Source organism: Semicossyphus pulcher, unplaced genomic scaffold (genome assembly GCF_022749685.1).
Source record: "Semicossyphus pulcher isolate SPU_LCO1_2020_fin unplaced genomic scaffold, fSemPul1.0.p SCAF_12, whole genome shotgun sequence".
Classification (NCBI taxonomy): domain Eukaryota; kingdom Metazoa; phylum Chordata; class Actinopteri; order Labriformes; family Labridae; genus Semicossyphus; species Semicossyphus pulcher.
The window spans coordinates 8,104,989-8,374,716 of record NW_027211626.1 but is presented as its reverse complement, the minus strand read 5'-3'; the positions used below and the strand labels follow the sequence as shown (position 1 = coordinate 8,374,716).

Here is a 269,728-nt window from a genome sequence, read left to right as displayed (position 1 = left end):
GGCGCGAGGCCGCGGATGATATTCAGGACAACATCACAAAGTCGAGTGTGATATTGCTTTTATACAAGTTATACAAGCGACAAATAGAAGTAAAAACATGACTTTTTCATCCACTAAATCAACTAGTTCCACGACTTAACTGGCACTGGACTGTTGTTGCCAAGCAACCCAAACATTCTCCTGCGCTCTGTGTCTACAGGTTACCACAGACCAGCTGTTTTTATTATCATGTTCATGTATCTGTTTGTTTTGATTTATCATCAACCAGTCAAATAAGAGTCTGCTGTGTCATTCAGCTTGATCAATGTAGACATACACGGCCAGCTGTAATGTAAATTAACAGCAGTCAGAACACCTGAGGCAGCGTGATACAGAGTCAAAAGTCCCACTGCTGTTATAATCTATATCAGCACTCATGGAATGCCTCTTATCCAATCAGATTACGAGGTTGGAACTGACTGTTGAGTAAAATACAATAAATTTAGACGACAAAATCTGATGCATTAGTCAATCGTATTTCTTTAGTGTGATAAGAATACTTCATAGTATATATAGAGAGTATATATAGTACTACTTCATAGTATATCACAGAGTTTATTAGTATCTAATAATGATGTGCCATCACTGATGATCTCCACACTGAGCAGAGATTTACATCAAATAACTGCCGGATTATGTTATAGTTTGAATCCAAATATCTGGCAGGAGACGGCACTTTGCTTCTTTTTCTCTGCTTCCTCTCTCTCACGATCAAACATATTCAGGTACTTAGAGTTCACTGAGGATTATGTCTAGTCAACCAGTGAGGTTTCGTTTGGCCTTTGTGAGTGGATTACTCAGCAGCACGAGTGCAGGAGAAAGAGACTGGAACAGAGTCAGGACTGTTTCAGAAGGAGAGAAGAAGATATGAATCTGCATTCCACTGAGCAATGTGGGAGAGAAAATAGTAATAACACGAGGATTGATTAGGAAGGTTTTCACAATAATTCTGATATATTTGCTCTGGAAGACGCATCTGCCTCTTCTCCTGGTCACACAGAGTTCCAGCCAACCTGTATAAGGTCAGGCCAATCACAACAGTGATTTAGTCTGAATTTAGACAGGTCTAATCTGTGTATGTGTGTTGAATTGGGTGTTGGGGCTGGCTAACTCACCTGTTGCTATCTCAGTGTGAATGGTTGCAGCATCTAGAGCACTGACTGTATAAAAAGATGGACGACATGACAGCTCCCTAAAAGTGAAGCCAAACCCTCTCTATTGCCCCCTGCTGACTGGCTGCAGTATAGGTCATAAAGCCCGCCTCCTCCATGTTAACAGATGGGACATGAGTCAAACTATAAAATCAAAATACACGCCAAATACATTTTTCGCAAACATGGTTTCTGTCATTATAGCTAGTTCTTATCGTGCTGATTTATGTCCAAGAGTTAATTTTTCTGACAAGTTTATTTTTAATTAGTTTATTTGATGCTGTAAAAAGGATGATTGACAGCTCTGTTGACAAATACGGCTCCTGCAGCCGATCTGTTCCGTAACTAAAACAATCTCTACAGTCATTGAAGTTTACATTCCTGTAAACGTCTGCTTTAGACCAACACTAAGAAGCTGCTCTTTGCTGCGTGGGATCCATGCTGTTTTTTTTTCGGTAAGTATCTCTACTGGGCGGCTCTGGCTCCAAATTATGTCACCAGCGCAAGATGGCAGTGCCCGTCACGGGGGCTATTTTGGCTTTAGTTTTGTACAATGAGAGTACACAGAGACATATCCATCTTTATATACCGTCATTGATCGAGAGGCATTTTGGTCTGTGCACGTTGATAACACCCTTGGGCTATTGAAATTGCAAAACTAGTCTGGCAATGCTTAGCAGGTGCTAGCCGGAGTTAAGGAAGCTACATGCTAACATTTGCAAGTTATGTTGGGAAGGTAAATATTCTGGCAGCTTTTTGGTCAGAAATAACTTAGCTATTCCCGTCTCAAATGCTAAATCATTATCTCTATGACATACCACTTCCTGTTTCCTGATTTGAGGACACTGGGTAAAATGACATGGAGGCTAATGAAGCTATTAAATAAAAATAAAAAATGTTGTGAATAATATTAATATAAAATATCAAATTAAATCCAATGTAATGGGGTGCGTCTCATTTGTCCAAGTGAGTATTACCAACTGGCATTGATTTGAGGACACTGGGTCACATGACATGGAAACTATTGAAAAATAACATACATTTTTCTATAAATAGATGATGAATAGATAGATGATGAAATGAGTCGACACAGGAGAGTTTTAAGTTGAGATTAACTACTGAACTAAGTTCATCTTACTTAACTGATTAGTTCAAAATACCAACACCAAATCAATACCAGAATCTCTGAATCGCCCTCTTTAGCAGAATCAGACTGTGTTATCCAACAGCTGGAGATCGACCTCAGGCCCGGCGGAGCACAAAACAAAGCAAAGGAAACATCAGTCTGCAGCGTCAGATCGACCACACGTTCCTCCATCAGTGATCTGTGAATGTCACATCTGAAGCCGGTTACGTAACCCCGACCCTGTAAGACTAAACACACACACACACACACACACACACACACATGCAAGCCCGTGGTGAGCAGCCTCAGGGCAATCAATGGTATTGCTGGAAACAGCTGCTCTTCCAATCAGTTCATCGTACTTGATAAATCAAACCATTTGTACTCAGTGTGATGAAGCTGATGGACATTTGACAGAATATTGTGTATGCATGAAATCAAATACACTCCTAATACATCACACATGAGTAAAAAACATATTTGCTTTAAAGAAACTATTTTGACAGGATTAGTGTTTCAGTGTAATCTGGATTAAAGTGGAGCTGTGCGTCACTGCTCTTTAGAAATCGCTCTTTTAATTCATTAAACCGGTCACTTTGACCAGTATACACTGGACAGTGTTGTGAACACTATACACACATATCACACTCACACACACACACACACACAGACAGGACACCTTGTGATGAACAGTGAACAATATGACACAATCACCACTTCTGCTGCTCCAGTGTTTCAACACACATTTTAACACGTTTGTCTTGAACACCAACTGAGTCTTTTCATTTACATGTTTGTCACCCTGAAATATATAATCAGTCATCTCCAGAGGATGTGCCTTTTATGTGATTCACTGAAACTATAGTTGAAATATTTGTGTTCATGCAGGGATGGTAAGAAACTCTCTTTCTTTTTTCAACTACCAGCCTCCCCAGTCAGCATTAGCTGCAGCTGCATTGTGCTTTGATTAAATGAATGGATTTCACACATGGGGATGATGCTTCTAATCCATTCAGCTTCAGGGATTATCCAATCAATCAACTTTCTTTATTTTATCAAATGCAGTTTACATACAGCACCAACAAAAGGATGTATACGTAACTCTATATTGCTTTTCATTTCCATCTGAGTTGGATTGTTGAGTATGCATACAGGACACTTACGTAAAGCAAGATATTGTTTGTCCATCGTCTCCAACAAATCCTCCAACCCATAAAACCATCTGTTGCCGACCCCCACCACATTAGTTTAGCATCTGAGCATTTGCTAATAAGCATTAAACATACAGAACAACTGCGGCTGACAGGAAGGCCATTCGTTTTGAAGTTTTTGGTCATTGATTAAACTACTGGACAAATTGAAGTTGACCTGGTGATGGAGCTAGATGAAAAGTAAAGGCATCAGTGAAGTTATTGTAAATTTGTGTGCATCAAATTCATGGCAAGCAATAAAATCAATACTTGACTATAATCGCTTCACTCTAAAAATCTCACGGCCTGTGTCCACTAACGGCGTTTTTTGCGCTGACAGCGTCTTTTTAAAAAAAATACAAAACCAGCGCAGTTCAGCGTCCTCAGCGCTGTTAGTTGAAAATAGTTCAACTTGGAGCACCGCCGTGCTCGTCAATGTCACTTCTCTCTCACCGACCAATCAAAATCAAGAAGGGGCGATATCAACTATCAACAACAATGGCAGCAGAAGCAGAAGTGCCCGCAGATAACTTTCATAACCTAGCAACAGTAAGTGCTGGTGAGAAGCGCTCTGAAATTGAGGTTGTCTGCGCTGCCAGTGCAAAAAATACCGTTAGTGAACACAGGCCCGTACCTGTCCTAAATGCAAACTGTTCAGAAACTCTGAAAACAAAAACATTTTCCTATTCATGTCAACTTTTCTATCCTCTCCTTCCTTCTTCACTTCCTTAATTGTTCACTGAACAGGAAATCAGAGGGCCTCACTTTTATTTTGCTTCAACTCATTTTCTTTCATTTTTTCCTGCTTAAAATCCTTTCATTTTTTTCCTTTTCTTTCCTTTTGTCTTTCCTTCTTTCTCTCTCTCTCTCTTTCTGTCTCTTTCTTTCTTACTTCCTTTCTCTCTCTCTCTTTTCTTCCTTCTGTCTGTCCTTCTTTCTTTCTTTCTCTTTCTTTCTTTCTCTTTCTTTCCTTCCTTCTGTCTTTCCTGCTTTCTTTCTTTCCTTCCTCTTGTCTTTCCTTCTTTCTTTCTTTCCTTCCTCCTGTCTTTCCTTCTTTCTTTCTTTCCTTCTATCTCTCTCTCTCTCTCTCTGTCTTTCTTTCTTTCCTTCCTTCTGTCTTTCCTTCTTTATCTCTCTCTGTCTTTCTTTCCTTCCTCCTGTCTTTCCTTCTTTCTTTCTTTCCTTCTATCTCTCTCTCTCTCTGTGTCTTTCTTTCTTTCCTTCTGTCTTTCCTTCTTTATCTCTCTCTCTCTCTCTGTCTTTCTTTCTTTCCTTCTGTCTTTCCTTCTTTATCTCTCTCTCTCTGTCTTTCTTTCTTTCCTTCTTTATCTCTCTCTCTCTGTCTTTCTTTCTTTCCTTCTGTCTTTCCTTCTTTCTCTCTCTCTCTCTGTCTGTCTTTCTTAATTTCCTTCCGTCTTTCCTTTTTATCTCTCTCTCTCTGCCTATCGCCGCCTGGGGGCACTCTATAAAAGGGAGGCAGAGGCTGTTCTGCTCCCTCTTGCTCTTCGGTAGGCGGACCCACTCTGTTCCGTTTGCCTCACTTCCTGGTGGTCACCGACCCAGGTAGGTTAACAGCAGCGTTTCTTTGCTCTCATGTAACGTGTCCGTTAGCATGCTCCATTGTTTGTATTTTGTGATGTTGCAGCTCTCAGCGTTAGAAGCAAGAAGCACGCCTCTCCCTCATTCGCACAGTGAAGCACCTGGTCGGTATGTATGCCGAAGGGCGTTTGATTTATTTATACACTTAATGATCGAGCTCTCAATAAAAATTGCCTTTTTGTATGCCAGGCAGCGTGAAATTATTGTGGCCGATCAGTGGGAGAGCTGGGATCCACTGCTGTTTTTTTTCACTGCCTGCTCTACGTTTGCCTCCCGTAACACGTCTTGCAGGAGCCCTGTTCGGTTGCTCAGTTGGCGTTCTGTGGGGGCGATTCCGCATTGCTCCTGCTGCAGCTGGTTGTCATCCTCACAAGTGGGACCACTGCCTGCCGCTGCCTGCCTCTGCCTGCCTCTGCCTGCCTCTGCCAGCCTCTGCCTGCCTCTGCCTGCTGCTGCCTGCCTCTGCAGCTTTGTGTTGGGACTGGACTATTTTACCCCTAGTTATTTAAGTTGTTTATTTTGGTTCAGTTATCTAGTGTTATTTGTGAGCTTTATATGTTGTCTTTATATTGTTGATTACTGCCAATTATTTCATTTTGGTTATGTGCGATTTAGTTATTTAGTTATTGTGCGTTTTCAGTTCCATTAACAGTGTTTTCTTCTTTCCTCTCTTTTTCAGTGGCTGAGAGCCTGGTGGTGGCGCTGGTGATCTGGGTGGTGGTTCCCTCCCTTTTTGTGTGCAGTGTGCCCCATTTGAGTTATTCCATAAGAGTGTGTGTGTGTGTAGGTTCTTCACGTGTGTCTGGGGTGTTTTCCATTTGATTTTCCTCACTGGGATCCCTCTCCTCAACCCCATTGCACCTGGCGAGCCTCAACCACATCCCCTTTATCCTCCCCATTTTATGAATGATTGTTTTCTTCTTCGTTTCTAATTTTTAACAAACAGAAATAATTTTACTAATATAATAATAAAATAATTGTTTTATTGTGAAAGTCTCAAGCTCCTCTGTATATAGATTGAACCAGTGTGTAATTTATCTGTCTGTTTCTGTGAAACTTTCCTGGGTGTAATTCCCTGGGTGGCGTTGCCTCTAGATTAGTGACCAACCCTTGTGCCGCCACAAACTTGGCGTTGCTGGCAGGAATATACAGAGTTGAGCCGAGACGTGTGCTTCAATATTATAGTTGTTGTTGTTATTATCTCCTGTCCGTAATTGTGTGTTCTTACTGTGGCCCTGGCAATTCAGTGTGTTCATTTTATTTAATTTTCTTTTCTTTTCAGAGGCTAAACTTCAGTGGGTTTCTTGTGGTCCTGCTTGTAAGTACAATAGTGTCTAGTCCACTTCGCCGCCCTATTTTACTTGTGTCTCCAATTTGTTAGCTCAGGTGTAGCAATTGAGGAAGAGATGCAGGAGTTGAGGGATTTGGTTTTACAGTTAAGGGCAGATACTGAGAGGCTGCGGCAGGAACAGGCTGCGGCCGTGCCTGGTCCTAGTGCTGCCCCCTCTACTTCTGCTGTGCCTCCTTCAGCTTCTTCCACTGCTAGTGCCCCTTTAGTGGAGAGACTTGTGTTTGTGCCTAGAGACAGAAAGTGTACTTTTTTCCGGGGAAAGTCAGGCATAAGATTAAGTGAATGGCTAGAGGAAATACAGGCCTGTATGAGGGCGCGTCATTTGGCTGCACCCGATCAGGCATTTTTCTTGTTCGATCACCTTGAGGGAGAGGCTCGTGAAGAGATAAAATATCGCTCTGACGCTGAGAAGGAAGACCCCGCTAAAATGACCGCTTTACTACAAGAGCTTTATGGTTGTACTAACTCCTTGTAGCTTTGCTAGAGGCTTTCTTCTCGCGATGTCAGCAAGAAGGGGAGACCTTGCAGGAGTTTTCCCTTTCATTGAGGAGCCTGATGGCAGCAGTAGAAGGGGCTGCGCCAGGCGACATGCACAATGCCGAGGTTCTGCTGCGTGACCAGTTCATGGAGCATGTTATTGACGGTGCACTTCGACGTGAGTTGAAACTGTTTGCGGACAGCCCGCTGCTGACTTACTGGATGTCAGGAGTGAGGCGATCAGGTGGGAGCGTGAGGGTTTGCTGGGGGGCTTGAGGGGCAGGAGTCACTCTGTCCCTTTGGTTCTCGGCTTGCAGTATGGAGTTAGAGGTGATCCTCTGGTGGTGGCAGATCTACCTCCAGCGTCAGAGTTGAGTGAGATGAGGGAGATGCTCAAACTCCAACAAGAGCAGCTGAACCAGCTCACTCAGAGCCACCTTCAGCTGCAGAGTGCTCCTCAGCACAGTCGCCCTTCTCATCGTGGTCCCATTATCTGTAGACGATGTCAGCAGCCCGGTCATTTTGCCAGGGAGTGTGAGGGAGTGCGGGCTGCTTCCTGTGCTCAGCCTTCTCTTCCTGCCCGGTCCGGCAGGCAGCCCCGAGGGAGTCAGCTGCCGGAAAACTAGCACCTGCCAAGTTGCAGAGCCACGGTTCGGGGGGTGCAGACACTGGCTCAGGGGTGGCTGACTTGGGAGAGGCTTCCAGGCTAGTGGCAGCTTGCCCGCATTTGGATGTGGATATGGGAGGAGTTAAGGTCCCCTGTTTAATTGACACGGGGTCTATGGTGTCTACAGTCACGGCATTTCGAGCCGTCGGGGCCAGAAAAGCTCCAGTCCTGCCATTGGATGCAGCTCAGAGCAGCCAATGTACTGGCCATCCATTACATCGGGTATCTGGAGCTTGAAATTGAACTTTGTGGTAAGGTGATGGCCAAGTGTGGTGTTTTGGTGGTCAAGGATCCCCCTAATGGTGTCTCTTCCCAAGTCCCTGGTGTCCTAGGGATGAATGTTATTCGAAGGTGTTACCAGGAGCTCTTTGGACAGCACGGGTTAGCTCTGTTTGAATTGCCCTCGGTGTCCAAGGCCCCAGAGTTTGTTGTTCAGGCCCTGCAGAAGTGCCAGCCGGTTCCCGGGCAGACCCCTCAAGTTTCTGGTAAAGTGAAGGTGTGTGGCGGTAAGGCTTGCCGTATCTTTGGTGGGGTAATTAAAATTGTCCCTGTCACCAACTCAGAGCAGTATTCTGGCAGCACGGTGTTGTTTGAGCCTGTGAGCTCAGGTCTTCCTGCAGGATTGCTGGCCTCTCCTGCACTGGTTCGGGTTGAAAGGGGCACCGCCAACATTCCTATTGTGAATGTGGGCTCGTCTGACGTGTTGCTCTATCCCCGCACAGTGGTGGGTACTTTGCATGATGTAAATGTTGTCAGCCTCCCTGCTGGTGTCACTGAGGTATCCTCTGGGGTGGCCACAGTGGCATCACAGTCTGTTGTTGGGTCTGTTCCAGATCAGATTGGCTCCGTGGATCTGTCTCACTTGCCTGCTGCAGAACAGGAGAAGGTGAGGTCTCTCTTAAATAGGTACACCCCTGTCTTTTCTGCCCACGATGGCAACTTGGGGTGCACAAACCTGATCACCCACGACATCCCACTTCAGGATGACGTCCCGGTCAGGCAACGCTATAGGCGTATCCCACCGTCTGACTACGAGATTGTCAAGGAGCACATTAACCAACTCCTGGACGCGCAGGTGATCCGGGAAAGTAGTAGTCCTTATGCTTCCCCCATTGTGCTTGTTAAAAAGAAGGATGGCAGTCTGCGCATGTGCGTAGATTACAGGCACCTCAACAACAAGACGAGGAAAGATGCCTTTCTCCTTCCTCGCATAGAGGAGTCCCTCGATGCCCTGACAGCTGCCCGCTGGTTTTCCACTATGGACCTGACCAGTGGGTACAACCAGGTCTCAGTGACAGAGGTGGACCGGCACAAAATGGTATTTTGTACCTCGTTTGGTCTTTTTGAATGGAACCGCATGCCCTTTGGACTCTGCAAAGCTCCGAGCACCTTCCAGAGATTGATGCAGCGGATTTTTGGCAATCAACAGTGCCAATCTCTGCTGTTGTATCTCGATGACATTGTGATTTTCTCCGCTACAGTTGAGCAACATCTGGAGAGGTTGCAGGTAGTGCTTGGGAGGCTGCAGAGTGAGGGCCTGAAGGCCAAGCTGGCCAAGTGTTCCTTCTTTCAGAGAGAAGTGAGTTATCTTGACCATGTGATCTCGGATCAGGGTGTCTCCACAGATCCCAACAAGATAGAGGTAGTAGCCAGCTGGAAGCTCCCCACTACCATCTCAGAACTGCGGTCATTCCTTGGCTTTGTCAGTTACTACCGTCGGTTCGTGGAGGGTTTTGCCAAGCTGGCTGCCCCCCTACATAAACTGGTAGCTGAGCTAGGAGGAACCAGGTCAAAAAGGTCAGGGCGTGCCATCGCTGAGGGCTGGACCAAAGAGTGTCACGGGAACTTTGAGACACTTAAGACAAAGCTCACCACTGCACCTGTACTGGCTTATGCTGACTTCTCCCTTCCGTTCATTCTGGAGGTTGATGCAAGCCATGGTGGCCTGGGTGCAGTTCTGTCACAGAAGCAGGGTGGAAAGGTGAGGCCAATAGCCTATGCCAGCAGAGGCCTGAGGCCCACTGAGCGAAACATGGCCAACTATAGCTCCATGAAGTTGGAGTTTTTGGCGCTCTAGTGTGCCATGACTGAAAAATTCAGGGAGTATCTGCTGGGGCACAGGTGTGTTGTCTTCACCGACAATAATCCACTTAGCCACCTGTCATCTGCCAAGCTGGGTACAGGTACATCGTACGCTGTTAAGAGTGGTGGCTGGTGCCGGCCCCTCAGGTAACATCTCTGCTTCTGTCTCATCCCCTCCTGACCAATCTCAGTCGGAGGATGAGCTTTCTTGTGACGGGGATTTGTTGGTTTGGAGACAGGAGGCTCCTGCTGTGATGAACACGCAGCCGGCAGCTGTTGCCCAAAGAACCTCCTTGTTGCGGCTCCCAATTTCTGACCCAGTCCCTGTTGTGCCGGGTCCCTTAGTGGTTCCTGCTATTATGCCGGAGTCACCGCCGGCCCGTTTGGTTGTTGTACCAGCAAATAACTTTGAAGCCAGTGAGGTTGGTAGACGACAGACAGCAAGGTCAACTGCTGGGCAGCATTCTAAAGTCCATCACCTCCCCAGGTCTGCAGGAGCATTGGCACCTGTGGCCCAAAACTCTCCTGGTCCGGTTTCAAACGCAGTTTCTGCCATTATTAGACCATGGAACTAGGTTTGGCAAACTGTTATGAATGGTCCATCGTCGGCTCATTTGTCTGCTCGCAGGGTGTGCTACGTCAACCCTGCTGTCGCCTGCTGCAGCTGGTTGTCATCCTCACAAGTCCATTTGATTTTCCTCACTGGGATCCCTCTCCTCGACCCTATAGCACCTGGTGAGCCTCAGTCACATCCCCTTAATCCTCCCCATTTTATGAATGATTGTTTTCTTCTTCGTTTCTAATTTTGAACCAACAGAAATAATTTTACTTATATAATAATAAAATAATTTTATTGTGAAACAAGTCTCAAGCTCCTCTGTATATAGATTGAACCAGTGTGTAATTTATCTGTCTGTTTCTGTGATACTACCCTGGGTGAAATTCCCAGGGTGGCATTGCCTCTAGATTAGCGACCAACCCTTGTGCCGCCACACTAAGATAACATAAGGTAAATGTAATTGTGTCAGGGCTACGCTTTGCCCCCGGGTTTCTCTGTCCAGCCTGTCTGTCCACCTGTAGTAAAACCCCATCGCGAGCCATGGAGCACCGTTGGGCAGCCCAGCTTGCCTCGAAACGACGTCCCAACCACGACGAGCGGAAGCAGATGTCTCGACCTGCCTTGGCTCTGCTCAGGCAGTGGGACAGGCTAGTTGAGAGGGATGGGGTTCTCTATCGCCAGGTCTTTCGCCCTGATGGTGCTGAGACAGTGTTGCAAGTGCTTTTGCCTGCTGCCCTGAAGGAGCAAGTGTTGACAGAGGTTCACCAAAGGCATGGCCACCAAGGTGTTGAGAGAACCTTGGAGCTGCTTAGGCAGCGGTGTTATTGGCCAGGCATCTCTTCGGAGGTGGCGCATTGGTGCCAGACTTGTGAGAGGTGCCAAGTGGCCAAGGACCACCAACCAGTGGCTCGTAGCTACATGGGACACTTGTTGGCTTCTCGGCCTAATGAGATCTTGGCCATTGATTACACAGTGTTGGAACCCACCCCTAATGAGTTGGAGAATGTTCTTGTAATGACTGATGTCTTTAGCAAGTACATTGGCTTTTGCTACCCGTGACCAAAGAGCATCCACTGTTGCTCAGGTCCTGGTCACAGAGTGGTTTTCAAAGTTTGGTGTTCCAGCTCGCATCCATTCGGATCAGGGCCGAAATTTTGAAAGCTCTTTGATTCAGCAGCTTTGTGGCCTCTATGGCATTGAGAAGTCTCGCACCACTCCTTACCACCCGGCTGGTAATGGTCAGTGTGAACGCTTCAATCGAACTCTCCACAATCTGCTGCATACTCTGCCTGTTTCTCGGAAGCGGGACTGGAGCTCCTTCCTGCCACAAGTACTCTATGCGTACAACACCACTCCCCATCAGGCAACTGGCGAGTCTCCATTTTTCCTGATGTTTGGGCAAGAACCAAGGCTCCCCGTTGACTTTCTGCTGGGTAGAGTTCAGGATCCGGTTGGTGGTGGTGTCCATGAGTGGATTCAGGAGCACCAGACCCGGTTGCACATGGCTTTTGAGGGTGCCCAAGAGAGGCTGAGAGTTGCAGCAGAGCGCCGTAAACGGAATCATGACCAGCATGTCCGGGGTGTTCCATTCATTGAGGGCCAGTTGGTGTTGCTGTGAGATTTTCGTGCCATAAGATGCAGGATCTTTGGGGTTCGGCGGTGTACACAGCGGTAAAAGCTCAGAAAGAAGGAGGCTCTGTGTATACTGTGGCACCTGCAGATGACCTCACCCGGGTCAAACAGGTACATCGTACGCTGTTAAGAGCGGTGGATGGTGCCGGCCCCTCAGGTAACATCTCTGCTTCTGTCTCATCCCCTCCTGACCAATCACAGTCGGAGGATGAGCTTTCTTGTGACGGGGATTTGTTGGTTTGGAGACAGGAGGCTCCTGCTGTGACGAACACGCAGCCGGCAGCTGTTGCCCAAGGAACCTCCTTTTTGCAAACAAGTCTCAAGCTCCTCTCTATATAGATTGAACCAGTGTGTAATGTATCTGTCTGTTTCTGTGACACTTGCACTTCCTTGTCCTGCTAAATACAGCAGTGCTCTGTTCTTTTTTAGCTGCAGCAAAAATTCCTGTTTCTGCTGAGCTGCAGAAAAAGGCCCCTGTTCCTGCTAGACTGCATGAAAAGTCTCCTGTTCCTGCTAGACTGCATGAAAAGTCTCCCGTTCCTGCTGAGCTGCTTGAAAAGTCTCCTGTCACTTGTTACAGCAGCTCGAGAGTGAAAAGCACAAAGAGTAAAAGTAAGGGGGAAAATGTTAGGAATGATTATAATAATAAATCACCTTACTCAAATAAATATTGACCTATGAATGGGATAATTGCAAAGAAAATACTACAGAAAAAGTCATACAGGTCTGCCTGTGTTATCGCTTTTACTCTGTGCACTCAAGCTGCAGTGGCTCGGGATTTTGTAGGGCTGTTAGAAATAAACACTTTGGCAGCAGCACAAGATTACACACTGATCTTGAATCTCCTCGGCTACTTTCAAATCAGATCAGAGCACAATCACTCTGAGAAAAATTGTCAATGTCCCTATAAGACAGCCAGTCTGGTTACGAGGACAGTGCTGCTCAGACGACACTGAACTCAAAACAACTTGACTGTGACGCGTATCCATTGACTGTGTTTGCTCGCCTGTCCCTGTGTCGCTGTCAGCATGTGTGTGTGCGAGAGAGAGCACAGAAGTCTCTCGATTGAACCAGAAGCCAACAACTCAGAGTTCCGGCCTTCATGACTTATGCTTAAGCTTTCCAGTCACAGTATGTTCACCGAGGGAAATAAATGTGATTATCAAAGCTGTTCTCTCGCTAATGTGACGTAACGCTTCATCTAAAAATAAAACGGGAAAAATTTTGAGCCCCTTTTTTGGTTAGATTCCTAACATTTATAGCCCGGGTTTAAGCCGTCTACGTCAACAAAGCCGCAGACTGGGAGGAAACAACGGGGCTGGATTTCTCTGAATCGTTTCAAAGACGTTGAGAGTGAGCAGTGTTCTGGCGGTTTAGAGCTAAAGTCATTGCGTTCAACTCAGGGCCACTTTGGTAATATCCATCCTTACATGTTTTACAGCAGAACACTTGATTTACCACCCGACAGTATACAAAGCAAATTAAGTTTTTCTTCTTTCATTGGCGAGTGTTTTTTTGGTTTTAGTGTCCAACAAGTGTGTGCTTGGTCTCATGCATCTTTTACATTAAAAGCCCTAATGTAAAGGGAGATGGGACAAAGTTTGGTGGTTTTTTTGTGGATATTTGTTTGCTATAAATTGGTGCTCAGTGTTGGCTAATAAGCATTTGAGCGCTGTGACAGAATCAACTGAACCTTTGTGTTTGTATATTCTTTTATTTGCTTGTCGTACTAGGTTGTGCAATGCTTTCTAGACCCGGGTCTTCATCCGTTACTTTTCTCTTGTGGCTATCTGAGAGTTGTTCCCTGTGCAAGGGCGTAGAAAGAGGGACACGTCCCTAACAATATACAGAAATTAAATGTCCCTAGCAACAAGGAGGAGTCGTGCATACGAGACTCTGTATGTCACTGTCAATAACGACTCCAGTCTACAGTTCAGCGGAACATGTCTCATGCTCAGATGACTACATTTTGCACCGCCCGCGCTGTCAACATGCACGCTCTCTCTCTCCCTGAGGGAGTGCAGTTCGTTTACATAATATACGTACTAATATTAATTAATATCACTTCCCGAATGTCTTTGTTTACAGAGGGACATTTGAAATGAGAACACCAATCATCAAAGCGTTACGTTTATCCATTATAATTAATGGATAGAATAAAGGATAAAACCTGCTACAAACACAAGTTACTGAGGTGGAGACGGAGAGATTGGAGTTCATATACTAAAGTCATTTCTTCTTTTCAGTTTCAAGCAATGATGAAACAATAATAATGTGTTTGTGATGATTCCTTCATCAGGCAGCGAGAGAGCAGATGAAGCAGAGAAACAATTCTGTCCTCACTCTCTGTCAAATTATACTCCAAGACAACTAGGAGATATAATGACAGGAATCATCATATTTTAAATCTTGCTAGAAAAAAATGTAACCGAAATAAAGTGAAAAAGTTGTTGTCCCCACCAGTGTTACAGTGAAAACGCCCTCGCAGCTGTATTTGTGTGCCTTTCAGGGTAAGGAACCCAGAGGAGGTCCTTAAACATCTGAACAGTTCCCAGATGATTATAAAGACAAATTAATATTTATGTTACAAAAAATGTGTCCAAATAATCCTTTTAAATTTCCTTTAAAAATTCCAAATATCAAAATAAAATGTGGAATAAAAATCTCATCAGTTGAGTGCCTCACTCTTCTTGTCATAAGGGGTCATGAGAACTTCATTAAACGCGTCGACAAGGCAAAGGGGTTAAAACCATGAGTCTTGCATATAAGTGACTAGCTGTGAAATTCTTTCCATTCTGTGAGAAAGAAAAACTGGTTTAACTGTTTGTTTATCATGAACATAAAATAAATCTTTGTCCCACCTCCTCTCAGCCTGTGAGTGATCCCTGATGACTGGAACATCAGGTGTACGATCTGAGCACATAAACAAATCCTCTCCGCTACTGACTGCGTAAACTGTGTTTCACTGGATCATTGTTAGAAATGTTATAAAGTTGGAAATCAGAAAAGCAGTTCTCTGACTGTTATTGTGTGGAGATGTGCAGGGATACGAGGACATCTACTGGCTGAACAAGGACAGGTGATCCGTCCAATGAGAAAACAAGAGGGCAAATACTTTGGACTGTTCATGAAAGTAACCAAAGACTCAAACATCCACACACAAATGTCTGATTAACAAAGAAAACAAAGATTTCAATCACAATTCAGCTAACTTTTCCATATTCATAAAATCAATCGCCATCAAAAGGTTGTTTCTTTTTGTTTTTGCAACAACTTGACAAAGTTTTATTCCATTTTCAGACATGTATAAATAATATTTTGAGGGAATTTGGTAGTGTCCTCTCTACAGTTTTCAGTCTTTCTTTCATTCAGTCCTCCTCCACTAGATGTCAATACTGCTCTGTTAGAGTATTCAACCTGTACTACAGGAGCTGCAAACAAGCCTTTGTCTTTATAGGACAAGTCTGATTTACTCTGAAAAATAGGAAGACAATGAAACAAAACAGACAAAAAGATTTCACTTATTCTTATTTCTAATTATAATTTTAATTTAAAGTCTAAATCCATTTACATTTAAATTTAAATCCATTGTAAAGCGGTGTCAATATGTTTAAACAACAATAAAAACCCACGAGATGACCCAAAGATGACCGGTAGATGGCAGCGTTTAGCTTCATGTAAACCCGCAGCTCACTCGCCTGATGCCGGTTTAAAGCCGGACAAATACGATCTCGTGAAGTTTTCTGTTAATATGTCAGTTGTACATCTTAAGATGTAACTGCATCGGAATGTATGCAGTACGTCTCGTGTTTTTTAGATTGTTTGAAAAGCTACATTTGTTCAAAAGAGCAAGATAAAAAATATTGTGTGAAAAAGAACATATTTTAAAAGAAATGTAAAACGAAATCCGTAGAATGTATAAATGTGTATATCCCAGTTTTCTCATGTTTTAATCGCGATGGTGGAGATTTTAGAGATAGCCAGTTGTAAGAGATTTTCCTTTGATGAGAAGTGGGAGCGCAAAGATCAGCCTCTGGGCTCTGCTCGTTTGGACTTCAGCGGTGTGACCTAGGGGACTTGAACCTCCATTCACCCCGGCTCCCTGCTGCGCGACAAGACACACACATCGTGCTCTTAAACACAAAGCAGGGAGATGTTGTTATGATGAAAACGTTGGAAGAATTAAGATGTTTAATTTCTATTTTATCACGTCGACATCCTTTCTTTTGTGGAGCTGTCCACTGGAGTGTGGTGCTGAAACAGTTTTCTTTTAAGTAAAGCAGAAATGTGTGTATATCTGTATTTATAGCAGTGCTGAGCTCAAGTTTAATAACTGGAGAGGTTTTGTGTTGTGGCCAAGTCAGGTCAAAAGTCAAACGTACTTGGTAGATGTATAGAAACATAACCTACTTATAAACTTATAAAGGTGAAACTGCAGATAAGTGTAAATTAAAATTGAGGAGGTTAAATATAACACACTGAAGCAAGCATCCTCTGCTCTGTCTCGAAGCATCTGGCTGGACAGCAGTGCGCACTCGGTGGTTTTTGTATTTAATTAGCATAAAACATCTTCTGGAGAGCAGAAGGACCGTGCGTCACAGCAATCGGTGAAGATGGGAGGGGGGAGAGGGGGGACACCTAGGGGAGTCAACAAACTGCAGTGTGTATTCCTTCCACGGCCGACAAAAAGCAGTCCGGCTGATGTGAAATGATGACTTAGCTGAGTGCGTTACAGGTGACTGGAGACAGCTGGGAGAGTCTGGGAGCAGAAGGGGCGCAGCACACGGTCCTAAAACAGCGAATCCGCCGCGCTGTGAGCTGGAGGTGAACCCCCAAACCCGTGAGAGCTGCCCGGGACCAGCGCGTCACCTGAATGACGGGATATGAGACAATGAAGCAACCAGGGATGACAGGGATAAAACGAGTCCAAGTCACGGGAGTGGAAAAGCGCGTGCGATGACGGACGGCACAAGGGACAGAGAAGAGGTAAAGCAGAGGAAAGTTATCTAGCTCATTAGTAGAGCTCCCGGTGTTGGATAAGAAATCATAGTAAAAGAGAGAACAGATGTGCCAAGCGTGCGTAATTCTATAAACCAATCAACCAGGGGGAAGCCGATTTATTTTCCAAAAGACAAGACTTGAGCCAGAGAGGGAGAAAATCATGGAGCCGGAGGGAACCACAGAGGGACAAGCCGCTAATTTGGCACAATCTGCCGCCTCCAAACTGTCCCAGATGGGTGAAAGAACTAAACAACTGGGCAATGTAATCCAAGACCCAGAGCGACAGAAACGGATTATTCTAGTAATAGTATGTGTTGCACTTTTGTTAGATAACATGCTTTACATGGTTATTGTGCCAATCATACCCGATTACCTTGAAGGGCTACAGAAAGCAGCGGATAATGCCCAAGCTGCCCTACCGCACACCAACTCCACCAACAGCACCATCCACAAAGTTGCCAAGGGGAACTTCGACCTACAGATCGGTGTTCTTTTTGCCTCAAAGGCCATCCTGCAGCTCCTGGTGAACCCGCTCAGCGGCACGTTTATAGACAGGGTCGGGTATGACATCCCGCTCTTCATCGGCCTCAATGTCATGTTTCTCTCCACCCTTATTTTTGCCTTCGCTGAAAACTACGCGACTCTGTTCTTGGCGCGCAGCATGCAGGGCCTCGGCTCGGCTTTCGCGGACACCTCAGGGATCGCTCTGATCGCAGACAGGTACACGGTGGACACGGAGAGGAGCAAAGCGCTGGGTATTGCTTTGGCATTCATCTCTTTTGGAAGCCTTGTGGCGCCCCCCTTTGGAGGGGTCCTCTACGAGTTTGCAGGGAAGCGCGTGCCCTTCCTGATCCTGGCCTGTATCTGCCTCTTGGATGGTATATTTTGCCTGACTGTACTGAAGCCCTTCTCTAACAGAGAGAGAGAAAACATGCCAGTGGGCACCCCCATGTATAAACTCATGATTGATCCTTATATTGCCGTAGTGGCTGGTGCTCTGATCATCTGTAACATCCCTCTCGCCTTCCTCGAGCCCACTATCGCCAACTGGATGGAGGACACCATGCATTCCAGCCAGTGGCAGATTGGCATGACATGGTTCCCTGCCTTCTTCCCTCATGTCTTAGGTGTATATCTGACTGTCAAATTAGCAGAAAAGTACCCGCATCTGCAGTGGTTTTATGGGGCTATAGGTATGGTGTTCATAGGCGCCAGCTCGTGCACAGTGCCAGCCTGTAAAAACTTTGGACAGCTCATGATCCCGCTGTGCGGAATCTGTTTTGGCATCGCCTTCGTGGATACGGCGCTCCTGCCCACGCTGGGCTTCCTGGTGGATGTGCGCCATGTCTCCGTGTATGGCAGCGTGTACGCCATCGCAGACATTTCTTACTGTGTGGCCTATGCCCTGGGGCCCATAGCAGCCGGACAGATAGTGCACGACCTGGGCTTTGTTCAGCTCAACTTAGGCATGGGCCTCGCCAATGTACTTTACGCACCGGCGCTGCTCCTGCTGAAAAACGTGTCACAGATGAAACCTTCTTTCTCCGAGCGTAACATGCTCCTGGAGGATGGCCCAACGGGACTTTACGATACAATAAAGATGGAGCAACGAGAGAAAAAGAAAAAGGGGTTGTGCACAACGATCGACGAGAATGGCATTGAAACGTTTCCGCAGCGGTCGTACTCAGAGGAGGAATCCTCAGGAGGAGAGTATGCGTAAAAGACCTTTAACTGAGTGTAAAACTATCAAAGTGCCAATGTAGAGTTGTGTGCATTCTGTCAGATCCAATCAGTTGCTTAACACGATTAGGATTGTGTAACAGGCTCAATTATTCACTGCTTCTGGTGACAATCCCTGCGGGTGTTGTCAAATCAAGTAGCTTCAAGCTTCCGCAGTAGAAAGGCGCGCGCTGGCGTTTGTTCATCTTAAAGTGAGAGTATTGTGATTGAAGTTTTGTTGAGATAAATGTCGACTCATTAACAGTAATTAGCACTGTATCAGAAACTGACTCATATCGTATTCAGGGATTATGTGTAAATGTATTTTAACTAAAGAACAGCTGTAACGTTCGCGTCTCTCAGTGTAATCTGTGTTCACTTTGCCAGAGTTGTGCTGCTAAACTCAATATGCAATACTGTGTGTCCCGCGGCCGTTTTAGAGAGAAGCAACAGATGGACATGAAGTGAAATCTGCATCTTGTTGTCTGTTTATTTTGTTTATTTGGATAATGTACTTCTGGAATGCATAGCCTCATATTATAATCGAAGACTGTACTGTACATAGATGTATATTCATGTACATAATTAAATCAATATTATGTGAATGACACTGTTTATGGACGTTATTTATTTGGGTTATTCATTGAAATATTTATATTTTTAATTTCCTCTGCAGGGAGCAGAATCCACTCTGACAAAATGATCACATTTAAAAGCGAACGTTTCAACACATTTCTGATCTTGAACATGCCTTCATTTAGGGAACAGATTATTAAACCTTTTAAAGCAAACACTGAGAAAGTTTTTTGTTTTGTTACATAAAACAGTCGAAATAAATATTTAAGTCTATTTTAGAAAAGGTAACTTCCCCAAATTAAATAGGCTACTTTCTGTTTTATCATGGAGGATCCTGAGGTGAAACTGTGCGTAAAATCAACACTTTTTCAATCGACTGCGCTTGTGTAAAACGCAAATCTTTGCATACAATATTAAACACACACCGCTAACTAAACCAGTCACATGCAGCGAGGTGGAAGCAATGTATGCGCACAAATTGCGCACAAAAAGTGCTGAAAATTCAAGGAGCCAAAGCAGGATACCCATGCAAAAAACATCCTGATTGTTCTTCGGAACAGCGTGTGAGCATCCGAGCTGTTCGCTGCGCTGTCTAAATAAGGTGGGCTGAAGATGTGAAGTGCCAAATAAACTTCTCGGCGAATAGAAAGACTTCTGGGAGGAGCTTGGCTTCCAGGAGGGTGAGGTACCCTCTCAGCATCTCTCCTTAGCCAGCGAGGGAGTTGCGCTCGTGCCATGCAGGGGGATTTAAAGACAATGATGAAGGAGCAAAGTTGTGAAATTTGAAAGAATTTCTGCCGGAAATGGATTCAAGGCTGGAAGGATAAACTCCTGATTTGAGCTCCGGGACGAGTGGGATTGTTTGCATTTCTTTCCGGTAAATTAAACTGTTTATCATATTTGATATATTTATATTTAATTAATTTGTTAGTATTATATATGACAGCATGCTGTACTTATAACAAATGCGCAGGTTTGCGAAGTTTAAAAAGGATGCTGCATCTCTAAGTGCACATTCCTGTATTTCTTGTCACTTTTTATTCATTTAGTAGCATTTCACATTTGTCTTAAATATGTCTGCGACGTTTAAGACAACCGTTTTTAGCCTCTATTTGTGACTTTTATTATCAAGTAGTTTCACATTTCGGAGCCTGATACTGTTATTATTGTATTTGTAGACAGAGTCTTTCCCTCTGCGCCGCAAACATGCCTGTTCTGAACCAAGACCCGTCCAAAGATTTGGGAGCTGCAGAGGTAAATATATTGGACCTCGCTTATATCCATATTGATTGATATTTCACTGGTGTGTGTATGAGACATTATGTTTTATTGCTGATTAAGGGTGTCAAAGATCACTTTTGAGAAGAAGATTAAAACGATAGAGACATAAACATGACTCTTCACAAAGTCAGGTTGGATTTTAAACATTTAAATGAAATATTCTCCATTATTATTCTAAAACAACTGAAGTGAATAATTTGCAAATATGGCATGTAGCTCTTATCAGTTAATAAGTACAACTGAAACAGAGTTTTTTGTTACTGGTTTGATGCAGGTGTCAGAGCAGGTGCTGAAGTAAATGTTGTAAAAAATTAAGGCTGGAAAGAGTTTTAACTTTTTTTTTTTGTTTGTTTGTTTATGTCTCCTTTGCTGCTCAGGGTCTCCCCAAACTGCCGCTCCCCACCCTTAAAGACACACTGGACACGTACCTGAGGTGTATGCAGCACCTGCTCACAGAGGAGCAGTTCAACAAGACCCAAAACATAGTGCAGCAGTTTGGAGCCCCTGGAGGAGTGGGGGAGCTACTGCAGAGCAAACTCGCAGAGAGGAGGGAGAGCAAGGCAAACTGGGTACAAAGATGTAAACACACCTTTAACAGAACTGGGAAACGTGTCTGTATAGAATTATCAATCAATTTTAAACTTATAGCCACTTGTGCTTTATTAGTGCTGATCTTTTGTTTACTATTGGATGACATTGAGGCTTTAATATTTCCCACTTCAGGTGTATGAATACTGGCTGAATGACATGTACCTGAACAACAGGCTGTCTCTGCCCGTCAACTCCAGCCCTGTGATGGTCTTTCCACAGCAGAACTTCAGGGCTCCCATCGACTCTTTGAGGTAACGAGCCTCTGCACAAGCGAGACAACCTGTGTGATCTTTTTTTAGGCATTTCCCTTGTCGGCAAAATACTGTAAAAGAAAATCATTGCATCGCAAGAACGTCAAATTCAGCACTTGACAGCCATTTGTTCAAATATTACGTCATGAACACTTGAGAAATGATAGTGACCTGTATAAATTACTCAGAGGCCCGCTTTGATTGATTATAATAAATTGAACACTTCCTGGCTTCACGTTGACAGATAGGGTCATTACACCATTACACCTTGAGGGCTAAGAGGCCGGGCCATGATACTAGTGGCAAGGTTAATTCACAAGGAAGGCCGCGCTTTGGTTAACATGGTATTGATTTGGGAGTGGATCCTTAACCAGGTGATTTACAGGTGGCATTTATACTGGTAATTGTAACACAGCGACTCAAGGATGCAGAGAATTATAACCTAAAGTACAGAGTGAGAAGAAGTACAGTATGCAACTATACTAAGTAAAGATTTTCTCTTCTAGGTTTGCTGCACACTTAATTTCTGGAGTGTTGGAGTACAAGACTCTTCTTGATGCGTGAGTTAAAGTCTAATAAGAGCACAAATGTTTAGAGTCAGTCACAATAGAATCATCTTCACCTATATGTTTCATGTATGAATAAAAGTGTGTGTCTGTGTGTAGACGTGCTCTGCCGGTGGACTACGCCCGGGGCCAGCTGGCTGGGACCCCTCTTTGCATGGAGCAGTACTATCGTCTCTTCACTTCATACCGACTACCGGGGCCTGAGAGGGACACACTGGTGGCCCAGGAGAGCAGCGTGATGCCGGAACCTGAACACATCATTGTGGCTTGTAAAAACCAGGTCAGACACAGTGATGAAAAACAAATCCCAAGTTATCACAGGCAGGTTTGACAACTGAAGTTCATATTGCCAGTGTTTTCTGGGGCTTTCAACGGTATCACACTGCCATCATCTGCGAATGGAGTTTGCTTCAGAGCTGTAACGATTAATCAGTTACTCGATTAATACCATTTTCTTGATAATCGATGGATTGTTTTGGGAATTTTTCAAACAAAAAAGTCAAACATTTGCTGGTTTCAGCTTCTTAAATTTACGGATTAGCTGCTTTTGTCTTTTTGTAAATGAAAAGTTTTTGGTTTTGATCTGTTGGTTGGACAGAAGAAGCTCTAAAGATGACACTTTGGGCTCTGAGAAATTGAAATGAGCTTTTTTAAGACCTTTTGGCATTTTATAGATTAAAAGATGAATGGATTAATTGATAAATCATTAAAAAAGGATCAGGAAATTAATCGATTACTTACTATAGTTGTTTTCTGTAGCCCTGGTTTGCTTCGTGTCAGAGATCAGCTCAATTTCAGGACCTCTTATCTTTGTTGGTTTCTATGTTAAATTAAGCACGAAAATTAATTTCAAACATTGACAAAACTATCACAACTCAAAGTCCACTTAATAGTGTTTTTCAGGGGGGATTTCAACCATATGACACTCTGTCTACATCAGAAGGTAACAAATGAGCTTTCATGCAAAACCAATGTGCCAAACCAGAGCAGATAAGAAGTGCTAAAAACACCATGGATAAGGAGACAGAATAGGTCACCTCATGATAGACAGAGAACTATTATTTCTGTGACAGTTTCACTTAATTAAAGTGACAACTAGACTTCTCATTATGTCTCTGTTACAGCAGAACATATGGATCATCACTCACTTGAGTCTGCTGGTACAGAAAACAGGCTCTGTGGGCACTACGCTAACTCATCTACCAATGAGTGATTATCAGACACAGCCTTCTCTCTGTAACATTAAATATCCTTTACATGTGTGACATTGCACATCATCCAGCGACCTTGGGCACAGCCACTGCAATGCCACAGAAACAGCATAAAAAACTAAATATGTAAAACAATTAGGATGCTCACCAACTACCACCACCTAGCCTTTCAATTAGACCAGTAATGGACCAGTAATGGACCAGTGTGGTTACTCAAAATAGAACTCAAGAAGAACCTGATCTTACTAGTGAGACGCTATGGGAATAGCAGGTTTCACGAGCATACAAAAATAACATTTATTACACGGCTCTGTTAAACACTTGATTGTTATTTGTTAATTTCAGCATTCCGAGGTCTGCTATTTCTCGATAGCAGACCGTTGCTATGAAGAACAGACCGTTGCTAGGGACGCAGCTCTACTCACACCATCCAGAGGACTAATTGTAATCATATCAATCTTCCGAAAGAAGTCCGGTAAATTTGACGTAGATCTCAGAGCAACCAATTTAGACACTATGTAGCTTTGAGGTGGCCTGTCCGGGTTTGTTCCCATCCATTGTAGATTGAAAAATATAAACATGGTTCCCTCAAAAACCTTACTGTTTTATCTTCAGTAATTTAAAAAGAAAAATATTTTATTTTATTTCATTTATTTTAAATAATTATTTTAATTTTACAGTCATCTAAGTTAGATGGATTTGGACGCAGGAGCAGCCAGAAAATGATTTAAAAGACAGCTGATCTAGAGAATATATTTGGAAACTATGTGTTAAAACATCCTCCAGTTTACAGGGCAACATCCTGGTTCAACCTTGCTGCTGAAGTTTAGCACACACACTTGGATTTTTTAAATAATTTACTATTTTCTAACATGTCTGATTTTTGATCATTCATGTTTCTTGCCCTGTTTGGCTCTGCAAAGATTTGACAAGGCACAAACATTTCTACAACTGTAACCTGAGTGAGTCATCATAGCTGAAAGAAATGACGTTTGAAGGTACTCAAATGGAGATAAGAGTTGTATCTAAATGGAATTATATTTAAAATCTTAAAGGTGCAGCTAAGATTAAAGTAAGACCTTATGGAAGAGGGAAGTGAAGTGTCCAATTTGAATCTCTGTGCAGTTCTTTGTGCTCGACGTTGTCATCAACTTCCGCCGACTGAATGAAAGAGACCTGCTGACTCAGCTGGAGAAGATCGTCAAGATGGCTGACAGTGAAGAAGAGCGCCTCCCACCCATTGGCCTCCTCACATCAGATGGACGCACAGAGTGGGCCGAGTCTCGTAGCGTGCTCATGAGAGGTACGGTTTAGACTTACCAATAAAAAATGTTTTTTCTGAGTCTATTAGTCCCACCAAATCGACTCTTTTATGTATCATGCTACAGAGTCTACCAACAGGGACTCTCTGGACATGATCGAGCGTTGTATGTGTCTGCTCTGTCTGGATGAGGCCACGGGACCGGAGCTCAGTGACACCACGCGAGCTATGTTGATGCTGCACGGCGGAGGAGTGGCCAAGAACGGGGGCAACCGCTGGTATGACAAGCCCATGCAGGTGAGTGATGCAGGTTCTTGGCTCGTGTGCCCTTCTTAGGAAACTGGTTGGACCATTGCTATTGAGAACAGTAGACACTAGGATAAAGGATGGAAGGAATGAAGATGATGCCAGTGGATGTAATTAGCCAATCCCAAGCCAGACTTACCGTTCACATTTAAAGAAATTCGGATGCTAATTGGACGTTCCCACTTGACTACAAGCCTGACGTCATTAGCATGAACTTTGATGGAGATGTTTTGATAAAGAATGTATTACACGATTAATATTCACTACCAAGAGTGTTAGAGGCTTCTTTAAAATTTTTATTCACTGCAGGGTTTAACACGGGGATGAAATGTATATGAAGGAACGTGTAGTAGAAACATGCAGCAGAATGCACAATGATAATCTAGCGTTGCAGTTTGGTTCCACTGATGAAAATCCCTCTGAAAAAATCACGACTGTGTCAGTTTGTCGTAGGAGCTGACGGCTGCTGCGGAGTCGTGTGTGAACACTCCCCGTTTGAAGGAATAGTCCTCGTGCAGTGCACAGAGTATCTACTCAAATACATGTAAGACATAAAATGCACAGTGTGTGTGTGATATTTGTCGGCATATGCTTTGAAAGTCCACATAAGAGACTAACTTAAGAAATCCACCAGATGATATTGTATTCCCATGATGCATCAGGATTGGCAGCCCATCAAAGCTGGTCAGGGCTGCGAGCGTGAGTGATCTGCATGCACCGCGCAGACTCCGGTGGAAATGCACGCCAGAGATTCACAAACTCCTCACCTCTTCTGCTGACAAACTGCAGAGGTTTGGCTTTACTCTTGTGTCTTAAAATCAAACAAATAAATAAATGCAGATCTTTTAAATGTGTCCAGTAAATGTACCGGTGAGAGAGAATGTGTTTTTAAGCCCCTAAACTGTGGAACTCACTGTCTCTCTGTATTTTTAAAAAAGAAATCTGTTTAATCTGGCTTTTAATTTGGAGTGTCATAGCCTGAGTCCAAGTTTTCTTTTTTCTTTTTCTTTATATTTTCTTTTTGTTTTATTTTTTCTTATTATTTTTAGAATCTTATTTATTGTCCATTTTATTTCTTATTCTACATCTGTTTGCTCCTATTTGAAGCACTTGGGCACTGTGAGCACTTTGCATGTTTGTACCTGCTATATAAATAAAGTTGAGTTTAGTTCAATGCTTTCAGCTCATAGCAGGATTTATTCTTATCTTTTGCAGGCAGGTGAAAAATCTTGACATGAATGTCCACAAATTCTACGATTACGGGAAAGAGTTCATCAAGAAGCAGAAAATGAGTCCAGACGCCTACATCCAGGTGGCCCTTCAGCTGGCCTACTATCGGTGAGGAAAAGATGAAAATGACAGGATTCCCATCCTGCACACGATGCCGGGCTTCAAGATAAAGGGCCTTCTCTTTGTGTGTTACTCTAGATGTCACGGCAGAACAGTGTCGACCTATGAGAGTGCTTCTATACGACGTTTCCGGGAGGGGAGGGTAGACAACATCCGCTCAGCCACACCAGAAGCCCTGGCCTTTGTGAAAGCAATGACTGATGGGAAACCGACTGCAAGCGTAAGACGTTTTCGTCCCTGCAATTTAAGTGAATTCTGCAGCAGAGTTGAAACTGAGATTGAAAGATGTCACTTCAGTCTGTACTTCCAACATGAAAATCTATGCTGACTGTAAATAACAGGATATAATAGTCTTGTATTGATTCGCTGATTGTTCATTTCTCTAGGACTCAGAAAAGATGGAGATGTTACGAGGTGCCATTTCTGCCCAGACAAAGTACACTATTCTGGTAACTACTCTATAACCTCATCTTTGTTTCTACAACAATGTTTACTTCGTGTATCCAAGAAAAAACAACAACATATGTATTCTTTCTCCTGTTCAGGCTATTACAGGGATGGCAATAGACAATCACTTAATGGGACTGCGTGAAATTGCACAGGAGCTGAAGATGGAGAGGCCGGAAATATTCGAAGACGAAGCCTATCTCATCAGTAACCAGTTCATCCTCTCTACAAGTCAGGTACAGTCATGTAATATTAAAACATTTTGTATGACTCTAGATTTGATAATATAAATGGCAAGTTAAGTTATATTTACTCTGCAAAAGAAGTACTGCTTAGCCTGTTAAAAACAAAGGTATGATATCCAGTGTGGCTCTGCGAGGAGCTTTCTGAAGTCTGAAAAAATGACATAAAAATGTCATCAGGACTTTCTCAGATTTTGCATGGGACTTTTTTGCGTTAAAAATTTAACAGAAAAGCCAAGGCGCTTCTAATAAAAATAGGGCCAACTTATAATTATTATCATTATTAGTTTGGTTCATAAAACATTAGAAAACAATAAAAGGGGGTGCTGTCTTAGCTCAGTTGGTAGAGCAGCCGCCCCATGTACAGAGGCTACAGTCCTCAACGCACTGATTGGAGGCTCGACTCCTGGTCTGTCAGACGTGTGATGCATGTTATCCCTCTACTCTCTCCTCCACATACTCTAGTCTATCTTCAGCTATCCTGTCTAATAAAGGGATAAAAGCCAAAGATATATTTATTTCATATTTTTCAAAAATGTTTCTGTTATATTTTCTTTCAATCAACCAATTTTGAATCTTTGCTCTAAATAAAAGATTGAATTGCATCATGGGAAATTGGGCTGTATAGGGCTGTAATGGGGCTTCCCTACATTAAGACACAGGTGAGAGATAGAGGCTTATTAAAGCAAAACCACAATTTAGTACAGTTATAAAATATTCACTCTTTCTTTAGGTTCCTACTACTGTTGAGATGTTCTGCTGCTACGGACCTGTCGTTCCAAACGGATACGGAGCGTGCTACAACCCTCAGTCAGACCACATCCTCTTCTGTGTGTCCAGTTTCCGTGAGAGCTCACTGACGAGTTCAGCCGCGTTTGTCAAGATTCTGGTGCAGGGACTCCTGGACATGAGGGATCTGTGCAATAAATGTAACTCCGGCTCCGGCTCGACCGTGCAAAGACAGGGTCAGACGCTGGAGACACACACACAAACAGAGAAAAACTGGCAAATCAAAGCGCCACAAAGACCGACTGACCTGACCAGGAATCAGCAAACGCTGCCACAGGTTCTGCTGAGGACACCCGAGCAGACAAAAGTGGAGGCTCAGACCCAGACTTCATCACAAGGAGAGGCACAAGCTTTGAAGAACGGAAGTAAATCATAGGAAACTGTCAATGTCAGTTTTATTTTGTTATTGGTGCGTGTTTGTGCTGCAATGAAGTGTTTCCTTGTGAGTCATTCATAAAATATACACAATAACTGTGAAACAAAATGGTACATAGAGCTGTTTTGTTGTTTACTGTACTGTAAAATGTATTGAGTGCTGATGATAATCTACATATTCTTAGAGAATATTAGAGGTGTGTCGTTATTTAAGAGGACATTTACCACTGTTGGTCAGAAAAAAAATCTAATATATTGTAGTATTTCAAGTGTTTCAAAATGGCTACTGAATTTAGGTAAAATACTTTTTTGATTTGCACTAAATTGAGACTTATCAGCCAAAGAAAAGAGTACCTTTTTTGTTTGCTGACTATCAGTTATTCAATCAACTAAAGTAAAAAAAAAAAAAAAGAGCAGATAATGAAATGAAAACAGAGATGCAAACACTCAAGATTCATTCTGCCTCATATATGTCTGCATCATTTTGTCTAGAAGCCTGTCAGTCACTTTGACAGAGCAGAAATAGTCTGTGATAAATAGTGATGATAAATGGCTGATTGTCTCACAATGTCAAATCGCATGCTGCTATCTATTGGTTTTCTGGAGATTATAGATCACTGTTAAACTAGAACCTTCTATGCAATCTCCATTTGTGTCGTCTTAAAATGTTGTGTCTATTGTTACAACTATACATAAACATAGAGTATTTTTTTTATAAAATCTTTAGACATTTAGTTGAAAGTGTATTGTAATGTATTTACTGTGCTTGTGTACATAAGAGACAAAAAGCAACTAACTGAGATTTAAAGTGACGCTGTTGAGTTTATCAAAGAATGTAAAGTCTGATCAGAGCTGTGTTATTGTACATTTATGAGCAGAATATATTAATTTCTTTATTTTTGTATATCATCTAATGTTACAGGGTGTAAATGTAAATATAAATAGTAAGTTTGTGAAACTTACAGACCAGAGGTGATCACTGTGTTTATGACTGTCCAACTATTGTATTTATGAAGATTTAAATACAATCAAATGTAATTAAATCAAATATATAGATATATTAATACTTGTTTGAGTTTGAAAGAATGCGCTGTGATTGTGTTTTATAAAAAAAAAAAAGTCAATTTACACACATGTAGCACAATATAGGTGCTGAAGCAACTGCAACTGATCTGTATTAATGGACAAGTACCATCATGGAATTAATCACATGTTCATTTAATCAAGAATATATAACACTAATAATTCTCTTAGTTAAATTTCTCTCTTTGTAACTTCTTTTAGTTTTATTTATTTATGTATTTTGACAAGGAAAATTCACATTGATCATTGCTGTAAGTGCCAGCCAAAATTCATTAATTTCAACCCTAATAATTATGAGAAATTATTGGATTATTTATTAAAATTACTATCATTTAGACAAAGTAAGCAATATTATAGTACCTATAAGCCTATATGGTACTTGGTAAAATTAATTTTTAATTTTTTATGAGACATTGAGCACTAATTAGCCTACATAAGTAGCCTACAATGAGGATCTTGTGGTTCCTAAAGTAAGAATTAATATGTCACAGACTAATATTTGACGAATCTACAATGAAATACAATAATTTTGAACTATAATTATGGATAATATAGCCTTAACAACGTCTTAATTTAAAAAACAATAAAGTGTTTTGTTGTTTACATACGAAGCGAACGTGTTTCCTGGATACATGCTAGAAAGCGGCCGTTAGCAACAGATGCATTGTGAGTGTCCGTTACCAAGGAGACCAATTCAAACAATGCCGAAATTCGCGCGTGTGACACTTAGTTACGGACCTTATGAATCCAACGGAGTCGTTGAACACCGGACCTTCCGTCTGCAGGGCCTTCAGGGTGCGTTTCTTTCCCGCATATTGTCTGCTGTCTTGACTGTTTAAGATGAGCTCGAACATTGTGTGTCCAATATGTCCGCAGCCGCCCTGAGAGCACGCGGGCACCAGTGCGTCTTGGAAGAAACGCATGACTGGAACATGGTGGAGCTCGTGGTTAACGGGGACGTCGTCTTTAGCTGTGATATAAAGCAGCTGGAGTTTGGTGAGTTTGGTTAGCTTTGACGGAAAGCGGAGGCTAAATGTTAGGCTACTTTATTGTGATGTCACAGAATGATGTAAGCAGAATTATAGGCTAGTCAGGAAACTGTTGTGCTTTTCTGTGAAGGTGGAGATGGAAAACTGGACCCTGTTTGCACAGAAGCTGTTACTGCTGTGGACAATGCTTACTGAGGATAACTACCCACAAGTTAGCTTACAAATAAAACGTATAAAACACCCATATGCATTATGCATTTTTTTCTTATTCAACAACCCACCAAGACTACTATTTTTTGTATCTAAATCTACTTATGTTTAAATTTGAAATGCTGCATTAATTCACAGGTGCTGTTGGTCATGTTGTACATTTATACGCACATTCGCTGTATGCCAGTTAATTTAGTGTTGGGATTAAAAAAAACTAAGGTAGTGTATAATCAGCTAATCTTGTAGGTCAGTGTTTATACTGTATTTTTTACAGTGGAATATAGAAAAAGGCCCTTATTCCTAATTTATATTTTACAACCAAAAACCTAATTGGCACACAAAAAACGTAGTTGTAATTCCAACATATGGTAACATAGGTTACATAGGTTAACAGGTTGGTTTTGGTCTCTGGAGATGTAATTAGTAAGCCAGTTAGTAAGACAGCTGTGTGCGCTTGAAAGGGGACAGACATGATACACAGAGGGTGACAGGTAAGGGGCTAACAGTCAGTAGTGCGCTCTCTACAGGTTAAACAGACTATGAGTATGTCACTCGTGTATTTGTATTTACTTGTGTAAGTAAATAAAAACAGTAGTATAACAAGAGTTACAAACATAGCAAACTGAATCTTATGTCAACCACATAGCACTATCTGCCGGTATGTCAAATTAGCTAATGTTGGCTGCAATAAGCTAGCTGTCATTCCGGACCCACTAAATGCTTATGAATTCATGTTTTCATTTGTAGAATAAAGAATGTGCCCCATATTAAAAACAATTCACAAATTCTTAATTCACGTTTTGTTTTACACACTCCATCCTCATCTGCAACCACAATCATGACAAATTCACGTTATAAACTTCAATATATTTTATTGCATATTTTATTATTGCCCATGTAAGCAAAGCCCAATCAAGTTTTGCATAGCCTATGTGTCATTAACCACACTAATATGTGAAAATATTTTTTTCCTTAAAAAACTAACACACACACAAAGCTTTTTAAAATCATTAAATATGTAAAACTACATTTGTACATGGCTTATAGGTAAATCTCCTTGCAGGTTGTGGAAAAGGTAAGCTACAGTTGAGCTAGAAAAAGGTGCATAAATTATTAGACTGTTTCTAAGCACTGTGGTAACTAATATCAATTCTGTTAAATACCAGGGGATTTTAATGTGACAACCAGGCATCAATATTGCTCTCAAAGCATCCAAGGCTTTTCTGTGTTTACGTGTGTGCATCCCTCAGTCTCCGAAGAGGAAGCTGAGCCTTATGTCCTAAGTAAAAAACATGGCTGCAAGCCTCTGTGCCAGCTGGCTCATGTCTCCTGGTGAAGCGAGGTGTGACAATAAATACAGACTCCATCACTAACAGCTAAGGTAGCCAAAGCAAAAACAGACACTAAACCTACTGAAGTGTTAAATTTCAGAACAGTCTTCATACCTGTGATATGTGTTTCACATTCATTTAAGTACACCAGTGGGTGTTCTGTGTGCGTCTCGTAGCTTCGGCTATTCATCTACAAATAGCAATATAAATACAAATCAATAATATTAATACAAACCACTATTGAGAGTGGTAGCAATAGAGGTATCTACAGTACTATAGCTATTTATATAACAGTGATAGTCACAAAGGGGTACAAAGAGTGGACTTCTCTCATCAACTATGTGACAGTTATGTGAATGAGAAGTTATATTTCATGTTTGTATGAAATCTTACTTTATACTGAAATAAAGGTGTTGGAGGTGTAGCACCGTTCAGAGACTAAAAATCTATTTGTCCAGTTGTCTTTAAACAAGACTATCAGGTGTATACATACACTGCACTTACTCTGTAAACGGCTGTCTAAAAGGGCCTGTGCAGTAAAGTGTGAACGAAATACAAAACAGAGTACAAGGTGTGTGGGGTTTTTCTTCTGAAAATCCGGAGTATAATTCAAAAGTTAAAGAAGGTTGTTTTGGGATATCTAAATAAAATGAACTTAATGTCGCTTTACATAGTTAAACGTAGGGAAACAACAATAAAAGTACACCAATTTGTTGTTTTCCCTTTTGTGTGTCACAGTTGAGAACAAGTTCTTTTTGCATTCAGGGAATTTACGGCACAGAAGCGAGACTAGTGTGCACGTTTCTTTTTGCCATCTCTCGGCTTGTCATGCTACGTTAAGCATCTCACATCACATTTGCAGCAAACTATGTTACGTCAGGATTAAACATACTATATTTGATTTGTCTCCAAGTCACGGCATAAGAATGATCACTAAGTCTAGTGACCATCTCATCATTGGAAAAATAAAAGTTTGCAGTGTAACCTGATATAAGTCAGTGAGCAGTGCAAACTTTCTTTCATCCTTTTCCCCTTTCATTTATGAGATAAAAATGGTTCAAAATTATGTTTACTCAATATTAGGCTATGCTAAAGATTGTCACAAGGCTACAAGAGTTTTAAAATGTGCCACCTCAAGACTTAATAAAAACACCCCTGTGGTTGAAGACGAAAATGCACCTCTAGCTTGGTTCCAGTTCTCAATTACAAGTCCTTCCCCTGGAAGGCGCTCAGGTTGAAAGCTGTGTCCATGAACCTTTTCAGCTCATTGAGGTGTGTGGACTTGTTCCCTGTGGCAGGAGCAGCAGCAGGGTCCCGTCCTACATACCTGGAAAAACACAAAGGTACAGGAGTTAAAAACGTTTATCAACTCTCTATTGTTCGAGGTTACCTCTGTCATAAAAAAAGTCAGGTGACAAGTGAACAGAAAACCTCACCAGACGGGTTTCTTGTTGGCCACCACTGTGAGGAAACGTGGCCGGACGTAATCATAGTAGCCCATGTTCTTGTGCTCCTCCTGACACCAGATCAGCTCAGCGTTGGCATACTTCTCTGCCTCCACTCTGACCAGGTCAAACGGGAATGGAGAGATCTGAAGGGGAAGTCAAAGAGAGATGACAGAACTGACTCCTCTCATTTCAAAATACACAATGTACGGCATGATCAGACAAAGGAGAGGGATCAAACACCTGTTCAAGTCTGATGATGGCGATATCGCTCTCCAATTTTTGCTGTCTTCTCTCTTTAGCCAGTTCATAGTAGACTTTGCCAGTGCAGAAAATCACCCTCTTCACTCGGGCTGGACTTTGACTCGCTGGACCCTCGTCAGGAATCAGCCTCTTGAATTTCGTGCCTGCAGACGTTGAATATGATTTGTTACCATTTACTGTCCATCAACATTAATGATGACTACTTTTGTCGCATTTTACAGAGATTTAGAAAACGTCCACCTTTGGCGAGGTCATCAAAACTGGACCTTGCATCTGGGTGCCTCAGCAGGGACTTTGGAGTGAAAATGATGAGCTGTGGGAAAAGAAAGACAAAAGTTTCTGTCAGTGACAAACAACAGATTGATTCTATCATCCGTGTCTTCACTGTGCGCTTTGAAAAACTCCAGAGATAAAAGTTTTATATCTTTTCACGCTAATTTGTTGCCACCATATAGCACGCAACATCAGCATTGGGAAAACAAAACATTTCTTTAACAATCAAATAAATAAAACCCTTCCTGCTCAGCCAACCAAGTCCAGACTTTCAGAGTTTTTCACAAAAAACAAACAATATTATCCCCTATTGGCCCCCTCACTAATTTGCTCAGGAAGTAATTTTCTCATGCTTGGCGAAGCATTGCATTTATGTGCGACAGGGGATCAGTTAAGACATTCACTGTGGCTGAAAACTAGGAGACAGAAAAAAAGAGCTGTGCATATACAAAGAAGGAGAAATGCTTTACATCCTAAAAAAGTTTTCTAACTTTGTAGTTCTACGAAGTTAGAAAAGAACTAACAGAATCACATCTGTACTGAAAATGAATTGGAAAAAATGACTTTAAATAATATATATGACCCGCAGGTAAATACAGGGGAAAAAAATATGTTTCAAATCAGTAGGGTATAACAGATCTAAGACTCTGGGAGTTCACCATATTTACACACAGTGGAAAACACACTTACGTTGGGGGGCTTAAATCCTGTTTTAATGTTGTTGTGCTGTTCCAGGTTGAAGGTTGTATAAATTGAGGGTATCACAAAATCTTTTATTATTTCTCCGCGACTAAATTGATCAACAACTGTATAAACAATATGTAGTACAAATCCAGAGGGACATAATTAATTTAAATAACATATTTGATAACTCCTTAATACCAACAGACAATGTTAGCATTCAGCCACTTCCCCACTAATATTACTGTTAGCTAGGAAGTGGCCGAATGCTAAAACTAACTTGTTCTATCTGACAGCAAAGGCATAACTGACAGATGACAGTTATCAAATAGGTTGTTTTATCTTAAAATAACTGGATTTTCATTATTCATTGTGTGTTCAGCTGTGGATCAATCTGGAAGTGTTGAAATGATAATGATTTGTTAGATTTTCTACATTTAGCTAACAAACCTGGAACACATGGTATGACATTAAAATAGCATTTAATCTTCCCACTCTGAGCATGGTATTAGAGGAAAATGGCTGCCGTGTGAGTTTTTTTTACTATGCTTTTAATTGATATGATACATTACTTCAAGCTAATCCACTCAAAATTAAAAATGCAAAATCATGACATGTTGCACACAAACTGGAGTAAAGGAAGCCACTTAAACAGAGTGAACAAGATGCAACACATTACCGGTTTTCTGAAGGGCAGCAGAATCTGCCGTCTGAGCACGTGACAGTAGTTTGCAGGCGTGGAGCAGTTGACCACAATCCAGTTACAGTCGTACAGCTGCTGGACTTCAAAATCTCCATTGAACTCCTACATTAAACAATAAAAAACAAGGTATCATACAGGTTATTGACTGTCAACGAAGATTCATTTTTTTGCAGAAAAAAAGTACAGTTTTTCTGTTGGTTGCGGCCATGTTTTTTTTTCACGACTGGGCAGGAGATGTAGTCAATCAGCGCAACAGTGCACTGTATCTCTCCCCTACGCACACACCAACACGGAACAGAATGTTAATCCTTACTATGCTCCCACTAATAGTTTGATCAATATCCCATTTGAAGATGAATCTGGTAAGCTTTTGCTGATACAGCGGGCTGTGGTTCCCTCCTTAAACGTTCTCTTGTACCACCTCACCCTTGGGACCTGAGTTACTGCTGAATACCAACGCTTAGGGGGCCATAATGAAGAGACTTTTCAGCTTTAGAGAAATTGGCAATCATCACTCACGCCATCACTTAAGTGGTCATGACATCAGCATAGCTAATGAAAGCGAAAGCTATTGGATGTTAAGTGTAGTGCACTTTCTTTGACACATATCCTCAGGTAATGGTGCTCCTCAAATTGGTACCCATTTGAGCCATCATGTAAATTGTAAATGTGAACTTACAGGGAAGTGATCCGGGTCATCTTTGCTCATTTGCAGGAAGCGTTCAGGTCGAGCTGATGAGTGTTCTGGTCCCTGAGAACAGATGCAAAAAAAGGAAGAAACACAGTGTCAAACTTGAAGACGAACCTCACTGAAACATGTTCCACAAATATCCTAATTCATCCGTTTAAACGACACAACTTCTCAGTTTTTAAAGTAGTATAGCCTGGTTTATTTATACTTCTCACCATTCCCTCCATCCCATGTGGCAGCAGGAGGACGATGCCATTGTGGCGCACCCACTTGGCCTGGCCTGGGCTGATGAACTGGTCAATGATACACTGGGCTGTGTTGTTAAAGTCTCCAAACTGGGCCTCCCACAGGATCAGAGCATTCGGACTGGCCATGGCAAAGCCCAGCTCGAAACCTGAAGTCAAAGTCTTCATTACACTGGGCCACAAAATTACCTATTATATCACGTTGTTCAGCTGGAGGGGGCCTCAATCTCACCTAACACTCCATACTCTGATAAGGAGCTGTTGCAGACGGTGTAAGGAGCCTGGTTGTCCCACAGGTGGTTCATGGGAACGCAGATACGTTTATCTACCTCTTGGTCATGTAGAACGTGATGACGGTGACTGCAAAATATACGAGAGACAGAGACAGAGAAAGCTGAAACACTAGAGGCAAGTCAGCATCCTTAATCGAAATGCTAATTTCAAGCAGTTATGATGTATACCACGTTGACCATTTCATTTTAGTGCTTTAGCATGCTAACATTAACACATAAGTCATTATGATTAATTCTCTGTGGATCGTGGCAATCCATCGAGCAAATCAACATAATGACATCTGTCACTTACAGAGCATGTGCATCACATTTAGCTGAAATTAATGGACGAAGTGGAACATAAACAAATCATCCAAACAAACAAGCACACAAATTCAGGAGGCTGTGGCACACGCTGTATGAAAAAATGTTCTCAGCAGGGCTGTAACTTATCATTATTTGCATTATTGATTAGACCTGATTGAAAATTGATTACTATTTTGTTTTTTTTTAGAGGATAATTTTTTGGCTTTTGCCTTTATAAGACAGGACCTCTGAGGAAAGACAGTAAATATGGGAAGGAGAGAGGGGATGACATGCACCAAATGATTGGCAGACCGGGAGCCGAGCCTGCGATCAGTGCATCGAGGGCTGTAGCCTCTGTATATGGGGCGCCTGCTCTGCCAACTGAGCTAAACCAGCGCCCAATATTGATTACTTTTACCTAAAAACCTAAAAACAATAAATTGTCTCTGAAAGGTTAAACAGTACAATAAAATTTCACAATAAATGTCGTTTAAATCAATATGAACACATCTGGGAGGCTGGATCCAGTTGCTGTTTATTATATTTGCTTGATAAATGACATAAATGGGCTGCATGGTGGTGCAGTGGTTAGCGCTGTCGCCTCTCAGCTAGAAGGTTACAAACTCGAATCCTGGTTCTGACAGAGTGGGGCTTTCTGTTGAAAGATGGAGTTTGCATGTTCTTCCCGTGCATGCGTGGATTCTTTCCAGGTACTCCGGCTTCCTCCCACAGTCCGAAGACATGCTCATTAGGTTCATTGGTGACTTTAAATTGCCCGTAGGTGTGAGTGTAAGCAAGAAAAGTTCTCTGTCTCTATGTGTTAGCCCTGTGGACTGACCTCTTGCCCAATGAGAGCTGGGATAGGCTCTAGCCCTCCTCCCCCGTGACCCTGAACAGTATAAGCGGTATAGATAATGGATGGATGGAAATGACACAATTGGCCATTATTAGCCTACAATGAATCCATTGTTTATTATTGTTTTAACAGCTAATCATTTCACCAGAAGTATTTAAAGGACAGAAAATAAATTGTGGTAAAAGAAGAGCTGCAGAACGACATCGCCATGAAAGATTTTCCGGACTCTAAGTGCTCTGAAGTGAAGGAGGTGAAAACAACAGGATTCCTAGAACAACAGGATTTCTTTAAAAGGTTTCTAAATCAGTAGAAGCAGGATAAACACACACAGCCAGACCCCTGTTCCGGCCCATAAAGGCTCTCCATGAAGAGCACTCCTCCTCTCTCCTCAACTTCAGTCAGTATGAAGCCCAACAAGAGTGGATGGGAGCAAAGAGCCGAGCATTAACAAGCTCTGCCAGTCCGCTCGCTCCCAGTGTAGGAATCAGCCTTCACAACCAGCACGATCAGACAATCACTTAAACCCCTTTAACATCACTTTAATGACATCTACACATGCATGCACGCACACACACACACACAGTGCTGGAGGTTATGTAATGGTCAGGCGGAAGAACTGCAGGAAATAACCAGAACCTATTGATTATTGTCTTGAATGTGATTTATTACCTCCTAGAATGTTAGATAATCATGGTCTGAGTCCTTTCTATACACCTGTACAATGACAATAAACTAGGGATGCACGGTATTGGATTTATGCTGATATCCGATATGCCATTATTTCCGTTTTTGCCAATTGCCGATTTCGATAGCAATATATTAGGCACAGGTTTTTTTCCACCTAATTGCTTGGCGGAAGAGGCGTTGTACAGAAGGTCACGTGTGTGATCACTCACGATCCTGAGCGCACCTGAATGCACCATCCCCCCCGAAACACGGCAGTGAGGGAGACATGCCCGGACTTGTTTACTGCATCTACTACGGAGACATCAGTGATCGCTGACGGACTCTTTTTATCGTGTGTGCGTCCATGAATATGTAAGTTAGTTTTGCACTGATGTTTATGCTACACTCTGTTAGCGTCGGCATTGGCCGCGAGTGTATTTTCGGCGTGTTTGATGTTGTTAAGGCCGGTAAAATGACAAGAATGTGAGCTAACTGTTAGCTTTTTAGACGTTTTTGTGACTTTTTAGTCTTTATTTTTATATTGTTGATAACTGCGCAGGCATTGCTCATGCCGAATTAATGTCGTAGCATTAGGTCAAGCTTTTTTAGGGAATCATCGAGCATTTAGGCAGAATTAAAGCGTTATATTGGTGGGAAATATCATCAGAAAAATTCCTTTTCAAGCCATTATCTGCAGATATCGATAACATTCCGATAATATTGTGCATCCCTACAATACACAATTCTATTCTTTTCAATATCATCCATAATTATGGACTAATGAGGGCACATAATGTACTGTATAACCTATATTACAGGATATACACTTTAGGAATGCCTTTGATGAAGGAAAAAATAGACATCCGGCACTAATTGAGGTTACACACATTATTCCACGTTTCTTTTTCTCAATCCAAAAAAGGACCCAAAAACCTCACAATGAGTTCTTTCTGTGGGATTGCCTCATAAACTGTGCGCCTGCTGCTCCTCTTTTTTTTTTTTTTTTTTTCACACACACTTTCCCCTGCCTGGGGGCCCCATTAGTCAGGGAAAGGGGTGCACGGCGCAGCGCATGCAACCCAACCAAACACGACGACTGAATCCATTAGTCGACTCCGTTACGTACATCACAGAAACGCAAGCAGGCTCATTCGACTGTAACATGCCAATATGCTCAGCTCCTAAGAACTATGACGGGAGACAGAGTAGTGGGGGATGAAATAAAGTGTAGGTGGGAGGAGGACAAAAGCTACAAAAGGGTGGTGGTAAAGAGGGTAAACAAAAGCCAACGTATTATGATGAAGACAGCTAACGTTACAATATGGACTCTCACCTGACACAGGAGAGGATTTAATAAACAACAGGTGATACTGAGAAGAAGGCTGTTTGACTGCTGTTATTTCTTTTTCAGCCAGGCAAATGATCCCACTGAAGGGGACAGTGGATCAGCAGACGTAGATGTCAGTGGTAAATGCGAGGCAAAATAAAAAGCCCCGTAGCCTCTGGTTAGTTAGTGTGATGTATGTCGCTGTGAGCTGGAGGGGGGGGAGGCAGGGGCGGGGGGGTTGTTGGCGTCAGTGGAGATGGGCTGGTGGAGAAATGATAGGGGACAGATGAGACAGGCGCAGTGAAAGGGGGAGCTGGTTTTTGTTCATGTGTCACTCGTTCCCTCCATACCATGACAACACCATGTGGGCTTCACAGGTCCCAGGAGACCGCGCTGACGTCTTGTGTCTGTCAGACTCCCTGTGCCGCCCTCCCCACCCCCCTCAATTACTTAATTTACTGTCTTTAGGTGACTGTTCCTTGGTTACTTAGCCTTTACCTCTGGGCAGGCAGGCTGACCTGGCAATAATTTTATTTAGAAATACTGTAGAACATTCAGGGCCACATGAAATTAAGAATTGGTGACATAGTTGAAATAATCATCAAAATATTATTCATTTTAGATACTATATATATGTACAGTATATATCTATGTTGCTTATATTTGGATATTCTATTTTAATTTGCCTCTTTTAACTGCTTTTTTTTTATCCTTCTATATTCTCTCTGCTCTGTTTTACATCTTTGTTCCTCTTGGTTTAAATTTACATTATCTGTACTTTAATACTGTCTTGCTATGTCTGGCCTTGTTTGGGTTTCTGTTGTTGGGTCGTCTTCTGAGTATCCTGTTTTGCTTTGTCAAACCACTTTTATAGTTCTTGTTTTTTACTTAAAAAAAGGTATATACATGCAAAATAACATTGAGCATAAAAAGTGTTTAAAACCAACTGTGCTCTGGAGAAGTATATTACAAAAAGAAGTTTATTTTGTTTATTTCCTATAGTTCATCATTCATTTTGACACAATCTCGGATCCCATTGGCTATAGTCTGACAATGACATAGCTCCTGGAAGCAAGGGCAAACATGTCGGGTATTCCGGTACAGCAGGTGTTTAGCGATCAGGACTTTAAGCCACTACACTGAGCAGAACAGAGCTGCAGAGTGTTCAATAATAAGACTCTGTGGTTGCAGTCGTAGCTCCTACAAGTGTGAGAGCATGATGCAAGAGGGTAAGGATGTATGAAAAAAGAAGTGAGAGAGCATTAAGGTCAAGAAACAAGCTACAGAGATTTTCATTTTAATAAATGTCTGTTAAGTCCCTATCTAGCGCAATGGTGATTGAGCCTATGGCCTCCTGATGAAAGCCTTTGCATTTGCAGTATTACAGACTGGGTGTGACTTTCTTGGAAAAAAATCACAAGTGGTGCCCAGTTAGTGACGCGTTGTCCATCAGCCAGCAGTGGTTGTTCTGCCAGAGAGGGTAGGCGGAGCTAAGCGGCTGCTTTTCCGGTCTCTGCGAGTGTTGCGAGTAAACAGTAATCTGCTATGGCTGAACAAACAAAGGAAAGATCCATGACTACAGATACAACTTCAAAAATAAGTGAAAACCCAAAGAAAAAGAAACAAACTCCACACTCAGATGAAGGAAAATCAAGACTTACAACTGGAGCCAACTGTGGACGACACACATGCAATACTGTCTGGATATCTGGGAAGTGTGCTCTGGCAATTACCGCCATAGGTGCCGCAAAAGAGAACGAAACTGAGATCTTCGAGCTTCATAAAGATCAATAAAGAGTTTTAGTTGTGTTGACATGTACTCACCTAAAGGTGCCCCGCTCCACATCCTGCCCGCTCAGTCTCACATGGATGCCATCTTTCAGAAGGGAACCAAAGGCCATGTACTCTCCCAGAGCCCAGTCCATCTGCCGATTCTTCACCAGGTCAGAGCGACCACGCAGGATACGAGACACACCTGGAGAACACACACAGACAGAGGAGCAAACCAGGTGATGTCTAAGTTTAGCACTGGGGAAGGGAGTGTAAAAAGCAACATCGTGATAGACCTAATTGCTATTGTGTGCACCAAATTAGCTGTGAAGGCTAAACACCTGCTGTTAGGAAAGGATGTGTCTACAGGTGAACTGCTTTAATACACCAAAGATGCCCCCTATAGTCATGAGGTTTATGTGTCATATGGGTTTGTATCATATCACTCAGCAGCATGAATGTTATGTCAGTCTGCAGTATTATGCTCTTCCTTCTCACACAGCATATCAGTATCACCACTATCATCATAATTACCATGACTGTTGCTCCAGCACAAAGCAACTAAACTCACCAGGGTGGATCTTAAAGTCCTCCAGAGGCACTGAGCTGGCTGTCTGTCCAATGTGCTGCAGAACCTCCTCATCCAGTCCTGTGGGGACACAGCCCATGCTCTTGGGCTCTCCCTCCGCTGTGAAGAATTCTACAGAGAGAGAGAGACAGAGCTTCACTTCAGCGTGAACAGAAAGTTAAAAAAAAAAATCAAAAGAAAAACACTGGAAATCCTGACTTGAAATAGGAAGTTTTACCTGGCCAGGGGGAGTCGAGCCAGTGTCGAATGTGTGAAATCTTTTCATCTTTGGAGCTGGTGTATGCCTCCTCACATATCTTGTCATATTTGGCAACTTCTTCCTGCAACCACATTCGGTAATAAGTCAAAGAGACACTGGAAACTGTCACATATTAACTGATGCAGTTTGTTTACATCAATTAAAGAACTACAGCTGACTAACCAAAACTGTGCAGCTGAGAGAGAGAGAGATTTGAGTGGGAGAAAAGTCTCCACCAGCAGTAATGGTTCTCCCTGGCTATAGCACAAATGGAGCTTTTGTAAGCGTCTGAATAGCAGGCCACACGACAGGAAACAAAGTCCATCACAAGCCAGTAAATAGCACACCAGCTTGGTGCTGCACTATTTCCCTGACATGTGCTATAAAAAACAATTCAGAATGGATGTTACAGTCATAGTTTATGTTTTGGATGAAGAACCTGAACCATTCCAATAAATGGCACCAGAATCTGCAGCATACTTCAGCTTCATAGAGCAATATATACTCCACTTGAGGGATGTGAGGGTGTGTGTCTGAACTGAGGCAGTAAATTGAAACTCAAATACAGCAGTGCTGGCACAACATATTCACTCGGAGGCTAGGGTAATATCCAAGTGTGATTTAATGCGCATAGTCCAGCGGACGGTGATACCAAATAAAACAGCGTACAGTAGCAGCTACCAATATACAGGATATTTAACAAGAGCAAACAGCTTTAGATCACAAACCTCAAATTCCTGCAGCGTCACCACCCCCTCAGCGATGAGCTTGTCAGAGTACTTTTTCAGCACATGCTCCTGCCGACGGATCTGTTTGTACATCAGCGGCTGGGTGAACATGGGCTCGTCCATCTCATTGTGGCCAAATCGCCTGTAAGAAACCTGTAAATAGACACAAACACACACACACAGAGGGGATGTCTAAGTGTACTTTTAATTGTGTTTGCCTTTTAATCCATTTAGACTAGGCCGTGACTAACCAGGTCAATGACGACATCCTTGTTGAATGTGGTCCTCCACTCTGCAGCCACCCGGCACACGTACATGACAGCCTCGGGGTCATCCGCATTCACATGGAAGATGGGCGCGTTGACAACCCGAGCCACATCGGTGGGGTAGGGGGAGGAGCGGGCCACTCGGGGGTCTGTAGTGAAGCCGATCTGAGAGGCAAAAATAAGACACCAATACTGATTAAATTTAGAGCCTGAAAAATATCAGAAATGATGTTCAGCACAACAAAATATCCTCCACAAAACATAAATATATTTACGTGTTAAAGAAAAAGTCAATGTTCCTTCACCATTTTTAAAAACAAATTCAATGCATTTTAAGACCTCAACAAATATAATTTAAGACCCCAAAAAACATTGAAACAATTTCTGTGATAGAAAAGAGAATTTATTGAGGCCTACTTTAGAAAATTTTACCTCTCCTTTCTTTTGTTTAGTGCTGAGAATAGTGCCTATTCAATCTTTTTCCAACCATAAACCAATCAGAGAACAGTTTAAGCAAAAAGCTTTTTTTCTGATGATTTACTTCAAAGGCTGCTTTCAGGAATTGTAAACATGTCCATGTGCTCAGTAGTTTCTCCAGGGGAAACGGAATTAAACTTTTAGCTTCTGAAATAATTTGTTGACCTCTTTGATGTGTAGATCAACACAGAACATTGATAACAGTAGATCCTGGCTGATCCTGACGGCCTGTTGGGAGATTTAAATCATCAATGAAGTTACACCGCTGTGCTGCGCGTGTTATTACACACGGTATCTCCCCATGAGACGCACTCATCGTATCTGCTGCTGGGGGATCGCCACAAGTATTTAAGAATGGCGTAAATTTCATCCAGCCACAAATCACGACTGTCCTGTCAACAACTACACAATGTCACGCAACCAGACGTTAACGCGTAAAGCTTGGAAAGGGTCTGAGACATTAGGTCAAACAACTCTGATTGCTTTTATACTCTTTGTTATGGTAATGTCAGGGCTCTACGGGCAAATTTTCCCATCAGCCTTAAATGCACCTTCTGCAAATGTAATACCTACAGCAAAATTATGGTAAAGTTAAGACAATTTATGACCTTAATTTCCCTGATTTTAACTTAAGACCTTTTAAGACTTTTTAAGGAGCTGCGGGAACTCTGTTTAACAGCTAATTTATTTAGCTTTTCTTTACATTTGTACTAGTAAAATTTAAACCACAATATTGAGTAAACAATGATAAATTATGGTCACATCTTTATGATAAATTCTAGCGACAGTTGGCAGGCCACAGCGCATCCTTATTAGTAGTTGCAGAAGCAATAATAGCACAGTTAATTATTGAAGTAAGATCATCAGTATTAGCAGTAGTATTAGTATTATTGTCAACTGTTATAAAATATGCATTATGTTAAAGTGTAAATGTGTCAGCTCACATGTTACAGTGACTCTAGGAATACCTGGTTGTTGACCACCACATGGATCGTACCATGTGTGGTGTAGGAGGGGAGCTCACTCAAGTGGAAAGTCTCATACACAACTCCTTGTCCAGCAAAAGCAGCGTCACCGTGCATCAAGATGGACATCACCTGGAAAAATTCCATAAAGTAACACAATGTATCTACATGAACGACACAAAATGTAAAACAAGCTGGTACACGTGTTACCTTCTTTCCCTGAGTGTCTCCTCTGTAGAACTGCTCCGCTTTGGCCTTGCCCTGAACCACTGGATCCACCGCCTCCAGGTGGGAGGGGTTTGCCATGAGTGACAGCGTGATGTTCTTGTCTGTCTCGCGGTTTATCCTCTCGTGGTACATCCCAAGGTGGTATTTAACATCACCGGAACCCTACAACGCAGAACGGATTATGAAATGCAGCATCAGTTGCATGTTCACATTCCTTTTTGAAACTTTATCACACTGCCATACATTTACAGTTCCTTACCTCATCACTAGCCTCTAACTTGGGGTCAAACTGACAGAAGATCTGATCCAGGTCCTTACGGATCACATTTGCCAAAACATTCAGTCGACCCCTGGAATCAGAGTTTACAAAGTTTACTTTAAATGTGCAAGGGATAATGTATAGTGAGCAGGTTGTTTTTGGGCAATGGAAACCCGACAGGGTGGGCAGGACCCCAACACGAAGCAGAGGGATCTTGTCTCACCCTGAGAGGGTTCTTTTGTCTGTTGACATTTTCCTTTTCATTCACCACCTTTAAACACAGCCGTATCCCGTACTATGTTCCATTTAATGTTTACTTTGTGTGCTGTCTTCAGATTAGCAGTTCTCTCTGTCATAGCTTACAGTTTTTTGTGTCTTTTAACCTTTAGGGCTTGTGTCCACCAACTGTGTTTTTTGCACTGGCAGCGCCTATGTTCAATACAAAACCAGTGCATTTTTCACTGCAGAGTCCTCAGTGCTAGAAACGCCTTCTGCATCAGCTGTTTTTTGTCGCTGTGTCACAGCACTCTCATTTGAAAATAGATTCACTTTTGGAACACCGCCGCGCTCGTCAATGTCACTTCTCCCTCACCTATCAAAATCAAGAAGAGGCGGGACTTCAGATATCAACTTTGTCAACAACAAGTTTATTTTCTCTTTTTTCCCCTCTGTAAACAGACTGACGTCAAATTTACCGGACTTCTTTCGGCGGATTGATTAGTTGAAGTTAGTCCTCTGGATTGTTTGAGTAGAGCTGAATCCCTAGCAACGGTCTGTTCTTCAAAACAACGGTCTGTTACCGAGAAATAACAGACCTCGGAATGTCGTAATTAACCAATCAGAATCAAGTATTTAACACAACCGTTTAATAAAGAAGGACAATATTTAACTGTATGCAGGGAATAAACGGAGAGGTGAGAAGTGTGTGAAACACAGTACCGATGAGGCATCCCCATGATCACGCTGTCGATGCCATCAGCGCTCGATTGGTCGATGATAGTTTTCAGGGCGGGGATGAGCACTTCACAGCCCTCCAGACCAAAACGCTTCTCTGAAGACCACTTTCTGGCCAGGAAGTCCTCAAACCTAGACATAAAGAAAGTTCAAGATATAACAGTATAAACTATACTATGATCGTTAAGAGAGCTTGTACCAAAGCATTTAGCTTATTTATTCCACGAAGTGTGTATGTGTTGAGTGGAATGATAACTCAGCAGCAGCATAGAACAAGCAAGAATAGCATGTAGCATCACTTCCAGGAACCGCATGTAACTTGTGACATTCTTTTTTATGAAAGATGAAAATAAGCTCTTTCTAATGATATGGATGCTCAATAGTTTTGCTTAATTTATGTGCGTCTCAGAGGGGAGCTATAACAAAAATTAGGATACTGTGCTGCCGTAGAAGTGTAAGTCAGAACACGTTTGTTTCATTGCTGACCTGGTGGATCTGATCAGGCGGGCCAGCAGAGTTCTCTTCTCCGCATTAGTGAACTGCAGGATTCCTGGCGTCTCAAATTTCTGACGGATCCACTGACACTGGTTCACATTGTTAATGAACATAAATTCGACCCCTATGTGTCCACAGTAGGATGTCTGAAAACGAGAGACATAACAGCATGGCACAGTGTTAAGGCTTTCCCCCAACATAAGACATATGTATGGACTCACACAAAATACCTCCAGTCTGCGTATGATTTCTCTAAGAGGAAGAGTGGTGTCCCCTCCTCCGATGAAGGTGGTGGGGGGCAGCTGGAAGCTCCTATCCAAGTCAGATTCATCAAGACCATAGAAACCTACAACACCACCAAGTGAGACACAGGTTTTTGTTAGAGTTTGGCGACAGGCTTAAAACATATCCTTCTGTTTGGCCCTGTTAGCTTCCAGGGAGCACAACACTAATGCAATTTAACAAGGCTTAAGAGAGATTGAAACCAAAGAACAATCAAAGCAAATCCTTATTCAAGTGTATTTTTCCTGATATTTTGTGGAAACAGCAGAAATTATAACTTAGCGTAGTATAAAAGGTTTTTAAGATTTGACTGCAGAAATCTGAAAAAAAAAAACATGATGGTATTTGTTTTACTCCATTTTAAATCTAACATCTTAAAGGGGGGGTACTATGCTAATTTCATGCTTCATATTTCCAACTGTGATACCTGTGGAGTCGTTTAGAATAATTTACAGTTAAATAAACTCCTAATTTTTCTCACACTGGTGCTCTGTGCAGGCCCTCATACAGCCTCTGCCTGACTCAGTCAGCTCTGTCCCTTTAAGAAACCCCGCCCCCTACAAGCCCACTTTCTTCTGATTGGCCATGATCGTTTTCCATCAGCCAGCAGTGGTTGGTCTGCCAGAGAGGGTAGGCGGAGCTAAGCGGCTGCTTTTCCGCTCTCTGCAAGTGTTGCGAGTAAACAGTAATCTACTATGGCTGAACAAACAAAGAAAAGATCGATGACTACAGATACAACTTCAAACATAAGTGAAAATCCAAAGAAAAAGAAACAAATTGGACGCTCAGATGAAGCAAACAGTCCGAAAAGGAAATCAAGAGTTACAACCGGAGCCAACCGGGGACGTCACACATGCAACACTGTCTGGATATCTGGGAAGTGTGCTCCCGCAATTACCGTTTATCGCCATAGGTGCCGCCAAAGAGGACGAAACCGAGCTCCTCGAGATTACAACTTTAAGGTTTTAAATTGTTGGTCTGGCAAAACAAGTAATTTGAAGACGTCACCTTGGGCTCTGGCTGGCAATTTTTAAAAACTTCCTGACATTTTATAGACTGATTAATGAATAGATTGAACAAATTATTACAAAATGATTAATTGATCATTAAATAATTGTTGCCTGCAGTCCAAACTGAGACTACAATTTTATTCAAAGGAAGCCTTAATCACTTCTTGGGTTGGACTTTTTTCCCCCCTTTTAATGAGGGGTAGTATCGCTTCCTGCCAATTTAGAGGATGCACTATCAGCAGTGAAGTAACTTACATTTTTAATGACAAGAAAATTAATGTAAGAATAAAATTGATTATGAAATAAAAGTTGTTCGGGATGCTAAGGTGGACAGCAGGACCTGTGGAGATGCAGCATCAGTATCCACGGCTCAACATAAGTTTTTGTGCTGCCAAAGCCCACCTGAGAGAGCTGGTCAAGCTCAACAACTCAGGCAACATAAGAGGAGACAGGTGCAAATCATATTAGGAACACAGCAAAGACAAAGGGGGCCAAGAATAGACTCTTGTACTATCAGCTGACCAAATAAGAGGCCACTGATGCTGTCATTAGCTTTCATTAGGAAGCTATCGCCCTGGTGACGATACATAATGCAACGCTATGTCCTGACACACACTGATCACTGATAACAGCAGCCAACAGAGACAATGTCTCTCGCTCAGTTTGTCTCTCTCTCTCCTCTTTACTAGCTATTACTGTAGGCTTCGATCGCTTTCTGTGGTCATCCTGCAGCTTCTGAATCTCCGCTCGCTAAATGAAATGGAGAATGACAAGAGCTCGGCCGGAGATTAATGACAGCATTAGCCTGACCAACCCGTGTACGGACTGAACAGGGAAAGTGATGTGGCATTTTATACTGAAATACCACTTATACTCCTGGGTCGGATGAGGTGTTTGTATGATGTGTGAACTACACTACAAGTATCCTGAGGTTATTAGAAGGAGGGACTTTAGGGGGAATCTAATCAGCATATATCCAGCCTGTGGGTTGACTCCATATGCTTTCAGTAAGTTCAGTAAGGAGTTATAAACCTCTTGTGTCTGAACTACAAATGTATAATTACTGCAGACCTGCATTTAGACGATGAGCTTGTATGTTTGTATCAGTGTTGAAAGATTAAATGTGGAAACACATTTTATTCCGACATGTATTTTTTAAAATTAAACTGGCTGTTTCACACAGGTCAAATGGACTCTAAGTTTCTGCAACTGCCCAAGCAAATGGAAAACTTTGAAGACAAAGGGCTCAAGATGAAGCTGCGAAGATTAATTGATTAACTGAATCAAAAAAAAAATCTAAAATTTCATCTTTCTTAATATAAGGATTTGCTGCTTTTGTAATTTTCTAAATTAAAAGTCTCAGGTTTAGAACTTTTAATTTGACAAAAGAAGCGACTTGAAGTCACTTTGGGCTCTGATAAATTGCACTGAACACTCTTTAGCACGTTCTGACATTTGATAGACAACTCATTTTTAACTGATTCACTGTAAAATAATCCGCAGGTTAATAGAAAACAAAAATAATCACAAGGTGCAGCCCTAGACTCGAGAAAAAAACCCGACTGAAAATGTAACAATTTAATTTAGCAGATGCTTTAGTCCAAAGTGACGTAGATCTGAGAGTTAAAACAACACAAGCACCGATCAAGACAAAAAGGAACAAAGCCAGTGACAAGTGCGATCAAACACAGGTGCCGACGGGCAGTGCACAGGGCATTCTTTCCTTCAATATATCATCATCAACAAGGTCAATTTAGTCCTCATCATCATCATCATGAAAATCCTAATCAACATCACCAACATCCTCAATGTCATCATCATCAATAGCATCAATATCAATAAGTGCAGAGGTGTTCATGTAAGAGCTGGGTCTTTAGCTTTTGCTTAAAGGTGAAAGGGACCCTGCGGACCGAAAGGAGTTTGGAGATGTCTGTGATGTGCTTGGGATTATACACCGATCAGCCAAAGCATTATGACCGCTGACAGGTGAAGTGAATAACACTGATTATCTCGTTACAGTGGCACCTGGCAGTGGGTGGGATATGTTAGGCAGCAATTGAACATTTTATTCTTGAAGTTGATGTGTTGGAAGCAGGAAAAATGGGCAAGCATAAAGATGTGAGCGACTTTGACAAGGGCCAAGTCATGATAGCTAGACGACTGGGTCAGAGCATCTCCAAAACTGCAGCTCTTGTGGGGTGTTCCCGGTCTGCACGGTGGGGAGCGAAGGCTGGCATGTGTGGGCCGATCCAACAGAAGAGCTACTGTGGCTCAAATTCCTGAAAAGGTTAATGCCGGTTCTGATAGAAAGCAGTTTGTTGAGTATGGGGCTGTGTAGCTGCAGACCGGTTAGGGTGCCAATGCTGATCCCTGTTCACCACTGAAAGTGCCTACAATGGGCATGTGAGCGTCAGAACTGGACTACGGAGTAATGGAAGATTGCCTGGTCTGATCATGTTTCCTTTTACATCATGTGGGTGGACTGGTGCGTGTATCTGGGGAAGACATGGCACCAGGATGCACTATGGGAAGAAGGCAAGCCAATGGAGGCAATGTGATGCTTTGGGCAATGTTCTGCTGGGAAACCTTGGGTCCTGCCGTTCATGTGGATGTTACTTTGACACGCACCACCTACCTAAATATTGTAGCAGACCAAGTACACCCCTTCATGGAAACGGTATTCCCTAATGGCAGAGGTCTCTTTCAGCAGGATAATGCGATCCGGACTGCAAACATGCGAACAACAACAAGTTCAAGGTGTTGACTTGGCCTCCAAATTCCCCAGATCTCGATCCAATCAAGCATCTGTGGGATGTGCTGGACAAACAAGTCTGATCCATGGAGGCCCCACCTCGCAACTTACAGGACTTAAAGGATCTGCTGCTGACGTCTTGGTGCCAGATACCTCAGCACACCTTCAGAGGTCTAGTGGAGTCCATGCCTCGACGGGTCAGGGCGGCAAAAGGGGGACCTACACAATATTAGGCAGGTGGTCTTAATGTTATGGCTGATCGGTGTACACGAGGTGTGAGGCTCACCTAGTTTATCGATGGAGGTGATCAGGTCAGAGGGCACGAAGGAGTCCAGGTCAGCCTCTAGGATTCCCAGAGGGTCTAGCTGGGCGACGTGGTGACCACGAATCTGCACAGAGAGACAGACAGAGATGTGACGGAGGAGGGAGAAATGAAGGTTGACAGAAAGGATAGAAGAAGATTCACCCATCATGGTGTAAAGTTTGAACAGCTTGAGAATCAGCTAACACTCAGTTTTAGGTCGATCTCTCTGAGAAAAGAGCCCCATGGGAGGGCTTTAATGTCTGTATACACACACACTCATTCCCAATAGGATTGCAACAAGCTGGGAATAAAAGTGACGCTTTTGCCAAAAGACAGAATTTAATAAACCCCTCGGATAGTTCCCCGAATTAATTGCAGGGCGAGTGGAAATGTTACCACCTGTTTTGTTTAAGTAGTCTCTTTGATATTTCCATTTTAAAAAGCAGCTGGGGTAAGTAGGTTGGAGTTAATCTGGCAATTTGCATAACCTCGTGCAGTGACAAACAAATCGTATATTCCTTTTAATACAAGGACAGGGAGTATAAACAGCTTTCACTGCCAGTCGCATCTGTTTTGGCGAGTCAAGTGGGTGTTGTTTGATGCATTTTTCACACACATACAAACACACACACACACACACACTTCAAAGATACAAATAGTCTGTTGTGCCTCGAGGTGGATGACATCTTAATTCTGTACACAGCATTAAGATCTGAATGGATGCCCATGAGATGTGATCAATCTTTTAATTTGTAAATAACATAAATCCAAGCTGATGTGTGTGAGTGTGTGTGTCTCACAGCTGGGCAGAGTGAGAGCGGGGTACCTGGTAGGCTCTAATGAGAGTGTGCACAGCCAGGTGGTCCTCCACCACTTTCTGAGCCATGTCTGGTGAGTGGGACAGCACTCGGCCCTGGAGCAGAGCGGAGGGCCGTCTCTCACCTGCCTCACCAGACGGACTGGAGGCCTGGATGTTCCGGAAGAACGCATCCCAAGACTGGAAAACACAGAAAACAGGATAGATCAGTGTAGGCAAGCTGGTTCATCACAGACCGAAACTATTCCTTCTTGAAGTTGTTCCTGTACCGATGCCCTTAAATGGTATCGGGTGCCAGTCAATGCACCGATCTGATACCATAACCAGTTAGCTCCTGTGAAAATAAGCTAGTTTCAGGTAAATGATTGGGTTACAGAAACAAACAATGACAGTGTGGTGTTAGAAGAGAATGTAATGTTGGTTTAAAAGCTAGCAAAATGTCAGCATTCTGTGTTTTTCCACCAAAATTATGCATGTTTTTTTGTCACATTTGTAACGGAGGGATACTCGGTACGAGCAAATACTCATGTCTAGGTATCAGAACCGGTATCTGGTATCGGAACATCTCTATTCCTGCTGCTTACAGGTTTCCAGGCCGGGAGAAGAGAGGACAGTAAAAGGCAGGAGGTGAGTCTAGGACATCGTGGCTACATGCCCAAGACAATTGATCTCTTCCCTTTAGCGTTCCCTAACTGGATGCGTGGAACTGTATGTCAATGCCAACACTGGCAACAGAATTGTAATTTAGCCATTGAAGCAACTCTGTTTCCATGTGTGCTGCACATTGATCCATCTGAAAACCTCCACTTATTACCTTATCTGATATAATATTTATGTAGGATGACATGTGCACACTGTTACCTCATGGACGTTTTTGTGATCCTCCAGCCAGGCAAAGTACATCTCCTCCACATAGCTGGAGCTGCTGGCCGGCACCGAGAGAACAGGCGCAGTCCCGGAGGAGCAGCCTCTCCTGGGATCAACCCAGCTCCTCCTGGCCGGGCTAGATCCACTTCCTCGCAGCCACTGACTCCCCCCGAAACGCCCACCTCTCAGTACACCCGCTAACGCCCGGAACTGACTCATGGCTGCAGAAGGACAAAGTGAGAGGGAAAATTGGGGGAAAGCTGGTGTAAAAACTTATTTTTTTGTGTTATTCGTATCAACTTTGGACTGAGACAACTTCATAACTTTTGCTAGGGACCCATTGTGTTTTCCAGCCCATAGGCCACAGTCTAATCCTCTGCAGGCTTTTTTTGCAAGGAAAAATTCAGGTGGGAATGAAAATCTCACATTTCTGTGTTGTTCCAAATTAAACAACTCAATGCCAGTAGCACTGACAGTGATTCTGATGGTTCTGGTTCAAAAACAGACTTTTATTTACTTTTTTAATGCTTTATATTGGCGTTTAAGCGAAATTAGGGAGTAATGATAAGGGGTTAAAGAGTTAAATACACACATCTTAAGACTTTTGTTCTTTGTTTGTTTTGGTTGACAATCGTTAAAGAAAACGCAAAAAAGGGTCATGACAAAGTCTGACGTCACAGCTTTAAAATAATGTCACATTTGAAAGAATATTTTAGCAGCTTAAACTGTTTGTTGGTTATTAACGCAGCACACATCGCACTTCTCGGGTACTATAATTACGCACGTGCTCGTAGTGGATGCAATGACTGTTACTAGTGTACAATTCCATAAGATTTCCACTGATTAAAGCAGCACGTAAACCTCTGCGAGAGTAAACACTGCCATGTAACGGCCTATGTGTCTGCTCGTAAAGTCCTGCAGCTGCAAACAGCGCGCAACCGCAAACAGCCCGAGTATGACGAAGGTCCCCCTACTGCAGCATGAACCCGCCGCCGCTACAACTTCCTCACCTTTTCCCGCAGGATGCTTTAACAGGCTCCTTCAGTCTACAGCTCCGACATCAAAGTCAAAACATTGCTTATGTCACTGTGATTCTGCTACGCTTCCCCAGCACCAATAATCCCTCAACGTCAACATAAATCCTCATAATCTCCCCTCGTCTGCGCTCATTGTAAACGCGCGGAATCACGGGAAATAGGACCGTGCTTTAAAAAGGTCACCCATTGCATTAATGTAGAAATTAAGTTTACCTCAGACTGCACCGATCTTTCACTCTATTGTCATCGTCGAAAGGTGTAAAGTAGGACAGGTATCAGGGAAGGTGACACATCAAGGAGCGCATGCACGGTTTGACACGCCCCCCAGCGTGTCAGGTGGTGCTGCTTCTGCACAGAGAGCAGGCTGCAGGCTGCACCCAGAGGTAACGGTCAACAGCTAAATGCAGACTGAGGAAAGAAATATTTAATCATGTTTTTAGACTTTATTCAGTGAAAGAATACAATTCAAACATCGTAGAAACCGTTTAATTATTGTGTTTGTGAGAACAATACTTACTTTAATCCTGTCAGCTCAAATCCTCAAGCCCCTGCACACGCTTCTCATCCAGACAGGTCATTTTTTCCCCTCTAAGTTACACCACAAATATGTCTTTCCCCTCACTGTTAATTATAAGAGCCAATTAAACTTTTATAAAGGCTGAACATGAGTCATTTGAGCAAGTGGTTTCAGATTGATGGGCTTCTACCTTGAGTGGGTTAAACAATAAGATAATTGGCCCTCCCTCCCTCCCTCCCTGCCTGCAGTCTTCATCCCTCCCCTCTCTCCTCTCCCCAACCTCTCCCTCTTCCTCTTCTACATTTTCATCATTCATACTTGCTGGCACAGAAGGGACAACATTATCAATCATGACAAACACATCATTGAAATACAGAAAATGAAGTGGGCACAAGATGCAAGAGGGTCTAGCAGCTAAATATCAGAACATCGGACATTTAAATGTCTGATTTAACCGTCAAAATATTCATTCACATACAACCAAATGTTTACACCAACGCCAAGAATATATTCACTATGCTTAACGCTCTGTGTTGTTCCTCCTTTTTCCATTATTTGCATTTGTGTTTGCGGCTGCTCTCGGCTGACCTGGAGAACCGAGGGTCAGGCAATTATGAACTGAAATGCCATTTTGTCGTGGTGACTCTGCAGCCTGACAAAGATGGAGTGAAGACCAGTTGCTTTCTGGCGTTTTATTAATAGTGTTCATCGATGAAAAGACCTGTGCCGCTGGGTAACATTACAGGGCTTGGTGTTAAATTACATCCTGTTTGGAATAATTACATCAAAAGACAGTAGAAAACTGGACCAGCTGTTCGAAACACGCTTATGTATGAGGAATTTTAACAACTGGCATTACTTTAATCTCCTGCTAAAATGTGAGTAGCTGGAAAAATATGAGACAAGAGGGTTTGCTCGTCACATTCAGGCAATATTTAGTGGCAAATAAAGGTTTCCGTTTAATCAAGGAGTTGCCCGGAAAATAAAGTTCATGGTGACCCACGCAAACATCAACAGCCAGGTCTGCCAAACCATATTAACTTTGTACAGGAGTCCACAGCTCATCTGGTCAGTGCCGGGCTCAGTGCAAAGAGCGGGAGAAGCAGATAATGTGTAATCCACTTACCGTAGCCAAGCCTACACACCATTTATGGAAGTACACGTCACAAGGTTATTTAGGAAGCCTAATTCATCTAATAAAGCATGATCGGAGGCAGAATCAAATTTGTCTGAGAGCCCTTTAGTACACGTGCTATAACAAAAATCAATCACATTTCAGATGATTAAATAATGCATGATTTCATGGAATTAAGTGACAAATCTGCGGTGCCAAGACACGGGGGACAAACACGTATTGAAGAAAATAATTTTCTTGGATGAAGGCCGGAGTCTGAAAGAAAATAGATGATTTGTGAATCGTTACATCATCCTGATAATAAGTTAGTGAGGAAAATGGCTTAGGTAGTAGCTTTGGGTAGACAGGAACTCAGTCTGTAGGGACTTGGCTTGGGAACCGGAGGGTGGCTGTTTCAAGTCCCGGTACAGACCAAGTATAGAATTGGGGCAGGAAGCTGGAGAGGCACCAGTTCCTTTCCTCGGCCATGTCAAAGTGCCCTTGAGCAACGCACCGAACTGCCTCCACCTGCTCGGGGCGCATGTCGATGTGCAGCCCCCTGAATTTGACATCTCTCCATTAATGCATATCAATAGTGAGTCCCGTTTGTGCATGTGTGTATTTCAGGCCTATGTGTGTGTCGTGTGTAATTTCCCCTCAGGGATTAATAACGTATACCTTCTTCTTCTTTCTTATTATATTTGTTTAACATTTAAATGTGTAGTCTAACTGTAGTAACACAACCCACGTATTAATTGTTTCCTTCAGATGACTCTAAGGTTCTTCTTAAACTGTACTGCTGCTTGGTTATCAGTAATAAAAATGTAAAGCATATTGATTTTTAACAGGATATACTTTAATTAAGAAATTATAATAAAAAGAGTACAACCAAAACCTACCTAAGTACAGTGCTATGCAATACATTTACATTTGCCTTTAACCTATGAACCCATTATTAAATAGACTGTCAATCAGAAAACACAGTAAACAATAAAAACAGAATCACACCCCCAAAGTAAATGTTGAGTAAAAACATTAACAAAAATACAATTTTGCGTGCAATTCTTTTTTTTTTCGTAGATCTTCTCCCCTCATTTATTTGCATGAACAGTAGCAACACTGTGCCTAATGCTGGATATATGTTTAGTGATCACATTGAGTAGTGTCGATGGTCTAAGATGAAATTAACCACTTTTGTCTGCGATGACTCTCACACCAGTGGCCTTTATATTGATGATTAAAATGAGCCTCAAGTAGAGTATGTGTGTTGAGCATCGCCATCCTAAAGGTTATAAAAAAGCAGCATATATTTGTAAATATTTGATAAATAAATGTTACCCATGCATAGTCTACAATACAGCATCTCGTCATCTCTCTGCATTCAGGGACCTCACCGCACCCCGGGTATGGTAACTAGAGGACTCATCTCATCCCATCCTCAACTCATCCAAAAAACGAAGCATGGGAGGATTATCATGTCCTGGATTATAAATAAGGAAAAGTGACCACAACCATGCATATGATGAATATTTGGCCGTATTTGTAACAAGAATGCAAAAACGTAAGAATTCCACGTCACATTTAGACTAAGAAAGGCCTAACAGCAACCAGGATTTACTATTGCTATAAGTCTCTGAAACAGTTCACCTCATTTGGTGACACACTACAAGGCTCCTATAAAACCACCAATGAGAAAGGCAAGACTGTGTTTTGGTAGTTTGTGTGTTGGGATCACAAACTTAAAGGGAGTGTGTGAGAGAGAGAGAGGGGAAAAGTGATTGTGAGCACGTTTCTGAACCTGCGGTCTCTTTAACACGTAGAGACGGGGAGGGAGGTTGTGTTGCAGCTCTCTGCAGCGTTAATGAGAGTCCGAGGTTGCAGGGGACATCCCAGAATCATTGGCAGAGTCCGGGGCGTCTGCGGTCGCGGGTGAAGAGACCTTCTCGTGGATGAAGCTGTAGAGACTGACGTCAGGTCTGGTCGTGCGGCAGTTCTTACACACCGAGTTGGAGTACTGGTTCAAAAGGCAGTACAGCTTTCCTGGGAGGGGTGTAGATAGAGAGAGGAAGAGAGAGAGAGAGAGAGGGAGGGGATGGTGCAGGGGTCAAGAAAAGGAAGAAATATGGAGGGAGATAAAATAAGATTTGAGAGATGTAGACAAAAAGGACAAACAGGTCAGGAGTGAAAGAACAAGCAGGAGAGACAAAAACTGTGAGAGAAAAAAGGAAAGTGTGTCGAGGCTCGTTTATAAATCACGTGCACATACACACGCACACACAGGCCGTGAGCTTTTTCTCTTTAGCTCCACTTTAGGAAATGGATGGCTGGAGGGGAATTTCTCTGAAAGGCTTCAATAAATGTCAGCGGAAGAAAAATGAAAAGAGGGGGAGGGGAGATTCTGGGGTCAGCTCAGGCAGTAATCCACTCTGCAGCCGAGACTGAATGGATGGGCGGAGGAGCGGAGATGGTGTATAAGGTGGAATAACTTAACATTACAGGGGTCTGCGCTCTGTTATTTATATGCACTGTCCCTGTAATGACGCCAGCAAGGACAACCTCCAAGTGCTGTACGAGCCTCAAGAGCCCAACAATCCCAACAGCGGCTGATATCATCACCATGCCTGTTTATTATGTAATTTACTGTAAGAGCTCAACAGAGGCAGGGCTGACAGGGTAGTAGCTGTGACTGCAATGTGATCTTAAAAAAGAGGAGTAAAAATATCTGCATGTGTCTTACCAACAGTGACTTGTCTCTCAGTGAGGAAAGTGTGTATTTCATGGACATCTCGCATAAGCTGAGCATCTCCAAACGTGAAGTACGCCACGTCTCTCCCGGCCTCTGCCGCCGCCATCAGCTGAATCAGCGCTGAAAAGTCAAAAGGACAACGTTAAAGAGAAATTAAAGGAGAAATTCGCCCCTGGAAAAAGCCACTGTCAGTCAAAGCTGGTCTCTATAATCGATAGAAGCAATAATGTTTGAAATTGGCGCCATAGCTGTGGAGAGAAAGTTGTGCAAACAGCTCATGATTTCGCCCATTCGACATTCCTACAACACCCAGCGTGCATTGCGCCCCTCCCTCTGAAAGGAGCGCCCCAGTGAGAGACGCTGGAGTGAAATACTACCGTTTCGCTGCAGGCAAAGGCTCAGAGCGGTACAGAATCTGAAATATGAAGAGAATATACCGGTGGATCGTCTAAGTCTACATTTCAAACCTGAAAACCTTTTTTCTACTATAATGGCATTAGCTCCCCATAACAGCATGATAGGACTGAGGTTGAAAATCAGCAAACTGGCCCTTTAAGCAAACAACAATATATGTATTTGCGTCATTTTGGTTTGAGAACAAAATCATAAATGTGTAATTGAAAACAAGACGGGGAAACTAAGTAATCGGTCAATAAGCTGGAGGTGGTGCCGCTGTGCGCAGAAAATAACAACTGACAGGAGCGATTTGTATCAGAAGCGTTAATAGTCCACCACTGGTAGCGTAGCCTCTTTAGCAGCGCTCAGTCTTTTAGCCTTTGCAAATGAGGTCTTCAGACTTTAAATATTTAACAGAATGGATTCCAGATTAATAAACACAGAAAACCATCGTTTGCAAAAAGCTCTGTAACCTTAACGACAACATAACAGCTCAGTCTAACCACCACATCTACACTCACTCCGGGTCTATAAAGCAGAAAACAGTTACTGCCTTCTAAAAATACCAGCGATGCTAATTCCAGGGCTAATGGGCGGGGGTCCCCGGAAGCTAATATCATCCTTGGGGACTCCAATGGATCTATTTATAGCAAGCTGTAGTCGAAATTACGAAATGCACTTCAATACAAACATACACATTACTCTGATCTTATTTCCAGTACATTTAAATCAAGCACAGCTTCATGAATGTTTGCATAACACAGAAGGAGCTCCTTTAGTATCTAGTTGTATAATCAGAGTGTCAAAAATGTATGTGAATGAAAATGTGTAAAGAAAAACAACTGGTCCTCATTTACAGGCTGACGTACTCGAGGGGACAGTAAGGTAAGTATGCTTTTAAAGAGTGATGCTCTGTAAGCCCACAGAGACCTGCATCAGCCTGGATTTATGGCGTCTCTTCCCTGTAATCAATTACCCTTTTAATGGAAAACATAAATGTGTGTCAGCTGATCAATAAAGGGAGGGAAGGAACGGCTGAGTGACACCTTGGGAGAGCTACTAATTGACCAGAGAGGTTTGAGAGAGAGAGAGAGAGAGAGAGAGGGGCATCTGTGACTGTGTCGTACAGTCCATAAGCAGGAATGTTGAATGTTCTTGAGCAGGAGCTTCAATGGCTGGGAAGCATGGTGCTGATGAATGGGTGATCCTGTCAGAACTAATTTACCTCCTGCTTGAGAAGAAGAGTTAAAGCAAAATAATGTATCTGCTTCTTTTTATAAGTAGTACCATTTCAGCTCTCATGTATGAAAAAGTGTTGGATTTGTGACACTTGAAACACCCAAAGCCATCTCCCCTTAATTTGGATGCATGTTTTTAATTCAGCTGATGATACCTTTGAGCCGTGTGTCTCCGCCGAAAGCTCCACATCCCCAGTTGCCTGTCGCCACTGCAGAGAGGTGCTTCCTGTTGGAGTTATGTCTGTAGAATCCACAGTATGCCTGGGATACATGAACAAAGAGGAAGAGGAGGAGGGAAAGAAAATACATCACAAAATAGAAACAATATTGAAAATAATATTGAAAATAATTTAATAAATTATTTGTAAAATATGTTCTTATTCACAAATGAATAAAGAAAGAACCATTCTGAGATAAGTACAGCAGCGTTGTCTTAAGTTAGGTTAGTTTTATGTGTGCTGGACATCAAAAGGTAAGTAACAGTATTGCAGTGTAAACCTCAGGTTGAACCTTAAGCAAATTTATATATAGCAATAAAGGTTTTGTAAGCACACACAGGTGCTTAATAAGGGAATATGCATATGCAATAGGGGTGCGAACGAGTACTCAGGTAAACGAGAACTTGCTAAATAAATCATAATCGGTTTTGTAGTCCTATATTTGTTCTACATTTTATCCCAGTGAGTTCCCTGTGTCATGTCGGCCTATAATTGTTATTTAAAAAGCTATCATGCTTGTTGCTTTCTGTATTTTAAGAATAATGCCCATGGCGAATTTGACAATAATGTCATAGGAACCACACGCAGCCAGCTGTAGCAAAAGAATCCTGTTTAGACTGAGCTAAAAGCTGCTGGTGAAACCACGGCTGATGGTAACAAATAAAGCTTCGCATGGCAATACTGGGAGTCGGTCAGCTGCTTGGCCCACACGTTCCAACTGGCCATCAATGATGGTTTCAAGGCCGTCCCTAACCTAGAGCGCATCGTGGGAGCGGCACCCTATTGCTTAGAAAACATGTTGAATTTCTGCATCCCTAATATGCAAACATTTGACCAATCAGATGAAGCCCTGGATGCATTAGTCAGCCTTAACTGGTGACAATTTGGTTGCGACTGAGAGGTTAGCTAGCACGGTGAACTTGGACAGATACTGTGATGGAACAATCTCTCATCATATCTTTCTGCAATATTGAAAATTACTATCGCATATCACAGATGTTCCCCATATGACACGTACAGGAATACACGCGCAGCCTTTAAGTAACACCCTTGCAGGTGAAGTTTCCGTCAAAGTTCAACATAACAAACATTCAAAAACATCAGAATATCTGTCGCCTACTGACAGTAACATGTTTTAGAAGGTACCAAGATTTGTAACTCTATTTTAAAGCTTTCTCGTGTCCACAAAGACACATCTGTTTGAGGAAGTGTATCATCCTACTTCAGCCAACAATATTGTTTTTATTGCTTTTGCCAACAAAGACGAGGACACCTCCCTCGCTCACCTTGTTGAGTTCTCTGGTCATCTTCTCAGGGAGAAACTGCTCGAAGAAGTGCCTGAATTTAAGAGCATCGATGGCCACTATCTCTGTGCATCGTCTCTGCCAGTCATCCCTGGAAAGAAAAACATGAGTGAGTAAAGATGGGAGGATCGTTCCAAGTCCCCTCTGAGTTCTTCTGACCGAGATCACTATGTGTGGCAGCAAATATCAAGGGAAAAGAAATGATGAAACAGTAGTATGTAAGCAAAATTACCTGGGAGTCTCATCCTCGTATCTTTCTTTCCATTGGTAACTCTCAGCGTAGCCAGAATATTTGCTGTACTGTTCCGTGCCTGCAGAGGACGAAAAGAAAGTCAAGAAACAATAAATGTCATGACTCAGTATTCAGCAGTCAAAGCACACAGCAGGCCTAAATCTGTTTCAGCGCCTTGTTTCTCAAATCAAATTTAGTGCTTTCTATGCTCCCCGTGTGGCTACACAGTATCAACTTGTATTGGATTGTCATAAATAAAGGCCATTGATTTAATAAGTAATCCGCTTTGGGGTTTGAAATGAAAAGCTTTCAGCCATAATAGGAAGAAATGGTTAGAACAGAAGAAGCTAACCTCGGCCACATTTGCAAAACGCCCGCAAAACATGAAACAGAAGCATATAATTAATTAACTGAGGGGTGACACACTTTTGTTACCAGAACAATAGGTGTTTTATAATGTGTTCTTGTATGTGCTCAGGGTTGGAGCTGAGAGATTTCATCATTCGTAATAACAAATACAGCTGCGCTCACCTCTGAAAATGATGCCTATTAAAGGCTCCATATATTATGTATAAGGTTTCAGGAAGTTACAAGAGCAGGATTTAAACATATGATTAACCTAGCTTTTGAAGGTTGAAGTGTTCATTATGGACTGGTTGACTTTTGTGTGCTACTAGAAGAGTGTGAGAGTTTTGTTTACAACAACTATAAAATATAAAAAAATATTTTTGGAACAATCCCGGATCCCATCGGTTAAAGTCTGACGACGATATAGCCTCTGGGAACAACCGTGAACAGGACGGGCGTGTCTGGTATAGCCAGCGGTTAGCGATAAACGACTTCCTTTTCCGCGTGCTGCATTTTTTACAGAAAAAGAACCCGTTTTTCCTGTGATTTACTTTAATTAACGGGTCTTGCCTTTGCTGAAATGTCAACATCATGATGCAGATTAGTAAAAATTAAAGATGAAGCTTTGTCAGGTCTGTCCTCAAGAGGAGAAGAAAACTACTTCTAAAATGCTCGTTTGTTGAACGGAGGTCGGATCGATCGGGTTGAATTTTAGATCTAGAACAGATCTGTTCTCTGTCAGCATGTCTGTTTATAGAGATTAATAAGAAGCTAAATCATCGTCAGATAGCCGCTGATGGGAGCCAGGATGTCGGTATGGTGGATTACGTTCCGTCTGCTTTTGCTCTCCTGTTTTTCTTGCATATGCCGCAGCCTGCTGAAACGTGATTGGTCAATATTACTCAGCCTACAAGCGAAGTATAAACGGAACACTTGCCGTCCCTAAAATCCACGTCCCTGTAAATAGAGAATATTTTAGAAGTAATACTGAAGGTGATTTTTGAAAGTTCTTATTAATCATACTGCTTTTACCTTCTTATAATGGACTTGATTTGATTATTGTAAGTCTAAACGTGATTCATTATGTTTTTGTCCCTTTCTATGACTTTCTCTGACAGTGTATGACTCACACTAATGGCCTGCACTGGAGCCAGGACTTAATGACAGTACAAGAGAATTATGCTTCTATGTAGAGTAAAACCTTGGCTGAGCGAACAAAAAGGACATTCATTTAAAACATCTTGCACCGTTGTCCAAGTCCAGCCACTCAAATGAGGTTCTTTCTACGACACCAGCGACTCCTAACGTCAAACAACATGCTCCCCATATCACTTCGTCCATCGGGAGCTGTCCTCCTCCTCCTTCACCTTTATCCTATTTATTATCGCAACTGCCTGTGACAGCTTCCTGGCATACAGGCTTCCATCACGAAATTACATTGTGGCCGTCTACCTTCCGGTCTGAAACTGCCTACGGATAAAAACGGATGCAACGTGTATGTTCCAAAAGCACTGAACGGCTACTTGGTTAGCACAACACTTTAGACAGAGACCACTTCAACTGTAGAAAAAAACAAACTAAGACAGCGATTAAGAGTCTAGAAACAGAGACAGGTCTGCATGCGTGCGAGGAATATTCTGCAAGGTTTTAATGAATGTATGGCGTAGCTGGCCCATTCCATTAGTGGAGCAATGACCTTAGTTGGGCTATAAATTCCTTTCTGTCCAAATGTAATAAAGTTAAGTGGAGAGGAGGAGGAGGAAAAGAGGGAGGCAGAATGATAGGAGGCAGGGAGGGGGGACGATGACTAACCACTGAAGGTGACTTGGAAGAGACGGGAGTTTCAAAGAAGACGACATAGCGCCGTACCAAACGGATAATGCTCCACTTGCCGAGCAGGAAGGTTCTTAACGAGATGGAAGTGGATTGACTGAACGTCGACTGAAAAGAACCGGTTGTTTTTGTGTTTGTTTGGTGGTCCCACAACTGCTCTTTCTTTTCTCTAGTCTGCTGTTATAAGCAGAGCATTTAAAACAAGAGATGTGGAGTATATAGAGACGCTGAGGGTGCTAATCAGGCACAAGTTCAAATAAGGCGACACAAACAGAATCAATCAAGCACAGACATTTGGGAGGACCATCTATATTTGAGTTTCTACACGCACAGCTACGTTATAATATATGCCCGCATGTCAGACGGATGGGTTTATCAAACTGGATAATGATGCGTCTTGTGTCATCAGAGGCAGATCTGAAGGCTTATTTTGATGTCCAATTGAATACAGGCACCATCCAGGACAACATGATGGTAAATATGTTTGCCCAGCTAATTAGATAAAGTGGCAGTAAAATAAATATGAAGTGGGCATAAATAAATGAATCAATTAAGGCCATTTCGAAGCGTGGTGATGGGATAAAACAATTACACTATGCATGTATTTGATGTGTCCAAGCTTACATTTGTATTTTTCATATTTTTTGGAAGCAATGGTCCACAGGCAAACAGTATTACAAAAATGCCTCCATGATTTTAATCTGCGCTTGCCCTTACTTTGACCAGTGGTGGGCGAGGTACATCTGTGAGGTAGGAAAAATGTGGGATGGCCAAAAGAGGAGGGGGGAGGCGGAGGCAGAGGCCGGATGCTTAGACAGGTTGACCGACGCAGAGTGAGTTGGAGGTTGAAAAATAAAGCAATTCTGCTGCAGAGAAATGAAGGATAACTGGGCAGTCCCAAGTGGATCGATGCGATGGATTTACCTTCGGGAATGGATAGAAGGGCGGAGAAAGAAATGAACAGAGCCCAATAAACACAGGAGGCTCAATGAACGAGAGAGAGTAGAGTAGAACTCAGCGCTCGTTCTGCCAATTTTACGTGTAAAACTAGAAAAAGGCGTGAGATACACAGATATGTGTGGTTTCTATAGAGGGAAGAGGAAAGCCGACAAAATACCAACAATAACAAGCAATAAAAGTCCAATACACCACATGACATGAAGGTGCATTACATTCAGAGTATTTAAGGTCTAGTAGAACTGTGAACGACTTCAGCTCGATATGTGGTCTTATCTGTCCTTATTACACGGCTGTGTTAAATACTTGATTCTGATTGGCTAATTATGAGTCTGTTATTTCTCGCTAACAGCCTGTTGCTACGAAGAACAGACCGTTGCTAGGGATTCGGCTCTAATCACACAATTCAGAGGACTAACTGTAGTCATATCAATCCGCAGAAAGAAGTCCGGTAAGCACACAGCTGTGTTTAAAGACACTGAATGGAAAAGAGAACGTCAACAGACTCTGACAGTGACGAGACAGAAAAACCTCAATCAGATGCTGCTCTGATTCCTGCGCTCCCGTTCACCGTGTCTTACTTCACCATCAGTGGAAATGTTTCCATTTAATGTGAGTAAAAACAGCTAGGTTAACCGTTGCTATGGATGCAGCTCTCACAACAGAAAAATAATCATCTTTAAGTTAATAAAATAATTTCCAAATCAATCTTTTGTGTCAAATAATTGATTTTGTAAGTAGGTAGCCATGTAATAATCGGGATAATGTATAGTGAGCAGGTGGTTATCGCAGAATGGGCGATAACCACCTGCTCACTATACATTATCCTTATATAATATTATGATTTTCTGTAACCATCACTCCAGATGCTAATTGCCGCATAATATCAGCAAAGAAATATACAATAGTAGACATGTCACACTGTCTGTCTCCTCTACAATGGCTCCATTCCCTGAAAACTGAGAGTAAACAAGCACAATGGCAACGAAAGTCTTAACTGGGTCTGCACCTTTTAAAATCCTGTCATAATTTCCAGTGTGTGTATGAGGACATACCCTGTGGGTGTGTGTATGTACATGTGTATCAGCAGAATAATTAGCACAATCTTTACAGGCCTGTATAGCTCAATGGAAACAAGGACAACAAAATGGTAAGGATGAACCTTTTAATCCCATGAAAGAAGCTCCGAGGACTAAAAGGCCTTGCGAGAGTGCCATTACTGTTTTGTACAAGTGGGATATGGAAACTTTAAGCTTCCAAGAATCTTAAATAATCTTCATTTGTGCATTTTCTGATGCTTATCTTATCCCAAGCACCTCCTTGTGGATACATTAGTGTTCTGCGTCTCTTCGCATGTCTCCTTCAAGTCACTAAGTGTAAGACCTGACACTATATAAAATAAAAATAATTCCACTGCTCCGTACGATCTCGATTATATCTGTAGCTCCTTCTCCTCCAGGCTTCAATGACATGAATGGACATTTGGATCATTGATGAACTGGCCTTCAGTCTCACTGCTCAAAACACTTCTGAGGCTTTCTTTCATCTGTTCAACTATTCCTTCTCCTCTTCATTACCGAGACCCTGTGATACTTCGGGCCCTTGGCCTGGGGCAGAAACTTGTTCCCCATCAAACAGATGCAATTCAATGTATTTTCTACAGTAGCGCCACATCGAGAGACTGAGAGCAGGTGTTCACTCTCAACCCATCTGTCTCCTGTACCCAGTTGTGGAAGCTGTGCGTGCTAGAGATCACATGTTGGAACGCTCAAACTACATCGTTTGCAAAAAGCAAAGCAGGTCACCAAAGCAGACATTCTGCACATGAAATCACAGAAAGAATTGATTAACAGGCAGAAGTTTGGAGGAGCCCAGTTACCAAGGGGATGCTGAGCATTGTGATGCCAAAATAATTGGGAATTGGAAACCCTTGAGTTCTGTTTACTCTGTTTTTTTATACGCCATAACCTTTTAAGTATTTTTAACTCTTGACTAACCTGCCCTGTGGTTATTTATTTACTCAACTACTTGTTTTATGTTGTTATGCACTACTCCACTACTGCCACAGTTTTGCCTTTGTGGACTTTACATTTCTGCTTTATTCCAAATCTCAACAAGCAGATGACGTGAAGACGAGGACACCTCAAAGGAGGAAGGAACCAAACAAATCACATAGATGCATTGTTTAAACATGGATCTCCAGATAAAACAAGGTAAAAGTCAAAAGTGTTCAAGAGGCTCAGAAATGAATGACATATAAACCTGTGATGATGAGGCATTCGTTGGACTCCAAAGCTTCAGTAAAGAGGCGAGAGACGATGAGTTCAGGGTTGATGATGAACCTGATCTCTTCCTGGACCAGTCCGTGTCCTGTTACTCCTCCACCGACAAACCTGTTTGCAAAGTCCACCTGGTGAAGTAAAAGAAAAGAAAGAGAAGAGTTAGTCGGTACTTTAAGCAGCAGACGGCTACGGTGTTCAAAGAAAAAAAATAGTTCCACTTTGTGCACTTCTTGTTGTTGTAGTCCAGCTGTCTACTACGGGGAAAAGACTGGTCTGCTGTAGTCAGTACAACGTCGAGTGTAAGCAGGTAATTATGTTTTTTATCGTATTTGACAGTGTCATTTCTTTTACATTTGATTCTACCTTTAGTAGTTGTGTAGATTATTAGCATATATGTTAAGGATACCCGCTAATTTGACAGTTTTTCCCGTTTGTTGCAGACATGTCCTCCATTGCCAGCAGCAGTCAGGTTTTTCGCAAGAAGCAGACGTAGAATGTTTCACCGGCGCTGTAGCAGGCTCTCAGTCACTGCTGCTTAAAGTCCCTACTAACTCTTTTTAGAAGTTATGTGCTCTCATTGGACTCATTTGAGAAACAAAATTTGTACAGTGAGCGTAAGTTCAGGTATTAGCAACTAGACCCTTTATTTAAAACGTAACACATTTTGAAACAGCAATACTAACATAAAGCCCTTTCCCTCTGTCTGTTCAATGCGATTGAAAAGAAGGCTGTCATTCTGAAAACAAATCCCTCTTAGTGTCTCTTATTATCTGTCCCATACTGTGGTCATTTAACACAGATAAATATCACTGCTCTGTTTCCTGCTTGTAAATAATCAAATCAGGAAATTGTAGCAAAATGATGCGACAAATAAAATCTAAGAGATGATGTGGCCTCCTGACAACAAGTGTTGACATCAGTGCTTTTAAGTGATCTGTGAAATTATTGGCAAAATGATGATGGTCAACATCTGCTTGACATTAGCATGTTAGCATTTTCGCTGACAGGTTAACGTGCCATTGATAGCATTTAGCTCAAAGCCCCACTGACTTGCCTTTTGGCTGTATATGTCCTAAAGTTCAGAGTATGTCACCTTGAGAAATGGACTGAGATACAAAGCCAAAAATATTTATGAGATCACTGAAGAAATATTTTGATGTGAAACCCACTCCTTGTTTTTGTGGCATGGATAAGAGGACAGCCCATTCAATCACAGTGCTGCTATTTAAACAGGCTGTCAGGGGTGAAGGTTCTGCTCACTGGCCCACAGCTACGTCAAAATGTGTGACAGTGAGTGTGTTTGTATGAGCATGTGTGTATGTTTTCGAACCAGTTGCTCAACTCCTCACCTCCCTCTCTGGCTCACCCCCTAACCCCACCCCCTTCACCCTTCAATCTCACCTCCTGACAGAATGACAGCCCACTCTGCCCTATCCAAACTCAACACAGAGCCAGCACCCGGCCTGCTGAGGTAGCTATCAATCTGCCCGCAGGACTCCTGGCCCACTGGGTCGCCCCAGTGAGAAGGCTCACCCTCGTCATCCTCCCCTCTGTGTGCCTCCTTCTCCCTCATCCCCCACCCCTGGGTCTTCTCCTCCACCCTTGCCTCTCTGAGCTACTCAAGTGTATACATCAGCTGTCAGCCAGAGTAAAATATGCACCAGCCATACTGGAACATGGAGGGGAGCAGGGAGATGGGGTAAATGGATGCAGACATGGGACCAATATCCTTCACAGATATGCACAAAAATTATACAACTGGTTTTTGATTTTCTGCAGGTAGAGGACAAGGAGTCAGACAAGAAGTCGAGTGTCTTTGACTTTTAAAAGTAAAGGTGAAGGTGGTCAGAGTGATGTACAAGTACAAGTACAAAACAGACAGCGAGTTTATGGTGTCCCTGTTGTTTTCAACTTTGCACAAGACGTCCAAACGTAAAGGAATTCCTACCTGCAGCATCCCGTATCCATCATCTTCGATCGTTCCCTCACACGTGATATGTAGGCGCATAAGCTGAGTCTGGGAACTGGACGAAAAGGTTGTGAAATAAATGTTATTCTTTCATCAAAGGGTAATTCCCAATATGCTTCAGCAAACCTTGGATCTCCTAAAAATATCTGGAGATTTGAAAGAAATAGCTCTTGTCTGGATGTGAGGTGAATTAGTATTCTGAGGGGAACACAGTTGCCAGTAAACTGATCCAAAGCTCAAGAGATTTTTTTTCTCCTGGAACTTTTCTTGTAATTACTCTGTAGGAACAGTGGTTTGCACAATACACCTTCAGGCTCTTTGTATATGTTCGACACATCCTAATTTTAGAATTTACTCGCAATATTTCTCCCGGGACCATTTGTGAGGCTGGATGTGATTATAGCCCGAGCTTCACCCTGGACACTGAAGGACCTTCAATCCCTGCTGTGAAGACATCTTCCTTTTGATATGGTGGCACACTTTTGAAGCCATGATCCTAATGTATTATAACCTGCCATCTAAACGTAAGTTCTTTCAGCTATCTGTATTTTGCGACACTTAGTCTCACAATCTCACCTGCTAAAAAGCCACCCATCAGCACCATGCTACTTTTATAAAAGGGCCAGTTATATGATTTTCAACGTCAGTCCTATCATGCTATCATGGGGAGCTAATGCCTTTATGATAGAAAAAAAATGCAGTTTGGCTCTGTGCCTTTGATGCTATCCGCTTCTCCAATGGGCCCTGGAAAACCTCCGCCAGACTGTGCAAAATGTGTCATCTGGTGGAGGCCAAGGAGCTTGCTCAACTACGCTTCCTCAATCTAGGACGCCCGCCTCCGATGTCATGTCTCGTTCAAAATCGTCAGGTTTGAAATGTAGACTGCAGACCTGAAGACGATCCACCACTATATTCTCATCGTTCCGCTCTGAGCCATTGCCTGCCTTGAAAACAGTAGTATTTCAATCCAGCGTCTCTCGCTGGGCCGTTGCTTTCAGAGGGAGGGGCGCAATGCACCCTGGGTGTTGTAGGAATGTAGAATGGGCGAAACCACAAGCTGTTTGTACAACTTTCTCCACAGCTATGGCGCCGATTTTTAATATTATTGCTTCTATCGATTATAGAGAAAAGCAGCTCTGACTGACAGTGGCTTTTTCCAGGGGGGAACTGCTCCTTTAAGCTCATGCTGGGGATGTACTACTTAGATAATATATTAAGAATCACTGGATATTTATTGACCACAGCACTTTGAAAATAAAATCTCCTTCAGTATGGAATACAGATAAACCTTTTTTTAAAATCAGTTCCTTAAATAATTTCATTAATTAGATAATAGAATAAAAATGAATACCTTTCCCAGTTTGGAGAATTGTTCAGTGTTTGTCTTGTGAATGTAACAAGACCCTTGGGCTCTTGAAAACAAGGAAAAACAAATCGTTATCAAAACATGTTCACCAACAGAAAAACATGGAGAGGATGACAGAGACACAGTGATTGTGACATCACGAGGACATCTTTAAAGCTTACTCGTCTCTGTAACTCTCCTGAAGTAACACAGCAGAGTTTTCAACTTCTCGATTTTCCTTGATGAAGGGCCTTCAAACAACCTGAAACAGAAAAAAGGAAGTCTGAGTTCACAAACACCAACATTTTTTGATATTAAATAAAACTGTTTATGCTTTAGCAGACAGTCCTGATTCAGTAAGGGTCATTATCTATACCTCGATGCACAACCATGCCATAGCATGTCATGACTGAGGTCAAGCTTTTACACTGGCACGATATCTCTCCCATCATCCTCCATCCTAAATACAATGACACTGCCTGAGGCCGTGCTTCAGTTCTCCGTTGTTATCATAAAAACTAGGGTGGATGACGGGAGGAAGGAGAGAGACAGAGAGCATTGGGTGGACAGCTTGTATCCCCCCATACTGATACTCTGCCTCCATTGAAAGCAACATAAGCATCCATCTTTTCCTGCTGTGAAAACAGAGGGGAAAGATGAAATGGAAAAAGGGAGCGCAAAAACAAACACATTTATTTAAAGCAATTCTCTCATAACATTAAAATTCCTTTAAAGCTCCTGTGAGGAACTTGAGGTTTGTGTTGATTTTGGCGCCCCCTGTGGACAAAGCAGTCCCTCTTATCTCTTTCCTGATTTTTTCCTGTACATGCTGAAGTGGTGGTTTTTAACAAAAAATCTCATCCTGCTTTCTTTAACAGTCATATGTTTCACTCACTTTTAATTTCTGCCCTAAAAAATGTAAACAAAGGCAGCGTGCAGTTAATCGCTTTGTCTGACACCTACCCCCCCGCCAGCAGTTTCAGGCCTTAAAAATAATGATATAGATAATCAGTCTTGTCGCTGATGGTCTGGTTTGCTTTTGTAGGTTATATATAGTAATGAGAACTAATTTCAGTCAGTTTCATAACCAGATAAAAACTCCTCACAGGAGCTTTAACAAAACCTTCCTAACGCTCCATGAACCCCTCACTCCATTTCCCTTTGTCAGTTTCAATTAGTGATAATGCACCCTGGAGTGAAACACAGGTGGATGATGAGATTTCCAGTAGAGCCACAAATCAAGCTTTGCTGAAGACAGAAAGCCAACTCATTATGAAGTATTTTGTCACAATATATATTGCAGCAGTTTTCAAGGGTTGTGCCATTAAATATTTGGTTTCCATCCGATGTAAACTTACACACCAGATAAAGTGCACGAGGAGATAATGTATCAGCTTTAGCATCACCAATTAGGCTATTTTCTAGCAAATAAGGTAGGGATTTTGTATTGACGAAAAACTGGGATTTTATTTCTCCATAATGAGCGTTCATCGTTGACTAAACTGTTAAACTGGCCGCCTGTGTCATTTTCTTCTCAAACAGAGAAAAACACAAGCTCAAGAGATAAGTCTGCCTTCTTTCCTCCCCCTCGAATCTATCCATCACTTAACGGAGGACAAACCTCGACAGTTCTGCCAAAACAGCAATCAGCAGATTGCTTGCTGCTCTGCGTGTCCAAGACAGAGAGCTACAGTAGACGATAAGCAAAGTGACGGACACTCCCTCAATTACAGAGGGAAAGGGAGGGCCAGTAACGATCCAGGGCCCGTTTTAGACTGCACTGGTTGTCTTGTCGTGTCTCATCTTCTCAGAAACACCAAGACTTTTTTCCCCCCCTCTTGCTCTTTCCTGCATTTTGCTGCCGGCAGAAATGCTGATGGTGAAGGCAGAGCCAAGTCACTGGGACCGAGTGCTGGCGTGGGTCTGAAACAGCCAGCGCCGCGACTGGAATCGATGCTTACATTATTACAGAGGCCTCTTTACTTAGCCTGCCACTAACGTTCTGATGTGGAGGCAGATACTGTGCACCTGCACAGATGACTGATTGTGAGAGTACGATTAAGGTCCAGATAAAACGAGGGACATGAAGGAGAGGAATGAGGACTAAATCACACACTAAATCACACATAATCAATAAAATCATTTCTAAGATTCAGAAAATAACAGTGCTCGACCCTCTGGGGGGAACAGATGGCTAATAATGATTGCAGGGAATATCTAAATTATAAAGTACTAAACCTACCCTTCATGTGCTGCAAGACGTATTAGCCAAGGACTGTATAAAAGAAATGGGTGTAGCCACCACGATGACAACCTCCTTTAAAAGCCTAATATAGCATAGTGTAGCATTTTGGCCATCACAGGCAGACATACCCTGAAGCATACCCTGCTTTATGGTCAATTTTACTCTAAATGGGACCTTAATTTACAAAATGAACATCATGCTGTATTGGCGTCGGCAGAACAGCAGCAGCATTCCAGCAGAAGGGGACGATAGCTAAAGCAGCAGCGGTTATTGTTTACTTCCGCCTGGCGTAGCAGACTGCAAAATGAATTTTAAAAGCTCCTCCATATTACATACTACCGCTGAACGCAGTATGCAGTATATAGTATGTAGTACGGCATTTCGAACACAGCCTCATTATAAACAGATGGACGACATGACAGCTCCCCAAAAGTGAAGCCAAAACATCTCGAGCGCCCCCTGCTGACTGGCTGCAGTATAGGTCATAAAGTCCGCCTCCTCCATGTTAACAGATGGGACATGAGTCAAACTATAAAATCAAAATACAAGTTAAATACATTTTTCTCAAATATGGTTTCTGTCATTATAGTTAGTTCTTATCATGCTGATTAACATCAAAGTGTTCATTTTTCTGACAAGTTTATTTTTAATTAGTTATTTGATGCTGTAAAAAGGATGATTGACAGCTCTGTTGACAAATACGGCTCCTGCAGTCGGTCTGTTCCAGATTAGCAGAGTAGAGGACGAACGACGAGAGGAAACGTAACTAAAACAATCAGCCACTGAAGTTTCCATATCTGTGATCGTCTGCTTCAGACTAACACAAGAAGCTGGTCTGCTGTTAAACACGCCGACGTGCGGGATCCCTGTTGTTGTCTTCAGTAAGTTAAGTGTGTGTTTTGGTTAGAGGAAGTGGCTACGGCGGCTCCACCCACTGATCTCTACTGCGCAGCTCTGGCTCCAAATGACGTCACCATCACAAGATGGCAGTGCCTGTTACGGGGGGTATTTTGACTTCAATTTCATACAATGAGAGCAGATAGAGACGCGTCGTCCATCTGTAGACCAAGAGACTATATCAGCCTCTTATATACCGTCTATGGTGTTATCACGATCATTATAAGGTATTACAAAACCAGTAAATGAGGCAACAGCACCAAAAGTTATCACACAAATCCCTAATGATGAGACGGTGCCTTGACAAATTGACTTGACATGATATCTGGAGTGTATCCCATGTAGGTGCCTTCAGGCCAAACAAGCAGTAACAGGGCTGGTTTATATATCTCATTATAACTCTGTTATCAACCCCACCTCACCCATACACAGCATCTTAACTTTCTATCCATTCTCAGCTGTTACAAAGGTAGAAAAATATGTTAACCGTCTGCCAGATTGAATAAGACATCTCCTGGAAGTCATCATATTAAACATATCGGGCAGGATCGACAAAACAAGACAAAAACAATAATTAAATCTTTCTCCAACAGAGAATCAGCTGACCCTCGTTAAAAGAGACCAGAAAACTGTGATAACAGACAATTAAAGTCTCATACTGCCAGAAATTCTGCTGCCATTTCACACCAGAAGAGCAGAGGTTGTGTACTTTAAATACAACACAGCTATCGCTCTTACACAAGCCTTACTGCATTCATACATCACTTCCCTCCGTCCCGAACATCGTGACACATCAAGATTCTGAGAAGCCGCCGAGGCAGAGAGACAGGTGTGCTGTTAAAACATCTATCAGTCAATTTGTTTCAATTAGCCATCCCCGGCTTTCTTAACAGACCACTGCTTCTGTGTAGGTCGGAAACAGAGAACATCAATTTGAGACTCCTACTCTGAAGCTCCCTCCTACACGGAAAGGCACAACAAAAACACAGAGCTTAAAGAGATTGTCTGCCCACAGTCCCACCCTAAAATCTAAAGGTGAAAGCACACAATGTTATATCAAAACTACCCATAAAAAACACCATAAATAAGCTCTTTGTCGAATCGAACTCTCTGTGTTTAACAGCTATATAGTTCACCTTGTTGTGACCCACTGCACACAAAAGCAACACAGGAAACTTCAGTGTAACTGTGTGTAAACTTGAGCAGAAGCGGAGTAAAAAGAGAATTCACATATTAGGGGTTTTCAAGGCAGTAGTGCCCCCTTATGGAAATCAGCTTACTTTCCTGTGAAAGGTAGGATCACTAAAACAGAGGTAGTCAAACAAAATACAACCGGTTGGTAATAGATTTGTAATTAAACAAGAAAATAATGCACATTTTTTCACACATTTGTGACTCAATTACCAGAAAGAGAGCGAGACTGCGAGAGAAAACCTGAGCAACACGGGATGTTCTGCAGTCATTTAGGAGCAGAAATAAGTATAATGAGTCCAATCATGCTCCTGTCCAACAGCATAGTAAAGCTTCTTCTTGTAGCGTTCAGACCAATGAGGCTAACTCAGGATCGATATCTGCGTCTCAGATCTCTCCTGCCTAATGTAATGGCATAAAAAGGGACTCAAGGGGCAGATCTCTCTTTGGGAATAAAATACCAACGACTGAAGCGCACCTAATTACCCTAGAGAGCTACTGATCATGGTTTTGTTTCACCACAGTTTTCTTGCAAGGGATCATGTGCCTGTACCTGTAGAAGTTGATCTCAGGGTAGTTGCCGTACTCCGACTTGCGGGAGTTGCGTCGGGGGAATGTGCAGAAGAAGGCGTTGGCCAGAAGACAGGATATTTGCTCCTGAGACAGAGTCAGGGAGTGGTTCGTCCTTGACTTCAGGAGGGGGATTGGCTGGAAGAGAAACATAAAAAAGAAAAGCAGCAAAGTGACAAAATGAGAGACTGGAGAGAGATGCAGGAGGAACACACAAGATCACATGGGTACACACACACTGTACATCAGAGGGTGAATGGGGGTAGATAATTAGTTTAGCAATCTAGCAAGCAGAGGAGACAAGAAGAGTTCCATTAGGTAAATGGGTGGTAGTAATTAAGGTCCTGGTTTTCTTGCTCTCCCCCAGGTTCGCTCAGTCAGACATGCAGGGCCCATCCATCTTCACTGATTAGGGCTAAAGAGCCTCCCAAGGCTGCACAGTTAGCAGATCAATACCAGCTCTAGTAACACACACGTAAACATTAGCCTTGACGCTTAATACTGCAAAACTGAGCGGAGCGTCAGAGAGCTTCATTATCAAACTGCTAGAAAATGATGCTGAGGGGAAATCTGTAAGAGAAATTCCCTCCCTTAGTTAAACCTGAGCATCTTAGACATTCTGGTTTCTGTCTTCGGTAACAGGGATTTTCCATCCTGCCCTCAGTGGGAGCGGAATTATTAAATTAAACTGTGGACTCAGAAAAAGATAACTGAATTGAAAAGATACAAATCCTGGAATTCTTCGTTGCTATAATTGATGACAGAGGACTTAAATGAAGACGAATGGGGATGACATTTAAAAGATCTGTGACACAGATCAGCTCCATTTACTGTGAATTAAAGAGAAGGCCCCTGTTTCTTGTAATATATATTGCTAAGAGGAGGAACGGCTGGTGTGGACGTCCACAGGAGCAGCCAGAATTTTATATTCCATAAGCATAAGACATCAGATGGATGACTGGACACGAGACAGACCTCTCCTCTCTCAGCCCTCTCTTCTAATGAAGCAGTTCCTGATATGGACCGAAAGGATGAATTCATTATCTAGCTGTTGTAACTCGTGAGCTGATCTTGTAAAACATCCACCATCTAACCCATTTCCTCTCCACCCTGCTGACCGCACGCACCTACATCCTTACTCCTATACACCTTTTCACATTCTCTTGACTCTTTAAAGGAGCAGTTCCCCCCTGGAAAAAGCCACTGTCAGTCAAAGCTGGTGTTCTCTGTAATCGATAGAAGCAATAATATTTGAAATTGACGCCATAGCTGTGGAGAAGCAGCATATGGTTTTGCTCATTCCTACAACACCCAGCGTGCATTGCGCCCCTCCCCCTGAAAGGAACAGCCCAGCGAGAGACGCTGGAGTGAAATACTACCGTTTTCGCTGCAGGCAACGGCTCAGAGCGGTACAGAATCTGACATACGACGAGGATATACCGGTGGATCGTCTAAAAAATATTCAGGTCTGCAGTCTACATTTCAAACCTGACGATTTTGTCCGAGACATGACATCGGAGGCGGGCATCCTAGATTGAGGAAGTGTAGATTAGCGAGCTCCCTGGCCTCCGCCAGGGGAAGTGTTTTATGTAGTCTGGCGGAGGTTTTCTAGGACCCATTGGAGAAGCGGATAGCGTCCTCCAAAGGCACAGAGAGAGCATTTTTTTATACCATAATGGCTTTAGCTCCCCATGATAGCATGATAGGACTGAGGTTGAAAATTGGCGAACTGGCCCTTTAAAACCACAACAGCTCAATTCAATTTCTCAAAAACATCCCCCCTAAACATCCACTGTGCAACATACGCTGGACTTACCATTGTGCAGAGGCGAGGAGCACTGAGTGCTAGGTCAACCATGGCAGGTAGTACCTTCTCAAACAGGTGTTGGACCTCGCAATGCTCAAGACACTGGAGAGAGAGAGAGAGAGAGAGAGAAAAAAAGAGAGATACAGGCATAAGAAATGTTAAATGGGATACCTCTGTGGAGCTGACTGTGTAGTTAGGCAGACACTCACTCAGAGCCAGCTGTCAGAGTGAAGGACCTCAAGTGGCACATTGGTTTGTAGTGACACTTTTTTTGCTTACCAAAATCTTGAGTAGAAGTTAAATCCAACAAGAACAATTCGATCATAACCACAGTGAAGTAAAGACAAAGATAACCAAAGTGAGACATGAATATTAACATTCAAAAGAAACAAAGACAACTTAATAAGTCACTGATTTAATGAATTACATCATACTAAAATATGGAGAAGATACTCAATAACGTGGGGTAGGGCTGAATGATTATTATTTAATTATCTAAAAATCTAATATCACCTTTGACAAACATAGCACATTCTGTGATTTGAAAATTGCAGTCGGCCATATTGCGATTTCCCTAAAAAATGTGATTAACTGTTAAGCCCTAATGTGGGGAAAGATCCACATTGTTTTAAATGAAGTTGGTAATTTTCTCAACCAATACCATGCCATACTTTGGTTTAATTTTAAGGTGGGTACAGTTACAGTGTCAAAATACACCCACTTTCATATATATATGCATATGTTTATGTACATTCATACACCAAAAGTAAAATACCTTTTTTAAGTAATAATTTCTTTGATCACCTTCATAAACCAGTCCACATTATCCTTTATCTTATCTGTAGTTTAATGTAAGCAATGACAGGAGCCCATAAAATTAAAACAAATGCATCTTTACATGAAATTATTATTTCCATTACAAACACTTCATTAACCTCTTTTTCCACTGGTGAAGGGTGGGTGTTAGAGGTTTGAGCCAGGATAACGTTATCATTTTCCTCACCACCAGTAGCAGGATTTTAAAGGAAGATATAGATAAGGAAAGTATTACTATAAATGTACAACTGCTCATGGGGTCGCTAGCTCAGCAGTTAACTCGTGCATTCCATGTACAGAGGCTACAGTCCTCAGTGTGGCGGCCCAGGGTTCGACTCCCATCCCGGGCCCTTTGCCGCGTGTCACAACCCCACTTTCTCTTCCACTGTGTCCCGACACTATCCAATGTCCTCTGTCTCACAACAAAGACATAAACGGCCTAAAAAAGTTCTACTTTTCATTTAAACATTTTTAAGTGGGAAAAAAAAAAGTCCTGGAAAGAAAGAAGAAAATCGCACACTTCACAACCTGCTCAACATCACAATTATTTGGTCATAAAAAGGTTTAAGTGTTAAAGCTTTTTGTTATTTTCTTTACAGTAATTCAAATAATGTCTTTTGGGGTTTAGTAGTGTCTTGTTCAGAAAATGAGACAGAATGGCCCTGAAAGTATCAGAAGCAGCCAACTACTCGATGAAATGTTTTAATGGTTTATTAACTGTTTGACAGCGAGTCTGAGGTCATGACCCCTTTACAGGTAGCCAATATCTAAGAGAAGATGCTCTGACCTCTCATATCCAACAAGAAAACTCTGTCAGTGAAGGCAGGTAGAAGTCTATTATTGTTTTAGGGTGAACTCCCACTCCTCAGATATCAATAATCGCAACACTTCAACAGTAAAAGAAGAAATAGAAGTGCGGCAGAGATACACAGAAGCTGTTTCACAGGAATTTACCATCAATCTGGGAGCGAGCCTGCCACGGCAGAGGCATCCATACTTCAGCCTGTAGCTTACCTCAGCATCCATCTGCAATTCCCTCTAAAATAAACACCCAGTTATTCCATCATAGACCCAGATTTACAACGCAATCACTTATGAGTGTATTGGCTTCGAATGTCACTGTCATCAATCACTTGCCTTACTCTATCAAGGTAAGCACGGGAGCTTGCGCTGATTAAATGGACCTTCTGGAGCAAATGCAAATGACCCGTTGTGGAGAGAGTGGCAGGGTGGCTTGATTTCCAACAGGAAGTCTTTGGTGGGTGATTTGGTCGGGGGGCATTTATATGGCTGCAGAGCAGGTCTGACTAAATGCTGTCAGAAGTAATGAGCTGGCAGACATCATAAAGCGCTCCTGTGGGACTAATAGATGGTGGTTGGTGATGCGGCAGGAGGAAGGCAGAGAGATGATCCCGCAGACTTTCCACAGCTACAGCAGCTGGCCACAAATGTTAAGAACCCACAATTAACTACACCCTTCACATCAATACTTATGACGGAGTGAGATCCAGCAGGATAGTCAGGATTTACCGACAGATAGGCTAATGATCGATTACGCTCTGATCTTCAATCCAATCTGGTCTTTACAAGTTATTTTATCTTTCCTGGCAGCGAAAGCAAGGCACGTCTCGATTCCACATTTTGAATATTTTTTTTTAATTAAACACAATATCCTTGTGCCCTTATGATAAGGACAAGCACTCAGTGAAGAACCCCTCCCCTTGTGCCCTCATCCCAATACTTATAATTAACCACATGACCATTAGCGGTCACCGCAACCCAAGCAGCACTGCCAGCTTCAACAGACCCAGGTTTGTCATGCAAGCTTCAGATATTGACAACGCCAATACTAAAATAATGTTTGGAATTAAACACAAAAGAGAAAAATAGAGAGAGAAGGATAGAGAGAGGTGTGTTAGAAAGAAGACGCGGGGGTTAAAGTTAGGGTAGGGGGTAACTCTAACCCCAAGCCGATACTACCTACACTACCACATGGCTTCTAATGGCCCCGACAACTCAAACTTGGAGTTAGATGGCCAGCAAGAGCCAGCACATCAACAGGGTTATCAAGTGGGCTTGGAGACTTAGTAAGCTAATGACAGAGAATGCCTCATCTCGGTTAAAGACAGCCAACCTTCATAACCACAATGAATCATATTTGCGTGTCTAGAAGTTCCTTATATAAAAAGGAGAAAATGTGTCATAGAGGCTGGACATTAATTTGCCTTTTGATTGAATATTTGAAAATTGAATGAGCATTGAAACGGATGATGATTACTATTTCTTTCTATAATAATTAACATTAATTTTTGTTTGTTACTTAAAAATGTCAATAAAAACTTAAATTGCAAAATAAATTCACTATAGGATAGAAAGAAACAAAACTAGCGACAAAGCTTAACTCTGAGAGAGATGGATTGTGTTGTTGCCTTGCTGCTAAACGCTCACATACTATTGGAAAATCAGCTGTATTTACTCTGGGCTGCTTTCCTGCTCGGCCCTCAGACATTCATCAGAAGGTGACACTGTGACAGTTTCATTTGGCAGGGGAGAAGACAATTTACAGACAAGCCCTAATTTGGATAACTCTCTTTTCCCACCCGTGTGGCTATTACACGTTGAGCGGAGTGTCAATCACTGGCCCGCGGGCAATGCACCTCTTGACAATTACTCCAGTGCGGCAACAAAATGTTGCTCCAGATTTAATTAGGTGGTCTTGGCAGAAGGGGTGCAACAATTAGGATTCGAACTTGCCACAAACAAAAGCAAAAGAGGAGTAACATTTTTTTTTAAAAAGGAGAGAAGCTGCAAAGTTATTCTGTTAATTAACCAATCAGTGCCCAAGGAATGGATTTACAATTTTTTTCACTACATTAGTCTGTGTGTGGGAGATAAATCTCCAAAGATGGTGCATGTCCGCTCTGCAGAGGCAGCCGTTAATCATTCCTGCTGAACGTTTAAGCATGATTTTCTGAATGCTCCCTCGCCCTGCATCCGTCAAATCATCACTCCATCACAGAAATGTAACTGCCAACAACCAGGAGCTTTTTTATATCTTAGCATGTATTTTTCACAGTCCTGTCTCACTTAAGCCACTTTAACTTTTAATATGGACACCTTGACATGTCCTTCTTCTTTAAACACCTCCCTCTTGTGCTACATTAGAGCAAGAAAGATCCAGTTTCGTGCAGTCTTTACTTAGCATCCTTTGCAGATTTAATAGGAGCTTTTAATTAAATTGGATGAAGCCATAAAAACGCTCAGGCAGCTATTGATCCACCGAGCTTTCTGCTTTACTCCGCGAAATTATTTTAGAGTTGAGAAAAAGAGACCACTTTAGAATGGTCTGAAATTAGCTGAGTAATCAATGACGTGAAGGGACGAACATCAGGTTGAAATATCAATCCGACTGGACTGAAACAAGAATCAAATGTTTTAACTTTATAGTAAAAGCTCCATTTAAATAATGATACCACTCCTAATGGCTCAAGCCAAGACATAAAACAGAAAGAGCTCGACAGTAAACTTCTTGTTAGACTAAATGTAGGCAAACAAAGGCTTTTAGCTGTAATTGGTTTGTGCCTTTTCAAAGACTTCATTTCTTGGCCGTTGTGGGCGGTTATATGGCATATATGCAGACTCAGTTCAAAGTAACCGTATCACTGTTTCTACAAGATTTCAGGAAGAATTCTCAGCAAAGATGGAAAGGTAAAGATTCATACCACACAGGAAGGAGTTTCTCTCTAGAGACTTTAATCCTCTGTAATTAAAGACCCTAATTGTCTGAACAGAGGATAAGAAGTGTTCAAAGAAAAGGAGAAGGGAGACAGAAAAAAAAGAAACACATTCCCCTGGTTCACCTGCACCAGCTGCCGCCGCCATGCTCGCTGCTCATCTGTCCTTACTGCATGATGCCTGTTAAGTCCTGTGAGACTCGCAGGTACTGCGAGGGGACGACGCACTCTGACGGGCTGGCAGCCAAACAGAGAAACACAGTCTCCCTTTGCAATAACAACTCGAGTTTATCATCAGCTTTGGCTTCATTCTTCATTAAGGTTCATTTAAAGACATAATTAATCACGGGAAGTTTTATAAACAGTTCCAGTGTTTACCTGCCAAAGTTCACAGAGGCTGACTGTCAGAGCTATGATACACACAAGTGGCTGCATGACACTGATGAGGTGTTTACTTACATGTCAATTCCCCTTAATTGCAGATAGCCTGTTAAGACTAAAACAACTGTCTTTTTAGACCAGGTTTTGTTATACTGTGGGTCAGTAGGCTTTAGGGATTTGTTTTAATCTCTCTGCTTCATTATTTGTTTAAAAATCAGGAAACATTTCTGACAGCTTACCTCTGTGCAAAGAAGGTTCAGGGCAGTGAAGTCCCATTTCTTCGCATGGGCTGTGTTGTATCGCAGTATTGCATCCTGGGGAGGAGAATTAGGAATAATTAATTCATAGCAAACATGTTTAAAATATATCAAACTGTATGGCAGCCTATTAAAAGCAGGAATGTTTGGGATCACAGATTTCAAGTGTTCTTTTGATACATGCTATAACAAGTCACAGAATAACTGTTGTCAACTCTGCCATCATGTGGTTGTTTGTGGAATATGTTTTGTACATTTGAAACTGCTACAGTTCAGTAGGAATAATATATGATCAGGACATATTCTGCATCAAAGGTGTTCTGTGTCTGTGTCATGCTGGCCAAGTGATTTTATTACAGTGCTCAAATTTAAAAGCTACATTTGAAAAGGCTTGTTTCCCTCACTGTTTTCAAGGTCTATGCATACCTGGCTGGAAATTATCACATGTAAGTGTGGATGGGAAAAACAGAATGTTTTGCCTGAATAATAAAGATTTGATATGACCGCTCATAAATGTTCAAGAGCCAATTTTTCTGTCCCCTAGCATGTCAAACTCTGAAACACAATAAAAGTGATTATAGAGAATAAGAGGAGCCAGAGGTTTAGAGACAAAGCAAAGCAAACTGTGTCTCTCCCACTCATTACTAGAAAATAAATGAAATTTGCTAATTAGTTGTTCGCTAAAGTAAAGAGGAAGGAGAATAAGGCAATACGCTGTGTTTGTGTTTCACTGGAGAAAACTTCAAAATTAGGGATTAAAGCATTGTCACATATTTGCTGAATTTAGTGAAAAGCTTTAGCAATATTTATATAAGAAAATATTTATATCAGCATTAAGTTATAATAAGTGTTCCTTCTGTCGATTTTAGGTTATTCAAATGAAATGCAAATCGTCAAACGTGATGTTGTTGAAGCTGTGTTTTTTTTTTAAGATTATTTTTTTGCCTTTATTTGATAGGACAGATGAAGAGAGACAGAAAATGTGGGGAGTAGAGAGTGGGGGATCACAAGCACCAAATGATCGGCAGACCAGGAGTCGGGCATCGAGGACTGTAGCCTCTGCACATGGGACGCCTGCTCTACCAACTGAGCTGAACCAGCGTCCCATAAAAGCTGTCTCTTAAAGATTTATTGTCTCATTGAGGACTCGGAGTACGTTCTGTCTTACCCTCACATCCAGGCAACTTTTGAACCCTCCATGCAAGGCAGTGTGGATCAGCTCCCACCGACTTTGGACACCACCTCCATCCTGCATGACAAATCAAATGACAGTAGTTAACCTTGTTGTAGAAAATGTGCATCTTTTGAAAAGCATTCAAAGCTGCAAAGAAGTAGCAGACCTCAGTCTCCATAGGAAAGAGATTCTTCTCAGAGCAGGGCATCTTCACAGACACATCATCCCACGCATCTCTGAACTTGTTAGGGTACGGGACAGGGTGCTCTCCCTCTCTTAGGAGATCTGTCTGTAACAGGGAAACAAAGTGGGAGAAAAAACAAGAATGTCTTTACACTGTTTTGTGCCGTGATGATGAGATAACTTCTAAAACTGAGGCAGTACTTGTGTTTTAGACGTATGAAACCTGGGACGTGGTTAGTCACTTTGGCTCTGCTAGAGATGTCTTAAACAGCTATTAGAATCCAGTATTGTCATTATCTAGCGGCTGATAGAGACAATCTAGCTTGGGTGACGGGGGTTAGTTTAAGGGTTTGACTGAATTGTAGTTCCATAGCAGCAGACAGTGTTCCTGTGGGGCTCGATGGGGAATAAACAGTCTGATATGAGCTTTACTGACAAGAAGCCCTGAGGGATCAGAGAACTGCCTCCCTTTTCCTCATTTCCACTCTTTGTATTGAAACAGCCTTCTTTACATTCTCTCCAATGTTTTGTTCTCTCTTACTAAAATACAGGGCGATCACGCAATGCCCAGTCACATCTACATGCACATTCTGTATATAACTGCAGTGTTCTTCACTAGTGACCGCAAACAGCACCACGGGTTGTTGACTCACCCTGATTGTGATAGTGTGGTTAGGCACTACTTTTAAGTGAGTCAGAGGGGGGGCACACTGGGGCATCCTGTTCAGCTCATCTATGGGCGTCCCCAGCCATGCTTTGTCCATGTTACGCAATGCAAATGAAACACTGTATAGGGGGAAAAAAGGATAAAGTCAGTATAACAGACTAATACTGGATGATGCCGTAAACATAGCGGTGCTAGGACACAAGAGGAAACATGATTCACTAATCACAAAAGACAAAAAAAAAAAGGGTACAGAGAAGTAGAAATGTTTATTGATACCTTTCAAAAATTCCACTTGACTGGCTTCCAGTTAAGTCCTGGCTCATATCAGATGAGCCACTGCACTCTGCTATCTCAGCATCCTGAGTTCCTCCGGCAACAGGAAGGACTTTGTCTTTGGCCGAACATCCAGAATCAGAGTCTTCGACAATCTGCTGAGATTCTATTACCTGAGCCTTCGCAGAGCCAGAGTCCTCCGCACAAGCACTGCCATCGTGGTCCTTGTCTGCAGAGTTGCTGATGAGGATGGGTTTACTGTTGGGGCTGTCTGGACTCATCATCTCCACATCAGTGGGAGTATTAACAACCTTGCTGGTACTAAAGCTAAGACAGAGGTTGAGTTTTGGATTTGCAGTGACACAGGTTGTTTTATCAGGGTGAGGACCAGGTGAACTGGGCCTCTTGGATGTCTGTCCATTAGAACATTGTGTTTGAGCTGTGTTGCTGCTACTGCCCTCAGGGACGGATTCATCCAGCCCACATGCAGGCCCACAGCCGATCAAGTTCTGAGATAAATCATCTTGTGTGTTCTCTGTTGGCACACTCACACAGTCTTTTGTACTGTCACACTTTTCTGATGCACAAAAGAGTTCATCTTTTCCATCTGTTATGTCTGTTTTTGAAACATCGTTTACATGCTGTGAATCGTCTTCGGCAGTCACACTGAGACAAGACAGAAAGAGAAATACGTGAGAGAAGGTCATGTTAGCAGACTAAATGTAGGTAAGCTTATGTTCATATTGATCTTCCCATTTCCATGAGTGCACTTTGGTATGTTTAGTATATTGTATGTGCGCCTTCCTCAATAAGAAATGTGTTCAGAAAAAATCATGCAAGGCACAGATGTGTCTCGTGATGAACATGACTGTTTTACCTTCCTTGAGAATCCATAACTCCATCCATCTTTGACGGATAGGATAAGAAGAATCAAAAATAACTGCTTTGAGAAAGAAAAACATTCACACTTTGAAAAGTTGCGACATTTTGCACAATATTTATGCCTACAAAGTTATGATAAAGCTAACTATCAATTTCTAGTGTCACAGGACTTCGTGCCAAATACAAAGTTTTTTAACGTCTTCGGTGTGGTCTTAAACTGAAACTACACTTGGACCTTTAGTAGGGCCAGCGAGTACAACTAAGTTGTTTTTTGGACTTTGTTTGGTCCACTTATCAGGTGATGACGTCGGGCAACACGTCGGGGTGTCTAGTGGTCTCTTTCAATGTAGACCCAAGTTATTAATTGCAGTCTCTTACATTTTGTACTAACGAGCTGACTCACTCAGTCAGTCAGTACACCGTGAAGAAATGCTGCTGCTGCTGGCAGCTTCCACTTAAGCTAAAATTAGCTAGCTTACTAACCCTAACCAATCTTTTACTTCCAATATAACATTCACGGTAAAATAAAAAACATTAAAAAAGAGTTACTCGGCAATAAAGTTAGTGTCACAACAACATTTCCGAATGGTATCTTCCTGTTATTCGTATCTTACTACCTTGGTGCATACACGGGACAAAAAAACAAGTCATCATCCTGAGCTAACTTAGCTTTGATTGGCTACAAATATAACCGTTAGCTATCACTCGCTAGCTCCAATTCTTGTAGGTAGCGCTTATTCAGCCTGATCAAGCTGTCTCCATTAAAACGAAGAGATAGAACTTACTTGCCCCTCTTTGTGTAAGACTTCTGTTTAAGATGCATTACATAATTATTTATTTATTTCCATACACAACTACTTATGTACAGACCACATATCACTTCAATTGTTATCGTCCGGTTATTGGTTTACTTTCACTTCGTTGTTGCAGCCAGCTGCTGAACATTGACGGCAGGAAAAAATCTGGACCAATAGAAATGCTTTTCTTGGGAAAAGAGGCGGGAGCTTGAGTTGGTATCCTAGCAACTATGCCATAAAGGAGTTTACAGTCGTGAAACTGTTAAAGGGGCAGCAGTATAATAAACAGCAGGGGGAAAAAAATGCTAAGTGGCAATAATATGTCAACTACCTACATGAATATATATATTAGCATTAAAAAAAAAGATTAGAGTCAGATTTTAAAGTAGTTCAATTTTCCACAATCTAAAAATTAACTTTATTTTATGTTTTAATTAGTTTAACTGGTGTACATGATATATATATATATATATATATATATATATATATATAATATAAAAATCTATATCTCTCTCTCTCACGCTATATATATATACATATACATACATGTATATAGATAAATAGATATGTATAATATATATATATATATATGTATATATATATATTTTATAAAAATAGGTCTAGTTTGAAACATCACGTTTGACGATTTGCATTACATTTGAATAACCTAAAATGGACAGAAGGAACACTTATTATAACTTAATGCTGATATTAATATTTTCTTAAATAAATATTGCTAAAGCTTTTCACTAAATTCAAATAAGTGCAAATATAACATAACATTTGTTAACAACAGAGTTTATTCATATATTTAATTTCTGACATTCTTGATTTTTTTTTCAACATAAGTGAGATTAACTGCTACACAAGAAATATAAGTAATACTGAGAGTGCAAAAAATAACAACTGCCTAACATTGCTTTATATGTGATTGGAGAATGCTGAATATTAATCTGCTACAGCAACAGCACAGGAAGTTATTGCATGTTTCTGAGGGATGATGACAGTGAAGAGGACTGTAGGTTCTTCAGCAGGAAGGCAGACAGCTTCTCTGCAAGGCTCCTCAGGAGAAAGGCTTCACGATCTTCATTGAGATGTAGTTCTGTAGATAAGTTATAGACAGTTAAATTCACTCTGGTCACAATTACTGAGAAAAAAATAAAATGTGTGAGGGAAAAAATAAAATTAATAGTTGTTTGACTATCTGAAAACTAAATGATCTTACTGGTAGGGAGTAGAACAGGATCCCGAGGAACAGGAGGACCAGGAAGAGGATAATCCCTATGATGAAGATCCATTTAAATTTGCGCCAAACTATGAACTTCATGGTCTTGCACGGGTTTGTAAACCAGAAGAATGAAGTGTCAGGGCGGCTGTAAGAGAAAGACAGTTAACATTCAAAGTATTTAAAATCACATTTAGCAGGTCATTGATCCACAAATTCATATTTTAAATGCATTTTCATTGCTTTAACTCGGATTTCTTACTTGGGTTGGTCCAGCCTGGGATTCATGTTTGGCTCATCTCTGCCTTTCCCAGCAGGCCTCTCCTGCATCTCCTTCTCTTCAACTATTTCCAGCGTCATCTCTACTTTCCCCTGAGAAATTTTGAAACACAGTCTTAAAGACTAACCAGGAAATGTAAAACATAACAAGGGATTGTGCTGTGGACATAAACATACACCAAGCACTTGTTTCCCATCCTGCTCGATGGCGCACGGCCACCAGCCTCGAACAGACTTCTGGGAGAAGAGTGAGTTGGGCTGTGGCTTTTTGGAGGAAGCTGAGCCCGCCATCCCAGGCAGCATCTTTAGGCTGCACTTTTCTGGGCTCTTAGCAGGAGGGATCAGATTGAGTAGGTCCAGCTCAATTGAACCTGTAACACAGAGAATAAGACTCTATCTTTCAAGGCCTTGCTTTGGTATGGTCTGAGTATTACATTGGGTTAATAACAAGGCTGCTTCACCTAAGTAGTCATCCAAGGAGAATTTGTCATTGTCCCATATCTGGATGATCAATTTAGGAGGAATCCTGAACTCAGTTTTGTCCAGATTCCAAAAGTGTTCCTGTAAAAAGACAGAAGTTCTATTTAGATCATCACCTACCATTATACCATCGTAATAAAAATATGTGAACAATAAGTCACTTGATGATTTGCTGCGCTCCATGATCTCACTCACTTTCCTGGACACGACACATAGCTGTTCTGCAGGAAGGTACTCAAAGTCAAAGATGAACCTCCAGTTGAAGTTTCCATCACCGTCCAGGGATCTGTAGTGGACATCAGTCTTCTGTTTGTTCTCCTCCATACCTGGCATCCATCTAGGAAATATGGTCATGTTAAATTCAGAGTAGCTTTCTTTTGAATGAGTGTAATTGGTAGAAAATTGCATATTTAAAAGTAAAGGTAAGGTAAGGTAAGAGACAGGACAAGTACCCCTTAACGTAGATGTCACTCATGTTTTCTCCAGTGATGCTCGTTTCATCCAGAATGACGTCAGTTGTGTTCCATACGATGGCTCGCAAGAAGTACCTGTTTTAAATATATTATTATATTTTGTCCTTAAATGCACTGTGATAAAATACCATTTTGTGATGTGTGTCTTACTTCTTGGCCTTGCGTGGAGTGATGTCACATGGAGGCCCTGGCAAACCAAGGCTCTTGGGGAAAATGTCGACCCACATCTGAATCTGTCCCTGTATTTGTGCAAATGGACGGCTCTTTTAAACAAAGTTATCACACAACAACATTAAGATGTTCATTTCAAAATGAAAAAAATGCAGTGTTAGTGCTGTTGTTTTAACCTGAGACAAGTTGGGTTGGTGGGAACTGCACAGGGTTCTGGTCTCCACATGCTCTGGTACCAAGCCCTGGTCTCTGAGGACATGCAGGGCCAGCCTCTCCCGGGCTGGGCCCAAGTGCGGGTGGATCACAGTGTTTGTCTCTGCAAAGGGCAGGGCGAAAATATAAAAGTCAGGGATGAACGAATATCACATTGCAGAAGATGTTTGTTATTAAAGATTTGCAAACAGCCAAAATACGAACAACTGCAGCAGCTACAGGTAAATATTCTCCTAGGTAAACTTTTAAAATCAGGAAAGGATCATTGAAAGAGTGGATATAATTTAGAGTACAAACGATATGATAATAGGGCATCCGAGAATAGCAGTACCAAAATTTTGCAGGTTGTATTGTTTTCCTGAGAGGGTCAGTGAGCTTCCATCTGCCTCTATGCGTGGAGGAGGGACGCCTCTCACTCTCGCCACATTCTGGAGGATCTGAGAAGGCTTCAGCTGGTCTCTCCACCGATTGATCCCTGAACTGGAAGAAAATCGTGGGTGTGTAAGTTTGGATTTGAAAAACTAAAACACTTACTATGTAGGACAGCAAGTGTGCTAACGATGCAACGATTTGTAGTGCAAACAAACACAGAGCCAGTAAATACTTACACACAGTACGTCTCTGGAAGGCCACAGCAGGACCTGAAACGAGACAGGAGCCTGTTTTCCAAATCGATGATGGTCTCACCCACTTTTTCATCTCGGCTCAGTAGGTCATAGTCATACACCGAAATCTTCAAATCCTTGTCTTGAGGCAGGAAGCAGGACAGCTCAAACATCCTGCACAAAATGGAGAACAAACCATGTATTTGTTGTTCCATAATGTTCATACACAAAATGAACAGTGAGCTGGACACTTTGCTGTCTTACCTTCCAAACTCTGGATTAAGGGTGTTTGGTTTGTAGTTATCTCTATCATCCAGTGTTTTCCTCCCCAGTGCAATCTTAATGTATGGGTCACACTGAAATGAGAATGCAAAACAAATTATCTTCAATCATATTTACACAAAACTCTAGCACATGATAGCACATATTTACCACTAAACCAGTGTGGCTGTTCAGTCAGAACTCCATACAAATCTCACCATGCCATTTGTGTCCTTAGGCTGAAGGTCGATGCCGCGCACCACATAAATCCTGACAAGGCACTCCTGAGGTCCGCTTTCAGGAAGCTCTTTGAACTGGCGGGGAGGAGCTGGCACTCCTGGATCATCGGGCAGCGGGTAAATTTTGAATGATCCCTGAATACCAAAGAAGAAGACTTATGTAGCGTGGTATAATCCAAACACTCGTCATGACCACTAGAAGCAATGAGCTTGACTCCAATAAAAAACAAGTCTCCGGGGTAAGTTTTAACTGTTTACTGAAAAGATCGAAACAGTACATAACACATGTTCAACCGGGTCAAAATGTCGCTCTGCAGACATCTCTGTGTAATTATCTTTATTCACAAAAAGCGGCGGTTGTGACGTCATCTATATATCTACAAGAGTGTTATTTACACAAGTGACAAAAACAAAATTGCAGACTCTAGATGTGACTGTCTAAAGTTAATAATAAACAAAAAAGCAAGCAAAATATGCACAACAAAGTTTTTATATACTTTAAATTATATGATTTCATTATTCTTATTAAATATGGCTCTTACATCTTACATTGTTAGGAATATGGTCTTAACAGAAATGTAATTAGCATTTAACTTTTACACGCTTAAACCCTGTTAAAATAAAGTTGCTCAATCGTCAATCATAATTTTTGTAGCTGCCAAATGAGTCCATATATTTAATTGAAATTCATAAATTATCCACCAGAGGGCAGACTGGGGCAAGCAAAGGGCTTGTCAGTGTGACCGCAGAAGCAGTGACTGCTAATCCTACAATGCTTCAGATATAATGTGATGCAGTGAAAAGGTAGTTTCTCTGAATGTGGCTTCTTTACCTTGAACTCTCCCACCACTGAGGGATCCTCCTCCTCATCTTCAGTCTTTCCTCGCTGAAGTTTGAAAGTGCTGCAGAAGTCAGTGAGTCCCTGGAACTGTGCGACCTCCTCTAGTTCACTCCTAAATACCTGAAAACCACATTACACAATAACACAACCACATAACAGTAGGATTGTATTGTGCTGCCTTATCTGTTGAAGAAAAATTAGCTTTTACTTTTAGACTTTTGTGAGCTTTTACTTAAAGGGCCAGTTCACTGATTATCAACCTCAGCCCTATCATGTTATCATGGGGCGCCAATGCCATTATTACAAAATTGTCAGGTTTGAAATGTAGACTGCAGACCCGAAGATTTTTTCGATGATCCACCGGCCCGTTCCTTTCAGAGGGAGCGGTGCAATGCGTGCTGGGTGTTGTAGGAATGTAGAATGTGTGAAACCACGAGCTGTTTGTACAACTTTCCCCACAGCTATGCCGCCAATTTCAAACATTATTGCTTCTATCGATTACAGAGAACACCAGCCTTAACTGACAGTGGCTTTTTCCAGGGGTTAATTGTTCCTTTAATACAATGTGGGAGTTCAGTGAAGCCTTTTGTAAATTCAGAACTATCCACTGAATCTTCCAAATGTCTGACTGCTTCTGTCCGTGCAAAGTCAGACTCTGATCACAACCCAACGATCTGTTGCAACTAGCAAGCTGTAGCTTGTAAAACCAAAGCAAACCAAAGCAGAAGATTGAATCATTTTGTTTTGTTTGCACAATGCGTGACGACCTGTTCCCACCTGTAATTTGTCATATCCCTTTTTCAGGTAAGGCCCACACTTCTCCTGCTCTCCAATAGAGGCGTAGAACTTACTCCACCAGTCCACTGCTTCCTCCACCTACAGAATGAACATTTCATTGAAATCAGTATTTTTAGGGAGAACATTTATGAGTAGACTATTTGTTAAAAGAGAAAATCTCACCTTCTCTGCTTGAAGCTGCAAAATGTGAAGCAGACAAAGAATAAATATCAATAAAAAGAAGATTATATAGATATTTTCTCCAAGCTTTCGCGCATTATTATTTACCTCAGCTTTCACGATGGGTCGCTCCTCAATGTCTAAGACAACATCTCCGTGGGAAGCAGCAATCATTGCCACTGCAAAGGCAAGGGAGACAATAAGTCTCTACTGTGTGAAGGAATGTGTGTTTATCTGCCATGCATGTGAGTATATACCTCGAGCAGACATGCACACTTCGCTGTTAATGCGGTATGGGTCACAGCGGAACTCCTCCAAGCAGTCGATGGTGCACTGACCCACCACAGGTTTCCTCCCGAATGGGCGGTGGTCGATTATTTTCAGCACAATCGGAGGGGTGTACATGTCCTCTTTGGGAAGAAGCTAGGTGCGGAAAAGGCCATGTAAGAAAATATGCGATATCAAGACATGAAATACTTATTAGTGTCTGAACTTTTTATCTGGAAAGTTTAAGGGTTAATACCACTTTGAGAAGCAGCACAGATCCAGGGAAGTTTGGGTTCTTCTTGAAGTTCTTGATTACAGCCGTTTGAACAATCTCACCACCACATTCCACTATCAAACTTGGGGAGGAAACTGTGGCCAACTGGTAGGTCTTCATGTTCCTCAAGCCCCAAGTCAAGACCTGGGATCAAATGAATACATTTAGACACAAACTCGTGAGGGGAGATTAAGGTCCTGCTGAGGTTTTAGTAGATGGGAGAAAGGGAGTAACAGACGAGAGATTAAACCAAAACACACACTTAAGGGTTGGGCTGGTCTTGTCTGATCATGTAATATGTGTAATGGGAGTTAATAGCGGCTGGTGAAGGAGCGGGATGTTTTGATTGCGTACCTCAATGGCGGTGAGCTGCACCACTGGCCTGATTCCCTGGGGAACCATGTAGAGCTTCTCCCCCCGTCGAGGAGGCACCAGAGGCAGATCTCCATCCTTCACCTGGAGGGCAAAGCACAGCATCACCTCCGAAGTTCAGTTTCATAAACTTAAGTTTCAGGATGTTCATTTGTGTTAGTGCCTTCTTTACCTTGTCCTTCAGTATGAGCTCTGCAGCGAGCAGCACCTCCCCAGCACTGCGACCCTTCTTTGTGACCGGAAACCACAGCAGCTTAGGGCTGACAGCCGCACTGGGGTTCAGTTTCACTACTGGTGGGCACGTGCAGCGACCCATGGGCTCATCTTTACCCTTTTAAATAAAATACAGCAAAGGACAAATACTTAGCAAAGCCTGACTACATCCAGAACGCAACCTAGTAACGGTTCTAGAAAAAAACGTACCACTTGATCGCTGTCGTACAGCTCCAGCACCACATCAGGAGGGTTGTGTGCAATAGTTTGTGGGTCTCCGTAGATTTCGATGTCCTCAAAGATGAGAGTCTGATCCCAGGTCGGGTTCAGGGTGGACCTTATTACCTCTGTGGTCTTACTCACATGTAGGAATGACACATGGACGTAGGGGTCTGGAGAGGATCAGGGTGTTATTTGATGGACAGAATTTATCTTAATTGTACATCCTTCTAGATTTAAGGTATCCCTCTTTGTTTAAGCTCTGTTACGTTATCCTGAGCTACATGTTCCTTGCTTCATTTCACCTGAGAAGCTGTCTTTGTCCATGGCACAGAGAGTTCTCGCCTGATACACATACACTCTCAGATGGTACATGTAGGACCCTGAGGGGAGATAACATTTTTCAGCATGTTGAATTTTATCACAGCCAAAAACAATGCAATCTAACAGGATACCTGATACAATGCTGATTACGCTGTTTTTATTTCAGGTTTTAATGATTCAGCGTTATCTTGAACAAGGACCAGTCAGGAAGTTTGAAGAATAATGAGTGACCAGGAACTGAACCAACTACTTACGACTAAAGTGGCAGGAAACTGTCGGGGTGTTGGCACCGAATACTTTGGCAGCATCCGTTTTACTGGCCTTCTCATCAACATCAACCCCCTGTGAATAAAACGCAGGGTGAGTTTCTTTAAAGAAAAACATGACAGCTAAAATTTTGAGCAAAAGGGAAAATAACATGAAGAATGAAAGCAGAACTAAAATAAACTTCCTGTGGTTTGTGCCAACGGGAACAGGCACATGGAGATAATAAGAGGATGTGACTCAGATGGCATAAAATATTTTGTGCTGTTTTGACAACAGCCTTATGGAGGGCAGTTAAAGTGATAATCTCCAAGATTTTCATTTAAACAAACGTCTGTTAAGTCACTATCTATCGCCGAATGAGGTAACACAATGGTGATTGAGTCTATGGCCCAATGATGAAAGCCTTTGCATTTGCAGTATTACAGACTGGGTGTCTGTGGCGACTTTTGCAGAAAAAAATCACAAGCAGCGCCCAGTTAGTGACGCATTTTCCATCAGCCAGCAGCGGTTGGTCTGCCAGAGAGGGTAGGTGGAGCTAAGCGGCTGCTTTTCCGCTCTCTGCAGGTGTTGCGAGTAAACAGTAATCTACTATGGCTGAACAAACAGAGAAAAGATGGAAGACTAAAGATACAACTTCAAAAATAAGTGAAAATCCAAAGAAAAAGAACACTGTCTGAATATCTGGGAAGTGTGCTCCTGCAATTATCATTTATCGCCATAGGTGCCGCCAAAGAGAACAAAACTGGGATCTTTGAGATTACAACTTTAACAATACAACAAATATTTTGCTATAATCTCGACGTACTAATGCCCCCTCCAGTCTGAAGATAGCAGAGGCTCCAATGCAGTCTGATGGGACCATCTTTCTTCTCCAGCGGCGGCGGCGGAACGTGTCAGAGGAGCGCTCTTTCCTGTGAAACTTCCAGCCAATCAGGGAAGAGTATTCCCAGCCTTCTCCTGGTTCCCGTCTCTGCAAAAGAGACAAGGACAGGTAAAGAATAAGAAACAGCACTCCTTTCTGCACTTTGTATCTCATGTACTATTTCCTCACCTCAGCAGCAGCCAATTTATCAGATGTCTTCCTTCGCGGTCTTACGAGTCTCATCCTGCGATGGATGTGGTACATTTTCTCCGCTGCAACCCAGGATTTGGGCTTATCGTCCGGAGGGATGGTAACGCCATATTCCCAACCTGGTGTCAAAAAACACGTACAGACATGGACCCAGTTGTATTATACCCACAGTATTTGAAACATAAAAACACAATGAGAAGAAATTTGAATTAACATATTAATTTTAGCGTTCATGTTACCTTTCTCGTCTACAGCCCTGTTGCTGTCAAAGCTCCAGTCATCCTCCCAGGCCCATCCAGGTGGACACTCAAACTCTCCTCGGCTTTGAGCTTTTTCGCCATTCTACAAAAGACAGACACTCATTCATTCATGTGACGTATAGCTATATATATACTTTAAAGTAATAATCTTGAAGTTTTTCATGTAAATAAATGTCTGTTAAGTCTCTATCTATCGCTGAATGAGGTAACACAATGGTGATTGAGCCTATGGCCCACTGATGAAAGTCTTTGCATTTGCAGTATTACAGACTGGGTGTCTGTGGCGACTTTCGTGGAAAAAAATCACAAGCCGTTAGTGACGTGTTTTCCATCAACCAGCAGTGGTTGGTCTGTCAGAGAGGGTAGGCGGAGCTAAGCGGCTGCTTTTCCGGTCTCTGCAAGTGTTGCGAGTAAACAGTAATCTACTATGGATGAACAAACAAAGACAAGATGGATGACTACAGATACAACTTCAACAATAAGTGAAAATCCAAAGAAAAAAAAACAAACTCGACGCTCAGATGAAGCAAACAGTCTAAAAAGGAAAGAGACCGTCAGCGAGGAAAATCAAGAGTCACAACCGGAGCCAACCGTGGACAATAGGTGGCACCAAAGAGCATGAAACTGAACTCTTCGAGATAAGCACTTAGTGCTTAGTAAAATTAAATTAAATAATCACAAAATTAGTTACTAACATTAATTGAAAGGTAGTCAAAGCTCTTTTTTGGCTACTTGAGGACTACAAAAGTCAGATAATCACTCTTTCAGCTCTGTTTGCTCTTCACCAACTTCAGGGAGAATTTTTTAGCTGCTAAATGCTCCCCTGTGTTCACCAGCTAGTCTCTAACTTTATCTGTTGTTTCTGGGCATGTAGCATGCAGCAGGTTTTTCAGAGCTTTGGATTGAAAACAAGAACCTGCTGCGTCTAGTATGAGGATGAATCTAGAATCGAGGATGAAGCGATTGTTCTGACCAAGTGGCCACATTTATGTTATAAACCTTTAGTAGCGTCAACACGCCACAACCAGAAATACATAGGGTGTAACCATAAAGCAACCCACCTGTCCAAGGTATGTAACAGCACACTGATAACATTGATAAATGAGTATGAAAAGAAATTCTTTTGTCCCGCTATCTTCACCCACATTTTTCAGATAGTGTCCCAAAAAGTTAAAGTGTGTTTGAGGATTTGAAAGTAGTAGATCGTACCACGTCTGTGTATGGCTCTGCTGCTGGTTTCCACTCCCCGCCAGGGAAACGCGTCTCATTCTGAAAAACTTCATCTGTGAACTCTGTGTGGCCGGCATCTGCTTCTGTCAACAAGCTGCAGAAGAAGCACACAAGGTTTAATGAGAAGCTCTGTGACTCAGATAGAAGCTATGTGGGGTCATGATAAACAAAGCGGAACAGCTCAGGAAGACGAGCTTCAGGGAGCTCAAATTATTTACAAGAGCGTCTGTGGGAGAATGTTAGCACTTCAGAAGTAGGAGGCACTAATGGAGGGAGAGCTCCTTAAACCAAAACACTGGCTGGTGCAGAAATTCCTTTTCATTTCCTGCGATTGTGTTCGTAACAAGGTTCTGCGCTTTGGCTGGTACAAGCACTGATTTATGATTACTGCCAATTATCAGAGGACAGCATTGAAATATGAGCAGGACTCTGGAGCGTGCTCAGCTGCACGGTGATAACAGGATGTTTGTACATGAGAATGTACAAGCCATGAGTCACAAGGGGCTGTGTGAATGTGAGTGTTTGTTTGTGATAATGTGAATTTCTTAAGCTTACCATCGCTCGGGGTCAACAAACCAGTCTTCATCCCATTCCCACTGGCGTGGCGGCAGAAAGCGCTCTTGTTTCAGTTTCACCTTTCCAGTCAAGTCTGAGAACTTATGGCGACCCACCAGGCCGGTGGTTCCCCACTTCCCAAAGACTTGAGCTTGGTTCTCATACTGCGAGTAGAAGGCAGGTTTGTTATTTCACACAAAGCATGTTAAAGTCAGAGATGATAGAGAGATGTATTTGAGTGTTTTGTGTGGTTGCTGTACCATTTCAGCGTACACACTGAAGTTTCCCTCTGAGAAGCTGTTAAACTTCTTCTCATTGGCAGAGAGGCCGAGCCACATGTTGACCCGCAGCTGGACAGGAATCTTCACACCTTTGTTTTTGTCCATCGGGTACTGACGGACAAAAATAAGGAAAGTGAGGACTCCTGAAATTCAACAGTTAAATATATCGTTTAAAATGTGTTTTATTTTTACCTGCATAAAGATGGTCTGGGTCTTTCCACAGTGTTTGCCACGCGCCTGTTCACTGAAGTTGGAGAACAGGATCTGGTTTGCTGGGACTCGCGCAAAAGCCACCCGCTTCTCTCCTCTTAACATCCAGATGATCACATCTGGCATGCTGTTCTGAGGCTGATGGAGACACAATTTAGTTAAAACTTTTTTGAGCTACAAAACTTTACATACTTGTTTGGTGGACTAAACCACCTTCAACTCAACGTCACAAAGACAAAGGAGTTGGTGGTGGACTTTAGGAGACGAAGGACCAGTCCAAATACAGTCACCATCAACGGAGCAGAGGCAGACATTGTGGATGGGTACAAGTGCCTGGGCGTCCACAGAGACAATAAACTGGGCTGGACTAAAAACAAAGATGCAGTTTACAAGAAAGGTCAGAGCCGCCTGTGGAGACTCAGATCTTTCAACGTCTGCAAAACAATGCTGCATTTGTCACTCGGTGGTAGCGAGCGTCATCTTCTACGCTGTAGTGTGCTGGGGCAGCAGGCTGAAGACACAGGACGCTGACACTCAGTAGGTGATCAGGAAGGCTTGCCCTGTCCTGGGAGTGGAACTAGAGTCTCTAGTGGAAGTGTCTGAGAGGAGGATGCTGAGGAAACCCCTCAACATTAATCAATTACATTATATCATGCACCATCTTTAAATTCATAAACTTGTGCATTAGAAGCTCTTACTATGTAATAATCGTAATAATAAGTGTGTGGTGTTTGGAGCTGTCTGGCACTATAATTTCCTTCAGGATTAATACAGTTCTACCTTATCTTTAGAGTAAAATAGTGAAAAGGAAAGCTGCATGCAACCATTGAACAGTTTTTTTTTCTCCTGACCTCCTCAGCCAGCTGCTTGATTCTGTCCACCCAGTCTTCAATGTCACTGACAGTAGCCTTGACATCTGTGGCCTCCTCTCTCATGCGATCTGCCATCTGTCTGATGCCGTCCACAGCAGCATCTCGCAGGTTCTTCATCTGAAGGTCCAGTGCGGTCACATTGTGCTGGCCCTCCAGCTCTGGAAGCTGGAAACTGTAAAGGAAATGTTGAAGTTGAAACAAAAATAAGATTAAACCATCTGCAGACGTTTTGACCTAAAATCAATAACCACACTGCTGTATTCAAACACACACAGAGGAGGATCTGTCTGGTCCTGCCTTACCTGTTTAGGTCCTCAATCAGGTGGGTGATGAGTTTGAGCCAAATCTCTGCCAGACGCGTCTCAGAAACTTTGGCTATGATGGCTGTTTTTAAAGATGTGAGGTGGGACTCCTTTAATAAATCATAGAGACATTATTGAGCACCACTGCCTGTGTAGACCTGTACAATAATTGAGTATGTACTGTGCCAACATAACTTGTTCCCACCAGTCTCTCAGCGATGAAGAGGAGAACGTTGACAGAGTCCAGACGGTGGCTGATGTCTTCCCAGTATGACGTCAGTATCACCACAGGCTTAGTGTCGGCCCAGGGCAGGTAATAGTAGTGATTACCTGTGGGAAACAAAATAAGTACACATATGAGACACAAGCTGTGGAGCAGACTGCTGAAATTTGCTGTTCATGTGGTTCTCTTTGGCTACTTGAGCCCTTAAACACAGACTTTCAGCATGATCCACAGTAGGCTGATGAGCTGTCCAAAACACACTCTTACTGTTGAGCCTAAAGGTGACTGATGATCTGTATCTGTTCTATTAAAATGGTAATAAAAATACATTTAAAAGTAATCCTCTGTAAAACTATGTGAAGCATTCAAAGCTCCTTAATGCTTTTGAAAATTATTCAAAGTCACACAGTGAGAGAATAATTCCTTTTGTTGTGAAAATGTTTGAACTTTTAAACCAGGTCAAAGGTCAGAAAATAAAGCTCAAACACAGTAAATTATAAAATTGGAAAAACAGTAAAGCAAAAACATTTTTTTCATACCGTCAAACACAGCAAAGCTGTACTGGGTGGTGGACGACAGGGGCTTGCAGGTGGAGTCCAGCTTGTTACCATAGTTACCGATGCTGACCTCAAACTGGATCGGCTCGCCCGGCTCTTGGAGCATGCAGGCACTGTGGAACACAGCGCACAGACAGTACTTCCTCCTCCGCTGGTATTTCTGCAATCAAATATAAAGGAAGGGGCAGTGTCAGAGGTCAGGGTGGGACTATTTTCACTGTTTTTTCTCACTTCAAAGTATCTCTTTTGCTGGACAGGGAACAAAAGATTTTTGTTTTTAACAGAGTATACAGTGCGTACCTGTGCCACCAGGATGTCATCATTGGAGATGTCATCCAGGTTCTTATCAACCTTTCCGTCCAGCTGAGTGGACAGCTCAACGAGGACCCTCCCCCTGTAAGCGACCCCTTCACCCTGCAACAGATCAAGATTCCAAAACATCACGTACACATTCTTATTAGCTGAAATATCACAGTTGTCTATACCTAGTGCACCCTCTGTACTGAGCTGACAGAAGAGTCTTACCTTTCCAAAGTTGAGGTCCTCATATGGGTCAGGCAGGCCGGTAAACTCTCTGGGGCTACCGTACAGGTTGACATAGCAAGGCCCAAAAGCTGGGAGAAAACCAACCTCTGACGCTGCTGTGCTCACTGCAACACAAACACACTCTGTGTAAAAGGCCACCAACAGATTCAGGCTTATAAAGCAGTACGATCTGTAATCACTGATTCACAAATAGGAGCAGAGGGTTTATGACATTTCTTACGTACACTCAGACAAGGAGTTGTTTTCAGCTCGGCTGTCTGTTTCCAGTGGGAAAAAAAACACAGATGTCAAATGTCATATTGCAATATCAAAATGTGATTAACAACAAAATACAGATAAAATGATTACCTTCGATCTCTCCACCAGAGGAAGACATTGTGCTCAGATTTAAAAAGGTTGTTCCAATGGCATCATTCCTGGTGAGACGATCCCTGCCAAGAGTGAAGTGACACGTCAAATAATTGATTGTGGGTTTTATGGTCACCTGTTCAGCTGCGTATCAATGAATTTTAGCTCTTACCAGTCATACAGAGTCAACTTGATGCGTTCACACATGGAGGGGAACTACAGAGGGAGACAGAGGTAAATATTAACAGGTGATCAAGCCTGTGAGATACATGCTACTTTACCATGCATCTTTCATACCTTGACTTGGAGATTGACGAGTTGATTCCACTCGGGATTTGCATTTTTCTCAATGATTTTAGTGCACAGCTAGTACAAAGAAAATATCATTGAATATGAATAATATTCAAATGGTAAAAACATGAATAGTATATTGTTCTCCTTACACAAACATAAACAAACTTACCTTTTTGCCAGCAAAGCTGACTTCCAAATATGGATCCACCAAGTTTTTCCTGTCTCCGTGCCCTCCAAAGACCTGTTTCACCTGCTGAACGAAGGCATCATCCACTGCAAGATAAAGTGACAGTAAGTCTTTAAGGGTACACTCTACCACTGTAAACTACAGCAACTCCAAGAATGTATAAAGGTCTTACTCTGTGGCATGTCCTCGGCACGGTAGACTTTGAGGCAGAGTGTGGCCCAGCGCATTGTGATCCCAGCTGGCACCAAAAGGTTGCTTTCTATGTCGTCCTGCTCGTCACTTAAATCTCTCTTCTCAGTCTGGAGCCCGGAGAGGAGAGGATATGAGAGTTAGTCTGTACTCGTTGTCTAGCACAAAAAAACGTGATGGCGTAAGACAGTGAACACACCGGTGGATCATCTCCAGTTCCCACAACAATGATGCTGACTTTCAGGTAGCCTCTGGCCCCCGAGCTGGAGTCGTCAGTATCACTCAGAAGGAGCCATTTCCTCATTATGGCGTGAGCTGCACATGACATAATATTCAACACGTTTTAATACCCATTTGTAATATAAATATTGAAATTTCAAAAAGGATGCATTTAACATGGAAATACTCACATGGTTCATCATAGATGTAGCCGACATCCAGCTGGGGAAGCAAGCAAAAAATGTAATCATGAGAAAATGTTTAATCTGTCAGCCTGCTGGTGATTAAAGCCATTTTTCTTCTCCTGTCCTGACTAGAGAGTGACAAATCCATATAAAAATACAATATCTAAATACAAGAAAAGAAATAAAGCCGAGATAAGGACTTAAAAGTGTTGGGATACCTTGAACTCTCCCACTAGGCTGTCAGCTCTGAGGGAGAAGGAGTCATAAACCTGTCATAAACAGAATTACAGCTTTAGTAGATGAGCAAAATCCCTTCACACAAAATGGACTATCTGTTTATTTTGGCATTAAATTAAGTTATCTACACACCCGCAGACTAATGCTCTCATCAAACAGTTCGGAGGGAAGCATGTTGACATTGTAGAAAAACATCTGATGGACAGAAAAGTTATGTATGAATAAATATTTCACTTGTTATCGTATGTACAATGCAACTTGGCAACAGACACACTCAGTGAATGGTACAAACATCATAGGACTTACAAGTTATGAAGCTGAGACGCTTATGCTTTGGCAAACACTGAAGCAAGGGAAAACGCACATGAGAGGAATAAGATACAAGAGAAAGCTGATTGCACTGCCTTCATATCGCCGCTGCAGTAAAGAGAGAGAAATACCCCAGAGGGTTATTAAAGCAAGTGGACATTGGATGGCGAAGAAAATAAGAGGTTGTTGAAAGTAGAAGAGCAAGATAAAAAGGCAAAAGTATCTGGCTTTTTAGTTGTTGACTCATTACCTCGTCAAAGAACGGGTTATTTCCCCTTCTAATTCTAGTCCTGTGGGTCTGTCCGCACACGTTCACCTTAACCACTGGCTTGATGTTGTTGCCAGGCAACTGTCGGGCCTCTGTGACCCTGACACGAATCTGGACGTTGAGAGACACGGTGAGACAGCTGAGCAAACAGTGAGACAATTTAGATGCAAAAGATTCAATCTACTCTATTGGGTTGACAAATATAAACGTATACGCCTTTTAAAATATATCTCGGTTCCTTTTAAAGAAAGTCACGAGTGTGAAATTGTTTGCACTGATGCAAGACCAGATCTTTCAACATTAGGACACTCACAGTTTTTTTTTTTTACGATCAAAGCCGTCTGTCAGTCAAGTGATAAACAAAAATAATTCCCTCCCAAACTGGCATTTGTGATTATCCAGGAACAGGGCAATCAAAACTCAAACAATACCTGGAAGTCCTGAGGCTTATTGGCCAAGGCTCTATTTCTCTTACGGCTGAGACGGACCAGCTTGTGGCCCGGTTTCCCAGGCTGGTTTGGCGAAGTGGGAGCGCCAGGACCTCCAGCCTGTAATCCTCCCTCCACATCTGCCTCCCCCTCGTCACCCTCCTCACTCCCTCCTTAAGTACAAAAACAAAATAATTACAGCATTTTAAATCTTCTTGTCAGATTGATTTGAAAACACTGATAACCTTAAAAACAATATGGCCGACATTTTTTTTAAGTCTGAGAGATCAATTTGTTTTCACTGTGGAGAACCTCAACACTTTCAAGCCTTACTAGTATAATTAAGTCCAATGAATAACCATAGAGGCAGCCAATACATGCATTTAGATAGACGACAGTATGACTCACAGTGATCTATCATCCAGTCAGAAAAAGTTCTGTATCATTAAAGGGGACATATTTTAGCTATGCACCAATTTTCTATTATTCTAATGTGTTTCTGAATCACGTTGCTAAAGTTTGTTTCGTTTTAAAAAATTGTTTACAGATTTTAATGTAATTATTTCACAGAGCCTCTCCTTCCTCCTGAAACAAACAAGCTTTTTTGCCAGACCGTAGCCACGATTGGCTGATAGTACTGGGAGTGACCGCACGTATGCAGTCCCATGTGGGGGAGCGGCCACACTGAACAGTCACTCAAAGTTGTAGACAACATGGCTGCTCTAGGATCGGTTATTCGGCCTTATATGTACGAGCCAGAGTCGCCAGGAGGTATCAGAATGGTGAGCTGAAATCTTGACAACGACTTAGTGCAAGAAGGCAGCCTGAGGTGAATGACAGTGAATGACAATTGGTCGATTTCAGTGAAAACAAGGTTCTACGTAGAAACCTGCAGCTGTTCTGAACGGCCCATTTCAGAGGCGACCTTTTTAAACATGTCATTCTGGAAAAACGTAATTATGCAGTTTTAACTTTTTCACTGTGAACAATAAACACCCAAAATGTGAAACCCAAAATATGAGAACAGCCATTTAAAAGATATGTCCCCTTTAAGGAAAACATGCCAAATAATTTTAGAAAGTTTGGGCTTCATTGTTACATGCAAACATTATCCAGTCGCTGAGCAGGTCTGTTGTTTTTGTCAATTTTCCTGTCCGTATATTGATTGATGAATATTTATGGTTTATTAGCCTTTTATTGTGACGGTGAATACCCTAAAAAACAGTTTAATTTCTTCAGACATTACCAGCATTACCAGCATCCACATGAGACACGTCTCCATCAGGCTGCTCATTGGGATTTGGAGTGGCGTTGGCAGGTGGCTCGTACCCAATGAGCAAATTGATGGTCGCCTGAAATAAGGACACATGTTTTCAGTTAGCATTGTCTCAAAGCATACCACTTCTTAGTTCATTTGCATATATTCTGTGTCATATTAAGGTATACATGCATACATCTGTTTGGGATAATGTTAACAGCTACATGTATTTACCCCGATAGCCTGTTGTTTCTCATTGATCAAAGGCACATTCTTGGATGGGAGGGACCTCACTTGACCACTGGCTAAGTCTCTCAGAAAGATTTTCGCCGAACCAATAAATCTGAAAAACAATTACGTACATTTTCCTTTGGTCAGACAATCAATCATACTTCAGTAAATTAATCACTGCAGCTCAAAGGGGAAGAACATTGTTTGTTTGAAAAGACCGCAGGTATGAATAGCTGAAAGAAAGAACAGGGAGGATGCTTTGGTTCCACAATCTGTGTGGGCACTGTGTTCATGAATAGATTTTTGCTGGTTGTTCAGAATAATGACGGTTTCCACTTCCCGATTTCACTTCTTCAGATATTATGACAAACCAAACAACACCTACATTGAAATTGTTTTGTGCCAAACAGATTGTCATGTGGCAGCAGTGATTAATAACCACAGTGGATTGCAACACATTGGGCATTTTCTAACATTAACTAAAACTAAATAAGTTCCCCAAAAAAGCAGTTTGGAAGCAGCAGGACCATCTTTTGAGAGAAGAAATTGGACACTCTGCTGCATGACAAGGATAAAAGCGTGTTACACAGGCCGAGATGACGAAAAAGAGCACAAGACAAAAGTTGAAAGATGGAAACAATTAGCGTCTACCACAGGCATGTTCCTGGTTAAAGGGTGGACAAATATAGAGCCAAGGAGGCGGGTAAAAGCCGGTATGAAGTAAGCAACATGAGACCATCAAAATAATAATCATGTTTATGCTATGGTTCTGTTTTCTCTCAGTTGTGCTGTTACTTAATCACCATACAGAACTTTAAAAAACTCGAGTTGTCCTTGGAAAGCAGAGTCAGGCTGTGGAAAATAAGATGGGGAGGGGGGATCTGGTATGACAATTTACTGCTGGCACATGTCCACATGCAAGCGCTAGTTTATACAGATTAACGTTTGTTTACATAACTCTCCTCTGATACCTGAAAACAAACTGGTCTCCATTGTAAAAAAAGGAACTGGCTTTTTGACCAAAGTAAAAGAGCAAGGCAAAGTTTCCCTGTCATACTGATTTATTCTCTATTTCTTACATATAACTTTAAACAAAGTTAACTTACGAGTAAAAAACTGTTTGCAAAACAACTTAACAGTCTGCCAGTTTAGGTGGCCTGTCTTGATTGTACCACATATTTGATATCCCTTCTGGGCCTTCAGTCACATTCCTTTTTCTAGATCTTCCTAGATTGTAGATGCAGATGAGATCTGTGTCTCTCTTCGGAATGAGCTTCATACTCTGTCTAAAGTTCAGTTTTTCAAAGCAGCTGCTACCAGTCATCACAGATGTGCCAATGACAAGCCTGCGCAAGCTCTCTTATTCACCCTCCTCATGAGTTGCAGGCGGCAGTGATCACGGAAAATATCCAAGTGCATTCGTGGCTGAAGCAGACACCCCTTCAAACTCTAACCACCCTTCGTTTATATTACACAAAACACAATCAGTTACGAGTGTGACTCAGAGCAAATGTCATTACATCGTCTACCTTTATGCCTGCACTGCAGACAGACAAGAGTCATATTAACATTGTTAAAAGTTGCATGCATGTGCCTAACAAACATATAAGCAAAGGAGTAATGAATAACATGTATGGCAGCCTGAGCGTGCTGTTGGAATAGTTTATAAGAAGTGACTTTTTTTTCTTTTAAGGGAACATTCCTGGCAAGAGGGGCTGCAGTGTTATTGTGAAAGAAACAAAGCACCATCTTTACTGAGACTGCAAGTCTTAACACGGTCGCTGTGAGTTCTGTGTTTAAACAATTTGAAGTTAAAACGTGCTACTTTGCTCAATAGGAAATAGAAAATAACCCTTATTAACCACTGTTAAAATTAATTGTGCCTCTGTAGTTTAAGTGGTGCAACTGTTGATTGTGTTCACATGTCTACCTTTTTGAAAAAGTGAACCTTTGAGGGACGGAGAGGTTCCCACTTTCATTATCTGCACTATCCACTGTGACATGTGTGGTTTTTAGGAAGAGGGGGTTTCGGGAGTGACCACCAGTCATGAGGAAGTTGCTTTAAGCAAGCGACGTGAAGCGAAGTGTGTGTAAATAATCAGTAAGTTGTCATGCTCCGAGGAAGGCTGAGGGTCATGTATTCATCATCTAGTGTAGTTCAACAGAATATTTGTTGTAAAGTCACACAGTTGCTGTTACATACGCAAAACAATGAATGCTTTCAACTCTTACTTGTCTTTGCCGATTGTTTCATAGTCTTTCACAACCACGTTGATAAATGAAGATGTGTCCAAGGGAGAGCCTTTCAGATCAAATTCAAGCACCTGTATTTAAAAGGAACAGAAAGTAACAATCTCTCACCAATGTCTGCTACTTTACGCTCTAGTTAAAGTAGCTCTCAGGGGAATAATACTTCCTTAATAAACAGAAGCACACACTGAAATTCTTGCACTTTACAATTTAGTATAAATTGTCCCTTACTTCATTCCAAACAGGATTCAATTCATTGTCGATTGTTTTTGTTTTCTTCTTTTCACCTAGAAGCACAATTAATACATTAGGTTTGTTGGCAAAATTTTAAAAGAAACACATAAAAAAAGAGAAACCCAGCTATGACATCAGCTATAGGCTACATTATTAACCAAAAAGAAGTGGCTGAACCAACATTTTACAGTCTTCTGGAACCAGAGGAACACTTTAGGCATTCAACTTTGCTGTTATTCTGGGTTATTCTGACCTTATATGGATATACTTTTGGTTTTGTCTATGAATCACTCCCAAAATATTCAAATTAAACTCCTAGCATACTTTAAACTGTTCCTACATTTACCTGTGGTGTTGCAAGAAACTTCACTGCAGAAAATAGAATAGTTTGAAAGACCAATCAGAGCATATCAGTTAAGTAAGGAGAAAGAAAGTCAAACACTCAATATCTCACCTCTAAAGACAACTCCAGCTATAGGATCTGGATTTCCAAGTTTCTTTTTGGGGATCCCATTAGCGGATTCAACAATGACCCGCAGCATTTTGATAAAGTCCAAATTTACTCAGAGAAAACGCATCATATTCCGTCGAGAGAGAAGGAGCCCTCAGAGGGAACTGCACAGATGTGTAGAGGAGAGAGGAGTGGATACCGGAGAGCAGCCTCATGCATGACTCAGAGGCATGAAACACACCAGTCAGCCAGGGTGAAGTGAGGCAAGACAGGCACACGAAAAACCCTCTATACCTTCACCATCTCTTAAAAAAACTTAATTCTTATAATTAAATTTTGCTTTACATCCCTGTGCAACTATGTTTAATTCATCTACAAACTACGTACAATCTTCTATGGCACTGTAGCACCCCCCGGTGGTGGTGTAAGCAACGGCATGTCATTTGAAAATAACTGATATTGAACCTGGACGTTAACTGTGTACCATATGTTTAATGTTTTAAGCTAGCTATGTTGGACAGAAGAGTTTGGGCGGGGGTATTGAAAGCAGCACTCATCCAGTGACAGTTTAGCTGTCTTCCCTCACTATCAAGGTAACTACCGACTAGCTAAATGACCTAACTTGGGGGATTGGTGAACCAGTAGTTAAACAAAAATCTGATTTCTAACATTATCGTAGCAATAAGTAAGTACTTCATCGACACTTTTTGCTAGCTATTGATGCCATTTTAAGCTAACTTTTTTTCAATGCAAGCTAACATAGGGTTAAGCTTAGTAACCTATCTAACTAAGCTAACTTTATGTGGTTTCCTCTCTTTGCCTTCGTTGTTTAGCTTAACTAGCTTATAGTTTCCTAGGTAACAAAGCTTAGCTTCCTAGGTAACAAAGCTAACATGGCGTTATCTTCTCTTTGCTGATAGTACTGGCTAATTATAGCATTTTCCGAGTTACCTAGCTAACTAAGCTTAACCAGCAGATAGAATTTTAATGTTCATAATATTTTAAAAAGACGCTGCTATTTTCTTGGTTTTATGAATAATACATTGTTTGTATGTTGTTTTTGTTTTCATTTGATTCTGATTATCACTTGAATCTATGGTTATATTGTCTCCATTACTTTCATGCCCATAATGTACACTTTACCATAAATGTAATAACTCGAAAGGTAGAAATTCCAATTGTTGTCTTTTGTTAAAACAGTAATTTTAGCGTCATTTTGATTTTTTTTTTATGTTTCAGAATGTTTATTTTTTAAATTGTATTTTTGTGAAATGCTATAACTTGTCACTTTGTGTCAGTCTCTCCTAACACATGTCAGCAGGTGATTGAGATGGTGCCCTCCAAATATAAACGTTCACCCAGGAAGAAGCTCAACTCAGAGCTTGAGGTGCTTGTCAGCAGTCTGGGGAAAGAGAATGCCTATCTGAAGGAGACCCTGGTTGAGTCCCGTCATCATTATTCAGCACTCAATAAGCTGCTGGAGGTAAGCTTGGTCAGACTTGTCAACTTGCCAAAGTCCCTTAGTGAGACCTGAGTTTCTTTGTGATTAAGGGTGTTGTTTTACATTTGCTGAGAAAAAATAACTTATATCTCAATATATCTTTTTGCAGAGATTCCTCACTCTTGAAACCTTAAGGCTGGAGAATTGTCAGCAGCAGAAGACCAAAGATAAAAATATTTCTTTGCAGTCAGAGCAGCTGAGTAATGCAGAAGATCAGAAGATGGACGGAGTGAGTGTGAGGAGTCAGAGAATCATATCCAGCTACTCCAGAGAGATGGAGGAAATCAAAACAAAGCTTGTAAGCATCTCAACTAGGTGTCAACATCTCGAGAACAAAGTTGCAAGGAAGAAGGTACAGCACGGCTACATTTTAATATAAGTGATTGTAGTGCTGCTGAGGAAATATTAACAAACCGTCTGCCTTAATAAGCAGCAGAGGTCTTCCACATGTCACTACTGTTATATGCTTTTAGCTAAAATTTAAAAGTGTTTCTTGTTATAATTCATGACATTTTGCACTTTCAATAATATCATCACAGTGTTGGATGCTTAAGGATAAAAAAACGATGTTTCTGCTACTCTTACATGCAGAATGGTACCAGGTAATAGGCCTATTTTACTATCGACATTTCGACATTTCATAGAAGTAAAAGCCCAGGTGTCAGGTGTCATTCATTTAATTTCACCTGAGCTTTTCCTGCTGTCAAAATGTCTTCAGTGAATAAGGTGTTGCTGTGTATTGAGTTGGATGTCCTTAATCTAACTCTTGCCTCTTTCCAGTTTTACACCACTAGATGGCAGCATTTGTTTTTAAGTGTCAGTCTTTCATTTAAAGAACAATAACTGCTCTCTATAAAAGGCCACTTATTGATACAGAGTATACCCTCACATTTAAATTCATAATTTTTGAGAAGCTAATGCTCTATATCCAACTATTTTAAACATTATGTTACATGTCACAATGCAGTCTCCTTTATTTAAATCAGTTCAATCACATTTATTTAAGGCGGTACTGTATTCACCTGTTTTTAAATAGTGCTCCGCCTCAGATGAACAGGCCTCGGCTGACACCGTAATAAAGCTGCAAATTGACCTGAAAGACGTATGTATTTTTCATCTAACTCCCAATGTCTGTTTTTGTGGTCAGGTTTACTTCTTACTCTGTGTATTTTTGTTTGTAAGTGAGAATGTTTTGCTGTGTACAGTGTACATGTCTTGCTGAGTGTTTTTGCATTCGAGCCATCCCACTGGCTCAGCTCCCTTTCTGTCCATCTCAGTTATGTGCTTCTCATTCTTTGATTGAATCCCCCGAGGCCTTGGAGAAGAACAAGCAGTGGCTGGAATATGACCAGCAGAGAGAGGCCTATGTGAGGGCTATTCTGGCCAGAATGTTATGGCTGGAGAAGCAGCTGAACGAAGCCAATAAGGCCCGCTCACAGCAGCACAAAGAGGACCATTCAGATGGTAAGCCAGAGACACAGTGGGCAGTGAGCACTCACTACTGAGGGAACAAGGGGCAACAGACTGTCACAACAAGGTTTTTAAGATATCGAGATTGCCCTGAAGAAGCCCACTATTAAATAATCTGTATCTTGTTATGCTCTGTCAAAGTCTATTTTATGGTTTTCTTCCTCTGCTTTTCTCATTACAGAGAAGGAGCAGATAAGCCACATGCAGGAGCACCATGAAAGACTCTTACTGAAGGCCAAAGAGGAGCTGGAGGTGCTCAGGAACCAGCTTGACAGGACCCACCAGAACTGGATAAGAACCCAAAGCAGGTATGTCAGCTGCTGAAAAAAGATAATACAGACTTACTCAAAGTTGGAATTGCAGTCACCTTCATGATGGACAACTTGATGTGTAGGTGCAAGGAAAGGGAGGAAGAGGTAGAGGAGCTCAGGCAACAGCTGCAGACTGAAAAAATGAGCAGAGAGAATGTTCTGGAAGATCATTGCTGCTCTGACGAAGAAGAGCAACAGTTGAGCGAAGAGACCGGAGACCTGCGGCGCAAACTGGATGAGGAGAGGCGCAAGTCGATTAAGTCAGAGATAATGGTATGTCGTAAATGAACTGATCATTTAGTTAGTAAGAAAATAAAATACAGTCATCATACAAGGATTAAAACCACAAAAAATCACCAAATACAAAAACTCTCTCTCCTTAGGCGGGTGTCCGTGAGAGGTTATTGATAAATGTTCACCATGCAGACCGGAGAACCATCAAAGACCTGCAGCGACAGGTATGACAGGCACTCCTTGGTCGTCTCACATTTGGTCCCTTAACCTCATAACATAGAAAAAACCCCTCCAGTGAAATGTTTAACTGTTTTCATGTGCTACAAGACATATCAGGGACAACATAAGCAGTCATCTCCACGGCTGGGCCTGTCTGCTTTTAAACTGCAGTGTACCAAGGACAGGCTGAACAACACGTTTTCAGATTGGCAGGTTTGAGACGTCACAAAGAAGCCAATCCCGTTAATGGACAGGGCAACGCTATGCATATCATTATGTGCAACCTATGGCAACCACTTTGACGATGCGTGAACCAGCTGTAACTGTCATCTGAATTTTTGCAAACTCACTACTGACTACTAACTATACCGTTACTACTACTAATTACTACATTTCAAGCTAGCTAAGTTTCAACAAGTTGCCACTAAACGATGACAGAGACGTGTATTGTTTTTGCAACAGAGGGGGCGGTTGGAAATTTGCATAGTGGCCGGGGGCTAAGCAGATTTTTTAATTTTTAATGAGGTAATTAAACTGTTTTGCAGAAAAAACATATCTGACACAATTTATGATTTCAAGCAGAGCATTTTATATGTCTTAAACATGACTGGAGCTGGTCTTTGATTAGAAAAGGAGGTATGCTTCTAATCTATTTAGTCATATTAATAATACCAAGGAGGATATATGACGTGTCCATCAGTTATTTATTTGTCACTCTAAGGCTGACTGAAAATGCTTCATATTTGAAAATAACTTTCCCAAACTATAATAAGTTCTCCATTGTAATCAAACTTTCAGATGAAGATCTCTTCACAGGACCTTGAGGATGAGAGGCAGGATTGCTCATATTTAAAGAAGCAACTGGTCAGTGTTCGGAAGATGCTGCAAAACACTAAAGACCTAATGACAAAACTTTCAAAGGTTGGCATGAATAGTGCAGAGGCAGGATAAATAAGTATATCCCAACTTCATCACTGATGAAACTTAAAGCTGCATAAATGGATTTTTGGGGGGGACAGTTACAACCCAAAGACACAACATTGATATATTATTGTATAAAGTTGTTAAGAAAGTTACCAGACACAGAGTGATATGAGCATTTACTTAGAGGAGCGTTTCTGTGCAAGTCCAATATTCTCTTATTTTCTTGCTCTCTTTTTGAGAGAAGTCTTTTTCATTAGATGCTAAATGTTATGTTCAGTAGCCAGCTGCTTCTTTTGTCTGTGTACTGTTTGGTGATGGACAGGGAGCATAGAGTTTAGAGTTGATCTTTTGCTGAAAACAGCTGCCTGCTGCGGCTGAAACAAGGTTGTTAAAAGTTCCTAGCAAGAAAACAAAAACCGTGATCCAAAATACACAAGAAAAGGCTCCGTACAGCTCTGAGAAATTGCCGTCAGGCAGTTGTTTTCTGTTCCTGTGTCAATATAAGTGATCCACTTGACATTACAAATACTAATTTGACCCATTGTTAATATTTAAAGTGTCATTGAGTGCAGCTCTAAGTTTTCTTGGTCAAAACTGATTCAAGTACTCAGAGTCCTTTAACTACAACTGATTGATGACTCTGTTTACATTAGAGAGACCAGCAGAATCGCAGCTCATGTGAAGCCGCACCCCCACCGTCACCACCCTCCAGAGATTGCCTTCAGTCGTCCCCTCACAGCAGCCTGCAGAATGAAAGCATCTTGGAGTGTCCCATCTGCCAGACCCAGTATCCTGCCAGCCACTACAGGGAACTTATTCACCATCTAGAAATGTGTCAAGACTGAGAGATGAACTGAACATCCTCTGTTCTGTGTTTCCTGTTCATTGGAATCTCAATAAACTAGTTTTGAGTTGCTGCGGTTGTGATTTGGTCATCTCTAACATGATTCCTTACTTCATCAGAAGATTTTTGGTGGCTCTATGGAAAATCAAAGGTCCCTTTATTGGTGGATTGGATTGGTGATCCTTTCATTTTTGCTGTGGTAGCACCATATGGTCTAAGTTTATTTACTAGATTTATTGGCCCAGTGTTTTGTCCAGGCATTCATGTTTCCTAGATGATAAATCTTGAAGACCTTGGTTATGTCATGACTTTTCCTAGTGCCACAATTTTGCGTTACATTTCTGGTTTCGAGGGGAACAACTTAACTATTGTATGGGGTGATTTCTGTGGTTTCCTGGCTTTTCATCTAGCACCATGAACAGGTCAAAATTAGCTTCATGTTTTATGACCAAAGACCTGGGAAACTAATGACATTCCCATCAGCCTCAGTAGTATGTTGTCTTTAATGCAATCAGCAGATTATAGCATGCTAGTCGGCTTATCAGGGATGGTGATTTTGGTCAAAATTAGGGGTGGGACAAAATATCGGTAAGGCAATATATCGATATTTTAATTTAAAGAGGGGGTATTATGCTAATTTCAAGCTTCATATTTCACTGTGATGCCTGTGGAGTAGCTTAGCATATTTTACAGTTAAAAAAAGACTCATCATTTTTGCACACTGGTGCTCTGTGCAGCCCCCTTATACAGCCTCTGCCTGAAACGAATCTGTCAGTTCTGTCCCTTTAAGAAACCCAAGCCCACTTCCTTCTGATTGGCCAGCTCTCCGAAGCTGTGATGTCACAAAGTGCAGCTTTAGAAGAAACTGTGTGAAACCTGGCGTTCACAGCAGCCTGCAGACTGAGCTGAGAGGCCTGGGGATTAATCCAACATACTTTTACCTACAGATTTGAAACTTCACCCACGTTTAGTCTGGACATCCAACAACATTATATACATGTCATAATACCCCCTCTTTAAAGAAAATACAGCGCTCTAAACAGATTTCCCTGCAATTTGACTCACCGCACTGCATTGTTTCATCTCAATTTGTCACGTATCGTATCGTGAGTTACCCTGCGATTCCCATCCCTAGTAAATATTACTCTTTATCATCAGCGTGTTAGCAGTTAGCATTGTCATTGTGAACATATGGGTCTCAACATTTAGCACAAAGCACTGCAGTTTCTAAGTACAGTTTTGCAGACACACTTGCATGGCAACTCATTCTTGTTTGTAAATACAAAATAAAAGATAATTATTTTGTGTGGTCCTTTTCGTTGTGGTCAAATTATGCTTCTGAAGGCCCTTGACCCCGACCAGGTTTCACACCGTTCACACAGATGAATAGCTCAAAACAGCTTGTGTAAGGTAATCCCTTTCCTGTGCTATTTAAGGAAGTGGATTAGTATTGCGAGCAAACAATATGGGGAGTGCGAGGTCTGTGCAGTGGCTGAGAGATTTGAAAGGGAACGTGACACCGAGGGCTCACCTAGGCTAGAAAAAGATGCTAATATGGTCACCTGCTTTGCGGTGGCTTTCAGGAACTTTTTGTATGGAAACGTCTTAATGGAAATTTAGAATATGAGCTTAGTCTGTCTGAGAGGCAGACGTAAAGCCAAGAGGGTCTTTCTCTCATGGCCCTGTAGATTATCACCAGACATGATAGAAATACTTCTCAGGGTCATGCCTCTTCTCCGTTGCTATTTTCAAACTTATTAGTGTCGGGCTTGCAGTAGTTTAAAGGCCTACTTTCAGGACAACCACTGATCCGTTTCTGTAACACTCCTTGGAAATAAACCTTCTAATTCACAACGTAAATAAAATTGTCTCAAAATAATTAGATCACCTTCATCTTATTTGCAATTTAGCCAGTATAACTGCTGAACAGTTGGACTGATTGAAGATTAGAACCTGGATTAACCCACAGGGAAGTCGTGTCAATCCCAGTCGACAACATGCAGTATTGTCTTGTAACTAAAAGAAGAGCTATTCTTAAAGAGGCGATCCGTAGTGCAAGTTTGATATTTTTGGATAGGTTATTAACCCTCACATTGACGCACTCCACTTAAGACACCTCTCAAATATTTTCTTCTGTTATGAGCAGCACCACTCAGAGAATATTGCCACCACTATTGTCAAACCCTGGCTATAAACCCTGTCCCCCTTGTCTCTGTGGGGGGGAATAGCAGGACTTACAGCCCTGGTAACCTGGGAATGCAGACTGCCGGCCAACAGAACCTCCCCGACCCTCAGCTTGTTTGTAGCCGACGTGCTGTTTGTCTGTTTTGTTTGTATGACATCTTCATGAGCTGCTGTGTCACCATCACTACACAGGCCTCCATTGGCGTCGAGACCCTCCAGGCTTCTGTTACAGACTGCGCCCACTATTATGGTGACCTTTTTGGCACTGATCTCCATACCCCTCAGATGCAAGTGAAATTCCCTAAGCACGTACGAAAGGTTGGTGGATAAAGGAAAGGCTTAGTGTCCCTGCAATCTATGTATCCATCTGCTTATTTTTTGTCTTTTCTACAGGGAATGTACACAACTTCAGTGACTGTGTGAAATGTTGCCTTCACTCCCCTGTGCTTCCTTCTCCTAGGATTAATAACTGAGGTCAGTTACCACCAAAATATTACAGATATGATTTGCTTGTCCCCTGCACTTCTGGTTTACTACTGTTAAAACTAAACGAATCTAAAGCTTAAACTAACAATGTCAAGATAAATAAACAGTGATGTTGCACTGAATATCATCACGGCTGTGATTCGGTTGTAGGCATGAGGCCACAGGAGGAGGCAAATAGTAAACTGTAATAGTCATCAACAGATTACTTTTTGCTCCACCAACTCAACTAGTTCCACAACTTAACTGAAACTGGACATTTGTTGCCAAGCAACCCAAACGTTCTCCTGCACTCCGTGTCTACAGGGACTGATGGGGAAAGATGTTTTATACTGGTCTATAGTGTTAGGCCTGTCTTAATTTTGCTCATAGATTAGTCTAATGTAAGTTAGACCGTTTCACTAATTTTAAGCCAAAAAAATTAGACACCTAACCCCTAGGCTAACTAAGCTATAAGACCAATGTTACCATGGTAACAATCAGTGACACCTGCTGACAAGTAGCACCAAATTTTTAACGTCTTTGATGGTCCTTTCAGCGGTCGGATTAACACTGTTTACTGTTGCTGCAATTTTTTTCCATATCAATTTTTATTTGATAAAAAATGCCCTAAAAACTGTTAAATTCTTCCAACAGACAAACATTTTCTGCTGGCGTAAATGGACTTGAGCGGTTCAATGAAGAATGCAGAATGCAGAATTCAATGCAGCATAGTCCTGCTTAAATTAGGGAAGAACTAAACTGCTTTGTGACACTGATGAATTTAGATGTCTATTTGTTATATCTAAGTCTTCTTCTCAGTCAAGAAATTATCTTAGCTTGAAATGCCAAATTATTAATGTGGTGTGCATCTGTTGCACTGGAAAAAAAAAACAATATGAAAAGCTGTCTTGAGCCTTTCAATGTTGACTATTATGAAATCAATTTGAAGAAACACTGTGATAATAAAATGCCATTGACATATTTTCAACCTGCGTGGACGTCTCACAATCAGAGTGACAGTTAGCGTGCCAACAAAGGTAATTAAACTCCGAGCAGCAGTCAACAATCCCTTTAATCCTGTCAGTGGTTAAATGTAGCTGCAATCTAACAGAGGTTGTGTGTGTCAGAGCGCGTTCAGTTAAATTATGATCAAAATCTTGCTTGTGTTGGTACGTGCTTTGAGCAGCTTTAACGCAGTTGTTTCAGCTTTCCAGGGGTCACTTTATCATCATATTAATCACTGACTCTCATACAAAGCTGCTCAGACACCATAAGACACTTAAACACAGCTTTGATCAAGACTCCTCTGACCTTCGACCTGGTATTATAGTTATGGTATTATCCTTATCCTCCTGTAATCATACCGCATGTCTTCCCACATTGTTTACTACTACTACTATTTTAGATGAATCAACACTATTAGTATGAACAGCATATTAACAGAATGGATGAGGCAATAATAATCCCCAACAATAATTGCAGTCTTAACCTCTTGCTTCATTTCCTCCTCTCCAGAGCAGGTCATACTGCAGGTTCCATAACTCACCTATCATCACCTGTAATGGGATTGGCCCCACTGAAATGAAGTGGCTGGATTTACAAGTTAAGAAAGCTCAGGGGCTTTATGACTCTTGCGTCACAGTCATAAGAGCCCCCTGGGATCCCCTTACCCAGTAAGCCACTCTCTACCTTCTGTTCCCTGGGAGAAGGTTGGACCTGCAGCTTCCATCCCGTGACCAGAGAGGCTTTGGGGAAATGTCTCAGTAGGGTCTGCACCGCCACATCTTCTGGAGGCCACTTTCACTGCTCTGCTCTTCTTCCATCCAGCTGTACCTGTGAGAGGAGCATCTTTGTACAGCTACATACGGGATCGTTCATCCAAACTTGGACACAATGGCAGACAAGGACACTGTAGAGAAGTTCCTTGACAACAACCCACAGTTCGCTAAGGAGTACTATGAGAAGAAAGTCAAAGCAGATGTGATCACTGCAGCCTTCAACAACCAGGTCCAGGTCAAAGAACCGTCCTCCTACAAGGATGTCACCACCCTCCAGGAGGCTGAGTTCATATTCGAGCTGGTGAAGGAGATGCAGGGCGGCAACCCGATGGAAAAAGCCCTGCACAAAGTTCTGCAGAGGATTGCTCTGCTGATCCAGGCTGATCGCGTCAGCTTCTTCGGCTACAGGTCTCGTAATGGAGTACCCGAGCTGTCCACCATCCTCTTCGACGTGACACACAATTCTCCGTTTGAGAAAAATTTTGTGAACCCCAATGTAGAGATTGTTTTCCCCACCGACATGGGAATTGTCGGTTTTACGGCACACTCCAAGAAGCCGCAGAATATTGCTGATGTAAAGAAGGTGAGCTAATGACAGATTATAACTCTAAATTTAGACATACATAGATCAAAGAATATGGTAAACCAGTCATGCCATGTGGAACAAACCTGTTTAACCATGCTATACTGCTGATGCTGCAGACATAAAGTTTTTTAATGGCTCTGTGATATCTCTGATAGATACAGAGCAGTGCAGGTCTTTAACCTTTTATCACAGGGTTCAAACAGCACTGAAACTATCATTTTAGCAACAGTTACAATCAGCTTTGATTATCGTTTGCACTTTGATTTGTAAATTAAAAGTAGTATAATAGCATGCAAGCACAGAGTGTTGATCTCTATACGAGTATGCAAACTTTAACCATTCTCCTGTTATTTCCAGGACTCTCATTTCAGTGACTTTGTGGATAAACAGACCAAATATACGACCAAATGCATGCTTACTGCTCCCATAATGAGCGGAAAGGAACCCATTGGTGTCATCATGGCACTCAACAAACAAGGTGCAGATCAGTTTTCAAAGAGTGACCAGGAGGTGAGTGGACAGGATGATCATTTTGTGTTCTTTTTTTTTTGTGTAAATTTGACCGACTGCACTTTGTTTGGATAAGGAACTAAAAGTATGTCTTCAAGGATGCAGAGTTTTAACACTTGTAGTAGAGAGAGTAAAATCCCATGAGAGGGTCACATACTTATCTTGACCTGCGAGGAAAAATTGCCATTTTTAGCCCTCCAGCTTCCTGTCTCTGACCTGTTTATCAGCAGGCTTGACTTGTGCTTTGGTCACCATTATGACAGCTCAACTTATAATCCTTTCAGGGGGGTCTCTTGTCTTGTTTTATGGCCTCTTTTGGACTCAAGGGTTCACCCGAGTAAAGATCAGTCAGAGAAAGAGGCGGTTATCTTTTGTTATTAAAACATATTGAAAGGAAACATGGGACGGTGATTCATAAAGTAATGTGATTTCTACTCTTTCATTGCAGCTCTTCAACAAATATATGAACTTTGCTTCTGTGGTGATAATCCAAGCCCACACTGCTTACATGTGGGATATAGAGTCCAGGAAAAGCCAGGTAAAAACACCCAGTAATAAATCTAGGAAAAGTCACTTTGCTCATTTTTCATTGGCATAAATAACTAAAAGTCAGAGGAAAGTTAGAAGCAATGATTCTCTTCCTTGCTTTAGGTGTTGCTGTGGTCGGCCAGCAAAGTTTTTGAAGAGCTGACGGACATTGAGAGGCAGTTTCACAAAGCCTTGTACACAGTGAGGACTTATATCAAGTGTGAGAGATACTCTGTGGGACTGCTGGACATGACCAAAGAGAAGGTGCGTAGAAGAAAAAGCTTCAACTTTAAATTAAGGTTGTGTTACTTTCACTGCAGTATTATATGTAGCCGACTGCCCTGCAGCTTTTATGCATTTTGATTAATCTATAAGGCAGTATAGTAGCGTGATTTTGGGGGTTTTTTCAACAGGAATTCTTTGATGAGTGGGCGATCAAACTAGGAGATCAGGAGGCGTACAAAGGCCCCAAGACACCTGATGGCAGAGTAAGTCCAATCATGGCTGTTGTTTGTTATTGTAACATCATTCTCAGACTTTAAACATTTTTAATGTCGAAACCTTTCAGGAAATCAGCTTCTACAAGATTATTGACTACTTGCTGGAGGCCAAAGAGGAAATTAAGGTTATTCCGTAAGTGTCATGACGTACTGTAACATCAGCATCTGGCCTGATTAAACAGCATCATTTGCACATTAAGGAGGTTAACTTGAAGTCTGATAAGAGGACATGCAGTAACTTAACCTATCTGAACTCACAGCGGCCCTCCTGCCGACCACTGGGCTCTGGTCAGCGGACTGCCAGCGTATGTGGCTGAGAATGGATTTGTAAGTTACTGCAGTTAAATCACTCAAGTCATTGATTTGCTGATCTCCAAACACACACAATATAACTTTCTCAACCTCTCTTTAGATCTGCAACATGATGAATGCTGGAGCAGATGAATACTTTGCTTTTCAGGTGAGACAGTCTTTACTTAGAACTGGCACGAATGTTCAATGCAATTTGTGTTTTTTACAGAACATTTGTTTTTTTAACGCTAAATTAATCTGTGACTCGTTTGACAGAGAGAAGCTGTGGATGAGACTGGATGGAAGATAAAGAACGTCCTCTCACTCCCTATCGTCAACAAAAAGGAAGAAATTGTTGGCGTCGCCACTTTCTTCAACAGATTCGATGGAAAACCATTCGATGAGAATGATGAACAAATTACAGAAGTACGGAAAATCTCTGTAGACAACTGTTTTAGACCACCAACATTACATTGTTCTAAAACCATTTTTATAAACACCCCTAAAGTACTTTAATGTTATTAAAATAAAGTGATAATCTCAAAGATTTTCATGTCAATACATGTCTGTTAAGTCTCTATCTTTCGCGGAATGAGGTAACAACAATGGTGATAGAGCCTATGGCCCACTGATGAAAGCAGTATTACAGACTGGGTGTCTGTGGCGACTTTCACAGAAATTCATAAGCGTCGCCCAGTTAGTGACGCGTTTTCCATCAGCCAGCAGTGGTTGGTCTGCCAGACAGGATAGGCGGAGCTAAGTGGCTGCTTTTCCAGTCTCTGCAAGTGTTGCGAGTAAACAGTAATCTACTATGGCTGAACAAACAAAGAAAAGGTCGATGACTACAGATACAACTTCAACAATAAGTGAAAATCCAAAGAAAAAGAAACAAATTCGACGCTCAGATGAAGCAAACAGTCTAAAAAGGAAAGCGACCGTCAGCCAGGAAAATCAAGAGTTACAACCGGAGCCAACCGTGGACATCACACATGCAACACTGTCTGGATATCTGGGAAGTGTGCTCCCGCAATTACCGTTTATCACCATAGGTGCCGCCAAAGAGAACAAAACTCAGATCTCCGAGATTATAACTTTAACTGCATATACATAATTAAAATGTTCTTTTTAAAAGTTTTTTTTAAAGGTTTACATAAGTGATAGGTTGTATGGAAGGATTAGTTATTAGGACATGATATAAAGATTATACTTAAAGTGTTTTATGTTTGTCCTTGTCGCTAGGCTCTGACCCAGTTCCTCGGCTGGTCCACTCTGAACAGCGACACGTACGACAAACTGAACAGGACGGAGTGGAGTAAAGAGATTTCTCAGGAAATGCTCATGTACCAGACAAAGGCCACACTAAATGATGTGCAGACCATCCTGGTGAGCCGCTGCCTGAGCTGCCTGATGTCACTCTAACCAGAAACAGATTATTAGATCAAGCTTTTAACTTCATCATTTCCTCACAGAACACTCAGGACAAGTTTGGCTCTGCACCAGAAGACTGTGACCAGAAGGAGATGTACAAACTGTTGGTAAGCACTGCTCTGTAGATGCTTCAATGCTGCACATGAACTCAGTTTGTTTGTGATGGCATTAAGACCGATTTCTCTCTCTGTTTCCGACATGCAGAGAACCAGCATCCCCGAAGCCAAGAACGTGGAGCTGCACGAGTTCCGCTTCAGCGACTTCCCCTTGTCAGAGGTTGATCTCATCAAGTGTGGCATCCGCTGCTTCTTTGAGCTGGGGGTGGTGGAGAAGTTCAAAGTCCCAGCTGAGGTACAGAATAAATGAGGCTAGAAAGCTGCTTTCATGTTTTATAAGTGTAGAGAGGTCATAATACTGGCGCTTGAATTCAGCTACTGTTTTCGTTTGCATATTTGGCCGTGCTGACTTTGGCTGGTCTGAATAGCTGCATTTTTCTGATCTGAGTCAAAGGTTTTAACTGGATCTACTTTTTGCTCTGAAAACAGGCTTTCATTAAAGCTCTGTTTTGTTTTGTTTTCATTTCTTTCATGCAGATCCTGACACGATGGATGTACACCGTTCGCAGGGGGTACCGTGACATCACCTACCACAACTGGAGGCACGGCTTCAACGTTGGACAAACCATGTTCGCCCTGCTGCTTGTGAGTCTAATTTCTCATGCTTATATATATATATGTACACATATTTTCACCTGCTCCTTTGCTCGTCATAACACGGGGATTTCCTCCACACTTTCTCAACAGACAGGCAAACTGAAGAAATATTACTCTGATCTTGAGGCCTTCGCCATGGTTGCTGCCGGATTCTGCCACGATATCGACCACAGAGGAACCAACAATCTCTACCAGACAAAGTAAGATTTTTGGTAATTTTCAAGTGAGGGAGTGCAGGGTGGTGCAGTGGTTAGCGGTGTTGCCTCACAGCTAGAAGGTTCCTCCCACGGTCCAAAGACATGCTCGTTAGGTTAAACGGTGACTCTAAATTGCCTGTAGGTGTGAGTGTGAAAGGTTGTCTGTCTCTGTGTGTGAGCCCTGTGACTGATTGGCGATCAGTCCACAGTGTACCCCGCATCTCGCCAAATGACAGCTGAGATAGGCTCCAAACCCCCCGCGACCCTGAATAGGATAAGCGGCAAAGATAATGGATGGATGAATGGATTTTCAAAATGATTTGATGAAAGTTTTACTCATTAGTTCTTGTTTTGGTGGACTCTTTCAGGAGTTTATCCCCACTGGCAAAACTGCACAGCTCATCCATTATGGAGCGTCATCATCTCGAGTACAGTAAGACACTGATGGAGGATGAGGTGGGTCCTTACTTGTTAACATTTTCTGCATGTGTTTAACAGAAGTTGTGGTTTTAAATAGATAAAAGTTTATTTGCAAATGTTTTCCTCATGTTTTCCATCAGATGTTGTCTAACCTCATGTTTCTGCTGTTGTTCTCAGAACCTGAACATCTTCCAAAACCTTCAGAAGCGTCAGTTTGAGACGGTGCAGCATCTCTTTGAAGTTTGCATCATCGCCACTGATCTCGCCCTTTACTTCAAGTAAGTCGAGTCAGAGGTTTTGTTCCAGCTAAGATTATTGTCTCACATTAAAATCTTCTACTGCCTATGTATGAACTTTTGAAACAATCTGACTGTTCTTCTTCTTCAGGAAGAGAACAATGTTTCAAAAAATAGTGGACAGTATGGAAGGAATTCCAGAAGAGAAAGAGAAGATCAACTACGTCTCCAACAATCCAACCAGGAAGGAAATTATCATGTAAATGTTACGCACGTGAAATAATACTTATTTCATCCATTCATTTCTGTGGATTGCCGTATGTCATTCAAAAATGCTGTCACACTTTCTGCAGGGCAATGATGATGACAGCTTGTGATCTGTCAGCCATCACAAAGCCATGGGAGGTTCAGAGCAAGGTGCGTCCTCGTCTTAAGACTCGTAACTTCATCATCACAATCATTGATCTGTTCTCATTGTTTTATTGGTTCTGATGGTCCCAGGTCGCTCTCATGGTGGCAGCAGAGTTCTGGGAGCAGGGAGACCTGGAAAGGACGGTGCTTGAGCAGCAGCCTATTGTAAGAGGTTTTAAACTATGTTTTATTGTATGTTACCTGCACTGCATACGTTGTCATGAAGCCATAACAATAATCTTCATCTTCTGCTTCTCGTTCTTTTAGCCAATGATGGACAGAAACCATGCCGATGAGCTGCCAAAGATGCAGTGTGGTTTCATCGACTTTGTCTGCTCCTTTGTGTACAAGGTAGCTGGATACAAATAATAAAATGCTTCCTTTCTCCCTCATCTTTGTGTCTGCTCTGTAACACGTGTCTGCGTTTGCTGTGTGTTTGCAGGAGTTTTCTCGCTTCCACACGGAGATCAGCCCCATGTTCGACGGTTTGAACATCAACAGGAAAGAGTGGCGTGCGCTCGCAGACGTCCACGAGGCCAAGATTAAGGCCATCGAAGACGAGAAGAAAAGGCTGGAAGGTGGAGGTGACCAAGGTGAGCCCTGATCTTTGAAATCACAGCCCTCCTCCTTGTTCTGCGTTTGCATTTTGGCCTGTCTCTAACTATCACTTTCTCATTTGTTTCCTTTTATAGCTCAAGAGGGGAAATCAAAGACATGTGTTGTCTGCTAGACCTCCTGGACCGTGGAAGCATTTATGAACATTTGTCTGGATGTGTGTTTGTACGGTGTGTGTATGTGCATGAGCATGTGTTCACAGAGAAGGGAAGTTATTTTTATATTCTATGATGTTTAGTTCTTCTATCCTCTTTCACAAAAAGCTATTTGAATCTGGACCAGTCTTAAAGTGGTAATCTCGAAGATCTCAGTTTCGTTCTCTTTGACAGCACCAGATGGCGATAAATGGTAACTGCGGGAGCACTCTTCCCAGATATCCAGACAGTCTTGCATGTGTGGCGTTCACGGTTGGCTCCAGTTGTTACTCTTAATTTTCCTTGCTGACGGCCGCTTTCCTTTTTAGACTGTTTGAGCATCAAATGTTATTTTTGAAGTTGTATCTGTAGTCATCGATCTTCTGTTTGTTCAGCCATAGTAGATTTCAGTTTACTCGCAACACTTGCAGAGACCGGAAAAGCAGCCGCTTCAGGTTGCGTTAGCTCCGCCTACTCTCTCTGGCAGACCAACCACTGCTGAGCGATGGAGACGTGTCACTAACTGGGCACTGCTTGTGATTTTTTCCGTGAAAGTCGCCACAGACACCCAGCCTGTAATACTGCAAATGCAAAGGCTTTCATCAGTGGGCCATAGGCTCAGTCACCATTGTGTTACCTCATTCGGCGATAGATTGTGACTTTAACAGACATTTATAAAAATCTTCGAGATTATCACTTTAAAGCCATGGAAACATTGATTTAAAAACATGCTTGTATATACTAAAGACCCTGTTAAAAAGACAACATATGTGTATTTTATTATATTTTTATTGGATATAATTTAAAGGTATTTAGCTCACTGTCTTTATTATGTGGATAGAAATATTAGGCAGCAAATAAAAAGCAGTCTGAGCCGTTATATCTGAATATTTTTGGAATAAATAAATACAATAAAATGCTCTTATTTTGTTGAGAAAGAACGTAATTAACTAAATTACTAGTTGCTTATTTTTAATTGCAAGTGGTTCATTTGAGACATATGTCTCTGGGAAATGGGTGAAAGATGTAAGAAGATTTGACTGAATTGGATTTGGTTTTAAGCCATCTGGAGCCCCCAGGCTTTCTTTCTTTAGTCCCCTGCTTACATAAAGTAAAAATACTTCCGCTGCTCATAAGTCAGCGTGTGCAGAGTGCATGTGGCATTGACAGGACGGGAAGGTCTCATGTCATGTCCAATAGAAATGTTAATGTTGGAGAGTGAAACAAAACACTTATTCTTATGTTTGCTTTATGCTGAAATGTTAATGAAGCCTCAAAGCAGCCTATGACATGGTTGGATTGTAGCAGAACAATGTCAGACTTTATTCTATTTTCTGCTGGGGGTGTTTCTCCTTGGACAGATCTTGAATCTCAGTGACTGCAACCTTTGCAAAGAAATGTGAATTTATCATGCATGTGTAGCATTAAATACACAATTAAATGTGCAATAGCGCCATGTATAAGGATTGAAAATGTCAATAAAAATTATTTTCAAAACGTGCTTGTTTTGTACCTTTAAAATGTATTCACACAACCTCAACAGGAGGAAAATTAGTCATCTTGTGCAGCGGCAGGGATGTAACGCTGCAGCTGGAATATTAGCTGCAGCACACGGGTTATTAAATAGAAAGAGTTTCCTGATGTTGACTCTCAGCTTCATTGATTTAAAGAAGACTGCCTCTGTGTACACTATATAAGCCACTCAGATCCAGCTAAAGAAGGGTTTAGGAGAGCAGGGCTGACCAAACATCACCTTTTAATCGACTGCTAATAAGCTTACAGGAGGCCTGTGTAACTCATTTGGAACTGGTGTCTATTTCAGGCAGTGGTTATACATGCATTAGATGTAGATAGAAATATGCATGTAGCTGGCCAAAGGGAGCATCCCAGCAGAGATTAAGTCTACTAGAGAATATATTTAATCCATTTGTTGGCTGCAGGCTACTGTCTGTTTAAAGCATGCACACTTAGTGACGTGCTTTGACCTTTAGCCTCTGACTGTTTGACATGATGTCTGACCTCTGCAGGGATGGCTAGCAGATGTTGCAGTGCGTCATATTAGAATATCCCTGGAAGATCCCATGAAGTCATTGTAAAAAAAATATATATATGGAGATTTTTAAATGTTTAAACATTTTACATGGAGATAAAAAAATTACACTTTAGTATTTTTTAGAAAGACTTCTGCAGTGATGCTAAAATACTGTGTAAGCGTGCACATTTAAGAAGCATTGACTTTTTTCATGCGTCACTGCCGAAAGTCATCATCCTCTTGGTGTGATTGGCTCAGGCAGGTGACGAACAGGTGGTTAAACTTCATAGTTCATACAGCAACAAGAGTGCATATCAGTTTCAAAAGCCTGGCAGGCACGTCAAAGCAGGTAAGCCAGCTTTGTGAGTGACAGCACAACTTAAGACAGAATCTAAGGTCAGAGGTCAAACAGCAAACAAGAGTGTGGTCTCTTACTGTGCTGCTGCTTGTCAGGTGATGATTGTTGATGTGTTTAATAGAAAGAATATTAATTAAACTTATATATTATTAATAATTATACATTATAGTTCTGACCAAGTAATCTGATTGGATAAGAGGCATTCCATGAGTGGCGATATAGAGCACAACATCCCTGGGACTTTTCACTCTGTGTATCACTCCGCCTCAGCCAGGTGTTCTGAATACTGTTAATTAACATTACAGCAGACTGTTTATGTCTACATTGATCAAGCTGGTACCTCTGAATCACACAGCAGACTCTTATTTCACCGGTTGATGATGAATTAAAACAAACAGAAAAATGTACATGATAAAAAACAGCTGATCTGTGGTAACGTGTAGGCACAGAGTGCAGGAGAATGTTTGTGTTGCCTGGCAACAAAAGTCCAGTTAAGTTGTGGAACTAGTCTGTTGTTGATTATTACTGCAGCCTTGTGCCTACGAGCGAATCACAGCTGTGATGATATTGCTTAATTAATGTTATAATGAGAATAATTTATAATAGTTAACAAGAAAGACAAAGGAAAAAGTAGCAACACTAAATGTTTTAGCCACCAGTGTGGACATGAAATGCACAATACATTTCTTCCAACCTAAAGGAATCAAAACGATCATTTTAAATCATAAATCTCTCAGATGAAGCTCCTTCTTTTGTGGCTGAAATCCAAATACAGGAATTCTAATCAGCTGAGTGCTTATAAATCAGTCCACCTCTGACAGGGCTCTATACCTTGGCCCTTCATTTCCCTCTAGTGGGGAGGACACGCTTTCAGTTTCTACACCTAAAACAGATCAGAAAATGTCAGGGAATGTTTGCTTTGGAAATTTGCTCCCTTGTTAGCTATAGAGACATTAAAGTGAGGTTATGCACATTAATGTTAGTTATTAGTAACACAAATCAAATCACACACGTTCTTAAAGTCTGGTAACAGAAGTGGGAAATAGCAGACTCATGTGTATCAATAGCTGTGGACATCGCTGTGGTGCAATAGCTGCTGGACAGTGTGTGTTCTATTCTGGGGATGAATGATGGCATTTATGAAGCACAAGAACTACCCATCATCTTGCAGCGCAACAATAATATCCAGTGTTCTCCATTTAGTCCAAAAGCTGCTCATGAAAAAAGACATTTGTTGCTTTCCGTCCATTCCAGCTTCTCCATTTTCTACAATTCTCCTCTGTGTGTTTGCTCTCAGAAGTCAGCGGCCTCCTTGAGCGTATCCTCCTCTTTAATCTCCATCCCTTCCCGTTATAGCAGTACCAGGATCCTGCTCCTCTTAAAGCCCTGCTTTTATTTTTTACAGGCAAATTTTATTATCATGGTAATCAAATATCAAATGGTGTAATCGCATCAGGGAAAAAAGAGAGACTGGAGGTCCAGTGCAGCATTTAGTTATTCAGAGACCTTTTAACCAGCTGCACATGTTTCTTCCCAGAAGTGTGTGACGCATGCAGCCCAGACAGGCGCAGTGAGTAAACACATAAATCTTATGACTCTGGAGGGATCAGAGAAATTAGATGGTGAAGAATTCTTTACAGGGCTCTCGTGTCATGTCTGGCACATCAGAAGAGAGCATTGCAATAAAATGGTAACATTTTATAGCAATAAAACTGGAGAGAGAAGAAAGGATGGGGCTTTTTAATGAGGCTTTATAAGTGAAATAAACATGATGTCATGCAGGAAAGGTTGCAGAAAAGCAGCATGGGAGCAATGACCTGTTCTTTGTTTGTGCAGGGGGATATCATGGGGGAGGGGGTTCATTTGACGGAGGCAGCAGAGCAGATGTCAGGATGATAGGAGGGCTTCCCCACACCCCTCCATCACATTTTGCATCCACCAGTCGCCATGGAAACCACGCGCAAAGCAGGAAATAAAACCCCTCGTAAAACATCGTTCACCTAGAGCAAAACACTGGAATATAATGACATTAATGCAACGTAAGGATGCCGAGCCAACTCCACATCTGCATTGTCAAGTTGGTAATTAATTTCATTGGGTTTCCCTCCCGCTTCCCGCATAGACAGCCCGTGTGCGTCTGCGCCACACGCAGCAATCCGCTGGCTCATGTCAGGGCTTCATTTTTTCTCCAGCTGATTCACGAAAAATTACACCATTCCTCTCCCTATTGGATGGATTCCTCCTCCAGGAGCTTGCTTGACACGGCGAGTGTGGCGTTTGCTGAAATCATATAGGCGTGGTTTTGGATGGAGATGCTCCGTCTGCTCCCGCTGGGATCCCCACCTGCCGTCACACCGCGTTTGTCACAGCGCCAGCTGGTATATTCCTGAGCCGCTTGGGCGCGAATTTGATTAGATTTTTGTTTTTGTCACAGGGGATATTGATTTTTCGTCCGGGGCAGCAGCGTAATTACAGCGCTGTTTGGACGTGCGGGGCGCCCGGTTTAATCACCTCCAGAGCGGCGGCGGTGGTGGCGCACGTACGGCAGATAAACAAGAGCGGAGAGCGCGTCGCTTGGCCTCCAGGCAGCAGCAGAATCAGTGGAAAAGGAACCACAGCGGAGACCCTGGTTCATGTGCAGGGCTGTTCGAGGCGCAGGTCGTGCCCGCAGCGGTTCGCAAGGATGGAAAATACACGCAAGATGCCCAAAAGATCGCCCTGGCTCGGTTTACTCGTAGTGGCGTCTGTTTTACTTGTAGTGGACAGCAAGAGAGCCCGGCAGCCCCGCTGTCCCTCATCATGTACATGTACCAAAGATAACGCGTTGTGCGAAAGCGCAGGGCTGATTCCTCGCAGTTTTCCCCCCGATGTCATATCGCTGTAAGTCTATTTAACTCTGTTTTATTATAAAATCATAACCAGTGCTTCGCTTCAGAGATTTACGCAACATACTTGACTCTATCTGCTTGTTAAGACGTGGATTTTTGCTGCAAAGTGAAGGAATAACTGTTTGAGTCTGTGCTCTGAAGCTAACCAGTGCGTCTGTGTGTCTCCTGCAGATCTTTCGTCAAGTCTGAATTCACTGAAATCCCGAAGGAGAGCTTCATCCACACGCCTGCCCTGCACCTCCTGTGAGAGATCTCTCTGGAGCTTTTTGTTCTTCAGTCTTTGTTACATGCTGTCAGTGATCAACGCCATGTTTAATGTTCAGATATCTCTCCCCCTCTGGTGCTGCACATGATCACAGAGTGGATGGAGGCTTTAGATGGGAATGGAGAGCTTAAACAATCATTTGGGGAGAAAACCACCTTTCTAAATGATCTCCCAAGTCATGTTTCCTCATAGCATTGTAGAGTATTTTCCCTGCTAAGACTTGCGTTAAAAGGCGTCTGTTCATGTTGTGAATCAGCCCAGATTTCAGAATGAGCTTTGTTTAGGGGGAATCCCTCCTTTTGAAGAGGGAATCCCCTCTATTCTGTCTCATGGGGTGGAGTATAGCCTGAGTCACCCTGTCCTTTAAAACAAACAAGCAGGAATCCTAACAGAGCATCGATCACGTCTTTGATGTAACTGGGTTACTGTTTGGGAAAAAAAGGAAAAGGGCTTTCCTTTTACGTGTCCATTTTCAGAGTATACAGCTGCTAAAGTGGGACAACAGCTTGTTGTTAGCAGGGACACTAACATGTTTTGGATCTCTCTGCGCAGCCTCTTCACAGCCAACAACCTGGAGTTGATAAACGAGGATGCCTTCCTTGGTCTTCCCCATCTGGAGTATCTGTGAGTACATGACAAATGTATCCTGGAGGCTGTTATTAGAAGACAAACTGTCTCCCTTCTCATGCATGTATTAATTCAACACCTTTTCCAGATTCATCGAAAACAACCAAATCACATCGATTTCACCGAATGCTTTCCGAGGACTGAAAACCTTAGTGCATCTGTGAGTATATGCTGTGTGCTTCATTGTAGTCTCTACAAGATAGACAGAGTAAAGAAGCTTTCTGTTGTAATTGAATGTGTCATCCACGTGCTGGTACAGGAAAGCTCTGTTTGGCACAGTAAAACGCTGACAAAGTTCATTACACAACACTTATTGCCACACAGACATTTCTCTAGAGGCGGCACAGCTGTGTGTATGATCATGAAATCCTTTCACCTTCACTTTCTAAATGAAGAAATGTTAGAAACCTGAGGCACAATATTTCCAGTATAACCACTCGAATGCTTCCTTGACGTCAGCACGACAGCCATTAAATGATCCATTTCAATTAATTTCGAAAGACATGAAGAAGTTGAGTTCTTCAGTCAAACACAAGATTTTATCCATAATCCATAAATCTCTGACAAACAGAACTTCCCAACAGCAAAATCTACTTTTTTTGAGGCACAGAAGGCCATAAAACGGCTGAGGAGGCAGCTCTAAAAATAGCGGAAATGTTTCCTCGAACTCACAATAAGCAATGTTCCTGCCCTCTGTCTCCGGGGTGCCCAATCTCTTTAACAGACACCCTAATATACAACTGCAACGAAACACTGCGTAACCACATCCACATGTAGATTTTATGAGGAAGTTTCTGGTACAAGCAGCAGCTAACAGCACAAAGAAGTGAGACTGATAAAACAAGAACAATATGTAGTACATCTGATCTGATTTTTCCTTCTGTTTCAGGAGTCTGGCCTACAACAACCTGCAGACTCTGCCCAAAGATTTGTTCAAGGGTCTCGAGGCCTTAACGAAAGTGTAAGTACAAATTCTAACCCGGCATTATCTTTAAACCAGGAGATAAATTGCACAGTGTTACATAACTCAATGTATAATATATGCTATTGTGGATGATGAGTTATTCTATATATAGAACGGTGTGTCATTATTCCACCGCAGCCAAGGCTTGAAGAATCTGTGGGCGGTGCTTTTAACGCCATTAAAATTACATGCAGCAGTGAGGGAGAGAGATAGGTAGCAATCCATCACCCGCTGAAGATGTTCCTGTCGACTTTGTGGTCCCTCGTGATGTTAATAGTGAAGCTGTGAGGGCCGGAGAGCAAAGCCAGCAGTACTACGTCATTGAATGCAGCCGCTAAAATAAATATAGTAGAGACAATCTGCTGATTTTCTGGTGAATTTCTTTCTACCAGAGACCTGCGAGGGAACCAGTTCACCTGCGACTGTAAGCTGAAGTGGTTGGTGGAGTGGATCGTCAACACCAACGCTACAGTGGATCAGATTTACTGCAAAGGCCCGGCCGCACAGCTGGACAAGAAGATCAACGACCTGGTGCCGCAGTCGTTCGACTGCATCACCACAGGTGGAGTACAGAAACTGCTCGTGTTTCAACTGTTTTTAAATGTGACTTTTCTCCAGTTAAATTTAGCTAGATGCTAATTTGCACCTACTACAACATGTAGAGACATTTTCCTTCTCTACAGGTGTTTAATGAACTAAGACCAAGTTTCACTCTTATTCTTTTTTTGTTAAGAGTGTTATATAAATGTCTGGTTTGTCTATAAATACCTTAAATGAATGCAAAGAAAGATATTGGTTTGATATGACACATTGGACTTGGTTCATCACAATAGCTAACAAAAACACTTAGCTAGCTGTATTGTAATTAATCAAGGCTAAGGCTAACTAGCTTGGATTGTGAAGGTAATGCTGTGCTAGCAGAAGAGCTATTAACAGCCAAACAAGTGGCAGGCTACATAACATCAAGTAAAACACTCATAAACAATACATGAACAAGTGACTTACATTCAGCTGCACGCACAAGACAACAGTGAAATTTAGACGTGATTTGGTGAGAAATAACCACAGGAACATGCAGGAGCACATGGCACAAACTCCTGGCTGAAAGGTGGGTCCTAATTAGGTGCCCAGCATGATGCCTAGTTATATGTCCAGCAAGGGGCGCTGTGCTATGCCTTAACATAATTACAGACTGATAATGACGGTATCAGGCCTTTGTCTTCCCACATCACAGCTTCTCTTGCCTTTGTGTCTCACACAGAGTTTGCTTCCTACCAGTCCCTGAAGTTTGAATCCATATCAGTGGAGGCCTTTTCCTTTGGGAGCGACCAGTATGTGGTGTTCGCTCAGCCCTTTATTGGTAAATGCAGCTTTCTGGAGTGGGATCACGTGGAGATGGTCTTCAGGAACTATGATGATATTGACAGTAAGTGAAAGTCATTTTAAATGTGCTGTTGTGGTTGTGAAGAGGTTTAGAAGTAGAGTTTTTTTCCTTCCTGTTATTGATCCTGGTGCCTTGTATTGAGTATCAGCTGATACAGACTACCCTCAAATTGTTGTTTATTGGTAGGGCTAATAAATTATGGATCAGTGCACTGACTGACTTACTCGCCTATACCGGTGGGTGATCAACTCTATTTCAAAGTAGAGGTTGGATTGGAAAAGAAGCCACTAAAAAAAGGCAAAAAGACAAAGTGATTTTTTTCTCCTCTTCACCAGGTACATCCACCGTGATCTGCAAACCTCTGGTCATAGACAACCAGCTCTTCATCATTGTAGCTCAGCTGTTTGGCGGCTCACACATCTACAAGCGCGACACCTCTGCCAACAAATTCATCAAACTCCAAGGCATCGACATCTTAAAAATCCGCAAACCAAACGACGTCGAGACCTTCCGCATCGACGGCGAGTCCTTCTTCGTCATAGCAGACAGCTCCAAGGCCGGTTCCACCACCATCTACAAGTGGAACGGCAACGGCTTCTACTCCCACCAGTCGCTCCACCCGTGGTACAGAGACACCGACGTGGAGTACATGGAGATCTCCTCTAAGCCTCACTTGATCCTGTCCAGCAGCTCCCAGAGGCCGGTCATCTACCAGTGGAACAAAAGCACCAAGCTGTTTGACAGGCGCACCGACATCCCAGAGATGGAGGACGTCTACGCCGTGAAGCATTTTACGGTCAAAACCGACCTCTTCATCTGCCTGACGCGCTTCATCGGCGACTCCAAAGTGATGCGCTGGGACGGGGCGCTCTTCAGGGAGCTGCAGACCATGCCGTCTCGTGGCTCCATGGTGTTCCAACCGTTCACTGTGGGCAGCTGGCAGTACGCCATCCTGGGCAGCGATTACTCTTTCACACAGGTGTATCGCTGGGATGCAAAGAAGGGCGAGTTTGTTCACTTCCAGGAGGTGAACATCCAGGCGCCGAGGGCCTTCTCTCCAGTCTCCATAGACAACCGGCAGTTCCTGCTGGCCTCCAGCTTCAAAGGGAAAACGCAGATTTACGAGCACCTGGTCATCGATCTGAGCAACTGAGCCATTGATTTCTTGACTGGTTGTTCTTTGAGTTGTTTTTAAGATGGCTGAAGAAAACTGAAAGGGATTAGTTGATCCTAACTTGAGCAAGGCAGACATTACTCTTTCCTGTTCTTAAATATTCCATTGAAATCAGTGCGTATAAAGATAAAAGCATGTATCTCAACCGAACACATTTGGCTGAGATGCATGTGGAGATTAATGCATGCCTCACAAGTTAGGATTAATATGTTGCCAAGACATTAATGCATGACCAGGGCCTCGCACAGGCCGTCCCATCCTGAAGAATGCAGCATCCATGCTCTTAAATCCATTAAATCTCGCATCGGCCAGTAGGTTCTTTTTCTGTGTTCAGCTTTTCATGTGACTCAGCAATGTTTATACATTTGTAATCTCATATATTTATCTACAGAAAGTAATAATGAAACGGTACTTTTTAACCTATTAACAAGTTGAACTGAACAAATCTGCCAAAACGAAATGTTTACACATTTTTCTCTTTCCACTTGTAAGCTAAAAGATTTGTAAATGACGCTTTTGTAAGTTTAAGAGGGACCACACCAGTTCGATACCTATTTAAGAATGATTTAAATTTATGTTTATAATTTGGAAAGTTTAACCAGAAATGTTTTGAGAACCTTCCTAAAAATCTTACACTTTTATTGTTGATGGTTTTTAATGTTTAAAGTATTGAAAATACAGTTTTTCAGAAGAAATATGGGGAACATTTTGGGGACACTATTTTCACACGTTTTAAGGACCTGAAATGAAAAACTGAGGATATTGTTCATAATGTTTTACCTTTGACTAACATGTGTGCCGACTACGACAGTTGTGTCATGATTAGGATTAAGTTATTGACTAATATCATGCTGTTTATAATCAATAAAGGTTTACATTATTAAACGTGACATCTCATCTGAGCTCCCTGCTGGCGCTGTGTAGCATGACATGCAGTCACCCGGTCCTCAAAGCAAAACACACACTAACAGATCGACGTCATCGCCTGAGGAAACTCATCTTCGTAAATTAAAAAAATAAGGAATAAAATAAATACAAACAAATAAAATCCTTTTTATTTTCTCCAACAAAGTGCACGCCTCAATTCTACAAAGCAGCACATTACAATGTAATGGAATAAATACAACAAAATCCGCTGAATTGAAAAAAAAAACAAAAAAACAAGCAAGGAGATACACGAGTACCTGCATAATCACACTGGTGGCAGGAATAAATCAGGCTCTCTAGAAAGGATTCACCAGACAAAAACTGCTTCCTCCAGGTGGATTTTTTTTTCACTTTTCATGCATCTCAGTCCTTTGGATAAAGACGTCCTGTCCTCCCTCTGCTTTCTAAAGCCAACCGATTTAAACCCGCCTGTTTGTAATTGAGGACTACCAAACTAACACGAAAGAAATACAGGTGCATACTCTCATGTTTCATACACATCACCCTGGAAAACTTGTGCAACTGCAGCAGGGTCTCCGAGTCGCCCACCTACTGCCGAGAGAAAATAAAGTGAACACATTTTACTCAAGTCTATGTGGTGCAACGTAGTGTTTTTTTTCCGTAGGCAAATAAAATATAACATAAAAGGCAAGGGAGCACGTCCCTTAATATTCAACAAAATAATTTAGTGCTCTTTAAATAAAATTAAAAACACTATTTCCATATGGTGGCTCTTAAAAAAAAAGAATTAAAAAAACTCACAGACCAAAAGGATAATGGTTTAAGAGACATCAATTATATTAGGAAAGAACTGAAATCCCATGAAAAAAGACAGTATTGACAATAAAATCCTGTACAGAACGTAAAATCAATATACAATACAGTACCTGCAGATGTTATGCATACAGTACAATTCTCTTTTTACATAGTTTTAGTATGAGCTCCAGCCTGATCTATATACTGAGTTAACACAGGTGGAAAAGCGGCTATTTTAGCTTTCAGTTACTTTAATGGTTATTCAGCGAGGAGTAGATCTTGTAGTAGGCGTTTAGAAAAAGAGATTGAAAACATTATTGCAGAATGGTCATCTTCAGTTGCATACTGCATGTGTTACATGAATGTGTCCTATGACGAGGAGCAGCGGGCTGATGAGAGAGACAGAGGGCCGGACGGAAGAGAAAAAAAAGGGCGGGGTTTGCTGTTTTTGCTGTCTCTCCATCACAGAGGTTAAACCTTGCGATATCGCTCTGATCCACTACCCTGTACAGTACATTCGTGGCCAGTATTGCACGTTACCAGCCGAGTCCACCCTGAACTGCGCGGTGCGGACCTTCAGTGCTGAGTTTTTGTCCTGTAAGTCAACACTAATCCAGTGATGAGATGAGACCGTAACCAGAGCTCACCAAAGACTGACTGGGACTCCATCTGCTGTCACAGTTTGAGCTCGTTGGCAATTTTGCAGGCGATATTCTTAAAGGCGATGGACGTGCCCGATATCCTCTTGAAGCGCACTCCGTTGAGCGAAAGGCGGGGCAGCTTGCACACCTCCATCTCCCATTGGACCAGGTTGTCCTGGCGAGCGTCGCCGTGTACGCAGAACAGCAGGAAGCGTTCGCGCTGCTCGTAATCGCAGCTGTTGGCGTCCAGAACCTTTCGGATCTCCCTCATCATCTCGGCGGGCTCCATGGAGGAGGTGGTCTTCATGCTCCAGGTGAAACGCAGCGAGCGAGGCTTGGAGTCCCGGCTGGCGTCCTCTTTGGTTTCACCGGACGCGCTTCTGCAACAACAGGAGAAGAAAGACAGCGGACAGACAGAGAGAAAGAGAAGTAAGGAGGCGGTTCAAGGCTCTTTGTTTGAGACGTAGATTTCACAGGTTCTCACCTTGGTGTTTCTGTCCTGGCACTGGCCTCTCCCTCACTAGGCACCCTGAAATAAACCAGGAACACACAGTTACTCCCACCAGCTGATTTCAACATAGATTCCCCCCACCCGCTACCAAAACCACTCCCATCATCACTGGACACAAAGAGGGGTGTCAGGCATCATGCCAGGAAAGAATCCACAATCCTGGGTATCAGGGTTCAGCACACAATGAGGTCATTGTGACTTCTTGAGCCAAGTATTACGGTAGCTCCTTTAACACAACCAAATGCTTCATCTTGTCTACCGTACGCTACCTCTCCTTAATGCCCACTCATCTCTAAGGAGTGGAGAGGTGCTTGGAAACCTTTATTCGGCCTCTATAATGTGCCTGGTCTTTTATCTTAAGCTCTGCATGAAGAAGGGGGAGAATAAGGGGAGGGAGGGCAGCAACTTGAGCAGCAGATAACGTGGCCGAGCTTAGTACAGGGAGAAGCTGGTGAGCCGTGAGGTTTGTAGTCGAGGCAGTGAACACAAGGGGAGGAAGTACACGGCATAACAAGGGTGTCAGTAGGCAAGGGCGTGGTGTAGTGGGCAAGTACGTAAGGGGTTAAAGAAACACGGGCCAAGTCAGTCAGAGTGGGAACAGAGAGGTTTTTAGGGGTTTATTTGAGAGGGGGTGGGGCGGGTGCAGCAAGCGTTGTGTTCTCCTACCTCCGGGTCGACCTGAAAGACATAGCTCTATGCGGGGAGAGAAGGAGAGAAAGCTGTGAGCTTCTGCCAGATGGGCCAGCGTGAAGGTGACACAAGGAGCCAACTGCAGTTTGGATGAGGAGGTTCTATCCTTTGGTTGTCACACTGACAGCAAAGGGTAACAGTGTGGATGGCTAATAAGCCGACTAAGGATTGGGGATAGCAAAGAGAGTGAATCCGTTCTAAAGAGGCAATGAGAGTGAGCGATGCTGTATTTGTTTTCACTGCGGAAAAATAAACAGACATCCAACGTAAATCTCTCTTTAGTTTGGGGAATTTCACTCGTTTTAAAGCTTAACAGAGACAGACAAATGCATGGATGCCATATTATTCTGTATGCACTTTGAAGCTACCCAATACTGCTAAATGTAACACTGTTATAGAGCTCAGCATCAGCAGGTTTTGTCCAACACAAGAACTCTAACTATTCCTATCTGCCTCATCTCTATTTTGTTCAATTTAGCATTAGCATGCTAACATAATTCATTAAGATAGTGACCATGCTAACGTTACACATCAGCATGTTTTATAGTATGAGCATGTTAGCATGCTGACATAAGCTCCAAAGTAGTGGTGCAAAAGTGCAGCCTCAGAGAGATGCTAGCATGTCTGTAGTCTGTATTTTCGAACACATTAGCGACACATAAAAATGATTCGATATTAGGGACAAAAAGATTTAGATTGGGGCTGCATGTGAAGAGAAAGTAGATACAAAGTTTGAGATAAAGTTAAGCAAAAATCAGTTACTAAGACAGCAAGTACTTTCATAAACCGCATCCAAGAGTTTGTCTGTCTAAGCAGGAAAAGAACACCAATTCCTACCAGTAGCTCAAACTATATAAAAGTAGCCTACATTAGCTTTTGAATCCTTTGTTTTGTGAGAGCGTTGAGACTTCACACTCTCAACCAAATGTTTGAATCGTTAACATGTCTGTCACAATTTCTTCCAATGAGAAAGGGAGCACCTTAACTGGTGCAAAAAGTGTTCATTACAACCTCTTGTATCACACGTGCAGCTGCTTATCTTCACCAACCTGCGGACAAACTTGGACGTGATCTTGCTGATGATGCCAGTGGAGGTGCCCCTGCGCTGCTGAGCGAGAGCCCCCGTATCGTGGGACAGCGTGGGTGAAGCCGGGGGGCCGTTGTAGGTGGCGCTGCGCCGGTCTCTGAGCTGAGCTCCGTGGAAGGTGCTGCGACTGGTGGTGCCGCGGGGGAAACGGTTCTTCTCTGGGGTGCTAATACTGTGTGCAGACGGAGAGGTGGAGGGACCCCGCGGAGAGGAGCTGCAACGTAAAGAAAAAAACATTAGTCACTGTGGATGCTGCAATTTAGAAGTTATTATCCACACAATCTTCCCAAAACTTTAGAATTTCATACTTCAGAATAAGAATCAGGGGTTATTGCCAAGTTGGTTAAAGGGCCAGTTCACCAATTTTCAACCTCAGTCCTATCATGTTATTATGGGGAGTTAATGCCATGCTATCAGCTTCTCCAATGGACCCTGGAAAACCTTCGCCAGACTATGTAAAAGGCCAGGGAGCTTGCTAAACTACACTTCCTCAATCTAGGACGCCTGCCTCCGATGTCATGTCTCATTCAAAATCGTCAGGTTTGAAATGTAGACTGCAGACATAAAGATTTTTTAGATGATCCACCGGTATATTCTCGTCGTATTTCGGATTCTGTACCGCTTTGATCCACTGCCTGCAGTGAAAACAGTAGTATTTCACTCCAGCGTCTCTCACTGGGCCGTTCCTTTCAGAGGGAGGGGCGCAATGCACGCTGGGAGTTGTAGGAATGTAGAATGGGGGAAAGTACGAGCTATTTGTACAAATTTCTCCACAGCTTTGGCGCCAATTTCAAATACTATTGCTTCTATCGATTACAGAGAACCCCAGCTTTGACTGACAGTGGCTTTTTCCAGGGGCCAACTGCTCCTTTACACAAACAAAACTAGACCAAATTCCTTGTATGCGTTAACCTACTTGGCAGTAAACCCTGATTCTGAATCTGAAATCTGAACATTTAGCCACAGTTACTGAATATTATGGGATCAGGGTGCTCACCTGGCTTTGAGCTCCGTGTTGTCATCGATGGGGGGCAGTGTGCTCTTTGAAGGATGCCCCGACGATGACATGGACTTGGTGTGACGAGGTCGCGTGGCGCTCATTGCAGTAGACTGGGTGCTACCTGACACCTCTGTTAGACTGGGGACCAAGGATAGAAGATATTTCACCTGAGCTTGCTCATTTGTAAAATTATGATTCATAAGGTTAGAGAGAAAAAGTGGTCGGGACAAGATTAAAAAACATAGACAACACATGGAGCTAGATCTAGTTGTGTGTTTACCTGCTGTCTTTGCCATTAGGAATAGCTGAGTAGCGGTCAGTCGAGGTTCGTTCACACACGTATGTGTTCCGGCGAGTCATCGATCCGTTGGTCTGTTTGTGGAAAGAGAAACCAAACAACATTATGCACCCACCAGCAGCTTATTTGTAATTTGCATGTGGTGTTTAAGTGGACATGTGTGAGCAGTTGTAGCCTCCACTTTCTCACCCCAACAGCACTTGTCGTTTTCTTCCTCTCCTGCACCCCCAGTGGTGAAGCGGGAACGTCTCCTTTCGAGGTGCTGAGCTCCAGCCGGCGCGCTCCGTCCCACTCCTCCCGGTGGTCACTTTCTACACTCAGGGCCTGGCCACGCTTTGTATACGACACCGCAGGGGGCACAGATGGACCCACTAGTAGAGACACACATAAAGATAATACTTAAGTACTTCCATCATCAAAGCATTGTTTCTCAAGCTGCAGTATCTGAAATGTTTACACCAAAAAAGAACAGACAGGACACTGTCTTCGTAACAAATAACATCAAGCAAAGCCACTCAAAGCCAGGATTAAGACATCATCCAATATATCACATATAAAACTCTGCAACAACACTTTGTTTCGTAGGTTGGACATTTATAGAAGCCAAGGTGAGCAGGTACGAAGCAAAGCTGTTCCCTCCTCATGCTTTGAGGTGCTGTTCCTGAGGGAGATGCAGGACGGCACCCAGCCAGCAGATGGCGCCAGACACAAAGGCCCCACATGACATAGGAGGAAGCTGCTCCACCACCAGTGCAGTGTTGAAGGTGAGTCACTGATTTCTACTTAAAATGAGCTGATTATAAAATAAACCCAGAAACATACAAGTTAGACTTGATTTGATCTTCAGTTTTTTAAACAAATAATCTTAAACCTTTAATTAAGGAGTAAAATTAGCGCAATCTTTTGTTTCAAAGAGGAAAACTTTGAATAAAAAGGATAAAGTTTAAGAAAAGCAGCTATAAAAGAGCACAAGTGGAGCTTGTAGAGCTCTAGCACCTTGCTCATAGGCACATAAGCAGGGTCTGAGCATTAGTATGACTATGAGTGACTGAGAGCAGCTTCCCCCTACACAGCACGCAGTCAGCGGCGCTCTCAGAGCTGGGAAGAACGAGGTTACTTTACTTGGCTTCTCTACGACACCACCACCACCACCACCACCCTCATCATCCCCACCATGATCACTGTAGCGGCGCTGCTTCTGATTGGCCGAGATGCTGCGCGTGACCTTGGGATGGGCGGGAGAAATGCTGGAGCTGTTGTTGATGTCACTGGTCGGTCGCTGTCGCGTACCCAGGATGCTGTTAGTCAGCGGCTCGCTGCCCTCGAACTGAAACGTGGAGACACAGGATTACTGTTAGAGCCACATAACATGATGCATTTACCGCAACGGTGATGATGTCAAGATAATGTAACCAACTGACCTCTGGAGCTTTTCTGCCCAGCAGCAGGTAGGTGGCCATGACATCATCATACTTCTGGCCTTGTAGAGACTCTGTGATCTCATCTTTAGGGAAACCCATCGTCACCATGAGCTCTGATGGCGGATAGACGTCAACATAAATCATAAAGTCAGGATACTGGGAATGACATTAAGAGCGACATCTACACACACACATACACACTTAGACACACCTATTCTGGATGAATCACTGAAGTCCGCCTCAGGCTCGATGTAAGGTTTAAGCTCCTCCTCCTCATGACCCACATTCATCCAATGGTCTTTCATGATTTGCTAACAAAGAAACAAGACAATTAGAGCTCGAGGATGTCCAGTACAATTAGTTTAACTGCAATTTCAGTTCATGATGACTCATATCTGTTAATAATAAAACATGACAGTTGAGTGCGAGGCGAATGAAAGAACGGCCAGATGTGGAATTGATTGATACTTTATGTATCTTTTTGATCACAAGTTCAACTTAGGCCGAACATGATGTTATTATCGGTGGAGAAATCTTTACTATTGAACTCCAGCCTGGTTATGAGAGCTGGGGCGGTATTGACTTCAGACGGATGGAGTCTGAATGGAACTACATAATGTTTGAAAGGATAAACAAGCTACAGCTATCCCTAATGATGTGCATGCAACTAAAGGTACAAAACACGAGGTTTTTTTGTTGAATTAATCACGTTTTATTACTTAAAATGCTTTAAAAACGTCCACTTTTACACTCCTAAATACTTTAATTAAAGAATTATGTAAGGCCACTTATTTATTTTTATCACAAGCGAATAATGATGCCAAATCTGCATCCGACGGAGTGTAAATTGAAGTGTTCTGTTGTTTTCATAATCAGCAACAGCCGCAATTATGTGCTTTCAGATGTCACAGATCAATTATCCCGCAAACAAGCAAGCGGCTCTGCAAACCCTTTCTGGATTGAGAGTAAGTACGTGAAGATGCATCAAAGGAAACGCTGGTGATACCTCCAAACTGCCTCGTTTGACGGGGTTGAGCACGAGTAGTTTCTTCAGTAGGTTTTCACAGTCTGTGGACATGTAGAAGGGAATACGGTACTTCCCTCGCAGGACCCTCTCCCTCAGTTCCTACAAACCAAGCCACACAGACAGACAGAGGGAACACCACATGAGTAAACGCCAAAAACAAGCATGAAAAGACAGAAATTAAAAACATTGTTATCTTCTAACATTAAGTGTCGTGTTCCTTTTAGCCTGATGAATGTATCTCCATCATTCATTTCTTTTAAGCTCTCTTTGGTCGACACTAACGCCTGAAGGAAACATCTGCTCCTTTAGCTGCTAAGTGCTATTTACTAGCTAGTTGCAAACTTTCAATGTCTGGGGGTGGATTGTGTTTAATAAAGTACGTTTAAAGGGGCCTTTTTGCCGCTTGACGTGGCATAAAAAACACATTTTGTTGATGTAAGTTTTCTACTCTGTAAGTATTTTTTCCTGAACAAACTGCAAACATTTATGACATCAGACGATATAAATACATGGCTACATTGCGATGATTTTAATCGCTCCATTATACATTAAGAGCTTAGTCTAAACAGGGACAATGGGGCTTACTAACAACCACAACAGCGAGTTTACAGTGAAAGACTGAAACAAAAGAGTTTCAGTCAGTGGAACCTCTAATCCCAATATGAACAAATGTCTGATGTAATGTTACCAGTATACACTTTACAGCTTTACTTAAACTATCTTTGAATGGACATAAAGCCAAATCTAAGCAGTCAAGCTTTAAGCAGAAAAGACAGACCAATGTGATCTTACTGCATAACTCTAATTCTTTGCAAGTCAACCACCACAAACAACCCCTTTCCCATCATTTGAAAGCCATTTGATCAATTATTGAAATAAAAGTATTGATCAGTGCATTTCTCAGAAAGACTACAGATCACTCAGTCCAGCAAAATGTAGAATAATTCCACTTTTTCTTGACCTGCTGGAGTCATTGCAGCTTAAAAAATACTCAGAAACTGCTGCATTATTACAAGCCTCACAAGAAAAAGACACATTATACTACACTCTTCATTTGATTATTCATGTAACCCAGTTTCTGGTTGAAACATGTAAACATCCAAACTTAGTTAAGAGTAGCGTGAGTTCAAACCCCACTTATAGGAAACAGGGTTAAAATACTGCAGCAGTCTATTAAATCTTTTCTTTTACTTTGGCCTTTTGCTGTCTGTGGGAATTCAGACTGAAACAGAATAACCTATTCTATTTTAATTAAAATTGTCTCCAGAAAACATTTATTACTACTTTTACTATGCCAACTATACATTTTCCCTTGCTAAACAAGCAGCTGAGTCCCCTCATACCTTTGCGGGTACAGCATGCCACCCAAATATGTCCTAAGGCAAAAGTTTCTGACCAACCAAATTTGAAGGTGGGGCAAAAAAAAGCCTGCCATCACAGATAGGGGCAGAAATGCTGCAGAATTTAAGACAGTCTGAACTTAATAGCAATTGTGCCATTGCACATAAGAGTAAATTATGTCAACAATGATTAAAGAGATCTCAGGAGAGCACTCAAACCCAGTCTATCTACACACCTCGCCAACGGCTGCATAAAGTGTTTGTGATTGTGGGTTTGTCCGTTGTAAAGGTGGTTTTTGACATTGTAATTCTAAAATCACATTAGTGTTCCAAGTAAAGGATTGGATGTGATGATTGTGATGTTGTTCATGAATATATAAAGAGCAGAGAGATCAAATACTTTAAATCTGAGAAAGATGCTGAAATCTGTTGTTTGTAATGTGATGTTGTACCTAACATGGTGATGAAACTCGCTGTAAAAATAACCTCCTTTCCAAACACACAGCATCAGTGTACCTGCTGTCAGACCATACATTTCCACTTAATCAGTGTTGATTTAAGTTGAACTAAGACCTTCAGTTGAACTTTTGACCCTGTCTTTTGTGCAGGCTCTCTAATAAGAGATGATGCTTAAAATATGTATCAATATGAGTTTGACAAAGGCAGAAAGCAGTGATATGATAACTGCTTTAATCATGGCAATAAGTATGGCTGATTAGAAGGGACAAAATGCAGATTAAAAGTGAACAATTTGATTGAGACCTTTGTAAAATAATACATATGAACATAGCCAAAACCAAACAAGTGCACACCTTGAGGTTTTGTCCGTCGAAGGGCAGAGATCCGCTGACCAGTGTATAGAGGATGACCCCGAGGCTCCACACGTCCACCTCTGGTCCATCGTACTTCTTCCCCTGGAAAAGTTCCGGAGCAGCGTACGGCGGGGAGCCACAGAAAGTGTCCAACTTACTGCCCACAGTGAACTCATTACTGAAGCCAAAGTCGGCTATCTTGATGTTCATATCTGCGTCTAACAACAGGTTCTCTGCCTGAGGTTGGGAGAGATAGATGCGGATTGTCAGGTCATCAGTATGAGCAGAACATGATTGATAGATAAGAGATACACATGTCAGATATGGATTCTTCCAGTAAGGAATCGGATATCAGAGAGAGTAAGAGTAAGAGAGTAAGATTTTCACCTTAAGATCCCTGTGTACTATCCTCCTCTGGTGACAATACTGCACTGCAGAGACAATCTGAAATACAGACCCACACATTTTGTAAGAAAATACAAGTATCTGAAAATATACGTAAAAAACTAACAACTACAAAGACAGCATTGTTGATGAATATATATATAAAAAGATATATATGAGCACAATATGAATGCAACTATCAATTATTTAAATTGTCTGTCTAATCTGCTGATTATCTTTACAACCATTTAGTCATATAAAATATTACAAATACAGCGAAAAACATCGATGTCCAATTTTTTTAAACCCCAAGTGACATCTACAGCTAGCTTGTTTTATCCAACCAGTAGCCGAGCAAAACCAACAGCAAAACTTTACATTTGAGAAGCTTAAACTGTGGACCATTGGGCCATTTTGTATAAATAATAACTGAAACGCTTTATCCATTATCAAAACAACTAATTGTTGCACCTTTATAGCAAAATTCAGAAAACTGTGGGGACAACAAGGGTACTTTCTTGGTAGCAAGGCAAGTTAGCTTTAAGTTAGCAAGGCTGTTTCAGCACAAAATAAAGTGAAAACTAAGAAAAGCTAGTTCATCTTTATCAAGCAACCCCCCTAGTCAAAACTTAGTAAAATAATCATTCAACTTTAGCGAAGTGATTACCTTGTATCATGCTCATGGAATATCATTCAACTTGGCTAATATTTGCTAAGGTTCTCAATATTGTTTAGGGCTGATAAGAGGTGAATAGGTTTATAGGACAACAGGAGTTATGACAGAAAATGTTTGAAACTGAAAATACAATTAACACAAATTCCAGATAGACAACAGCCCACATTTCCAAGTAAAGTAACAACTAGATTACCCGGTAGCTACTGTTAGACAACAGCCACAGTAGCATTCAGCAAATTCCTAGCTAGCATTACAGTTGGCTAAGAAATGGCTGAATGCTAACTTGACACTAGCAATGAACCACTTCTTAGCTAGCATTACAATTAGCTAAGAAGTGGCTGAATACTAACTTGACACAAGCAATGAATCATTTCCTAGTTAGCATTACAGTTAGCTAAGAAGTGGCTGAATGCTAACTTGACACAAGCAGTGAATCATTTCCTAGTTAGCATTACAGTTAGCTAAGAAGTGGCCGAATGCTAACTTGATAGATAGTTGGAAGATAGAAAAGGTGGAAAATATCTATAATAGCCAACAAAATAATTTAATTTTTGAACTGCTCATGCCCAAATGCATCTCCTGCCAAAGCCTCTGTAATCATGTGACACACAGTTAGCAGTTGCTATGACAGTTGACAGCAAGTTTCATCAACAAATGCAAGAATAGCTCCAACATCAATCAAACAGAAAACACGCTGTTCTTTGACAGATGCCACCCACCCACTCTGCTCCCAGGCACCACATGGACACTTTTACCTTTCTGCGTGTCTCTGTATGTGTCACAGTACAGACAGATCAACACACAACTGCCCACACTGTGTCAACACACTTCCTATGAGTCATCCAAGACCATCAATGAGGGATTTTAACTAAGAACAGCACTGATTCCAAAAAAAGAGGAATGAATGAAAAATAGAAATGTTCTAATTGTGTTCCTTTTCAGAGTAAAAGTCAGCGTAAAAGATCCATTTCCTAAATCCATTATCTGATGTAGGTGCCTATTGCTGCTCTAGTTACACCACTAGATGTCAGAGCAGCATCTTAAAGGATCTAAACCCCCCTGTCCTCTCAGTTGAAGCTATCAGAGCTCCATCTTTCCTCTGCAGTCGGTGACGAAGCCTGATCATGCTGCATGCAGTCTTCCCTCTGAAAACAGTGAAGGAATGACGACAGAGGTGCGAGCGCTGAGATGATGATGATGATGACTCACCTGTCTGAACTTGGCCCTGGCCTCCTTCTCCTTCATTCTACCGTGAGCCACTAGATAGTCAAATACTTCTCCTGAAATAGAGAGAGGAGTAATACAAGAATCAATCGATATGTTCTCATATCTTTATCACAGCTAGGATAATGATGCTGTTATTCTAGCCTTGATTTATTCGAGACAAAACCATAAAATCTTTGTGAATATTATTGTGTTGAACATTACATTACAGGCAGTTTAAACTTATATGACCTTGCGGTATACAGTAGTGACAGACTATTTGTCTGCGTGTATGCTTATTAAATCGCTCTGGAGCGGATATTGTTGAAATAACAAGCAGGAATGCAAATAACACCCTTTTAGTGGTCATGCATTAATGCTTCACTCACCACCACTGGCATACTCCATCACCAAATAAAGTGTCTTCTCCGTCTCAATCACCTCAAACAATTTCACTGCAGGAGAACGAGGGGAAAAGAAAGAGAAGGCGACAGGGAAACAATAAATTAGCCACTTTCTACATTGTTCTTGGCAGAGTGAAAGTACTCTTGTTGTTATTCTAAGCGTGATCCAAAAGGCAGCTGGACTTGGTTGAAGTACTCTTGTTGAATTTTAAGTTATATCTGAATCTATATCAAGTATTTAGCACTATATAGTATATTCAATACAAATTCAAGCAATAGATATAATCTAAATCAGGGGTTCCCAACCACCAGGCCGTGGACTGGTACTGTGTCTTGGGTCATTTAGTACCAGGCCGCGAAACCCAGTAGTAGTAGTACACGGGAGAGAGCGGATGCCTGCACCTGATGGCTCTCATATGGGGTCACCTGTGTGCACTGTTGGCGGAGTTTGAGAAACATTTCCACTCTACAAATGACCCAAAGATCAGGAATGAGTGGATACACAAGCCGTGTAGTTAAAAAAGTTTTTTTGTGTTTTATACAGTAGTTTATGTGGCATTATGGTTTTACTATACTTCATATATTAAACATGACATTTGCCATCAGGTGTGTATCAACCTGACCCCCCACCCACCGGTCCAACAGAAATATTATAGCTACTGTCTGATTTGTGTAGTCAAAAAGGTTGGGAACCCCCGATGTAAATATTTTAATAGCAAAATCTTATGGCCAAAAAAGGGAAGTGAAAGGTTTTATTTATTCAATCTAAGAGAGGAGACATGAAGCAATCAGAATACATACAGGTAACATCTAACTTTGCAAAATCTAACTTTTAGATTAAATCAGGAGTGCGTTTTTGGGAGTTTATTTCAAATATTTGAAGTGATATCATACGCTTGCATGTAGCTAATGCTATTGTGCTAATGCTAGGGTCTTTAAACTAGTGGAAAGTGGAAATTTAAATTGGCAAGACTCTTACTTTGAAAATACGTTTCTGGGTGTTGGCTTGAATCGTAATACTAATCCAAATTTAATTAAATATTGATGCCAGGCTGTCATCAAACTGCTGCAGGCTCCCGTTTGAACGTACCTATATTTGGATGATTCAGTATCTTCATTATTCGGACTTCCCTGAAGAGCTGTAGAGACACAGAGGAACATTTATTGTAACAAAAATGTTTTCAATAACATAACCAGCAGAGGAAGAAAGAGTCAGAGAATGTTAGACATGAGCGAAGGGAGCTGAGCTACAATAAACTCAGAAGTACTAAAGTCAGTCTCCATGTGAAGCTGGATTACAGTCTGCAGGAACATGAGACGACCTGAGGATCATGGGAAACCTGTACAGTGTAAAGTAATATAACTGATGCAGTGACCATGTCGCACTAAACACTGCCCTACACAGATAAGGGCCAGAATTACAACTCCACTGACATGCTGCAGTCCAGCCAGCCGACCATTCAAAGACCCAGTCAGCAGCATGACACAGCCTGCCTCTGCAGAGGAGCAGCACAAAGGCTTACAGCCAGTTAGGCATCTGCTGCCTAATGTAATCATCTTAACATGGCCATGCAGAAACAGGCAGCAAAATCATACTGATGCAGTTCTAGATAACAAAGAAACAAAGACTCCTTAAAAAGGGGTTTATTTTGACTTTAAAGCACATAGAAAAACATTTGTCCAGTCTTATAAGGGACCCCTAGAAGAAAACAAAGTGAGTGTTCGTTTAAACTCCTCCGTCTGAGCCTGACTGTTTATGTCAGACGAGCTCCTGCAGCCACTTAGAGGTGCTGTTGAATCATTTACATTCTGCTGATTCCCAGCCACGCTGAGGCTGTGTTTGAGTGTTATATTTCAATCATCTGGGATTAAGCATCTACTGCTACCTGAGACAGAACACAGATTTCAACATTTGCTGGGTTTGACGGAGCGAAAAAAGGTCCTGCTTTCATCTCCTTCTAAAATTGACTGCACGTGTCATTAACAAAGGTTGTGTGGGAAATGAGGAATGAAACAGTAGTGGTGTGTATGCATGTTATGTGTGTGTATCAGCGTTTGCGTGCAACTCCTCTGATGTCCGTTTAGGTCTTACATAAGCGCTAGGCTAGTCTGTGTTTCTAGGTCATCAAACACAGCCATCATACCAGCGTGAGCAGGCCCGACTCTGTTGGACCGCTCAGCTGAAGTCTGGTTCAACAACATGCAGGTACTCTCTCTCTCTTTCTAATTCCTGTCTCTGTTCTCTGTCTCTACTTGCTCGCCTGCGCGCTCTTCTTCTTTCTTTCTGACATTTCTCATCTCATTAGGCTCCGCACACATACCGCACACGGCAAGCTGCTGCAGACGGCTCAAAGAATGAGGCGTCTATATTATTTCTATTGTAAAAGAAGTTCTGTAAAAAGACAAATGTAATGTTTTTTTCCTCCTAACAAGTATTGCCTGTGTGGCTGAAGCCTGATGTAGCTCATTCTTCGGTGCCAAAATCACATCAGTGAGCCACATTGTTGCACTGGGTGACATCTCCCTTCATTACAACGAACATGGGAACTGTAGTTTATATTGAACCAATTCAACACTACTGCTGTAAGAACTCACAGGAGAGTTTACTCGAAAATTGTGTTCATTTTAGATTTTTATTTTAATGTTTGATTGTAACCCATTTTAAATGTTAAAGAGTGGGTGCTGCACATTTTAAGACATATATATATAATGTTACAGTGTTGGATGTCCAGACTAAACGTGGGTTTCAAATCTGTAGGTAAAAGTATGTTGGAGTAATCCCCAGGCTCCTCAGCTCAGTCTGCTGGCTGCTGTGAACGTCAGGTTTCACTCAGTTTTTTATACACCTGGCCAATCATAAGAGAGTCGGCTTGTAAGGGCGGGGTTTCTTAAAGGGACAGAGCTCGTTTCAGGCAGAGGCTGTATGAGGGCCTACACAGAGCACCAGAGTGAGAAAAATTTAAATGTGAATTATGCTAAGCTACTCCACAGGTATCATAGAGTGAAATATGAAGCTTGAAATTAGCTTGAAAAAATACACCCCCTTTAACATCTTTATAAGAAACCGCAGTGCCATGGACAGGGTTTGGAAAACCCTTCCAACAGGGTTTGGAAGGGTTTTTGAATTGCGAAAGGTGTTTCCACATTGACGTCTTTTATCGGAAATACAATTCGCCTTATTACAACTGTAAATAACCTGATCAATCATAAAATCTTTCATGTATAAACAGAATGAAGTCAGTTATAAATAATATGTTGGTCAAAAGTGCACATCTGCTGATTCCTGAAGACCTGGCACTTAATTTTAATAGTTTGGTAGATACACGAACCATTCGCAGTATATTTCCAGGCACTGTTAGTATATATTTATAGACTTTAAGTACAGTATTGTATTTACATTGAACTTCAGCTTCTAGTAAAGATTTTAGTTCTTCATGTTTTATGACGTTTTTTCCTTATCTGACAGTGCGTAATTAAGTGTTCTATGTATGTATTTACACTGTTAAAGTAATATGCATTTCTCACAAATTTCAGTTTGAATTTGTCATGTTTTCTCAATAGAAGTCTACATTTCCTGTGTGCTAGAATAGCTGGCTTCCCGTGTGTGGCAAACCCTGCTCCATATTCATAAGCTGCTGTGTTGGCCTGAGAGGTTCCCCCGTAGTAACGAAGTCAATTAGAGTGGAAACACACTGACACATTAACCAAAGATGTCCTGCGGTACACAAGAATAAACACATACGCTTCATGCTCAGATGTGCACTTGCCTGGGCCCGTGCTTTAATATGCGACGCATCTGTCGAGACAGAACTTCTTTATTATTCTGAATGAGTGAGGGGCTGAAGTGTCTGTGTTTTATCTCTGCCTCTTTCCCTCCCTCTCTCTCGTTTACGTCATCGCCCTAAAGCCCCTCACATGGGAAGCACGCATGCAGCCACTTGGAAACAAAAATTAGAACAAATCTGAGAAGCGCGGTGGAAAAACGACGACAGCAAACACAGTACTCGTCAATACGAGCTCAATGGGGATGCAGCCACAATGGAGGCTGACGGATAATGAGTTAGGGATCTGAGATCCAGCCATGTTTTTATAATAATAATAATTATATCTACAGCACGGCATTAAGCAGTATTTATGATGGTTCTGGACATGTTGAGCGAGGATTTGGGTAAAGGAAACTTTCTCTTTCAAGCTAAATTGATTTAAAAGTTTAATTCAGATGATGAAGTGAGACAATGGTTGACAAAATGTTATCAGGAATAGCTGCAAAAACAAATCGTGTGTCACAAACATGAAAACACACCGTTTCTAATGTGCCTGGATCTCAGTAGTCTGTGCCAGTGACCTACTTCCAGCCACCCAGGGGCGCCCAGACTCCCAAACTAGCCTTAATTACAGCAGAGTCCCCATGCAGAAGGAGCAGAGCAGCAGATATCAGACTGGGAACACTTACAGGAACTGGCTGGACTATTTCAGTCACAGCAGCACAGCTGCTCATTCAACATGGAGATTATTGATAGGCTGAGTAGCCTGGAAGCCCTCATCATTCCAGTGAGTGTGTGCGTGCGTGTTTGCATGTGCGCAAATAGTACTTCAAAACCACAAATCAGTAAATAAGCACTGCTTGCCGTTTGTCAAAGAAAGACAGCGAGAGAGACAGAAAGACAAACAAAGACAGACACCGGGAACAAAAGTGTCACTGACATTCAGACAAACTGTCCTGTCCTCGACTCTTGAGCTGCTGAAAATAACCTCAACAAGGAAAGGCACGTCTCTCTGTCTCCTTCTCTCTCTGTCCTGCAACAACGTGCCTCCGCTTATTCATGATCCACAGCACTCACACAGGAGACTCCACTTTTTCAATCAAAGTCACAGCGGCACTGACGACATACATTCATAAACTCATCATGCATATCTCAGCAGCCTCGACATTTGATTTGTTTTATGATTCATCTCGGACAACGGTGCTGCCTGTCCAATCACATTCCACTCATCTGAACAAGACCAAAGCTCCTCCAGCCCCCCGAGCTCATTGGCTAATGCAGAGTGGCAGGCGCAAGACAGACGTAAACAACGGCCATTAAGAGAGCTTGACCCCCACGGTGGGCTTTTTGCAACTGGCAGAAAGTACACAAATACAGTCACGATGTGTTATTTTAAACGCTTTCTGACGGTCTTAAAGAGCAGAACAGATCCCTGAATCACACTCAGATAAAAAGATGGTAAAATTGAAGGTTTGCTCTGTGGCTCAAAGCCAAAACATCAGCAAACAATATCTTTTTGGAGAAGCTGCAAGAGTTTAATTCAATCTCTGCAGCCTCTACTGTTTTCCAAATATGAATGTTTCTCGTTTTTTCCCAGCTTTAATCTTTAACTTTGAGCACATTTATCACGATTAAAATTCATATTAATTTACCCTTTCATTGTTGTTGCTACAGTTGAAGCTATGAGAAGAAAGGACTCTTATTTACAGATTAGAAAGAGCCACAGAGCGATGGCATGGTGGGATGAGAGCAGTGTTTGCTCAGTGGAAGAGGGGATTAAACGAGAGGCCTATTTTAGGGCTAAAATGCCTAAAAACCATGACAACGTCAACATCCCTGACCACAGATGACATGTGATGCATTTCCTGTGGCGGATCTAAGGAGGTGCTTTGGAAGCTCAGCTGACCTCATTTCCTGTTACACCGAAACCGCCGCAAAGTCACAACAGAGCAGAAAGCGCCAGTGGGCCATAAAGGAACAGACCAGGGCTTCATTCTGAACTCGTGACTGATTCTGGCCTCTGCTAACCTCTTCTTAAAGTCAAATAATCTCTGTCTCAAGATAATCTAAAGGAAAAAGAGTATTTTAAGATTGACTTAATCTCTGTATTATGAATCCCATTTAAATTCCTGCTCCAAGATAGGTTAGCTGATGCCTATGATTGCATTTATGAGTAATTTAATGGCGGTAATAAGAACAAGGAATGCATGCTGAGCTGATGTGTGAAATGTTGCCCAAACTGTGACTGAAACATTAAAAAAAAAAAAAATGGCGGTTCTGCCAGCTGGAGCCTTCTGCATAAGCTAAAGGATCTCCTGCGTCTGTCTGTATGTGTCATGCAGGCTTGTGTGTGTGTGTCTGTGTGTGTGTGGCTGTATAGGATCTGCCAGAACGCTGGCTGTGCCTAACAGTGCCAGATGGTGCGCCCGCAGCCTGGCTCCTCTGAGACCATAAAAAGAGAGATCAGTGGCATTTTGACGGTGGCAACATGAAAGAGCGGCCGCTAACAGAGACGGGGCCAGATCAACCTCACTCACCGGCACTGACAAACAAACAGGATTACTAATAAAAAACAGAACACTGACGGTAAAGGGTGAGGTGACTTAACTTTAGCACGACATATTTAATCCACTCCAAGGCAGAGCAAGAGGAGGAGGAGGAGACAAGGTCAGCTAAGACGCCACCTTCCAGATTCAACCTCCAAAAAAATCCTGAGTCACTCAATCAATTATTATTCCAGTCTGTTGTTTATATCTGCCTGCGCTCTGCTTCACAACACAGCACTTTTGACCATGTAAAGCTACTTTTCAGTTTGTGTTGATTTTGGCGCCCCCTGTGGACAAAGCCGTAACTCTTATCTCTTTGCTGATTTTGTCCGGTACATGCTTAAGTGGTGGTTTTTAACAAAAAATCTCATATGGATCACTCACTTTAATTTCTGCACCTGGAAAATGTAAAAAAAAGGCAGGGTGCTGTTAATCACTTCGTCTGACACCTACCCCCCCCCCGCCAGCAGTTTCAGGCATTAAAAATAACTATATAGAAATAATCAATCTTGTCGCTGATGTTCCGTTTGCTTTTGTAGCTCATATAAAGTCATCAGAATTCATTTCAGTCTGTTTCATAACCAGTAAAAATCTCCTCACAGGAGCTTTAAACCTACAATGTAGAAGGACACATTTTCTTGTCCCAAAAGATGTGCTGCAAAAAGCAGAAGTTGTGATGCATATTTAAGTTGTACATCAGATTTTCCTGCTGCTTCCCCTGGGAAAGAGGTCACGATGGGAGCAGAGCAGCAGAGCAGCCCCAGGAAACGTAGTGAAGTGAAGTCTAGAACATGAAGAATGGCTACAATAAAACAAGCAGGCAAAGCAGAAATACTGAAATTACTCATGTCAGCCACAGTTTTTGTTTGTACAATATAGGACAAAGACAAGAGTAAGATTTGCATGATTTTAAAGTAAAAGTAAATTAAATCATCATCTATCACCGAATGAGGTAACACAATGGTGATTGAGCCTATGGCCCACTGATAGTATATAGTATTATTACAGACTGGGTGTCTGGTGCGACATTTGAGGAAAACAATCACAAGCAGCGCCCAGTTAGTGACGCGTTTTCCATCAGCCAGCAGTGGTTGGTCTGCCAGAGAGGGTAGGCGGAGCTAAGCGGCTGCTTTTCCGCTCTCTGCGAGTGTTGCGAGTAAACAGTAATCTACTATGGCTGAACAAACAAAGAAAAGATGGATGACTACAGATACAAATTCAAAAATAAGTGAAAATCCAAAGAAAAAGAAACAAATTCGACGCTCAGATGAAGCAAACAGTCTAAAAAGGAAAGTGACCGCCAGCGAGGAAAATCAAGAGTTACAATCGGAGCCAGCCGTGGACGGCACACATGCAGCACTGTCTGGATATCTGGGAAGTGTGCTCCCGCAACTACCGTTTATCGCCACAAGGTGCCACCAAAGAGAGCGAAACTATTACAACTGTAAATACTGATCCAAAGTACTTCTGCAGGTTTACAATTCTTTTCCTCAGACCCCCAAACATGTTTCTTTTGTATTCTGACCATCAAATCACAAAATCATTCACATTAGCTGAAAATAACAGGCTCACAGGACTATAAACTCTAAATACCAGGAAGGAGAACCACTGATGGAAACCCCGATGTTTTCATGGAGTAACCAGGAAAACTGTTTAAATGTTTGATGTTGCCTTTAATGCATCCATAGCAGAGCTTTTACAAGGATAGGGCAGGACACTCTGAGTCAATGAGACAATCGATTCAATCCAGGAGACGACTGCTGCATTATAAGCTTCTGCATTGCAGATGGCACTTATGTATACCATTACAGCAATCTATAGTACATAGGAGAGGATATCAAAATATACAACTACATATACAGACATAAGCGTGTCTCTACAGTCGGATGCAGATATAAAAGAACACAAACTAGATGCAAACGCAAACAGCAACTTCACTGTGCATACGTGCTATAACTCTAACATTAACTAATCCCCCGTATAAAGCAGTAAGACTTCTGCATATTCACACTCTCGGGTCTACTGCAGCTGACATCTGAAAGGCCCTCTGAATTATTGATCACAAAGGTCCTGATTGGTCCGCAGTCTCACATGATATGTCTGCCTTGCCCATCACCAGGCAGCGGACAACCTGACCCACCGGGTGTGTAACCACTCATGACCTAGACAAGACCCAAATCGGTGCAGTCACTTTGTTTTTCTGAATCTTAATGCCAAACACACGCACACACGCACACACGCGCGCGCACACACAATGCCTCTGAATGTTCATTACCGCACTGTGTGATTAGAAAGCGCACAATAGGCTGTTTAACAAAAGAGCTGGGACAATGAAATTTATCTCAGTCAGATTAGACGAGTTTGGAACTCAGAGCTTGAAATTCTCACAGCGTCGTCGAGCTGATTGGCTGTCGGGTCCCATTAAGATCCAAGTGAATTACAGATGTGGAGAACAATGCCGGAAAGTAAATCAGGCTGGAAACGCCCCGATAGGCTGAAAATGGGCTTGTTTTACAAATTTGCCAGTATGATTTCAGCCAAGAACCGATTCAGTAATTTGTCTCTCTTTAGCCTTTCACAATTATAGCCTGTTTGATTGTGGCTGTCTACACTTCCTGCAGTATCACTCACGGTTACATCCTCTGGGAATTGGAGCCAAAATAGTAAAAAAGCAAATATAATATCAAAGTTTATCGTCTCATTACACCCAAAAATTGGGAAAATAATAATAAGAAACCCGAGTAAAAAAAAAACTGTTGATTTCGGCTCATTGATTCTGTCACTTAGACCATTTCTCAAAGCGTGTGGGCGTGGCCGATCACATTTAGGTAACAACTCCCTGCCAGTGCACACAACTGTGCATGTGACAATCAGCGTATTGCAGCTTTTTATTATTATTATAATATATTGTATTTTTGTATGCCTTTATTTAGAGATAGGACAGTGGATAGTCTTGGAAACAGGGTAAGAGAGAGTGGGGATGACATGCAGCAAAGGGCAGAAGGTTGGAGACGAACCAGGGCTGCCACATGGAGGACTGTGGCCTCTGTATACGAGAGGCACGATATAACCGCTAAGCTAAACCGACACCCTACTGCAACTTTATATGTACAAGTACTTTATATGTACTGTATAAATGTGTAAGAATCATTTACTAAATGGTTACAAAATGCTTTGATATCCTTATCATAGCTAGAAGTTAGCATCCACATTCATTGTTAGCAGAGTTGCCCCATTTCTTTTGAAAGGTATGACTGCAATGGATGGATGTAAAGCTAATCGGTGGCTCTGTAGCGCTAGCTAGTTCCTGTATTACTGCAGAACCAAACTACCACAGGCAACGCTCAACACTTTACACTGAAAATAAATCATTACCGGTTCGCACTAAAACCCTGCAGCTCAGAATAGACAAATATCGACACTACAGACCCCACAAATGCCAGTGATCACTTGTGGACCTTTGACTTTTCTTATGAATGGTTTGCAGAATTAATTGCGCATGTAAGTAACCAAGTTTTTGTGTTTCAACTCTGGAGAGAGATTGCCTCACAGAATTATAATTTCTCAGGCTTTTCACTACCTTGAGCTTTTGGCGCTTCATTTCCTCTTTTGATAAAGAAGGCTTGTATTTTGGAAGAACGTTAAAATGGCTTTTTTATCCTAAAAGTCTCGGGAGTGCGGACTAAACGGTTAAAATAAACGGTCAAAAATGAAATGTGTTGTATCTTAGCACCCGGTTTAAGAGGCATAAGCTCTTACGTTGGTTTAGGGGGTTTTTAATAAAACTTCCAATCATTAGCTGAAGTGTCTGACCGTCATATGCTACAGCGTATTTAACTTAACCAGGACCAATTCAAACCCAATATCACGAAGGCTTGCAGAAACTTCAATAACCACGTTGAGTTTGGATAGAAACTGATTTTCAATACTTAAGTACATCAGACATTTGGGAAGATAATGGTTCTTATTATTTTCTCATTATACCGCCTGCTGTAGCAATATTTCACCCAGCATGCCGAGCAGAGACACAAGCCAAGAGATCTATCAAGTCATGAACTGTTTATGTAGGTGTGGTGGTTTTTAAATAGTCCATTATTATAACCACGGCTGTAGCGTAGCAAATTGTTCATCATTTACAAAACACTTAAACTAAAGATCACAGATGATGAGTGATGCTACGATAGTGTCATGACCATGAAAAAAAAAAACCCTGCAAGCTGCACACCGGCATTATTTTCGGACTCTTGGTCATAGTGTAGTGACTACCGCTTTGTAGCCACATGTTTTTTAATGTGTGTATGTGTGTGTGTGTTTAATCAGCAGAAAGAGCTGTATTTGGCCTAACCCTTTGTTATAATTGGTTATGACTGCTACACAAGGGTAAGTGTCAAACAGGCAGGCAGGCAGGGGTATTTATAGCCGCTCTAACCACAAACCAACACAGAGTCGAGAGTATGGTCGGATGGGAGGGGGGCTGGAGATTAAACAAGCCTTGTGGTCTCTCATGACTACATCTGATTACATTATGTGAAACTGCACATCCTGAGTTCAAAGAGTAAAGAAACAGAGCAGCAAGAACTCAGAGATGACTAATGGAAAAGTCATGAGGACATTAATGCTACCATGTGGCTATAAAACACACACTCACCTTCTGTAGACTGGTGGGATTCAGCTGGGTTTTGTCTATGATCTTCACCGCCACCTACAGAGAGAAAAGACAGAAGAAGAAATTAAGGAGGGAGTAGAGATAGGCGGGACGTAGAGATTAAAGATAAGCAAGATGTCAAAACTAATTCTGGCTTTGTATTTGTGTTTGGGTTGTGCAGTGAAAGCTCGTGTGGATACAAACTATGCTCATTATTCCACTATTGTGCTGCGAGGCGGCTTTGTCAAAACATGTCACAGCTGGATCTGTGCGCTCGCTCTGAACACACCTTACGGCTCTTCTATTCAGTAATTTAAGAGATGGAGCTTCAACGAGATAAAACGAAGATAAAAATACGTATTCGTTTGTGATGATGAAAATAAAATAGCCCTTTACACACACATACTGTGTGTAAACGCACCTGCAGACAATCTCAGAAACTTTCCCCGTGTGGCAGCCGGGTGTATTTTACTCTGCAGGTAGGTGATCAGCTATCGGCTCGGCGGGTTTTGTTTTTGCAGCAGTCTGAACCATCCATCTCAATAATCACCCCAGAGTGCACGCTGAAACAGACCTGCTCCCCTCAGCAGCTTTCACAAGCAGACTAGCTGAGCCATACTGCAGCCTCACCAGCAACAAGAGGTACATTATGCTGATTAGTGATGGACGGAGCAGTTTTACAATATAATGTGATTACACTGAAATATTACATGTGGCCTTTTGTCGTTGCGCAACATCAACAATAAACAGAGATTTCAGACTGGCGGACAAATATGTATAACAGTGATGCTGGTGAGCGTGTGTTTGTTGAAGGGACATTATCACAATGTTTAATGTGGACGATCAATTAGTGTTGATAGTAAATGAAGTGAACTGAATTAATTAAACTCCTCAGTGCTTGCTATACTAACCAAGAAGGAAGAGTTGTCCAGCTAGCGGAGCCGCATCAGCAGTGCCTACATGTACCAGGATGCATTACGGGGTGTGTCTTTAGCTGTTACTTTAGCACAAATAAATCCTGCTGAAAAGCTAATCCTCTAAAACAAAAGTAAAAAGTATCCTCATGTATAGAATCCTCTGCACTAATACTTTCATGTGTCATTCTTACTGCTGGTAGCAAAGTTTTTGAGCTAGTGTACCAGGCAAACAGAGGCGGGGACCAACAGTCCAAGATGACATACTTTTCAGTTCTTCCAGGCCCCAAATTACGCCTGCACGATATGAGAAAAATCTGTGATGTGCGATTCATTTATTTCAGTCAGACAACTCACGTCTGTGATAGTTTGAAATGTTAATTGCAGCAGCAGAACAAAGCTTGTGTTTGGCGTCTAGGCTCCGACATCATCGCTCCTCTGAGATTTATTTTACATGCAGAAATTTGAGGAGTGATGAGATAATATCTTAAACCCCTCAAGCCGGAGCCTGCAGGTGGATGCTGGGGTGGTGGTGGGGGCTGAAAGTATGAGCGCAGTACTGGTGCAGGGCAGGGGTGGCACTGACAGCAGGGGGAGAGACAGGAAATCTTGCAACTTAAATAGATCGCCCAATTGGGAGGAAATGTTCAGTCAGTGCAGCTCGAGGGGCCTGCCTGAAGTAGCTCGCAGGCGTCGCCCCATGCAATATTGTGGTTACGATACAAAGTGCAATAAATATACAAACATGAAGAGTGCGGATAAGCTATGGGTAGTTTCTATGACTACCTGCTGCTGCGCCTGCATGTTTGTGTTTCAATACAAAAAGCTGTTTTTTTTGTCACCACTACATTGAAACCAAATTATCTGAGGGTAGCTGATAGCTACCTTCGGCTTCATCTGATTGCATCTGAAAACATGGCCATTATACACAGGGCTCCACAGCATGGCTTGTTTACAATATTTTATCTTATTGATAGCGATAAATTCAGACTTTTGTTCTTATTGGGAATGCTCAAAGTGCAATATATGGATACATAAAAAACAGTTCCTGTGGCCAAAGAAACATAAATATGTTGCAGTTGCGCCACAGAACCTTAGGTTGAATTTTCCCTTTAATGTCAAAGACAATCAACTCATTCTTTTCTAGCAATGCAGTTCCTTATTCAGTCCGTGTAATGATCTGTTAGCTACAAAGCTACACAGTAGGCTTCCTGTTTAAGTAACCTGTGTCTCTCACACAACTCTAAATAGCAGTAGTTGTTCTTTTTCACCATAAGGTCTTTGCAAACCACATTTTCCTCACACTTCTCTCCTTATTCATCCGTCTCAAGCTACAAATTTTAGCTAGACTAAACTGACCCTTCGCTTAGCCCCGCCCTTGTACGGCCACTGTCCAATCCTACGTTAGCAACCGTAACTAGGCGCCTCCGGGAGGCCTGCCAAGCTTTCAGAACGAGGAGATTTGCCCAAACGGTGGGTATATGGAATCTGCATGTCCGACAGGAAATATCCTCAAAGTTTAGAGGAGGGTGTCATATTTTTCACTTTTGGTCATGGATTGAAAATTGTGGAGGGTAGGTTAGCATGCTAGCAAAGAAAGAATATTGATGTTGAATATTAATTATAAATTAATCCAGATCCAGTGTATGGATCAAGCCCACCATATGCGAGCAATATCCTGCTTTAAACTAAATGAAAAAGTGGGATTTAGTTTTGCTAACAACGGCCTAAAACATATTAGATAATGAAAGTTACTTCGCGAAGGGTCAGTTGACACCAACTAATCTGAGCTGACGGCTGGCAGGGGCTTCATTTGATTCGCCAAAGGATGTGAAATGAATGCTAAATGAATGATGTGTACGTGCAGTGTGTGTTTACGTTGCATGCTCAGATCACAACAATCAAAATACGACTTATTGTGCAGCCCTGCCTCTGACAAGAAGGAAGGGGAAACATTACCTTTGGAGATTATCAATACCATTAAAGCGTCAATAGCAATATACAACAGCATTACTGTGACTCTGGCTTCCCAGAGCTTTATAAACGTGCTTCAGTGGATGCAGACTTTGGCTCTAATCCCGAGCAGCTTGCTAAAGGGGGGAACCAGAAAGCAAATGCTGAGTCACGACGGAGAGAAAGCAGGTTATGTATCCCGAGCAGTGTTCCCTATACAGACTGAAAGTACAAGTTGCAGGGGCATTCAATTCAACCCAAATGTCCAGGATATGACAGCAATGTGATGGCAGTGAAAGAAACAGAGACTAGCAGGGAGAAGAAAGAGCAGAGAGAGAGACTGCAGAGAGGCTCCATGTTTGTACACACGGGCAGTACGCAGGTGGTGTCTATTTGCAGCCTGTGTTGGGTGGGCAGGTGCACAGACAGACCTCCACTCTCTTCCTCTCTGCTTCCTCCCGTCATGGACAACACTCAGGTGGAGGCATGTGTGCGTGTGTGGATTTATGCCTGCAGGTGTTTGAGCTGTCCTCGCGTATCACTCTATTGTTCCAACTTCCACAATTCCCTCTGCATGAGTCAGAGACATTCAGTACATTTCCTCACAGTATACACTAAACCAATATTTGCCTTTTGATTCTCAGATTGAGCTATTTAAGAATGGCATCACATTGTCAGTGTTCGTAAGTGTGTGTGTTCTCTCTAATGGACTTGAGGGTGAATAATTCAGCCCCATAGCGACAGAAGGGCAACGTGCATCACTGTTAATTATTCAGCGCAGTCGTAACACACGGCCCATATGCTCTTCACCGTATGCAGGTCTTGTGATGGTGCGTACGTGTGAACATTCAGATGGAGGACATGAAGGGGAAACTTAGTCATAGCAGAACTTGTGTGCTGATGCGCTTCGTACGTGTTCATCTACACTTTGTTTGCCTCAGAGCGCTTTTTTTTCATAACCACAGGTTCATGATCTCTGTTTGCTGAAGGGAACTACTGTAGCAGAGCGGATGGTCATATCTCCTACACAGAAAAGTGGCTCCTCTATTGCATGTTTATCTTACATGAAGAGCTGATCCTTCCTGTGTTACTCTTTCCTGTTCTAAATAGTGAAGGTTTTTCTTACTCAGACTGACGATCACGTACAGTTTTTAAACCTGCCACATAAGAGCTGTATGCTGATGGTAACTCTCCTTTTTTATAGCTTTATTCTCTTTGATTAGCTGTGTGTCTATATTTAGTTATTTCAGTACATTTGTTCTCTGTGCTGTGTTTAAGTTTAAAGAGTACTACAGCAAAATAAATCTGAATAAGAGGAAACGATGAGTCAATTCACAAATAAGTTAGGAAATGATATTTCTCTGAATTACTTTTGAATTTATAGTTTCAAGCAGAAATATCAAACATTTTCTGCTGCTTTTCTATTTTGTTTGTGATGATAAAAAATATTTTTGGAGCACTGTCACAACTTAATTTAAAGACCCCCTCCAGTGAAGTGTTTAACCTTTTAAACATCTCCATGTGGTGTTCTTCATGTGCTACAAGACATATCAGGGACAACATAAGCAGTCATCTCCATGGCTGGGCCTGTCTGCTTTTAAACTGCAGTGTACCAAGGACAGGCTGAACAACACGTTTTCAGATTGGCAGGAGCCAATCCCGTTAGTGGACGGGGTGAAGCTATGCCTATCATTATGTGCAACCTATGGCAACTACTACGGCGATGCGTGAGCCAGCTGTAACCGTCAACGTAATGTTTGCAAACTCACTACTGACTACTAACATTAACGTTACTACTACTAATTACTACGATGGCAGAGACGCGTTTTGTTTTTGTGACGGAGGGGGCGGTTGGGAAAGTGCAAAGTGGGCGGGGACTCTGCAGAGTCAGGAATTTTAAATGAGGGAGAAGGAGGAGATGCCTCAGGAGGATTTTTGCAAGGTAATTAAACGTATTTTGTAGAAAAAACATATCTGAGGCTGAGCAGGACGTGGAGGGGCAGCCTTTACTGCTTTCTCTCCGCTGCTTTTGTCTCTTTCCCCGCCCCCTCTGTAAACAGACAGACATCAAATTTACCGGACTTCTTTCGGTGGATTGATATGATTACAGTTAGTCCTCCGGATTGTGTGATTAGAACTGAATCCCTAGCAACGGTCTGTTCTTCGCAGCAGCAGTTTGTTATCGAGAAATAGCAGACCTCAGAACACTGTGATTAACCAATTAGAATGAAGTATTTAACACAGACATGTAATAGCACTTGATATTACTCCTATACATCACAACATGACAAAAGGATGGGAAATTCAAGCTCCAACTGATTGTCAAAAAAATCTTTCATGTAAAAAATGTTTTTTACATTTTGCAGCATTCTGCAGAACAATCTCATCATACGGTTCTTTCATTACATATGATTAAGCTGTTAATAATAATGTATCATAGCCCATCCCATGAGGGAAGGTGTGGACATATGGCAGAGGGAAATGTTTCCATCAGTGCAGCCGAGTGTGTGTGTGTGATTATGTAGTCACCCTCTTCAGCAGTTAGAGGACACTCTTTGTAGGAGGAGACCACCACTCTTTCCCCACAGAGCTCTTTTTGATCTGAGTTAAACCTATTTACATTTTTAGCTGCGAGAAAAGTCTTTGTTTGCGTGGGACTAGCCGGGCTGAAGCTACAGCACGATAGCGTCGGTTTTACTAGGTTTTGTTCTTTCCACCTGTTCTCTCCTCGGTCTGATTCATGTCTTTGCATTCTGATGAGCCAGCAGAGGCACTCAGGCACACTAAGCTCAGCCTGACCTTCTCAGCAAACAGTGGGTCGCATACCCAATACACCTGTTTAGCATTAGCAGGAAAGGATGCAGAATGGATCAAATTGACCTGGTGGAACATTCATGCCCTTGATACTCTGATACGACCAAGAACATAATGAAAAAGTACGCAAGTGGATGTTAAACGGACAGGAGAGGATATGTGAGGTTCATCAGCGAGTGCTCTGCTGCTGAGTGAAGGGCAGTGAACACATCACAGGCCCTTGTTTTCTCCTTAGGGAAACAGGAGCTTTAATTACTGACACACCGAAGCAGGATGTCTATCACCCTGACAGGTCAGCAGTATGACTGTGTGCTTGTAAGTGTGTGTGTGTGAGAGAGAGAGAGGGATCGAGAGAGCTTGACCTGACCTGGCAGGGAGAAATTACATGTCAGGTCCAATATTGTCATGACAGGAAGACATTCATTTTACAACCATAAACTCAAATAAGTCAATACAAAATATCTGCGCGAGCATAATCTTACTGTGAAAGAGTTTGTGGCGCTAATGTCCTCTCCGTGGTCTCTCTGCTGGATTCTTAAATGTAACTTAATTGAGAAATGTGTGTTGAGATGAACACCAACGTTAATTTCTGCCGCTAGGGTTTTCTCAAACAAAGCCACGACGAAAGACACAAGCCCCTTTTACACCGACAGTTCAAGGCGGGATTATTACGCCTCCGTTACGTTCCATCTTCTATGTAGAACGCACAGAGGCCGAATGGTTGGGTGAAGTCGTTCCGCCTCTGAGCCGGGATCGAGGCAGTAACAGAGGCGTAACAGAGGTGAAACGGCGTCTGTGTAAAAAGTGTGTGTGTATTTGTGTTTGATTACACCTCGCACACTGCAACGCCTGAACGCTATGTAAAAACACACACTGGGGCGGCTTCGATGTAAAATGGCAAAGGCATGACGGCGGAGCTTCGTCACGGTGCTGAGGCGGAGCCGCAGTGTAAAAAGGGCTATAGTTTGATGACCTAGTAAAGTAGCATGGAATTATGAGAGTCGTTAAATTCAACATTAAACAACAACCAATCTATGTGACGTGCCTCAGGCAGAAATCATGAACAGATGAGGTAATGTGTTAAAGTTGTCTTTATTTTATGTGTAACCACGTGTGATCATGTTATGTCATTTCATGCTAATTAAACAGCCACAAGTAACATGAGCCAACATAAGAAGTTTGCTGAATAACAACTCTGATGAATAATCTGACAGGCTTCCAAATGAAAAGCACTCTTATAAAAGATTTCTCTGGGTTTAAACACAAAACTCATAAATATATAACATAGGTCTGGTTGTGTTCAGATATTTTAATGCAGGAATGTTACATTTTGTACCTTTATATCTGAAATATTTGAACTCTCTTGAGCTGAAACGATTACCGTAACATCTGGAGGATACGTCGCAGTCTGTTTTGGGGACTAACCCTAACCTAGAGAGAGAAAAAAGGTTTTCTATAGCTATTTAATAATAAAAACATGTAAAGAAGTTATTTCAACACTATTTCAACCATCTGGTTTCACCATTTCACCTTTCTGTAATCCTCCTAGCTACCGGTGCAGTAGTTGAGCTCAGCCTACTGTAACGTTGATTGTTGTGAGGATGGCGGCTGCACTGGCGATCATGATGGCGCATGTCCATGACGAAGCTTTAGCTAGATTATAGCGCCATGGTCTGGGTAACATACCATAACACATTAAAATGCCTCTCTCTGCATTTTATACTGGTATACTGGTCGCACTGGTATATAGGACGTGGCCCACCTTTTGAAAAAAAACAATCTTATACCCTGAATTTTACGGTAGATCATGGATCAGTTGAAACAAAGTGACGACTTAAGCTAAAGTACAGAAAATATTCTGGTCAGAGCTTTTCCAATGTGAACATTTGAAGGTTTTGTTCGTATTTCTCTATGCTTAGAAAATAATTCAATCATATTTAATCAGGAAAATAATTGACATTTTTACACATAACGAAAGTAATAGTGAGCCGGAGCCATTGTTCTGATCAATGTTCTGTGTCGATAATATGTTGCGCCTGGAATTGTAGCCATCAGGATGAATAATGTGTTGTATAAAGACAAAACAGATACGAACAATATAAAAAGAAACCTAAAATATAAAATGTGTCTCACCTCTCGTCCAGTCAGGACATGTCGTGCCAACTTCACCTTGGCGAAGTTGCCCTTGCCAATGGTCTTCAGGAGGCGGTAGTTGCCAATATGAGGGTGCTCCTCTGTGGAGGTGAAAGAGTTGCGACATCGCGGCAGGCTGTGGCGACTTGTAGACTTTGTCGGGGGGACCGGGGGTTCCACAAAGCCGTCCACTGACGAGTGCTGCAGGAAAGTCATACATATGAAGATCAGACACTTTGATTTAAACTAACACCAGAATAACAACTCTATGAACCTCTCAGCCTGTTTGGATACTCAGTTATTCCAACAGGACTCTTCCTATTGATACATTAGCTGCACACGTACAAACAATGCAGCAGAGTGCTGCAGTAGAAGTCTGAGTGTGCCAAAGCCGGGATATACACAGTGCAAACACAGATTAACCCATTAACACAGTCTCAGGTCCAAGAAGGGGATTGAGTGTGCTTCATTTGCATGTGTGTGTCTGAGCATATATAGATACATTTTGTGTACAGACACACAGAGTTGACCCCTGCATGCAAGGACAAAGAGGAAGAGAGAATCAGGTTTCTTCTTCTCTTTCCTCTGTGACACCATAACCTCTTAACCTAAAGTTCTTATCAGCCACAAGATTTGATAACAAAGACAGTGAACTCCTTTGACTTTGTGCCTTTGTGAATACCTTCAAAACGGGTCGAGACTTATAACAATGTTAGCCGCTCCACAGCCGAACGCGAAAACAAAAAGTGTCCCTGAGATATGGCATGTGAAGGTGAATTAGTAACAGCCTGGTATAAGTGCAACGCTGGCACAGGCTACCCACAGTCTCTGCTGGTCTGTCTCCACTCCTCTACAACAGCTGCTGATGTCAGTCCAGGTCAGAGATCCCATGATCCTTTGCTCCTGAGCACCACACCCCAGCCAGAGAATAAAAAAGCGTTGGTCTGGTTACCCAGGCTCCCCTGCTCTCGTTTCACGGGGGGGAAACGCTACACCCTGCAGGGTGCGCATCACCTCGGCTCCTACATCCTGACAGAGGGAGAGCTACACTGCAGGATTCAAACACTTCCTGGTGTCACAGTGTGTGTGTTTAAGAGAGCGAGGGGAAATGTTGATTTGATGCCAGTTACAGTCAGCATCCTTGTTTCTAATGCACCAAAACCCTCGTCCATGACAAAGCAATCTTTGCAGCTTGATATGACTTTATATTAGCAGAATATAAAGTAGCTTTACAGCTTTTGATCAGATTTGTCGTATTGCAACTTCTTCCTTGAATGGCACATGCGTGTTCATACGAAGACACACCTCGCGTGGCTCCAAATTGTGTAAATTAGGCGAGTGATTAATCCTCAGAGTTTGTTTCATTCTCACATCCATTAACTCATAACCACTGACGTGCCTCCAGACCGATAAAATATAGCACACACCTTCGCAGACTCTCACTCACACGTAAAAATAAGAAAGCCAGGAGAGAGCTCCTTCTATTTTGCTGCACTAAAAGCCACTTGTCTCTCTGAGTAATAAGCTGTTATGCAATGCAGTTCAGCTGCTAGTGGGCCCTGGGGCTGCCTGATGAAGTCAAACAGAGGCAGGCTAGGCTGGCCGGCTACTGCTGCTGAGCTGAGCTTTAAAAAGCCACCTAGCAGTCTATATCTATGTCTATGAGACCTAAAGCAGCATTAGACCTTTAGATAGTTACATTAGCTCTGCCCTTAGCTGATGCATCACTGAACACCAGAAAAGAATAGACTGAAATGATGTAAAGTCACATTAAAGATTGTTATATAACTATATAAAAGCGTGTTTCTAATATGACTTCAGCACCTGAAGATGACGACAATCCTTCATGTTCTCGTGCTGAAATAAAAGCCCTATTTTTAAATCTGAGAGTAACCTTTGAAAGACTGCTTCTGGCTATTTTTCACTGCTAGTGCTTGTAACACAATCTAATAGGAGGCTGTAGCCTGTGCCTCATCTTGTTTCGAGGAAAGAAAAAAAATCAGACAAACCTAGATATGTCAGAGCCTGTCAGTGTTCATGCAGCAGTCCTCATTTGGACTGATCTTAAAAGATATTCTTTTGATTATGCTGCTCTGTGTGCGCGTGACTGTATGCGCGCGAGAAGCCGTGGAGGGAGGAGGGGGAGGGTGGGTGGTCGTTCATAAACATTCCTTCACACACTGTGAATGAGAAATCTCCTGCCATTTCTTTAGTCTGTGAATAAATACATGCCTGTGTGCTGCTCTTCAGTGTCGTGGCAGCGGAATGGTGAATAATAACACGCTCCCTCCTCCTCTTCCTCCTCCTCCTCCTCAGCACTGAGCGTGCAGTTACAACAGGGCCCAATAGGTGATGGATGTCACATTGCGATGCTACCAAGCGTTGCCATTGAAAAGTAGGGCAACATCCTCCCCCACCCTCCCTAAATATTGACGTTGTGGACCAGAAAATACCCCTAGTTGCACTAGTGGAGCAACATCAATTTTCCCACAGGCCTCAAAAGCAACGTTTTAATTCACATTAACATTCAAGCTTCGTTTAGGTATCATTAAAGCGAGCATACTGACGCAGTGCGTTGTAACGGCTAGCCTGGTTGTACATAACAACACTGGCAGACATAATGAAACTGCACCTTAATTCGGGGTTATTCTAGGCTCCCTGCGTTATAAACCCGTCTGAATGGAAAAAGCCGGAGTGCTCATTGATCGAGAAGCTCTGCAACACAGTAGCAACAAAAACCGCTAATAAACCTGCACCGACCAGTGCGCAAAACAGCCAAATCCCTGCTCATATTTAACCCGTTCACACGTCTGTTAACGAACCGGCGTCTCAGGACAACAGCACTTACATTCTCGGTGTCACGCTCGTTCACCGTGGGCAATGGCGTTCTGGTCGACATCTTGTGTGCTTCGCAGGCCGCTCAGCGATGCAGCGGGCTGGGCAGAGCAGACACGGCGCGGTGCCTCCGTCTCCCTCTCTACATCCCCTGTAAACACCGCAAACAGCGGCCCTGGTTTTACCGCAGCATAGCGCGCGCAGGGCCCAGCAGACACGCCAGATTTTTCTTTCTCGGCTCTCGTGCACTTCCCTTCAGGTAGGCTAGTGGCAGACAGAAAAGGAGGAAAGAGAGACTGCGAGAGAGGGAGAGGGGGGAGAGAGAGAGGAGGGGGCAGGCCAGGAAGATGCGTCGGTAGCGGACGGGTCTGCGCAGCGCATCTCAAACCTCCCACCAGGAAGGATGGAGGGATCTCTCTCTCTCCCTCTCTGTCTCTCTCATACACATACACTCCCTTTGTCTCCTCTTTATAGCTCATTATTCAAGTCACCAGAAAACAGTTAAGCACACAGTTGCAACAGTGTCCATCAGATTTAGACCAGATCTAACTATAGGGCGTGTCAAACCGGTCCAGATTACTGATTGCAGTATATTTAGGACACATTAGGTGGTTTTGTAATATGGTTAAATAATAGACTTAATTAAGGCACGAATAGTATGAATAAATACCTTATTGTTTTTAATCTATATGTTTGTGATTAACTGCTTACTCATTGGTTTAACCTTATTGGTACATATATGGTTAAATAGCCCGGTGATTTTCTACTTCATGTGCTGTTTGAATGTGGTAAACAATGTCCAGAGAGGCCTAGTTCACGGGTAAAGCCCGTCACAGAGTTAACTGGACAGACTACGCCATCTGCTGGACAATCGCAGCATTACAAACATCATTCCTCCCCCAGTTATAATCGATAATTTTCCTGAGGGAGCAAAGAACAAAATATGAGGTACTTTCCTTGTTAGACTGATTTTTGTTTTTTCATTCATGAAATCGGCAAAAAGTAAAGAAACAGCACGAAACGAACTGTCAATATCGGTATAATATACACAAGCATACAATAAAAACACAGATACTAACAGTCTTTAGAGCCTTATGGTTAGTCATAATAGTGATTTCACATACTTCTCAAGCTCCTTCATTTTAGTGCTAAAATTAACATTGAAGTTCCAAAAATTTAATTTAATTAATTTTTTTTTTTTAAATGTATTTCTTAATTCTTATGGTGTTTGATAAAACCACCCATAATTTTTCACATAACTTTAAATATTGCAAAATAAAATCAGTTACAAACCTGCAGGAGGTCTTCGGGGTGTGGCGATGATATGACATGTGCACAACTGTGTGCGTGCGCACTTTGTCCACTAGGTGTCAGGCTGCACTCGCACTATCTTGCACATGTGCAGTTTCTGACATGTGGGGCTTGGAACAAAATAAAGCCATTGCTCATCGTTTTGTCAGCTGTTATCCTCTGTCTCATAAGTCATGGATGCACTGTCATGTCATATTGCGCAGAGGACCAAGCAGAGCAGCGCAACAGGTGTTTCATGTCCATTACCGAGTCTCCTGTGTGAGATGTCACGTCTTCTCCGTCTCTGCAGTATTGCTGTGGAATTCATGCAGACAGTGCACCTTCCTGGCTGTTACATGACTGATGGTTTGTCTCACACAGCAGAGAGGCCCCAGCTATAACAATGGACACAGCGTGACACGACGTATCACAATAACTGATGGATATGAGAGCTGAAAGCCACTGAGAACATGAGGTCTGTTTTTGTGGATTTGAGGAATCTTTGAGACCACCAGCCTCCTTCCCATCAGCAGAGTCGGGTTAGGCTCCGCCGATGAATTTCATTGAAGAATGTTTGGTCATGAAAATATTTTTGTGAGAGATACCAGAACAAAAGGTTAAGAGATACTGTAAGATGGTTCTGCTAAACAAGCAGAGGTCCAACACTGAATCTTGGCATGTAGATGGGCATTTTTGGAATTCTGCATCTGATCCCAGCGTGGACCGGGTCCCAACATAGCAAATCTTATCCTCTCTGAGCCCGAACAACTGGGGACCAGCTAAATAATTCAGCTAAGACACATCCTGTTACTACTAATAGTGAGATATTTGGCTGTGTTTTGCTGGTATCTATTTTAGATTTGATAACAATTAAACTGTTCACACATTTACACTGTGAAATTACTATAATGCTGTTTTTATTTGTGCTCATAAATGTGACACTTAAAGTTAAATGTACCGTTATGTGCCGAGGCCTTCTCGTGTGATAAAGTAATGAAGCATTCGCAGCGCACAGTGTTCGTGCATGCAGATTTGCATTTTGTACCTGAGTTGCACTGCTGTGGAATGTAATGGGCACTGACACTGGTTTAATGAGTGCATGTACACCCAGGGCCAAATGCAATTACATGCTCTCACAGGCAACCATCAAAAAAGAGGCAGCTGTTAACTGCCATTCATCGCGGATGGTCATGCAGTTAACTGTATTTGCAGGACAAGGGGTGAGAGGAAAGGGTAGAAAGACAGAGAGAGGAGAAGGGGGGGTTATGTAAGTCATTATGAGAAAGATAGCACAGTAGCATCTGTCAGCATTGGCACTTTACTCTTTTTGCCTGACTCAGTCTCGCCAGTAGAAGTCCAGCCACACTTTCCAGTCAGTAACTGTGTGTGCATGCATCCTGCAGAAGTGTGGGAAATAACATGAACAGCGTCGTCAGGAAGTTTTGCATGCTCGAATTCAGCCCCAGTTGGTGCCTCTCATGTTTTAGCGTCACATTTTCAAACAGAGCTGCGCATCCATTTCTCTGCTGATGTGAGAGATACTCAGGAGGATGTTTAATCCTCACTGCTGTTCTAAAACTATCTTCAAAGTATTCAAAAAGCCTTCAAAACAGCTTAAAGAAACTATTTTCCATCCGCTGCATGATAAAAAAAAGTTTTGATGCACTCTTTTCTATACACGGACACTTTTTGAGCAACTCAAGAAAAAGATGAAGCAAGCAAAAATCAATGCAGCAGCACCATTCTTCTTCCTTGCTAAAATCCGAAGCCTGCATGACCCACAATGCAACTCGCCCACCAACCGGATTATGCTAGCAGCTAATTTAGCTTAAGTTGCTAGCCACAAGAACATGTGAGGAGTTCATTACAGAGGTCTGGGCAACTCACCTCTATGTAACTCCATGATTCAAGTTTGTTTTGTGGTAGTTTCAGCTGCAACTGTGGCTGACTTGAGTGAAACTTGAGGCACATTATTAGATTTTAACCAGCTCCCTCTGGAGCCAGAAAAAAACTCACAAAGACCCGACTTTGATCAGTAAAATTGTCCACATAAAAGCAGACAGATGTCATTCTGGATGCCATTTTTGGGGGATTATATAACAGATTTGCAGATTGGGTAATGGGTTACAAAATTGTATAATCCTACAGTAGACAATTTTTTTTTCTTCCAGATAATTTGTAGAGCTGGAGTGGTTAGTGCTGTTGCCTCACAGCTAGAAGGTTCTTAGTTTGAATCCCGGTTCGGACGAAGTGGGCCTTTCTGTGTGGAGTTTGCATGTTCCCTCAGTGTACTCCGGCTCCCTCCCACAGTCCAAAGACATGTGCTGTGTTCGAAATGCCATACTATACTAGCAGTACGTACTGATTTGGCCAAAATGTAGAATGCAGTATGCAAACAAATGCAAAATGTGCAGTATGCCAAAAATAGCCAGACGTCGTACTGATTCGGAGAAAATCTCCAGTATGCATCGGACAAGTGTAGTTTGCCTACTGTATCCCACAATGCAATGCGCTGGAACAACACAGCGGCAGTTGAAATGACGGACAGCAGCAGCAGCATTCCAGCAGAAGGGGGCGCTATAGCTAAAGACGCGGCAGTTGTTGTTCACTGCTGCCAGGTGTAGCAGACTGCAAACTGAATTTGAAAAGCTCCTCCATACTATATACTACCGCCGAACGCAGTATGCAGAATATAGCATGTAGTATATAATACGGCATTTCAAACAAAGCCATGCTCATAGGTTAATTGGTGACTCTACATTGCCTGTAGGTGTGAATGTGATCGTACCCTACCTCTTGTCCAATGACAGCTGGGATTGGCTCCAGCCCCCCAACGACCCTGAACAGAATAAGATAAAGGATGGATGGTTTGAAGAGTCATTGATGATTGATGGGTAAAGTGTATATTATGTTTTTCTACATTGACTTAGGTGTTAATAAGATTAAACAGAATCTGTTGCTAGCTAATAGTAGCCTCATCTGGTGTAGTACATCTTAAAGTAACATCTGACAACATGATAAAGTCCAGTGTGAACAAATACTGTCAAAGACTGAAATCAGTGTTTTTAATTACTCCTGTCCAAACACATCATAATCATCACTTTTACGTAAAAACACAGAAAGGCGTCACAAACAAAAAGTCATCAGCAGACATTCCTGCTTCAGAAACCTGTTAACTGCACACCTTACAAGGCAGAGCTTGCAGTCGGCTGTCTGCTCTGACAAGTCAATAAAACCCACTGGTATGCTGAACATTTTTGGAAGGCAAGATAGATATGAGGCTGCTGAGGAATTTGATCAGGCACCGAGCCAGCCTTCTGTTCATTACAGAGCTTTCCAGCAGCAACACACCCTCCTGGTGAGCACTCCTCGACCTGAGGAAAAGTATTACTGAGTGGCACGTCAAGAGCCCGCGCCCGCCCCTGGCCTCCCCTCACCTGCCTGTCTTCTTCATGGCTGTCACACATGCCTGTGCTCACACACTTTGCATACAGTACACATCATGTTCTTGCGCTCCCTCTTGGTTTTAGTCCAAAGTTGCATTGGGAGGGATGGCAGGAAAGTGGAAAATATGAAAAGGCTTAAAAATCCAGGGCAGATGTGAGCTGACAGGGCGGGAGAGATGGAAGGGGAGCAAAGGGTGGAAGTGAGAAACCCCAAATTCAGCTGCAAAACTGTCCTTTCACCATTATTTATCAACAGAATGCCACTGTTAGAGTGAGGCAGTGAATTTTATACTCAATATACTGTCATTTTGGAAGACTGAGACCTCCAACAGCCGAGATAAACTTTTAAAAACACAGAATAATGGATCTCTGCAATTAAAAGCTGTTTCAATATTTTCATGGGCACCTAACTGTTGTTGTAGGACAGAGTTGAACTATTATGTCAAGTATTGCTGTGATTTTTATTGTGCTATTTCCTAATTGACCTTGACTTGGGACCAATCAAAGCCCAGTTCTAGCCTGAGGGCTTCAGTGATGATAAGAGTAATTCAATGATTTAAACACCAGTACAAGATCATTAACAAGAAAGAACATTTTGGATAAGAGGTTGTTAAAATAGCTTTTGGCTGGTGTTCATCCTCCTCTACAACCACGCTTTCTCTTTTTGGCTAGTCTAACTTCATGTCAGTGTCAAGTGTGGAGTATAACCACAAAGGGAAAGGACCCAGGTGCAGATTAAACACAAAAACAAGTCAAAAACAAAAAAGCAGAGCAAAGGGCTTACTGTGAAATGTCCGGAAATCAAAAGTCCAACTTTAATCCAACCAAAAAGCAGCCGAGAACTTCCGGATTCACAAGGGATTATCTAAGACAAACTAACAGAGAGACATGGGAAGACTAAATACACTGGGGAGGTGAAGGTAATTAGGCACAGGTGAGACAATCAAAGAGCAGGTGAAGCCAATCAGGGCAGGGCACCTAATCAAACAAGCGGGAAAACACGCCAAGGCAGAGGGGTCTTCAAGTGGATCAACACAAGAGACAAAGTAAGACAAGAATCTCTGAACACAGAACATGTAGTAAATACAAAAATAAAACACAAGAACTCATGACAGTCAGAGAATAGTCCCAACACTTACAGCAGGAAAAGGTGTTACTTATAACGTTAACGATGGCTCTGTTCCACAGTGTGGCGTTCAGCCATCATAATTTGGCCTGAAATAGTTAAAAAGCTAAACTGATATCAAAGTGGACTCATTAAGCATCCACAAATTCCAAGTGAAAATTAACCTGGTTCAAATGTATTTATTTTTTCTGCTCTTTGGACTGTGTGGACGTGTCAGGTCAGGCTTTAATTGACATCTGCCAGGCAACCCTCGAAACTAAAGTGTCTCCTGTGGCAATCATTGTAGTGCAGCACTAACCTATTAGTTTGAGAGTCAGAATCAGAGGAGAAAGCAAAAGCCCTGTTTGAAATATTCTCTTTTTTTGGCCTTTTATGCCTTAATGTTAGAGAGAGGACAGTGGATACTGTTAGAAAGAGGGGAGGAGGGAGTGGGGACGACAGGGCCCAGGGCCGCCGCATCGAGGACTGGGACACGCGATTTAACGTCTGAGCTAAACCAACATTCAGTTACTAAATAAAACTTTGCTATCCATACCATAATTAGCAGTTTAGCAACGTTAGCTAAATTGCCCCTATTTGTCCAAAATCTATGAATGTAATGCTAAATTATAGCTCTGTGTTGTTAGCTAGTGGGATCATAAAGTTAAGCTAAACTACACCATCCATGACTAACATTTGCTGGAAAAAAGAGATCATATATAGCCTGCATTAAACAACCACTGCGGAAAATGGACAACTGCAGTCGATGCTAACGCCAGCCGTACACAGCCGAACAGCTGCCGTGTTAGTTTATGTATAATTGATTCAGGAAACCATGCCGAATTCAAACCTAATACGAGGAAAGTTTTGCAAAATCTTAAGTTGCAATATTTCAAATTTGGATTAAATACATTTTCTAATGCTTATTATATGTAGATAAAACCCTAAATCAAGTAGTCAGAGGGCTATTTTTTGTGGCCTTAATGACACGCCCTGTTTTAAAGGTCTAGCGTACCCTCACAGATGTTAACATTCATCATGGCTAATTTCACCTCTGCTCAGGTTGAAGATGGGCAGACAACGGCAGAAACAATGTGAGGTAATAAAGGTGTAATCTGTCCTGCCCTTTAAGGTGCAAAACAACTGACAGGTGTTGGAAATAGATGCCAGTCAAGCACAGTCTGAACATGCCTACAGAGTCATGAGCGGAGGACTAATTAGGCAGTGTAGGTGAAAACACCTGTGTGGGTCACAAGTGCGCAGGGTTAGCATTGATGCTACTCCTTCTGCACAATGTGGTACCTTCAGGAGAGTGGAGGAGAGTGCACCACCTGTATACTGTATATTAATCCACCTTTTTGTCTTTAAAGCTTGAAGTGTGGGAGTTATTCTTCCAGTATTTGCATGCATGGTCTGTTAGCCTTTACCTTTTTACCCCAGTAAATTACACGTGCGCTGCTTCGCTAGACAGTGCAATGACAAAAGTGTCCCGTAAATAAAGCGATGCTTCACGATACACAACCGGTCCAGGATATTCCATCTTTTCACCCGGCAGCTGCTACACTATGTAGCATTCCCACAGAGGAAGAAGTATAACTTGTATCATAAAAGGCAATGCTTATACTGTTTCTGTGCTGGGGGATAATTATCATCCTTGTATATCATGTTTTCCCTTGTAATTATGTCATAATTCAAAGGCTTTCCTGGCAAGCTAAAAACGGGCAGGTTCCTCATCATATAACAAACTTCTCTGAGGAGCGGGCCTATTAATTGTCAGGATATAATTACATTCACAACACCCCGAGGGCCCGTCTCGTTTAGTCATCTCAGACTCACTGCTCCAAACTATAATTAGAGAATGTAATCACACAGGTATGGACCTCCAGGATTTATTTTTCAGCCTGACTGAAGCCTGATTGAAACGACATCTGTGGTTGAGCACCAGGCGGTGTTTACGACCTGGCACCTGTTCAACAACCACATGCAGTGGCACTGGGCAACATCCCATACCAGTAGGGTTCACAATTTACATACACAAACATGCACTCACAGACTGGTGGTTCTGCTAATTTGTTTGACGTGTGTATTTTCTTGTAGCTTCCTTGAGTGGCGTGCATGTAAGCGTGAGTCCTGTCAGTGCCCTCGTGTGGCACTTTCTGCCAGTGTTAACAAGTGACCTCATATCATTATGTCTTTCCGATCTCAAATGCCATCCAATAAACTTCTCATTTCTCACCTCTTCATGCACTCTCTCGCTCCATTAAAACACCTCTTACCTCTCTCTCTGACACCCACTCTGAAGGAGCTCGAGGCAGGCGGAGGAGAGCATTAAGTAACTGCACACTATGAAGTGATTGTGAGACATTTCCCGGTGACAAGCGATTAATTACCTGAGTTCAAACAGCATTTTGGGATGTAGGCCCTGCTTTTAACCTGGAAAAGTGAATTAAAGCGGTTCTGCTCAACTGCAAAGACTGTTACATCATCCTGAATGTAGGTTTTAGTTTTGTGGCCACACTGTAGTTTCCAGGATGGCAATGTTGGTCGCAGGTCCACCACTTTTTATCCTGATTTATAGGTATTATAAATGCAGTGGTTCCAGAATCCCGGTTCGGACGTAGAGGGTCTTTCTGTGTGGAGTTTGCATGTTCTCCCTGTGCATCCTCCATGTTCTCCGGCTTCCTCCCATAGTCCAAAGACATGCTCGTTAGGTTAATTGGTGACTGTAAAATTGCCTGCAGGTGTAAAGGTAGGCATGAAAGGTTGTCTGTCTCTGTGTGTCAGCCTTATAATTGACTGGCGATCAGTCAAGGTTGTACCCCGCCTCTCGCCCAGTGACAGATGGGATAGGCTCCAGCCCCCCGCGACCCTGAAAAGGATAATAGATGAATGGATCAGTCATGGTCCCAAGAGAATGAGTCCTACTAACATAACTTGTAACTTTATACTTTCTTAATACATCTATGGTTTGGAATTATGGACATCCTCATCTTCGGTTTTTGGCGCCAGAAGTGACAATATTTGGGGAAGCGGGTGGCGATGGAGAGGAGCAAGGGGTCACTAAATGCTGAGTTATCAAAGTTAGGCAAAAGGCTAATTCATTGGTGAATAAAGTTATTCCCAAAGCATAAGACTCTATTTGTGGTTGTAGCTGACTTAAAGTTTTTATGTTATTAGACTTAAAAAAGCCATGAAAGTCTTATTTGAAAAGGAAGAGCAAGTGATGCGAACTCAACACGATGTAAAGCCTTTTCCTCTGTGAGCATAGCATTCAAGCTAATTAATGCTAATAAAATGAATAGAATAATGGCCTTATAAAATTTACTCACTGGAAAAGCTGTACAGACATTTTTGATGGCCTGTTAGTAGCTTATAGTTAACAGCGCAACAAGCCATATTGTTTTGCAAGTAAGACGTTCCAGAAGGTATGAGCACCAAAAACAAGGTCAAGAGGTCAGAGTTCGGTGACTACAATTAGCTACAGCTAGCAGACAGCTAGCAGCAACCATCTGTCACTCAATGAGGCCACGCTTCTAACTGTGCATAACTTTAACACCTCCTAATTAGTTCATCTTGTTTGGTACATGGCCTAAAGAAGGTTGTAAGGTGCCCTTTCGCGAATTATCACTTGGACAAAGTGCTTTTTCTGTTCAGGGGATCAACATGTGGAATGCCTTACCTGCAGAGCTCAAACTGGATCCTGACTGGGAGCATTTTAAACAGTCATGTAGTCATGTTTGATTTTGTGCTTCCTGTCTTGCATTAAGCTTTATTGCTGGATATTTAATCCTGTATTGTTCTGTTTTATTGTTGTTGAGTCTGTTTACTGTCTCTTGTGTATTTGTTGTTGATGTATTTTAAAGGCCCATCTAGGGACGGGCATTGCAAATTAGCCAATGCTATAAATGCTGTAGCGTGTGGCATCGCTTTACTTGCTTCATACTTGTCCCTATACAAATAAATATTAAATAAATAGATACACAAATGATATGATAAAGAATCTGTCCTTACTTACTGCAGATCCTCCAGGATGTACAGACTTCTAACCCTTACTGATGATGTTACTCCACAAACTTTGATTCTTAATCATTCGCTTGCTCTTTGACAACATGAAAGTGCAAATATATGATTGTTTAATTTGTACAGCTCTCAAAGATCTGACCCCAAACAAGTTCAGTCTAAAACAGCAAAAAAAAAGTAGGACATTTATCGCATCACTGGAACATTATGGTTGGGAGATGACAGAGGGCAACAAAAATCCAACTTAGTGAACTTTTTTCTGCTCTATGATCCTCCGCCAGTGACAGCGCTTTGATGTATTTCATAAATCAAACAGTGATTAAAGAAATGTCTCGCTACATGCGGGGAGATTAAGTTAATGATCTTCACTCTTACCCTGAGTGGAATATTAATCAAGAAACCTGTACATGTTGCTCCTCTTATGTTCAGCGCATTGGGTGAGTCACAGGAGAAGTGGGTGAGCAATGTTTTCTCCCGGGGGTTGAATCATGCACGGACAGCAGAAACACAGAGCTCCAGTGAAGAAGGGGTTAGGGGAGCAATGACACATAATGTATCATCTTACACGTCCCTACACTGCTCTGACTAAAGCGCTACACAGCAGAATGATTGAGTAACAACTTACCATAAAACCACTCCCAACCAATTTCACATCTAAATACGCTGTGTGTGTGTTTATGTGTGTGTGCAGGCTTCACATTAGTCCCTCAGCATACTATAAAACCGTATCCCCTCTGGATCCCTTTAAATAAGATAGATATGTCGGCCGGGGCGTCATGTTCACTGCATTTATCATTGTTATATTCCGATGAAATCACCCTCACGTTTTCCCGAAAGCATGGAAAAAGCGGCGGAGCATTTCACACAACTGCTGCATGTTGCAATAAACTGTACATGAAGTCCGATCATGTTGCAGAGCAGCACTTCTTATAGTCACTTGTTGTTTTTCTCTTTTGGGTATAAAAAACAGAACAACTCGGCCCCATTTATCCATCAAATTTTATTCAACAACATAACTTTTGCTCTTCAGAGTACAATCAATATAAGATACGTATGACAAAATATATTTTAAATAGAAGAGAAAACATTAAGGCCATTTATTTAAGGAAGTTTAGAGTGTTGACAGCATGAAGGATACGATTAGTGTTACGTTTTTATACCTCTAAGGCACTACGGCATGCTCACTGCTGAACCACATAAAAGACTGACAGGCAGAGATGGATAACACTTGAGCGGTGACAACATTTAACGCGGTTTTCAGTGCAGCGAGTCTGCAGTGTACAGTGTTTCAGATATACGCCAGAGCAGACACGTGGAGTCACCAAAGGCAAAGCAGGTAGTGAAAGATTTCTCATTCTGCCAAAAGTGTGGTGGCATTGTATTAACACTTTAATAATCCCCCGTGTCGCGCATGAACCAGCGCTGCAATTATGTTTATCACGCAAGCCAGCCTGGTGCCAGTGTGACTTCTAAGCTGGGAGCGACATTAGAAAGCCGGGCTGTTCCTCTGGAGAGTCAAAGTGGCACCAGCGAGCAGTCGATTGGCCGAGGTGTCGTTGCGAAAGCCGTCATTTCCTTTGCGTGTTCTCGAGTTCAAAAACCTCTGCGACCGAGGGATGGCATCACAGAAACGCATAAACAGCTCGACCTCGTCCGCCGAGCGCTAGAGAACAAACTCCTTCTCACACTTTCCTTTTTGCACTTTCACTTGCTTGCATGCATAAACAAACCCAGGCACACACACTCGCACAAACATCCACACACACACATCCACACAGATTCTTTTATACCTCGGTATGTACATGACTTAACTCCTGTGAGGAAAGCCTTCGAACATCAAGCCTGTTGTCACACAAAGTTTAGTACTCTCTCGACTTACAGGCACATTCCCCCTCCTTTACACTTCTGAACTGTTCTGGACTTCTCTGGAAATTATTACTCATGAGTAAAACTATACAGAAACTTGCACGAACAGTGTGGCGCAGCAGCACTAACCTCTACAACATTTATCAACAGAAGCTGTGATTTACACGGTCAAAAGCTGCTCTTATTGGATACTTATCATGTACATTAATATAGAAGGTATTATTTCTCCCGATTTCCTACAACAGAGTGCTTCACAGATGCACACACAGGTTAATGTAAGCGGTTGTGGTCTGAAGAAAGTGATAGATGTAGGTAAATGTGCATCAAAGATGCATCACAGAAGGGTAATGTGTCCACTAGGCCTCTTTTCCTGAGCACCACTGCTCTGCTTCAAGATTCTTTCTCATACGAAAACAACGGCTACAAGTGAGATGTGGCATCCAGCCTCTTTCCTTTATCCACTTCAGGCACTTAAAGATCCTGTGAGGAACTTTCGGTTTGTGTTGATTTTGGCAACCCCTGTGGACAAAGCTGTACCTCCTATCTCTTTGCTGATTTTGTCCTAAACATGCGTAAAGTTATAATCTCGAAGATAAAAGTTTCATTCTCTTTGGCGGCACCTATGGTGATAAACGGTAATTGCGGGAGCACACTTCCCAGATATCCAGACAGTGTTGCATGTGTGACGTCCACGGTTGGCTCCGGATGTCACTCTTGATTTTCCTCGCTGACGGTCGCTTTCCTTTTTAGACTGTTTGCCTTCATCTGAGCGCCAAATTTGTTCCCTTTTCTTTGGATTTTCACTTATGTTTGAAGTTGCATCTGTTGTCATCAATCTTTTCTTTGTTTGTTCAGCCATAGTAGATTACTGTTTACTCGCAACACTTGCAGAGACCGGAAAAGCCGCCGCTTAGCTCCGCCTACCCTCTCTGGCAGACCAACCACTGCTGGCTGATGGTAAACGCGTCACTAACTGGGCGCCGCTTGTGATTTTTTCTGCGAAAGTCGCACCAGACACCCAGTCTATAATACTGCAAATGCAAAGGCTTTCATCAGTGGGCCATAGGCTCAATCACCATTGTGTTCACCTCATTCGACAATAGATAGTGACTTAACAGACATTTATTTAAACTAAAATCTTCGAGATTATATCTTTAAGTGGTGGTTTTTAACAGAAAATCTCATCCTGCTTTCTTTAACACTCATACGAATCACTCACTTTAAATTTTCACCCTGGAAAATGTAAACAAAGGCAGGGTGCAATTAGTCACTTTGTCTGACACCTACCCCCCGCCAGCAGTTTCAGGCACTAAAAATAACTGCACAGAAATAATCAATCTTGTCGCTGATGGTCTGGTTTGCTTTTGTAGGTCATATAGAGTAATCAGAATTAATTTCAGTCTGTTTCATAACCAGTGAAAAACTCCTCACAGGAGTTTTAAAGTAAAAATGTTTGATTGTTAACGCAACTGTGGGGAACTTTTTAGAAACCCTGTGAACAAAGTTGTCTTAAAAACGGTCCAACATAGTTCTTTCTGTGAATCTTTGACGTAAAAAGAAACAAAAGCTCTTTCAGTCTCCATTAAAAATAACTCAAGTACAAATCTTCAGTCTGGTTTTGTAGGTCATATAAAGGCATCAGTTTTTAATTTAGTCTTTTCATAAACAGCTAAAAACTCCCCACAGTATGTTTAAGTGCTAATATTAAAACGCTTGATTTCTCAGGACACTAAAACCCTTCATCAAGCGGCTTCCCGAGAGAAAAAGAAGCCCAGTGGTCACATCACAGCACGAACTGCTCCGTCATGAGTAAGCCTATTGCTGCTGTACGAGCCTGAGACAGCCAATGTTATATGTTGTATGATTATTGTATTGTATGAAAGTGAACAGTATGTTTTGCTGGCATCTGCTGCTTGCTGAACCAGGCTTATGTGGGCTGCTGGTAATTGTGGTTGCTCAGAAGGCGTACGGCCCGACTATGATGGTGAGCCGCAGCAGTGAGTTGGATCGGTAGTTCATGGTCAGATGCTGAGTGATCATCTCCAGGTCCACCACACACTCCCGGGGGCCTGTTAGAGGCTTGGTTAGCACCAGCATGGCGCTCACATTGCTGGAACGCTGCAAGAAAAACATGATTAATCAACATGTTAGCTTGTTTTTTACAATATAAGACTGATACGTTATAGTACATTGCATAAGATTTATTGTGGTTGTTTTAAACCACGCTAGGGGTATAACATTAGCTGTGTCCCAATTCAGGGGCTGCATCCTTCGAAGGACGTATTTGAAGGCTGATTGCGTCATAGCCATCAGATGCGGCTGACAAATGTGTCGTCCTTTTCCCGAAGGATCCATTAGGTGCATCCTTCTTGACCCAAGGTATCCCAAGATTCATTGCGCGCCAATTCCAACAAGATGGCGGACTCTTAAACGGCCGAGGAATACACTTTGATATGTAAAAGTTTTTGGTTTCAACTCAATCGAATAGCTAGCAATACAAATGTTAAAAATAACATAAGGGGCCTTGAAACTACTTATCTTTAAAATAATAGGTTAAGTTATGTGACTTATGATAGCTAGTTAGCCCGTGAGCTACCTGTTGCTACGCGACAGGAGCCGCGTTTGGTGACGCAAGGTTAAGGGTGGGAACAGCTGGTGACGCAAACAGTCTCATTTCAGTTCAGCCTCAGCGGTCCACACAGAATGACTCATCCTCTGTAGACCGCGTCCTTCAAAGGATGCAGCTCCCAAATTGAGACACAGCTATTAAGATAAGAAAAGATTATCCTTTTTTGATCCCCAGGGGGGAAATTCGGGTGTTAAACGTTCCTAAACGTTAGCATGCTGACGTAAGCAATAGCTGTGTCTAAGTACAACCTTACTGAGCCGCATGAACAGCTTTTTTTTGGTTTGCTGTGTTTTCAGGTTTTTGTTGGGCATCCCATAAGATGTGAAAAAGATGGTACGACATTAAAGTTGCTAAAGATCAGCATGTTATCATCATTGTGGGCATGTTAGCATGCTTAGCATTTATCTTAAAGCAATACAGCCTCACAAAGCTGCTACTAGCATAATTTTTTTTAACATTTAGTTGTGTTTTGACCTTTTGGGTGTTCAGGAGGGGCAATAGTGGTGTGAATAAGTGGGCAATTTAATGGATTTAGCTTAAAGCTGCAGATTCTGACTGCATCACAACCATCTGGCATTTCATCTAAGCCACTTTTTACCGGTTTAACCCTCCCCCAGCTTTTAATGCAACACAAAATAATTCTCACTTACACGCAGGAAAAACTCCCCTGCCTCATTGCCGGCTTTGATCCTGAAGGTGTTGTGTGTGTTGGCGTAGATGTTGGTGGCCTGAATCTGGAAGATGTCCGCTGGCACCGGCCGCTCTGCCTGGATGCTCATGTATTTGTAGACAATCGAGGGAGGGAGACCCTGGCACTCAGTCGGAGACCGGCAGATACAGCGACTGCAAACATACAGTCACACAATCTGTGTGAGATTGGCTGCACTGACTACAGTGAAACTAAAGAACTGGATGTTTACTGACTTTTCAGAGGTTTTGACATAGGGCGCCTCGCAGGGGTTTCTGGGATAACAGCGGAAGCCTCCGTAATAGTTCCAGCACATTTCATCATCTTGGCAGTTATGGGTCCCCGTCTCACACTCATTTATGTCTGGTGATTGGCAGGGTGACAGAGAGAGGGAGAGAGAGAGAGAAAGTACTGAATAGTCAAAAATAGCTGGATAACAATGCAAGTGTCCCCGACATCCAAAACACACACGCACGCTTCATGAAACAGAGCTGTGAAAACACGGTCAAAGTTCAGGACGGGTCCCATCTGGGACCAGTGTTTTTGAGTTGAAACTGTATTTCTTGCAGCTGTGGAGAAGTGGGAAACACAAGAGGGAAGCCTGCAGATTTGTTGTTGAGGGAAGCCCCCGATGCAACCCCGTACTGGCCTAACAGCAGCTCTTTTCCTGCAGTACGATGAAAATAACCCCATCAAACGAGCCCCAAACCACAGGGCTATTTCTGGCACAGCAACCTGGATTCATCACCAAAAGGTCCCTTCATGGTTCCCCCTGTAAAACCTGCACCTGACCGAGGGGGAGAGGAAAAAATAACAGCTCACCCTTTGAGCGAGCGCCGGAGCTTCAAATAAATCCACTTCAAGAAACCAACATCATGCATATAAATTCACAGAGGTGGCAACGCAAAGTTGCTGTGTTTGTGTTACTTAACCTCTGCATTTTTCCATGACAGTAACCGGGGTGAGAGTGGCTTTCATTCCTGCTTAAGGTAGAATAGATGGTGATAGCAGGAATGATCAAGTTTGTTTCTTAAAGAGTTGAGGAAGAGGAGGTGTTGAGGAACTTTTTAGTGTTTGAAAACAGAGGAAGGTAAGATGGATATTTAAATAAAATAAGAAGTGATGAAAGAAAGATTGAAGGAAGGATGAGGGGGAGGAAAAGGAGGACTGCAGTACCTTGACACAACCTGTTTCCTTGCAGCTGATATCCGTCTGGACACTCGCAGCTGTAGCTTCCTGGGCTGTTGATGCACTGATACTGACACATGTAGCTGGAGTAGCTGCACTCATCAATATCTGTATGAAAAATGCACAAACATGAGTGCACAAAATGCAAACATGCTTTTACGTAACACTGTATATCTGCATATTTGTGTTTTCCTCTGTGTGCTCCTGTGTGTACCTTGGCAGGACACGCTGTCTTGTGCCAGCTCGTAGCCCTGGTCACACTGGCAGAGGAAGGAGCCGATCAGGTTGTAGCAGAGGTGCTGACAGGGACTCTGCACATCGCATTCATTCACATCTGGAAGAGAAGGAAGTGTTTTATGTATAAATATATATAATAAAAATATTTAAGGCTGACAACATGCCATAGTGTGCCTTATGCCAGTGTTTTCTGCATAGTTCTTCTAGTAGCACACCCCGTCAAGCTCCTTAAGGTGATGGCTTCGTTGCAGTGTATTCTCATTTTGTCACTTCTTGTTTTATTTTGAAACTTGCCTCTCTTCTGTCTTTCAGATTTCCTGCTCCCTGCGTTTCCCGCCACCTGTGTCAGCCCTGCCCTAATTGGCCTTACCTGTGTCCTGTCTTTACCTGATTGTCTTTGTATATAAACCCCAGGTGTGTCTCAATTCGGGGGCTGCATCCTTCCAAGGACGCTGCCTACGAAGGATGAGTCATTTGTAGCCCTTTATCTGTGACTGAAATGAGATGGTCTGGTCTACAGAGGATTAAGTGTTCGTGTCACCAGCTTTTCCCACCCATAATCCTGCGTCACCAAACTCCTGTCTCCTAGCAAGGCCCCTTTTGTTTTTGTTAACATTGTATCACTAGCTATTCGTTTGAGTTAAAACCAAAAACGTTAACATTTAAAAGAGTATTCCCTGACGCTTGAGAGTCTGCCATCTCCTTTGAACTGGCACACAATGAATCTCGGGATTCGCTTGGCCACGAAGGATGCACCTAATGGATCCTTAATGGCCTGGGAAAAGGAGGACGCATTCGTGGGCCGCATCTAAAAGGAGCCCTCAAAATGGGACAGCCTTCGGCCTTCAAACACGTCCTTCGAAGGATGCAGCCCCTGAATTGGGACACTGCTCCTGTCTGTGTTCCCTCTCGGTGCCAGTTTGTTGTGTGTTCGTTCATGTCACCTTTTCGTCCTAGTACTCGTGGGTTATTTCTGTAAATAGACCATCTCCTGTTTTCTGCCTCTGCCTCTACCGCTCCTGTGAATTAGTTTGCTTGTGGATCTGATTGACTGTGTACTGAACCTTGGACTGAACATTAAAGACTCGTGCCTGTCAATCCATTGGTCGTAACAGCTTCTCTCTTATTCTGATGTAATTGTGAACGCTATATTGAGTTCACTGATCTGAGCAGTTAGTATGGTGAGCATAATGTTTTCATAACGGACAGGAATGACGACAAACCCTATGTAACTAAGACCTCAGTTATAAAAAACAGGAGTTATACTTAGAACAGTTTCTATAAATACTTTCTAATTGGCTCATTTATTTCCCGTTTGCAGATTTGGCAGGTCAAACAGGGGCAGAAAGACAAACACACACAAAACTAAACACACCTTCAGTGCATGTTACAGCACAGCTAGGAGCCAGTCAAGGGTTTAGATGGATTTCAATATGTGATCAGATCTCTCTATCAAACGCCCGATACATTCAATAACTTCCTTTGACCTCAGCTGGAGTTTTGCTGTGTGGGTTCGTGTTGCACGGTTGCATAATCTCCGAGCTTCCAGGAGGAAAAAAAACACCATTTGTTTTGTGAAAGCCGTGGCTGACCTTAAAATATCCGCATCCTGAGAAAAATGAGGAATGAGAGGACCATGGTAGGTTTTGACATCAGATTTTGGAAAGCCAGAGCTGACGTCCTCTGCTATGTATTTTTACTCATACAGTTTTATTTGTTGCGCTTGTTCATGCTGTCCTAATTCTCCTTTTCCCTTGTGGTTCTGTTCGTCTTGTGTGTACAGTAACACTCAGTAAACACAGATTTAGAGGAAAATGACTAAGGGTTATTATGATTGTTGTTATAGTAAATTAAAACCACATCCATTAAAAGTCCGCCTGGCAACAGATGCTGCCTCTGCACAACAAAACACTTTAGTTTTTATGAATCAATGCTCCATGCACAAACACGCTCTGACACATGAGCACACATGGTTTTTCAGTGACTTACCGACACAGCTGTGGTTGTTGCTGGCCAACTTGTGACCTGCGTTGCACTCGCAGTTGTATGAGCCCTGAGTGTTCACACATCTGTGCATGCAGTAGTGGGTCAGGGCACACTCGTCTCTGTCTGCAGGAAACACAACAAGGAGAATCATGAAGGTGTAGGGAGCCTAAACTAGTTTTAATAATGTGGTTAAAGCAGCAATTGTCCCCTGGAAAAAGCCGCTCTCAGTCAAAGCTGGTGTTCTCTGTAATCGATAGAAGCAATTGTATTTGAAATTGGCGCCATAGCTGTGGAGAAAGTTGTACAAACAGCTTGTGGTTTTGCCCATTCTACATTCCTACAACACCCAGCATGCATTGCGCCCCTCCCTCTGAAAAGAACGGCCCAGCGAGAGACGCTGAAATACGACCGTTTTCCAGTCAAGGACATAGATCGTTGCAGGCAATGGCTCAGAGCGGTACAGAATCTGAAATACGACCAGAATATGCCGGTCGATTGTCTAAAAAATCTTGCGGTCTTCAGTCTAGATTTCAAACCTGACGATTTTGAAAGAGGCATGACATCAAAGGCGGGCATCCTAGATTGAGGAAGTGTAGTTTAGCGAGCTCCCTGGCCTCCGCCAGATTACGCGCTTTACGTAGTCTGGCAAAGGTTTTCCATGGCCCATTGGAGAAGCGTTAGCGTCCTCCAAAGGCACAGAGCAGCATTGCATTTTTTCCCCCACCATAATTGCATGATAGGACTGAGGTTGCCTAACCCTAACCCTTGCCCTTGAAGCGAGGGGACAGAGTGTGTTTTGCTCACCGACACAGTGGTCTCCGCTCCTCTGGTAGCCTGGTTGACACTGGCAGATGTAGGCCCCTCTGGTGTTGTAGCACGTCTGGTCAGAGCCACATGTGTGCCTACCTGTCGCACATTCATCTATGTCTGCAATAAACACACAAAATCCCACACTGAGAGGAAGCTGCACAACGTTAATGCCTGCTGTATGCAGGAACATATGGCAGACAAAAGCAAAGCAACATGTCTGGGCTGTATGTACTCTGTGATCTGTGATGTGTGAACTGTTTTCCACAGACAGTTAAAACGTGTGATCACCGACACCAGCACATCACACACATGAGCATAAACACACATGTTCACACAGAGGGAGCAGGCGATTAAATAAAGAGGGCTTTTATTCAGCAGCTCCGGGTGCAGGGGGAAAACACAGATCATATCTTCTACTAACAGGACAGCTTTTTGAAGGGGGAACTTTGAGCGAGTGTGTGTGTGTGTGTGAAAGAGAGAGAAAAAGAGCTCAACTGATAAGTCATGTGCTTTCTACCATAACGCCTCGCTCTCCTCAGCAGACATCAATCAACCCAAAGACACACAGATCCAGACACATGCACTTTCTATCTCTCATCCCATCATTAATAAGTTACATAACGTGATAACCGCTGGTTTGATGTTGTTATAAGGAGCTTAAAAACACAAAGCTCCTGCCAGGAAGATGCCACATTTCAAAACATTTTCAGTGCGGCGTAAAATATCTGTGCTGTCAAGAACTCAGCAGATTTATCTCTGAGTTATCTGAAAAATTACCAAGTTAAATTTTCGAGTTATGCCAAGAATGTCTCAAATAAAAGACACTGTACATGCAATCAGAAGAGTGAGTGCAAGGAAGTTGAGTTGGCGTTAAGGTAAGAGTTTTAAGAACTGGTTTTCGGACGAAAAATTCATATTCCAGCAGTGAAGAGATTCCTTTTATCCTACAAACACGTTCTCAATTTTGGTTTGGCCGCTTTTTTCCTGAACCTCTATCTTTTTCTGCTTCTCCCCCACACCCACACACACACACACTACAAATATGCCCATACTGTATACTCTCATCCCTGTAGGCCCACCAGCAGTCCTCTTGGGTGGTCTGACACAACCCATCATATGCAGACAGCCAGTGGGCATCAGTTTAAACGCATGACAGACAGTTATCCTCAATACCACACACACTCACAGGAGAGGAGGAGGGGGGACTTTAACTGCGTTCGACACATGCGCAGCCAAACAATAAGGAGAACTCGACTGGAGAACCTAAAGTTACACTTTCTCCTCGCTTGCTGACTGCTTGGGTGTGGATACAAACAATGCACCTGAGACAGACGGTTACACACTCATGGAGCCCCTGTTCAAAGAGAATACACACGGGGATTAATCATTTAAAATGCATCAAAAGCCCTATACTATATATTAGTCCCACAGCCGCCATCATCCAGAGAACGTTGCTTGATTTGCTGCGTAAGAGCCCATGAAACAAAAGTTAAGTTGTCTTCGGGAGGAAGGCTGGAAGTGTGCACTGAATGAAGGACAAAAGCAGGGCTTATCTTAATGTGCACCTGAGAGACAACAGGTACGAATTACACAAACTCACTGACCCGCTTCGTACAGGACAAAGATAAAAGCAGGGTTGATCTGTGAAATCTGCGCTCTGATGTGGCTTGAAAGGCATCTGGGAAAGTGCATCAGCAACCAGCACCAAGTGTCGGAGACGAACCGAGCGGCTTGAGTGCAGCGTTATCGAGCTTTGGGAAGTTTACGCTCTTGAAACAGCTCAAAGGCTTCATGACATGGCTGTTGTTAAAATAAATTACAGGCTCTCTGTTGGTGGTAGACCTGCAGCAAACTCTCTAACTGTCTGGATATGGACAATCTATTTGAACCACGTGGTGTGTATGGAATCAGAAATACATGGGCATCCCAGTCAACAGTCTTTGCTTTTGGATGATGTGTCTGGATTGCAATATCATACTGTCTGTATATTCAGGTTTGTATTACCTAGCAGGACACTGACATTTTCATACCAACCTTAACAAGGCACAAAAACACCACCAACAGGTTGACAGCAGTACTTTGCCATTTAGCCTCGACAAGCCGCTAAACAAGCTAGCTAGTTTGCCTGAGAGAAACCTGCAAGTAAAATCCTATAATATTAGAACTCGATCGATATCTGTTTGGTGATATTATTGGGCCGATATCGGCCTATTAGTGGTATATCGGTGTATATGTGTTATGATACACGCAGATATGAAATCTTTAGTACAGAACATATGATGCAGAATACAACTTTTAGGGGCAGAGGGGCTCCAACGCCATTGTTAATTATACTCTCAGCACTGTCTGCAGGCCCTGTAGCAGAGCAAGACAGCTGAGCACACAGTGGTGTGCAAGAAAGCAGCCAACTTTTGCATGTTTATTAAATCCAAAATCATCTAAAAACCGTGTTGAAAAAACTATTTTCATTCCAGCTCAAAAATTCAGTATATCGGCTGCAATATCAGGAATATGTGAATTCTTCCCCTCTTAAATCGGTATCAGTTAGAGATAGACCGATATGTTTTTTTCAGGGCCGATACCGATTATTAGTAGTCAAGGAGGCCGATAACCGATATTTGAAGCCGATATTCATTTGCAGTAAAAAAAGTGAAAATATTGGCGTCAAAATTTTGAATAACACAAACTCCAACACTTAGCTTTGTTTAAATGCCTTTAAGCATATGCATCACAGCCAAAATAACCCAGTTTTAAATTGATCTCTTATCGGCCGTCGGATAAAAAAAAAAAAATTAAAAAAAGGCCGATGCGGATATGTGTCAAAATGCCGAATATCGGAGCTGATAATCGGTCCGGCCAATAATCGGTCTATCCCTAGTATCAGTATCTGTCTCAAAAATCCAATATTGGTGGGTCAGGACGCAGGAGTGGGTCGCAGAGCTGTTTTCTGTGGGTCGAGGATGTGTGCTTCGAAAAAAAAGTTGTGGCAAAAAGTCGCTGCTGAGCTTTTATTTTGAAGGACATGGGTTTCCTATGACGTGCGTGCAGTAGTAGTGTAGTTTAGTCACACTCCATGTATTCATGAACTGGGTAATCCCAGCTACAGTTACATTCTTGAAATTTGATGAGCCCGACAGTTGTTGCATTTATGTTGCAGTTTTTAGCATATTTCTGTAGAGGGAATATTTCCCCTAATGCACTGCCAACATTTTGGTTGACTATTATACTGACTAATATATTAGAGTGGTTGAAAAAATCTGGGTCACGATTTGTCATTAAGGAGGTGGTGGTGGGTGCGGAGACTAGACCAGTTGAGAACCACTGCTCTGTATAAACAATGCAAACAAAAAGTCTGCTTGAATGTAAACAAATAGTTAGACAGCAGGAAGCAACAGTGAGAAACCGGGATCAAGTCCCGGTGAAACACAACCACGCCCACTTACTGGATGTATTAGGTGATTCACAGAGACTGGAAAAGCCCTGCCCTCTGGCAGTAGATTCAGACAAGTCAGGTCTGAGATTTCTGTGTTCCTGATGCTGCAACAGTGCCCAGAGGCAGACAAACTGCGAACCCATTGAATAACTAAATGGTTTTAATGTGAGAAAGACAAATCTGTCATCACACATGTCAAAGAATCCTCACAGTGACAAAGGCTAGCGAGCTGATGTTAAAGAAGTTTAATGTTTTAATGCAAACAACTTTAGTTTTGCTTGTTAGCGTGCCATCTTTTGCTAATTGGCACTTACACACTTAGATCTGATGCCATTATTCGTGCAGGTATTTGGTCATTAACCAAAATCCTGGACACATTTTAATCCCAACCTGATTGTGGCAATTAAAGGCTTCAGGATGAGCAAAGTTAGCAGTTCATCCAAAGGTAAGAGAGATGTTGTCAGTCCTTGAGGCCCACCATCAGTGCTTCTTATGAACAATGAGCCAGTCAAAAAGGATTCTAAATAGATGTTTTTCTTTGTCAGATTTTTAGTATTTTTATTTCTGTGCTGCAGTTGGACAATCCATTAATGTAAGAAATTATGTTGTCAAACAGGATTAGGGAGCAGAGTTTGACCAATTGCAGTTGGCTCACTTGACTTTATTCAGGCTGAATTCAGGACAAAATCTAAACCAGATCTCTTCAACATGTGGCTTCAACATTTCTCAGCCTCTGATAGCAACTTTTGCTCCAGTATTGTGCCACTGTATTGTACCATTTTGGTGTAAATTACCAACCACCATGCGTCTATTGGCATGGCGGAGTGGTTTTTGGCTTCTTGAAAGTCTTTCAAAATCATCAAACAAGGTGTTTTGCTGGTGCAGGGAGAGATCTGCAGCTAGATCATGCTCCAACACTGCAGAAGAAACTGCATATTGCTAACTGTATTTTTTTAATGCAACAAATAATTTGATGCTTTTCGAGATGTATGGAAAAGTCAGAGTCATCCTCACTCCCTTGAAGAAAGCTTGGAGAGCGCTAAATAAAAGCATATGTGCTGTATGCGGTCCAAAGGTTCATTCACGGGAATATCTTGTGGTAACTGCTACTTTGTCGCTAAACCTTTAAGAAGCTGCCAATACAAAGTTCCACAAGAGTTTGCGTGTGTACAAGTGTGTGTGTGTGCATGTATGGGTGGGAGGGCATCCCGCACTGGCTCACTCTTAGGTCCCATAAAGCTTCCACAGCTTACAACATGCGGCAGAGTCCATATAGTTTACACGGGAAAACAGATTTTACTGCGACAAGCCATCAAACGTGATGATGTGTTGCGTGTGGGGAGAAGTGACTCCGCTCTCTGAAGTCGTGTTTTTTTTCTTTCTGAAAATTTATTTAACACAGCTTAAAAGTTTCTTCAGAGAGCGAGGCTGCTGTAACATGACAGGGGGAGATAAGGCCGTCCAGCAGACGAGTGGAAGATGTGGAAGGAAAGAATGAGGAGAGAGGGTGGAGGCGTCTTTTTTTCAAACAAAAAAGGGCTTTTTAAGATTTGAAGTTAGATTTACGACCGTGTGTGCTTATGTGATGTCAGAGTTGAAAACTCCTTGCTTTTTAGGGAGATTAATTCTAAATGCCTTGTGGGAGTTGGGGGAGTGACGGGGAATAGCGGCGACTCAAAGAATGTGTGTGCGTATGAGTGGGCGTGTGCGCATCAGAGGTCCTCCAACATTAAATGGCCTTTTCTGTTTTACACAAAGCAGGGATACACGGTGAAGAAATCCAAGTTTGATGAGTGCGCACGTCCAAAACAGGGACTGGAAATTGTTTGGCCTGAATTCAGAACAATGTGTTATTTGCCCCAGATTTATAGCGACATGATAGGGCTTGTTGTAATTATCACTTCAGAGCATTTAGTCTTGTTTTCACTGAACCGCTGCAATGGAAAGCAGGAGCCGTTCCAAGGAACAGTTGGAGCCGTCCTGCTGTTGGACAGCAACTCTGTTTCCCTCTGATTATTGGATAATTCAATCTTTGGGAAAGCAGGGGGCAAGAAGTGCGATGTTAATAGCCCATAAAATTTCACAACGTCAAATTTATTCCCATGTCATACACGAGCCCCCGAGCGTTTGGTTTTGCTTAACCTCAAGCACCTTAATTTGACACATTAGGGGAAACCCTGCACTGCACGTTGTTTAAGATGAGCATCCTGTTTTTTGCTGCAGTGTAGTGTCAAATGCAGCTATGAAAAACGACCTAAAAAGGAATGGGAGTGGTAGTGTTTCCCTTTCAAAGAGAGCCCAAACACAAAGCAGATAAGAAATCAAAGGACTCCACACATTCTAACCTCATATTCTGTGTATTTCCACCCATATTAGGATATGAAGTATTTCCATGCTCTTGCTATTTGCACCACTCCCAAGATTCCCCTCTCATCGCTCTCATTGTTCAGGAGGAACCGGAGTTTTAGTCGTGCTGACACTTACTAACTGATTTGTGAGTTTGTTCCACACTCTTCTAAAGGTCGGGCAGAGTCTTGACATTCTTGAAAATCCGTCCGGAGTGCCAGCTACATTCCCAACTGATAATAATCCTTCCTGTTACTGTGAAAATATCTAGAAAAAGGAAGAACTGGGCAACACTCCTGTTATTCAATACGAAGAAGATCGATCTGTCTGCCCACCTGACATATCAGCAGTCAGACTGCAGCCATTCATGGCCTTTAAAGCCAAATGTGTGGCTTGGAAAAAAGACCCTGTGATTGCATGCGGGTGTCACCAGGCTGAGCGCGGTAGTGATTTATAGCAGCCCCGTGTCCCTTTCCATCATGAGGTAAACGGAAAGAGCAACACATGTAAGCACATCAGAGGAGGAAGCAGCTGGACGTTGCACAGGCACCGACCTCAGAGAGAATAATGACAACAACAACATTAAGCTCTTAAAACGAGGACGCACAGCAAAGCTGCTTCCCCCCTGCTCCTCTTTGCCATCGTGGATGTGACGGCAGCGAGCGGCAGGCAGCAAAGCACGTCCAAAAACAGCAGCACAGGGGCTGCCTGCAGGATGGTTGGATTATACTCATAGACTGAGGGATTCTTATGTTTTTTGTGGCAGGGTCAGAAAATGATGAAACACTTTCACCACACTAAAATCTTCAAATTAAAAACATTATCGCTATGGAGACACTGATGTCAAAATAGATCCAGTAATTAAAAGACTTTTAAAGAATGTCTTTATCAGCAGCTGAGGAGTTGCAACATCAACAAGTTTTCTGGCTCAGGTTTCAAAACGGAAAGTTTCAAAAGCCAAAAATCTCAGCAATGTTGATTCATAAGTACGGACATTAAAACATGACCAATACAGGATGTTTGGGGCAGATACTGATAAAAAAAACCTTCTACCAATCAATTATCACCAATTAATCCTAATTTTAATTATTAAATTAAATTAAATCATTACTTGTTCATAGACCAAAGTTTCATTTGAAAGAAAAACCTTACATAAGAGTTTGATACAGCCTTAAAGCAGGTGGCATAGGGATGGGTATCGAGAATCTGTATTTTTTGGTAGCTGTACGTGATTGGTCGGTAATGAAAGTACCGATACGCTCATGGACAAACGTGCTTCTATCAGTAAGATTAAAGTTTACATTTCATCTTATTTGATGTTGTTTTATTTCAATTGTTTCATTCTAACGTAGCTAGCATCCGTCCCCTAGTGATGATAAAGCTGCCTTCATCGGGCAATGATGCTGCATTGTCGTGGCCTCCTGCTCGGTCTGTTCGGCAGACAGAGCAAAGCGTTCAGAAGTTTGAGCTCACTTTACCAAATGTAACTCTGGTGCATCTCCGTGCAATTAATGTAAAAAGGTTCAACATATAATAAATCTGAAGCAGCGCAGTGTGTTTGACTGCTTTAGCAAAGCGGCTAATGCTAACGCCATTGCTAGCATTGCTGCTAGTATGTCCTCAGTGCAGCCTACGAGTCCAGGTGGCTCCAACGGCAATGCTGCAGGTGGGATTAGCCAAACTAAAAATGCAGGAAAAAACACATGGTTCTTATAAATAAGCCTGTAGTTATTCAGTCACTGTTGTAAACACTTCTTATTTATGTTTCAATTTAATCCATAGAAAGCACCAGTCAAGCAGCAGCCCCAGCTTCATCTGCAAACAGTGGGTACCATTAGCAGAAGTCAGACACCCAAGTTAAACTCATTCTCCATCGCTAAACGAGGGGAAATGACAGGAAATGTCACAGAGCTGCTGCCAAACTTACTGTTTCCCTTCACTACAGTGGAGTCCAGTTGGTTTAGGTATGCTAGGAACTGATAGCTCGCCTAAGTGTGAATTTTAAGTTGCCATGAAGGCCAGAAAATTATTTTGTATTGTTTATGATTGTTACTATTACTACATTTACCGTTAATGCTAACTGTTGTTACTGTAGGGAGATGAACACAGCACTTAACCTCCGCTACAACCCCCCTTACTGAGGCACATTATCAGACACCCTAATAAAGACAAGCCTTATAATGGAGAGTATTATCAATATCGATACCGGTATCAATAAAATCCTAACGATACCCATCCCTAGGTATGGGTAAGTATGCCGGTTAAAGCTACTATTCGATACCAAGATTTATAAGCAACTGGTTTCAGATTAATTAACAAGAGCAAAGTGCTAACGTGTGCAATGTTAGTCAAAGATAGCAAGATAGCATTCTTTGCATTGGTATCTAAAGACTTCTCGGTATTGGCCAATACTCAAGTCTAGGCAATGGAATCTGTATTGGGAAAAAAATTTATCTGAACATCTGTGGTTAAAACTTTACATTGTTAAAGGATCACCAAAGATGCATCAACTATCCATCAGGAATGCATGAATATCTGTGCCAAGTTTTATGGAAGTTCATTCAAATTAAACCTGAATGAAATTGGAGAGCCGAGCACACAATCCCTCAAGCAACTACGATTCAAAGGCTCAAAGATACAACACTGGTTGTTAGCGCAGGTGCAATGAGCTGGACAGTAAAATCACAGGGCACTGGCACAATCGCACAGTGAGGCTGTACTGATGCAGGACGCTGCAAATCATCAGTCTGAGAGCAGGTGGAAGACGAGAGCTTAGCTGGTAATAGGAGGGTTCAACCTGCACAAAGGCCTCAGGTGTCTTTTCCTGTGAGTAACCCTAAACAAAGAGGGTCAGTTTTCATCAAGCAAAGGCTTTGAGTTTGATCCCACTTCCTCCTGTGGAGCAACAAATTCTCTGCAGAATGTTTTAATTTGAGATCCTTTATATCCGGCTCGCAATCACCTCAGTGTTGAAGTTTTCCTTCTCTGTGCATCAACATCTTCCAAATCTGTGTTGCTTATCCTTGATGGATGTTTTGGAGAAACAAACACTGACAGGATAACATCTGAAGGAATTTCCGGAAAAGCTGTAATAGCTTTCTGTGTATCCTCACATCTTTTTTACATTGTCTGTGGATCAGAAAAGACTGGTGGCTCGGGCTTGTTTCTTCAAGTGTAAATGTCAGGGTGAAATCACAATAAAGGAAGCTCTAAAGTACAAACTGTAAAGGTCAAACTCCTCAAGTTGTTCTTGCTCTGCTCTCTGCATTCCTGCTCCTCACAGATCGATCCGATGCTTATCTGTCAAGGTGGTGAGTAATTCCAACCATCACAAAAGATGGGAGCAAACGGAAAAAACAACCAACGCCGACATTCCAGAGATATTCCTCCCAAGTGCATTGCATCTGCGTGGAAAAATGTTATGTTCGGAAAAGTACACAAGTTCCCCGTCACACAAGGGCTTAACGGACTTATTAGAACATAGTTAAGAAAGATTTCCAGCCGCTGCAGGTGAAGACGTCCAGACGCAGCTGAAATTAGTCAGGCATGTTGGTGGTAATGTGGCCAACATGACCTCAGGAAACCAGACAGGTAAACAGGAGTGGCATGTCTTTTCATGCCCCATACTGCAGCGCATGAGTGTCTAATTTAGAGATGAAAAATAAATAGGCAGATAAAGTATGTAAGCTCAACACAGAATCCACGAGGTGTAAAATTATGGCCGACATTATCCGCCTGACGACGCTGAAGGTACAGTTAGTTTATCATCACTAAAACTGTTGTGTCCAATAACTAATCATAATCCCTGCTTTCCACTTAGATTAGCTAATGACTGATTCAACTCATGTTGATGGATAACCTAAATTTCCCGCAGAATGTGACCTCATCTTCTCTAAACTTAAGAGTTTATATGCATACACAAGAAGACAAAAAGTCACTTGTACAGTAAAGTAGGCATCTCCCTGCGGTAAACACAGTGAATTATATGTGTGTGTGCATGTTTGGAGGGGTGGAGGGGGTCATGGAAATGTGAGGCATCATTAAGCTGTCACACATGCAGTAAAGGTTCATAGATTTCTCTGTGTGGCCGGGCTGGAGCAGGGCGCCAACTTCCAGCAATGTGTCAGAGCAACAACGCGCTCTTAGGCTCGGGTTCAAACGCAGGGCCAAGAGGAGTTTTTTTGCACATTTGCAAAAAGTTATACAACTGAATATTAATTTGATTGAAAAAAAATCAGGGTGATTGTTTAATGTAATTTCTGTGGTTTGTTTTAGCTTCTAATCAGCAAAAATATGAGTAAGAGAAGCAATTCTGCTTTAGAAACAGTTTTTGTTTTGCAATTTAAGTTGTGCCCTGGAAAATTGGCTTCATTTCTTTCCAGAACATTTAGCTGATCCCTCTTTTATTCAACACACACTCAGCAGTAAGCCACCAAAACAGCTCAGCAGCAGCACAACCCATGACGTTGGTACAACCTGGCTTGGTCAGAGCTGCTGCACTTCTGTGGTTATTTAGTCAGTGTCAGCCTTCATCCTCCCCTTTGGCCTACCTGACTCTGCACTCTAGGTTTCCTCCACAGAGTGGTGAGTTAGCAGGACAGGAGCCTGATGTAAGCGCTATTTGATACATTGAGGTTTCCCCCCCAATGAAAGCTAATGGGAATTCCTTCACTAGCGAGATACGTAGCTTTTGCAAAACAGCCACTGTGGAACAAGAAAGAACAATTGGCTCATTGTAGCGAGTTAAAGGTAATGACAGAGAAACCAGAGAATGATGTAAACAGAGATTATATCACTGCAGCAGCTGAAACATACGCCCACATAACGGCACGAGACGCCTTCCAGTTAAACTCAGATCATTTCAAAGCATTAACGCTGACAGCAACAGCCTATCTTTGTTTAGCCCATGCACTGCCAGTGAATGAATAAGTGTTATACCCATGCCAGCTCGCTTATGTGGTTACTTTAGCTGATATGCTGCCATGTTTTACACTCCAATAAAACCTAATTGGGTTCCAATTCAGAGAAACACATAAAGCGGCTCACACGTATCTTAGCCCCAGGTGTAAAATCAAATTTGTTACTTTCACTGGGGTTCTGTGACCGCAGGCCTCACCGTACAGTCACTCACCACATGCCGCTGCCTATTGGCAAGAGGAGTTTCTCCCCACTGAACACATGTACTGTACCGTAATGCCCTTTATCATGCATTATGCCTTACATTACATTTCTGTGAGGTATTTATAGACAGGGATTCTCTCTCTCTCAGGTGCAGCTCTGAACATCTGGCACCAAGCAGCAACCAAGGGCACCTGTGTGTGTGTATGCATGTGTGTATGTGAGTCTTTAAACCACTCCCCATTTGTAAAGATCAAAGAGATTTTGCTCAAACACAGGCTCACACCCACACAATCTTGCGCAGCTACCAAAATCGCAAGCTAGTCGAGGCCCTGAGAACATCTACTGTCGGTGTAAAGGCTCAGAGCACACAACATTATTATAAACCTCCTCGGTTTGCCCCTGAAGCAGAGCACCTCAACACCCAAAACAAGACGAATGTTTTATATTTCAGGAAGAAGCTGAACTCCGGCCAAAAGAATCCTGCTGTGAGCGACCGGAGAGTTTAGAAAACATGACATCACAGAGAGAAAGACGGAGAAGCTTGCAACACACATCTGGCAGCTACGCGTGGTTTAGCTGTGGATGACTGTCAGACAGATGGATGAGCAGTTCACCTTTGGATCTCTGCTTATTAAAGCTCCTAAGTCGTTAGCAAGTAATTATGAGATTCCTTCGCAGCTCTGCTAGAGACACAATTATACTGTGGGATTTCATGCAGGAGCACTGCAGCTTGCCAAGCGAGCCAAGAAAGGATACTACTCATATTTAGGAGATAAAAACAGTGATATTTATCTCACAAATACTGAAACAGTCGAGCTTTTCTGATACGAATACCAGGATTTGTATCAGCCTCAGGTGCTGCCTAAAAAGCAGTTAGTTTGTCAATGCATTGATCTGATATCATCACGAATTAGCAACACAGGTGAATTATCAAGTATCAAGAGTGTGTTGCTGTTAAGAGTGGAAGGTTTTTCAAAGCTTGCAAGATGCCAGCAATCAGTTTCTCCTCCACAAGTATGTATTTATTTCTTATTGCACTATCGCAGGGGTACTCTGTATCAAGTCTAGGTATCAGAATCAGTATCAGGAAGAAGAAAATGGTATGAGAACATCTTGAGAGCACCAACTTTTTTATAGAGTGTTGCAGCCATCTCTTTTGCTCTTCTGAACCATATTTTGTGGTTACACATCAGTTCGAGCTGACAGAGTCCGATTTCTCCCCTGAGGAGCTTGTCATCACCCCTCGCTGAGATAAGAGGAACCGTCTCCATGTGTTGGTGTAAAGCAGTAAAAAAAATGAAAGCCTCTATTTTTAAAGGTACTTTGATGCAACAGTGTATCATCTTGAAGCTCTACAGGAGAGGAGGTAGAGGGAGTGTCTGCCCAGGTGTCTGATCTTACCTCTGCAGAGGTTCTGATCATCTGCAGTGAATCCGGTTGCACAGCGGATGGTCCGACTGGGCTGAGAGACCCTCTGGTCGCCTGAAAACACCCGCGGGAGCACAGGCTGGATAGGGGAGGAGGGAAGGACTGGAGGGACGGGAGGGACAGCTTCTGGCAGAGGCACCTGCTCATCGTCCTTGCTGATGTAGATGACGGCACTCTTGGGGAGGCAGAGGTATCCACCAAAGTGGTTGATACACTGCATGCCTCCCTTGCAGGCATCGTCTAACAAGGCACACTCGTCGATGTCTAACACAGGGAAAACAAAAGAAAGATAGAAAGAAAGAAGGTAGTAGATTATTTATGTTATTTTAACTGGTTCAAAGACAGTATACAACTCATTAGGCATGTAATAACCTCACCTCTGCACTGCTCTCTGACTCTGTCATACTCATATCCTTCTGTGCACTGTGAAGGACAGATGAAACATCACATATTTTACTGTCCATTAATGTCACGTGTGAGTTTTACTTCAACAAATTAAAGTAAACTGAATCGTAAAGCAGGCTGCATTAAACCTGGTGAAGAAAAATCGTTGACTTACTGTGTAGGACACTGGCTCCTCAGCCTCCTGAGAGAGGACATGTGTGAAAACCGCACAAAGACATACGCAGATCCCCAGCATGTCGACCAAACCTCGGAGCAACACTGTAACGAGACGCAGAGAGGCACCAAATGGATAGGAGCGTGCAAGATCATTTTTCGCTTGACAAGCCTACATGTTTTAATACCAGTTATTACATCATTGATGGCATTGCTTAACGAGTCCCAACATCTCCCGCTGCTGGCGTGATGTTTATGTTGGCGGCGCTCCAGCTAAATCTGCGACTTCAACAAGGTGAAGTGTTTTTCTGCTGTTTTTTCTCCAAAAGGATTAGTGCGTAATACGCGTAAAGATGCGTGCGTAAACATGCCCGTGTGTGTCAGGAAAATGAACGCGTCAATCAGCCGTGCAGAGATCATGTTGATTAAAATGTTGTATCTGCACAAGTTACACAAGTTAACAAGCTGTCCTGTTAAATATTATCTGCGCGTTGTCTTGATTTTGCCTTGTTTAAAGAGACTGACACTTGTTATCGGACAATTTCCTGACACAAGCGAACTACATCAGGAACAAGTGCTATTGCTATTGCTATCGCCTCGCTTGTTTCAGCATTCACACTCCTTAAGTAGCTCTTCGGTGGACTGTTTACATTGTTATCTGTTCAGATTGCTGTTTTGCAGTAGCTTTTTCATCTAGTGGCGCCTTGGCTGCCGACGTACCTGCAATTACCTGCGGATCTCAAACTCTCCTGGCGTGCTGGAAAAAAAAAGCGTCCCCGGTTTGTGTTTTGGTTCCGTGTTTGTGCGCGTAGCGGGATGGTCCTGCCGTGGATGTTAGATGTTTGTCGGAGCACAAGCTGCACTTGTGATGAACATGCGGCTCGTGCAGTATGACATGCTGGGGGCGGTGTACCGGGCAGGTTGAGCTCCGGGTTTGTCTCTCACCGGAGTGCAGTGAACGATCGGCAGAGGGCTTCAGTGGCTCCCTCTATGGACGACTAATGAGGAAGAAAGGTTATCGGCTGTCACTGGGAAATGAGCTCAGAAATCATCTAGTATTTCTGGTTATATTGCTCCACATAAACTCTCTGAATAATCAAACAGAAAGATTAAGATGAACAAGCATTAAAACTATAATTTATTGATGTAATAACTTACATTATTGATTATTCACACATGCAAAGTTTTTTGGAGGTAATCTAGAGCCTCACCCTGTTTAATCATCATCAGCAAATAGTTTCTGTTTCTTTAAAGTATGAACCTCCATAACTTTGGGATCGTTGCATGCACTCCCTCTCATGCTGTCAGGGGCTTCAGTGCCTGTATATGTGTACATGTACAGTATGTGAGTGCAGCAGGTGGTAAAATCCAATCATGTGTTGAAGGCCTCTGTCAGCAAGCACGACATTAGCCTCTAATACATTTCATGGTGTTTACAAGATGCCTGCGCTTCAGGAACATCTGTTGGAATTGGCATGGCTTCCTGGATTTCCCATGGGTGAAGAGACAGCAAGTGATTGTGTGTGTGCGCGCAGGCATGTTTGTGAATGCCAACAGCTTGCTGATATGAGTGGATAGGGATGGACTTGGCACCGCCTCCTTTAATGATGACCTTCTGACCTTTATTGGGCGTGGATGAAAGGGGATTGCAGATAGATTGTGCGTGGTAGCATAAAAGTTTGTAGTTAAACTTTTTTTTCTTGGCATAATGCAAATTATTCTCTTCCAAGATTGTAATACAGTGTAAAACCTTTAATGTGGGTATTTAACTTGTATCAGTAACCACACATCAAACTGAAATTTATGAGCAGAGATCCGGTTCAGTGCAATGTGAGGACATTCTGGTCGGCTCACATGAAGACTGAATTAACTATTACTGAACATGCCATGGGAACAAACTACAGAAGATGCAAAAAATAACAGTACAGACAAGGATGACCCAAAAAAATATCAGTGCACAAGGCTCAACTTTTCACTTAAAGTTTATTTCTCTTGGCAAGCTATTCAACAGATACACGAAAAAGGCGGGGACATAGAGATAATAAAGCAGTGGATTAATCAAAGACATTTTAAATCAGTTCATAGAGATTAATAGAAGATCTTATCCGAGGATGATTAAAGAGAGGACGAGATAACATTTACTGGAACCAAAAGAGACAGTCGCACTTGCAAATCACAGGGGCGAGGTCGAGGTGGGTGTGCCCAACATCTTGTGAACAAAGGGGTAAAACAGTGAAGTGTGTTTCTCAGAGCGTAAGAGGAGCCAGTACTTTGTGACGTTTCTTTCGATGCTGAAGGCAATGCATCAGGTACTGTTGGCTATTGAGCATCAGCCAATCAGTTCCTGATGCAGTATCATCCACATCAGAAAGCTCTTCCTTCACCCCATCTCCAGAGCGGGGGCAACAAAAGCCGAGCAGTTGAAAACATATTTTGTCCATCCTGCAGTTAATGGTGAGAGGTGTGATACAAAAATAACCCAAACTCGTAAAAACAAGTCATTATTATTCTTTTCATCAATGATAACACAATAGCTAATACTGTACAGTACACATCATTGTAAGTCAAGATGGCAGCAGAAGCATCTGGAACGTGAATTCATGCAAATTCAAAATGGGCATGCATTATGAAAGAGCTGCAAGAGATGAGGCTGCACTTCAAAAGACTGTCGAAAAGAAATTTTTTAAAAGTGGGGAAGGGGGATGCGAGAGGAGGAAGAGCAGACAGAGAGGGTGTCTGTGAAACGCACATGTGTAATTGCAGTGACATCTTCATTGAGAGCCCTCCATCTCTTTCCTGTGAGCTCCAAAGGGCGTCGCTGACGCCGGTCGATGGGGAGAGCAGCCGAGGCGCTGTGTTTAGCATAATCCCAGAGGCCATTGTGAGAGCAGCTAGTGAACGACTCACAGTTGCCAGCTGAGATTTCACCAAAACACAGCAGAACACAAGGAGAAGGGGATGAGACAGGAAAATCAGAGGTGGAGGAGGGGAGCGAGTGGGGAAAGGACTCAGGAGAGACAGGAGCAGCAGTAATGAAGAAGAAAATGCAGATGTGATAGATTTTATATTACACAGAGTCTGAAGAGGTACATGTTTCATAGTGGAGTTGTGGGGGTGTGGCTGGATGGCTGTGGGATCAGGGGGGGTTTCTGTGGTTAGGGCAGCTTTCCGAGCATCAAAGAGTCAGAGCATAAGGTGTGAAACATGCTTTCTTCCAGGTGGACTGCACCTGTTGGCCCCCATTCAGGAGTGTAGATCATTGTCTTCTTCTGTTTTTCAAACAATGTATCAGTTTTGACTTGTAACACTGAGGCATGAAAAGATTAAGCGAGTGTGGCACGGCACATGGGAACTTTTCTTCTATTGTGCAACAATCATTACCTCTTTGATCACTTGTTTGAGAAAAAAAACTATGATATAAAATGTAATATAGTGCAAAGAAAACTGAGAATTCTGTAGAGCCTCTGTGCTTTGTGATAACGAGAACGGAGATGAAATAAAGACACATTAAAGGTTAATGGAGTTTGTTTTTAAGACAAACTGCAGAATCTCTCCAGGTGATTGTGAGAATATAAAACACCATCACAGTTGCCTGCAGAGATTACCCAGTCAGCCCTTAATATCATCACACACACACACACACACACACGCACACACACTCGCAGTCTGTGGTGGGTACGTGTTATACCCATAAGAGTCAATTGGCAACAGACGGTTAACACAGATCAGGATAAAGACAGAGCTTTGACCCCAGCCCCCTCCCCTACCGTTCCAAAAGGTCCTGTGTTACCATGGTGACAAGGCCAAGGCACGTGCCTCCTATTGTTGAGCTGTATCCTCGAGGGTCAGCCGCACACCCAGTGAGAGGTCAGATGTCACCTAGGCCTCTCACTTAGGTCACCACTCACCAGCTTTCAGCCTTTGACCCTGACAAACACTGAAACAAATTGGGAGATGGGGGAGAGAGGGGGCGAGAGAGGAGAGAGAGAGAGAGAGAGAGAGGGGGGAGAAATCAAACATATTTACTCAACAATTCTGCAGGGTCACAGTTTAGAGGAGCTTCAGGCAATGTGAGTGAGGATTAGCAGTGTAGTCCTGTGTGGGCGATGTACAGTATGGTGGAGAATACTCTGCATGTTACAGTATGTCTCCCTCTTGTGGTGAAGTGTAATTTCCTGTATACACATTTTATGTGGACTTGAAGTGTGCAACATAAACGCAGAATCAGAGGCGTCCTGGAGGCTTCGGAGTGAAGACTCATGCTGTAGAACTTTACTGACAGGTTTCAGTCAAGTCCTTTGTTCCATGCCGTCCCCTTTTATCCTTGTATTCTTTGTATCTACGGTTACACTGTACACTGTGAGATCTGTTGCACCGGTATATCAAAGATCTACACAATAAATGACCTTTTATCCCAAAAGGTCACTTAAACACATCATTTTAATATATCAACATATTCATGGTCAGATTTAGATCTTACTGAAAAGGCACTTTTACCCGAACATATTAAGTTTAACTAACGGAGCACCATCAGATACTGAAGTTTTACAGACTAAATCACACATTTGAAAGTCTTTGGCCAAAGGTGCCATCTTTTCCATTGAGCCCGGACTCATTTTGGGATATTCAGGTCATCGAGTTGCAAAGTGTTGCTCAGGCGTTGACAAAAGAAAAATCTTAAGTTTATTAAACGGAACAGGCTGACAGTCCACACTTTGTTAGGCAGTGAATGAACAGAGTGGTTTTGACAGGCCTAACCTCTTAAGCTTCGGGTCCCACTGAGCCCGGCACAGCTAGAGCTAAATGCCATCTGTCCCAACATCATGAGGCCCCCCCAACCTGTCCCCCAACAGTTTAGCATAAAAATCATGCAATACTGCTATTAAGGAGAAATAAGAGATAATTCTAGCTACTTGAATTACAAATACTACCTCTACTCAGTGCACGCTTACTGTTCAGAAACATTTGAAGGTTTACATGTTTGGCAAACAATAGCGGTGCTTGTTGTACACATACATTTGGTTTCATAAGAGAAGGTGCGCGGTTTTTGGATTATTAGCTTTAAGACTTTAATAAAAGTAATTCTAAAAAACTTAAAAATCCTGTATATCTTCAGGTTTATCTTCTTCTTCCTAAAGTGCCTTGCATAAGTTTTCACCCCCCTTGAATTGACCCATATGTCATCATATTGCAACTGCAAACTAAAATGGATTTTATTAGATTGCATCTAATGGACCAGCACAAAATAGTCCGTAATTTTGAAGTGGGGAGGGTGAGTGAAAAACAGCGTTTTCAAACGTATTTACAAATTAAACGTAAAAAGCTTTGAGTGCTTTGCGGTGAGCGCCCTAACTAAGATCAGGTGCAACCAATTTCCTTCAGGTATGCATCCAACAGACTGCTTTTTAGACTCGTGTTGTTTGGTAAACAAAGGGTAAAAAGACCAAATAAGTCTGTGTGAATTCCAGGTTGTAAAACTGTAAAATGTAGAAAAGCCCAAGAGGGGGTCAATACTTATCCTGTACACCTGTAGCCTCCTGAAAAACAGGACATGGCAGATGGTTAAACTCAGCTGATGATAATGACATCTGAATAGCGTCTTTTCTTTACTATGGAAATAACAACCTTTCAAATTTTGCAATTAATGCTCCAAAGCTTCATATTAGACCATTTATGGGGTTTGTAGGTGAGGACATAGCGTGGGGATATAACCAGGGTCAAGATCCTGCTGCAACAATACAAGACAAGCTATTCAAACCAGCGATCATTGTTTTCTTCAGTTAGTCTCTCACTGTGACTCATCAATGGCTATTTCAATTTTCAGTTTAGAACAAATTCATTTTACGCTTTACTGACTTCCACATACAGGCCCGAACAATAAAATAATGATATCACCATATGAACTTTAGTCTCCATCCTTTCACAGTGCGGTCTGCTCCGTTAGCTGTCATCTAACGTTAAGAGCACAGGATGACCTTTGTGCCCAGCAGCCAATGTGTGTTCTTTAGCACTTCATTAAGGCCCTGGACCTTCTCTGTACGAGCAATTGTCTTCCCCTAACAAAAAGACTGACGCATTGTATCAGTTGGAGGTAAATTTTTCAAAGGAGGCCGATACAATGGGCAGAGCAGTGCAAATTATGAAACAGGTCTGTAAGGGGCCTCCTGGTGAGCCATATTGTACTGTTTGTTGACGGTCCAGTTTGGACTGAATGACATGTGCTGACATTCAGAGAGGGAAAAAAAAGTGCAGCGTGTGTACTGTACAACTGCAGAGAGATGCAGATGTACAGTACGCGTACAACGTATCAGTTAATAAATGAGAGCGCATGTGCATCACGCTGTGCATGAGCAGCATGGAGTGCACGAGTGGTGTAAAATGATGTGGGGTTTCACTCGGGGGGGATGCCGGAGACACACAGGCAACCCGTAGACCTCCCAGAGGTGCACGCTGGCTAAAAACAATGTCGATCTCCATGAACTGATGTGACATGTGTATGTGTCCCAGGCTTTTCCGTTAGAGGAGCGCTACTGAAGAGGTGGAGGGAAAAGACTGCATGAAGAAGGGGAGGGAAAGAGGGACGGGATGTTAGGAAGAGGAGGGGGCACGACGAGGACTTCAGCAGAGGAAAAGGCATCAAACTACAACAGTAGTGTCAAATATTAAGTCAATAAAATGCGTAGATTGTGGTTCATTCATATTGGTGGTTTTGTCAGTAATCATGTGCAGGAATACATAAGGAATACGGATTTTTAAGGCTGCAATAATTAAGCCGATTAACGATTAACCTATTAGTTGGTCAGTAGAAAAGTATTTTGTAAACTGTTGGACATTTATTTGAGCAGAATGGCCTCTTGTTCCAGCCCCCGTGATGCAATGATTTGCTGCTTTTCTCTTCTATAATCACAGTAAACCAAGAAATAAAGACATCCTCTGATCAACATATTTAAAAACTTTCTGACATTTTACAGACCAAGCGGTTAAACTAATTGGCAGATGAATCGATAATAAAACAATCGTTAGTTGCTGCCTGACTAATCTTACCTATATAAAACAAAACGCTGGCAGGGGAACCATAAATTTAGACTAGATACTTCAGTCCGTACAGAAACACTTCTGTACAGTACAGCAGGGACCAGTTTTCATTTGCCAGTCGCTTGTTGTGAGACTGGCTGCCATTTAGCTCCTGCACTGCAGTCTCGGATGAAATGGGCCGATAGCACATCAGACTACTGACTGTCCTGACCATATTTACATCCCATCTCAGTTATTGGACGCATAATTCCTCCACACATCTCTTCAATCTTATATCACCCGCACACACACGTACACACGGCTGACTACAATTATAATTTCATATGCCCCAGTGTATCAGCCACCGGGGTAATTTTCTGCCATTTAAATGTGAATTTATGTCTCATGTAAATGAGCGGGGAGTCGATTTAGGCCCATTGGAAGGCTGGCCTTTTCCCAGGGAGCATTCTGTTATAGGCCTCTGGTCATTTCAAGGTCCCCGTTAGTCACCTTCATTTAATAGACGGCACCGGCACTGAATGAGGTCTGGCAATCTTATCAACCTCGCTCTTCATCTAAATTCACTATCACCAAACTTACACGGGTAGCAACTAAATTCAAACATTTAAAAACCTGCTAGAGGAACGATCAGATCATAACTCAAGGCATCGTCTTTCTGCTTACATGGGCCCCATCTATAAAAGACATCACTGAAATAAGCTTGAATGTAATTAGGTCCCAAGTAAGATATAAAAACTCATAAAAACACAAGGAAAAGCTGCGATGTAATATTATATTTCTGCACTCTTACGATAAAGCTAATGTAAAATGTTTAGTCATGTTTAATAATGGCACAGAAAAAATGGAGTCTTCTCTGCTCCTGGCCGAGGTGAGGGACAGACACCACAGTGCTAATAGCGTGCTAACCTTCACTAAAGCATTGTAAGGGTTGCCTCCTCTACGTAATGTGAACGTGTTTACAGTTAGCACATGTCTGCTTTCAAAGCTGCTGTCCTCATAACCAGACAGAACTTAAAGTCTTTATATCCTCTTTGATGTGTTTTTGGTTTAGTCTTTACTTTAGTTCATAGCTCACAGTTTCGTAGCATTATTCAATATAGTTCTTTGTGTGGCATATTTTCAATTCGGAGGATAAAACTCTTGACAAACATTGTAATTGGTGCATGTTTCACAGGGTTCGTTATCGGCTGTTTTATTGGCTGCATCACAACAAAGCAAGCAGTAATATGTGACCTTTATGCAGAGCACTTCTTGACAACCCGGGCGCTGCATCACTTCAGTGAGACCGTACAGAGGGAAGGTTTATATCTACATTTATCAGTAGAAAACATGATCTTTAGGTGTCATGTTTAAAACTTCTACCATCTCGATAACACAAATTTAACACTTTATTTCTTTAGTTTACTCTTCTCTATTCATTCAGTGGTGGAAAAAGAACCATAGGATTGTTTCCTGACTTAACATAGAGAGAAAATATTGAAGTTAGAATCACTTTTAGAAGTGGTGTGAAGTTGTTACTCTTTAAAAGCACTTGTGAGGGGTGTGCTTTTTCACACTGCTGCTGTAGTTCAGGAGATAAATATGAAGTGAACCTGTCAGCTGATCAAACTATGGCTGAAAGACAAGACCTTGACTGCATGATCGATCACCTCCCCTTATCACAACAATAACCAGTCCACCTGCTACTTATCACACGCGCTTTCCAAAACCGCAAACAGTATTGCAAAATGCACACTGCCCTGTGCGCACTATTCAAAGCCAAGGTCTTAAGGCCTGTCCATCAAATACAGTTGGCCTGTGCCCACGCTATAAATCTATAGTTACTTTGATTGTGTCCTGGCTTGTTATTATCAAAAGTATTGTTGAATTTTAGCAGCAGATTAGAGAATTTTAAAAGACATTAATAAAACAATCAAAGGGACAATACAAGGCAAAGGAAGATATTAGATATTGTTTAAACAGGAGGTCAAAAGAAACAAAGTTCATATGGAGGTGAGACGCACACAGTGCTCTTTCACAACTGACATCAGGTACATGCAGGGAAACAAGATGTCAAGCAGAGATGTAGGAGCATTGTTGTGAGGATAATAAAGGTGTTTAATAGTTGCACCAAGGGACCGGCCTTAAATAACATGGGTTGTACTATTACAGCTTACAGCGAGAACAGAGGGGTGATATGAGCATGCAAAAGCAAGAAAACAAAAGACAAAATATTACAGACTTCAACCCTTGTCCTGTATAACTTCAACACAAGAACAAAACCAGGTAGAAACAGCTTATCTGGCCATGTGCTGACTGTGTATATGCGGCTGATTTATAATTTACACCATAAAATTCCGTCTCTCGTCAGGGTTTAAAAAGACGTGGCACCGCAGAAATGTGTTGCTTGAGTTACGGTGCAGGGTAAAGACAAAGTCCAGAAAAATGCAGTGCTGCAGGTAAAGTGCTGTGTAATTCCAGCCCGGAGAACGGACTTGAGGGACCAGGAAAAGAGCAATGCGGCTCACCGTGCATTTGTGATTGATGGTCTCTGTCTGTGCAAGAGCTGACTGAGCAACATGTACATCTCTCTCATTCACACACTTAATGGCATGCACACATCCTCTAGTGTGCCCTGTCCAACATATATGCACCACAACCCATTTATGTAATGTGCATGCAGAGCCTCCCTTAGAGTAATACACATGAGGCGCGTCACAGTGGCTCATTTGGCGAAGGAACGTACCACGTAACCATGACATCCTGGGCCGACCTGGGATCACAGTTGAATGTCTTCTTTCATCATCTCCCATTGTTTCCTCCTTCCTTCACAGCACACTGTTGAATCTAAAAGACAAACCAGGAGAGGAAAATCTTTAATCTTTAAAATCCAGCACGTGGAGTATTATATGCATATCGCAGTACTTTATTGATAATATGGATCAACAATGCTGCATACTGTATGAGCCTATTTCTCCCCCAATCCTTGATTCTGTCACGTCTCTGTTGTCTGGTGCCAAGACATGTCTGGTCTGGCTTTTGGCCAGGCTGGGCTGGTCGCCACCACGGCCCCAGCATCCTAGCAGGCAGGCCTAGCTTAATGCTGACACATCGCTAACATCAGCCAGGGAGAGGAGACCTCTGGGAGATGCTAAAACATCAGCGCAGCACCATTTCAGATTTACGGGGAGGGAAACACACTCATCTGCAGCAGAATTTAAGAAATTGTCACACGATCATTGTTGCCTTTAATGGCCTGATAATTACAAGCATTTAAAGATACCCGTGAGGCCAAGATGAAAATTGTGCAAGTGCACTAAAACAGCCACACCCCCTACAAATAAACCTCTGATTATTCACATAAAGCCACAGTAAAACTGACCTAACAAGACAAACAGATCTAATTATTATAGTCCTCATCTACAGTGTGCTGAGGGTTTAGTATGCAGGTGTGTGTGTTGAGAAAACTGGTACATTTTTGGTTAAAATTAGTTGAAGCACTGTTTTGGTTTTAGGCGAGATAAACAAATATTAAACGCATGTATAAAGAGATAACATACACCTGATTCCAGCACGGGAGAACGCATTCTCTTCTAAACAGGCACTTTTGAGGGAAACTGACTGAGCAGCGTGATCATTTAAAACAAATATTAGGACCTTATTAAAATGTCTGCATAATGAAGTGAGTTAGAATTACACAATAATGCTGAAAAACATTATAAAATAATCTTACAGTATCCAGCCTCACCCTTCATTTATATTAGCTCACATTTGTATGACTATAATGGCCGCCCTTTGTGCTTAGCAAGCCATGCAAATGAGATTGGCAAAAAACGAGCAAGTGTCATCGATATGCGCAGATATAACTAGGAGTGCCACTGATTGATGATGCAAACCTTCTCCCTATAGCCTCCATCGTGACCTCTGACTTCTCACCCCTCGAGGGGTTAAACTTATTACCCTCTGACTCGTGTGACCTCTGCTGTGAAAGGGGCTAGATTGAAGGATGACCAGAGCTTAGGTCCTATTGGCCGCTCGCTGACCAAACTGTGGCCAGAGGGCTGACCATCCGAACCCTAGAGGGATGTGACCCTGGCCCTGCCACACGCTCTGTGGATAATACTATTAACAGGTCAATACAAGCCTAAAAAAAAGGGGGGCAGAGAGTGCTGCTTTAACCTAAAAGATGAGCAGAAGAAAGGGATGAGGGGAAGGAATAGATTTGCAGGATGGATTTGGAGGGTATTTGTCAGGTTTGTTTGAACAAATGGTCACCAATTTGATTTCCAAACAGGGACGTAATGACATGGATGGACGAGAAGAGTAGGCCCGTCCTGGAGACATCAACATTGTTAAAAAATATGGTCGTTATTGTGTCCTGAACAAACACACACAAGCGAGGAAAGTGAGCCAAATATGTTATTAAGATTTCAGAAAAACCGGGGGTAGACTCAACCCCACCAAATAATGCAACGTTTCGCTTACTCGTACATATAAAATGAGGCTCGAGCCCAATTTCTCGCACTAAAAAAAAGCTACGTTAAATGCAGAATAATAACCAATTCTGAACTTAAGTTTCTGTTGCTTATGAAAATAAAATGTGCACAGCAACATCAGTATATTACAGGAATGTTGTTTTACACTGCACCTCCATCCTAAGAATGAGCAGAAGAGGGGCGTACTGGGCGTTCGCCAACACAGCACGTTACATGCGAGACATGTGCTCTCCTCTCTCGCACACACTCGCACCACGTTTAAGGATTACGAGCCATTTTTGCTGCCATCTCCCTCATTCCTCTCGAATAAAGAGTAAGTTTTCTGTTTTGGTTTCATCCACTACTTCAGTTTTTTTAACTTAGAAATCTACTTTTTAATGATGAGGAGATGAACAATATGACGCATGGCCCAAACTCAACACACCAATTAAATTATGTTATTGTTACTGTAACAAATACTGGGCACGGTGACAACCATTAACCACTGAAAAAACTGTTAATCTCCAACTCTTTCACACTCACCATCATCACACCCAAAAACCCACAATACTCCTGCTGTTATCGTTTAGATGCTGCCATGTATTTTCACTAGACTTGATTTGACTGAAAGCCTCTATCCAAACATGACTAATACGCATATAGAGGCTGTACATAATACGCTTTGTCACCCTCCTCCCTTTGGAGTTGAGCGCCAATAAAAATACTAAAACTAAATTATGCAACAAGCAGCCAAATGCATGACCCCGATAAAATTTAGTTTTGAAAAAGGAATTACAACATAATAAAATTACAATTGAGCCGAAACACATGTAGCGAATATAATGCACTCTACTAAAGTTGTCTGACCTGCGGCTACAGTAGGGCTTGTAAACAACCATGCAAGCATGCATTCAGTGTCACATATACGCACATGTAATCTCGCACAAACACATCCACATTAGCAGGTAGGGCTCATAGATTACTACGGACAATGTAGAGAGGAAATCTTTGAGCGAAGAAGGAAAAAGAGCAAAAGAAACTAAATAAAGATTGGGGAAAAATTGCAGAAAGGAGGAAGAACCAAATTGAAATAGTACCTACTAAAGCATCCATGTGGTGAGAGAAGGGTGGGACACCTGCAGAACCTTGCATGGTCTATCCAGAGCTCTCCAGCGACTGCTTCCTCACGGAGCAGAGTGTGTGTATGAGAGAGTATGTGTGTGTGTCGGTGGCTGAGGGAGGGGATCCTACCCCTCCTCCTTAGGACTGTGCCTCCTTAACAGGATGGAGGGGTAGGTGGGGCCACTGCAATAAAGCAAACACACACACATACACACATTTTTTCTATGGTTGTTATGTCCTCGCTTCTCTCGCTCTTTCCCGCCTCCACACTTCCATCTTTCTGCCTCTTTCCAAGACTTGCTCTCAACCTCCTTCCCTCGCAGACTTGCTCTCGTTCCTCCTGCCTCGTGCTTCCCTCTGAATCTCAGTCTGTCTGCAAGGCTCTAACACTCCCCCCCCTCTACCTTTCATCTCCCACCCCTCCCTACACTTTGCCCCTATCCCTTCCTCTCTGACTGTATGGTAATATTAACATGCTCCCATTAATCTGGAGACGAGAGGGACATATGCTGTTTCTGGCTGGTGGTCCACAACCTGCTCAACTCCTGGTGTGCGTGTGTGTATGTGTGCTGCGTGTGTGCGTCCCGTTGCTCTTTAGTCTCATAATACTACAGCGCTGAGATTAAGCGGGACAGTCAGGGAGCATGGTGTGTTGGAGAGATGAAGAGAGACGAGTGCGACAGCGGGAAAGAGGAGAGGAGTGGTGCCACGATCAACAGCAGCAAAGCACACTTTTTTAACCTCTTACAGTTCTCTGGGTTTCTGTGCCACAACCCCTCCTCCCATCCACTCATCCGGTCACCAAACACAAATCCCATCTGATTCGGGGAGTAGCCATCCCTACATAAATCATTCCCTTATTCCATTGGCCACACGTTACATTGAAAGTATTGATCCCGCGCTCCCCCCACCACCAGCCGCCACAGCACTGATTGCAAGGAAACCCTTCACAACAGTCACAAACAGGAAATGGAAAAACAAACCACGGGTGTGTTTCGATTGACCGTAATGGCGGATTCTGAAGCTTCAGACACAATCACTGAAGGAGGGGGAACTATGGTGTCCTGCACATGTGACGATAATCCCGAGACAGCATGTAAAACACTACAAAAGCGGGTAAAATCCAACTGGTTTATCAAAAAAATGACTGAGCAGTTTAAAAAAAATATTCAAACATGTGAAAACACAAAAACAAAAAATAAGCAGGAGGCATCCGTACTGCTAAAGGAACCATTACGCCTTGTTTACGCACATTTTAATATCTACAAATCTGATCACAGTCCAACAACAACATCTTAAGTTTTGCTGTAACTATTCAAAAAGTACTTCGAAGGAATAAACACCCAACCTTTCAAAAGGGGAGACAAACTAATATCAAATAAAACTCTAGGGCTTCAAATGTACCCCTGTCCTGAGATTAAAACTGACCATCAGAGGACCAAACGCTGCGGTTTCCATGACAGCACAGCTGAGGATACTTTGAACTCTGACCTTATAGTCCTGCCTGTGCTCTGAAGCGGTGACCAAACCCAGGGTCAATCAAAAATAAGGTCAGCAGGGGTCAAATGGTAATGACCTCTCTCTGGTTACACAACCGCACCGTATCTGCCTCCTCCAAGCAGCGTCCAAGCATCATTCATCCTAATCAGAGCGGTGCACCTTTTCAGGAGAGCGAGGCGATGCTGCCCCTGCATGATGAGGTATAGGTGGAAGTCTTTGTTATTATGCATGAAAGATTCAGGGCAAAATATGGATAACCAAAATAAGAAAATGTAGTACGGCTAGAGGAGGGATAATCCAGTAAAAACAGAGGATCTCAGTCCATTATAAAAGTACATCAAAGTGTTAATCCCTCAATTTTAATTGGTAGTAAGTCAGGAATGAATAATCACTTTGAGTTTTCCTTTAGAGGCACAAAAATATCTCAAATTTATCAACTATAACTTCTCAGTGAAAAGGACGGCAGTAAGCATGTGGAATACGAGCAGCAAAACACAACAATGGTTGGAGTTATTTGTCTCAGCACATATTACACACGGAAAAGCCTGACTACTGTAGGTGAGAGGCAGAGGAGATATCTTCAAGAAGAATGGGGTAATATTCGAAAGGAACATTTTCCTGTAAGGTGCATTTGAGGTATGGCGGATGCCTATGATGAGTCAGCACAAAACAGAGGTGGGTTTAAGGACTGATAGGACAACAAAATAGCCAGATCCATCATCAGAGATGAAGGAAAACTTTTCAAAACAACTGGATTCATCTAACAGAAAACGTAGTTTAAAACGCATCCCGAGAGGAAGAGGGGATGATCTTTAAGAAAGGATGACACCGTCTCAGGGTAGAGAAACTGGGTTGGAAGAGAAGGGGGTAAGACAGATGAAGGGGTGGAGGGACTGATCAGAGGGGTGCCAGACACAAAGAGGCCAGGCCATGGCCAGTGGCACGCGATGGGCAGATTAACCAGCGTTTCCTCCCCTAACTGAAGCATTAGGACACCTGACTGAGTCCCGCCAATGGCAGCCAGCCAAGGATTTGTGGGATGGGGTGGTGGTGGTGGTGGGGGGGGGACAAGCTGGGGCTCGCCTTTCAACACTCAGGCTCCTCAACAACACAAAGAGGGGTGGGGTGGTGTTCGTGGGGGGGAAAAATAGGGGGCGATGGGCTGGTGGCTTGGAGTGGGGAGGGGGCAACACAAGCCTTACCCCTCACCATCTGCTGCCCAGGCTAAGTAAGGACAGGGGTAGGGCCAGAGTGCGGGGTGGAGTATGTGAGCGCGTGCACAGAAAACACACGTGTGTCTGCGTGCACGCACCTGTTAGTGTGTCAGTGGGTGGGTGGGTGAGTGGGATGGCAGATGGACGGGGCATACTCCTGGCACCGGAGCTTCCATGTTAGTCATCCCACGTTAAGGAGTGTCCCCCTGCTTCCCCCACATTCCTCACCCCTGCTACCTAATCCATGGTGCCAGCCAATTCTTTATGTTTTGCTCAGTTTGATTAAGACATCCATGATTAGAGACATTATGGGTTGGGTGAGAGAGTGGGTGTGTGTGAGCCGCTTATCCGTGCGGGTGTTTACTGTAAGCAAAGCTAAACAGACGCAGCACCTTTAACCCCAATGCCACTTAACTATTTTAACAACTAAGACTTATTTTATCTCTCACTAATCCTAGTGTTTTTTTAATTTAATTTCCTTGTGGTGCAAAACAGTTTTGAGAGAAAAAGCCCTTAAAATTGTATTAGATAAAATATCTATATATACACACACAAAGTACACCCGCTTACACATCAGATACATACAGTATTTGACATAATTTCCCCCCCTGTGCTGCGTGTTTATCAGTGAGCTGCCTATTTCCCTCCATAAAAAAAAGGGGGTCAGAGCGGCAGACAGTTCAGTCTTGCTGAGCAGTAATCTGAAAATGCCTGTAATCCTCCATACAGAGCCCTTCTGGAGACCGTGATTGTAGTGTGGAGAGGTGTAGCCTCGTCTCCGTTTAGCAGCCATGTGTCTGACCAAGCTTGACACGCAACCAGAGCCTTACACAGCTGCCAGGACACACACTGAGAGATGAGGCACACTAAAGCTGCCCCGGTCACTCACTGGAATAATTATGCCATTTTTCGCCCCAACACAATGCAGAGTGAGTGAGTGTAGGTCAGTGAACTTATTCAGCCTACTGTACATGGCAGTTCTGAGATCCCTGGTGTTTTGATAAATAAAAATGGTGTGGAGAGTAAAGTAATAAGCCATCTGATATTTGAGACGAACACACTATAACACTGATTAGTTTTAAATGTTTACTTGGCATCACCACAAGGAACAATCAGAATATCAGTCAGAGTATTTAGGTGACATTTCTTTTGAGTAAGTGTGCGTTTCCAATTTTTCCAGGGGAATTCTGTAACGATGAAGTGGCACTGAAGCTCCTGAAATAAACTGCAAATTAGTGCGTACTTGTAACAACTTTCACATTGATGAAATGCACAGGAACAAGAGTGCAAGGTGCACAATATGTGTCATTTTTTTTCTCGGAGTGTGTTGAAGCATCTAAAATCTTGAACTTGCCTTGGGTTCAGAGTCGTAAACACATGGCACACTGTCAGCCTTGCACATTGTACGTCCAAGCTTCACATCCAGGATGTAGTTTATTCCCGCGACCACCTAAATGACACAACAACAGGAGTCATTACAGCCTGTTAATTGTTCAATAATTACGTTGAGCGTGACTCGAGAAGTTTTACCTGAACTTTAGCCGACGTTATGTTCACAATTTTGTAGTCAAACTGGTCGTCTGTGTTGGCTCTGTTGAATTCAACCAGAGCAAACCGTGCTGCCGTTAAAATTTTGCTGCTGTTTACGGCGACTTCTTGTGGCTGACCGGTCATCATTTGTCCGGCGGTTAAAAAGCGACATGCCGAAGCAGAAATGAAAAGACAAAACCAGACGAACATCCTGAACAGAAGTTGTTGTGTCTAAAAGAGTCCTGTTTGTCCGTCAAAAGTGGCTGTGCTCGCCTTTAAAGCTGGGTTAAGACACGCTAGCTGCAAACGCACCTGTTTACTATCTGTTGATTTAAATATGAGCGTCCGAACTGAAAATCACCAGAAACTTCTGCGTTGCACGGCAACCGCATCGCGAGGCTGCCGTGAAGCTGGTGCTGCTGTGGGAAAACAGGTGAATTGAATTCAAAAATAAAAGCATGTAAAAGTAGGACAATGGGAATGATTTATAAAAAGAAAGACAGCTATTCTTTTAGTCAAATGACACCTTCTTCAACCTATATACGCTTTTAAATATTTATTAAGGTCAACCTTCCCTCACTGCTCTAAATTTCAGGTTCAAATTCAAATTTTAGTCATAATTCATATAAATAAGTAAGAGTCAAAGAAAAACAATTACAACAGTAGAAAACTGACAAAAAATGTGTATTTTAGAAAAATAATTTCTACACTTATCAACAAAAAAATACTTTAATATTAAAATGTAATTATAAAAACATAAATAACAACATCCCCAAGTGTCCACTCTGTGTAAAAACCTTATCAATCAGCCAATTAAGGTGTGTGTAATCAAGGTTTGGCAAGTCATTCTACGTAAATGAAATACCACCATTACTGGACAGTCCAACTACTGGTTTCTAAATTTCCAAGCAAAAACTAGATCAGAAAGTAAAATGAATGTGCAAAATAATAAGGTTACGGAAAAATATAGGTCAGGGGAAATTATATGTATTAAAAAATGTACATCCCCTGAATAGAAATAGGAACGAGAACTACTGTAAATCTGCCTTGAATCCATGTCTAAAAGGGACTTTAAGCTTGTCATATGAAATGCAGTATTTGGTGTAAGCATAAAATGTGACATTCAAAGAAGCACACCTTCCCCTGTGGCAGCAGCTCCATGCAGAGGAGCTCCTTTTCTGCTGCAGGCCGTGAGGGATTGGAAGGTAGATGGTCAAATAAAGCATGCAACTGCTGCCAAAGGTGTGTCTACTTTATACAAAATATAAGTGAGTCAATTATGCAATCAATCAGTTATTTGTACTTTGTTTTAAATCATTTGCATATATTTCAAGTCAAAAACTTTGCCTTGATCATTGCAAAAAAAAATGTCCACTGATTTAATGTTGTTGAAAACAAAATGCACAAGTCCGAGGGTGCTGGAGACATTTTATAATCAGGGATTTTTCTTTTTTTCCCTGCAATGTATTATCTTAAACCCCCACCCCACGCCCCTAACAACGCATTTCATTCCCTTCCAACAACACAAATCACTCTAGAAAAAAAGGTTAACATTAAATATTTCTTGAGAAATGATTTTTGAAGATAATCACCTCAAAAATATGAACAACTTATTATAAAGTTGAATTAAAATAGTTAAATTAAAATTAAAGCAGGTCAAAAGTTAGCAGGATTATTAGATTTGCCAATAATAGTAGATACACTGGGGTTCAACAGACTGAGACCACTAGTCAAGATAGTTTCATCTGGAATTTGTCCAATTTATCTCATTACAAATATAAATATCAGCATACTGATTTGAGTGAAAGTTGAATCTTTAAAAAAGGTACATGAATTTCGCAATACCTTAGGATTCAGTTCGTCCACCTTTAATGACAGCGTGCAGTGGAGCTGGAAAGGACTCCAAAAATTGGTGCAAACCCTTATGAACCGTGTTTTCCCAGCATGATTTGAAAATGTTCCAAAGATGTGATCTCAGGGAATGCTCGGCTTTCTCAGTTTTCAAGTGCCCCCATAAATGTCCAGCGTGGCTGAGGTCAGGTGTCTGTGTGTCTGTGACAGTCGAGGCCTCTCGGTCTTTCGTCAAAACTTTGAGGTGTGTTCCTGTTTGTCTCCCTTCACTGTAAATCACAAACTTGGATTCAGTAAATAGTTCTTTTTCCAGTCACCCACTGTGAAATACTGGTATTTCTTCGGCCGCCCTGAGTGCTTGGCCTTGCTTGTCCTCCTGAGAAGAGGTTTAGAAACCGCAACTCTTTCTTAGAGGCTTTTACAACACAGCCGTCTTATGCTGAATTTTTACAGATTGGAGTCTCATATTCTGCATTTAACCAATTGTAGATCTGTGATCACTTTTACTTGCCTGATTGTGTTTGGGATTTTGATCCAGTTTGTTTTAGATTATATGCTCCGTCCCCTTAGAAACCTTTAATCTCACCATGACTTGCTGCTGAGAAAGCCACTCTTTGTTTGGAATAACAATTTAACTAATGAGACTATCACTTAGTTTTAACAAGTTTCCCACAATCAAAATGCTACTGCCTACAGTAGTAATCAATGATCTGCTGGAAATGTGAGGTACAGTCATATTTTACCAGGCAAAACCTTGTTGCAAGTTGAGCCACTTGAAGTCGACCAAGTCCACCTGAGTGTCACCTGAATGCATGCTTAAATGAAAGGGATACAACTCAAGGAAATCTGACCTTTGGTACAAAGGAGCTCGGTTGGTCAATTTCAAAAATTGCTTAAATTTGATTGCCGACCTAGATTAAGCACAGAGTCTTAAACATGTCTTTGTGAATTTACACGACGCAAAGTCAGGTGTATTTAAACGCTTCTGAATCCTCACACTTTCCAATTACTTCCAGGTTTACACTGAAATAACAGATTTTCAATGGCAGTTGTGAATTCTTAGTCACTGCAGTGTCACATTGATGAGAGGATCTTGCAGCCAGGGAGCAGTGAAGGGCAAATGAGGAGGAGCACGGTGCTGCTGGATGGGCAACGAGCCCGAGGAGACATGGGGGGGAAACAAGGATTATTGGAAAGGAACCATTTCAGAGTTCTTTTCTGGATTTGAATTTAGAGATGCTTTCCTAGTAAAAGACAGATAACACAAAATACATTCCTTTGTTGAACATGAAAGCATTAGTTATCCAGAATCCTGAAACACTGTGTAGTGTGGGTGGGAGAGAGCATACTGGAGGTGGGTGCAGGGTTTTGTTTTTTTGTTTTGTGTGCTACAAAAGGATTTCTTCACAGCCATTATGGACAGGAGTAATATTTACAGTGAGTCTGCCACTAGTTATTATCATTTTCATTAGTGAGTAATCAAGCCATGATTTTCTCAATTATCCAATTAATTATTAGAATACTGAAAGACTTCAATCATAACCCAGAGCCAAGGGTGGTATCTTACAATGTCTTTATTTTTTCTTTGCCCAACAGTCCAATAAAGATATTCACTGTAGTGTCATATGACGAAGAAAGGCAACAAATTGTGCTATTTAAAAAAATATATGATTATTAAAAATGGCTGCAGAATAATTTTCTGTCTAATGACCAATGGATTAACGATGTATTTGACTTTTAGATAACAGCAGGTAAACTAACTTTTTCAATGTATATATCAGCATGTAAATATTCTATTAAGATAGTCTTGCAATTTTTTAAGGTTTTTTAATCATCCTTTTCCCTGCATTGTTCAAGTTTGAAATTCTTGATAAAAGTAGTTTCCAAAGATGTAAAGTATATACTTACAGGCATTCATTGATACACACTGCAGGTTAGGCTTCTCAAATGTATGTAGTATTGCTGTTGTTTAAAAATACTCTTAAGCTTACTATTTTACTATCCACGATTCGGCTTCAATTATTTTCTCAGAAACAAGCAGAACATACTGGATACCATACTGATATTTAAAGACAAATAGTTTTATTTCACTTTGAAGTCAACTACATTTTAGGGGAATGTCAGGGTTTTAAATAAACAGTACAGACGGTTATTTTCCTAAGAGCAGTGGTGTATTCAGATCAATCATACAAGTAAATGTAAAAATACCACACGCATAATCCCCCCAATCCAATTAGAAGTACCAATTAGAATGTATTAAGGGTGTAAACCTTAAAGTATAAGAACTGTCTGTTATTGCAGTATTATTATGGATGCAACATGTTAGCATTATTTTAATGTTGCAGGAGCTAATTTTAAGTACTCTATGTGCTTTGAGATAGCTTAATCTTCAACAATGCATCATATTTTTACAACTAGGTATATTATGTAAAACATAAAAAGTGATTATAGTCATCTAGTGATTATAGCTGTGAAGTAAATGCAGGGAAGTATCAATAAACGCTACAATAGTTCATAATGGGATTGGGTTGAGTAGAAGTATAAAATAACATAAAATGCTTAAAAAATTTGAATTAAGAATCACCAGAACTTGACTTAAAGTACGTACACAGTTACAGGGAACTGCAGTACATAACTGTACCGAAATACAAATGTAGCGTTACCTCTTTAAGGATCAACCCTGTTGGCGAAGCTCCTGTTGGCTAACGTCACGGCTAACATACCGGCGTATACTCACCAACATTCAAACATTTGAGGACGTTAGTTGTGTGATGTTAAACACTTCGAGACACAAACAACTGCCTTCTGAGCACATATATAAAACCAACATGGATTAATGTATTAATCTGCATTATATCTTTTAATAACAACACTCATTTCATACTATGTACCACCATAAATCGTTGCGTAGCCATGGTCAGACAGAGTTCTTCTTCACTGCGCTTCTACAGATCATCAAGACGGTTGGCAAAAAGCTTATTACTGCCCCCTACCGACTCGGAGTATGAACTGACTCAGCAAAACTGCTTTCTCTAGTATGCTTTTAAAACCTAACCCTCGTTCACAAATTCAGTTTTATTTCATGTCATATGGGCCTACCCCCTAAGAAATCCATTTAGATGATAAAATTAAGGTTTAAGGACATTTTTAAAGCCTTATCACCAATGTGTGGCAAAATAACATTTAAATAAGCAGCAGAATAGAGCAATTTGATGCAAAAACACAACAAATAACCTTAACTTCCTAAGAACATTTATCATTAGGGATACATGATATTATCGGCACGTTATCTGTATCTGCAGATTAAGGCTTGAAAATGAAATCTTGGCATCAGCAGATAGGTACTTTTTCTGCCAATAAAACAACGCTTTAATTATGCCTAAATGCTCGATGATTCCCTAAATAAGCTTGGCAAATATTAGTTCTATTTGAAAGAAAATGTTACATCAAAATAATTATGGCATTTTGTACATAACTTAAGTTTAAGTAGTTGTCTTATATTGCCCGGTGAATGTGTACATTTTAAAAAGCACTGTATTACACTATATCTGCATCTGCCAGTGGGCCAAAACAATAAGAGTAGGCATAACATCAAATTCACAACAGGGGAGACTTGATCTCTGTAATGAGGTGGGAAAAAAACATGGGCCTAATATATCAGTATCAAAATCGGCAATCGGCAAAAAGGGTTGGGAAATATCAGGATATCAGCAAAGATTCCAATATCATGCATCCCTGTTTATCATTTTTATGTCTTTTTGCTTTCACAATAACAAATAATAAATTCTGAAATAAGAGGTTGAGGTAGAGTGGACCTTTTATAGAGACAATAGAAATTTAAGAGACAAACAGAGTAAACAGTTTTTTCGCTTTAAATGTACTTGGCAAGAAACAGGATCACATCTGAAATGTGGCCCTAAAAGCTGAAATTACTTTTAGGTAATGTACGCAATTTAAGGCTGCACAGGTCTGCAGATCTATCATTGTCTTTATGCACACATTAATTGAGAAGCAGACATTAAAATAAGGGAGGGAAAAAAACAAAATTCTTACAGGGTACAATTCACTGACATGATATAATACATGTCTCAGAAATTATTTTCCAAGTTGTGGTCGTCTCCTTTCAGTTTTGATTTCACCCAAACTAATATTCACACCTATGTCCCAATGTCAAAATGAACAAAAAAAATTACCAAACATTTTTTTTTTTAACTTTAATTAAAACAAATTCTAAATAGAAAATCAAGACATAATTTCAAACAGATTGAAATGAATCAATGTTTATTTAAAAACAACAAAATAGAAACCACACTGCACTTTTTAAAATACTATTTTCTTCCTTTTTACAGTCGTTTAGTGTTGAACAAGCAAGTTTTCTAAATGGCCACATGTGGAACAAACAATCAATACAAAGACAGAGAAATGAATTCACTGGTAGTTTAATAATTGTTCCTGTTCTTTGGCAAGTGTGATCTAAACATGTTGTATTTTTTACTAAAACGTGAACTGCAGACCTTTCTGTATGCATTTACACCGAGCTGACTCCAAGCCAAAATAACTGCCATTTATTTAGAATCTACACAACACATTGTGAGTCTCTACATGACAGCTCCATGTGAGCAAAATACATCCAACAAATAACGTTTAAAAACAATTCCTTGGACAATGAAGGAATGTAGTGCTGGGTCAGCTTTTCTCACTGCTGGAGACACCAGTACGAACACAAAAAAAACAGAACACGCAAAGAACAGAACAGCATCACAAACTGAACAGCTAGAAAACAGAAAAACTTGGATTAAGCTACACATTAGTTTGTGAGTCCATCGGTACATAAGCTTCATTAAACGTATACTGTTTTTTATTAGGTTTGCCTCTCTGACACATTTATCAAACAAAGTCTACGATGTTTTGGCACCAAATGTTTAGTATGTAGTACGATATGTGATCTCCATTAAATAAGCAATTCAAAACAGCACTTGGGCCGTGTATGTTGATATGCAGAACTAGCAAAATGCAAGACATCTGTCTCAACCAAATACTGTATAATAACTGAAAAGTAAAAAGCTGTAGTCCATATTTTGATCTACAATAATCATAACCCGGTTGCTCTTTTCCTTTGTAGAATATTCCTTAAAATATCTTCACCCCGTCACAGGGAACGTCACACCTGAGGTACCATCATCACGTCCTTCAGAATCAGAAATGCATTCAAGCTTGTCCAGTCAAAGGAAATTATGGTAAATAGAGAAAAGTGCACCAGGATTAGTCCATTGTTTTTTTTCATTCTCTTTTTGAGCTGGGATGTATCAGCCCCGACAGCAGCACCGTGGTCACACAACATATCTGCCAACACTAACCTCGGAGATTAATAAAGACATAAGTACAAAAGGCCTCCACAAACGCTTTTGCCTTTAAAGGCTTTGCTTGTTTGGATATCAGTAGATGCATATTTCTATGTTTAATACAAACCATAGCGTGCCTAGAGTTTGATTCCTGTGTTCCTTAGTCATGCTGGGAGTGCAAGATGTTGGGCAACAGGAAAAACATTGCCCATTTAATTAAAAGTTTGTAAGGAAGGAATGCATACTTGTTCAATTTCAAGGTAGTGCTGCACAGCAAATATCAATGATTAGTCTGTTGTTATTAGATTGTCTCTGAACACAATCGAATACAGAAGCAGATCATTCTGTAGGCAGAAATACTCCATAGCTCATATATCGCTTTTATTCGTATGCACGATGAAATGAAGAAGTTTGTAATGGGATTTGAAAGTGATATACTTGCCTGTAAAACTGACTAATAGACAGACTTATGTGTCTGAGTAGTGCTGTGAGGGTTAAAAAAAAAAAAGGATAACAGCGAGTGTTGACAGTTATGTTCGGTAGCACCACACTGCCCCTGCTGGAGGATGGTAATGCAGGGTAACCCCGTTGTACACATCCCTCTCAGGTCTGGCTATCACGTCTTCAGTCAGTATGAAGTCCATTAGACCCACTGTGTGTTCCTACACTGCGTTAGTCTCCGGGGAGAAGAGAGCTGCCAGGCCCAATGCTTCACTTTCCGCTACATCCTTGTCCGTCTTCGACTTCTTAAAGAGCGATGGAAGGTTCCGGATATGAACCTCCTTCCTGAACTGCTGGCACAGAGCTTTCTGTTGAGAGAAGAGAGGTTTAAACAGAGCTGTCCAACATCCACCAGAACGCATTTCATTAGATTGCACAGGCGTGTAGAGCTGCTGCACAATTGTTTTCTGCAGAGCACAGAAGATTTACAGCACAGCCAGAATCACACTGCTGAGTAATGACTTGCATTATTAGGCCAGTGTGTCTCTGGTCACTTCTGCTGAGCTGCCTACAGTGAGATGAGATACAATAGAGAAGTGCTGCTCTCTAGTGGATAAATGTGGCATTACCCCAACAGTTCCTGCAATGAGCTTCTTGAACTGGTCTTTCCTCTTCTTCTGTCCGACCTTCTGAGCACTGGGGTCCACGAGCCTGTGATCGTACTGGTCCAGAGCCTCCACACTGATGTTTGGGATCTGGGTCATCACTGTTCTCAGTTCAATGTAGCGAGGCCGCTAAGATAGATGGACAGACAGACGGATGAACAAGAAGGAGATTAAAGAGAAATCATTTACAAGTTTCTTGTAAACGTAAGGACTTAATACTTGATCCTACTTGAAGAAGTTGGTATTTTCACTAAATTCATAACAAAATGGCAAAACAATTGCCCAAGAATTATTTGCACAGACTGATAGATAATGAAATTAATCATGACAGTATTCCTCGGGGACTTCTCTAAGACATAAAGAGCGAAAATTTACCAGACAAAAATAGCACATATGGTTTAGATCATTGCAATCAGCCTCACCAGGTTGTCGTAGATGAGCAAGGCCAGTTGACAGAGGGCCAAGTTGCAGACCTCGTGCTGCCCATGAACCTGAAGGCCCCTAAGAACACTGGTGTAGAACCACGTGACCGCCTCAGGAAGAAGATTACCCCCTACCACCTAAAGGGACAGAGAGTGTGTGGGAGAAAAACTTCATCAATATGATGAATATTGAAATTATTTCAATGGTCATATCAGTTCAAAGTCCACATAGAAAAGGGGGATTCCAGCTCACAAACTTGATCTGCCAACATGCTGTAATCTGTAAGATCTTTCCCTCTTATATTGGTATTGTTTCAGTCTCATAAACAGTCCCTCCAGGATTTCGCATGCTTTCTCTGTGATTATTACGGCCTAAGATGCCTGATTTCACAGCAGATTTGTTAAAAAGTCGTAACATTTTGAGGATTTTTTTGTGCGCAACACGTTACACATCCACTGTCAGTGACCGGGACAACGCTCCAATAAAAGCCATCTACTGGCTGAGTGAGCTGTTTGTCTTCTGACATCACTTCTGGATAATTTCTGTGTCAAGATGCCAAATAATGTGAAAGAAATGTGAAAAAATAGAATGAATCTAAAAGGAAATTTTCATGTTATAATACTTTTGTAATGCGCATGCCTATTCCAATGCTATCCATATGCACAATCTACATACAATCTACACATTATTTATTACATTTAAGCCGATCAACACTGACTCACATTTCAAACAGAGCCTCTGGTTGGTGGAAAGTTGAAGGCACGAGGAAGTGGGAAAGTGAACGGCTAACAGTTTTCAACATGGATAAATAATCACAAGAAGACATTGAGTGTTGGATTTGTTATTATGAATTCACTGTATAGAGTCTTCATAAAGACTCTGTATTCTGAGGTCAAAAGATTAGCCAAAACAAGGTTTACAAGGTCTCGAATAAGTTGTGGCGATTAGCTGAATTTGTGCGAATTAGTTGAATCGCAACTCCGCAACTGAAGGGACTGCATTAAATCAACATTCTTCAGGGATACAAATACATTAGAAAAAGAAGAAAGATAAGAGAAGTCAAGTTTTTAAGTGCATTAGATTATGAACGTGCATAACAACAACTTGGGATTCATGCAAAACATAAAGAAAACTGGTGATAGGCACCTAAAGTCTAGTTACTATTTACACTTACTATAAATAAACCTGAACAAATGTGCCATAGACTTTCATTACCTCTTTGAAATATCCATGTGCAACAATGCAGCTGAATAAAGTCCTATATAAATGCACTATTTACTCTAGTTTAAGTCACATTTACCACCACCTACATGCGGAGCTGTTACAGGAAATTATTGATTCCAATTTAAAAAGCAGATATTTAAAGATTTACGTTTTCAGAACGGACAAATGGCCGTGGTGACTCGAGTCACAGAGGCAGGTTTCCAGAAATCAGAACGTTCTCAGAGAGGAGACGACTGCTCTGATGGTTTTTGTCCATTTAGAGGATATATGGACAATTAAAAAAAGAATAATAATTTCAGTCTTTTCTTTTGAAAGAAAGGTGTGACATAAAAGGATGAAACAGAATACATTGAACATCTGTTGTGTTGAGTGTGCTACCTACCTGTTGCAGGAGGGTCCAGCAGACCATGGAAGCAGTGCGGTGACAGTTAGTGGTGTCCTTCCACGACAGGGAGGTGAAGGAGAGGGTCAACAGGTTCATGTAGATGTTCTGGGCCAAGAGAGGGAGAAACACTGAGCTTAAACAAAGCTGACTTCGGTTTTGTCCTTAATGTTACGTGACGTGTCTCGGGCTGACCTCGTGTTTCAACAGGCATTTCCCCAGCTCTGTCAGCTCCTCTGTGGGCTGAGCCGGAGACACCATCTGCACTGAATCCATCATCATGTCGTCCTCTATGAGAGCACCTTTCAAGCAAAACGATGAGACACTTATTAGATTAAAAACAAACAAAGTCATTCTATTGATTTATCTTTTTATTTGACTCCTACCATCTCCTTCCTCCTTATTTGCTGCTGGTTCAGGCACTTTCCTGGAAATACAGCTCACAGCTAGAAGAGAAGGAAGAAGAGAAATTATTACAGCCCAACAATAAATCAAGCCTCCAGTTTACCCTCAGTTTGATAGTAAATGCTGATCAGGTAGTTGTGTGCTCTATCCTGAAAAACCAACACCCGATTTTTAAAGTACCTTCTCAACAGCGGCTACATTTCTGAAACTGTTCAGAGCTTGTACAGCTGGCAGAAACACAACTCTACCACGTGGCTAAAGAGCACTATCAGTATAAAAGAGCAGCTCCAGTCATATTTTAAGACATATAAAATGCTCTGCTTGAAATAATAAATTGTGTCCGATATGTTTTTTCTGCAAAATACATTTAATTACCTCTCAAGGCATCTCCTCTTTCTCACTCATTAAAAATTCCCCAGTCTGCATAGCCCCGCCCACTATGCACATTTCCAACCGCCCCCTCCGTTGCGAAAACAAAACAAAACACTAGCCTGAATTGTAGTAATCAGTAGTAGTAACATTAAAGTTAGTAGTCAGTAGTGAGTTTGCAAAAATTACGATGACGGTTACAGCTGGTTCACGCATCGTCAAAGTGGTTGCCATAGGTTGCACATAATGATATGCGTAGCGTCACCCCGTCCATTAACGGGATTGGCTCCTTAGGTTTGTGACGTCTCAAAACTGCCAATCTGAAAACGTGTTGTTCAGCCTGTCCTTGGTACACTGCAGTTTAAAAGCAGACAGGCCCAGCCATGGGGATGACTGCTTATGGTGTCCCTGATACGTCTTGGATACATTAAAATGCACTGGGCTTCACTTGATGCTGTGATTTCCAGTGAACTCAGACAATTTAGACTTTATACTAATTTCATAAAACAACTGCAGCATCTTCGCACAACAAACAACTCACTTTTGCAATAAATATTTGATTCTGTCTCACCACAAAAGGCCGACAAAAGCAAAGTTTGTATCACTGTCAAACCCTTTTCTCAAAATATTCTGTTTATACCAACTTGTGTGATCATTTCAGGGAACACATTTTAAATGCACACATATTTTGACAGACTATAACTCAACTATCTAAATGCTACACAACAACTGTTCTTTAAACTTGTATTGAAATAAAACTAGGAACAGTTTTGGAAACTTACTGAGGAGATCCAGCACCTCCCTGGTTAGCAGGCGCACCATCTGCTCTTCCAACATCTCCTGCGTCACCTGGCTGTCATGACACACCACCTCCTCCTCATCTTCGCCACTAAAAAACAAAACAGGTTACAACAGGATGAGCCATCAAAGATATATAGTATAGTATTTAAAGCCCTTTAAAGACTTATTGAAGAAAAGCTGTTAGTTGTGCTTTTCTTCTTCTTTTTTTTCTTCTTTATTTATAGGACCGCTGAAGAGAGACAGGAAATGTAGGGAGGAGAGAGTGGGGGATGACATGCACTAAATGATCAGCAGTCCAATCCAACTCACGTGATCGAGGTCCTCTGGTTGATGACTTGCCATTTGACGTTGAGTCTCTGTATAAGGAAACAGAAGCAGGGCTGTGAGACTTGACGGAGTGAGTAAAGTGCGTGTAATGGTGAGGTCATTATGAGTGTTACAGAGTGGGGACTGTGGAGATCCTGACCTGCAGCATGTAGGCGAACAAAGGACCCAGAAGGGGGAGGAGTAGACTGTTGAAGTACTCCTGAGGACATGATAGCACCAGCTGCCTCAGAAAGACACGTACCACTAGTTAAGGAAGCAGAATGCTAACATAAAGCAGTAGATTAAGAGTAGTATCCGTCTAAGAGTGTGTCACTAAACCACTGACTAATACGTGGCAACAGGAAAAACTTAATCAAGTAAATCAGGTTAAGCAAAAGCAAAAGAAGGATATGAATCATAGGGCGAAGTCTGTGGTCAGGCACGTGATCAAGGGAGACGAAAGCAGAGCCGGCGACTTCCTCAGCCAACCTCTCGATTGTGTAGAACTCCTGCTGCAGGGACAGACCTGCATTTCTCAGGACGTGGAAGCTACAGAGGCAAAGAGAGCAGAGGAGGAGGTTGAACTTAATTTGCAAAGGCGTCTCATGTATAAACACTTGCAAACTGCAGCAACATCTCTCTCACCAGTTGTCATACAATGTGGTGAAAAATCCCTGCATGCGCTCCAGGTTGCTTCTGTACACAGGAGCATCATAAATATCCAAAATATGCTGAGAGAGACCTGGAGAAAGGAAGTATTGAGAAGGTTCAGCGACAGGATTTTCAGGTCTCACAGCGGTCGGAAAGCATCAGAGGATCCGCTTACCAAGAACCACATTTTTCTCTGCATCCATCAAATCATGGGCCCTGGTGAAGGTCTCACTGAGACGGGCCATGTTCTCCGGCAGGAAAAGACTGTTGTGAATCCTGCAGAGAGGAGTAAAGAAAAGAGACAGGTCACAGAACAGTAAAATAGTAGGAATTTTTATGAAGACACACTGGTAATCCTTTTACACCAAGAACCCACGCATGTGTGCCACCTAAAAATCAAGGTCAGACCACTGTCTGTATAAAAAAAGGTCTTTAAATGTAATGTGTTTGCTGACACATGCCCCATTGTTCATCAGGTTACCAACATTTTGGTATAAAAAGGAGTAATGCCAGGTACAGTGTAAACCCACAGCGGTCGCACCTGATTAGAGCCAGCAGGTTGGGCAGCAGAACAAGAAACTGGGCAGTGCAGGGGTTTCTGTAGATGGGAGCTCCAGCTGGGGTGTAGCCCACCACAAAGCCACCAGCCTTGGCTTCCTCCAGGTCAGCAGGCCAGCATGCCTTTTTCACCACCGCCAGCATGGCATGCAAACAGAAGCTAATCTAGAGGAAGGTCAAAAGACAATTGTTGAATGGCTTAATAATTGTGAAACTGTTAAAGCAGCTTTAAGTCATTCTAGCTGCTTTTTTTCCAACCCTCAGTTTACACGTACACACTTACCCGCCCCCTATTTAAGCCTGCTGTGTCTGGATCTCTACTTTGATCACTGACCACCTGATCAGCTCCAACATAGGCCAGGAACACGGTAGGGTTCCCCAACACACTGACACACAAAGAGGAGATAACAGTTAATTATCCATCATAACATCAATCGCCAAAATGTACAATTTGAAGGAAAAGACAGATTTTAAAACGCACTGTCTCATCTCTTCTGAGGTCCAGTCTGCAACCACTGAGGCCATCAGCTCATCTAGAAAAGCCTTCTGCTTTGCAAAGTCTTTGAACTGGTTACTGATGAGCACCAGAGCCTCCATCAGCGAACATCTCTCCAAGTGACTCAGCCCTGCGTCGCCGGTGAACAGCTTCTTCACGTGATTGTAAAACATTTCAAAACAAGGCTGGAGGGAACAAAACAAACAACTGTTTACTCACGCCTATTCATCAGCAGGTACACATTTTGTGCACAGAGGAATGATGTGCAGTGTATAATGTAAGTTTTAGTTTAAACACGACATTTACCAAGACAATCTGAGGGTAATCCCGGCAAATTTTGATGATTGAAGAACAGGCGTGTCTCCTCACGTTCTTCACAGCTCGGGTCCGAGGTGCCTGAGGAGAAGAAGTCGATTAGGGGATACATTTTTTGTTTTTGTACATGAAAAATTAGGTTACGCATGAGATTTGATGATGTGAAGGCAACTTACCTTATTATCAGGACCAATCTCAAAAGTGATGGCTTTAAACAGCTGAAGAGACAAGATAACAGTGCTGTAATGTCAATGTTAATGAAAAATAGACACTAGTTACTAACAGAAACGCAGACAAAGCAACATAGAATGAGCAAATTATGAGACATGGGGAACTTTAAAGGGAATTTTCTATTTGAAAAACACAGAAAAAGTGAACTTGCCAACAAGTAAAGTACTATCACGACGTATCTTGGACAGTTCCTTATGATTTAACCATAATCACAATGTTAAATATCTTCAAGTCCACAATTACCCAAATAATCATATCTAACCATTAACCATTAAACATTAACCATTAAATATGCATGGTTGATGGATAATATGTAGAAACAAAAGACGACTCAGCTGACCTTGTAGAGGACCTGTGGCAGGAAGTGCGTTCTTCGTATGACAAATGGAAAGAGGGCAGAGACGTGGGAGAGCACACAGGACAAGATGAGCGGGTCTTTAGTGTCGTAGTTCAGCACAGCCTGCAGCAGCTCCATGCTCTGATCGATGGGCAACTTCTAAACAGCAAGAGGCAGAAGAAAAGGGGTAAAACTTCACACTAGGGACGCACAATATTGGATTTTTTGCCGATATGCCGATATTTTCCAACCCATTTTGCCGATTTCGATACCGATATATCAGGCAGATGTTTTTTTTCCACCTAATTGCAGAGAACATCAAGTCTCCCCTGTAGTGGAACTGATATCATGCCTCCTCGTATAACCCTTTCCCACCTAAATTTAGTTTAGTTTTTTAGACCCGGGAAGACCTACTTATAGATGCTGATTGACGGAGACAGGGTTAGTAAACAGTGAAGATGTTGCGGTGGTTAGGTCTTTATTGTAGCCATTACTCATTCAGTCTGTTTATCAAATTGGAACATTGTTCGAGCGCTGCTCGTACGCAGACGGGTGGAATTTGTAGCTGAGATGATAAGGAGTCAAAGAAGTTTCCGACAGAGCATAGCATCGCGTTGGAAAGGGGTAGGAGATTAGCGTGTCAACCCGGGTTTTGTGTTCCCATCAATGCCAATCAGAGCCGAGGCGATAATTACCCAGGTCTACTGCAGAGTCATTTGGCCCGGGTCTGAATGCAGATTATAACTGTTCACATTAAGCAAAAAAGCCAGGTGTTAGTGGGTTTTTTGACCAGTGGGAAAGCGGCTTTATAGTTGTGGCCCACTGGCAGATGCAGTGCTTTTTAAAATGTACACATTCACTTTGCAATATAAGAAAACTTCTTCAACTTAGCTTATGTACAAAATGCCATATTTATTTATTCTTTTCTTTTTTTTTAGGGAATCATCGAGCTTATAGGCAGAATTAAAGCTTGTTTTATTGGCGGAAAATATCGGCAGAAAAATGATGTCCTTTTCAAGCCATATTCTGCAGATACAGATAAAGTGCTGATAATATCGTGCATCCCCACTTCACACCATTATATGTAACAATATTTGTCCTCATGCAGTTGCATCTCAGTTACTTTGATTTGTTCCTGTTACCTCCTCCTCCAGACTTTTGAAGATCTGTGTGACCATACACTCCATGAAGACTGTCATTGCGTCCCACTGGACCACAGATGGAGACAGGAGGGAGCACAGGCCTTCAGCTGTCTTAGCTGATGAAAGTAAATTGAACACTTAGTGAATTAAAGTCCTTAAATATGATGGTCAGACAAGTTCAAAAACATATTTTCCTCATGCATTTATATCCTGGGCTGCGGTGTTTGCTCCAATATAGAAATCTAACCAATTGGGACTCTTTCCAAGCCTGAATTAGTTCCATATGCTGCATATTTTATGTGTTTAATTAATCAAATCTTCCACAAATGAGCAGAAAAATCCCACCAGAGAACCATAACACATCTCAAACAAGTTATCATTTCTCTTCTTTGATGCCATGTCAAGAATGAGGACAAACACTTACATGTGGTATCCCCAGTATCAATAGGACTGGTGATTTGATACTGTAACCATTCTGCTGCAATCTGGAAAGCCTCCAGAGGAACAATGCGACACGCGCTCCTCACCACCTCTCCCTGCTGCGCTCGGAAAGCTGTTGAGTAAGAACATACACCATGAAAAACAATGAGGGATGAGAAGAATAGCGGCCATCTGATGGGAAGTCAAGATCAGAATACTTACAGTTGAAGAATGAGTTGAAGTCTTCATCGCTGTCAAAGTCCACGCGGGAATACACGCAACTTGGGTGATCATCTCTAGATGGAAAACCAGTCTGCAGGAAAAGTTAGAAACATTAGTAACAACCTGTTCTGGTTCAATGTACCCATGTAATGATTGCACTGACATCACCGTCTCACCTTGACAAGGTTGGTCATAGACGCTCTGAGGTATTTGACTGCCATCTCCACAACAACCGCGTCCTTAGACAGAGTCTCGTGTCTGAACAAAGAGCCCCAAGTAGCTAGAGTTGAGGACTTTAAAAACTGCAGAAAAAAGGGGGAGAAAAGTCACCAATAGAGCTGGATGATCCCAATTCAACTGATTCAGTCTTTAATAAAAAGGATTTACAGTAGAGGTAAAGCACAACATTATCTCACCTGACTGGAATGTGTAGTGAAGGCTAAAAAGGCCTCCGTGTACTTGCTGAGATTTGCAGGTGCTTCCACCTCTACGTCTGAACCCTGTGTGGAGAAAATCATATTTCCCACTGATCAATCGTAAACAAAAGAGATCAAAGCTGTTAAAAGGTATAATAAGTAGGATTTTCATAGGCCGGCGAACATGGCGAAAGAGCAATGCAGAGTTGGCCTTCTTTCTGTTGGACAGGTAAGTGCCTCACACCGGGTAGGTGTCGGCGTTAGCTCGGCGGGGAGGGTGTGTTTTCACAAAACAGTGAGAGTGAGCTTCTGGTGATGAAGAGCCCAGGAGGAGGGGCCCAGTTTGTCTCGTTGACAAAATGCAAGGAAAAATCCTACTTATTGAACCTTTAAGTTACAGTTAGCTGTACATAACGTGTTTTTATGTGTTGAACAAGCCCAGATACATGCAAGCATGAGCTAATTTTAGGGTCAGATAAGGATAAACTCACCACTAATGAGCAGAGCTGGCTTCCCAGAGCACACAGGACCTGACACAGCCTCTTCAGGAAGATGTAACTGCGCTCCACCACCTCCACTGCTCTAAAGAGGTAAATGTACACAGAACTGTAAGTCACAGCCAGTCTGAATTAACCTCAAGCAATAGTTTATGACTGCTTTACAACCATGCATACTCCGCAGTCATCTTCAAGCAAGAGCTGCCGCACTACTTACTGTGATTCAGGGGATTTCTTACATATTGCCAGCCCATCTGCGGACCTGTAACCATTCAGACAAGAAGCCATTCAGTAACATTGACAATGGCTGGTTGAAGCCTGTAATGAGGGATTTACAGTTGTACTCACTGGGCTGCAGAAAGGATGTAATGGATGGCCACATCATCAAACAGCAGCATGAATGGCTTTCTGTCCTCCAGCTTGCCCTGTAGCAACAGCACAATTGATTAAAAATGGCTTACTAATGTTAATGTCGTGCAAATATTAACTAGCTTTCTAAGCTACTGAGCCTTCTGCAGCATGACTCACCTAATCTACATTTGTACAATTATAGATGAAGAGGTCCAAGTAGAAGCAAACCGGGGGCTTAAGCAAGCTGCATAATACTTTAAATTAGTCATTTCAATTTTAAAAAACTGCACCTGGATGATACATTCAGGGTATCAACTTTTGATATCATGGATGGATTTGTAGTAGTCTTAATGAAGAGGGGGAAAATGCAAAATAGGCAGGATTATTAAGAAATTAAAAGAAAAAGAACCCTCAGAGTTATGAGCTAAAAAACTGCATTATATAAGCCACATGGTGGCGCTATTGCTCTGAATCTGCAAAACTTCTTTCCAAACCTAATTGTCAAATAAATTCAACACAAATCTTGTGAGAGGTTTTTAAGATATCATATAGTAGTGACAGATAAAGAAAGGACTGAAAGTATAATCTCTTAACAGCTATCAGGGCAAGCACTGTGGCTTAACAGCATCCTTTCAGCCCTTTTTTTCTCCCTGCAACTTGCCTTCCTGCTGATAGCGATGAGCAGACACTCAGCCGCCTCCAGCTGAAGCTCTGGTTCACTCAGCAGCAAACACAACATCTCCAGCAGATGACAGTTTCCGTAGGTAATGTGCACCAGAGACACCCAGTCTATGTAGCCCGCAAGCGTGTTCAGGGTAGCAACAGCGACCCGACAGTGTGCCCTGGCCTGCGCGCAGAAAAGTGAAGGGGAAAAGGGGAGAAGTGAGTGACACAGAAGATATCAAAGGAATCCAAGTTTGTAAGAGGTTTATTTAAGAGCAGAGATACAATGTTTTCTCACCTGTAGTTCATGTCCAGGCAACCCTTTCTGCATTAAAAAAAACACAAATCAGACAAATCTTATAGCCCTTTTGGTTAAATTTAATGTAATCCATTCATTAAAACCATAATAATATTGAGTAATTTGTACAGATTAAAGATAAACCCCCACTGACCAGTTTACGGTAGTCCTTTACATTAACTTGCAGAATGGCCATCATGAACCTGAAGATGCTTTCCATGTTTTGAGTGAGTGTCTGCTGGATGTCTCGGCGTCGCTGGGTGGGTAGTGTCTGGAAGGTGATCACGTCCTCCGCCAGCCTCAAAAGGATCAACATCACCAACTCCGTCTGTGCCTCCTGTAAATCGCAAAAGTGAATTTTACTTGGACTTTATTTTGTCACATTTGACTTCAAAAAATCCAAAACAGCAGGACTCAAGGGCTGATTTTTCTGTCAAGAATTAAAACATGACAATATGTACAAAAGGTGACAAGTTACCTCACGTGAAAAAGACTCATCTTTATCTTGTGCTATATTTGCATGACAGGTATTATATAATAGTATTCAAACTGCATGGAGGCAAATAAAGGAAAAGACTGATATGCAGTCACAGACCGTTTCCTGTATTATATAAGTTACTCACCCCTTGGCTAGTGAGAGCCTCCATCTCTTTCAGCATATCTGGCCAGTGCTGGGGCCATTCTCTCTTTATCATTTCCACTGTGATTCGTGACAGGACATCTTTGATGTGGCTCACCTCCTCCAGGATAGAATGAGTACCCTGGTAGGCCCAAAATAGGTATCAGATTAGTGTCTACAACATTGACAGTAATAGATGCTTTTATTGGAAGCATAAGAAAGATGGTTATGTTGTTAAAAGTCTATTACAATAACACTTACATTTGATAACAGCTGCATGGCACACTCCTTCAATTGGACTTTCTCTTGTTGTTGCATGTTGTTCCATCTGAACCTGCAACAAAACAAAGCTCTGTTTTAATATGCATCTTTTATTGTAAAACAAATTTGCTATACTTTATTTCTGATAATTATATTACACTCACTTTATGACGTGCTCCAGAATTTGCAAACCAAAGTGTCTGACCACAGCTGGCTGGGCTTTGTCGGCTAATTGTAAGCCACATGGGACACAGAAGGAGCTTGTCTCTTTAAACTCTTCACAAAACTGTTGATAAAAACAAAGCGTGTTCTTTAACAGAAATTATTAACTAAATTACACGAGTCTAAAAATGTATGTCGTTAGTGTCTTGAAGCCATTGTAACAGCTGCCTTAGCAACATGCCATTAAATACTTAAAAAGCAAAAAGCTAACACACTAAGTAGCCATGCGAGCTAGGTGCAGCGTTCCCCTAACAACTTCACGTTAAATCACATTTATAAATCGAGCTGTGCCTTTCATTTATCTCAATAGGACTATATATATATTAAACCAGATGTTAGCATTTCGATGAATGAATGAACAGGAGCCGACAGTGGATGTGGTGGTGTGGAAATAATCATGGCACACCGACTAGCTTACAAGCATCTGGCCATCATAACAGCAATAACGGCATAACCCAACTGAAACAAACTGTAGTAGCAATGATGTTTATGCTAAAAACTAACTTTTTATACAGCCAGGCAGGCACTTAATTCTACTTTAATAACAGCTCCAATAAATGACAAGCACAGCTAGCGGGCAGCTAGCTCGTAACGAATAACGATGCTACCTTCAGGGCCTCCAGTCGGTAAATTTGGCTTGTTTCTGCATCCATCATCGCATTCACAGCTTTGATAAGCTGCTCACACATGGCAGCCACCTGGTCAGCCATGACTTCAGGTAGCGTCTGACAAACTAAAGCGAAAGTGAGGGGCTCCCTTATGCAAAACACCTGCACAACAGTGAGCTACGTACGCTCAGGGAGATACCAACGTGCACAAAATGTGCTGCCTGAGTGTTTGAACCTCCGGCTCGCCGTTGAAAGGGATTTCTGGGAGTTGTAGTTGAATCGCCATTTTTAAACGATCGTCTATATATTGAAAGAAAGCTCACTATTGAGTGAAGTCTGAGAATTTGTTGAGGTATATAAAGCCCCATAGTGAGATTAGATGATGTGAATATTTATATTTATATATTCTTTAATGATAATAACTGTACTTATCCATTGTTATTCCCTTAATTTCCTTATTTAAATACAATTTCAGGTAAATTAATTTATTTCCAGTATTTCCTTTTGGCTCTTTTTTCTGATCACTTTTCATAACAGTGGAGTAAAGTGACCAGTAACCAACCCCTCACCTTACAGCTCCTCAATTGTCTCACAATTTATTGGTTTATTTACTTATTTTAGTCTCTAGATATCATATTCAAATTAGCATGTCCTAATGTCTCCGTTATGAGCAACACATTAGTACATTTTACTCCACGTAATTTATTTTGCAACTCTAGTTTCAGTCACTTTGCAGAGTATTATTATCAATATAAATATATAATATAAACATGAACAAATACATTTAAATATTAATAGTTTAAGCTACCCATTAGTGTGTGGAGTGTTTGAATTAGCCAAACTTTACCAGCAGCAACATCTGTGATGCTTACACATGAAGCCATTAATTATTATAATCCACTGGTATTATATACATTATTCTGAAATGTACCATTCTGTACAATAGGTAATTTTCCTTTTGAGTGCTTTTACTTTTGGCGAAACATATTTTGATCCTACTTTTTTATTCTCACTTGAGCACAATTTTAAATTCAGGACTCTTCCTTCCTCTTATTCTTTTATATTAGAAAAAAAGTGCTTCTAGTAAGAGTAGCAATAATATTTAAAAAACCCAAGGAATTGGTAAAAAGATGATAACTTGATTAACTCCAAATAGAAGGATAAAAGTGCTTCTTCCATCACTAGTGTAGTCATAAATGAATCTGTAATTGGAAACCTTTGAAGCTTTGCATGCAAAACCTCATAACCCCACCCACTTCAGGTTTAGCTTTCAACCTGTCAAATACGAGCAGAGTGAGACGTCTTCCTTTCCTCGGATCGACTCAAGTTGATCCCTACTTTTTGCTGCTAAGAATCTTATTGTTCAAGTAAATTGTGTGGAACTGGAGGAGACTTTAGTTGTCATAAGTTTAAGTTTTTATTTCCAATGAGTGTGTAAAATAAGTGTACAGAATCATGATTTACACCGTCACGGGACTAGCCGTTGGGGGTGTTTTCTGTTTCAGACGGGGCGGGGCTTGAATTCCAAATTGGAATGAGTTTCCTCCCGATACGTCACTCTGGGATAGGCTGCGAGCTATCGAGCAACGCTGTCAGTCAACGGGGTTTCGGGCTGGTTACCTACGCGTCTAAGGGTAAGAAAAACATAGAAAATACAAAATAATTACCTTATAGATATATTATTTGTTTTGCCTGTAGCGTACTCACAAAACGTGATGTTTTTTTATGTGTGCCTCGCGCTCACAAAGAGACGTTTGAAAGTTCTAAACGGTGCACACAAAACTACAACGGAAACTTTTGTCGGGAAGGCCTTGTTATTTGTTGCAACAGGTCGACTACACGGCATACAATTAACATAAGTGTATTTTATTTTCGGTCATTTTGTTTTTGAATTTTATAAAAGAACGATGTGCTGTGTTTTTAATGCAGAACGGGACCCCCAGACAGGAGAAAGTAGCCTTGCCCATCGCGGGTTTAAGGCTCTGGGATTAAAGTGATCGCCAGTCCCGCAGCTTTCGTCGAAACTGCCAGTGGGGATTCATGCTGTGTTGGTTAGCTAAATGCGGTACGAAGCTAAAATGATGCCGGTGAGTTTTCATTCTATTCACTTATCTACAAGTTTCAACGTTATCCTACAGTATGATATTTCTGTTTTCGACATTGTATCACCGCACTACCCCGCAATGTTACTACTATATATTACCTGCTGGACATTTAAATTGACGTGGCAAGTGGATGCGGTTGCTACTTTGGGCCAGCACTGTGGAAACACGAGCCTCTGTTATGAAGTTTATTATCTGTGACAGCTGTTAATGTGTGTGATCAGTACATGTGGTTATAAGTTACGTCATTTATTTGCTTTGGGGGATATTATTCTGCGGATACACTATGTTAAAAGCAAAGTCCCTATGCGTCAGAATCCCTTGTCAGATTTTGGGACAGTAGACATTCACCTGATAAGATAATTTGTCTGATGGTAGTGGTTGCATTTATTCTTTCAGTCTATTAAGTCGTATGCTTTGGTTGTATATTAACATCCATCCCACTAAGAACACACATCAAGCAGAGGGCATCTGTCATGTCTTACACTACTACGCAAACCCCAACTCTGGACTCCTGCCATGTCATTACCCATCATCATCGTCATCAGAGGTTCATTGTTTTTGCTGCAGTGTAAGCCTCTATCTCTCAGCAGTTCTTCAATGTGGGTAGAGAGGGCTGCGAACTGTGGTCTGTGTGCATGTGCTCCCTGAAGAGAAAAAACCTTCTTCACAAACTCTAATAGTTTTTTTTTTAAAATTAATGTGGGTTTAGTTCTCTGTTGTGGCTTTTTCCACTTGCTAGTAATAAAAGGAACAAAGGTCACAGAAGTGATGGCGGGATTTGTAACTAGTAAGCGTTTAAACCCAGTCAAAATGCGTAAGTCTACAATTTATTTACCTGAGAATGTCATGGCAGATAGAGCTGCAACTAACTAATAACCACGCAAGATGTTACACTTAGGTATCTTTCACAATTTCTCAGCGCTCAAGGTGACTTTTATATCGCTTATTTTGTTGGACTAGACAGAGAAAAGCATCAAATTCCTCATGTTTTTTAAGCTCTGGGGCACTGTGGGTTGGTTAATGACCTAAATGATTAATTTGTTATCGAAAAAAGTTGCCTGTTAATTTTCCGCTGATATGTTAAATCCCGTCATAATACAACTGTTTTGAAACTATGCAATATCAGCACTAGTGGCCAAACTTTTGAGTTAATGGAGTAAAAGATTGTCATTATCTGAATGTACTGTAGTATTCAGTGTTTTTACCTCAGCCTCTCTGGTTAATTCTAGACCTTTTTTTTTTTTAACTTTTTTGAATAAATCAGTTTAGTCACAAGCTGTGCAACACACAGGTATACTATGTTAACTAATGGAAAATCCAGTGTAATCCTCTGTAGAAGTATGTTCAGGTTCTACTAGTGTTACCTGTCTCTGACCTGCTGTGCTTACACAGTTTGATCAGTGAATTAATCATCTTAGCTGTGGAGACAGTCGTATTTAGATGACTCCTGTCTGGTGCATGACCTCAGTCTGCTACTGACACACAGCCATTTGTTATCACCATGCTCCTTTCTTGTGGACACCGATTTAAACACAAAAGATCTCTTTCTCTATAAGCCACATGAGAGCTTTTTTATTGCCACCTTTTTGCCAATCCTGTCAACCGAGAATATGTTGGTGTGTGTGTTTTGTTGTGTTTGAGTGAGATACACCTTCTGGTGTTCGCCTGATAAACACAAAATGGCCTCTGTATGCCCATGCCTGATGCGATGTATTGTCTTATGAATTACACCCATAGACCATGACCCTGCTCGTACGGGCCAGGGGCTCGGGGGTAGTGAGAATGTATGTCGTAATTGCTGGCTGGGATGGTAAATAGGGGGTCACTGTTTCCTGAACACAATGAGCTGTAGGGTCCCTTTAACAGCGTGTTGTGGAGAGCACATTGTGTGTGTGCCTGTGCTGTGGCAGCAGCCTGATAAGGGATGCTCGCTCTTTATTGAACCATAGCATGGTATAACTAATTTACGCCTGATTTACTGGTATGTCTAAATGGGTCATTGTTCTGTAGACGCTTATTAATGCAACATTAAGGCTTGAGTTCTCTGCTGATTTGTTATTCCATATTTAATGTTGGTGTACTGTTTGTCAAGATTAATTATGTTCATAGACTACTACAGAAAAATATAAGAACAGAAAGCAAAAGATTCTACCTTATTTTGGATTTCAAATATTGCAGGCACCAATCCCACATCACTTCCTCATTCCTCTCCCATGACACAAGTTGCTTGCTGTGTAGATTTTCAAGCAGATAAACTTTTTGTGCCTTGCCTGCAATATTAAGTTTTGCCTTCTTTGACCGCAAACATTTGTACCATGCCTCGATTACACCGCACCAAATCCCACTGTTTCTAGACTGTGCGGTGGTGTTGTGATGGTGGGATAGCTGGGTGATGCTGTGGGAAGCTTGCTTTTGCTGTTTGTGTCAACAGAAACCTGAGTAGGCTTTCTTTCCATCTACCACTTCTTCCACAGGCTTTGTGTTTACTTTGTGGGAGAATATGTGGTGGTTACGTAAGCAGGCGGACGCCACAGCGATAACAAAGGACATTCAAGGGCAATGTTGTGACTTTTATCTGAAGAATAAAGTTATCAGGATTACTGTCTTAACTGAGAGTGTTGTAAAAGCAGTGGGCTTTTAATGACACTTTAATTCCAACTCAGCAGGTTGGTTATCTGTGTACTGTTGATAGCACTTCTACATTTTGTCCACAAAGCAGAACAAGGTGTATTTGCTGAGACCTGATCTTTTAAAGAAGCTTCATAATTTTCTTGAATGCAAACTATTAAAAAGTGCAGCAAATTAATGCCACACTATCAGCAATCTCTGAAACAATCTTCTGAAGGTGATATTGCCTCTGGGAGTTACAGCACATTTTGCAAGGCTTCTGGTGTAGCCAGCTCTAAGGGATATCCGGGCCAAGACTTCCTTTTCCATGCTCGTAATTGTTTACTAGCAATTTTTTACACGGCAATTCAGTTGTAGTTTAGAGACAGTGTTTACAACCAGATTGTTAGTTTAACTGATGTGCATGTGCCTGTTTATAGAGATTAATAAAGGACAATGCCTGCTGAAATGCTGTTGGACAATACTACTTGGACTATTAACAAAAACAAGAAAGCTTCCTATGTCCAAATTCCTGTACCTTGCCTACAGCATCACATCAGCCTGGATGTTGAGGGGAAGTGCACCAGATTCACCTCAGCAGGTATCATAATACCCATGTAGAATTTCACTTTAAAGTGGTCCAATTCCAGAAAGATCAATTTTCAAGCAGCATGGACAATGTGACAGCATTGTCTGAGCTTCAAACATTAGTCTAGCCATTGTGGAAAGTGAGGCTCTGGTTCAGAAGTGTACCCAGGGTGGTCTGGGAGTCAGTGTCCGAGGAAACCCGTGACTCTTTTTTTACTTAATAGTCACAGGAACTAAGGTAAAGCAGGAACTGGACTGAGGAAAGAAGTCTGGAATCAAAAGCTCCTTTTGTGCCTTCCACTTTGCACCATGTCTGAAGAGCCATGAAGATAAGTTAATTAGACTGATAACAGGAAGCGGTGTTATTTTTAGAGTTTTTCTATCTGCATGTGGTGAGACGGCAACACAGTGTGTACATTGTTCTGTATCATTTTCTGCTCTGTGACTGAATTAGTGCTCGTCTTTTATATAGATTTGTTTTAATGTCAAGCATTTACTGACATTTAAGGTTTTTTAGACCTATGAGGACTGTAGTCGGGGCTTTTGGAAACCAGGACCTTCTAGCTTGTGAAGGGACAGAAACTATACTCCAAGAAGTGGATTAAGATCCTCTGTTTAAAATGTGGCTTAGGTCCCCGAGCCCCTAAAAAGGTTCCTTGAAAAGTTCCTGTAGTGGAAAAGGGCTTTTGTGCTCTGCCTCCTCTAATCACCCGCTCTCCTGCTTCACCAATGTCTCTTTTGCATATGACAGATTAAAAACCCACAAAGACATTATTCAGTGTGCTTTTTTTTCAGGAAGCCAATTAGTGTGTTTGAATCGCTGCCTCTTGGCTTTTAGTTTTCCTCATGAGATAAGTCTCGATAAAAGACAGTTTTGCATACGTAATTTCCCATACAGCAGACTGGCTGTTTTCACAATTCTGTGAATGCTTCACTTGTCAGTCATTTATATGGCACTTTTTCAATTTCAATCTGTATTATCTGTAATAATTTCCAGTTTGCTGTGGCCTTGTTAACTCTGTTTCCTCTTAATGACCTCATCCAGCTGTCAAAAGTCGCTTGGGAAAAAAGAGGCATCCTCTCCGTTCTGCTGCATTTTGACTCCCATTTTCCTTATCTCCCAGAGAAGCTCAAAGTAGGAACTGTCTCATCACGTAGACCAGAAATGGAAGAGTTTTGCGAGAGGGCAGATTTAGAGTGATAGGCTAAGCACTGCAGTGCAGACGGAGAGAAGAGGTTGTCCTGATCGGAGAGTCTCGGCTCTCTGCAGCTTTAGTGTGTTGTAAAAGCTGCTTGTTTTTTTTTTCTTCTAAGTGTTGCAGCGGAATGAGGCTTCAGTGCATTCTGATTCCCTTTGCGTCCTCCTGTTTGTTGCCCCTGACCTTTTCTCCCTCGCCCCTTCATCCCCCCTAATGCAGTAGAAAGAAAGTGAAAGAAAGATGAAGAGGAATAATACATAAAGTCATTAGGGAGTTTCTGCTGCCTTGCCTTTTTGAAGGACTGCTATGCTGGAACCGTGTCAACTCTTGAAGCCGTGGCAGGGAGAACGGAGACGCACGCACGGGAGGATGATGCTGCAGTGTCTTACACACTCGCTGTAATCAGATTCAGAGGTGACTCCCTCAACGAGTCCTAGTTGACTCATTCGCTTACCACAGCAATATCTTAATTGAAAGTGTGTGTAGACAGAAGGCCCAGCAGCCCTAAGGTGAGACCCCCTCAGGCACGGTCATAATATACAGCCACTGGTATCTTCTGCTGTTGTCAACCTGCTTCAGTGTCCGTGCTCCAAGTTGCCCCATTTTCTCCCAGAGGCATTATATCAGATGTGTTTGCCAATCCCAAAGTATTATATCAAACCTGTCTGACACTCTGCTTTATTTGCTGTGACTACATCCATGCTTTTCCAATACGAGGATGTAGTCAGAACTCGCTTTGCTATTTCTGCTATGTGTGTTCTGCACAGTATTCTTTAACACGCTCCCAGATATTGAGCTTGTTTACCTCTGCAGAATGCTGCAGGACATTTTTTGTTGTTTACTTGAGAATCCAAGACACACTTAAAGTTTGTTTATAGTATACTACACCATGACCTTCACTTTTGCCTACTAAGAAATTATCATATTTTAATATCCATCAAAGGTCTACCTAGGAAAATAGAATCAGATTATAATATGCATGCCATTAAAAACACTCATAAATCAAAATGACAAACTGAAAATATTTTTCATGCCACTTATTACAGGAGGAAGTGACCCCATTTTTCCCCTCTTGCGCTTGAGTGTAAAGTATGAAGGTACAACTAAAATGAAACAGTTTAACTCTTTTTACACTAGTTGAAATTGTGAAGGGAAGGGAAGATAACTTGCTCAGTAAAGCGGGGCCAAAATGTTCTACTTGTATTTTAAGAACTGATTTGAGTGGGAAATTTTTATAAGCCAAATCAAGTACATTTTCACCATAGATGTTACTTTGTTTTGATTGTATTTATGTGAGTTGTCAGTGACCTGATGGGCTTTGATTTGCTAGTTATCCTGATATTGCAGACATTGCAAAAACAGTAATTCCATTATAGTACAATCTCTTGTGATCTTTCTATTTTTAGAAATGGGAGTCTGCAGTGGCAGACACTTTTGACTACTCTTAACTCAATATGTGACCAATCGCATTTGGACAATGATGTTAAGAGACTAATGCAGTGAATTGACCCTCACAAGGAGGGAGCTGATTGTCAAGGTGGGACATGGGGGTTGATATTCTACCATGTCAAGTTCAAAATCATTGAAGGATCTTTCTTCAAACAATTAATGCGAGCAAACTGCTCTGTGTACGTGCACCAACATATTTCTGCAGTGCTCACGTTCGTTATCAGAGCGATCGGTGGGAGTGCCACACACAGTGACTCAGCATTCCTTCTTCTAATTGGCTGAGGGTACAGTGTTGATCTTTAAACTCAAGTCGTCTCGGAGTCCTCTGTCTAAACAACTGAGAGGCTTGAAAAGCCTGTTCCCCTCAGACCTGCAATCGATGGCATCTGCATCAGGGACCCTCTGGTTTAGAATAGGAAAGTGATCCAAATTACACGGCAAAGGGCCAAATCAGCATCTTACAGGCTGTAGGCTTTATAGCATTTAGTTTTAATATACACTACAATGTATTGGAGAATATCCCTGCATCCCCTACAGGGGCCGAAGCCTATTTTCCTTAATACAGAACAGAATCATTGAAATAGAAAACTTCCATGCAGTAACCAGAACAACTGTTTTAGTGTCTCTTTTTTTCCATCTCTTTCACATCTTCTTTGTCTTTTCAACAGGGCAGGTCAAGTACTTGCTTCCAGCTGCAGTCACTCTCTCACTCTTTGGTGCGTTCCTATTACAATGTCTCTTGTCGGAGGGTTTGATGTTACATCCTTTCATGTCTGAGAGACACACACTCTTGTCTGTGATATTGTGTTTGGTACAGATTTCCCTAAACATGTGCCATTGGCCCACAAGACTATGTACCCAAGTCACTAGAGTACCCAATTGTAAGGATTTAAACCCCTTAAACCTGGTACTGAACACTGGAAAATGCTTATTAGAATAAACACCTGCATAGTGCTGAGCCTTGGTTGCATAAAAGGATACTCTCTATAAAACTTAAGGCATAGTGGCTGCAGCCTAGCTGAATTTAAGCTTACTATTGTAATACTGAGCCAGTAGTCCGTTGAAAGGCTATATTTTTATATAGCGGATTAACTTAATCCCTGAGATATAGCCCCACTGACCTGGCCTTATAGCTGCTCTGCTCTGAGAATATCTACACTGCAGGCTGCAGTGTTAACGGCCACTTTTCCTTTTCACAGTTTGGCTATAATTGTCAGTTTGCAATGCTGTGCCGCCACACCAGTCCCAAAGCCTAGGAGACAGCTTTGACTGAGCTGATGCTGTGATGGAAATAAAAATCTATCGCTATAATAGCAAACCCCAGCAGCAGACGCAGCTCGTCTCCTTCTCCTCCCCCCGGGCCATCCCTGTGCTCTGTCTCAGGTAGGAAGGAAGTGCAATTCAGCAGTTGCTTCTGTTATCCAATCTGATAGACAGAAGTGTCGCGTATTTTTGCAAACCTTTTCTGTTTCATATATTGGTACTGCTTAGCTCCCTGGCTGTGTAGCTAAGGTGTTACTTCCTGGTGAGCTGTTGTGTTACTCTTTTGTCTGATTTTAAATACATCAGGTTGTTATTGAGCTGTTTAATTTTACTCGCTGTTGTATCTATGAATATTTAATGAACTCTCAAATGTCTAGCTGAGCCAAAGTAGGAACTCTGCACACTTTTCTCTGTCTAGGTAGAAGACTTGAGGAAGCCTTATCCCTTAATCAAGCTAGCAATGCTCTGCAGTAGGTCTGGGCATTATAGAGCAGAACAAATATTATGATCACTGAAATACTTTTTTCCATGTTGAAATTCTGAATACAACAGTCAGTGTCGGTTTTATATATAAATAGATGGGAAGTCATTTAGTTTACGCACATGAGCCCACAGATAAGGGATAGTCAACTGGACCTGTCATTTTTCTCTTCTGTGTTAGTTCAGACAGTGATACTAAGCATTATGATAAACAATGTTAATTAAAATTTAACATTGTACAGCGAAAGGAGATAATACAAAATGAATGTATTAACCTATCCCTGCTTTGCATATTTTAATTTTACACAAGCACTATGCAAAGATGTGTGAAAATTGGCCTGATTAGCCTAATTAATTATGCATGTTTAGAACATGTGTGATATGTCCTAGCCCAGAAGAAGTGAATGCATGCATTAGATAGATGAAGGTCAGTAGAAAGTGCTAACTCATCTGGATCAAGGCTAGGACTGGCTAGTGGTGGTCCTGGATCATTAACTTTAGTGCTGAGGAGAATTGGCCGTCAGTGTCAGCATTGCCACCCCCAAGACTCCATTCCCCTCCCATCAGTGTTTCTATCAGTCCAGCTCTTTCCCACCCTCCATCCTCCAACCCCCCTCACTCTGTTGTCTCTCTTTCACTCTCCAAATATTAACAGGGTCATTTGAATGTCCTACATTGCTGGGAAGTTGTGATGATGTCAGCTGCTCTGCGCTGATCTCTGACTGGCTTTTTTTGTTTCTAAATGCAGACTCATGAAATTCACACCAGTTAAGGTTTTCCTTTAAATACCAGCTCTGACAGTGTCATTATTTATGTGATTCCAATCAACTACGTACCAGAAGCAGTACAATTATTTTAGTAAAAAGAAAAGAAAAGTCTTTGTTTTGGCTTTGTTCTCAACGGTGGTCTTTTCCCAAAAGCTGTTCTTCTATTGCCAGTGACGAACACGGGGGCAACTTCTGTTTAAAACTCTCTGTCCTGTCGATTACTGACAAGGATGACTCACTGATGACTCGCTCTGTAGATGGTAATCTTTAATTTACATCCCTGTTGAGCAAGTTGAATCAGGTCCTCTGAGTCAGCTGTCCCTTGTTTCTACCTTTACCTCATCACCGTGAGAAGAAAAAAACCTTCCCTATTTGCTTATGTTGTTAAGGAGAGTACAGACGAAATGTGTGTCACCTTCCCGCTCGCTCAGTGGACTTCATTTGAAGAAAAAAAAGGGAATAAAGCCACTTATCTTAAGGCTGTTGTGCCTTTGCTCGGTGCATCCCACAGTTCAAAAGCAACCCAAATACTTTTGTTTCGGCACCGCGGCTACAGCTGCTCTGCATGCTCGCCCCCCCCAAAGCCCTTTGTGTTTGTGACCCCACTGACCTGATGTTCCCACCATGTGTGCCCCTGTAGGCACAACCGTTCATGGCAGCATTCTGGGAATTCAAAAACCTTCTAACAATTTAACCTGGAGGATTAGGACACAAAGAACAATACAATTCTAACAATTATAAACTTTCCAGGTTGCTCTAATCCTTTGGCTGTTGCCTTTTATTTCACCACTATTTAGACAGTACACTATGCCAAAACCTGAGGCTACAGCAGCAGGGTTCATGAGTTCAAGTCGTGCCATACCGTAAGACACCTGCAGCATGTCTTTATCAGTTTTTATTATGGCCTTATCAAGCTCTGAGATTATAGATTAAAGGATATTCCAGTGAGGCCCTAAACTGCTTTATGCATATATCTGAGACTTCTTTTCACCTTATGTTTAACTATCAGTGTGTGTTTTGGTTTTAGAATATCACAATAGTTACTGCCCTAGTAGTAACTACTGGGGATCCCTTTAAACAAATAAACAATAGGTAGAGGCATTTCACTCCCAGATGAGTATTCTAAACTTGATTGTTAAGATTTGTGTTTGACAGAGGCCTAATTTCTTTTATTAAACTTGACTCCCAATGGCTAGTAAAAATCAAAACAAAAAAAGTATTGGTTTCTTAAAAATGTCTGTAAGCATTTCACTACCTATCATAGTTTCAGTTAAGAAACTGACAGGAATGCCAGCATTGGTGATATTAACTTTTAGACAGCTCAATTTTCTGCTCTGTTTCCGTGCGTTTATTTTTTCGCAGAAGCTGAAGGTTTTTCAAATTCCACTTCTATCAGTTGACAGCTTCATTCAGATAGTTCATTTCTTTTTAGATTGCCCTAAACCAGTCCCCAGTACCATCTGTCAGTCACACTCTGACATACACATCAAGCTTTTACAGACTCCACAGTGGTCCGCCCTTTCAGAGTTCTTCGAAGGGGTTATTTAGTGTGTGTATGTGTGTGTTGGGATAGAGGGATCTCTCACAGTGGTGACAGCATTAGTTAGCAGTTGGATGGTACCGGCTGAAATGGAATTCTGGGAGCCGGCCTCCTATTTTCTCTGTTGACACAGAGGAATGAAGGCTGGGAAACAGATACTGCTGCATTGGCCCCTTTCAGACATGCACCTATTTATGTAAATCTGACTGCAATTTAACATATCGGTCTCATGTTCAAATGCGCACCCTGGTTACTTTAGCATAATAGTCACATTGCCAATGTTACTCGGTCAGAACAAGTAACTTTTCTGTGTCACTTTTAATATGCTGCAAGTCTGAATTTAATGTAAATAATGCAGCAGTGTCAGATGAAACATGCTTACTGTAGAGAGAGATAAAATGCACTTCTAGTGTTTCTCTCTAAGATTACTGTAATAAAGGTGTTATCTTAATCATTGTTTCACCTGCACTGTTTTGAAACACTGCAATTTTAAGAAGCTTGTTCTCCAAGCATGTCCATGAAAACATTATTTTCCTCACATAGACAACAGAGCAGAGGAGGTTCAAAACACTCGTAAAATCACAATAACAAATATATCAACTGTTTCGCAATATATTTCCAATACTCAGTCGTGGCACAGTCATATGTTATAAAACAGGCAGCAGTATCAACTCTAATAACTGATTAACTGATGAAATGAGCAGTAGTGTCCTCAGGTTCGCAATGGTCATTAAAGCTTGAATTTAAAAAAAAAATCTAATCTAACTATGCTGTAGCCTGAGAGAGAAAAACATTTAACTTAACACTGTTAAGTCTCTTTTTCATTTCTTACACAGGGTGCAAAACACAGAGCAAGCCTGCAACTCTTAATATGATGATGAATATAATGTCAAGTCATTTCAGTCTGAATGAGACATTTCCATCACTTTATCCCACATACGAAACCATAGGGAAATCAGACACCAATTACAGAGAATTATCTTGATCTTCACTTTCCATCCACCAACGCCACTGGGATCCACTATCTTGTGTTATTTAACATCTTTATCTAATCTGCATGTCCATCTGCCCCTCCCTCCCCCTCCTCCTGTTGTCCCCAGATGTTCCTGACAGTATACCTCAGTAACAATGACCAGCATTTTACTGAGGTCCCCGTTACCCCGGAGACGCTGTGCCGGGACGTGGTGGAGTTGTGCAAGGAGCCGGGGGAGACGGACTGCCACCTATCCGAGATGTGGCGTGGATCTGGTGAGTGACAGTACCAGGTCATCTGCTGTTGTCGTTATCCACCTACACACAATTAAATACATGAGATTATCAGTCACATGTTGTTTTGTTTGGGGAATATGGCTTTCTCCCAAGGAACAAGAGAGTTAGTGTGCAGACACTTGTTTGTCTTCTCCCTTTAATTAGAGGGAAATTGCTTTTCTGAAGTCGACCATATATGGAGATTAGCTGTGTGGTCAACTGCTTGGTGATTTCTTTTTGAAGGGCTTATCTCTTCTGCAATGCAAATGAAGCAGAGCCCATAATCCCTGCAATAAACACAGTCTCCCAGATATATCCCACATCTCTCAAGATTTCATGCCTTGCCCACTTTCCCCATCTCTGAGAGTCAGGGGGTATTCAGAATCAAAACTCAAGGAGCCAATCTTCATAGCTGTTTCCATGGTGATTCTGCCATAAGAGTAAAGAGAGTGCCAATTATTGTGTTTGAGTACTTCCACAAGTAGTCTGAAAAGAGATCCTAACTGCTGAAAAGATTGTCTCATTTTGCAGCCATTGCTCCTTACAGACTACTGATGACTCTCCTTGAAACGGCAGTGGCATTTTGCATCAACAATTAGATGTAAAGCTATTAATAACCTGCATATTATGGTTGTAACTGATTTGTTCTGCAGCCATGCCACTATAATAGATCGCTTTCATTGACCTCTACTTGACTGTTGTGTGTCAGTCCATTTGTGTAATGAAACGGTCTTAAGCAGGTTGAAGGAAATGTCTGAGGAATGGATGATGAGCCCTTTGGCTCAGTACCAGCCAGAATAATTGACAACACATCACAGTGGTTTTCCCAGAGGTCATTGCTCAAAGAGATCAACGAGATGCGGCTGGAGCTGATGAAGTGAATCTCCTTTCAGTGTAGGCCAGCAGTGTCAGGGTGGTTGGACAGGATTCACAAACTAACCTCACATGTACCATTGACCTACATTGGTACCATCACATGTTCTCACCTTGCCAAACTGAATTCATTAAGTGTTTTTCAATATTGACTTTATGGGTGGGTTTATACATCACACCTGGGTGCTGACGTCTTATTATGTATTCCATCTGCAGAGCGAGCTGTAGGTGACGGGGAGAGAATGCTGGATGTGCTCCAACGATGGGGACAGCACAGGGCAGAGGTGCGCTTCTTTCTGCGTCACAATCGAGCCCCTAGCAGGGACTCCGGTAAGTGTCTATATACAACACAATATCACACAAACCACACACAACAGATAATGAAGTAGAAGCGAATGGTTCTATGTTTGTTTTTTTCTCACTTAAGAGTCATGGTTTGGACAAGTCCTGCCGTCAGACAAAAGACATTCTGCACCCACATAATAAACTCCAGAGATGCCTGCAGCCACTAAACATACACACAACCCCTCTGGTGTTAAGCCTTTAGGAAAGTAGTTTACGTTAACAGCCTGTTTAAGTCTGAGATTTAACCAGACTTCCTCTAGTTTTACACTGCAGAGGTTTGGAAATGGTAACACCTGTAAAGCCTTTTCTTGGAGAGGGTTTTACAGTAGTGGGCCTCAAATCCTTGAACAAGCCTTATTTAGTCGTGCTGTTGGAGACCAGGCTGAACGCAGGGTGTGTCAGTGGCATCATCATAAGCTTGTTAGTTTTCAGTTTTCTTAAGAACTCAGAAAACTAGAGTATTTTGGTCGTGCGCTATCCTCTCAGTCCCTGGTTGCGTAACTTAAGCCCTTTTACCCCTCACAGCTTGAGTCTGGCCGGGGGATTAGATGGCTGTTTTCCCTTCCTGTTATCTTAGCCTGCTCTTGTTTTCCCACACTGCTAGCCTAGTTCTTGTTAGTCTTTGCAACACAGGTCTGTTTTACCTTTTATGTTATCATGTCATTATGAAGAATATGTATATTTTGTCTCCTGTTTCTGTGGTGTTCATTTTCTTTGTATGAATATTGTTGTACTCAGACCTACCTGCAGTATTAGCTGTGCAGGCATGATCGACATCACCAGGTCAGAGGACAAAATGTATTCTCTGCAGAATTCAGCTAGCTTAGTAATCTCCCACTTAATGTCATAATGTCACTCATAGAGTGTTCTGTTCACACTCACTCTTAGCGTGTATTTAACATGCATACTGTATGTCAGGGGTCATCTAAAGCCATTATGCAAGCTAAAGGGCTTTGGTCATAGGCCAAGGCTTTAAGGACTGGATCTGGAAAGCCAGACGCCCCCCCCCAACCCCCCACCCTCTCAGCTGTCAAATGCCAGTAGCATGATTGGATAAAAGTGCATTCATGTAGACAGACAAGCTCATACGCAGTTGTGAGACCCACTGCCAGACGGTTATGTATTACGTTAAATCCTGAGATTATTGCAAGTCTCAAAGAGCACTGATCCCAGTTGTTTCCCAGAGGAGCTAAGATCATTCAGTACTAGCCAGTCTGTTTGGCCTTGCTTTCTACTGAACTACACCCTCCTCTACAGAGGCAGCCGTACACCTCAGTGTGTAACCTTGTTTGTCAGAGTCAGTGACAGACAGAAAGGCAAGAGGAAGTTCCAGTCATTTATCACGTTTGCTGATTCTTGCTTTGGACGGAACTGAGGCAGTCACCTTAGATGTAACACTGCAGTAGATTGTGATGTCTTATGGAGATTTCTATCTTGTTGGTAACTCAGGTGGATCCAGAGGCTCAGAGCCAAAGAGGAATGGAGTAAAGGGTCCCCCAGACAGGAGAATGGAGAATGGGGTAAGTCATCTTATTTGGGACCATCTGAAATACATGTGGCAGGATGCTTCCATTTTTCTATTTGTTGGGCATTAAAAGAGGAAAAACATAGTCATTTTACAAGAGACTGTTTAGCACTGAAAAAATGTTAGTCATTGCACCTGAATGGAATATCATTAGATATACTGTTTGGCCTCCATGGCTCATTGCAGTAGAAGATGTTTTGATGCATCACCATGAAGATGTTTTTCCTTCATTCCCATAATGTGGGTCATAGATTTAGAATTAACATAAATTTTGTACCCTAGTATAATGTTTTGTTTACTTAACAATTAGCCAACTTGATGACTTGCTCCAGGGATACTAATTAATTCAACTCACAAAAACATCCTGCAGTGTATAAATGCAAAGCAAAATTTAATCAGACATCACAACACTGACATGACATTATGAAATTATTAACCTGAGAATGACACCCTCTGGGAAATAAATGTTGTCTTACAAATCCTCAAAGAGACCTACTTTTGTCCTCTTGTGAGGGTTTGAAGAGGAATATAAAGGATTTAAATGATTCACTTTTTTCCTCCTGTGTTTGACGTTTTAAAAATAAATGTCTGCGGCTGATTTTGCGACTTCAAGGCTTCACTTGTTGTCTTGAAATAGATCTTAAGTAAATGTCAGTGTAATTTATATAATACAAAAGGATAAATGTACTTTCTTTGGTGCCTCTATTTATCCCCTCCCAGGTGGCAACCCCCCGCATGGACATGACGCTGGCTGAACTACAAGAGATGGCTGCAAGACAGCAGCAACAGATAGATGCCCAACAACAGCTCCTCGCTTCCAAGGTGCATAAAGAAAAATCGGATGATGAAAGGGGAGATGGGCACGGGTGGAGAGATGGGTGGATACAGGGGGCAGGAAGAGGATAAGTGGTTGAGATGAAAGTAAAACAAAATAATAGAGCAAGATTAAAGAGGGGGGTTATTTGGAGAAAGTGGGGAGATGGTAGACAAACCAAACACACTAGACACACAAGAGTAGTGCACTTATGGAAATGAAGATCCTGAGATAGAGTGCTTATGGTGGTTGTGATAGACAGGTGTGATGAATTGCTGATGGTTGCAGGTGTAGCATTTAAAATTTGAGAAGCCTGAGACAGCTACCTGCATTTGGTTCTCACTGTGCAGGACTCATCTGGTATTTGAAGATCTCTTTTCTCCCTCTCAGAACTTGTTTCTCGTTTTGCTCAGGATTTATTGATGATGGCAGGAAAGACGACAGAAAACAGGCGTGTTATAATTAAATTCTTGGCTGACCGTTTTTCTTCCCACGCATTTTTTGGTTCTTGCTGAGGCCCCTTGAAATGTTTCCATTTTGCTGATCCAGACACATGTAGTGTTTGCAGATAACTTCAAAAACTTGAGTCTTTCTCTTTGTGCCGTTCCTAAAATATTTGCCCCACAGGCTACAACCTGTTTCTTTAACTTGTATTACTTTGTGTGCCTGCGGATAATATAGCAAGCCAAGGAATGTTACTTCAAGCAGTCAAGTAGAGTTGCACATGTCAAGTAAACAGACAGATATTACCATCAGCACACATAACCTGAAACAGTTCCGGATAGACTCTGTGTTGTGCTCATTTTAGAACCAGTTTTGTAGAGCTCTGACAAGTTTAAAGCACACTGCGTCATTGTGTAAGACTGACGATTGGTTTCGAAATTGTTACACTGTAAAGCCCACCAGAATGTTTTTTTAACTCTGTTTTTAATCAGCCATTTTGATATAAAATAAATTCCTAACAGCCTGAAGGAATCATATTCCCACAACAGCACTTTTACCGCCAGCCCCTTATAACATCCTTCTAGAAAATGTATTTTAATGTCTTGCCTGAGGACACTTGGACAGTAGCTTTTCAGGAATGCTTACTCAGCCATGTTTACTCATAAAAAGAAAGGTAACAGGGATGTATTTAATTATGTGTCTGACATTTGCTCCTTTTTCCTCTCTCGTGTCTCTAGGAGCAGCGGCTTCGCTATTTGAAGCAGCAGGAGCAGCGTCAGCAGCAGCAGGCCTCTGAGCAGGAGAAACTGCAGCGTCTCCGAGAGAACATCGAGAACCAGGAAACGCGGCTCAAAAAGGTTCGAGCCATCAAAGGCCAAGTGGAGCAGAAGCGCCTGAGCAATGGCAAACTGGGTAAGCTCACAGATGCTGAGAATTCATGAATTGATGCCTTCTTGGAATATTGGAGATTTGACTTAAATAGATGAAGGCATGATGATGATGTCTCTCTTTGTCTTCCTGTCTTCTCCATATTCTTTGTTTCTCCCCGCCTACCTTTTTTTTTGTAAACCTTCTCTCTACCTGTTGTTCCCCCTCTTCACCTCCCATCCCTCCTCCTCCCCCTCCCTTTCCAGTGGAGGAGATTGAGCAGATGAACAACCTCTTCCAGCAGAAGCAGAGAGAACTAGTGATGGCTGCCTCCAAGGTGGAGGAGCTCAGCCGACAGCTGGAGTTGCTCAAAAATGGCAAAATGGACAACTTCCATGACAACCAGAGCTCTGTGGCTGAACTCGACCGCCTCTATAAGGAGCTGCAGGTGTGCAGAAATAAAATGTTCTTAAAGAAAAGTTCTTTCAAATGAGCACAAATATGAACTCTCATGTCTTTGTGGTTTCCTTCTCGGTGGTCAGCTGAGGAACAAGCTCAACCAGGACCAAAACTCCAAGTTGCAGCAACAGAGAGAGAGTCTGAACAAGCGCAACCTGGAGGTGGCTTCCATGGATAAGCGAATCAGCGAGCTCAGAGATCGGCTGTGGAAAAAGAAGGCAGCGCTGCAGCAAAAAGAGAACTTGCCTGTAAGTATTACCACACCACAAAAACATTCACATAACCTGATCAGACAGATCCCCATAACAAAACAATCTTTATAAAAAAAAAAATTCGGAACAGTTCATTGTTATGGTCCACTGTTATTCATATCTGCAAAAGGAAAATGAAATTGGTTTTGGAGCTCAGAGATCAGAGCTCCCCCTAGTGGCCTTTGTAACAAAGGCTGTTTGTATCTCTCTTTACCTTCGGAAGCCTCAGATGCCCTGGCCCTCAGAGCTCACCCTTGCCAACGTAAGGCTCCTTAACCTTATTATCTTCTGTGTGGGAAAAACCTGCTCCCTTGAAGGAGTCAACTCCTCTCCGTCTTTTTCCTCTCTATGAGCTCTCTGTCTGAGATATAGCTGGTGGGGATTGATCGTTGTTTTGATCATGTCACAAAGTTGCATCCGAGTTTATACTTTTTTTCTCAGCTGTGTTTTCAGTCCCATTTGACAGAAACAGCTCCTGAAGATGAGAGAGCAGTAATGAGCACAGGCTGACATCACAGACAGCAGGAATGTCAGGGGAGATGTTATCTTTTCTGGCTGCGTGCTTGACAGAAACAGGAAAAGGCGAATAAGATAGCTTACTAAAAGCAAACCGCCATCTTACTAAAAAACTATTAGAATCTATACCAGAATCCAGGACAACACACGCTACATTCTTCAACACATACTAGAAACAGTAGGCTGAATAATTCATTGTACTAGAGGTGTCTTATGGATGCCAAAGTTTTGGCTATTACTTGCTGAGTGGCGTGTCCCTGCTCCTCTGCTCTCTTCTCCCCTTTGCAGGAGTTGTTTTGCACCCAGGTTGCCATGGGACTGTTGATAAGTGTCAACAAACTCTTGATTAAACAGGCGATGAGGGAGAAAAATGTTTGCAGCTTACATAGGGAGAGCAACAATGTAAAAAAACAATAATTATGGCTGGATGATTTTTTTCATTGACTTTCATTATTAACTTTCTTTCTTTCAACCAAATTAACATTTAACCAATTAACCTCAAAGGGTGATGTTCATAAATGCTGATCCATAACTTTGTAATGCAAAGCAAAAAAGTTGCTTTGAAGGTCATAAGAAGTGTTTTTGATGTGTTTTAGATGCATAAAAATATAGTCCTTAGTATGCAGCACGCAGTGTTTACTATGCAAATGCAGTGTAGATCTAAGATGGCCTATAAGTTGAAGTGTAAATAATAAATGTCATAATGGAGATTTAACATATCCCTCTGAAGCTCTGCAGGAAGCCTTTTTAGATAAATGAGCAACTTGCACTTTCATGCAACTCTAAAGAAGCCCAACTTTCTTTCGATATCTCCTCGACATGCACTGTATAGTAAAGTAGGAACAGAATAGTGGAAGGTGTGTTTATGTGTGTTTGTGAGCCTGCCTGTGGGTGTCTGTGCGTGTGTGCTTTAGAGATGAAGGCCTGAATAGGCCCTAGTGAGGAGGTGATTTGCCCACACCCTGCCTGGAATCATAATGAGCGGGCCTTTTTCACACCAGCACAAAGACACACTCCATCCAGGCTTCTCTCTCCTCCAACCAAACAGCAAGCGTCTGGCTGACATCACCCAAAAAGCACGTTTCACCACACTGACTGAAGAGAGGTAGTCTTAGAGCTGCCAGTCTGAAGTCATCCCATACCGCCTTACACACAGTTCAGGGAAGACTTAGAAAGGCGAATATTAGATTTGAAAAGGGGATTATTTGGTATTTTGAACTGCTGTTGCATGTTTGTGCTTTTGTTTTTTTCAAGAATGGCTATCCTGGTAAAGAGAGGGCTTCAAAAGACACTCATCTTCAGGTAACTAAACGAGTATTGGAGCTAAACATATGTCTCTTTTCTTTCTGATCTGACTTTTGAGCATGATATGGCACAACGGATTGATTAGTTCTTTTCTTGCTTCAGCCCTTTGATTGGCAAAGTGAGCCATGTGTATCTAGTTTTAAAGGGACTGCTTCTTATAATGTCATCAACTGCAGGAGAAGTTGTCGTCCAGGAGTTGAGCTTTATTTCAAAAGACGATCAAAGTACTTAGACCACGTTTCTTTTCTTTGGAGAGCATAAAGGCATTTTAATTTTTTATGTAAGTTGATGCATCTATGAAAGAAATACTCGCTTCTTATGTAAAGATTTTCTACAATTAAGCCTCAAATTAAACCTCACGATTCAAGCGAGTCAACTGAGGATTTTACATCATTATTCCAAAACTGCATGATTTTCCTTTGCAACATTTTATGTAAAGCCCCATGCTATGAAAATAAGAGGATTTGATTGTTTTATAAATCTTTAATCTGTAACTGTAATCTACACATTTTCTTGACACAATGTGGTTATTCAGAAGCAACTTAGCAGAGTGAATGCAATCAAATCTAAATACCAGAAAGGGTTGTTCAAGGCAGAGATGTCTGTCGTTCAAACAGAATAAAATATCTGAATTCCTGTTTGGTTATTGGTTGGATTTATGAACATTCATGGTCCTCAGAGAATTATCTTGATCCCCTTACCTGACATCAAACCCCACCAGCAAGTCTTATTGTCAGCATGTCCCAGACTTCACTTCATTGATGTACAGCTAAAGAACTGTAACGTGTCATTCTGGTAGCACCACCCTCAGATTACAAAAATGAAGAAGACCGCGTTAAAATCAAGTCTACACTTCCACAATAACCAACAACTTGTCTGGCTAAGGAGCTACCCTCAGGGCAAACTTGTTTGCCTACCTGGTGACAAGGAGGATCTATGATGATGACCTTCAGTTTTAAAGAACCGCTGTAGAATTCAAGTTTTGTTACTTAGTGCCTTAGTATTAACAATCATTTCAGCATGCTTTGTGTGATACTCATCTAAATCTCAACAGTTTTTTTGCATTAATTTGAAAACAATAAATACAGTTGTTGTAACCAGTCTGTTTTCTATATGTTCATGTGTTTTTCCTCTCTCTCTCTCTCTCCCACCTTTTCGATGTGCAGCTGCCCTCTGATGGCCAAGCCGGACAGCAGTCAGGTCCGTCTCGGGTGGCAGCGGTTGGCCCGTACATCCAGTCGTCCACCATGCCCCGGGGCCCAGTGAGGCACGAGCTGCTTGTAAAGCCAGCCTACCCAGACGGCACTGCCACCCTACCAGCCCACGACCCACAGAGCAAGGCTGGCACAGGTGAGAAACCAGAGAAAACACACCGTCTGCAGCCTTTAATCTCTTCACTCAAGCCTTTCACTTCTTGATTCTAACCTTTTCCTTTCTGAACATGACTCAGATCTCTGCTGGGGCGACTGAGCAGCTGGCTTTTACTTTGTCCCCTCTGTCATTTTACAAAAGCTCTCTCAGCAGCAGAGTTAAAAATTAAAGCAGTTTCTCTTTGTGTATGTCATCATGTAGTTGTAGGTGTGGTTTTTTTTACGCTAAAATGTGACAAGGTTGTCCTGCATCCAGCAGGAGCAGAGGAGTCTGGAGCACCTGCTGGTTTTGATGTCACTCTGAGCTCAGAAGGTAGAGAGTTGCCTCCTGGACGGTGTGCTGTGAAGTGTCAATGCTGTGACTATTGCTGAGCCTGAACTTGAATCTTTTATTCCAGACTGTTTCTGAGAAACTATTGATGTTGTGCAGTGTGTGAACCAGTGTTTGCTACGCTGTGTGTCTCTTTTTGCCTTTTTTCCAATATCAGCTCACTCTTTTCTAGTCTAAGGTGTTTAGGGATTTATTAATACACAAGCCAATTAGAAGATGTTTCAAATTATTGAGCACTGACCTTTCTACTCAGCTGTAAGGATTCAGCATTGGTCTTGCTACTTGGTTCATAGTCATACTCAGCATTTCGGGCCTCTTAATCCCAACTTCAGATGGATTTGCAAAGAGTCAATTAGTGGGAATATATTTGCATATTTTTTTAGAGCGGTATTGACTTTAAATGAGAACAAACTACTGATTTGAAAGCCTGATTTAAATCACAAAATGTTTGACATTGATTTTGAGCACACATTTTGCATACCTGATCTTAAAGTTGGTTTTACTTTTTTCCCACAACAAATTAAAATCCATATAAAGTATTTTTTTTTCTTTTAAAGAAAGTTTGAAGGATGGTACAGAGTGAGCTGTTGTTGTTGCAGCAACACCCTCTCCCCAGGGACTGCAGCAGCATGTGTTCTTTGTAATGGAAGGGAACAGGGTCTGGCAAAACCACTGACAGACCAGAGCAACATATCCCATTTGAGGATGTTCTCTGTGCAGTCCTCTAGACAATATCTTTCTCACATGCTCTATCTCTACACTCACTCTCTCAGCCCTGACTCAGTCCCCCAGTGGATAGTGGGCCAGCAGTGCGCTTCATGTTATTAAAAATGAATGATCCAACACCAAAATAAGTCACAAAACAACAGCAGAAGGGATCCCCTCCCTCTTTCCCTCAACCCATGTTTCCCTATTGAAAGCAATTCCACATACAGAAGGTGAAAGTAACAGGCTTTCCCCGGTCTTTCTGTGATGGTGTTGCACGCAATGATTTCTGCATGCTGAGTTGATTTGCAGTATGGAAAGAAGAGAGAAAGAGATGGGAGGGGACGCAGAAGAAAGTCCTCTTAGTATACAACTGTTCCCAGCTCCACTGTATCAGGCACGTTGTGCAGTGTCAGGAGGCTCCTGGAGGTTGTGATGGTCTCTGTGTGGCCCCTCAGGGGGGGCCCTACCTGGGCCCAAGCAAAAGGAGATCTGGAGCTCTAAGGCAACTTTGTTTTTCTTGTCTTTCGAATGCATCTTCCTCAGAAGCCATGTTCTTGCTTAAGCCGCTGAAAGAGCTGCGGGCTAAGAGAAAAGGTACACACTTGTGTGTGTGTGTTTGTGTATGTGTGCGTGTGCTCCTCAATGGCTTTCTTACTTTATTTTTCATGAGAGTCATTCTCATGGACAAAGATAGTTTCATCATTTCTTGGTTGGATCTTTGGTTCTGTTTGCGTGTTGCTGTTTTGTTAAAGCGTGCTTGTTGAGCTTTCTTCACAGTTATTTGTTCTGCTGCTCTAAATGGGTCAGTTGGAACAAATACATAACCTTCAGTTGAACTGACAAGCGGTGTGGATGTGTTTCTTTTTTTTCAACATCTCTGTGAGTGTATTGAGAGTGAGAATTTAACTTGATAATTCTTCAGGCACTGCGGTCGACATCATTTTTTACCGTCTTTGATGTGATGCGAATCTTGAGAGTTGCAGGAGTCCCATGCTTCTGTGGCTCATCTGCAAAAATGCGTGGCATCTGGCTGGGTCTCAGTCAGTCAACCAAAAGAACAAATCATTACTGATAATCCACTTTTGTTTGCTCTATGTGACACCCATAACATAACACAGCTCTGTGAACTTTATGTTTATGTGGGTAAATAACGGCTGAAGCTAGACTACACTATGTATATGTGTGCTTTGTTTTACCTTTATGTCTTTGTAAGATCCTATGGTAGAGGCTGTCAATTAAACATACCCTCTCTTTTTTGCTTTCTGCTCACCCTCCTCCCCTGCACGTTCTTCAGGCCTTCAGCCATCCAAGATGGCAGACTGGGGCTCTTCAGGTCCAGAATCCAACACCAATGGCCATGGTCCAGCTTCAACCCTGCCAAGAATGACCTCTCACTCCAACTCAAACACAGAACAAGGTAAAAAACATACACACGTGCACATTCAGTTTTTCAACAGAAACTTTCCTGCAGTGCCTTTCTATAAGCTTGAAGCCAGTAAATGCAGATGAGGCAGAACAAAAGCTTCCAAATGGCCCTTTACTTTTGTCTTTTTATGAATAACACTGTGCCTGAGCATGAGACGAAACTGATTACTGCCTTTTCATGTGGTCTGTGGACAGATGAGACGGAGCTGAAGAGGGATAGGAAGGTGCGTCCATTTTCCATGTTTGAGCCAATAGAGGCTCCCGTCACCTCCCTACGCAAAAACCAGAGCAGTGATGACCTGGTCCGGGACGCTCATGTAAGAAGGAATAAAACACTCCTCGTATATCCTCACAGGAAATAAATTACTAATCAAGATGATTTATTACCAGCAAGAATAAATCCTGGAATCTAATTTGCTTTTTCTCTCTTCATCTATACAGTCTGCTCCAAAGGCTTCAGTCAAGGTGCCTCCTCCTGTCCCCACCAAACCAAAAGGCCCTGTAGTCATGCCATACGGCAAACAAGGCCTCAACACAGGCACCTTCCCTAAAGCCAAGCCCCATGGCCAGCAACCCCAAGCCGCCCAGGGCCGCAGCCCTCTCCCACCATCACAGAGCCAGACACTCCCCCTACCCTCCAAGCAGGACACTCCACCTGCAGCCACAGTACGGCCGTTCACTCCAGAGCTGCCCTCCTCCAAAGACGCCAGCCTGAGTAAACCGCAGACCTTAGCGGCCAGCTCCATTTACTCCATGTACACGCAGCAGCCCGGCTCAGGGAAGCCTTTCCAGCCCGGTATTCAGGGCGCTCTCAACAGGTCTCAGAACCGCCCCAATGGATTTGTCAGTGGTAAGAATATTCAGTTGTAACCTTTGATTTGTTCCTTGATATTAGCCTCAATAGTCTTTGTTCTTTTTCTTTTCACTTCACCTTTTCCTTACATCCGAGAGGGTCCAGTCTTAGCACAAGCTTTGGTTACAAGGTGTATTTGGACAGATAACATGCAGAAATAAAATCACACGGTTTATATATAACATAAATCCACACAGTGCTGGAGTATAAAAACAAGATTATGTAACCTAAATGTAACAGGTGTAAATAAGGGAATAGTAGCATCTTGTGTCACTTGAGATATATTCAGTGTAAGGAGAATCTCTTCATGCCGTAATATTCACACACCACTGACCAGAGACGCAGCCAGAGAGGCTAAGCCATCTGTTCTCTTTGAACACTATCTCACGCACGTGTACCTGCTGCTTCTGACAGGGACTGTGAAAATCAAATGACACAATTTTTTTCTCTGAGTGTGTTCAAAGGGTATTTATGTAAACCACATAAAGGAATATCCATATCTCTAAATAGGTAAAGAAAATTCCCAATAAGAGCATAATAGATCAGGTAACATTACAGTAATCCATCATACATTATTTAAAATTGTTCTGGTTTTTAATTCATAAAAGCAAAAACACTGTACTTCTCTGCTTTCAGCAGGATCAGTTGTTGTCTATGAAGGTGTGGAGTTAGCTTTTTAAATTCAAAGACAAGTTACCAGAACAGGAAGTCCATGCATAATTGATATTTCTTTCAGGTAAATCTTCTTCTTTCATCTAGCAGCTGGTTTAGAAACTTGAACAAACAGCCATAAAAACGAATGATCTTGTTTAGAACCATATCCTGCTTTTCTCATGTTGCTGTCCTTACACAACGCTCACAGCCTGGTTAGGTCAGGTGGCAGGGTGATATACAGCTACAGTGTACAATGCGTACACGAGGATGTTTATTTTAGCTATGTTTAATGTTGCTGGGTTACTGTGGCTTTATCTTGGAATTAACTTGCTGTTAAACTTGGCTTTGTGTTTTGTCATCATTTGTGGTTTTACAAATCCATTTCACCACAATGACAACAAATCACAGCAGGGGAATGTGCAATGAAATCATAGTTTTATACAGTAATCAACAGAGAACAAAGAGTCAGTCATTAGGTCATTCATTTAGTAGTGGTGGTGTCTCTGTAGATATTCCAGTCTTGACTTGTGTTTCCTGTCTTTGTTCATAGTGTACGGTAAACCAGTGATCCCAAGCGGAGGCTCCCCACATCCAGAGAACCCTTACCTGGACCGCCGCTCCCCTGCCCTAGAAGCTGAAGTGGACCACAGTGGAGCCAACTACGTGGGTCCCAGCCCATCTGATGGCCCCCAACCAGAAACTGAGCGCATCCCACGGCCCCTCAGCCCCACCAAGCTGCTTCCCTTCATTTCCAACCCGTACAGGCATCAGAGTGACGGTGACCTGGAAGCCCTGAGAAAGAAGCTTTACAACGCACCAAGGCCCCTGAAAAAACGCAGCTCCATCACTGAACCAGAGGGTCCTGCAGGGCCCAACATCCAGAAACTCCTCTATCAGAAGACCACACTAGCAGCTATGGAGACCACTGTGACCACACCAAGCACTCCCAACTTTGCAGGTGAAGCAGAGAAGGCTGCAGAGGGGTCTGTTCCCGGCCCTCTGAGTGGAGCAGAGACCCATCCATCAGAGACGGGACATACTCTGGAGGGAGGGCAGCTCCCGTCTCACATCCCTGTCTACGTTCCAACCCCTCCTGAACAGACCAAACCACCTTCATCCATTCCAGAAAGCGAGGACATTATCCCCCCTCCTCCACCATCTCACCCAGCCCCAAGGCCAGATGACGCTCTTTTCCCACCACTACCCCCTGCTGGCTTGGAGGATGTAATGCCCAACCTACCTCCTCCTCCTCCAGATGGATTCCTTGAAGAGTTCCCCCCTTACCCACCTCCCCCATACCCCAGTGGAGCCGAGCAGGACAGTTTGGGAGAGGACACCTTTAACATGAAGGCACCTGAGGTCACCGGCCAGGTCACTCTTCCACCGGTATGAATCTAAAACTGCTGAATCACCTTTAACATGTATCTCCCAGTCAAGTGAGATAAAGAGCTTTAGATTTTGGATTCCTGAGTCCACAGTTATGTTTTCCCTTGTTTACTTATGTGCTCGGTATTTTTTAAACCCCCTCACATGTTTGTTTGTTAGTTCCATGCGGCAGGTCATGAGTTACATTTACAGTCCATACTTTTTAAAGACCTACTGGGTAACAGCGGTGACCTGTTCTAATGTTATATAATTGGATAATCCTCATCAAGTACTGCTATTGTTTCTGGAGAAATGGGCTTATTCTGCTTACACTAAGCTGCTACCCACCCCACTTTGCCCCATTTACTTAGACACAGTCTGTGTTTAGAATAAACATTAGTTTACATGCCTGTTCTTAAGCGCTCAGTGAAACCTCTTAAGTGGCTTTTACGATGAGGTGCCAAGTTTTACCGCAAACCAATGGAAAATCGATGTTGTGACCCATTTTCCCCTCCCTTTGTTACGCCCATTTAAGACTCATTTGGTTGCATAATCATGCTTTTAGAGGAATGAATCAGTTTCATACAGTTTGTGCTGACAAACTGGATTAGCAACACATTTAGAGCTAGAACACAAGTCCCTCCTCTGCTCTCAGTCCAGCTTGAACACTGCAGAGAGTGGACGCTTCCAAAGCAGGACAGACTTCGGAATGAGACTCTGCAGCCTTACATCTTAGATTGAGATTTTTCTACAGTGTCTGTAATGGCTCAATTATGATTGTGTCTTTAGGGAAAGAGGACCAACTTGCGCAAGATTGGCTCTGAACGCATCGATCACAGCATGAGAGTGAAGTTTAACCCACTGGCCCTGCTGCTGGACTCGTCTCTGGAGGGAGAGTTCGACCTGGTCCAGAGAATCATCTATGAAGTAAGGCAGAATTTAAAACATAATTTCTAAAAACTTTCTTTCTTTTCTTAAGTAATATGTAAAAGATTTCGTCATATTTCACCTTTTACTGATGCTAAAATAATACTGAGTCTGTCTCCCCTCAATCTTTGTAATATCTCGCAGGTGGAGGATCCCAGTCAGCCTAACGATGAAGGAATCACTGCTCTACACAATGCTGTCTGTGCCGGACATACAGAGATTGTCAAGTTTCTGGTTCAGTTTGGTGTCAACGTCAATGCTGCTGACAGTGACGGCTGGTAAGTTATTAAAGTTCCTCTAGATGTTACATTTTTTGAACTAAAATCTAGACCACTTTGAACATAGTTTTACATAAACACTAATCAACTCCATCTTTTCCTGCCTTCTCACCTACTCTCTAACCTAGGACACCTCTCCACTGTGCTGCATCCTGCAACAACGTGCAAGTATGCAAATTCCTGGTGGAGTCTGGCGCCGCGGTGTTTGCTATGACTTACAGTGACATGCAAACGGCAGCTGATAAATGTGAAGAGATGGAGGAGGGCTACACTCAGTGCTCTCAGTTCCTCTATGGTCAGTGAATGCTATTTCTTTGTTTTTGGTTTTATGTAATACAAGCTATGTGTCTGTCTGTAACAATGTTTCTGTGTTTCTGCCCTCAGGCGTGCAAGAGAAGATGGGCATCATGAACAGGGGTGTGGTCTACGGTCTGTGGGACTATAACGGTGAAAACCCGGACGAGCTGTTGTTCCGAGAGGGAGACTGCATGTCCATCCTCCGCAGAGAGGACGAGGATGAGATCGAATGGTGGTGGGCACGCATGGGCGACTCTGAAGGTTACATCCCCCGCAACCTCCTTGGGGTGAGTCCTTTGTCAATGAAACATTTACCATAAAATTCGGTGTATAAGACGCACTTTTAATAAAAAAAATTTAATCTTAAAAGTGGGCTGTGTCCTATATACTGGTGCGACTGATATACCAGCATAAAATGCAAAGAGAGGTATTTTATTGTGTTGCTGTATTTTACCTAGACGATGGCGCTATCTGGTTGTTAAGTGGTGACTCCACATCTCAGCATTAAACTGTTTCCGGGTCCATGCCACTACGTCTCCTATTTATAGGCTGCTGTGCTGTTTTCCTCGCTCTTTTAAGCGAGGAAAACTAATTTGATTGTTGCTAACGCTTTGTCACGGACATGCACCGTCATGATTCCATTGCAGCCGCCACCCTCACAATAATACGTTACTGTAGGCAGCCAGCTACCGCTAGCTACCGCACCGGGAGCTAGCAGGATTGTAATCTCGACATGGCGAAAACAGATGGTAGGCTGTAATTTGTGTGTGTGTTGAATGCTTTTTTAAATGAAAATAAATCGAAATAGTGTTAAAATAACTTGTAAACACATTGTTATGAATAAATAGCTATAGAAAACCTTTTTCCCTCTGGGAAACTCCCGAAAACAGTCTGCGTCTTATATTCCAGTGCGACTTATATTTCGGATTTTATGGTACTTAACAGTATTTTGGTACATAAGGTCATTGACTGACTTGTTTGTGTTTTCTCACAGCTCTACCCAAGAATAAAGCCAAGACAGAGATCCCTGGCTTAAAACACAAAGACCCCTGCACATTCCAGTCTGACACACACGCATACACACAGGCTTTAACAGACTGCGAAGAGAAGGACAATGCTGAAATGAAGAAACAAGGACAGACCAAACAATATGAAGGATAAACTATGAGCTCTCTGGCACTTTTTATTCTGTATCTACAACAGAGGAATTCTTCTTCACTTGTTTTTCCAGGCAGCAATGTGTACTGTGTACTTAAGACACTATTGGCATTGTTTTTCCTTTATTCCACTGATTTTGTTGTTTTTGTAATTAGTGTCTAAAGTGACAGAAATCCACATGTTGGGATGTAAACGGAAGAAGCAGTATTTTTATTGCTAGAAAGTGTTTTTTACACTTTTGAATAGTCTTTTAAAACTTGTTTTATGGGCTACTGGTTACTTTCTAACACACTCTCTCTCTACATCGCATGAGGTGGACTATGTTGATGAAATACTACCATGACAATCTTTGGGGGCTTTGTTTCTCCTCACCTGTGTTGAGTGATCAAAGCCTCAGTTGTGACACCACTTTTCTGGCTAAAATAATGAAATAATGGCTGGAAAAATGCTGATGAAGCTTTTTATTGATCTATTGCTGTTCATTCTGTGGCGTATGATACCCAGAAAGCCAGTCTTTTTTTTTCTTGCATTGGCACGTGGTTGAGATGCCATAGACACTGTGTATACATGTATGTCTGTCACAGAAACTAGTGAAATGTTACTGTAGGAACTATTTGTTATAAAAATGGACTTTAAACTCTTAAGAGGCCCTTTGACAAAGACGGAGTTGTAATGCAGTATAAATGAATTTTATTATTTTTTTACAGCAATTCCATGACAATACAGTGATGTAAGAAGGCAAGCCGAATACCAGAAACCATGACTTTTTGTAGTAATCAATGAAATGACTCGCTATATTGTAAGGTCAGACAACAGTTTTTACGTCAAAACAAAAACTAAAAAAAGATGGAACTCATGCCTTGATATATTATGAGTACCCAAAGCTCAACTCATCATGCAGATGTATTTATTTTTGTTACCTTTTCTTTAGCCCTTCTGCCAGGACTATAACCACAAACTGTAGTATTTCAAACATTTACAATAAAACACTTTGTACTAAGCTTATATGGTGTTCTTGTTACTGACCACAACTGCAAACTTTTATCCATCGTTGTGAAAAAGGTGAGTAGATAGATAGATTTGTTGTAAAGTATAGCCTTACGCATTGATGTTATACATACATGCATTATTTTATAACATTTACTGCCCTCTGCTGGACAGAAGGTGACACTCAAATCTCCAGTAGCACAAAACCAAATCAGGATAAGAGTGGGAGCAGGTGATAAAAGAGTGCGCCTACAGTACATAAAACCGACCATCTGTTTTTACCTTAACTTTGCTGTAGACCACTCTGAACATAATACCAGATACCAATTATGTAAAACTTGGGAAGTCTTTGTAAGATGTCTTGTTGTAAAACATCCTTGTTAAGAAGTTCTTTTTCTCTGCAACTCTCTTCAGAACATAAAACTTAGCATTTAAAAAAGATGTTGAAGTGACACAAAAAAAAAGGGAGAGCACACAGGATTTAAACTGACAAATGTGCCTGGAAGTCACTCTGTTAAATGGAACTATATACTATAACGTATGTCTATATGAGAGTATGCACATAAAGTTTTATGGAGATATTTTGATTTATCAGTTAATTAATCACTTTGGTAAAATGAAATTATTTATTATATTTTTTTTTTTAATTGATCTATGAGTGCATGAAGAGAAGAAATCCACTCACACAATATTTTGAAATGGGTTACAATTAGAAACCTGCTGTAGTTCACAGAAAGTAAATCTAACCAATTCGTTTAACTTTTTTAAATTATTATTAGCAAGGAGACACAATCTAATATTACTACAACATACTTATAATTGAACTCAGCACTCCTCCACTTCCTCAGGTACCTCTAATGCAATGGTAACCCGCTGCAGTGACGCCCCTCCCTCTGCAGGCTCCTGTGACGTTCTTCTGCTGAGTCCCTCAGTGAGTTTTATCGGGTTAATACAGCTGAGTGTTTCAGACACAGCCACACACGCTGCACGAATCCCCTGCTGACTTACAGTAAGACGTTGAGATAAAAGGCTGAATTCATCAACGCTGCACACGACTAACTGCATTCATAATTAATACATACGTTCATAATTAATTAAAGGTTCTGTATATAAATGAGGGAAGAAAGTCATACATGAAATGACAGATTTTTTCCTTCATAATAAGAGCTCTTGATGATCTCTGTACTAACACAAGCCCTCTGTGAGTGTGTGTGGGTGTGTGAGGACCTGCGCACAAATGAAGACCTGATCTACGTTGTTTCTTGTGCAATATAATGACTTAAATCCCATGTATATCCCCTCTGGGTGTGTTATTTCATTGGGTTAGTGTCTCTTCTGGTATAGCGACAGGGGAGAGTTATAGAGCCAGCTTTTCCTCACAGGCACCTTCATTAAGTGTGGAGCTCCTGTGTACATAAAATCCACATTTACTGGGATATGAGATCTGCTGCACCATGAATCTCACACACTCTAAAAATGAAAGATTTAATATTTTAACCCGAGGGCCTGGAGGGAAGAAGAGGGTGGTAAAGAAAACAGATTAGGAGGAGCAGGTTGAATTATGTCTGCAAGCCTGAACGTGAGTAATGTGAGTCTGTCACAGGCAACTGAGAAGGAGAAAAAAAGCATAAGCTATAGAGGCATCTTTATTTTATGTTTGAAACGTCCTCTTCTGTAAACCAGCAGTAGCTATATAAAGTGACCTTTAAACCTGCAATAACTGATTGGCCACCTGGGGGCAGTAGAAACAAGTTGGGGAGACAGGACT

General features: G+C 42.1%; 13 protein-coding genes across 17 annotated transcripts; 7 read left to right on the top strand and 6 right to left on the bottom strand.

Annotated features, from left to right (window-relative positions):
• Positions 1–17,034: 17,034 nt before the first annotated feature.
• slc18a3a (solute carrier family 18 member 3a) lies at positions 17,035–19,004 on the top strand. The gene has a single exon (XM_069659194.1). The coding sequence runs from the start codon at positions 17,035–17,037 to the stop codon at positions 18,592–18,594; it is 1,560 nt and encodes a 519-aa protein (XP_069515295.1). The 3' UTR covers positions 18,595–19,004.
• Positions 19,005–20,358: 1,354 nt separating this feature from the next.
• On the top strand, positions 20,359–27,840 carry chata (choline O-acetyltransferase a). Its single transcript, XM_069659040.1, has 14 exons — positions 20,359–20,423; positions 20,828–21,019; positions 21,174–21,292; positions 21,799–21,852; positions 21,958–22,138; positions 24,195–24,372; positions 24,458–24,627; positions 25,080–25,180; positions 25,299–25,427; positions 25,852–25,974; positions 26,065–26,206; positions 26,373–26,435; positions 26,532–26,669; positions 27,409–27,840. The coding sequence occupies exons 1-14, from the start codon at positions 20,376–20,378 to the stop codon at positions 27,838–27,840; spliced, it is 2,070 nt and encodes a 689-aa protein (XP_069515141.1). The 5' UTR covers positions 20,359–20,375.
• A 1,783-nt stretch (positions 27,841–29,623) lies between these two features.
• Positions 29,624–30,106, top strand: cunh10orf53 (chromosome unknown C10orf53 homolog). The gene is made up of 3 exons (XM_069659344.1): positions 29,624–29,717; positions 29,799–29,918; positions 30,042–30,106. The coding sequence occupies exons 1-3, from the start codon at positions 29,624–29,626 to the stop codon at positions 30,104–30,106; spliced, it is 279 nt and encodes a 92-aa protein (XP_069515445.1).
• A 2,549-nt stretch (positions 30,107–32,655) lies between these two features.
• Positions 32,656–52,401, bottom strand: ogdhl (oxoglutarate dehydrogenase L). The gene is made up of 22 exons (XM_069658475.1): positions 52,177–52,401; positions 51,325–51,495; positions 50,481–50,583; positions 46,381–46,496; positions 46,142–46,296; positions 45,641–45,787; positions 44,702–44,792; positions 44,425–44,604; positions 44,218–44,346; positions 42,758–42,937; positions 42,507–42,659; positions 41,758–41,860; positions 41,523–41,651; positions 41,006–41,156; positions 35,987–36,114; positions 35,725–35,903; positions 35,498–35,569; positions 34,795–34,920; positions 33,402–33,474; positions 33,141–33,304; positions 32,889–33,043; positions 32,656–32,779 (listed from the first exon to the last, which is right to left on the bottom strand). The coding sequence occupies exons 1-22, from the start codon at positions 52,399–52,401 to the stop codon at positions 32,656–32,658; spliced, it is 3,054 nt and encodes a 1,017-aa protein (XP_069514576.1).
• Positions 52,402–55,688: 3,287 nt separating this feature from the next.
• On the bottom strand, positions 55,689–85,700 carry parga (poly (ADP-ribose) glycohydrolase a). Of its 2 annotated transcripts, none has more exons than XM_069658828.1 (18): positions 85,581–85,700; positions 84,791–84,856; positions 83,917–84,579; positions 83,627–83,759; positions 82,957–83,079; positions 82,785–82,865; positions 81,599–81,673; positions 76,438–76,530; positions 74,605–74,759; positions 69,901–69,980; positions 69,725–69,785; positions 68,353–68,428; positions 66,385–66,532; positions 60,985–61,063; positions 60,735–60,843; positions 59,386–59,491; positions 57,588–57,716; positions 55,689–56,890 (listed from the first exon to the last, which is right to left on the bottom strand). In XM_069658828.1, the coding sequence occupies exons 2-18, from the start codon at positions 84,817–84,819 to the stop codon at positions 56,709–56,711; spliced, it is 2,322 nt and encodes a 773-aa protein (XP_069514929.1). In that variant the 5' UTR covers positions 84,820–84,856; positions 85,581–85,700; the 3' UTR covers positions 55,689–56,708. The 2 variants fall into 2 exon arrangements, with proteins under 2 accessions (XP_069514929.1, XP_069514930.1); XM_069658829.1 differs by having other exon boundaries at positions 84,791–84,853.
• Positions 85,701–86,374: 674 nt separating this feature from the next.
• On the bottom strand, positions 86,375–106,631 carry myofl (myoferlin like). 2 transcript variants are annotated; one of them, XM_069658826.1, is made up of 54 exons: positions 106,472–106,631; positions 106,015–106,070; positions 105,766–105,857; positions 103,537–103,645; positions 103,291–103,396; positions 102,048–102,217; positions 101,599–101,727; positions 101,172–101,234; positions 101,021–101,071; positions 100,809–100,839; positions 100,598–100,713; positions 100,382–100,508; positions 100,192–100,295; positions 100,026–100,094; positions 99,901–99,944; positions 99,729–99,811; positions 99,605–99,637; positions 99,360–99,484; positions 99,135–99,248; positions 98,817–98,994; positions 98,260–98,384; positions 98,055–98,164; positions 97,732–97,924; positions 96,863–97,018; positions 96,650–96,781; positions 96,390–96,553; positions 95,814–95,928; positions 94,584–94,686; positions 94,324–94,463; positions 94,078–94,242; positions 93,260–93,347; positions 92,987–93,064; positions 92,673–92,854; positions 92,422–92,580; positions 92,232–92,333; positions 91,860–92,021; positions 91,594–91,759; positions 91,445–91,515; positions 91,340–91,354; positions 91,157–91,255; positions 90,371–90,499; positions 89,518–89,673; positions 89,303–89,394; positions 89,042–89,212; positions 88,765–88,913; positions 88,397–88,536; positions 88,200–88,288; positions 88,029–88,124; positions 87,772–87,913; positions 87,558–87,657; positions 87,274–87,467; positions 87,080–87,189; positions 86,818–86,965; positions 86,375–86,694 (listed from the first exon to the last, which is right to left on the bottom strand). In XM_069658826.1, exons 1-54 carry the CDS (start codon positions 106,557–106,559, stop codon positions 86,656–86,658), a joined length of 6,168 nt encoding a protein of 2,055 aa, XP_069514927.1. In that variant the 5' UTR covers positions 106,560–106,631; the 3' UTR covers positions 86,375–86,655. The 2 variants fall into 2 exon arrangements, with proteins under 2 accessions (XP_069514927.1, XP_069514928.1); XM_069658827.1 differs by having other exon boundaries at positions 103,300–103,396.
• Positions 106,632–106,685: 54 nt separating this feature from the next.
• Positions 106,686–111,972, top strand: LOC138588789 (centrosomal protein of 55 kDa-like). The gene is made up of 9 exons (XM_069659039.1): positions 106,686–106,721; positions 107,790–107,951; positions 108,079–108,321; positions 109,283–109,433; positions 109,621–109,747; positions 109,834–110,023; positions 110,134–110,208; positions 111,002–111,124; positions 111,781–111,972. Exons 1-9 carry the CDS (start codon positions 106,686–106,688, stop codon positions 111,970–111,972), a joined length of 1,299 nt encoding a protein of 432 aa, XP_069515140.1.
• A 4,541-nt stretch (positions 111,973–116,513) lies between these two features.
• Positions 116,514–122,948, top strand: LOC138588581 (cone cGMP-specific 3',5'-cyclic phosphodiesterase subunit alpha'-like). The gene is made up of 22 exons (XM_069658784.1): positions 116,514–116,981; positions 117,342–117,494; positions 117,943–118,032; positions 118,146–118,286; positions 118,436–118,510; positions 118,591–118,655; positions 118,783–118,849; positions 118,935–118,982; positions 119,090–119,239; positions 120,053–120,196; positions 120,283–120,348; positions 120,446–120,592; positions 120,835–120,942; positions 121,045–121,154; positions 121,520–121,607; positions 121,749–121,849; positions 121,959–122,066; positions 122,161–122,224; positions 122,309–122,383; positions 122,486–122,569; positions 122,661–122,811; positions 122,911–122,948. Exons 1-22 carry the CDS (start codon positions 116,514–116,516, stop codon positions 122,946–122,948), a joined length of 2,541 nt encoding a protein of 846 aa, XP_069514885.1.
• A 4,614-nt stretch (positions 122,949–127,562) lies between these two features.
• Positions 127,563–133,641, top strand: LOC138588328 (leucine-rich glioma-inactivated protein 1-like). The gene is made up of 8 exons (XM_069658388.1): positions 127,563–128,237; positions 128,417–128,488; positions 129,063–129,134; positions 129,226–129,297; positions 130,027–130,098; positions 130,494–130,663; positions 131,363–131,527; positions 131,821–133,641. Exons 1-8 carry the CDS (start codon positions 128,041–128,043, stop codon positions 132,636–132,638), a joined length of 1,638 nt encoding a protein of 545 aa, XP_069514489.1. The 5' UTR covers positions 127,563–128,040; the 3' UTR covers positions 132,639–133,641.
• Positions 133,642–133,692: 51 nt separating this feature from the next.
• Positions 133,693–167,699, bottom strand: LOC138588250 (serine/threonine-protein kinase MARK1-like). 2 transcript variants are annotated; one of them, XM_069658241.1, is made up of 18 exons: positions 167,454–167,699; positions 164,606–164,806; positions 156,795–156,848; positions 146,927–146,975; positions 145,822–145,887; positions 145,439–145,509; positions 143,557–143,613; positions 143,170–143,406; positions 140,997–141,116; positions 140,202–140,301; positions 139,991–140,103; positions 139,692–139,896; positions 138,759–138,940; positions 138,552–138,643; positions 138,269–138,409; positions 137,234–137,485; positions 135,468–135,512; positions 133,693–135,363 (listed from the first exon to the last, which is right to left on the bottom strand). In XM_069658241.1, the coding sequence occupies exons 1-18, from the start codon at positions 167,502–167,504 to the stop codon at positions 135,018–135,020; spliced, it is 2,382 nt and encodes a 793-aa protein (XP_069514342.1). In that variant the 5' UTR covers positions 167,505–167,699; the 3' UTR covers positions 133,693–135,017. The 2 variants fall into 2 exon arrangements, with proteins under 2 accessions (XP_069514342.1, XP_069514343.1); XM_069658242.1 differs by having other exon boundaries at positions 139,743–139,896.
• A 10,582-nt stretch (positions 167,700–178,281) lies between these two features.
• On the bottom strand, positions 178,282–200,516 carry efemp1 (EGF containing fibulin extracellular matrix protein 1). The gene is made up of 11 exons (XM_069659125.1): positions 200,312–200,516; positions 199,593–199,696; positions 199,411–199,456; positions 199,007–199,297; positions 186,700–186,822; positions 185,899–186,018; positions 183,887–184,006; positions 183,661–183,780; positions 182,721–182,847; positions 182,447–182,639; positions 178,282–181,285 (listed from the first exon to the last, which is right to left on the bottom strand). The coding sequence occupies exons 2-11, from the start codon at positions 199,671–199,673 to the stop codon at positions 181,124–181,126; spliced, it is 1,383 nt and encodes a 460-aa protein (XP_069515226.1). The 5' UTR covers positions 199,674–199,696; positions 200,312–200,516; the 3' UTR covers positions 178,282–181,123.
• A 22,093-nt stretch (positions 200,517–222,609) lies between these two features.
• On the bottom strand, positions 222,610–237,076 carry LOC138588401 (exportin-5). The gene is made up of 32 exons (XM_069658503.1): positions 236,963–237,076; positions 236,297–236,418; positions 236,133–236,205; positions 235,876–236,013; positions 235,407–235,589; positions 235,253–235,279; positions 234,953–235,138; positions 234,289–234,365; positions 233,935–234,025; positions 233,444–233,527; positions 233,204–233,329; positions 233,028–233,118; positions 232,810–232,938; positions 232,386–232,522; positions 231,247–231,402; positions 230,852–230,893; positions 230,667–230,756; positions 230,346–230,545; positions 230,148–230,250; positions 229,848–230,029; positions 229,482–229,582; positions 229,301–229,397; positions 229,068–229,204; positions 228,816–228,913; positions 228,659–228,705; positions 228,331–228,437; positions 227,161–227,220; positions 226,970–227,064; positions 226,775–226,882; positions 225,168–225,305; positions 224,710–224,874; positions 222,610–224,448 (listed from the first exon to the last, which is right to left on the bottom strand). The coding sequence occupies exons 1-32, from the start codon at positions 237,062–237,064 to the stop codon at positions 224,302–224,304; spliced, it is 3,639 nt and encodes a 1,212-aa protein (XP_069514604.1). The 5' UTR covers positions 237,065–237,076; the 3' UTR covers positions 222,610–224,301.
• A 1,452-nt stretch (positions 237,077–238,528) lies between these two features.
• tp53bp2a (tumor protein p53 binding protein, 2a) lies at positions 238,529–267,978 on the top strand. 2 transcript variants are annotated; one of them, XM_069658584.1, is made up of 21 exons: positions 238,529–238,596; positions 238,892–239,049; positions 250,061–250,208; positions 251,298–251,411; positions 252,876–252,946; positions 253,672–253,773; positions 254,947–255,121; positions 255,343–255,524; positions 255,619–255,783; positions 256,010–256,048; positions 257,557–257,604; positions 258,774–258,957; positions 261,311–261,433; positions 261,637–261,758; positions 261,883–262,291; positions 263,499–264,334; positions 265,103–265,240; positions 265,385–265,518; positions 265,647–265,813; positions 265,903–266,102; positions 266,810–267,978. In XM_069658584.1, the coding sequence occupies exons 2-21, from the start codon at positions 239,023–239,025 to the stop codon at positions 266,849–266,851; spliced, it is 3,426 nt and encodes a 1,141-aa protein (XP_069514685.1). In that variant the 5' UTR covers positions 238,529–238,596; positions 238,892–239,022; the 3' UTR covers positions 266,852–267,978. The 2 variants fall into 2 exon arrangements, with proteins under 2 accessions (XP_069514685.1, XP_069514686.1); XM_069658585.1 differs by lacking the exon at positions 256,010–256,048.
• The last annotated feature ends 1,750 nt before the right edge of the window (positions 267,979–269,728 follow it).

Excerpts from the sequence above, each read along its gene's own strand:
- ogdhl (XM_069658475.1), bottom strand. The coding sequence starts at position 52,401 with ATGAGTCAGTTCCGGGCGTTAGCGGGTGTACTGAGAGGTGGGCGTTTC. Across the intron at positions 41,157-41,522 it reads GGACTTTAAGATCCACCCTG|GTGTGTCTCGTATCCTGCGT; the intron begins GTGAGTTTAGTT and ends TGTGTTCTCCAG. Across the intron at positions 33,475-34,794 it reads TGCTGCCCTTCAGAAAACCG|CTCATCATTTTCACTCCAAA; the intron begins GTAATGTGTTGC and ends CTTTTCCCACAG.
- efemp1 (XM_069659125.1), bottom strand. The coding sequence starts at position 199,673 with ATGCTGGGGATCTGCGTATGTCTTTGTGCGGTTTTCACACATGTCCTC. Across the intron at positions 182,848-183,660 it reads AGGAAACAGGTTGTGTCAAG|ACATAAATGAGTGTGAGACG; the intron begins GTACTGCAGTCC and ends GCCAATCACCAG. Across the intron at positions 182,640-182,720 it reads TATGTCAAAACCTCTGAAAA|TCGCTGTATCTGCCGGTCTC; the intron begins GTCAGTAAACAT and ends GTATGTTTGCAG.
- cunh10orf53 (XM_069659344.1), top strand. The coding sequence starts at position 29,624 with ATGCCGAAATTCGCGCGTGTGACACTTAGTTACGGACCTTATGAATCC. Across the intron at positions 29,718-29,798 it reads CCGTCTGCAGGGCCTTCAGG|CCGCCCTGAGAGCACGCGGG; the intron begins GTGCGTTTCTTT and ends ATATGTCCGCAG. Across the intron at positions 29,919-30,041 it reads TATAAAGCAGCTGGAGTTTG|GTGGAGATGGAAAACTGGAC; the intron begins GTGAGTTTGGTT and ends TTTTCTGTGAAG.
- LOC138588581 (XM_069658784.1), top strand. The coding sequence starts at position 116,514 with ATGGCAGACAAGGACACTGTAGAGAAGTTCCTTGACAACAACCCACAG. Across the intron at positions 118,983-119,089 it reads ATGAATACTTTGCTTTTCAG|AGAGAAGCTGTGGATGAGAC; the intron begins GTGAGACAGTCT and ends CTCGTTTGACAG. Across the intron at positions 120,593-120,834 it reads AGTTCAAAGTCCCAGCTGAG|ATCCTGACACGATGGATGTA; the intron begins GTACAGAATAAA and ends TCTTTCATGCAG.
- myofl (XM_069658826.1), bottom strand. The coding sequence starts at position 106,559 with ATGCTGCGGGTCATTGTTGAATCCGCTAATGGGATCCCCAAAAAGAAA. Across the intron at positions 99,945-100,025 it reads TCGTCAATCTCCAAGTCAAG|TTCCCCTCCATGTGTGAACG; the intron begins GTATGAAAGATG and ends CTCCCTCTGTAG. Across the intron at positions 93,065-93,259 it reads AGTTTCCTGCCACTTTAGTC|GGTCCTACATGTACCATCTG; the intron begins GTAAGTAGTTGG and ends ATCTCCCCTCAG.
- chata (XM_069659040.1), top strand. The coding sequence starts at position 20,376 with ATGCCTGTTCTGAACCAAGACCCGTCCAAAGATTTGGGAGCTGCAGAG. Across the intron at positions 22,139-24,194 it reads TTGTGGCTTGTAAAAACCAG|TTCTTTGTGCTCGACGTTGT; the intron begins GTCAGACACAGT and ends ATCTCTGTGCAG. Across the intron at positions 25,428-25,851 it reads TCTGCTGACAAACTGCAGAG|GCAGGTGAAAAATCTTGACA; the intron begins GTTTGGCTTTAC and ends TATCTTTTGCAG.
- parga (XM_069658828.1), bottom strand. The coding sequence starts at position 84,819 with ATGGATGGAGTTATGGATTCTCAAGGAAG. Across the intron at positions 81,674-82,784 it reads AAAGTTGCCTGGATGTGAGG|GATGCAATACTGCGATACAA; the intron begins GTAAGACAGAAC and ends TCTCCTCCCCAG. Across the intron at positions 60,844-60,984 it reads TACGAGGATGAGACTCCCAG|GGATGACTGGCAGAGACGAT; the intron begins GTAATTTTGCTT and ends TTTTCTTTCCAG.
- LOC138588789 (XM_069659039.1), top strand. The coding sequence starts at position 106,686 with ATGACTCAGAGGCATGAAACACACCAGTCAGCCAGG. Across the intron at positions 106,722-107,789 it reads AAACACACCAGTCAGCCAGG|GTGATTGAGATGGTGCCCTC; the intron begins GTGAAGTGAGGC and ends ACATGTCAGCAG. Across the intron at positions 107,952-108,078 it reads CACTCAATAAGCTGCTGGAG|AGATTCCTCACTCTTGAAAC; the intron begins GTAAGCTTGGTC and ends ATCTTTTTGCAG.
- LOC138588250 (XM_069658241.1), bottom strand. The coding sequence starts at position 167,504 with ATGTCGACCAGAACGCCATTGCCCACGGTGAACGAGCGTGACACCGAG. Across the intron at positions 146,976-156,794 it reads ATCCCACCAGTCTACAGAAG|CTCTTCAGGGAAGTCCGAAT; the intron begins GTGAGTGTGTGT and ends GTGTCTCTACAG. Across the intron at positions 141,117-143,169 it reads TCGACGGACAAAACCTCAAG|GAACTGAGGGAGAGGGTCCT; the intron begins GTGTGCACTTGT and ends CTTGGTTTGTAG.
- LOC138588401 (XM_069658503.1), bottom strand. The coding sequence starts at position 237,064 with ATGGCTGACCAGGTGGCTGCCATGTGTGAGCAGCTTATCAAAGCTGTG. Across the intron at positions 236,419-236,962 it reads ACCGACTGGAGGCCCTGAAG|TTTTGTGAAGAGTTTAAAGA; the intron begins GTAGCATCGTTA and ends TTTTATCAACAG. Across the intron at positions 226,883-226,969 it reads AATGCCTGTTGAAACACGAG|AACATCTACATGAACCTGTT; the intron begins GTCAGCCCGAGA and ends CTCTTGGCCCAG.
- LOC138588328 (XM_069658388.1), top strand. The coding sequence starts at position 128,041 with ATGGAAAATACACGCAAGATGCCCAAAAGATCGCCCTGGCTCGGTTTA. Across the intron at positions 128,238-128,416 it reads CCCCCCGATGTCATATCGCT|ATCTTTCGTCAAGTCTGAAT; the intron begins GTAAGTCTATTT and ends TGTCTCCTGCAG. Across the intron at positions 130,099-130,493 it reads CTCGAGGCCTTAACGAAAGT|AGACCTGCGAGGGAACCAGT; the intron begins GTAAGTACAAAT and ends TCTTTCTACCAG.
- tp53bp2a (XM_069658584.1), top strand. The coding sequence starts at position 239,023 with ATGCGGTACGAAGCTAAAATGATGCCG. Across the intron at positions 255,784-256,009 it reads AGCAAAAAGAGAACTTGCCT|CCTCAGATGCCCTGGCCCTC; the intron begins GTAAGTATTACC and ends TACCTTCGGAAG. Across the intron at positions 256,049-257,556 it reads CAGAGCTCACCCTTGCCAAC|AATGGCTATCCTGGTAAAGA; the intron begins GTAAGGCTCCTT and ends GTTTTTTTCAAG.
- slc18a3a (XM_069659194.1), top strand. The coding sequence starts at position 17,035 with ATGGAGCCGGAGGGAACCACAGAGGGACAAGCCGCTAATTTGGCACAA.